At 43.9% G+C, this 288,358-nt stretch overlaps 2 protein-coding genes and 1 pseudogene across 9 annotated transcripts; 1 reads left to right on the forward strand and 2 right to left on the reverse strand.

Moving 5' to 3' along the window:
* Window positions 1-1,444: 1,444 nt before the first annotated feature.
* Nedd4 (NEDD4 E3 ubiquitin protein ligase) lies at window positions 1,445-123,143 on the reverse strand. 6 transcript variants are annotated; one of them, XM_045161033.1, is made up of 29 exons: window positions 123,089-123,143; window positions 107,629-107,702; window positions 103,072-103,150; window positions 102,940-102,978; window positions 88,502-88,555; window positions 54,924-54,974; window positions 51,849-51,910; window positions 48,193-48,295; window positions 41,189-41,358; window positions 36,298-36,415; window positions 36,050-36,214; window positions 32,187-32,252; window positions 29,722-29,841; window positions 26,268-26,462; window positions 22,535-22,615; window positions 21,838-21,892; window positions 21,689-21,747; window positions 20,813-20,878; window positions 18,452-18,681; window positions 17,635-17,756; window positions 17,476-17,546; window positions 16,709-16,804; window positions 16,303-16,376; window positions 15,283-15,343; window positions 11,876-11,935; window positions 11,596-11,703; window positions 9,468-9,564; window positions 5,109-5,181; window positions 1,445-4,740 (listed from the first exon to the last, which is right to left on the reverse strand). In XM_045161033.1, the coding sequence occupies exons 1-29, from the start codon at window positions 123,131-123,133 to the stop codon at window positions 4,638-4,640; spliced, it is 2,697 nt and encodes an 898-aa protein (XP_045016968.1). In that variant the 5' UTR covers window positions 123,134-123,143; the 3' UTR covers window positions 1,445-4,637. The 6 variants fall into 6 exon arrangements, with proteins under 6 accessions (XP_045016968.1, XP_045016969.1, XP_045016965.1 ...); XM_045161034.1 differs by lacking the exon at window positions 103,072-103,150 and having other exon boundaries at window positions 123,089-123,108; XM_045161030.1 differs by lacking the exons at window positions 107,629-107,702; window positions 123,089-123,143 and adding an exon at window positions 79,867-81,341 and having other exon boundaries at window positions 103,072-103,114.
* On the forward strand, window positions 115,346-116,000 carry LOC101595162 (annotated as a pseudogene).
* Window positions 123,144-172,949: 49,806 nt separating the features above from the next.
* Rfx7 (regulatory factor X7) lies at window positions 172,950-277,391 on the reverse strand. 3 transcript variants are annotated; one of them, XM_045160240.1, is made up of 9 exons: window positions 277,376-277,391; window positions 218,383-218,416; window positions 197,046-197,128; window positions 194,483-194,605; window positions 186,388-186,504; window positions 185,056-185,140; window positions 184,428-184,635; window positions 178,129-178,424; window positions 172,950-177,279 (listed from the first exon to the last, which is right to left on the reverse strand). In XM_045160240.1, the coding sequence occupies exons 4-9, from the start codon at window positions 194,590-194,592 to the stop codon at window positions 174,028-174,030; spliced, it is 4,068 nt and encodes a 1,355-aa protein (XP_045016175.1). In that variant the 5' UTR covers window positions 194,593-194,605; window positions 197,046-197,128; window positions 218,383-218,416; window positions 277,376-277,391; the 3' UTR covers window positions 172,950-174,027. The 3 variants fall into 3 exon arrangements, with proteins under 3 accessions (XP_045016175.1, XP_004662549.1, XP_045016174.1); XM_004662492.3 differs by lacking the exon at window positions 277,376-277,391 and adding an exon at window positions 276,116-276,308; XM_045160239.1 differs by lacking the exon at window positions 277,376-277,391 and adding an exon at window positions 228,001-228,018.
* Between the last annotated feature and the right edge of the window lie 10,967 nt (window positions 277,392-288,358).

Consider the following 288,358-nt stretch of genomic DNA (forward strand, 5'->3'; position numbering starts at 1 on the left):
CTCTAGCTCAGGCTGGCCTGGAATTCACTATGTATTCTCAGAGTGGCCTTGAACTCATGGCGCTCCTTCTACCTTTGCCTTCCAAGTGCTAGAATTAAAGGTGTGCGCCACCATGCTGGCTGCTGAATAATTCTTTCTCCTCCTCACACTGTTACTTGTTTCTTTAATTGGCCTGTTGGGGATGGGTAGTAGAACCAGTTTGTAAGGGCTGCCAGGGCCTAGCCTCTGACCCTCACAACTCCAGGCAGATGTAATTTTATTTATGGATACCAAAATCATCAATTTTTTTCCAAGGTAGGGTCTTGCTCTAGCCCAGGCTGACCAGGAATTCATTATGTAGTCTCAGGGTGGCCTTGAATTCAAGACGATCCTCCTACCTCTGCCTCCAAAATCATCATTTTTACATGCCACAAAATAAGTTGTTCTTTTGGTTTTCCTCCCAACACTTAACATTCTAAAAGCCATTCTCAGTGAGTGCTGTCTAAGTACAGGTGGTGGGTCTGTTTGCCCTGACCTCTGATCCAGGCCGAGGGCTGACGGCTGCAGGTAAGCTGGAAGGTAGGATGATGGAGTAACCCAGGGATGGTTGGCACCCACGCCACCAACCTGGGCTCGCGGTTCTGGCTAAGAGTAAGCGCTTTGACCACAGCTGAATGTTGAAGCAGTGTTAAAACGCAGCCCAAGTGTTAACTGTTTTGGGAAGCTACTGGATATTTCATTATCAACCAGGCATTTTCAAATCAATTTGTAAGCAGACAGAGATAAAGAGAGACCGAGAGAATGGACACACCAGAGCTTTCAGCGGCTGCAAACAAACTCCAGACGCATTTGTTACTTTGTCTATCTGGTGGGTCCTGGGGAATTGAACCTGGGGTCATGAGCCTTTGCAGGCAAGTGCTTTAACCACTGAGACATCTCTCCAGCCCTCAACCAGAATTTTGAAAGTGTGTGTGTGCATTTCTGTGAGCATGTGGAGGTCAGAGGACAACCTCGGGTGTCATTCACCTTTATAAAAAAATTTTTTTCAAGAGAGGGAGGGAGAAAATGGGCACGCCAGGCCTCTTCCCCTGCAAGCGACCTCCCGATGCTTGTGCCATCTAGTGCACATGAATGACCTTGCGCTCATGTCACCTTTGGGCATCTGGCTTACGTGGGATCTGGAGAGAGATCGAACATGGGTCCTTAGGCTTCTCAGGCAAGCGCCTTAACTGTCTCTAGCCCTAAAATTTTTTTCTTTTTTGAGCTAGGGTCTCAATGTGGTCCAGGCTGACCTGGAATTAACTATGTAGTCTCAGGGAGGCCTCAAACTCACTGTGATTCTCCTACCTCTGCCTTCCGAATGCTGGGATAAAAGGCGTGCAGCACCATGCCTGGCTGAAAATTTTTTTATGTAAACTGAGTCAATTTTTGGTTTTCAAAATTAGAACTTTATTTATTTGTGGAATCAGCATTTTTTAAAAATGACTCTTATACTTTAAAGTACACAATAAATTTTGATACATTCATCTGAATATATATTTACCATAGATTTTTTAAAAAACAATTTCAAAGCAAATTGTGTTTAACTTGATAGTTATAAGGAATAACTTCAGCATTATAAATAAAAACCTAAAACAAATACTGTTTGTATTATAATTTTGAGTCTGTTTAATTTTTTTGATTACAGAAAATGTAGGCTGAAATACTCTTTTGTTGTTTTTTCGAGGTAGGGTCTTGCTGTACCCAGGCTGACCTGGCATTCACTATGGAGTCTCAGGATGGCCTCAAACTCATGGCAATCCTCCTACCTCTGCCTCCCAAGTGCTGGGATTAAAGGCGTGCACCACCATGCCCAGCCTAAAATACTTTTTGAGATAACTAGCTTGTCCGTTATAAAAATGACCTTCCTGGCTCTCCTGCAGCAAGATGCATTGGAGATATTTTTCTGCTTGGGCTGGGGGCTGTGTGGCTCTACACAAGTGCCTTCCAGACATCCAGAGACAAGATGGAGTATGATGGGAGTAGGTAGGAGGAAGGCTTTACATCTTGAGACCAGACTGATGAAAAGAAAGCTTGGTGATTTCTGATGCTCTGAGGCTATTTAAATGGCCATATAAAGTCCCACTTCCAAGTGCCAGGTGTGGTGGCACATGCCTTTAGTCCCAGGGGAGGCAGAGGTAGGAGGATCACTGTGAGTTTGAGGCCAGCCTGGAACTATAGAGTGAGCTCCAGGTCAGCATGGGCTAGGGTGAGACTCTACCTCAAAAAAGAAAAAAAAAAAAATTCCTGCTTTCATAAAAAGTGTTCACATTGAGTTTTAAGCAATGAGGACATTTCCAAAAATGCATTGGCCCATATTAATATTACTTTGCTGACGTGGAAGAAGCAAATTCTGATGGCAAGATCCACATGTGACTACAATGGTGTACACTCCTAGAGATGCACTCAAACCAGGTATGTTCCTTCACCATGTGTTCTGAGTCATCTGGTTTTCAGATGAAGTCCTCTGCTTGGGGGTAGCCAGGTAACCTGGTTTGATATGATCTAAGGTCTAGTAAAGCACCCTCTTTGACTGAACACTTTACTGGGCACATTCTCATTTTTCATCTCCCCATGGTGTGACAGATGAAGTAACCAGAGCCCAGAGGTTTAACAAGTTGTGTGGGTTCACACAGCTGGTAGAGGGGTGAACCAGGCTGTTTGGTGGTCCTGCTGCATGCTGGGTGGCACTGGTGAGGGCACAGGAAGGGCACACTGACCCTCATCCAAGCCGAGGATGTGGTGTTTAGAACATGTTTTCTTCTGTCACTTGAAATCTACCATGGGCCGATTGCTGCCTGCAACGGTACATCCCAACACACTTAGCCGATGGCTGCAAGTACTTCTTACAGGGCTCACAGAGCCCTCATCAGTGTTTACGAATGTTTAGAACATACAATTACACTGTCTTGAGAAAGGCTTAATTTTTTATACAAACTGTTTATATGGTCATACCAACGTGGGGTGAACACACAGCTCTGCATACTGCCACTCCGCAGGTGCCCTCTGCTCACCAGTGTGTGTGTGTGGTGGGTGTGTGTGCGTGCGTGCGCAAGTACCACTGCACATGTGTGGCGGTCAGAGAACAACCTCCGGGTTCTTTCCTTCCTCTTTGAGACAAAGTTTCGGGTGTTATTGCTGCGGCTGGCCAGCAAGCCTCTGGATCCTCCTGGCTCTGCCTGCCATCGCCACAGGCAAGCTGGGATCACAGATGGATACGCCGGGATTACAGGTGTACAACACTCAGCGCCCAGCCTTGGGTGAGAGGGGGGGCGGGTGGTGGGAGGATCGAGCCTGGTCAGCAGGCTTGGGAGAGGCCTGTAACACCTGAGCCATCTCCCTCTTCCCATCACTCTCTCAACTGTTCACAAATGCATTTATACACCTGCAGGTTCCTTGAGGATGGAGACACAGCTAGATGCCATTACCACAGACAGTGTTACCCCCAGGGCCTAGCACATCCGTGTTTGCTGTGGTCGAAATTTAGGCACATCAGTGGGTTATAGGAGCATTCTACCTGTAGCATGCTGCTGTCTAAAGAGTCTTTAATTTCTTAATAAAACATTGTTTTTATAGTAAACAGTATTTTTACAAAGCATAAGAAATGTGGTAACAAATCTTTAATACAAATTATGCACTTAACTACTCTTTGGTTATTTTTAAACAAATTATTTGGTTTTTATACTAAAGTGATACTAAAAATATAAAACCTCAACTGCAGAAATTAGCTTTATCTGTAAACGTGAGAAATCCTGTAAACACATATTTACTACGTAACTGTGCAAGTGTGCAGAGTGACTACGAAGGCATGTCTACACACTGAGCTGCTTTGTGGAGTCTCGCTCTCATGGTGGAAGAAGGCATTCTAATCACACTGAGCCAGGAGCAGTGGAGGCTGCCACTTCTGACTGAGGTGGGGCAGAAGGGTCGTTAGGCAAGAGGAAGGCATCATACTTCTCACCCATGGCAAACAGGGATTTTTCCACGTCTTATGGAGCAGCCTGTGCGGTGAGGCAGTATATTAACAAGTGACAATTACTTTTTGAGAAAAGTAAATTTTTTTTTCAAGTGAGTCAATTGACCAAAAATATAGGTAACACACTTTCCAACACTTCCCCAGAGATCTTGGCAGTTAAGGTGCATGAGGCAAGTCTACAGAATAATAAATAGAGTAAATAGCCTTAAATGTATTAGTTCATTCAATATGCACGTTTTTCCCCCCAAATTTCAGTTTTCCGTCTCACAAAGCACCAAACTTTCCACACGTGGCACTTAGGACATTTCACAGTTTTCATCTCAGTAGTTTTGGAAGAACTGCGGGCGAGTGGGGCACCCGAGGTCACGTGACCAGGACAGCGCCCTGTCAGAGCACAGGACCGGCATCCTAGCGTGTGGACCCCAAAGATGGACCCAAACAACACTGTATGACCACAGCACTTCCAAGGGACCAACGCAATGGTGAAACTGTCACACTCTGTCGTCTACTGTTTTAAGTGATTTCCTCCAATATCTGGGAAGTGCCAGTGGCTAAGTTTTGGTAGTTCCCTGGAAAGTTTTAAGACAAGAATTGGCTTACAAAGCTTTGCAGTCCTTTGACACCCTACGTGGTTATCTGTACTCTAATCAACTCCATCGAAACCCTGAGTGTTTTCGATCGCCAACTGAAGCTTCTCCCACAGTTCTTCAAATGACTCATAGGGTGGCAAGTCCAAGCGGTTAAAGCTGAAAGGACACAGGGGGCCGGTCAGGAGGGGAGGGTGGTGGCAGAGGTAACCATGGCAACCATGGCTCCCCGGAGGACTACCCCACAGTGCTGACTGGTCGCCAGGCATGGGTGCTCCCTCTGGTCTTCACCTCCCCTCCAAATAACTGGCTCCTCCAGCCACGGTAGCTTCTAAAGGGGAATGTTCCAGCCCCTCCTGGGATAGGCCATCACCCTCGAGGTACAGACAACATATGGCCAACAGTTCAGACAGGTCTCTCCATCTTCTTCCAGGCCTACCAGGTACCACCGTCTCCTCCTCCCTTCAATGCCCACCCCCCACAAGAGGGCACACGGCCGCCCCCAGCCTCCCGGAGGACCTGCTCACCACGTATGTGCTCTGGGCAGCTTCTCAGGGGTGCCCCACTGTTCAACCGTGAAGGACTGTGGTCCGTTCGAGCCTGTTGGGAGGAAAAGTTTCCGTGGTTCAACTTGGGCATCTACAAATGCCAGGACCTCTTGCCACTGAAAACGAATACCACACGCTTGCAGCACTTTTCTGCGTCCAGTTTATGTGGGTGGCTGGCAAACAGGTGGCTTTAACTGCTGAGTCATCTCCCAGCCCAGCCTGTACTTTTTCTTACACACACACACACACACACACACACACGGAGAGAGAGATGGAGTGTGTGTGTGTGTGTGATAGAGAGAGAGTTACATGTGTGTGTGTGTGAGAAAGAGAGAGAAAAGAAGAAAAGAGAGAGGAGAGGAAAGGACTATTTAAAATAAGAAGAGCCAGGTGTGGTGGCACATACTTTTGACCTGGAACTACTCTGTAGCCCAGACTGGTCTCAAATTCATGGTGATCCTCCTACCTCAACTTCCTAAGTATTGGGATTAAAAGCATGTGCCACCAGACCTGTCCTTTTTAGTTTTGAGACCCACCGGAAACAGCTGTAATTTTGTTTATATAGTACCATTGTAAAAAATGAAAATAAGTTGGGCGTGGTGGCACACACCTTTAATCCCAGCACTTGAGAGGCAGAGGTAGGAGGATCCCTGTGAATTTGAGGCCACCCTGAGACTACATAGTGAGTTCCAGGTCAGTCTGAGCTAGAGTGAGACCCTACCTCAAGCCCCGCCCCACCCCCACCAAAAAAAAAAAAAAAAGAAAAGAAAAAGAAAATAAGCTGGGTGTAGTGATGCACACCTTTAATCCTAACACTCAAGAGGCAGAGGTAGGAGGATTGCCTTGGGTTCAAGACCACCCTGAGACCACACAGTGCATTCCAGGTCAACCTGGGCTATCAGGAGACCATGCCTGAAAAACAAAGCAAAACAAAAGCATGCAAAAATCAGTTCTAATACCAGCATATGAAGTTGTCAATTTTTTAAAATTTTGTTAACTTTTTTGAGACGCAGTCTTACTTTTATCCTATGCTGGCTTGAGAGTCAATATATAGCCCAGGGCAGTCTCAAATTTGGTAATCCTCCTGCTGTAGCCTCCTAAGGGCTGGGATTAGAGGAATGAGCCACCACGCTCATGGGCCTGTTTCAGCATAGAGAATGTTAGGGCCATGAGGTCCTGTTACACAGTCTGCATATTTGCTCATTAGGGACATTTTAGAAACTGTCTGTTTTTTCCCAGCCCTCAGCATCCCCTAGCCACGAGATAATTAGTGCTCTCCAACTGATCTGCACCTTGCTCCACTCTTCCTCACATTTCACATAATCATACCCAAATGTGTGCACACTTTCCTGCAGCAGCCACACTCAAAATATTTAATATTCTCAGTATCACATTTTTCCCCAGGGTCTCACTCTAGCCCAGGCTGACCCGAAATTCATGATATAGTCTCAGGCTGGCCTTGAACTCACAGAGATACTCCTATCTCAGCCTCCTGAGTGCTGGAATTAACGGCATGCATCATCAAGCCTGGCTCCCCAAAATTTTATTTATTTAAATATTTTATTTCTATTTATTGATGAGAGAGAAAATGGGCCCACCAGGGCCTCTAGCCATTGCAAATGAACTCCAGATGTATGTGCCACTTTGTGTAGCTGGCTTATGTGGGTTCAGGGGATTCGAACCTGGATCCTTAGGCTTCACCAGCAAGTGCCTTAATTGCCGAGCCATCTCTCCAGCCCTCCCCCAAATTTCAAACACTTCATGAAATCAGTGATGCTGTAGGCCTGGGAGGAGCAAGAGCTGGAAAGGGGACTCTTGTGTTGGACCTGTGGCCCCAGCTGGGAGCACTGTTTGGGGAGCTGTGGGAGCTGTAGGAGGCGGGGCTCTGCTGGAGGAAGTGGGTCACTGGGGTGAGCCGGGAGGTTTTACAGTCTGCTCCACTTCCTGTGTGCACTCTGCCCAGACAGACAGACAGATATATATATATATATATATATACACACATACATATGTTTATTTATTTACTAACTGGCTATAGAAGACACAGAGGAATACAGTAAAACCACAAAAAAAGTATTCCAGAGGGCCTGCAAAGCCTAAGAATCCAGGTTCAATTCTCCAGGTCCCAAGTAAGCCAGATGCACATGGTGGCTCATGCGTCTGGAGTTTGTTTGCAGTGGCTAGAGGCCCTGGCATGCTCATTCTCTCTCTCTCTTTCCCTCTCTTGTCTCTAGTAAATAAATAAATAATAATAATGAAAAAAAATTCCCGAGCTGGAGAGATGAGAGATGGTTCAGTAGTTATAGGCACTTGCTTGCAAAGACTAATGACCTGGGCTTGATCCCCCAGTACCCACATAAAGGCAGATGCACAAAGTGCAGTATGCATCTGGAGTTTGTCTGCAGCAGCATACTATCTCTCAATAAATAAATAAAACCTAAAACAACAAAAAATAAAACAAAGATGAGCAAACTGGTGAGCAGCAAAGTGAATGCCTGGCGTGAGGTTCTGCATGAAGCAGCCCCCTGGCGGTCATGAGCAATGTACAAGGAGCTGAATGAGGAGACCAGGTTGGCCAAGGGGCAGGCAAGAGGGGTCTGCAAGCCCTTGAGATAGCAACTGCTTTTATCTGCTTAAGCAGTTCCGCTTGCGGTCTGGGGAGACAGCTCAGTGGGTATAACACTTGGGGACCTGATAGTTCATCGCCCCACATTCCACACCAATTTATACCAGTTAACATTCTGTAGAACTACCTTCTCTTTAACCACCACTCCCAGGACACTGATATTTCATAGACGCATAATAGGAACAGAATTCTTTGCATGTATATGGTGTGTATGTACATGTGTGTGCATGTGTATGTGTGTATGTGCATATGTGTGCATGCATATGTGTGTGCAGGTACATGTGTGTGCATGCATGTGCAGGTACATGTGCATATCTGCAGGCATTGTGTATGTGTGTGTGTGTGCAGGTACGTGTGCACATGTGGAGACCAGACAGAGGCCAATGCTGGCTGTCCTCCTCCCAAGTTCTCTCTATTCTTCCCGATGGTGCTCCTCACCAAGCCTGGTGCTCACTGATTCTGCTAGATCGGCTGGCCAGCACGCCCCCGGGATCCTGCTGTCTCCACCTCCCCAGTGCCTCCAGACCCAGATCTTCCATGGGCGCCGGGGTGCCCAGACTATCACAGTAAGCACTTTACCCACTGAGCCAGCTCCTGAGAGGACAGCAATTAAAATTTAAGAATGGAAGACAGCCTTTCTTCCAGCTTTCTCCTTTGCTTCCTAATTAGAAGGTGGAAATATACCTTGGTTACTTGCATGGGTTTAACTTAAAAGTCTTAATTGTAGGGGCTGTGGAGAAGGTTCAGCAAGTAAGAGTGCTTTCTATGCAAGAGTAAGGGCCTGAGAGCGGCACTTCCTAGCACCGTGACAGCAGCTGGGCATGGCCACACACATCCCCAACCCCTGTCCTGTGGGGAGGGAGTGGCGACCAGAGGCTCACTGGGGCTCACAGAAGCAGTAACCTCCAGAATCAGGGAGAGACTTTCTCAAGAAAGCACAGGGACGAGTGATGGAGAGACACCCCAAGTCTTCCTCTGGTCTCTGCACACATGGTATTCATGAATCTGTACACAAACATGCATGCACACACTACATCACACCACACAGAGAACACACATGCACAAAAGACATCAATTCTTTTGTGTGTGCATCATATATACATATTTCTATGTGTGTGAGCATGTGCATGTGTGTGTGCATGGGCACATGACTGGGCATGCATGTTGGAGGCCAGAGGTCAATGTCAGGTGCTTCAATAGTTCTTCATTATATTTTTCTTTTCACTATTTATTTATTTATTTATTTAGAGAGAATTGTTGTGCCAGGGTCTCCAGCCACTGCAATTGAACTCCAGATGCATGCGCCACCTTGTGCAAATTTGCACACTTGCGCATCTTGTGCATCTGGCTTATATGGATTCTGAAGAGTTATAGATGGGTCCTTAGGCTTCACAGGCAAGCGTCTTAACCGCTAAGCCATCTCTCTAGCCCTCTTTTCACTTTTTTTTTTTTTTTTTGATGTTTCATAGTAGGGTCTCACTCTAGCCCAGGCTGACCTGGAATTCACTATGGAGTCTCAGAGTGGCCTTGAATGCACGGTGATCCTCCTACCTCTGCCTCCCAAATGCTGGGATCACAGGCATGCACCACCATGCTATTTTAAACTAGGCTAACCATTAGTGGAATAGTGCAATAGAAGCTTGAAAATTAACCAGCTGTGAAAATGTCAGTCAACCTGGCTCCAGGTGTTAGAGATCTTTGGAAAAACTTACCATATAATTCAGCAAATCCATTCATAGGCACTCGGGATGTACCAGTAACAAACTGAAGTAGTCTTATTCTTTTTTCTGAATCCATCATCAAAACAGCCTGAATAAGATAAAAGCTTTTGTTAGAGCAGACCTGTAAATAAGGTAAAGAAATTATCCTGAAAAGTGATGCTATTAGTATTTAGATTTCATTATCACTTATTAAAGTTTCTTCTTCTTCTTTTTGGTTTTTTGAGGTAGGATTTCACTCTAGTCCAGGCTGACCTGGAATTCACTATGTAGTCTCAGGGTGGACTTGAACTCACAGCAATCCTCCTACCTCTGCCTCCCAAGTGCTGGGATTAAAGGTGTACACCACCATGCCTGGCTTTTTGTTTTTATTGAGGTAGGGTTTCATTCTAGCCCATGCTGACCTGGAATTCACTATGTCTTGTCAGGGTGGCCTTGAACTCAAGGTAACCTCCTACCTCTGCCTCCCAAGTGCTGGGATTAAAGGTGTGCACCACCACACCCGGCTTTTCTTCCTTTTTAAAATTTTTCTAAAAAAATTTATTTTAGATAGACAGAGGGAGAGAGAGAGAGACAGAGAGAGAGAGAATGAGAACTGGCACCCCAGGGTCTCAGCCACTGCAATCAAACTCCAGACACTTGCGCCACCTAGTGAGCATGTGCAACCTTGCGTTTCCCTCACCTTTGTGCCGCTGGCTAACATGGGATCTGGAGAGTAGAAAACATGGTCCTTAGGCTTCACAGGCAAGCACTAACTGCTAAGTCATCTCTCCATTCCCTTCTTTTCTGTTTCAGTTCTCAAAAAAACTTACCTGTGAGGCTTCAAGGCACCTTTTAAAAATGGGATTAGAACCTAATGAAAATTTCAGAGATAACTCATAGGTTTTTAAAATTAAAATTTGGGGTTGGAGAGATAGCTTAGCAGTCAAAGTGCTTGCCTACAAAGCCTAAGGACCCAGGTCCGATTCTCTAGGACCCATGTAAGCCAGATACACAAGGTGGTGCATGCATCTGGAGTTTGCTTAGAGTGGCTAGAGGTCCTAGCATGCCCATTCTGTCTATCTGTCTTTCTCCTTTCCTCTCTCTCTCTCTCTCTCTCTCTCTCTAATAGATTTAAAAAATTTAGCTGGGCGTGGTGACACACAACTTTAATCCCAGCACTTGGGAGGCCAAGGTAGGAGGATCATCATGAGTTCAAGGTTACCCTCAGGAAAAAAAAAAAAAAAAAAGAAAAGCAGTTAAGGCACTTGCCATCAAAGCCTAACAATCTGGGTTCAATTCCCTAGTACCCATGTAAAAGCCAGATGCACAGTGTGTTTAGAGTTTGTTTGCAGCAGCTGAAGGCCCTGTGGCATGCCCATTCTCTCTCCCTCTGCTTGCAAATAAATAAAAATACTTAAAAAATTAAAAATTTGAAGCCAGGTGTGGTGGCACATGCCTTTAATCCCAGCACTTGGGAGGCAGAGGTAGGAGGATCGCCATGAGTTTGAGGCCATACTGAGAATCCAGAGTGAATTCCAGGTCAGCCTGGGCTACAGTGAGACCCTATCTCAAAAAAACAAAACAAAACAAAAAACCTGGGCTGGGAAGATGCCTCAGTGTTAGAGGCAGTTGCTTGCAAAGCCTGCTGGCACAGGTTCAATTCAACAGCACCCATGTAAAATCAGGTGCACCAACTGGCACATGCATCTGAAGTTTGTTTGCAGTGGCAAGAGGTCCTGGCATGCCCATACTTCCCCTTTCCTTGCAAATGAATAAATAAATAAAATTTAAAAAATTATTGATTTCACCAAATGGCATATTTGTGATAAGGATTTTAAAGCCACACTACAGGTTTTTACAAGTTTTTGACTCTCCCGTTCTGTCAGAAGCCAGATGCTACCTCGTGATTCCTGTCACCATTATTCACTGAAATTCTCAACACTTTCTTTCCTTATCTTTAAATGTGTGGGAGGGCAGGGACTGTGCCCAAAGGTTCAGAAGCGCAGTCAAGGACAGCATCTGCTGGTGGCTGTTTTGGGCTTTGTCTATGTGCAGCCTACCAGCATAGCTAATGAGGAGTTGACGTAAATGTGATTTAAGCTACCACACAGGAATTATGAAAACAGAAGTCTCAAATTACCTTCCAAAACCACTGGATGACGGGGTGATTTACACTGTAGCCGTTTTTGTACTTGGTGTGTTCTCTCCAGTCGCTCACATCCACATCTCCCAGCCCACACATAAGAAGCTGTAAAGACAGGCAGTGAGTATGTATGTTGCCAAAGTCACGGGCACAAGACTGTTTTAACATAAAACATAGTCTATCTTGGTGGGGCTGGAGATTGAATTTGGGACCTGGTGCATGCAAGTATTCTTACCACCAGGCTATATTCCCAATGACACAAAAATGTATTTCTTACCTCTAGTTCATTTTCATCGAAAATTTTGATGAGATCCTGTGGTATTAGTTCAAAAAACCCCTAGTAGAAAAAAAAAAAAAAAGTATTGCAAAATCTGGATATTCCTTCATTGCAGCTTCTGGGTGCCATGGAAGAAACCTAGTTTGCATATGAAGTGAGTGTGTGTATGTGTGTATGTGTGAGTGGTATATGCATGTGTGCACATGTGTGGTGAACATGTGTGTGCCAGTGTTCATACCTCATCACTCTCTGCCTTATCTCCTGGAGACAGAGTCTCTCACTGAACCTGGAACCGTCTTTCTGGCGGGACTGGCTGACCAACAAGGCTCAGTGAGCCTCCTGTTCCTGCACTGGAGTTACAGGCTGGCAGGCACAGCTGGCTTCTTCACATGGGTGATGGGATCCAGCCCTCACGCTGGCACAGCAAGTGCTCTTACCCGCTGGCTGTCTCCCTGGCCCCACATGGATGTTACCACCGTCTAGTCATGAGGTCTCAAGATTAGCAACAAAGTGAGGCGTCCACAATGCTTCCCCTCTCTGCCTCACAGCGGGTGTGGGGTGCAACGATGCATTCCTTTACCCCTCAGGCCTCTGCCCCTTCCACAGTGCCCCTTCTCCACAGTAGGTAACTCCCATTTGTGAAGGAAAACAGGCAAGTATGCAGAACAGAAGCCCTGACCCTCTCCTGGCCCCTCGCCATTGCAGTGGAGGGAAGGACACCTCCCAGGCCCAGCGGCCTCCACTTCCTGCTTCCTCAGGGAGGTCAGGCCTCTCATCGCCTCTCTCCTCTGAGCTCCTCTTCAGCCTCTGAAGGCTATCCAAGCTGCATCTACCTTAAAAGCCCAACAGCTGGGCTGAAGAGATGGCTTAGTGGTTAAGGCACTTGGCTGCAAAGCCTAAGAATCCAAGTTCAACTCCCCAGTACTCACACAAGCCAGCTGCACAAGGTAATGCATGCATGCTTGCTTACAGTGACTAGAGGCCCTGGCACACCCATTCCCCCTCCTGCCCCTCTCTCTCATTCTCTCCCAGATAGATAACGAAGAATATTGAGAAAGGAAACCCAAGAGCCAATACGTCTCTCCTGTTCCTTCATAGCTTGCCCAAACTGCATACACACTGAGCCACGTCACCTGCTCACACCCAGCTGCGCCTCGAAGCCTTGCCACCCACCTGCACCCCAGCTGCCATCGACGCCAGTGCCAGCTCTGCTGCTCGGCTGACAGGACACTTTGCATCGCCCATCTCATGTTACTCCCTGTCTTCTCTCTGTGGCGCTCAGGTTGGCCTCAGACTTGCAGCAATCCTCCTGCCTCAGCCACCACTGCTGGCAAGCCTGTTCACCTTTGTTACTTTCCGTTTGAGTCACCATTCGCAGATGACACTGCAGGCACCAGCCGGCTGGACACTGCCCTGTCCTTTCTCCTCCCGCGCTGCAGCGGGTCACGGCTTCAGTACCGTGGCTCTGTCCTGAGCACCCTGCAGCGCCCTGCCGCTCCTGTCCTCAGCACTTCACACAGACTCCCGGGACGCTTTCCCAACTGCCCTGGAGGGGACAGCCACTCTGTTAGTCTTAGCCTCTTCTAATTCATTTAGATACATTCGTCCGGAATGTTCTGACTAAGATGTACTGTGGGTCCTGGCCTTTCGCTGTTTAGTATCCTGGAATGCCACCTTCCTTCCTCCCCTGCCTGGACTCCAGAAGAAGCCACCCTCGCTGTCTCTCACCCAGCCTGCGACGGCCGCTTCTGCTCCCCAGGCTCGGCCTGGGCTTTCTCCCGCTCGTGCGGGTCTCTCGCTGCCAGGCGCGCCTCAGCCTGTCCTCCAGCGCTCCAGGCCTCCCTCCCCCTCCGTGGTTTGTACCTTTCGTCTGTGCTCATCAGGTCATTTCTCCCAGCACTCAGGAGGCTGAGGCAGGAGGATGACTGTGAGTTCAAGGCCAGCCTGGGACTACAGAGTGAGTTCCAGGTCAGCCTGGGCTACAGTGAGACCCTACCTCAAAAATTGTTTTTAAAAAATCACAAAATAGCATATGCAAAATGATCCTATTCAGGAAAAACAACACAATATACGGTGCTTACAGCTCTCATTCCTTTGACTCCTCGTGATGAGGGGGTGAGATGAGAGAGAAGACAGAAAGATGTTGACAGACACACGTTTACTGCTCAGACATCTTGAATGACTATCTTTCCACAGTGAGCGTCTACTTGAGGCATCAATTACAATATAAGTGTAATTTAGGCCAGTCAACATTGTTATGGATAGGGGAGCAGCTTCGGAGGCCACTCCCCTCCTTAATGAGCTAATGATAGCTAATGGTTGCTGGGGGAGGGGAAGGAGAGTGGTCCTCTTCTGTGGCGTAGCAACTGGTGAACCATGACAAGGAATTAGAAGACAGGGTATAGGGGAGAGTAATGTGGGGTACATGTGAACAATATGAATATATGTATGATAACATTAAAAACAAATTATACATACATATGTGTATATATATAAATATATATACACACACACATATATATTTCAGAACAGCTTTACAAAGGATGCTCTATACTTATTTTTCTTAGATGCAATGAAACTTATGCCATGCTTTAAAACTGGAGTAGCGCACCCCCAAAAAGCACATAACTTTTTATTGTATTTTTGGTTTTTAATTTTCTTTTAAATATGTTTTATTATTTATTTATTAAGAGAGAAGGGAAGGGAGAGGCTGATAGACAGATAGGCACATCAGCCACTGCAAAGAAATTCCAGATGCACGTGCCACCTTGTGCATCTGGCTTTATGTGGCTACTGGAGAATGGGACCTGGGTCCTCAGACAAGTGCCTTCTTTTTTTCCCCCCAAGGTAGGGTCTTGCTCTAGCCCATGCTGACCTGGAATTAGTCTCATGGTGGACTTGAACTCATGGCGATCTTCCCACCTCTGCCTCCTGAGTGCTGGGATTAAAGGTGTGCGCCACCATGCCTGGCTTTTTTTGTTGTTTTTTTTTTTAAAGGCAGGGTTTTGCTCTAGCCTAGGCTGATCTGGAATACACTATGTAGTCTTAGGGTGACCTTGAACTCACAATGATCATCCTACGCCTCCTAAATGCTAGGATTAAAGGTGTGTACCACCACTCCCAGCCATTTTTATTGTATTAAAAAATATTTATGTGCACTTGTGTGTGTGTGTGTGAGAGAGAGAGAGAGAGAGAGAGAAAGAGAGAGAGAGGGAGAGAGAGAGGGAGAGAGAGAGGGAGAGAGAGAATGGTTGTTCTAGGGTCTGTTGCCACTGCAAACAAATACCAGACACATGAGCCACTTTTTGTGTCTGGCTTCACATAGGTGTTGGGGAGCTGAACCAGCCCAGCAGCTTTACAACAAATGCCTTTAACCATGGAGCCATCTCGCCTAGTCCACCACATACCTCTTTAAAAGCAGCCATTTGTTTCTGGATTCGGTTGACAAATCGCCATTGTATTACAAGACTAGAAAGAAAAAGACATTTCATTTGGACTCGTATTGTAATGTTTAATCTTGGTTGCCAACATGACAGGATTTAGAATCACCTAAACTCTGGGGATGTCTATGAGTGATTTAAAAAAGAAAATTCATACATGTACATAATGTATTTTAATGTCTTCACATTACCTTCTTTTCAAAGAAAAAATACATTTTAAAATGTTTCTTTTTTTTGAGGAAGAGAAAGAGAGAGGGAAAGAATGGGTGTACCAGGGCCTTCAGTCACTGCAAATAAAACTCCAGACACATGCGCCACTTTGTGTATCTGACTTACGTGGGTCCTGGGGAATTGAACCTGGGTCCTTTGGCTTTAAAAGTGTCCTAACCACTAATCTAGCTCCCCTGCACCCCCCGCCAATAGCCTTCTTCTATCCCCCTCTCCTACCTTCCTTCTATTTAACTCCTCCTTTCTGGTGAAAGATTTTCTAGATTGGGTTGAGGTGGAGAGAACCATGACAGCTGTGGCTGGGCCATCCCGTGGGTACAGCAGACAGTTAAGCAGCAGCACTCAGCACCCTCTGCTTCCTGACCATGACTGCAATGTGACCAGCCAGCTTCTTGATCATGCTTGCTCATTGTTGTGCCCCCACCCCCACCATGATGGCCCACATGTCTTTGAGCCAGGAGCCAAAAGAATCCCTTCCTTCCTTAAGCTGCTTCTTGTCCAGGTATGTGGTCCCAGTAATTCAACAGTAAGTAATACACCTATGAACCATAAGGCAATCTTCATACATACTTATTAACAGCTAGGAACAGGAAGACTAGCTGAACCCAAGGGATAGCTAAATGCAGTCAGGTAACACCATACTGTATTTTTTCATAGGAAAGAGAACATTGAGCTTTTGGCCATGGGGGAAGAAAAAAAGGCTGAGAAAAATTTTCTCAATCTTACTTCTAGGAAAATACTCAGTAATGAAATACTTACTAGATGTATTCCTTTTTGTTCTTATTGGTGACCACAATTTCTGACCCACCAGTTTTCAATTCATGTTGATGTGTCTAAAATGAAATATGACACCTTGATGTGTTATTTTAGTGAAAAAAAAAGCAAAAAGTATACATATTAGTTGTACCAGAAACCTGGGTGTTTTAAATTGAATCCATTCAAAAGCTAAAAGCTAAGAAAACTTAAATATTAGTTTTACTAAAACAAATATGGAATGAATCAAATGTCAAGGAAAGCATGTGTTCTGGCTGTGAGGCAGCTTTTATTACCCAGAAAGTAAGGATAAAATAGAGCACAGAGGTGTCAAAGGTGTGGCGTACTGATATCTGAACTTAGGTCACAACATGCCTTTCAAACATTATGAGCCATTTGAAAACACACAAACCTGTCCAAAAAGCTCCTCATCTATGACGAACCTGAGGTCCAGTTCGGTTGGGTCATTTTCAAGAATCCATCTCAGAGAGTTGTAATACTCACTGTCCTGTGAGGAGAGACTTGCAGTTTAAGGCTGTGTACGTAGAAAGATATCTGAACTTGCATAGAAGGCACATTAGGGGCTGAATAGTCAGGGGAAAGATGAAATGTTAGCTAGTTTATGATAGTAAAAGAACCAGTTGTGGGAATTAGATAGTGTTTGCTCCAAAATTCTTTCAACTATATTATATATTGGAAAATTTTTGTAATGAAATGTTTGTATATACATTGAAATATTATAATTTATTAATTTATCCACCATTTAAAAACTAATTCTTGCTGGATAGAAGACTTAGTGGTTAAAGTGCTTGCCTGCATAGCCTAAGGATGCATGTTCAACTCTCCAGGTCCCACGTAAGCCAGACACACAAGGTGACGCAAGTGTGTAAAGTCGCACATGTGCACAAGATGGTGTGTGTGTCTGGAGTTTGACTGCTGTGGCATGATGCTCTGGCGCACCAATTCTCTCCCCCCACATAAAAGAAAAAGGCCAATCTTGGGCTTGCCTCAAAAAACAAAACAAAACAAAAAAACTAATTCTCTGGGCTGGGGATGTGGCCTAGGAGTAGAGCCCTGACCAACATATGTAAGACCCTAGATTCAATTCTTACATCATAAAAACAACCACCGCTGCCTGTTAACTCGTTCTTCCTACATAAAAGGAGTGGAAAGACATACCACCGATTCCATATCGTGAAGCGTTATCAGTTTCTGTAACATCATCTTGTAAAAGGGGCGGATGAAGAAACCTTCAAGAAATGAAACATGATCAGGGCGAACACCAAGAGAAAGCAAGTGGACAGGGACATTAAAAACAGCTGGACACTTGATACTGACCATCCAACAGTTTGCCATGATAGACCGCCATCCCAGCCACCCGACCGATGAACTTGAAGTAAGACAGGTGATCTTCGTTACACAAGCCAGAGTTGGGGTTTATCTGTAGGGTGTAATTATCTCTGCAAAGACAACCACATGTTCACACTCCTCTCAAGAGCTCACAGTACACAGTTTAACATGGCAAACAATTAGAACAAGTTCTCTTCTTTTAATGGTTATATACCTCTGTTAGAAAACACTTGACTAGCCGGACACCTTTAATCCCAGCACTTGGGAGGTAGAGGTAGGAGGATCACCATGAGTTCGAGGCCACCCTGAGACTACATAGTGAATTCCAAGTCAGCCTGAGCTACAGTGAGATCTTACCTCGAAACATACACACACACATTAAAAAAAAAAAAAAAAGCAAGAGAATGTACTAGAAGCTTGCAGACCAGGTAGTTTGGCAAATGCAGCAATGAACAAGGATACTAACGAGATCCTGCCTCAAAAATGAGATGAGGGGCTAGAGAGATGGCTCAGAGGTTAAAGGTGCTTGCAAAGCCTGATGGCCTGGATTTTTATTCCCCAATACCCATTAAAGCTAGATGCACAGAGTGGCACATGTGTCTGGATTTGTTTACAGAGGCAAGAGGCCCTGGTGTACTCATTCTCTCTCTGCACAAATAAATAATAAAGATACTTATGGCAGGTGTAATGGTATAGGGCTCTCCGGAGGCCAAGGTGGGGGGACTGCCTGAGTCTAGAAGTTCAAGGCCAGCCTGGGAAACACAGTGAGACCTAGTCTCTACATAGGTCAAGAAAGTGTACTCACGTTGCAGAGTACTCAAACAGGCCGTAGTAAGGGTTGAACATCTCCTTGGAGAGAAGGAAGAACCACTCCCGGGAGACTCCCCCGTAGTCCAGTCCCTTCTCTCCATCAAACTCGATCCAGAGCCGGGCCTTGAGCAAGTCGGCTCGCTTCACACCCATGATTCTCCGGTAAGAATCCTCCAGGACAGTTGCGCGGCGAAGTTTCATCTCAAATTTGTTTGGAATGTCATTCTAAAAAGCCCGAGAAGGGAGGCTCATGGTTGATATCAACTCACTTACTTCAAATCAGACAAGTTTAGCTCACGTGGATGCCGTAACACCTGCTGTGTGCCATGCTGTGTATTCCCCTTTGCTTTAAGTAATGCAGTCGGGAAAAGACAGCTGGGTGTGCTGTCCTCCTTCTCGACCTAAGTTCTCTCATTGTAGCTCAGGCTGGCCTGGGACTGAAGATCGTCTAGTCTCAGCCTCTCCAGGACTGGGATTATAGATATGCTATCACCATGCCCAGTTTAGACATAGCAGACATGTTAATGCACTTCTCTGGGGTGGCAGAATTCATGCATGCTTCTCTAAGCACTTGATCAAGACGAGGCAGGAGTGTTGCTGAGGCCACGCTGAGCTGCACAGTGAGTTGCAAGCTAGCCTGAGCTACATACATTGTGAGATCCTGTCTCAAAAAAATAATATGATTTAAAAATCCTAAATTATCCAAGTAGAAAACAATTTCCAAAGTAACTTAGATATAAAAGAATTTAAAAGCTCTCTGACACTTAAGAATTTTATCAGGGGCATAAATATAAAGTGTCATATTTCATTCATATTAAAAGTTTGGATGAGGCAGGGTATGGTTATCCACACCTTTAATCCTGGCACTCAGGAGGTAAAGGTAAGAGGATCACTCTGAGTTCAAGGCCAGCCTGAGACTACAGTGTGTGTACCAAGTCAGACTGGGCTAAAGTGAGACCCTACCTTAAAAAAGAGAAAAAAGGGCTGGAGAGATGGCTTAGCAGTTAAGGCACTTGCCTGCAAAGCCAAAGGATCCCAGTTCGACTCTCCAGGACCCACATAAGCCAGATGCACAAGGGGGCGCACATCTGGAGTTCGGTTGCAGTGGCTGGAGGCCCTGACATGCCCATTCTCTCTTTCTCTCTGCCTCTTTCTCTCAAATAAATAAATAAGATGTATTTTTTTAAAAAAGAGAAAAAAATTCTGAATGAAAAATCTGCTACCCCACCCACCATGTTTTTTTTTTTTTTTTTTTTTTGAGAGTGTCTTGCCTAGGTTCCCACCCACCATCTTGAATCAGAAAATCCTTCAGGTTAGAACTCCAGAAAGCAAAGCCAAACATTGCCACCTAGCGTTAATGTTTATAAACTGCAGGGAAAAGGAAGGAAGGCATTAAAGGGTTAGAGAGATGGCTTAGTGGTCAAGACGCTTGCCTGCAAAGCTTAAGGACCCAGGTTCCATTCCTCAGGACCCACGTTAGCCAGATGCACAAGGCAACACATGCATCTGGAGTTCATTTACAGTGGCTAGAGGCCCTGGCATGCCCATTCTCTCTATCTGCCTCTTCCTCTCTCTCAAATAATAAATTTTTTTTTTAAGAAGGCATTAAAAATGTTAGGAAGACTAGAGGCACTTGCTTGCAAAGCCTGATGGCCCAGGTTTGATTCCTCAGTACCTGTGAAAAGCCAGATGCATAAAGTGGCACATGTATCTAGAGTTTGTTTTCACTGGGAAAAGGCCCTGACATGCTCATTCATTTTTTCTCTGCTTGAAAATAAATAATAAAAGTTTACAAACTGGGCGTGGTGGCACACATCTTTAATCCCAGCACTCGGGAGGCAGAGGAAGGAAGTTCAAGGCCATCTTGTGACTACATAGTGAATTCCAGGTCAGTGAGAATTAGAGCTACACCCTACCTCGAAAAACGAACAAAGTAAAAAAAGAAACGAACAACAGTGACAAATGGATGACTGTCAAAGAAAAACAACAAAAAACAAAAGCCAATGTAAAGGAGCTCAGAGAATTTTCCAGAACTATCGAAGACAAGGCTGTGCTGCACTATTTTTGCACCGACTGTACAAAGAGCAAGTTCCACAAACCCCACCAGAAAGAACCAAGTTTGAGCACTTTTAATGATATTTTTCTACATCACAAAGCATCTTGAAAAATAAACAGACGCAGTGAGTCTGCGTCACAAGTGGTTAACAACCAGGCGTCCTTTTTCTACGAGGAACTCCTTACTCAGTGTGTTTCAAACACACAAGTCCTCCCTCAGCTGCTCTTAGAAACGCACTTCCCTGTGACTTCCAGTCTATACAACGGTCGTGCCCCAAAACTTGCTGCAAATGTCACGAACCTGCTTCTTCAACTTTCTTCGGAAGAATTCATACTTTCTTTTGTAATCCCTGGAGTAGGGCACTGCCTGTAGTTGAAAATTTTGGAAAAATAAAGAAGGCTGAAATTTCTTTTATTCTGGTATAACTTTAGAAGTTCCCCCCTCTTAGTATTTTATGAGCATAAGTCAACAAAATTAAAACAGAATTTTTGAAAGTTAAAGTGCCATTTGAAGAAAAACAGATATAGAACTTTAGATTTTTAATTTCTGTTTAAGATAAAATTGAATTCAGCAATTCCTATGGCTGCAATTTTCATCATGCAATATTCCCGAACTGTAACGTGCCAGAGACAGGAAATTTCTTCCAAGTACAGAAACATTAGAAACAAAAATTTCCATTTCTGAGAAGACTTTCAAAGTGATTTCTCCGTCAGGGGACAATCTGAAAAATGCACTTTTCCCTTGGGCTCCCAGGACCTGCCTTTCTCACTCATTATTTTAAAATTGTGCACTGAGACGCTAAGCAGACATCCAAGACAAGCCGTGTGTTCAGTAGCTGTAAAAGAGCAGTTCTCCCGGTTAACCTGATTCAGAAGTAGCATGATCTGAAATCATGGTGGTATTTAAACTCATACACGGGTGTACCTTAAATAGTGGGCATTTACAATGACTTTTACTAAACATTTATAAGGCACAAGCCTGTCATTGGCAGGGCTTTCCACCTGCTCATTCTGTCCAGTGCAAGAATGACATCATGCTCTCGCTTCAAAGAACTGAGACCTGGAGTGGCAGGGAGCGAATAGCAAAGGTGCTTTCCTCTCAGCTCCTGCAGGTTTTGCCCTTGAAGTGAGGTGGCAGAACACCCCCATCAGGGCACACGGGTTTGGAGAGACTTACTGGTCCAGTAATTGCTACATTCTGCAGCCGAGGATCTTCCCATTGCGTTCTCTTTATATCTGAAAGGAAGAAAAAGATGTTCTTCTTCCCATGTACAAAATACAGTGTCACAAAAAGTCGTATAATAAAAAAAATCACATCTCACATACTGTGATTTATGTAGAAGATTCTTCCATCTGTGTGAGTTCTTTCTTCCCATCCTGGCTGTAATTAAAAATGTATTGTTATTGTATAAGAACAGGGTTTCAGATGCACTGGTACCAAGTGTGGTGGTGCATGCCTTTAATCCCAGCACTGGTGAGGCAGAGGTGGGAGGATTGCTGTGAGTTCAAGGACACCCTGAGACCACATAGTGAATTCCAGGTCAGTCTGAGCTACAGCAAGACCCTATACCTTGAAAAACCAAAACCATGAACAAAAACAAAAACAAAAAAGCACTGGTCATGTGGTTAATTTGTGCACACCATTTTTTGTAGAAGGCATCTGTAGTTTAAGAATGTAATTAATGGGCTGGCGAGATGGCTTAGCGGTTAAGCGCTTGCCTGTGAAGCCTAAGAACCCCGGTTCGAGGCTTGATTCCCCAGGACCCACGTTAGCCAGATGCACAAGGGGGCATACGTGTCTGGAGTTCGTTTGCAGTGGCTAGAGGCCCTGGCGCGCCCATTCTCTCTCTCTCTCTGCCTCTTTCTCTCTCTGTCACTCTCAAATAAATAAATAAAAAAAAATAACAAAAAAAATTTTTAAGAATGTGATTAGTTATGGCTGTTAAGGAACTACTATATTCCCAAGCAGAAAATCTTTGCATTGGCCAAGTTAGATGGTCTCTAGTTAGTTCTCTGAACTTACAGGCAAAGGCCCCAGGTCCCCGATAGACTCTGGTGATGTCTTTCCTCTCAGATGGGCTGGGATTTTCAATCTTGGATCTTCCTTGTTTGGGTTGAATCAATAAATAAAACAACACACACAAAAATTTTAAGATAATGAAAATCAGGAAGTCACAATGTCAATGAACATTTAAGATATTTTCTTTTGTATTTTTACTTTTATTTACCTTTTTTTTGTTTGTTTGTTTTGAGACAGGGTCTCAGGTAGCCCAGGTTGGTCTTAAACTCCTGATCCTCTTGCATCTGCCTCCAAATGTTAGGACTGTAGGTGAGGGCCACCAGGCCCCATGTATACTCGATCTCATGTGAGCTGTTTCTCCTCCTAATCTACTGCTACAAGGCTAACTCCCAACTGAAGGAATGCTAAGGGTTAGTTTTCAGAGTGACATAAACATTGATGATCTCTGTCACATGACCCACTGATAACCCTTTACCTCATTCTTTAGGAATTGTGTTACTATGTAGAATTTCCTCTGCATACACCAGTAAAAGACTGCAACCTGCTGGGCGTGGTGGTGCACACCTTTAATCCCTGGACTGCTGGGAATTCGAGGCACCCTGAGACTACATAGTGAATTCCAGGTCAGCCTGAGCTAGAGTGAGACCCTGCCTCAAAAAACAAAACAAAACAAAACAAAACAAAACAATTGTAACCTTATAGTGACCTCATGTTTCTCCTTTGTGTAACATGCTGTGTGGAACCTGTTTGTGTGCTGAATTATTATTATTATTCTTTGTTTTTTAAAATATTTTATTTATTTGAGAGAGATGCATGTGACATCCTGTATATCTTTATGTGGGTACTGGGGAAATGGACCTGGGACCTTAGGCTTAGCAGGCCAAGCACTTTAACCACTAAGTCATCTCTCTAGCCCTATTTTTTGTTTTAAATACTTTTATTGATTTGTAAGCAGAGAGAGATAGAAGACAGGAAGAGATAGACAGAATGGGCACGCCAGGACCTCCAGCCACTATAAATGAACTCCAGATGCATGCACCACTTTGTGCATCTGGCTTTATGAGGGTACTGAGGAATCAAACTTGGGTCATTAGGCTTTGTAGGCAAATACCTTAGCCACTGGGCCATTTCTTCAGTCCTTGAATTATTATTATTATTTTTAACTTTTGTACTGTTTTTATTTATTTATTTATTTGAGGGCAACAGACAGAGAGAGAGAGAGAAAGAGGCAGAGAGAGAGAAGGAGAGAGAAAATGGGCGTGCCAGGGCCTCCAACCAATGCAAACGAACTCCAGATGCATGCACTACCTTGTGCATCTGGCTTACGTGGGTTCTGGGGAATTGAGCCTTGAACTGGGGTCCTTAGGCTTCATAGGCAAGTACTTAACCACTAAGATATCTCTCCAGCCCTGAATTATTATTTTTGAAAGACTGAAAGGTAAGCTAAAAAAAAAAAAAGTTGCTGAAGTAAATTCAGATCGTTAAAGAGAGAGAGAACAAATGGGGAGGGAGGGAGAGATGGGTCAGCAGTTAAAGGCACTTGTTTGCAAAACCTGACAGCTTGAGCTCCACTCCCTTAGGTGAGCCAGATGCACAAAGTGGCACATGTGTCTGGAGTCTGAAGTGACAAGAGGCCCTGGTACACCCGTACTCACTCTCTGTCTGCCTCTCACTCTCTCAAATAAATGAATAATAAAAAAATTCAAAAAGAGAACAAAGTTTAACTTATTTGGATTAAATTAATATATAGTAACTTTAATATTATTTTATTAAATAATTTATCAAACAATTTTTGTGTTATTTATATAAGCTATGTTGTTCTTGTGTGTTTTGTTTTGTTAAGGTAGGGTTTCACTCTAGTCCAGGCTGACCTGGAATTCACTATGTAGTCTCAGGCTGGCTTTGAACTCATGGTGATCCTCCTACCTCTGCCTCCCGAGTGCTGGGATTAAAGGCGTGCACCACCATACCAGGCATATGTTGGCCTTTTAAAATAGTTAAAAATCTTGGGCTGGAGAGATGGCTTAGTGGTTAAGCACTTGCCTGTGAAGCCTAAGGACCCCAGTTCGAAGCTCAATTCCCCAGGACCCACGTTAGCCAGGTGCACAAGGGGACGCATGCCTCTGGAGTTCATTTGCGAAGGCTGGAGGCCCTGGCGTGCCCATTCTCTCTCTATCTGCCTCTTTCTCTCTCTGTCTGTCACTCTCAAGTAAATAAATAAAAATATTAAAAAAATAGTTAAAATCTATTCATTTGTTGTTAATTTTAGCAATTTGTCTACTGGTGATGAACTAAACACAAAATGACTTTAAGACTTGTGGTGGTTGGAATGTAAAATGTCCATAGCCCCTCCTCAGTCCCAGATTTGGAAGTCCAGCCCCACTGGGAGCTGGGAGCTGCTTGCTCTTAACTGCTCTCCTCTGCTGCTGATGAAAATGTGGGCTATAAGCCATGCTTTCTCCGCTCTGATGAAACTTCCCTTTGAAACTATGTTTGAAATAAACCCTCTCCTTCCACAAGCTGCATCTGGTAGGGTGTTTTATCCCAACAACAAGACCATAAGTACTACAAGATCTTTCTTTCAAAAAAAATTTTTTTTTTGTTTATTTGCAAGGTGGTGTGTGTGGGGGGGGGAGAGCAGGAAACAGAGAATGGGTGCACCAGGGTTTCTTGCCACTGCAAACTAATTTCAAATGCATGCACCACTTTGTGCATCTGGCTTTACATCAATACTGGGGAGTTGAACCCAGGCTGTCAGGCTTTGCAAGCCAGTGCCTTTAACAGCCAGGCCGTCCCCAGCCCTATAGAGGCCTGTCTTAAACTGAAGTCTCTGTGCTGCCTCGCCTCACTCGGCCTTTCTGGTAGTCAACGAGATAGAGAGTCAAGAGTGCTTTGGAACTGTACAGTTTCACATAAGAATAAAGATCACAGCTGAATGCCTTTCTAATCACCTGTGGTTGGTGAGCTAGAAATAGGAAGTCAATGAGAACCTTCACGAAATACAAGATAATGTGCAGGAAAGAAGCACGCACGTTTCTTGCACAGAAGCAATGCTGTTAAGAATGCCAGGGCTGGGACGAGCTCAGCTGGCAGCGTGCACGTGGCCCAGGCTTTGATCCCCAGCACTGCATAAACTGGGCACCTAATAATGCCAGCACTTGGAGGAGGTAGTGGCAGGAGGATCAGGACTTCAAGGTGATTGCTGGCTACACAGTGAGTTTTTTTTTAATTTTTTATTTTATTTTATTTTTTTAAATTTATTTATTTGAGAGCGACAGACACAGAGAGAAAGACAGATAGAGGGAGAGAGAGAGAATGGGCGCGCCAGGGCTTCCAGCCTCTGCAAACAAACTCCAGACGCGTGCGCCCCCTTGTGCATCTGGCTAACATGGGACCTGGGGAACCGAGCCTCGAACCGGGGTCCTTAGGCTTCACAGGCAAGCGCTTAACCGCTAAGCCATCTCTCTAGCCCCACAGTGAGTTTTTGATCAGCCTGGGCTACATGAGATCCTGTCTCACAAAAAAAAAAAAAAAAAGAAAGAAAGAAAGAAAGAAAGAAAGAAAAAAAAAGAAAACAAACAAGCACGCAAGCATAAGCCCATCCAAAGCAAGAATTTCATATATCTTTCAATGACTATTGGAGAAGGCAGATTATACCAATACACACTTTTGGATTCTACAGAACTATATACCACAGTTATGATGATAACTTTAAAATGGTAAGTATTAATGTTACCCAGGTGGTGGTCTTGGTATTGTGGTCAATAAAAAAAGGTCTTCCATTTGGGGCATGCCGGACTTCCCAGCCTTTAGGAAGGAATCCCTGTTCCATTTCAGATGGCGGAGTCACCTGATGTGCAGGATCACCCCCAGGGGGTTGTGGCTGAGGTCCTGCGGACCGTGATGGCGGCTGACTGGTCTCTGTTGTGGCCTGGTGTATTAATTAAGGCATATTAATTAAGGTATATTAATTAAGGCTGTCAAATTGCATAGAAAACTCACAAATAGCTCTGGTAAGAAACACAGCTTAACCTGCAAACAAAATGTATACTTGTGAAAAGATCCCAACCACCAGAGGCATAGCTTCAAACCTAGTTATATATTCATTATTCCAAACCTTTACTTTTTTTTGTTTGTTTTTTTTGAGGTCAGGTCTTGCTCTATCTCAGGCTGACCTAAGAGTACAGTTTCAGGGTTGCCCTCGAACTCACAGTGATCCTCTTATCTCAGCCTCAGGCTCCTGAGTGTTGGGATTAAAGGCATGTACCACCATACCCAGCCTTCTGTTTTTTGTTCTTTTTTTTTTGAGACAGGGTCTTATTCTGTAGCCCAGGCTGGCCTTGAACTTGTGACAATCTGACCTCAGCTTCCAAAGGGCTAGGATTATAGGCATGAATAAGTAACATTTTAATAACTTAAAAATATTTTTGTTTATTTATTTGACAGAGAAAGAGGGAGAGAGAGAAAATGAGCACACCAGAGCCTCCAGCCACTGCAAACAAACTCCAGACTCATGCACTCCCTTGTGCATCTGGCTAACATGGGTCCTAGGGAATTGAACCTGGGTCCTTTGGTTTTGCAGGCAAATAATGCCTTAACCACTAAGCTATCCTTCTAGCCCTTAATAACTTTTTCCTGAATTTTTCTGATAAAGTGTTCTGCCAAACTTTGTTGTTATAACAAGTCATTATTTCTCAGTTACTTCTCAGGCAGAAAGGTGGCAGTGAGCAGTTGGCCGTGGGCACATCTGACTGAGGAAGCCACACCCACACGTGCGCCTGCAAAGCCCCTTACAGGCTTACAGGGCTCTGAGCAGGAGGCTGGCTCTGCTCCCCGAGATGCAGAGAGGGGTGCCCCAGACACACACGTGTCTCCAAATGATGGACAAAGTAAATGCTAACCCTCTACCACCAAATCAGGAATCTGATGTATGCTCTGCTGCCGTAACAGATGACTAGATAGTAGATAAATTAAATACAGTACATGTATTGTTTTCTTCTCGTGACAGACTGGCCTCAGACTGTCTATGTAGCTAAGGCTGGTCTTGAACTCCTAATCATCTTGCTCCTAACTCACAAGGGCTGGGATTACAGGTGCTGTACCATTATGCCTATTTTATGCAATGTTGGGATGCAACCCAGGGTTTTATGCATGCTAGGCAAACACCAACTAAGCTACATTCCCAGCCCTAGGAGACCCCAGTAGATAGGTTTCAAACAATATAAGTAGGGCTTTAACATACCCACTGGGCACACACACACAAAAAAGATTTAGACTTGCACAGCATAACATTATGCAAAATGCAAAACACATGAACATAAACGGTGTTTATGCTGTTTAGCTCTTTGTGGAATTACATAAAATAGGCCAAAGAGCACAACAGACATGCAGCTTTGTGAAGAAGAAATAAGCTTCATCTTTGAGAGGCTTTTAAAAACTTACTTCTTCATCTATAGGCAGAAAGAGTGAGAAAGGAAGGGAATGGGCACACCAGGGCCTCCTGCCACTGCAAACAAACTCCAGATACATGTGCCACCCTGTGCATCTGGCCCTACGTGAGCCCTGGGGAACTGCTCCCAAGCCACCAGGTTTTACAAGTAAGTGCCCCCAACTGCTGGGCCATCTCCCCAGCCCTAAGAGATTCTGTGTGTGTGTGTGTGTGTGTGTGTGTGTGTGTGTGTGTGTGTGTAAGAGAGAGAGAAAGAGAGACTGATTGATTCTGAAAATTGATCCCAGAGCCTCATGCATGTGAGGCAAGCACTCTACCACTGAGCTAATAAACTTAGCTCAAGAGTTTATTTTTATGAGAGGGAGAGAGAGAATTGGTATGCCAGGGCCTCCAGCCACTGCAATTAACTCCAGACACATGCACTACCTTGTGCATCTGGCTTATGTGGGTTCTGGGGAATCAAACCTGGGTCCTTAGGGTTTGCAGGCAAGCACCTTAACCACTAAGCAATCTCTCTAGCCTGAGTTTGTTATTATTATTTTATTTTTATTTTTAATTTTTTGGTTTTTTGAGGTAGGATCTTGCTGTAGCCCAGGCTGACCTGGAGTTCATTATGTAGCCTCAGGGTGGCCTTGAACTCATAGCAACCCCCTTACCTCTGCCTCCCAAGTGATGGGATTAAAGGCATGCACCACCATGCCTGGCACGTGTTTATTTCTTTTAAAAATATTTTTATTTATATATATTTTTGAGAAAGAGAGAGGGAGAAGGTGAGAGAATGGGCCCACCAGGTCCTGTAGCCTCTGCAAATGAACTCCAGATGCATGTACCATCTTGTGCATCTGACTTATATGGGTCCTGGGGAATTGAACCTGGGTCCTTAGGCTTCATAGGCTAATGCCTTAACTGCTAAGCTATCTCTCTAGCCCTGTGAGTTTTTAAAATAAAACTTCCAAGAATTAATGTGGCAACTTGTCAATGGTGATATATTCTTGACATTAAGCATACAGGCATTTGCCGTATGATTCTCACTTTTTTGTAGCATTAATACATTTCTTAGCAAGAGCAATGGAGATAAAATAAACATTTTACTGAACAGTTACAAGGAAGGATTGCAGAAGGTATTTGCTGTGGCTACAAATGAAATAATCATAAATTTCTTTAATAGATAGTAACTACCTCCCGAGTGCTGGGATTAGAGGCATGCACCACCATGCCTGGCTAGATTATCTTTTAAAAAATGTTTTATTTACTTATTTGCAAGGGAGAGAGAGACAAACAGACATATAGGCAGGCAGGCAGGCAGGCATCAGGGCCTCTTTCCACTGCAAACAAACTCCAGAATCATGTGCCACTTTGTGTATCTGGCTTTATGTAGGTACTGGGGAACTGAACCCAAGCTGTGAGGCTTTGCAAGCAAGCACCTTTAACCACTGAGCAACCTCTCCAGTCCACCAAGATTATCTTTAAGCAAATGAATGGTCTTAACTAATCCAACTAAGGAGTCATCCAACTGACTAGACTGGATTTTTCCTGAGTCCCAGGTGGACTTGCTTTATATTAAAAGTGCTAAGTCACATGTATCAGAAATACACAGAAAACGGGAGACAGTATTCATGTCAGAAAAATTAGCAGATACAAGATGCTATAAGCAAACAGTTCATATTATAAAGTGATGAAGAGTTTACAAAGGAACAGGACAGCTTCCATCCTGTCAGAAACAAGTAACTGAGGATGGTACCTGGGCAGTGGGCTTCGTCCAGGTGGTAGTTCTGGAATTGTGATCTACATAGTAGGACCGTCCTCGTTCATCTTGTTTCTCTTCCCAACCTGGTGGCAATCCAGATGATGTAGGCAAAAGCTAAAGTGTGCAGCAACAGAGCTATGTGTTAGTATGAAAGAGTTCCTTACAGAGGATTGCACCACACCCCTCTTCACACCTCGAGCTCTAAAATCAACCATGTCTTATTTTATTTTGCGCTGAAACCATTCAGTACAACAGAAGATGTGCAAGCAAGTTTTAAATTTAGTACTGAGAACCCTATTTTAAATATTCTTAAGGTTTATTTATTTTTAATTAGTTTTATTTATGGGTGTAGGCATAAATTTGTGAGCATGGGCACATGGGCAGGTCTGAGGACAAGCCTGGAGTGTTGACTCTCTCCTTCCACCTTCTTTTTGGTGAGTCTCATTTGGCGCTGTGTGTGCACCAATCTCACTGGCTTGTTAGCATCAGGATCCTCCTGGCTCTGCTTCCCATTGCCATAGGCATGTTGGGATCACAGACCTATGTGCACTTTGCATCCGGCTTTCTGTGGGTGCTGGGGAAGTAAACTTGGGCCAGCAGGCTTGCAAGCAAGTGCCTTTAATAATTCCACCAAATCACCAGTTCTGTTTATTATTTTTTGAGACAGGCCCCTGAGTAGCTCAGGCTGGTGATGTAGCTAAGGTTGACTGTGAACTGATCCTCCTGCTTCTATCTCCACATGCTGGGATTACAGACATGCACCACCATGCCTGGTTTTATGAGGCGTCAGGGATCAAACTTGGAGCCTTGTGCATGTTAAGCAAGCACTCTACTACCTGAGTGACATCCCAAATCCTAGGTCATATATTATTTTATTTATTTATTTTTGCTTTTTGAGGTAGGGCCTCATTCTAGCCCAGGCTGACCTGAAATTCACTATGGACTCTCAGGGTGGCCTTGAACTCACAGCAATCCTCCTACCTCTGCCTACTGAGTGCTGGGATTAAAGGTGTGAGCCACTACGCCCGGCTTCTAGGTCATATTTTAAAGTATTTTAAAGTTCACTTGGGGAAAAAAATGGAACAAATAGCTGGGCGTGGTGGCACACGCCTTTAATCCCATCACTCAGTAGGCAGAGGTAGGAGGATCACTGTGAGTTCGAAGCCACCCTGAGACTCCATAGTGAATTTCAGGTCAGCTTGGGCTACAGTGAGATCCTACCTTGAAAAAACAAAACAACAACAAAAATGGAACAAATGAGGAGCATGATACAACATTAACAAAGCATGACAACACTAACAACTGCACACCAAGAGCGTTAACAAAGACCACACACACACACACGCACACACAGACATGCGCACCAGATCTTAATGAGATTGCTATTTGATCATTTTGTGCTAAGTATATTGAAGCTGTGAAAAATCCAAGCAATCTTCTATACGTGGCATGTGAGAAGTGGAGCTGAGAAAACCCAAGCAGGCTAACTACAGAAGCCACAGGCAGGCGCTGTGGGAAGGAGTAGCCCTGCCTTGTTTCTCTAGGAGCTGGGAGAGCGTGGAACAAATGAACACACTGGGAAGCTGGGTTATTCTCAGCTTACTCTACACAGTCCTACCTGAGGCCGGCAGAGACGGCTTAGTGGTTAAGGCCCTTGCATGCAAAAACCAGGGACACAGGTTCAATACCCAAGTACCCAAGTAAGATAGATGTACAAGGTGGTACATGAGTCTAGAGTTCATTTGCAGTGGATGGAGGCCCTAGCATGCCTGCTCTCTCTCTTTCTATTTGCCTCCCCCCTCAAATAAATAAATAAAATATAAAAACAAAACAAAAAAAATAGCCCTACCTAAGACTGTCTTAAAAACAGATAAAACAAGTATGGCTGCCGCAGGGAGTGACAATTTGGTATAATGAGACTGGAGTCTGAAAGGGGACGGTGGGGAGGAGACCCCCACATGGCGTCCAGGCGGCAGAGCTGCAGCTGAGGCCGGGCTGGGAGCGCCGCTGCAGAGCACAGAGGCCCCTGCTGAGTGGCACCTTAAGACTGAGGGGACAAGAAGGACCGTGACTGAAAGCTGCAGCCTGGCCACTGGGGGGCCAACTGAGTGACGGGTCTCTGGCTGGACAGTGCATGCCCAAGGCGGAAATGGCTGTTGGGCTCTAGGAGTGGGCAAAGCTGGGTGCCCTGTGCTGCATGCGGAGCTGAGAGAGCTGAGCACCAGAAGACACAGGAGACCACCTCGCGCCAGCAAGGGCCCCAGTGGAGAAGCGACATCCTTCCAGCATCACCAGTATGGAGGCTGGTTTGAGAACACGAGGGGCTAGTCCCTCTTGCTCCTGAGGATCGATGCTGCACTGGCTCCTGGCCAGGCCGTCCTTCCTGGGGTACAAGGCGTGCAGACAGTGCTGAGCCGTCTATCTATCGTCACTGCCGTCGGCGGGAGGGGGAGACTCACCACAGGAAGTGCAGGCTGCTCCTCAACAGAGTAGGCTTGTAGGCTGCCTCTCCTGCTGGAGTGATGCTTGTGAGGGAAGAAGGAGAGAGCAGACCACAGCACCGTTAGTCTTGTCCTTAAAGGGAAGGGAGGGTAGGCAGGGTGCGAGAGAGAGCGCTGCGGGCCACGGCTGCTGGGGGGGCGGGTGAGGGGCTCCCCGGCCGCCTCTCTCCTCCCCAGGGCTGGGCTGGCCCGAAAGCATCTTCCCTCGACCCTCTGCTGTCCGCAGCTGGACCTGGAATTGCCTCAGCTGCCCCACTCCAACTTGTTCTTCATCTGACTCAGCCTCTAACGACTTCTCAAATACATTCTCCTTCCGCTAGATTCAGGCTTGGCTTGGTTTACATTTCAGGTTTTCACGTGTTGGCACCTTCCTCACTCTAGAAGCAGCATCCCGCTCCGGGCCTTATGCAAAGGCTCGTGCCCAGACTGCCCGCCGCAGCCACAGCACCCACTCCCACCACGCAGAGCGAGGTGGCATTATCTGGCTGAAGGCTCCAACAACTGCTGACCGTGTCACATGACAGCACAACACAGAACACAATGCATCCAGGGCCGCAGGACCGCCTCTTCCCCATCTCTTCAGCCACTTCCTGCCCCGCCGCCTGGCTCCTGGACATTCCACCCAGATGACCGATTTCCTGGAAATTCTTCCTTTACCCCTGATGTGCAATGTCATGGCCACTATCTGAAATACCTTAGTTTTGTTACTAAATAACATCCAAACTTGCAATGCACGTGGGAATCATTCGTTTGTCCATGGCTGACTGTTTATAGTGACAAAGACACACAGACCGTCCTTCACAAGAGGAAGCTGGTGCCATGCCTTCAGGACGAATGCCAGGTGTTGTTTGCAGAGAAGCCTGTCTCCATTTACTGAAATGGTCCTATGTCTACAATACTAAGAAGTGTGCATAGGATGACCTCGAGATGGAGAGTGTGTGCTGAGCATGCACAAGGCCTTTGTTTCATCCCAGCACACAAACAAAAGCGAAAAAAAACCAACACAACAGGGCCGGGGAGATGGCTCAGGGGGTAGCGTGCTTGCCGCGGCAGGCTTGTGCAGTCCCAGCGCGCTGACAGCGAGACGGGAGGGAGGGATGGAGAACTCCTCTGGAAGCTCTCGGACCATGAGCCTGGCACATCGAGCAGAGAACGACAGCTGTGAGAAAGACCCTGCCTCCAAAGGAGGTGGAAGGCGGGAACTGATATCCAAAAGTTGTAGCTTTGACCTCCACCCAGGATTGTGGCATGCATATGCCCACACAACAAAAAAAATCCTGTTAAAATTATAAATATATACATGCATGTTTATAAATATATATAAAATGTTTAGGACAGTATATGCCAAACTATTATAGACACTGAAGAATCATATGTAGGAGGTAAGAGGAATCAACTATTGTTTTTTTATACCTCATTGTTTTTGGAGGTAGAGTCTTGCTCTAGCCCAGGCTCACCTGGAGCTCACTTTGTAGCTTCAGGCTGGTCTCAAACTCACAGTGATCCTCCTACCTCACAGTACTGGGATTAATGGCATGCACTACCATCCCTGACTTCAAGTTTTAAACATAATCATGTAATGTTTTAAAATGTTTTTTAACAGGTAATACAAAGGATATCTGTGTATTCACCCTGTTCTGTTTAGATGCAAACATTGTTACCTGTGACATGGACACACATGTTCTCTCTACCACATAGCTTGAATAAATGACAGTATGTCAAACACATGATTTTCACTTACCAATATCTTTTAGGGGTTGGTTTATAAAGTACACATTTAAAGTCATCTCACTTTTTTCAATGGCTGTGCAGGATTTCACTTTACTGATACCTTATATTACTTTTATAATATAATAATCAAAATAATAATAATAATAATAATAAAATACCAGGAGGAAAGAGAATGGGATCCTATGTGGCTTATCAATAACAAAGCCATACAGCTCATCTTTAAAAAAAATGAAATGATAATCCCAGCACTTGGGAGGCAGAGATAGGAGGATTGTCATGAGTTCAAGGCCACCCTGAGATGACAGAGTTAATTCCAGGTCAGCCTGGACCAGAGTGAGACCCTATGGAAGATAGGACAGGTGAGAAAAAGGAAGGAAAGGAGGCGGGTCTACCAATGGAATTTCATAAGGAATTCTCATACAATGGTCTAAAGCAAAGCTTCTTGCAGAAGGTGCTGGAAGGCCAGGCAGCACATGTACACTGTGGGCCATGAAATTGCCAAGATGCAGTGGTGAGAGTGGCCACACACACACACACACACACACACACACACACAGCTTCCCAACAGCTGAGATGCGATGACATCTATTTATGGTGACAGGCAGCTGCTGATCTGGTGCTCAAGGTGCAGCTTGCTGACCCCTGCACTAGGATGTGATTCCCATGAGAGCAGGGGATTTTGAATGCTTTATTTCCTGATCCATTCCCAGTCATTAGCAGACAGTGCCTGGTACCTTGGTCAGCTCACAGTGAATATTTACTAACCGCAAAAGGCAGAGGAGCCCAACCTTAAAGAACCAAAACATTCTCAGAGCATCCTTGCCATCGAAACTTTGCAGATATAGACGAAAGAGCCAGGTAGGACATTCTCATTGGGTGTTATGTGCTGGGACACTCACTTCTAGACCCTGTAGCAAGGGAAAACACCACCCATCTCCTCATTTCATGCACACGCCCTTAGTCACACATAGGTGCTGACACCTGTGAGGTGACGTTAGATCCTCACACAGCCCAGGGAGAACAAGGCAGCTTCTGACACCAGGAGCTGGCCTGGGACTTGCACGGGAGCAGAGCGGAGCCGGCGGCCCAGGAGCAGGTCTGCAGACCTAGAGTGAGCACCGCCGAGGCCACCGAACGACAAGGGTGCCCCTGCGTCAAGGGTGAGTGGCGGCTCTTCTGCCAGTCGCCTGAGGCTTGGGACACACACTCAGAATTCTCTCCATGTCCTGGTGGCTTCCAAAGCAGAAAGACGTCCTGTCTCCCCAACCTCTCCAACAAGGAGAAAATCCTACTCCCTTATGGTGTGTACTTTCCCACAGGACACTCAACCAGTTCAAGAAAGCGCTTCTGGCGGGTTTGTCTGTGCCCACAGAGGACACTGAGACACCCCACATCACACGGCAGGCTGGAGAGGCGGCTCAGAGGTTAAAGGCACTTGCTTGCAAAGCCTGCTGTCTGGGGTCCACTACCCAATACACCCACGTAAACTGGATGCAAAAAGTGGCTCTGGTGCCCCCAACATATACACACATGTGTGTAAATAAATAAAAAACGATTACCCATGGCTCTGTTGCATACTAATAGTGGGGACATTTGAAAAATAATCACACTTTAAGTACTAGGATTCCTACACATTATTAATACATGCTACCTAAGACAAAGTGGGTTCTTTAAGCATGTGTGTATGTGTGATCTGCAGGCGTGCATGCACATGTGTATGGAGGCCAGAGGCCAACGTCAGGTGTCTTCCTCAATCACTCTCTACCTTTTTCCTTTTTCTTTTCTTGTCAGACAGGGTCTTGCAAAATGAACTAAGAGCTTACCAAGTTGGCTAGTCTAGCTAGCCAACAAGCACGAGAGATCCTCTTGTCTCCACCTACCCAGCACTGGGGTTACAGGTCCACACGGCCACACCCAGCATCTTACATGGGTGTTGGAATCCAAGCTCAGGTCCTCATGTTTGCATAGCACTTTACCCACTGAGCCATCATCACAACCAAGACAAAGTTTTATGCAAAACTTAACTGCTAAGTGGAATAATACTTTTGAGATGAAATCCTGAAGCCACCCAGAACCCCAAAGCAGCTTACTGAGGTGGACGCTGGCTGGCTGGGGGCTGGGTTTCCATACATGCTGAGTCTGGCAGTCAAGTCTTCTGCAAGATGAGTCCGAGCATCTACATTACTTGACGGAGGTGATGGGAAGGTCTGACTACCATATGTGATGGCTTCATCTTCTCTTATAATTTCCCAGCTCTAAAATGAACCAAAACAGCTTGAGCCACATACACATTTGTCTACCACACAGATTGCCAGTGAGATAAAAACACTGTTCATACCTCGGACGACTCTCGGTTATCCACACTCTCTGCATCTTCAGATATCTGCCTTCTGGTAGTAAAGGCACGCTGTGCTTGCAGCTGAATGTTACCGTTCTCAGCATCCGTCAGATCATCCCTAGGGCCGAAGTAGAAAAAGCCATCACCAGACATCAAAATAGAGGACTAGCCGTAAAGAAGAAGGGGTTCAGTGGAGAGAGGGTGCTGGAGGAGAGGTGAAGGAGGGTGCTGGGAGGGGTTATGATCAAGGCACATTGTGAATGCATATGGAGGTTGTTAACAAAGTTTTTGTTAAAACCATCTGCCTTAAAACAGTTAACAATGACAGTCACAGAATCTGAGGTTATTTAAATGTTTACACTGGATAAGTATTTATTATTTTTGGTCAAAAGCTATTTCAGAGCCCAGGAAAAGGGCTCGGTGAGGAAGAGCACTTGCTGCATAAGCATGAGGACCTGAATTCAATTCCCAACACCCACTTAAAAAGCCAGGCATGACCACACACAGCTGTGACCTCAACGCTGAGGGGCGACAAGAGGCTTGCTGGGGCTCCCTGGTCAGCCGGTCTAATAGAAACGCAGCCCAGCTTCAGTGAGAGAGTCTCAGGGAGAGAAGGCAGAGGGTGACACTGATGTCCTCCTCTGCCTTTGCATGTGTGTAAGGGGTGCATACATCTGCACACACATGCATACAACACACACACTGTTCATACTACGCACACAAACAACAACAAAGAGCGATTTCACCATGTGGACTACACTGCATGCACCTGGCACCTAAGTCTGTCTGGTGTACGTGTGAGGAGGGAAGAGCGCCATGTGGAGAGAAAAGTTTTGCATTCTTGTACCCAGAATAATGTAGGCACATATGTGGGCACTCACAAACACTGGGCTGGATGACCGTCAAGAGAGTTTCAGCAGTCACTTCACCTCCTTATTATCTTACCATGTTACCACAAGAGTAAGATCTAGGCTGGAGAGATGGCTTAGCGGTTAAGCGCTTGCCTGTGAAGCCTGAGGACCCCGGTTTGAGGCTCAGTTCCCCAGGTCCCACGTTAGCCAGATACACAAGGGGGCGCACGCGTCTGGAGTTCGTTTGCAGTGGCTGGAGGCCCTGGCGTGCCCATTCTCTCTCTCTCTCTCTCTCTCTCTCTCTGCCTCTTTCTCTCTCTGTCGCTCTCAAATAAAAAGTAACAACAAAAAAAAAGAGTAAGATCTAAAGTAGCTCTGGTGTGGTATACACGTGCCTTCATGAACCAGACAGTACATTTTCTAGAACTGCTCTGAACAAGAAGCAGAACTCCCCGTGCACAGGTGCAGAAGGTAGAATGAAAGGCAGGGAGGGAGAGATGGCTTAGTGCTTAAACGTACTTCCTTACAAAGCCTGGTGGCCTGGGTTTGATTCCCCAGAAGCACAATGTGATGCATACATCTGGAGTTGTATGTAGTGGCAGGAGGCCCTGGCATGCCAATACTCCCTCTGTGTGTCTCTTAAATAATCAATAAATATATTTAAAAAAAAGAATGAAGGGAAGCATAAGGACTCCAGAATTAAAAGATAAATAGATTATGAATCTGAGTGTAGGAAAGATACAAGCCTCAGTCATTTATAGTGTTCCAGTTATATTCTTAATATACATTAGATATTTAATATGACCAACTATCATATCTAGAATTTTATTCCAATATCCAAAGACAAAATTATTCATTTATTTCATATAAGTCCAGGGTAAATTATTATTACTGCTAATATTATTTAAAATTTAAACTCATGGGCTGGAGAGATAGCTTAGCAGTTAAGTGCTTGCCTCTGAAGCCTAAGGACCCCAGTTCGAGGCTTGATTCCCCAGGACCCATGTTAACCAGATGCACAAGGGGGCACACACGTCTGGAGTTTGTTTGCAGTGGCTGGAAGCCCTGATGTGCCCATTCTCTCTCTCTCTCTCTGCCTCTTTCTCTGTCTGTCACTCTCAAATAAATAAAAAAAAAAATTAAACTCGCTATTGCCTTTTTCTTTTTAGTGTGTGTACAGGATGTATGGTATGGTGTGTGTATGCATGGTGTAAGTCCCAGTGATTCTCCCATCTCTTCCTCCCACAGGCCTGGAGTTACAACCTGCATGGCCATGCCTGGCCTTTTAATGGGTGACGGAGACCAAACATAGTCTCTCATGCTTGCATGGCAAGACCCTGCGGTATTATTATCATTTTTTAAAGTATTTTTTTATTTACTTATTTGAGGAAGAGAGAGAGAATAAGAATGGGTGTACCGAGGCCTTTTGCTGCTTCAGATGAACTCCAGATGCATAGGCCGCTTTGTGCATCTGGCTTTACATGGGTTCTGGAGAATCAAACTGGGGCTGGCAGGCTTGGTAAGCAAGTGCCTTTAACTGCTGAGCCATCTCCTCAACCCCTAAATTATTATTTTTAAGTTGACACATATGAACTATATATCTTTTAGTCTGTGAGTAACAGGCAATACTTGGAGATATATATATATATATAATACATCCCCCACTTCATACATTTATCATTTCTGTGGTCAGAATGTTCAAAATACTCTCTCCTTGCTTGTTTCAAACATTTGATGTAGTGTTGACCACAGCTGTGCTGCCGTGCGGCTGACCACCAGGACTCACTCTTTTTAACACGTCCTTGCCGCTCTCCCTTACCTCTCTTTTCCCACCAAGAGGCCAATCCTTACTGAGCTGTGGCTGCTAAAAACAATTGTGACAGATGATGGCTCTAAGGGAATGTTTCAGGGTGTTCTTTTTTTTTTTTTTAACCTACATACTTGGTTTTTGCCACCTGAGAATCACATCAGCCACAGCAAAAGAAATATGATTCACTGCAGTCAGGTCTGCTGTTGTGCATGGCACACAACAGGGTGACTACAGAATTTTATAGTGTCTTCTGATTTGTAATTTTTATGTAATTCTATAGCTGTTGACACCTCTGTGCTATGGAGAAAGTATCGCTGATTTACTGTGGAATGAGTTCACAACAGAAAATATCTGTGGAAGTGCTTGGGGTACATCATATGCAAAATATGAGAGCCCCAAATTAGCCGGTTAATGGACACATAAGAAGAAAGCATGTTTAAGCAGCAGAAGACTGAAATGAGCCATAGGAGGCTACCTGAGAAGAAACAGTCGGGAAGCCAACACGGGGTATGACAGAACTTGGAAATGTGGACAGTTTGAGATATAAGAAAAAGGTCACCAGGAGAGGCTGGAGTATGTCAAAGGCCAGGCTGTCCCAGGCCACTGCATGCTGGAAGATGATGCATGTACACCATCTGGATCGGAAAGGGGTGGGCTTTTTAAAAAAACTTTTGTTCATTTTTATTTATTTATTTGAGAGTGAGAGAGAGAAAAAGGCAATATATACACACACACACATACACACACACACACACACATACATACATACATATATATATAGAGAGAGAGGAGGGGGAATGAGAATGGGCGTGCCAGGGCTTCTAGCCACTGCAAACGAACATCAGACGCATGCGCCCCTTGTGCATCTGGCTAACGTGGGTCCTGGGGAATCAAACCTCGAAGTGGGTGGGGTCCTTAGAATTCACAGGCAAGCGCTTAACCACTAAACCACCTCTCCAGCCAAAAGGGGTGGACTTTTCACATCTGTGCAGTGTATGTTCCTGTGTGTACGCATGCTCACAGTATGTGTATGTAAGGCTGGGCATGGTGGCACACACCTTTAGTCCCAGCACATGGGAGGCAGAGGTAGGAGGATCATCTTGAGTTCAAGACCAGCCTGGGGCTATGGAGTGAGTTCTAGGTCAGCCTAGGCTAGAGTGAGACCCCTATCTTGAAAAACTAAAAAAAAAACAACCAAATAAACAAACAAAAAAAAGCCAGATAAACAGGGTGTCAACATGAGTCTGGAGTTCATGTGCAGTGGCAGGAGGCCCTAGAACACTCATACTTTCTCTCTCTACCTGCCTCTTTTCTCTCTGTCTCTCTCAAATAAATAAATAAATAGTTAAAAAACCCATTTGATATAGCATTTTAAAACCTCTGGTCTTAGCTGGGCGTGGTGGTGCACGCCTTTAATCCCAGCACTCAGGAGGCAGAGGTAGGAGGATCTCTGTGAGTTTGAGGCCACCCTGAGACTACATAGAGAATTCCAGGTCAGCCTGAGCTAAAGTGAGACCCTATCTCGTAAAACAAAACAAAACAACAACAACAAAAAAAACCCCTCTGGTCTTAGAGTATGCAGCTCCCTATACCATAAGGAATCCATGTGAGACTGGCTGAGGGCTCTCTGAGTTTGATTGCCCAGCACCCTCATAAACAGCTAGTTGTGGTCACACATGCCGGTCAGCCCAGTCCTGTGAGGTGCAGAGAAGGGACGATCACTGAGGCCTGCTGGTCAGTCTGAAGGAAAACAGCAGCCCCAGGGTCAGTGAGAGACTCTGTCTCCAGGAAACACAGAGGAGTGCTATCAGAGAACACCTGACATTCTTCTCTGGCCACACTAGGCAGATCTACATACACATCACACATGCCTGCATGCGCATGCACATGCACACACGCACACACAAGAATGTATTCAGATAACTGGTGCAAAAACTGTCAGCACAGGGCTGGAGAGATGGCTTAGTGGTTGAGGCGCCTGCCTAAGAAAGAAGCCTAAGAAGAACCCAGGTTCAACTCCCCAGAACCCACATAAGGCAGACGCACATGGTGACACGTGCACACAACATTGCACATGCTCACATGATGGTGCACACATCTGGAGGTCAGCTGCAGTGGCCAGAGGCCCTGGCGTACCAATTCACTCTCGCACACACACTCTCTCATAAAACATGAAAAAACAAGACAAAACAAAAAACAAAAAACAAAAAACAAAAAAAAAAGCACATACTGTGGGGTTGGTCTTTTCCATTGTGTTCTGCGAGACTCGTGGTTTACGTAGTAGGTCCTCCCGAGCACATCCTGCCTCTCCTCCCAGCCTGGCGGAAGGGGAGAGGGCTCCTCCTGCGGCGGCTGCAGCGGGCAGGCAGCGTCGGGCTGGTCCAGAACAACCCAGCCGGGCTGAAAAGCAGAGGGGAGCAGTCAGGCTCCTGCTTGCCACTCACCACCTTGCGTTGTATGCCAGAGAAGGGCAAGGGGAACACAGCATGTTTAGGCCCAGCAATGATGCATAAACATTAGACGCCCTCAACCTTCCTTGTGCATGTATGTGTAGTGTTTTGGTATGTGCAGAGCTGTGCACCCTGTGCATGCACGTGTGGGGCCAGAAGAGAATATTACATGCCCTCTACTGCTCATTTACTTTATTTCCTTGAGGAGAGAGAGACTCTCACTGAACCCAGAGCCATTTTTTTTTTTTTTTTTTTTGGTCAGACTGCCTGACCAGTAGGCCCCAGTGATTCTCCAGTGATTCCCACAGGCATGCCTGGCTATGCCCAGCTGTTTACATAGGTGCTGGGCAAACAAACTCAAAGCGAAGCAGGCCCTGCGGGCTTTCATGTTTGTGCGACAAGCACTCTTACTTGCTCAGCCAATCTCCCCAGACTCAGCTTTCAACTTTTAAAAAACATTTTTATTTATTTCAAACAGAAAGAGAGGAACAGAGAGGGGGAGGAGAGAGGGACAGGGAGAGAGAGAGAAAAAGATTAGGTATGCCAGGGCCACTAGCAACTGACCTCCAGACGCATGCACCATTTGTGCATCTGGCTTTACGTAGGTACTAGGGAATCGCAGGCAAATCTCTTTCACCTCGGAGTCAACTCTCCAGCCCCGCTCTCAACTTTTCTTTTTTATTTTTTTTTGTTTATTTTTATTTATTTATTTCAGAGCAACAGAGAGAGACAGAGAGAGAGAGGGAGAGAGAAAGAGGCAGATAGATAGAGAATGGGCACGCCAGGGCCTTCAGCCACTGCAAATGAACTCCAGACGTGTGCGCCCCCTTATGCATCTAGCTTAAGCAGGTCCTGGGGAATCAAGCCTTAAACGGAGGTCCTTAGGCTTCACAGGCAAGCACTTAACTGCAAAGCCATCACCCCAGCCCTGCTCTCAACTTTTAAGATCATAATATAAATATTTTATAAAAAAGACTTCTCTCTAAGATAACAGCCACTTAAATTTTATTTTAAAATGTTTTAATTTTTTTTCCAAGTTTTCAAATCATCAATAGGAAAAAAGGACAAGATTCCTTCTATGGGTGGGGAGGTGATTCAGGGGTCAAAGGCACTTGCTGGCAAAGCCTACCCGACCAGGTTCAATTCCCCAGTACCCATGTGAAACCAGATGCATAAAGTTGTGCAATGCTTTCAATGGGTCTCAAAAAAAAAAAAAAAAAAAAAAGAAAGGAAGAAAAAGGCCAAGCATGATGAGTTCCAGGTTAGACTGAGCTAGAGAGAGACCCTGTTAGAAAGTAGACATGAGAGGCTCAGTGAGTAATGTGCTGGACTTGCAAGCATGAGGACCTGGGTTTGACCCCCACCCCTGTGAGTGCTGGGTGTGGAAGTGCAATGTGAACCTGTAAGCCCAGCCCTGCTGGGGGAAGTAAGGCCCTGGGCATGGGGCCTGGAGGCATCAGCCTGGCCCCACTTGTGTTCTCTTCTTCTTCCCCGCGGATGTGACGATGGCACCCGCACCTGCTCCTGCCAGGCTTTTCCTGCCGTGAGGAAACTTCCCCTTGAAACTGAGCCAAAAATAAACCCTTGTGTTTCCTAAGCTGCATCTAGTTGGGGTGTTTTGTCCCAACAGTGAAAAAGTAACTGATACACAGACTAATCCTGTAATGTGCACAGGGCGTCTCTTCTGAGCTCTGGAGGTCTAGCAGGGAGTAATTGCTATGTGCCAGGAGATGCTGGCTTATGAGAGGTAAGAAAGCGATGCTTTGTTGAAAGGTGAGACTGAATACAAGGGATCAAGAAGTGCTCCAGAAGGAAGGTTACAGACCGAGGAAGAACAGATGGTGACAGGTAGAAGAAGGAATCAGAATATTAGGAATTAGAGAAAAAGGATCTAGAAACAAAATTGACCCTTTTTCTTACTCTTCTCTATTTTTCTTTTTATTATTTATTTTTACATGTATGTGTGTATGCATGTTCATGTGTGTGTGTGTGTGTGTGTGTGTGTGTCAGTGCACCTGCATGTGGGTGCACATGTATGTGGAATTCAGAGGTTGATGTTGGGTGTCTTCCTCAGTTATGTTTCACCTTAGGTGTTTTTTTTTTTGTTGTTTTTTTTTGTTTCTATTGTTCTTGTTTTTTCTGAGATAGGGTCTCACTCTAGCCCACACTTACCTGGAACTCACTCTGTAGTTCCAGGCTAGCCTCAAACTCACAGTGATCCTTCTACTTCTGCCTCCTGAGTGCTGGAATTAAAGGTGTGAACCACCATACCTGGTACCACCTTAGTTTTTGAGACAGGGTCTCTCACTGATACTAGAGCTCACCAATTAGATTAGATTAGCTAGTCATGGGGAACCACCTGTCTCTACCTCCTCTGTGCTGGGATTACAAGCATCCATCACCATACTCAGCATTTATGTGGGTGCTAGAGACCTAAACTAAGGTTCTCATGCTTGCACACCAAAAATTTTACCCACTGAGCTATCTTCCCACTCCTCTTTTTACTTTTTAAATATTTTATTTATTGGAGGGGGAGGTCACAGATAGAAAGAATGGGCATACCAGGGCCTCCAACCATTGCAAACAAACTCCAAATGCATGTACCACCTTGTGCATCTGGCTTACATGTGTCCTGGGAAACTGAACCTAGGTCCTTAGGCTTTGAAGACAAGTGTCTTAACTGATAAGCCATCTCTCCAGCCCTTCACTTTACTTTTTTCTAAGGGAAATGGTTTGTTTTCTTTTCTTTTTATTGCCCATTTTCTATTATCTTCTTACCCTCTCTTACATTCTATGCTTATTCTCTTCCTCTCTCTCTTGTTGTTGTTTTCTTCCTTCTTTCCTTTCTTTCTTTTTGAGACAGGGTCTTACTCTAGCCCATGTTGACCTGTAACTCACTTTGTAGTTCATGCTGGCTTTGAACTTATGGCAATCCTCAGCCTCTGAGGGCTGGTTTATTAAAGGTGTGCGCCACACCTGGCTTCTCTCTTTTTTCTTTTTCTTTTCTTGGTTTTTGGAGGTAGGCTCTCACTCTACAGCCCAGGCTGACCTGGAATTAGTCTCAGGGTGGCCACAAAGCACTGGTGATGCCCCTATCTGTGCCTCCGAAATGTTGGGATTAAAGGTGTGAACCTCAGGGCACAGCCTAATTCTTTCTATTTGCTTACTTTCTCTTACATGATAATAACATAGGACCTAGTGTAGTCTTGCCTATATAGAATTGAACTGTATTTCCCTGATATTAATTTCAAAAGCATGTGAGCTAAATTTTCTTGTTTTTTTTTTTTTTTTTTTTTTGAGGTAGGGTCTCACTGTAGCCCAGGCTGACCTGGAATTCACTTTGTAACAAGTAGATATTTAAAAGTGGGATCTTACCACTGCTAACAAGGAAAATGAAATGTTTCAGAGCTAGGAAAATAGTACCCAAAATATGTTTCTCTAAAAGGTAGGATTTCTCTCTTAACAACCTACTTTAGTGTCTCCAAAGAAAGTTCAAGAAGAAAAATGAATAAATAACTTAGAGTTTAAAAAACAATTTCAAACTTGAGGAAATAAAAAAAAATTAATGGAATTTTAACTTCTCAGAATTCCTCCCTAGGAATAAAATTCATCTCAATTACCAGTATCAAAGCTAATATGCAAATACCTATAATCTAAGGGGGTCAGAAAGCAAGCGAACAGAGCTTAGACAAACAAGCATTATGTTTCTCTGGTAAAACCCACACAGCTAGCCCTAAAGAGACACAGGCTACAAAAATCAAAGGTTACATAATTACCTGTTACAACCACACTTTCCTAAGGCATGTAAACTCTCAAAGCTGAATGTCTCTTTTCAAAATTGTAATTGTTTTCTCCAAACAGTAGAATTTTATGTATTTAGTCACAAACTAGATGTCAAAGATCACGCAAGACTTCTCTGGTCTTTAGCTTCACAGAAGATAAATAAACACTCATGTGTTTGAATTCCTAGAGCCTTTTGTAAATAAACGAGGTGCTTACATCTCCTGAAATTACAAGGTGCGCTTGGAGGGGACTCAAACATGAGACATGAGACCAGAGATTGAGGCGAAGCTGCTTTCTCCGCAGAACCGAGCTCTGAATGAAGAACCTGTGATGTGTGTGGCCAGAAACTTGGAGCAGGTTACTCAATAATGCAATGCTGCTAACTTTTTAAAGTTACTAAATAAAGGCCTTTTTTCCCCCTTTTCATCAGACATTTCGTTTCAAACAAAATTTCACTATGCAAGATAGCCTGCACGCCAAAATGCCAGGCACATAAATTTCGGTCTAGTGACCTGCCTGGTGCATTCGTGATCTCACGATGGATGTTGTGACACCCGTGAGACCTGCACAGGACTAAGCCCTCCAGCAGTCTACACAGATGCTGGGGCGGGGGGCAAAAGAATAGGACATTAAAGTAGAAGGCCAGGCATGGTGGCACATGCCTTGAATACCAGCACTTGGGAGGCAGAGGTAGGAAGATCCATCACTGTGAGTTTGAGGCCACCCTTAAACTACCTAGTGAATTCCAAGTCGGCCTGGGCTACGGTGAGACCTCACCTCAAAAAACACCAAAAACTAGACAACAACAACAACAAAAAGGATTATGGAAAAGAGAGGGGCTCAGTGGAACGGAGCGGGGAAGGTGGTAATGGAGGAGGTTATGATCAAATTACCATTAAAAAAAAAAAAGCCCCACTTTAAGAAAGTGGATTTGGGGAGGTGGTAGGTCAAGGAACATATGTGACATGTAAGTGGAAGGGGTGCCAGGGATATGTGGACGGAGGAGTGGAAGGGAGAATCAATGAAAACTAAGGACTTGTGAAAACGACATTAAAAAATTCTTAGTGGTGGGCTGGAGAGATGACTTAGCGGTTAAGCGCTTGCCTGTGAAGCCTAAGGACCCCCGTTCCAGGCTCAATTCCCCAGGACCCACGTTAGCCAGATGCAGAAGGGAGCGCACGCGTCTGGAGTTCATTTGCAGTGGCTGAAAGCCCTGGTGCGCCCATTCTCTCTCTCTCTCTGCCTCTTTCTATCTCTGTCGCTCTCAAATAAATAAACAAAAAAATTCTTAGCTGTAACAACTTCTGTCCTATAAATCTCTTAAAAACTTAGGAACTATTATATAAAAATGGATAAAAACAAATGAGAAAAAAAGGTGAACAAATAGATAAGCACTTATAGGAAAATAAAAAAAACTCTTTCATCACTAAACTCGAGGTTACTTAAATTTTACGAGTTGAAGAAAAAAACAAAAAACCTCTTTCCTTCTATTCACGATTCGCCTACAAAGCAATATCACAGCACATTCAAAAGTTTCCCAGAGACTGGGTGTGGTGGCGTACACCTTTAATCCTAGCACTCGGGAGGCAGAGGTAGGAGGATCACCATGAGTTCAAGACCATCCTGAGACTACATAGTGAATTCCAGGTCAGCCTGGGCTAGATTGAGACCGTACCTTGGAAAAAAAAAAGGTCCCCAGAAAGCTGTTATAAATTTTCTGCCCTAAAGCATCCTTCTTGGACATCTAAACCCAAAACTTGGGTTTCTCGGTTCTTATGGAGACCAAAGCAGACCCTCTACCAAAGAGAAGATAATTGAGAAGAGAAAGAACAAGAAAACCTTCCAAAATGATTGGGTCACATATGCTGTGTGCTTTCAATAAGTGTCACTAGACAAACGACATTATCTTTTTTTTTGTAAAGATTTACTTTTATTTATTTATTTATTAGAGACAGACAGAGGGTGAGAGAGAGAGGGAGAGGGAAAATGGGCACACCAGGGCCACTAGCCAATGCAAACAAACTCAGACACATGTGCCACCATATGCATCTGGCTTATGTGGGACCTGGAGAAACAAACTTGGGCCTTAGACTTTCAGGCATGCGCCTTAACTGCTAAGTCATCTCTCCAGCCCCGATGTTACCTTTTGATGGAATGTGCCTTCAAGAGAATCCCAAGAAGCCGGGCATGGTGGTGCACGCCTTTAATCCCAGCACTCGGGAGGCAGAGGTAGTTGGGTTGCTGTGAGTTCGAGGCCACCCACCCTGAGATTACATACTGAATTCCAGATCAGCCTGGGCTAGATTGAGACCCTACCTCGAAAAACCAAAAGAAAAAAAGAGAGAGAGAGAGAGAACCCCAAGAACAAGGGGTTTTGTCTTCTTTTCAAACTGAGTTTTCCTACGCGCAGATCATCTGGTACAACCTGCCACTCTGCCAATGAAGACCCTAAAATTCAGAGCGGGGCTCCTCACACAGGGTCATGTGGCCAGCTAGCAGTAGAGTCTGTCTCTGACCTGCATTCTGTTCTGATCTCCTCTCTGTGGACTCTGGACCCCCACATGCACAGACCTCTATCCATGACCTTCACAGACTTTTATTTTCTATCCCCTCACCTACAAAAATCATGCAATTCTACCTACCTCAAACAAGCATGCCAGAAAAAGCCACAAGAATTACATGTTATAAGAGTTTCTTGAGCTGGGGAGACGGCTCAGCCGTTAAAGAAACAGCTAATAATATAATAAGAATAAATGTTTTCATTTATAACTACTGTGTCCTCCAACCTCTAAGAAAGAAATCAATAATGGATATTCATTCTACTGAAATATCCTTATAAGGGACAGTAATTGTTAATGAAACTTGGGCCAAATAAATATTCAATAAAGTTAACTTTCATTGCACATGTTAGTTTTATTTATTAATGTTATTTTTCTTCAAAGAAAACTAAAGTAAAACTTAGATGTCTTCTGAGTTTACGCAGATATTTATAAGATCTCACCTCTAGTTCCTCAGCCTGCTCTGGGTTATCTTCTTCCGAGCCACTGGTTTTAGGTAAGTAAGTCATTTTTAATCTTAGATAACCTTTCACTCTTGATTTGTAACTGTAGGAAAGAAAATAATTATTCAGAAAATTGCAAGGAAGAAAGCATTCATTTGTTGAGCACCTACCAGCTCCTGGAGGAGATTCAAAGGACGCTCCCATGCAGATAAAGACGGGGCAGGGGGTGGTGAAGAGAAAGAAAACACACACCATAGATGATCGTTATGCTAAGGCCATGTAAGGAAAGGGTCGGAGAGAACTTTGGAGAGCAACCTTTGGTTGGGACCAGAAGGTTGGGAAGGATCTGGCGGTGTGGCAGAGCAGGGAAGAACCAGGTAACAGAAGCTCAGTGGGCTTTTGGGAATGCTAATGGCTGAGCTCACAGGTGGGGAGTGAGAGAAGTAGGGACTGACCCATGTTTAGGGCCCACAGAGTATTTCTGGAATAAAGAAGGGAACCCAGGCTACCAGGATAGTCTTCTGTTTCAGATGAGGGCGAGGCCCAGAGCAGCCTGAAAGCCCGTCATTGCTGCAACAGCTGCTCACGGCTGCCAGCCATTTAATTACCTCACCTACTTTCTTAAAAACATTCTAGATTTCTGATTACTATTATCATTATTACTGTAGTACTGAGGATGAGACCTGCAGCCGTGCACATGCTAGGCAAGTGCTCTCCCACTGAGCCATATCCCCAGCCCTCTTTTGCTTTTTACTTTGAGAAAGGGTCTAAGTTTCTCAGAGTGGTCTTGAATTCACTTTGTAGCCCAGATGGCTCTTGAACTTGTAATCTTCCTGTCTCACTCTCCAGCGCACTTAGTTTACAGGCCTGTACCACCAGGCGTGGCTACAAAATTTATTTTCATACTGTCTTACCTTTTCTAATAGTGGCAACTGTCCTCTGTAGTAGCATTTTAATTTTTTTTAAATATAACTTTATAAACTTCAACTATAAGGCTTACTAATCATTTTACTTTTTTTTTTTTTTTTGGTTTTTTTGAGGTAGGGTCGCACTCTAGCCCAGGCTGACCTGAAATTCACTATGGAGTCTCAGGGTGGCCTTGAACTCATGGCGATCCTCCTACCTCTGCCTCCCGAGTGCTGGGATTAAAGGTGTGCGCCACCATGCCCAGCTAATTATTTTACTTTTAGACAAGGTCTCATGTAGACTCAGGTTGGCCTCAAACTCCTTATGCACTTGAGGATGACCTTGAGCTTTTGGTCTCCTATCTCATCTCTCAAGTGCTGGGATCACAGGTGTGTACTACCACACCTGGATTACGTAGTAATGGTGACAGAACTCGGCTTTGTGCACGCCAGGCAGGCACTCTACCCAAGAACCACACCCCCAGCCCCCAAATCCTTTTATTCCATCTTAGAAATCACCTGCTTCCCATCCCATGTCTCCTGTAAGCTTTTTTTTTTTTTTTTTTTTCTTTCTTTGTGGGAAGGTATTGCTCTAGCCCAGGCTGAACTAGAATTTACTATGTAGTCTCCAGCTGGTCTCGAACCCACCATGATCCTCCTCATCAGCCTCCCAAGTGCTGGGATTAAAGGTGTGTGCCATCATGACTGGCTCCTTCTAACTTCTTAGCTGCCTTCTCGTGGATTTAGCCCACTCAGTGCTGCTCCTTTCCTAGGTGCTCAGCACAAAGGCCCATTCTGGTTTCCAAGGCCACCAATGTGCCCTGTCTCCTTGGTTAAGGGCATGTGGTATCGTGACTCATGACTTTAGATGAGTGATACAGAAAATGTGCTCAGATAATGCTCTGTTGAAATTTTTTCCTATAGTTGTGTTTCATCTTTTCAGCCAGTAACTCAGCTCGTGTGTGGGTTTGGACTTAGCAAGGCTCAAGCGAACGTAGGAATGCAGCACATTCTCTACCTGGATGACACTGTCTTTGTACTTGCAGCATAGTCAATGCTGATGGAAGATACCAGTCATTTTTATTTTTTAATGAAAAAATATTGCAAAGCTTCCATTAAGCTGAAAAGCAGGCTACTTATCAAATAGAAGAAACAAATATTCGTTTAGTTATTTTTGGTATGTAGATGGTCAGCCAGTCCAAAATTAAAGGAAGAAAAGACCTATAATTTGGACTACCACAGGAATTATATATGTGACAGCTCTTATAGGGAATAAATATTAACACAGTCCAGAGCACTGTCCCCTTTGTTTTAGTATCTGTATTACAAAGAGTGATTAAAAGAAGTCATTTTACCCCAATGACTGACAGCTGCTCCCCAGCTCATAACCCACAACCCCACAGGGAGCACCAGCAACCCCACTGAGGGCCCGCAGTGGAGTGGGGCAGGGAGGAGGGAAATGATGGTACCTACACATGATGCATCCATACAAAGTACATTCATAATAAAAACACAAAACAAAAAAGAAGTCATTTTAATTGAAAAAAATACTAAGTTTCAATAATATAGTTTTCAAATGCATTTTCCAGTTTAAGCAAGAGAAGTTCTGTTATTTTTCCAGATGTCCTTTGACCCTTTCACAGAAAATCTTCACACATTTTGACTAGATTTTACTTGACCATGTGGCACCAGAAATCAAAAGGAATTTTATTTATGACATAAGTTATAAAATTTTGCCAAAAAAGCATGTAGTTCAGTCTAGGAAAATGGAGTTATGGGCAAGCTATTTGTTTTTAAATTCCATTCTCCATTTATGTTATTTTCTCTAAATATGAGGATCTTCTAAAATACTGTGCAAAATTAAGTTATGTAAAATGTAGGTAGATGTTTGCTGCAGCACAGTGTGGAGCAGGACGCCCGCGCTGGGACAGGGCAGGGCGCTGCACAAGCACGGGACCGGCGCTCAGGCCCACGGCGCCCCAGGTGGACGCGGCCGCCCGTCCGTAACCCCCGCGGGGGGAGGTAGAGACAGGGATCCCTGGGGCAGGCCTGCTGGCCAGATGAGCCAAACTGGTGAGCTCTGGACTCAAGTGAGAGACACTGCCTCAGTAACATAAAGAGGAGAAAGACGGAGGATGAACCTCCCGCCTTCACAGGCACACATTCCCACGTGTCCCCACAAGGATACCTACACGCATACTCACCTGAAACAAAAAGAGAAGGAAAATAGAAAATAGTGACAAGTTGAGCCCACTGTCTGATAAATATCAGGGGGAGAAATCTTTCCGAAAAGGGTGAGAGCAGTTTCCTGTATCATTAGGACATTGTTCTCAGTGTTCATACAGGGCTCGATAGTACATTTAAAAATATACATTATTTATTTATTTGAGAGAAAGAGAAGGAGAGAAAGAATAGGCAGATAGAGACAGAATGGGCACGACAGGGCCTCCAGCCACTGCAAAAAAATGCTATACATATGTGCTACCTTGTGTAATCTAGCTTATATGGGTCCTGGGGAATTGAACCTGGGTTCTTTGCTTTCGCAGGCAAGCGCTTAACTACTAAGCCATCTCTCCAGCCTTCTATAGTACTTTTAAATCATAAATAACAATAAAGTTTTCAGAAAGAAAATAATGTGATATATCTATAATTTAGTTATAAGGGCTTGAGCCCAGGATTTTCAAGGAGGCTACTATAAGTTTTAACAAAGAAATAAGAAATAGAATATGCTGTCATTTTACATTTACTGACCTTCTCGGATGAAGAACAAAGTCCTTAAATGTATATGGTCTCTCCATTCTCGGGTTTTCTGTCTAGAATAAAACAGGGGAGGGGTTTGAAGGCATATCTATATATATATATCACCAGGTTCTGTACCTCTCAAGAAAACTCATGAACTGTGACCTAAGGTGTGCTGGTTTGATTCAGGTGTCCCCCATAAACTTAGGTGTTATGAATGCTAGTCTCCCCAGCTGATGGCAGTTGAAAATTAAGGCCTCCTGGAGGCAGTATATTATTGGGGGCAGGCTTATGGGTATTTCATGTTTAGCCAGTTTCCCCTTGCCAGTGTTTGGCATACTCTCCTGTTCCTGTTGTCCACCTGATGTTGGTCAGGGGGTGATGTCCACCCTCTGCTCATGCCATCGTTTTACCTGACATCATGGAGCTTCCCCCTTAAGCCTGTAAGCCAAAATAAACCTCTTTTCTCCCACAAGCTGCACTTGGTTGGATGGTTTCTACCAGCAATACGAACCTGACTGCAACAGTAAAGTGGTACTGAGAGTCGGGGGTGGAACTGGAATTCCACAGACTTGTTGCTGGTTAGAATTATCAGACTTAGAGACTCGTTACTAGTTAGAGTTGTTGGGCTTGAAGCTACAGAGTTTGATGTTTGCCCTGTTTAAATCTTGTACTGGTTGACTATTTCTTTGCTATGCCCAATGCCATCTTTTGCAGTGTGACTGTTTATTCTGGGCCATTATGGTTTTTTGAGGTTATTTTTTGGTATCATGGCTCAGTTAAAATTACGGATTTGGATTATGGGGATGTGTGAACATCATTGGAATTGATAAAAACTATGGGGACTTTGAAAGTTGGACTGAATGCATTGCATTTTATATCATGGATGGTTAACAGTTTGTGGGGCCAGGGATGGAATGTCGTTTGATTCAGATGTCCACCATAAACTTAGGTGTTCTGAATGCTGGGTTCCCAGATGATGGAGATTTGGGAATTAACGCCTCCTGAAGGCAGTCTATTGTTGGAGGCAGGCTTATGGATGTTTTATATATAGACAGTTTCCCCTTGCTGGTGTTTGGCACACTTTCCTGTTCCTGTTGTCCATCTGATGTTGGCCAGTGGTGATGTCCACCCTCTGCCCATGCCATCATTTTTCCTGCCATCATGGAGCTTCCCCTTGAGCCTGTAAGCCAAAGTAAACCTCTTTTTATGTCACAAGCTGCTCTTGGTTGGGTAATTTCTACCAGACATAAGTGAAGAGTGAGAAACAAAGTTGTTTTAATTTGTTAAGTAGTTATACTTGGTAATTTGATGATCCCTTCAGGTTCCTGCCCAATTCAGTCTTAGACTCAAGAACCACCGAGCAGGTGGGTTCTGGGCGCAAAAGCCAGATGGAAGACAACCAGCAGAATAAGTGTAGGGCGCTGGGACCCAACAGGATACCAGCGTAGGGCGCTGAGGGCGCTGGCACCCAACAGGGCACCAGCGTAGGGCGCTGAGGGTGCTGGCACCCAACAGGGCACCAGTGAAGTGCACTGAGGCTGAGAGCGCTGGCACCCAAAGGCTAGCGGAGTGTGTGCAGCATCAGTTAGGCTTGGCTAGAGCCCAGAGGCAATTCTAGAACAGGGAGTCACCAGCCTAGAAAGCAAGACTGGCTTGAATATATCGTTGAAAGCTTACAACCTCTAAACACTGCAGAGAGCCAGGGCGTAACCTCAAATAACTGACACAGGAAAGAAATCCCCTTTATTGTGGACGTTCTGTCACTCTTTGTTTTTTATTGTGACTTTTCTACTATTTTGCATTAAATATTCCTTGGGCTTTACAACTCTTTTCTTCTTTATTTTAATTTATTTGGAAGCAGGTACTTGCTATGTAGTCCAGACAGGCCTCATACTTGCTGTCCTCCTGTTTCAGCCTCCTAAGTGCTGTGGTGACAGGCATGGGCCACCATAACCAATTTCCTATGACATGATTTTCTCGGCCTCTTAACCATTCTCCTTGTCTGTCTTCTGTCTTTCCTCTGGTCCAGCCATGTTGACTAAGGCTGTACACTTGGTCCTCTTGTCTCGCTGATGTGGACAGTCCACCAAGTGCAGGTCCTGATACTGCCTGGATATTGATAGCCGCCAACCATCTGTCCCTTTCCCTACCTATGTCTCTATCAACTGCCCAACCTAAACTTTCATTTTCCCCCTTTTTATACGGAAATTAAAAAATTTTTTAAATTGAATTTATTTGTGTGTGTAAACCATGTGCTTTTACTTTTTTTTTTTTTGCAGTTTTTGTACCAGGCTTTCCTAGGTGGCTTGGAAATTGAACCCTGGACTAGCAGGCTTTGCAAGCAAGCACCTTTAACTGCTGTGCCATCCCCCCAGCCACAGAATAAATTTATTATAATGATAATACTAAGCAGGCTGGAGAGGTGGCTCAGCAGTTAAGGCATTTGCCTGAAATGCCTAATCACCTGGGTTCCAGTCCCCAGTAAAGCCAAATGCACAAAGTGATGCATGTATCTGGGCTTTGTTTGCAGTGGTTGGAGGCCCTGGCATGCCCATTCTCTCTCTCCTTGTAAATAAATAAATTAATTAAATAAACATAAAAATAGTCTTTTCCTTTGCTACTCTAGGCAGACCCTTACCTTCCAAGGCCCACCTGTATCATCCATATTTTTGCTTTTTTCCTCTTCAACTTCCACGTCACTCACGTGGTCAGCAGTGTTTTACCCTGGAGTTTCTTGCGCGCGACTGCTGACTGCCCTCCCCACAGCTGGGCCCGTGCAGAGGCCCTGTGCTCCACGCTTCTACTCCACTGCGGCTCTGATCCTCTGACGCCTGGCCCCTCCCGGCCCAGCGGCCCAGCGCCTCCTCACTGCGCTTCCTTCAACCACGGCTACCATGCTCACTAGCCTCGGTGGCTCTGCTTCTTAGCTTGGCTAAGTTCACTTATGAAAATCTTACAGAGAAAAGTGAAACTGAGATGAATTTCCAGAAAACATGCCTGAGAAATGATAATACATTTTACACACAAAACATTCATGCTAAGGCATGAACCTGAAGAGACAAAAGCAGGGACACCTCTACTCACCGGCAAAGGATAAAGAGGGACATCCACTTGACCTAGGAAATCATCTCTTGTCTAGAAAAGAAAAAAAGAAGAGTAACCTCACTAATGTGCTTGATCTCATTGTAAGGCTTTGATAACATACCACCACCATTCACCAAAAAAAAAAACCAAAAAACAAAAAAAACCCAAGATTTTGTACACAGCACTAGTGGACAAATCAATAATGTGACACACTTTCTGGTCATGGCTGAGCACAAATAGTCATTCAGTTCTGCAGACAAATATAATATTAGGCAAAATATAAAAACAACTACTTCAAGGCAAGAGAGTGATCAAAGCAAAGAAGAAACAGAGGGTCTGGGCCCGCGGAAGGGAGCCGGCCAGCTGCGCTCATGCTCACGGGCTCGCCACCCGGGCTGCACTGACACGCTCAGACCTGGAGCCGGGCGCTGCACCGTGCTGCTCTGAGTTCACAACGTAACTGGGAAGCGAGAGATAAAATCCCAGAAGGAAGGAACGCAAAACCCTCCAGATCTCTGCATAAACCACACAGATCCTGAGTAGATCCTGAACTGAACTGTCCCAGTAAGAGGTGCGAGGGGAGGGTTGACACAGATCGCTGTCAAAGTCCCCAAGGGGAGACCAATCAACACCTTAAAGGAAATAGGACAAAATTCACCGTCTTCATGATGTACCAGACACAAGAAAAATTGCTAGATGTGAAACAAAACAGAATATGCCATGACAGCTATACAAAAAGTAGTCCACACAAACCAACCACAAGACAGCCTAGACTTTGTACTAAGCAGACAGGGAAATAAGAGCAGTAATAATGTGCAAAGACTTTAAAGGAAACAAGGTCATAATAAATGAGCAGATGGGGAAACTCAGCAGCGAAACGTAAACTACTATTGTGAATAAAGGAGCCGAGGAGATGGCTCAGTGGTTAAAGATGTTGCCTTGCAAAGCCTGCCAGCCAGGGCTGCTTTCAGTACTGGGCTGTGGTGAACACTCAAGTACAAGTTTGGGCCAGTTACTTATTCTTATATTGTCATTTTTTTATTACAGAAAGAGAGAGGAAAAGAGGTGGATAGAAAAAGGGAGTATACTTACCTGGGCCCTGCTATTGCAGAAGAACTCGAGACACATGAGCCACTCTGTGCACCGGTTTTATGTGGTACCAGGGAATTGAACCTGGGCAACCAGGCTTTGCAAGCAAGCGCCTTTAACTGATGAACCACCTTTCCAGTCCCTAGTTATTTTTTGAGGTAGGGTCTCATGTATCCCAGGGTGGCCTCAAACTCACTATATAGCTAAGGATGGCTCTGAACTCCTCATTCTCTTGCCAATTCCTCTGCGTGGCAAGGTAACAAGTGTGTACCATCATAACCAGCTGAGCACAAGTTCTGTGTTTTTCTTTCTCCTGGGTGAAGACTTAGGAGCTGGGTCACATGTTAATTCTGCTCAGCATTTCACAGACCTGCCAAAGTGCTTCCAAAGTAGATGCACCAGCTGACATGTTTGTCTGCTCAGTGAGGGTTCCAATTTCCTCCATCCTGGCCAACACTCACCTGTCTTTTGGTAATATTCCTCCTGGTGGGTGTGAAGTGGCATGCATGTGGTTTTGTTTGAAGTTCCCCAAAGACCAGTATGCTAAATACCTTCTCATAGACTCATTGTGCCTATGTTCTCCTAAAGGAAGCTCTGGTCTCAATTGCATACATAGTACCTGGACATTTTGGGATAGAAAGAAAATTTTTTGCACCTACCTGGAAAACCTGTTTTTTAAAAAATATTTATTTATTAGAGAGGCAGAGAATGAGTATGGGTATGCTACGGCCTCCTGCCACTGAAAACAAATATTTCAGACACATATGCTACTTAATGCATATGGCTTTACGTGGGTACTGGGGAAATGAACCCAGGCCATCAGGCTTTGCAAGCAAGTGCCTTTAATCACTGAGCCATCTCTCCAGCCTCCTTCTGGTTTTTTGCTCTTTTCTTGTTTGCTGGTGGGATTTTTATTTGTTTGTTTGTTTGTTTGTTTTTGAGAAAGGGTCTTACTTTAGCTCAGGCTGACCTGGAATTCACTCTGAAATCTTAGGGTGGCCTTGAACTCACGGTGATCCTCTGCCTCCCAAGTGCTGGGATTAAAGGTGTGCACCACCACACCCAGCCTTGCTGGTAGTTTTATAACATAACTACAGTACAGAAACCCCTACAAAGAGAGAACTACTTGTATGAAGTATCTCTGGTGTTTAAAAACACATTTTAAATATTTCTTGTACTACATTATCTTCCTTCCTTAAAGCAAACCATCAGAATCAAGTTGCTTAACTTCTATCTAAAATAAAATTGCCAAGAGCTGTATTTCTCGTATTATTAGTATGAACAAGTTTTCCAAACTAAAAGGCTATATGTATGGAAGAAGGTGAAGTCTCCTGGACTGTCTGGGACATATGGTTGCTATAGATACAAGACAATTAGAGGCCCTCTTTTCCATTTACAAAGGGAAAATAACAGCTTTAAACTCCCACCGAGAGTCAAGGGAGCCCGTGAGCTCATCCACACTCCCTTGCCAGCCCCGAGCCAGGTTCTGAGGATGGAGCAGTACACCCCAGCAGTCACTTCCTGTGTTTAAATGGACACAGCTTATAGCAAAAGCAAATCTGCCTCTGATCAAGTGTAGGTTGCTTAAGAAGGCCTGAAAACACAAGAAAGAATTCTCAAAACCAGGTGACTGTGAACGGCACCATCTGTAGCAGGAAGTCTGGTTAGAAAATAACTCTTTGCAAGTTTAGTGATAAGAGTCTCCATTTCCTAAGAATATGAACAGGGAATGACCCAGTTTTTTTAAAACCTCAATGAGAATTATACATGTTCTAACTTTAGGAAAATCACCTGTTCCTAACTTCAAGAAACATGAATGGTAGCTCCATTACACCCTCAGGGAATCAAATGTAATAAAATTGGTATTCCGAAACACCACAGTTTGGAGGAATCCTTTGCTTGAAAAGGACTGTGAAGGCACGTGCCTGTAACCCCAGTATTTGGGAGGTAGAGGCAGCAAAATCACAAGGTTTAAGCTAGATGAGAAATGGCTACTCAGTGAGTTCGAAGTCAGTGTAAGCCCCATAGTGAGACCCTTGTCTCAAGCGCCAAATAGACAGCTCTGAAGTAGAGCGCCCAGTGAGTGCAAACCACTGGACTTGACACCCAGCACAGACAGAAATAATCCCACTAACTCAGTCACAAATAATTCCCTGGAATAAATCTACTATGTAAAGCAAAGCATTGTGGGAAATGTCATTTCTTCATGCCAAAAGCCCCACAGTACAGCCAAGGTTTCTAACTTTTGTCTCAAGCCAGGCTTTTATCCATAAAAATGCAACATAGAATAGTGCATAGTATTTCAGTTTTCAGACTTAGATATCATTTTTCCTACTTTTTTTTTGTTCATTTTTTATTTATTTATTTGAGAGCGACAGACACAGAGAGAAAGACAGATAGAGGGAGAGAGAGAGAGAATGGGCGCGCCAGGGCTTCTAGCCTCTGCAAACGAACTCCAGACACGTGCGCCCCCTTGTGCATCTGGCTAACGTGGGACCTGGGGAAGCGAGCCTCGAAACGGGGTCCTTAGGCTTCACAGGCAAGCGCTTAACCGCTACGCCATCTCTCCAGCCCTCCTACTTTTTTTTGACAGCTTCCGTAAGTATAGACAATAAACTGTGCTATCCCCCCCCCATATCAGCACCGTTTTTTTTTTTTTTTTTTTTTTTGAAGCAGGGTCTCGCTCCAGCCCAGGCCGACCTGGAACTCACTGTGTAGTCTCAGGGTGGCCTCAAACTCATGGTGATCTTCTTACTTTGGTCTCCTGAATACTGGGGTTAAAGGTGTGTGCCACCACACCCTGCTCTTTCATTATTTCTAAGACCTTGTCCGGTACTAGTGGTTTCAACTGGCTGGATGCTACATCACTGCAATGGAATGCCAACCTTTATTTAACTCATGTCCTGCTAACAGGCACTTAGACTGATTCTAATTTTTTGCATTACAAATGATACCACAATCAACAATTTATGTTTACCATTTTGAGTTCCATATACATGTATGTGTGTATGTGTATATGTGTGTGTGATATGTGAGTGTAAGGCACACACATGGAGGTCACAGGACAACCTCAGGGTGTTCACTGGTCCTCCTTCCACCTGATTTAAGACTGGCTTCTTTTGTGGTTTTGCTAGCTTCGGGATTCTCCTGGCTCTGCCTCACATTGCCATAGGCATGTTGGGATTACAGACGTGTGTGCCACACGGGAGATGAAATTTGAACTACAGTTGACAGGTTTGTGGATCAAGTGCCTTTAACCACTGAGCAATCTTCCCTCCCCAATAATTTTTATCTTATATAATAATAACTGAATGTTGCAAAAAAGAATTTTCTAGGTGAACCAAAAGCCAATATGAACTTAAGTTACCGATTTCCAAAAACAAGACAAAAGATTAAAGATCAAAAGGCTTACATCTGCATCATTATTTTTTGTTTTTTCATTTTTTGAGAAGTGTCTCATATGGCCCTCACTGGCCTCAAATTCACTATGTAGCCCAGGCTAGCCTTGAACTCATGGCTTCCTTCCTCAGCTTCCTAAGTATAGTATAGGTGTGTACCACCACACCTGGCTTGCATTAGTATCTTTTTTAAAAAAAAAAAAAAAACTTTGTTTGTTTTTTTTGTGGTAGGGTCTCACTCTAGCCCAGGCTGACCTGGCATTCACTATGTCGTCTCAGGGTGGCCTTGAACTCACATTGATCCTCCTACCTCTGCCTCCCAAGTGCTGGGATTAAAGGCGTGCACCACCATGCCCGGCTTAAAAAACTTTTTTTTTTTCAAGGTAGGGTCTCACTCTAGTCCAGGCTGGCCTGGCCTCTAAGTCACAGTGATCCACCTACCTCTGCCTCCCAAGTACTGGGATTAAAGGCGTGTGTCATAACACCCAGACCATTTTATTTATTTATTTATTTATGAGCATAGATGATAGATAGATAGACAGACAGATGCTATGTATAAGTATATGGGTGCACTAGGATCTGCTGCTGCTGCTGCAAACAAAATCCAGATGCAAGTGCCACTTTGTGCATCTGGCTTTATGAGGGTACTGTGGAACTGAAACTGGACCAGCAGGCTTTGTAAGCAAGTACCTTAAACTGCTAAGCCATCTCCCCAGCCCTGAATGAATATCTGAACACTGTAACTTCAGTCTTTACATAAGAGTCCCTAAATCCAATGTCGTGATCCTCTGTATGGATGAGTTCTAAAACAGAACTAGAGCAGGCAGTAAAAAGGAAAGTAAATAAACCTATAACTACAAATACATTCAAGCCCTTGTAAAGCATGCTGTTTAAATTAGGCCAAAAGGTAAAGAGATATCTCAGAGATCATAAAGAATGGAATCAGGGGCTGGAGTGGTTAAAGGCACTGGCTTGCAAAGACTGCCATGGGTTCAATTCCCCAGTAACCACATAAACCCAGATGTACAAAGTAGCATATGCATCTGGAGTTTGTTTGTTTTTTTTGCAGTGGCAAGAGGCCCTGGTGCACCTCTCCCTCTGTCAAATGTGTTTAAGGGCTGGAGATATGGCTTAGCAGTTAAGGCACTTGCCTGCGAAGTCTAAGGTTCAATTCCCCAGTACCCATGTAAGCCACAAGCACAGGGTGGTGCAAGCCTCTGGATTTCATTTGCAGTGGTTGGAGACTCTGGATGCCCATTCTCTCTCTCACAAATAAATAAATATTTTTAAAAATCTTTATAAAAAAAGAAAAAAATATTTTAAAATGTTTAATAAGTCCAACAATTTTTTAAACTTTGGTTTTTTAAGGGGGGGGTGGAAAGAAAGACAGATATATAGAGAGAGAGAATGGATGTGCCAGGACCTTCAGGCACTGCAAACAAACTCCAGATGCATACGCCCCTCTGTGCATGTGGTTTATATGGGTCCTGGGAATCAAACCCCAGTGCTTTGGCTTTGGAGGCAAGTGCCTTAACCGCTAAACTATTTCTTCAATCCCAAAATACTATTAGAAGCAGTGTGTATTGTATGTGTCTAAAATAAATGACAATGAGAAAACAAGTTTGCATTTATCCCAACTCCCTTCTCTCAAAAAAGGGAGGGTTATCCCATTGCTTCCTATTTCAATTGTGTCTTTGTAGCTGTGTGATCAAAATCAGGCGTTGTGCCTACTTGGCACATTCTCTCTCACCTAAATGTCCAGCCCCACGTTTCTATTTCTTCTTGTTGTTTTCTTTTTTGGTTTTTTTGAGGTAGGTTTTCACTCTAGCCCAGGCTGACCTGGAATTCACTATGTAGTCTCAAGCTGGTCTTGAACTCAGAATGATCCTCCTACCTCTGCCTCCCAAATGCTGGGATTAAAGGCGTGAGCCACCACGCCTGGGATAGGGGATATGAATGGGTGCACAAGGGCCTCCAGCTGTTGCAAACAAACTCCAGACTCATGCACCACTTTGTGCATCTGACTTTATGTGGGTACTGGGGAATCAAAGTCGGATTGTTAGATTTTACAGGCAAGCACCTTAACCACTGAGCCATCTCCCAAGCCCCAATTTCTATTTCTGAATAAAGGAACATAATAATAAGACTACATGTATAAAGTTACAATTTATCCAGCTAACTAGCTATGGGCTGGGGAGGTGGCTCAGTGGGTAAAGGTGCTTGATTGCAAAGCATCCTAGCCTGGGTTCAATTCCTCAGCACTCATGTAAAGCCAGATGCACAAAATGGCAAATGGGCCTGGAGTTTGTTTGTAGCAGCAAGGGACCCTGGAGCGTACACACACACACACACACACACACAAAATGAATAAATAAATTTTTGAAAAGTTAACTAGCTGAGCTGGAGAGATGCTCAGTGGTTAAGGTGTGCCTGCAAAGGCTAAGGACCCAAGTTCAATTCCCCAGTACCCTCATAAAGCCAGATGTACAAGGTGGCTTGTGAATCTGGAGTCTGCTTGCAGTGGTTAGAGCCCCTGAAGCACTATTCTCTTTCCCTCTCTGTGTGCCTTTCTCCCTCTCTCTCTTATAAATATGTTTTATGTATTTATTTATTTGTTTGTTTGAGAGAGAGAGAGAGAGAATGGGCATACCAGTTGCAAACAAACTCCAGATGCATGCGCCTCCTTGTGAATCTGGCTTACGTGGGTTCTGGAGAGTCAAACCGGGATACTTTGGCTTTGCAGGCAAATGCCTTAACCACTATGCTAACTCTCCAGAACCCCCCCCCCTTAAGTAAATACATAAAGTTAACTATCCATGTAACTGATAAGAGGGATAAGGTTCTCCCTTTTAGAAAAAAGTGTTCATATTTTATTATTAAATTCTTGATTAATCCCCTAAAATAATGATACTGGTTTTTTTTTTCCTCTCCTAGGGGAAAGGAAGGGTAAACTTGTAAAGAAGCTAGTTTCCCTGGACATCATTTCTGCAGTTTAAATGAGAACCTAGACCAGCGGATGGATTATCTTTCATAGAGAAGAAAACTCAACTCAGCCCCCAGGATAGGAAAACCAGTAAACCACCCGACACCCCAAGCCACAGTCGGGCCACGAAGCAAGGCCGGGTCTTCCCTTAGCCAGTCTGGAGCCCGTGCGTTATCAGGGTCTTGCTGGTGGCAGAAAGTGGCATTCAAGGCCAGGATGAAAAAGGTAGGCAGACTGAAGGAGTGGGGTAGGTCACTGCACTCATTCAGACCTTTCTAAAGCGGGTGAGCAGGACTCAGAGAAACCCGTGTCTGAGAAGTCAGGGGCATCTCCTGCCACAGTGCTGATTCCTGCATCGTGCCCAAACGACTGCTGCATCCTTGCTGGTCCATGCCCTCCACATCATAGAATGCTTTGCTGAGTATAAACAGCTTGGGTTTTTCTTTTTTGGCGGGGGGGGGGGGGATGGGGGATAGACGTGTGCGCCATGCATGCATGTGTGTGATGTGCATGTCCGGTGCACAAGCCATGTAGGCCAGAGGAGAATGTCTGGGTGTACTCCTGTTTTGCTCTTCTGTGTTTCTTTGAGATGGTGTCTTCCATTTAACCCAGGGTTCTTTTTTTCAAACTGGCTAATCTCTGTCTACCACAAGCCTGAAGCTGTAAGCATGCGTAGCCATTCACAGCTGCTTACTGGGAATCAGGGATTGAACTCATGGTCAATCAGGCTCTCATGCCTGTGTGGCAGGTGCTCTGAAATACTGAGCCACCATCCCAGTCCCTAAATAGCTAGTTTTTACAAACAAGTGAAAAACCTGAAACAAAGATGGTAAATTATGATGTTCCATTTTAATCTCTAAAAAGTCGTTAATAATTTGGAATTTATCTCTTGGTCTTAAGTATCTCTACAGGCAAGGTACAGAGGACTGTAACAAAGATAAACAGTTTTACTTCCGGGTGTATTTTGAATGTGAAATGTTTCCTGCAGGCTCAGGTGTTTGAACATCTTGTTCCTGGCCAGGAGCACTGTTTTGGGAAGATGTGGAGCCTTTTACCAGACGAGGCCTGGCTGTAGGTCACTGGGAGGCGTGCTCTGAGGGTTACAGCCAGGTTCTGCTTCTGGCCCTGTCTCCATTAGTGATGAGAGTAGAGCGGTGCCACACCACACCCCGCAGGTCACATGGGCAACGGTGGTCTCAACTCAGGCCTTTCTGCTGGCACAGCAAGCACTTTGCCCACTAAGCCACATTCCTAGCACACATGACAGCCTTAAAAGAGTTTATTTATGTATTTATTGGAGAAAGAGATTAAGAGAGAGAGAGAAACTGGGCACACCAGGTCCTCTAACGAACTCCAGACACATGCACACCTTGTGCATTTGGCTTGCATGGGTACTGGGGAATCGAACCTGGGTCTTTTGGCTTCACAGGCAAGCTATCTCTCCAGCCCTCTTTCTACTTTTGTGTCTATTTGAACTTTTCCATAATAAGATGTGTAAAATTTTGGAAAATGAACAGGTAATTTATAATGATGCAGGCAGTTTGCAGTAGGTGTTAGGTGCACAAGGATGAAATGTACAGACGGTGTTAGAGGAGGAAGGGTGTACAGTATGTGACCAATAAAACTGATCAGGAAAAAAACCAAAGTAATTCTATACCTTTGTTAAAAATCATAGGAGAACCGGGCATGGTGGTGCATGCCTTTAATCCCAGCACTCGGGAGGCAGAGGTAGGAGGACTGCCATGAGTTCCAGGCCACCCTGAGACTCCATAGTGAGTTTCAGGTCAGCCTGGGCTAGAGTGAGACCCTACCTCGAAAAAACAAACAAAAAAAAACAATCACAGGAGAGATTTTAAGTGGCAATAATGGTAGCACCCAATAGCAAACTGCACTAGGAGGCCATTCTGGTAATTTCTTCCACCTCATTCTATTCTCAAATACTTTTGTTCTTTTGAATTCTTTTTAAATTTTTCAAAATTAATTTACTTATTTGCAAAGAGAGACAGAGAGAGAATGAGAGTAAACAGGCATGCCAGGGCCTCTAGCCACTGCAAACGAACTGTAGATGCATGCATCCCTTTCTGCATCTAGCTTTACATGGGTTCTGGGGAATCAAACATGGGTTGTTAAGCTTTGCAGGCAAGCACTGTAATCGCTGAGTCATTCCTTCAGACCCTGAATTTTTTTTTTTTTTAATTGAGACAGGGTCTTACTATGGTCTTACTGGCTACATCCATAGACCAGGCTGGCCTCAAACTTGTGAACAACCTCATGTGTCTGCCTCTCAAGTGCTGGGATTACAGGTGTGAGCCACCATACTGGGTTCAAACACAATTTAATAGGATGGTCCTTTCCTATGAGTGACAGCATGTTTATACTTAAGTGTATTGTCGAGAATGCAAAAGGTAGGTAATGGAATTGGAGAGATGGCTCAGCAGGTAAGAGCACACCCTATGCAAACATGAGGGCCTGAGGCCACCTGCGTCTGGCTCCCCAGCACCTACGTAAATAGATAGGCTTGGCTCCACAGGTCTGTAACATGACTACTGCAGGGAACAGAATCCGGAGAATTGCTGGGGCTCATGAAACGGCAAGCTCTAGAATCCGTGAAGAGCCTCCACCCCCCCCACCCCCACCCCCGCCTCAAGGAAGCATGTGCATGAGCAGTGGAGGAATGCCGACGTTCTCCTCTGGTCTCCAGAGTGCACAGGGCACATGCATCTGCACATGCCTGTACACATACCCCACCCATTCCACACACACACAGGCTGATAACCATGTTAAGGAAACCACTTTTTTCTAATTGTAAGGAATGTTTGACTTAACTACTGTAGGAGTAGATATGCTTCTAGAATATACCCAAAGTATGTTAGACAATGTATATGAAAATCAGTCATCTTTTACTGCAAATCAACCATCATTAACACCTTAAGAACTCAAAATAATACTTATAAGTTTGCTTAAAATTTTTTTTTATTTTTATTTATTTGAGAGCTACAGACAGAGAGAGAAAGAGGCAGAGAGAGAGACAGAGAGAGAGAATGGGCATGCCAGGACCTCCAGCCACTGCAGACGAACTCCAGATGCATGCGCCCCCTTGTGCATCTGGCTAATGGGTCCTGGGGAACCAAGCCTCGAACTGGGGTCCTTAGGCTTCACAGGCAAGTGCTTAATCGCTAAGCCATCTCTGCAGCCCTAAGTCTGCTTTTTAAAATTTTTATTTATTTATTTATTTATTTGAGAGAGAGAGAGAAGGTAAGAGAATGGGCACAGCAGGGCCCCTAACAGCTACAAAGGAACTGCAGATGCATGCGCCCCCTTGTGCATCTGGCTTCCGTGGGTCCTGGGGAACTGAACCTCAGACGTTTGCCTTTGCAGGCAAGCACCTTAACCACTAAGCCGTCTCTACAGACCAATAAATACCACTTTTAAGACATGGTTTACCCTGAGGTAACTCAGTTGTACAACCTGTGAAAAGAAATCACCTTCATTTCCAGTCTGTCACTAATTACGGCTATAAAACATGACGGGGCAGTCACTGGAAGTTTCTTCTCTGGAGACAGTGACCTCGGAAGAAAGACTCAATAGTGACAGGTGGTGGTCTTCCATCAGTGAAGCCCACCTACAACCAGCTTCAGTGACTCACCCTCAAACATGGGTTACAGGCAGCTGGAGGAGAATGTCCAGTCAAAAGGAACTGACAACAGTTAAAAGGTCAGATAGAAGCCCAGGCAATGCAGTACCCAGGACAAAACTTAAATCAGAAACTCTCTGTCCTAGCATATATGAGACATGAGGCTGTAGCCAGGCTTACAGAACAAGCAGGTGTTAGGGTAACGGTGATTTAAGAGTACAAGGTCAGGCATGCTTGCAATCCTGCACTTGGGAGGCAGAGCCAGGAGGATTATGGCAAGTTCAGGTCCAGCTTGGGCTACATAGCAAGATTCTGCCTCAAAACAATAATAAAACCCAACCAAACAAATAAAAAACAAGAACTTTAAAAATTAAAAATAACTAGGTTGCACCTGCTAATGGTGTTTGGCTAAATGGATTTGCCATGCCCACCAAACTGCCTTCTAAATATTTCTGTCCTTATGTTAATGTTACTCTCCCTTTTTGGTTAGAGAAGCTTCTCTTTTTCAGATGGCAGTGACCATTGGGGAGACTCAAAACTCATTAAAGTGCTGAGAAGAGATAGTGGAGTGTTCAGCACTGAGACATCTCTATCAGCCCCTCCGAGGCTCAGGGGCTGCTGTGGAAGAGGTGGTGGGAAGAGAGCAAGAGCCAAAGGAAGGGGAGGAGTCTTTGCTGTGAATGCTGTGAGTCTTCCAAACACAAGGTGGCTGCTGCGTTAATGACCTCACAGCGGATGGTGCTACCTACACAAAATCTGCAGAGTAGGAGAAAAAAATAATGATGCCATCAAAATAGAAGAGAGATCAGTTGGAAAGAAGGGATTTAGTTGAGGGGGTTAGGGGAGGAGGACAAAGGAGGGTGGTGAGCGGGGGATAATGATCAAGGTACAATGTTTATATGTATGGAGGTTGTCAATAAAAAGTTAAAAAGAATAGCCAGGTTGCAAAGGTGGCTCAGTGAAGAGTGCTCAGTGGGCAGGCATGAAGGCTAGAGTCTGGACCCCCAGCACCCACCTAAGTGCCTGTGGCCATGGTGACCCACCTGTAATCCCAGCACTTGGGAGGCAGAGGGTCAGTCATTGGGTCAAGCTGGCTGGGTGAACTAGTCAAGTTACCGAGCTCATGATTCAAGTGAGACTCTGCCTCAGTAAAGAAAGCAGAGTGATGGAGGAAGACACCTGATGTCAGCTCGTGGCCTCCACACACATGTGTATATATGCACACACATCACATACAAAAAAAATGATCAAAAGTAGCCATGAATTTAAAATTAAAGAGAAAGGAAAATTTGGGAGGGATTTTTCAGAAAACATAATAAAGGGGTAAAGAAACAGAAGAGTAAAATCAACTATTGGATGGATAAAAGAATTGCATACTTGGATTAATAGGAATTCGAGGAAGATAGAGAAGATGAAAGAAAATTGGGCACATGTGTTTCCGTGATCACATGCAAATTAAAATGATCTAGGCAGTGCCATGCCTCAAAGTTTAGGTGTCTGACTGCTTGCATATGGAGGTCATTACATGCTGTGGCACTTCTTTTCTCTGATTGTTGTCTGCCAATTATGCTGTCTTCTCATCTCATTTATAAGGTCTTCATATCCCAGGATAATTTTTGCCACTTATGGCAGGCACATATTATATTTCTGATAAGTGCTTGTTGAACTCATTTGCTTTGAAGACGACTTGAGTTTCCATTAAACTCTGTGGCTCCTGAGGAGAGTTCAGCCCTGGTACCAAAGCAAAGGGCATTCTCAGCTTAAACGGGCACTGAAACTCCAACAACGACCTGGGGAGCCCAGCCTCAGATCAAGTTTGGAAGTCATCTTATTAAACATGGATGAATGAAGCCAGTCCAGCGGTCCACCTTGTTTAAATCAAAGTCCTCGTCCACTGAGTCCTCCCTGCAGAAAGTCTGATGCGAGCCTCTACCCAGACATGTGTTTATGGTACTGGTTAGCAGAGTATGTAGGCTATGAATCAGACTCTACTGTGGAAACTAATCCTTGAGTCACAATCATAATATACCACTGGCACACACCCCAGGGACAAGGTCATCATCTAACAGTGCCATTCTTCCCTGAAAAGGAAGTGTAGAGTGGCTCCCCATGCATCATGACCATGACAGTCACCACGTAAGTATCCTAGCGTGGTGATGTGTCTGTGCCAGGTTGTTGCGTCAGCCTCACCTACCAAGACCCTGCAGTAATTCATCAATTTACTCTCTTACTGAAGATCAATTCTGAGCTAGTCTCTGTTCTAGGTGGCAAGGGCACAGCAGCGAGCTAGCCAAAAAGTCCTTCACTGAGGGCATAATCTTCAAGAAGATCACCTGTTGGCTTCAGCTCTTCTTCCTCTCTGCTCAAGTCTGGAGAATTTATGTGTTCCTAGGATTTTTTTATTTGCAAGGAGAGAGTGAGAGAATGTGTGTGACAGGGCCTCAGATGCACGTGCCACTTTGTGCATTTGGCTTTACATGGAAACTGGGAATTGAACTCTGACCAGTGGGCTTTGCAAGCAAGAACCTTTAACTGCCAAGCCATCTATCTCCACAGCCTCTCTCTCTTCTCACTTTTTAAAAATTTCATTTTTTGCTTTTTTTTTTTTTTTTCAAGGAAGGGCCTCAGTCTCTAGCCCAGGCTGACCTGGAATTCACTCTGTAGTTTCAGGGTGGCCTTGATATTTTCTCATTTTTGACCTAGAATGTCTTATGAGCTACCTTAAGATTAGGCTAAGCCATGAGCATCCACAAAGGGTACAAAACAACCACAAAAGAAGTTTTAAAGTTGCATCAACATAAGAACAGTTGCTTAGATTTTTAAATGCCGGCTTATATTTGAAAAGTAATGTATGGCTTTATGTAGCATGATGAGGGTATGAAACATGATCTCTAATGTTCTCCTGTAAGATATCAAAAGGAGAACTCATGACTTGGCACTAATTATATAGCAGCCCAGTTCATCATGTAATGCAATATAACACTTAAGTCTCATTTTATTTATTGCACGGAGAGAGAGAGTTATGAATGAACGGACATGCCAGGGCCTCTAGCCCCTGCAAATAAATTCCAGATGCATGTGCCACTTTTTGCATCTGCCTTTACATGGGTACTGGGGAATCAAACCCTGGCCAGCTGACTTTGCAAGCAAGTGCCTTTAATCATTGAGCCAGATGCACAAAGTGGTCATGCATCTGGAGTCCATTTGTAGCAGCTAGAGACTCTGGTGCACCCACTCACTCCGTCTCTCTTCAATCTCTCATTGCCTGCAAATACATTGAAATATTTTAAAAATAACACGATTCATAATTAAAACAAATAAATTCAGAGACTTAAGTAAAATTCCATGCCCTGTAGACCAGCATCTTTAAAAAACATATTTTATTTATTCGAGAGAGAGAGACAGAGAAAGAGACAGAATGGTTGCACCAGGGCCTCCAGCCACTGCAAACGAACTCCAGACACACGCACTATCTTGTATGTCTGGCTTAAGTGGGTAGTGGGGAATTGAACCTGGATTTTTAGGCTTTGCAGGCAAGTACCTCAACTGCTAAGCCATCTCTCCAGCCCTAGACCAGTATTTTTAAGTTCTTAAGTAAAATTATAACATAATCCTAGCTTTTCTTTTTATGTGAGACAGGGTCTCCTATAGCCCAGTCTGGACTCAAACTCCCAATGCAGCTGATGATGACCTTGAACTCCCGATCCTCCTGCTTCCACTCCCCACATGCTGAGGTGACGGGCATGCACCACCACACCCAGTGTGCTGGGCTGAGGATCAGACCCGGAGCTTTACACATGCTAGGTGAGGTAAGCACTCCACCAACTGAGCTATGTTCCCAGCTCTAACCCTGAAAATTTCAAAGTCAGTATTCCCTGCAGCTGGGAAGATGGCTTAGCAGTTCAAGGCACTTGCTTGCAAAGCCTGCCAGCCAAGGTTTGATTCTTTAGTACCCAGGTAAGGCCAGACACACAATGCGGTGCATCCATCTAGAGTTTGTTTGCAGCTGCAGAAGGCCCTGGTGTGTTTATACTCTTTTTCTGATAGTCTCTCTTCTTCAAATAAAATTTTTTTTAATGTTTTAAAAATTTAAAAATCAATGTCAGAATTCTCTAACAGTTACACTAAAGTCCTTGTATAAGGGAAGTAGACCACCTTGGTCTTGAATTTTTCTTGATCCAAATAACCTCTTTATTTTATTTTTTCAGTTTTTCGAGGTAGGGTCTCACTCTAGCTCAGGCTGACCTGGAATTCACTATGTAGTCTCAGGGTGGCCTTGAACTCATGGCGATCCTCCCACCTCTGCCTCCCGAGTGCTGGGATTAAAGGCGTGTGCCACCATGCCTAGCCAAATAACCTCTTTACCATAATATGATCTTAATCAAATAAATACTAGCTTGAATGTCTAAGTGCATGTCAAAGTCTTAGCAGTCATCTCATTACTTGCCATAGGTGCATCTCTGGTTTCCCTCTGAGGCAAGAGGGTGAGCCACTAACCAGGAACCAAGAGAAGCTTCTTTCTACAAAGTTTCTGCTTGTATACCCATCAATTGTTCACTACAATGGCGTTTCAGGGACTCACTAAACACTAAATACCTAAGTACAGTATGTTTGGAAGGCAATGACATTGGTACAATCTGTGAGCCTATTAGAAATACACATGCTTCAGGCAACACCCCAAACCTCCTGAACCAGAATCTGCATTTTAATAAACTCCCCAGGCTATTGATGTACACACAACCTGAAAATCACTGATCCAAGTGACATATTAGTAATTCATTCTCTAATTGTGATCCTTATGAAAACACTAGAGGGAGCTTACAAACAAGAACTTTCAAGCTGTTTTATGCAGGTAACTCAGAACAAGACATGAAAACATGACAGGTGCCTACATGCCACGCACCCAGACCCACTGTGCTGACATCTGAGGGCTTCCGTCCACGCTCTCAGAACCTCTGTGCTGACATCTGAGGGCTTCCGTCCACGCTCTCAGAACCTCTGTGCTGACATCTGAGGGGTTCTGTTCACATTCTCAGAACCTCGGTGGTTACATCTGAGGGCTTCCATCCACGCTCTCAGAACCTCTGTGCTGACATCTGAGGGGTTCTGTTCACATTCTCAGAACCTCTGTGCTTACATCTGAGGGGTTCTGTTCACATTCTCAGAACCTCTGTGCTGACATCTGAGGGCTTCCATCCACGCTCTCAGAACCTCTGTGCTTACATCTGAGGGGTTCTGTTCACATTCTCAGAACCTCTGTGCTGACATCTGAGGGCTTCCGTCCACGCTCTCAGAACCTCTGTGCTAACATCTGAGGGCTTCCGTCCACGCTCTCAGAACCTCTGTGCTGACATCTGAGGGCTTCCGTCCACGCTCTCAGAACCTCTGTGCTTACATCTGAGGGCTTCTGTCCACGCTCTCAGAACCTCTGTGCTTACATCTGAGGACTTCCGTCCACGCTCTCAGAACCTCTGTGCTTACATCTGAGGGCTTCCGTCCACGCTCTCAGAACCTCTGTGCTTACATCTGAGGGGTTCTGTTCACATTCTCAGAACCTCTGTGCTGACATCTGAGGGCTTCTGTCCACGCTCTCAGAACCTCTGTGCTGACATCTGAGGGCTTCCGTCCACGCTCTCAGAACCTCTGTGCTAACATCTGAGGGCTTCCGTCCACGCTCTCAGAACCTCTGTGCTGACATCTGAGGGCTTCCGTCCACGCTCTCAGAACCTCTGTGCTGACATCTGAGGGCTTCCGTCCACGCTCTCAGAACCTCTGTGCTGACATCTGAGGGCTTCCGTCCACGCTCTCAGAACCTCTGTGCTTACATCTGAGGGCTTCTGTCCACGCTCTCAGAACCTCTGTGCTTACATCTGAGGACTTCCGTCCACGCTCTCAGAACCTCTGTGCTTACATCTGAGGACTTCCGTCCATGCTCTCAGAACCTCTGTGCTGACATCTGAGGGCTTCCGTCCACGCTCTCAGAACCTCTGTGCTGACATCTGAGGGGTTCTGTTCACACTCTCAGAACCTCTGTGCTGACATCTGAGGGGTTCTGTTCACATTCTCAGAACCTCGGTGGTTACATCTGAGGGCTTCCATCCACGTTCTCAGAACCTCGGTGGTTATATCTGAGGGCTTCCATCCACACTCTCAGAACCTTGGTGGTTACATCTGAGGGCTTCCATCCAAACTCTCAGAACCCCGGTAGTTACATCTGAGGGTTTCTGTCCATGCTCTCAGAACCTTTGTGAGGGCTGGAGAGATGGCTTAGTGGTTAAGCACTTGCCTGTGAAGCCTAAGAACCCTGGTTTAAGGCTTGATTCCCCAGGACCCACGTTAGCCAGATGCACAAGGGGGTGCACGCATCTGGAGTTCGTTTGCAGCAGCTGGCGACCCTGGCACACCCATTCTCTCTCTCTCTCTATCTGCTTCTTTCCCTCTCTGTCTGTCACTTTCAAATAAATAAAATAAATAAATAAATAAAACCTCTGTAATTACATCTGAGGGGTTCCGTCCACACTCTCAGAATCTCTGTAGTTACATCTGAGGGGTTCAGTCCACACTCCCAGACCCAGGGTGGTTATATTTGGTCTCACTCTACCCCAGGCTGGCCTCGAGCTCATAGTGATTCTCTTACCCTGGGGCTTCCCAGTGCTGGGATTAAAGGCATGAGACACCATCCACCATGCCTGGCTTCACCTATTAAGCTTTTTTTTTTTTTTAATATTTTATTTGTTTGTTTATTTGAGAAAGAGAGAGAGGAAGAGGCAGGGAGAAAGATAGAATGGGCATGCCAGGGCCTCCAGCCATTGCAAAGGAACTTCAGATGCATGCGCCCCCTTCTGCATCTGGCTTACGTGGGTCCTGGGGAATCAAACTGGGGTCCTTAGGCTTCACAGGCAAACATCTTAAAACGCTAAGCCATTTCCCCAGGCCCTCCTTTTTTTTCTTTTCTTAATCTCTAATCTTGACATCATCGGAGTAGAGTTGGCAAGCCTCACCAGGGCCAACACAGAACACTGAACCAGACACTAGCCAAACTTTGTGGAAACGCTGACAAGATAATTGGTTTCCTTTCTCGGCACTCACTTGCTCCTTCTGTTAACCACCTTCCTGACCTCAGCATGTTGTCTAGCCATAGCCTTCTGCTTGGTCAGACGTTCAAGCCTGGCTTCCCAGGTCTACCCTGTGTCTTCCCGTCCATAATGTGAAGGCAGCATGAACCAGAATAGTAAGGCCTTATAACAGCTAGCACATGCAGGCTCTCCAACTTGTAATAAACTAAGACTGCCTCTTCCCCACCTAATTTCTACAAACAGGTTCTAAAGCCTTGTTTTGCTTTCTACATGGAGGTAGCAAAGGGGCTGAGAAAGTCCAAGTGACACTGTTCAAAGGATCTGTTATTATATGTGGATAGCTGGGGTCTGCATGGATGGCTGCGGTTGTGTATGGACAGCTGTGAGTATATGTGGGAAGTTGTGGGTCTATAGGTGCAGCTGTGGATCTGTGTGGGCAACTGTGGGTCCACAGAAGCAGCTGTGGGTCCGCCTGGGGCAACTGTGGGTCCACAGGGGCAACTCTAGGTCCGCATGGGCAGCTGTGTGTCCACAGTGACAGCTGTGCATATGCATGGGCAGCAGTGTGTCCACATCGACAGCTGTGCGTATGCATGGGCAGCAGTGTGTCCACATCGACAGCTGTGCGTATGCATGGGCAGCAGTGTGTCCACAGTGACAGCTGTGTGTATGCATGGGCAGCTGTGTGTCCACAGTGACAGCTGTGTGTATGCATGGGCAGCAGTGTGTCCACAGTGACAGCTGTGTGTATGCATGGGCAGCAGTGTGTCCACAGTGACAGCTGTGTGTATGCATGGGCAGCAGTGTGTCCACAGTGACAGCTGTGTGTATGCATGGGCAGCAGTGTGTCCACAGTGACAGCTGTGTGTATGCATGGGCAGCAGTGTGTCCACATCGACAGCTGTGCGTATGCATGGGCAGCAGTGTGTCCACAGTGACAGCTGTGTGTATGCATGGGCAGCAGTGTGTCCACATCAACAGCTGTGCGTATGCATGGGCAGCAGTGTGTCCACAGTGACAGCTGTGTGTATGCATGGGCAGCTGTGTGTCCACAGTGACAGCTGTGCGTATGCATGGGCAGCAGTGTGTCCACAGTGACAGCTGTGTGTATGCATGGGCAGCAGTGTGTCCACAGTGACAGCTGTGTGTATGCATGGGCAGCAGTGTGTCCACATCAACAGCTGTGCGTATGCATGGGCAGCAGTGTGTCCACAGTGACAGCTGTGTGTATGCATGGGCAGCAGTGTGTCCACATCGACAGCTGTGCGTATGCATGGGCAGCAGTGTGTCCACAGTGACAGCTGTGCGTATGCATGGGCAGCAGTGTGTCCACATCGACAGCTGTGCGTATGCATGGGCAGCAGTGTGTCCACAGTGACAGCTGTGCGTATGCATGGGCAGCAGTGTGTCCACATCGACAGCTGTGCGTATGCATGGGCAGCAGTGTGTCCACAGTGACAGCTGTGCGTATGCATGGGCAGCAGTGTGTCCACATCGACAGCTGTGTGTATGCATGGGCAGCTGTGTGTCCACAGTGACAGCTGTGTGTATGCATGGGCTATGTGTGTACAAGAGCAGCTGTGGGTCCACATGGGCAGTCTCAAGTTTCAACTCTTGCAGTTCCAGTGCCTTTGTCTCACGCTGTTGTTAGATCCAAGGTGACAGAACAGAGAGCTGTTCTGGAAAAGACAGTGCTTTCTTTTAGAGAGGGTGTGTGTCTAGTCCATTTAAAACCCACCACTACTATGAAGTAATAACTACATACATGTCTTGCCTACACCATCTCACACTCACTGTATGCTATTAACAAGCAACCCATGCTAGCTGTTCCTTCATACTTTGCTACTCTCTCTATGTGTGTATGTATGGATGTGTGGTGAGTGTGCACAGAGGTGCATGTGTGCAAAGGCCAATGGAGGATGCTAGGTGTCCTCCTTAATGACCTTTCCACCTTATTTCTTTGAGACAGAGTCTCTCACCAAATCTGGAGCTCCCTGTTTTTCTCTTAGACCGCTGTCCAGGGAGACCCAGCACCCTTCTTTGCTTGCCTCTCTCAGCACTGAGGTCACACACATGTACAACCATGCCCAGCTTTTTCTTAAGTGGGCACTGGGGATTGAACTTGGGCTCTCATGCTTGCTTGCAAGCATGCTTTCCCGCTTTATACTGTGTTAACCTGGTTTCAAACCTGGGTTTTCCCAGCTTACCCTTGCTAAAGTCACCAAGGGCCTTCTAATGGCTATGTCTAGTGATACTCAAGTGCTCACTGGCACTGCATGCTGCCCTCTGTCCTTTCCCAGGACTCCATGCCCCCGTGCTCTCCTCGTTCTCTGGACTCTCCATCAGCTCTCACCATCTCCCCAGGACACAAACTTAGTATTCTTCTCACCGGAGGAGGTGACGCCTTTCCTCGCTCAGCTCGTCCCTCCCGAGGTGCCGACCGCCTCCCCATGCACCGCTCTACGTGGCCAGCTCTGCTCTCCATCCTGCGCCACGCTCCCAGCTCCTCCAGTGACTCCAGCTGACAGCACCACCATCAGATAGCCTTTGCCCTGATGCACTCATCAAGGCACCCTTTCCTCCGCACCCTCCCAACGTCACCCTTCTTCCTGAACTCCCTACTCAGTCATATGAACTAAGAAAACCTTGAGTCATTTATAATTCATGGAGTCATAAATATTTACCTTTTAAAAGCATACGATGTCCACTGACTAACTACTCCCTATTAGCAAGAGACACGCTACTTTCTCTTCAGCACGAGGTCCCAGGCCTTCCTGGGATTCCTACACCTTCCAGAGCATCGCCTCTGCCCACAGCCCTCGGTGCCCACACAAATCACACTGAGCTACCCAAGGGCAGTTCTTTTGAATCTCTTGCCTTGCTTGTGCTGTGGTTTTTCTCACTCAGGGTCAATCCCCAGGCGATATCTGGCAATGTCTGGAGACATCTTTGGCTGGCACTCTGGAGAAGGGTCCTTCTGGCATCTAATGTGTAAAGGCCGGGCATGCTTTTAACCATCCTTCAGGGAACATAGCAGTCCCCCACAAAGAACCGCTTGCCCGCAAATGTCAGCGGTGCTGAGATGGGGAGCCCCTGCACTGGAATACCCTGCTAGGCTTTGCTGCCCGGTAGGTTCCAGTTTACCTATCAAGCAGGTCTCAGCTCCAGTGCAGGGGATCGGTGCACGCGAAGCTAAAGGCCATCCATGGCTACATGGGAGAGCAAGGCCAGCCTGAGCTGCGTGAGATCCTGTCTCAAAAAACCTTAAAAACTCAGCTCAAGTCTCACACTCTCTATGAAGTTTTCTTTAAACGTACATGTCTTTTTCCAGGAAATACAATGACGTTTTCCTTTCTCGTAGACACCTCTCTTTTAGCACATCACACATTAATTACTGAAACATCTTTTTTGTTTACCAGTGTGTCCCTATTACTAGAGTGGGAATTCTCTCAAACAGAGATTATATTCTGTTCATCTTTTATTCTGTGTCCAACATTCAAACATGTGCTAGATGAATTAAAGACTTATCTACAGAAATGCAAAGTATTTCCAAGCAAATAATTCTGCTCCCCAGATCTCTCTGAAGTCAATATTATAATTCTTCAGTTCTAAGACACATATTTTGGGTTCAATTTGTTGCATCACAGTTCTGGGGTCAACATTTATATGTAGTTTTTAATAGGAAAGATTAAGTGTTCAAGATAAACTTAACTAAATGTCTCTAGACAGTCAAATAAATTCTTTATAGAATAAGGGCTTGGAAAATACTGGAACACTAAAATAAATATGTATTTAAAAATTAATGTTATGTAAATAAAATAAATTATTGGAATTAGTACAATATTGATATTAGTAATAAAAACTTTGAAATAACTGAGTTATAAAATATTTAAAGTTACACCTATTAGGCTTAAGAATATATTTACTCAGAATTAAGTACAAGATAATGAACAAAAATGTCTATAATAAAAACATAAAATTTTTTAACAGACACATGAATATAAATGAATACTTGAAGGCATGTACAAGCTTGGGCAAAATTCCAAGGTACAATAAATAATAGAGTAATAAAATTTCTGAGTAGCCTAACAACACAAGAGATTCAAAAAATAACTGATAGGGAAAAATAAAACAATGCTAGAATAAGTTAACCACAGATTTTAGAAATCTCAATAATAATTTTGTAACTTCATAAGTACCTTCCTTGGCTCTTTGATCTGTTTCTTGACTGAACCTGTAAGATACTGTCCACAACATTAAACTGTCAAATTTCTTTTTCTTTTCTTTTGGCTTTTCAAGGTAGGGTTTCACTCTACCTCAGGCTTGACTTGGAATTCACTACATAGTCTTAGCCTGGCCTCGAACTCACGGCAATCCTCCAACCTCTGCCTCCCGAGTGCTGGGATGAAAGGTGAGCAATACACTGCCTTTATGCAAATAATACTGTATTTCAAAAGGCATCCGTTAGAAAATGCATGCCCGTTACTATGATACTCTCTGCTTTGCCTGAAGTCAGTGTTACCATGCAGCCTGCAAAGCTCCCCCTTCACGCTGAGCTGCAAACACACAACAGGCCCGTGTCCCTGATGCAGGTAGAGACTTTCGTCTGGTGGCTCGGTCCACGAGAGAGCAGTCTGCAGTCTCAGAGCCCCAGAAAGCAGGGTCTCTGGCCGCAGCGCTGACAGCCTCGCGGCTGCTGGGCCGGACAGCTGACACCAGAGCCCTAGTCTGGGATCAACCTGCTAGCAGCGCACCAGGCAGCGTATCAGAATACGCACCCAGACTCACTGGAGACACGGGAATATTTTGGGAACTGTTTATTTATAAGTGAGTTGCAATCTACCACTATAATTAGATTAATATATAATTGATGAACACAGGATTACTTTTGAAAGCTCATTATTGTTGCCACTGCTTTGTTTAGAGAAAGTAGGGCTGGCACCTTTCTCATGAAGAACCCTTGCTTTACTATGTACTAAGTAGGTCATCTTAGGACTCACACAATTTAACTGCTATATTGTTGATACTATTTTTATAAAGAGAAGTTACTTAGTGAAGTTTCAAGGGAGGAACAATTGAAGAGCTCTCAGACAAACTGCATATTTCTGGACTGTTTTATAACCCAATAATCTTTCAAAAAATAGAGTTGGCACAAAACTAGATATCTGGTTGTTACCAAAAAATTTTGTTAGTTTACCTAAAAGTTTAAATAAGACCAATGAGAATGCATGCCTTTAGCTGTGCAAAGGACATTCAATTTACATTTCATTCAATACATTCAAAATATCCTTTTTGAAAAGTATCAATAACAATAATGTTACCACAATATCAACTATTGTAAGGATATCCCTATAACTGTTCTAGGTTAATTATTCCCTTCAGATTATTTTGAATGTAAAACCAATGAATAAGTAACATTAATTGAACTAGCAGACTATTAATATACTGCTTCACAGTGTAACTTCATTTCTTTCGTTTTTCAGAGGTAGGAAGGGTAAATGGATTATAACTGCCTGAAAGTTGTTTGAGAAAATTTTTCTAAATGGAATTTATCACTCTAAAAGCATAGATCAGAACTCAAGGTCTAGTCTCCTTTCTTCCTCAGTAAAGTGGCTGTTTAGATGACCCTCTGGGAACTGGTAGCAATTATCACGTTTGCCAGATTCCAAGAGAAAGAAAATAATGATTACTTCATGTTTTATTTGCCGAAAGCTACTTGTCCAGAACTTGGGCTTCTTTTTTCCAATTTTTAATACAGATATTGGTTATTATATAAACAGGTAAAGTTTTTTTTTTTTTCCAAAAAACTATTGAGTTCTCATTTAAAACAAGTTTAGTCAGAAACATTTTAAAATTTCCTGGAATCTAGCAAGACCTTCCAAAGACAGAGATTTAAAAAACTATTTTAGTTGAAAACACTTTAAGTAGTTTTGAAAGGCCAAATTATATAAAGAGCTGGTCTGGCTAAGAGTCATTAGAGTTAAGTTACTAATATAATAGAGTAGAATTATCAAAACAAACTACTATGATAAATTGAAAATTATAGGAAAATTTAGGCAAATTCAGACATATAAAACTTAAAAATCAATATTGTTGAAAGAGTGAGTTACATTTTAGGAAAAGCAGTATCAACTGGTAACTGCAAAAAAATAGGGTGGAAACAAAATTCCTGTGGTCAGGGTATATATACATGCAAAACCCATTTATTTTTCCTCTGCTTCAAACATGTAATATAATAGTTTTTATCAGCAATCTTATAAGTACAAACACTTTAAAAAAGTTTTTCTTCTATCCTCATGTATAAAAAGATCTTCACAATTTTATATTTTTAGCTTAATATTTTAAGTGAGCCTTCTGTTTTATTATTTCACAACGTCTAAGGAGGGAAGAACACTAACCGACCATCTTAGAGGGTAGGGTGATGTGAAGTTGTACATTCAGATACTGCCTTACTTGAAAGAAAAATGTACCAAGATAAAATGTGATGAAATAAATGTCACTTAACGCTTGTGCTTGTATTCAGCAACGTCTCATGGCTTAAATCACCTAGGAAAGTTTTTTTTTTTTTTAAGAAAACCAACACGATTTATCCACTGATACAGTGGAAAACTATTGGGGGCACTCAAGGTTATAAATAAAGTTTACAATTACAAAATACTTGCTAGGGAGGTATATGAACTGCTAGTATAATTGATTATAACCAAATGTTTCTCTAGATGATTCTAATGTAAATCAGCGTTTAGGAAGTCTGAAGGAAACATACCTTACAAGCATTAGAGGATTCATTTGTGAAGTCTCTGGTGCTCTCCCCTGACAGACTGTCAATTTTCCCTTCATTTCCAGATGCAAACTTTATGAGCAGTTGGGATGGTCCCCCCTTAGAACAACTACGCTTTAGGCCAGATGAACAGGAAATGCTTGGGTAACTTCCTCCCAACGAAATACTTCTTTGTAAAACAGCATGGCTTTTGCTTATGTGTGGATTTGGTCTTTCCAACTGTCCGCTGATCTGTATTTGATGATCCACATGTGGGGTGGCTGGCACACAGGTGGGTGTTCGATGCACAGGTCTGGGACACTGTGAGTCTGAGCTCAGCTTTGCTTCTCGTTTGCAGTCACTGATTCCTGCTTCACAATCCAAGGCGCCTGCTTTCTGCTGGGTGAACTGCACAGAAACACAGGAGTAGCCCTCGGATGACTGCTCACAGACACTCTGTTTCGGATTACGGTTCGAAATGACAATTTTCTTCTTTGCATGGAGGGGCCGTATGTCTCTGGCCTCTCCAGCAGTGCAGGCCGCTCTAGATAACCGAAGACCGCTGACGGCCGTGGAGAGAAACCCCTTGGGGCTGGGAGCGTCTTCATGCTGAGTGGTGTCATTAGGGGAAACCATAAGCTGGTGTGAGGTCTGGTAGGGTCCTCTGCCAGGGGGAAGCACACCGGTGCTGGTCGGGGAGGTCGGCGGGGTGCTGGAAGGACTCCTAGGGAAGATGACTAAGGATGAACAGCGTTTCAGGGGAATCTTCCCATTCCTGGTCATCGGCAAGTTCACCATCTCTACCCCTTGCTCCAAGTCATCCTGGACAAAGGGGATAGCACTGGGACTCCGTGACAAGATCTCACAGGGGGTAGTGTTCCTGTTTGACACACCCACACCTCTAATGGAGGTGCTGTCAGAAGATATATGTCCTCCAAAAAAAGTGTCATCACTTGATGAAAAAGTATAACCACTACTGTCACTGAGCACACTGTTAGCATAGGACCCTCCACTGGCAATGCTTGCACATGACCCATGGTCACTGCCATTGCTGCTGTAAGACCCATGGTCACTGGCAGAGAAGTTACCAAGGCTACCAGCACGAATGACAGGAGTGCCCAGGGGGCTGCCCCCACTCACAGTGCTTAGCTCACCGTCCTTCAACACACAGGTCACTGAAGCATCGTCCCCATCAGTCAGGGAGGTGCCAGGCAGAGGGCACCCGCCGAACCCGGGCTGCAGGGAGACCTGCAGGCAGCTGCTCTTCTTGTGACTGTTTGCAGACGAGGGAACGGAGACACTGGGCTGAGACGTTACACTATCCTTTGCGGATGACGACGAGGCTGGTGCAGTCTGTCTGGGGGTCAGCTTCATCTGAACGACCTTCGCGAGCCCGGCTGGTCTCTGGAGGCACATGAGAGCCGGGCCGTCCGCGTCATCTCCGCAGGGTTCTGACAAAGGGTAAGTGTGGCTTCTCCTGGCTGCAAAGTGCAATCGTAAGCGTTGTGCCATTTGCTCTCATTTCCCAACATGTTAGGGGCCGAGAGTCCTAACAAAGATCCCTAATCCGAGGACGCGCTGGCAGCAGCTGCCCTGAGCCAAAGAAAAAACCATTTGTGGTGCCTAAAACTGCTATTTCAGGAGGAAAACATGAAACGCCAGATATCATGAGAGAAAAAGACGGCCGCAGTCCCAGGACTGACGTTTCCAAAATGTCTTGAATCTCTGGTAGTCAAAACGCCTTCACTTACAAAGTACTTGATTTCCAGCGACCTTTAAGCTGAGCTCAGCTGCCGCACTGACTCAAACACAGCCAACCTTGTTTCAATTATACCTTCTCCGTGTGCATGAATGAGTAACAAGCTTCTAGCGTCGCAAGCCCAGTTTTCTTCACCCCAGCTCTACTAAATGAACATTTAACTCCGTGAATCACGGTGCCTATGCGTTCTCCAGCAGGGCCTGACCACTAATATTTTTACCCAAAGGTATAGAATTACAGGAAGTTGGTAGGAATGAAACCCTGTGTAATTGAGTATCAAATCAAAGATTAAATTTCCAAATAGTAACCGTACTATCAAATCTAGTCATTAGTTTCGTGTACAAAGGGGAGTAGAGTGTTACATGTTATTTTAAAAATGAAGATATTCCAACACTTGTATAAATTTAAAAAAATCAAAACTTCGGGGCAAACTAAAACATTAAGCATTAAATCAAACAGATAAATATTTAAGCCTCCAAACTACCAGATATAAAAAGCAAAAGCTTACAGACTAAACTACAAAATGAGCATAAGAACAAAATACACGTTGGATGGAGGTCTCAGGGCAGGGGTGGGGGAAGAAAGAAAGAAAGAAAAGCTTAAGAGAAGCTGTCACTAAACATTTTCTCCTGTAATTTTAAGGCCTTTAGCAGCCAAGTGCTACAGTCTTTAAATGATGCCATTTATATTTTGACTATTAAAACCTTGCCAAGAAATAGCCTAGGCAAACATTCCATTAAAAATATATGCAGATTAGACAGAAAAGCTATACCCCAATATAGTCTGAACACATTGGATATTTTATTCCACTGTCTCTGCAAGTCACTCACTTAAGAGTGTTGTGGTGAGTAGAGAGGTCTGAAAGGATTTAACACATCAAATAAACATATCTCAATGCCAATTCTGTTCTGAAAAGAGCTCTTTGCTGGCCCCTACTGGAACTTTGAAAGAATCCATGTAGCTGTCTGATATCTGTAAAGAAACACAAACTAAGCCACAAGACTCACTATAAACAGAGCGCATGCCTGTTTACATCTTTGCATCCCAACACAGCCATTCAGACGGGATTGCTCATGAGCGCTGATAAAGCTCTCTGAGCAGAGAACAGTAGATGGCCTGTCCCTTCAGAGGTTGTGTGATTTTGTATATATATTTTTTTCTGTTCTGTATTTATTTAACCTTTACTGTATTTTCACTTTACTAGGCCAATAAAAGTTTAATATTTTAATTTCTCTCCCAAATGCCATAGACCAAGGTCGGTATTCTATTTGAAAGAAACAAACTTATTTTTAAATAATACTCTAGGGTATATTTAAACCCCTTACCTGAATTTTATAGCCAGGACTCCAGCAATAAATATATACTGGCTCATTCATAGGAAAGTGAGAAGTAAAATAGTTCAGTTGTTTACACCACATGGTACTACACCCAAGTTGTATTTTTCTAAGTAAGTTTTTTTCCTAACTAAAAGCAAATATACTCATACTTTGTTTAAAAAAGAAAATTGCTTAAGTTAGATGTTTTTAATCCCAATTTTATATAAACAGTATTTTTAATCAATTAAGCCATGACAAAATAAAAGTATGATGATCTGTTAAATTTTATTTGCCTGGAATGAGACATTACTACATTTTAGGAGGTGCATAATAGTTGTAAACTTAGTAATACAATTAATATGTTACTTTAGTTTAATATAACCTATCTCCTTATGATTTTACAGACTTCAGTAAATATCCCTTTATTATTGTTTTTCTTTAAAGAAGGAAAAGTCCTAATCACTTTCCTTCCTTCTAACTACTCCATGTTTTCTTTTTGGATTAAGTTGAAGTTTAATAACTTAAGGCATGGATGACTTCTAATATGCTAATTAATGAGCACTAAGCACACACACCTATGGCCAGTTAATTTAAAAAATCCCCATTTAACAATTAATATAAAGTCATGAACTCCAGGAATTTGGTCAGAAGAACATTTTCTCTTTGGTAGACCAGCTTTACTACAAGCCTAAGTTTTTTTTCATATATATATCTCCCATCACTCCTGTTTGAGTTGAAGCCTGGAACACTGAGCCGCACTGCTGGGTCAGGTCTGAGACAGCATGGGATCACAGGGGCCTGGGGCATCAGGACCAGTGCCACCCCTCAGCTGGGTCAGGTCTGAGACAGCATGGGATCACGGGGGCCTGGGGCATCAGGACCAGTGCCACCCCTCAGCTGGGTCAGGTCTGAGACAGCATGGGATCACAGGGGCCTGGGGCATCAGGACCAGTGCCACCCCTCAGCTGGGAGGGGTCCATGCTCATCCTGTAGAACTTCACAATCTTGAATGAAATGGACAGCATCTATGGATGGAAGCTCAGGACTACACTCTGAGCTGTTTGGCTATTGATAGCCTTTGGGTAATGCTAATCACTGATTGACCTTAAAAGCCAGTGTCAACTGTGATGGATAACTGTATTATCAATTTGGTAGCAATGAAAGGCCAGTCCATATGTTGCTATCAAGGTATTTTTTTAATATTTTAAAATTTTTATTGTTGTTTATTTATTTGAGAGTGGGGAATGGATAAGCTTCTAGCTGCTGCAAATGATCTCAAGATGCATGCACCACCTTGTTTATCGGACTTACATGGGTCCTGGGAAATCGAACCTGGGTCCTTTGGCTTTGCAGGCAAGTGCCTTAACTGCTAAGCCATCACTACAGCCCAGCTATTAAGGTATTTTTACAGATGGAATTACATTGAAATCAGTGGACCTTCAGTAAAGCCCTGAGAGCAAAGACAGATTTCCCAAAGGAGCAATCCGGCCTCAGCATTCCAACCTCCCCAGTGTCTCCACAGATTTCAGACATACCAGATTCCAAATCCTTGTGCACAAGCTCCTGGAGTGACGGCTCCATAGGTAAGAGCACTTGCTGTCTAAGTATGAGGACCTGAACCTGATACTCAGAACCCAGCTAGAAAGCCAGACATGGCTTCTTCCTCAGGAAAACGGCAATGGTGGGTGACGCTGGCACAGGCATGGGCTCATCGAGGCGAAGCTGAACCAGGGGTGCCGGCTGGAAGAAAGGAAGGTCGCCCTATTCTTTCTCTAAAGGAAATATTGTTCATATGGCAAATGTCTCCCCAATGGCTAGAAACGGTTTCAGCTTAGTTATACTTATGCTCTTTGTCCTATATTTCCAAAGAGATTTGCTAAGAAAATGAGACTTATGAATGCTACAAAAGAGTAAGAATAGAATGTAGTTCCTATCACTCCAGCTGGATTTGAAATCCTGGAACGTTCAGCCTGCAGGGCTGGGTCCAGTGTTGGCATGGGTACTTTGTTGCTTTATGGTCAGGCCTGTTCCTCCACAGATGGCTATGGCTCGCATCCGGGGTGATCTCAGAGCAATCTGTGTGCTTAAGATGATGTTCACCACCCTGTTCTAACTCTCCCATTAGCTGGTGATGAACACGTGTTAAGAAGAGCTCTATTTCCAACACACAGCAGAGGATTTTAACCTACAGATAAAATGAAAATGGTGCCCATTAACTAACACCAAAGATAAGGTACTGGATTGCCACAAATGCAAGGGTTCATGAATATTAAACAAGATGTTTATATCATCATGAAGAATTTTCTGGAACTGGGATGTAACTCAGTTGGTAGAGTGCATGCCCAGCTGGCATGAAGCCTTGGGTTCAACATCCAGCACCTCATAAACCAGGTGTGGTGTTGGACAGCTGGAATCCCAGTGCTCCGGAGGAGGAGGCAGGAAGACCAGAATTTTAAGGTCATCCTCAACTACATAACACTTTTGACAACAGCCTGAGTTGCATGAGACCATGCTTTACACAAAGAAATTTAGGGCTAGAGAGATGGCTTAGGGATTAAGACACTTGCCTACAAAGCCTAAGGACCCATGTTAGACTCTCCCGGTCCCATGTAAGCCAACACGCAAGGTGACGCAAATGCTCAAGGTCGCACATGCGCATAAGGTGGCGCACACATCTGGAGTTTGAATGCGGTGGCTGGAGGTCCTGGTACACCAATTCTCTCTCATTAAAAAAAAAAAAGAGTTCAAGGTCATGTTCAGCTACACAGTTTCTGTAGTCAACCTGAACTACATAAGATCTTGTCTAAAAAAAATTTATTTTAAAGGGAATTTTCTAAATACCACCATAGCCATTATCTCATTCCATCCTCACAGTATACTTAGAAGCTCAACAAAACAAATACTGTCACCCTTCTTTTCCAATCATGTGTGTGTGTGTGTGTGTGTGTGTGTGTGTGTGTGTATAAGCATGTGCATGCCACAGCACATATGTGGAGATCACAAGACAACCTTGGGTATCAATCTCCATCTTCCACCTTGTTTGAGGACCTCTGCTCATGTGCTGCTACAGGTACTGTCTCTGTCTTCCATCTTGAAATAGCAGCGCTGGGGTTATAGATACACGCTACCACGTCCAGCTTTATATGGATTCTCAGGATCCAGATTAAGGTCCTCGTGCTTGCTTGGCAAGGACTCTTGCCTGCTGTGCCATCTCCCCACTTCTAGTCTCTCTGTCTTTAATGAGAGAAAATATTTTCATATTGAATGTCTAGAGTTGCTAATACATGTGCCAAATCAGAGGTAGGGCTGTAACAGAACTTCTGAGTCCTTGGTGTGGGGATCTTTTACACCCTGATTGAAACATACCTTTATTTCTGCCTTATTAAAAGTTTTAATGTTTCTGCATACCACATTTACCAATCTAGAAGTACCCAATCACTAATACCAAAACCAGTGCTTTTCTCTATGAGCTCATCGTGACATGCAGTACAGCAGGACATGCATGGTAAATACTCACGGAATGCGGTGAGCCAAATGCGCTCGGCAAATATCAATACTGGCAATGAACAGTCACACCACACAAAAGCTGCTGGCAAAAAGGACCAGATAGCAGAGCATGGTAGAAAGCAGAGATGAAATGTCCTTCCTTGTGGACAACATTCAAAGAACTTGAACAAAATAGCTCACCAACAATATACCCAAGATTCAGGCAAAAATTCACTTTGGCCTAAGTGACAGCAGGAAAAGGTAACCCAGCAACGCCATGATTCAGCACCTCAAATCCAGACACACACCTCAGAGGCGCACTCAATATGTATGTGAGGCACCACAGAAAGAATGACTATCTATTAATAACAGCAACCCTCAACCCCACAAAACACACTAATGTATGCTAAGGAGATTTAATACATAAATATGGTACGAGCTTTCAAGGACAGAGAACAGAATGGATGAGAATGTATCATCATGGATCAACCTCCCAAAACAGCACTAAGTAAAAAGCCTGTGAGAAGCCAGGCATGGTGGTGCACGCCTTTAATCCCAGCACTCAGGAGGCAGAGGTAGGAGGATTGCTGTGAGTTCAAGGCCACCTTGAGACTACACAGTGAATTCCAGGTGAGCCTAGACTAGAGTGAAACCCTACTTTGAAAAACAACAACAACAAAAGCCTGTAAGAAATGAACTCAGACAAGTGCTGTCGGCAGAGAGGGGGCTCAGGCAGAGTGCTTGCCTGATATGAACTAGGCACGCGCTTACAATATGGAGACATGGAGACAGACAGATCCCCGGAGCTCAGTGGCCAGCTGGTCTAGCTTTACTGTTAAGTTACAAGCCAGCTGTAGACACTGTCCCAGAAGAGGTGACACCATTTCTGGGACGGAACTCAAGGTCGTCTTCTGGCCTCCACAGAAAGGTGCTCACACACTTGCACACATGTGTGCACTCCCCACACAGAAATAAAACAGACAAAACATCAGGACTAAACTTAATATGGTGTTAGATGAAAACAAACTAGTATAGATTAGAGGAAAAATAAAGATACAGTGCCAGCCATGGTAAGCCACACCTAGCCCCAGTACCCAGGAAGCAGAAGTAGGATTGCCATGGGTTTGAGGCCAGCCTGGGCTACAGAGTGAGTTCCAGGTCAGACTGGGCTACAGTGAGACCCTACCAAGAAAGGGAAGGAAGAAAGAAGAAAAGAAAGGGAAGGGAAGGGAAGGGAAGGGAAGGGAAGGGAAGGGAAGGGAAGGGAAGGGAAGGGAAGGGAAGGGAAGGGAAGGGAAGGGAAGGGAAGGGAAGGGAAGGGAAGAAGGAAGAAAGGAAGAGAGGTAGAAGAAGGAGGATCACTATGAGTTTGATGCTAGAATGGGACTACAGAGTGAAGTCCAGGTCAGTTTCGGCTAGAGTGAGACCCTACCTTGAAAAACCTAAAAACAAAGAAAAAAGGAAAGGAAGGAAGGGAGGAAGGGGTGGATGGGAGGAAGGGAAGGAATAAAGTTGGAGAGGGAGAAAAGAAGGGAGAGAGAGAAAAGAGAAAAAAGAAGAAACATCAGGGTTGCCTCTGCAATACTTTCAAGGACTTGGACTGTTTTATCTGTTATTCCTTCTTCATGAAGAGGGGACTTCCTCTGCAGAAGAGTTAGGTAAGACAGTGGCTACGACACAAGTCACCTCAAGAAAAGCCACTATGATGGGGGATCAGAATATATAGCTTAGTGGTAAAGTCCTTGTTGAGCAGGTAAAAGTCCCTTGGGCTTAAATTCCAGTACGAAAAAAAGGTGAGGGGGACTACTAAGCTGAAAACATACAAAGGCAGATGCTCCAAGGCTCAGGGAGCACAACGGAGAAAAGAAGGCAAGACCAAGGGTGCTCTCTCTCCCATCTCCGGTCACAGGGGGTCGGAGAGAGATCTTGCAATCTGCTGCTTAGGTGGAGAATGGAAAGGCGGAGCAGACACTGCGCCTCCATAGCCGGCCGTGGCCATCGCGGTGACTCAGGCTCCTCGGCCACCCCGGTGCTCTGCAGAGAACACCTCTCATCCTTCGTACCATGCAGCTGGACTTACCAATCGATTCTCATCAAACACTTCAAAAAGAAGCCGGTGCTGCTGAGGATGCACCTATGGAAGGGAGACACAAGTCCTTAAAACAGGGAGCAGCAACTCACAGAATCCTAGAAAACAAATCTCAAAACTGTGCTACCCGCTGACCCGGTGACCTAAGTTAATTACAAGAAATACTTCACACCGCAGTAGACCAGCCCCAGGGCACTCCCCGTAGCAGTGAAGTGCATGTGGTTGTTTACTTTTCTAAAACAGAACGGAAGGATTAAGTAATCCAATGATTATTTAAATACTTGCAAATCTTTAAAATGTAGACTATATCTTGTGATCAGTTTTATCTAGTCCCTTAGAAATTTTTAAAATTTATTTTCTTTGAATTCTTTTTTTCTTTTTTTACTTTAGAGATAGAGACAAAGAGAAAGAATTGGTGGGCCAGGGCCTCAGCCACTATAATTGAACCAGATGCTTGCCAGCTAGTGGGCATGAGTGACCTTGCTCTTGCCTCACCTTTGCATCTGGCTTGCGTGGGATCTGGAGAGTCCTACATGAGTCCTTAGGCTTCACAGGCTTAACCACTAAGCCACCTCTCCAGACCTTTAAATTTATTTTTTATTGAGCATGCATGCCACAATGCACAAACGGAGGTCAGAAGACAAGCTCATGGTGGCTGTGCTCCACTTTCTTTGAGACAGGGTCTCCTGCAGCTGTAAACAATCTGAAAGACTGCAAAGGAGTATCAGTCCAGCCAATCCAAGCTCTGGATTCTCCTGGTTCCACCCCCACCGTCGCAGGAATGTGCAAGCACTCGGCAAGTGGCTTCACATGGGTACTGGGGAATTGAACCCAGGGCAGCCGACTTTGTAAGCAATCCCCCCCAACCCCTCTATTCACCTTTTAAAAATGATAATTTAGGGCTGGAGAGATGGCTTAGCAGCTAAGCGCTTGTCTGTGAAGCCTAAGGACCCTGGTTTGAGGCTCAATTCCCCAGGACCCAAGTTAGCCAGATGTACAAGGGGGCGCACGCATCTGAAGTTCGTTTGCAGTGGCTGGAGGCCCTGGCGCGCCCATTCTCTCTCTCTGCCTCTTTCTCTCTCTGTCGCTCCCAAATAAAAAAAAAAAAATGAACAAAAAAGTTTTTTTATTATAATTTAATTTATTTGCAAGGAGAGAGAGAGAGAAAGAGTACACCAGGGCCTCTTGCCATTGCAAACTCCAGAAGCACACCTTTGTGTATCTGGCTTTATATGGGTACTGGGGAATTGAACTCAGGCTGTCAGGCTTTGTAAGCAAGTGCCTTAACTGCTAACCCATCTTTCCAGCCCTCTATCCACTTCTTATATACGAGTTTAAAATGACCTAAAGTGAATGCAGACTTAATAAAAACTAGTGTTCTGGGACTGGAGATGGCTCAGCAGGTAAGGCACTTACTTGCAAAGCCTAACGACCCAGGTTCAATTCCTCACTGCCCACATAAAGCCAGATGCACAAAGTGATGCATACATCTAGAGTTTATCTGCAGTGGCTGGAGGTCCTGGTGTGCCCATTCTCACTCTCTGTCTCTATCTCTTTCTACTTGTAAATAAGTAAATAAAAATAATAATAGTAAATAAAATAATAAATATTACATTATATATTAATATTAATATATTATATGTTATAATGTTACTATAATAATACAAAATAATAATATAATAAATAAATAAAATAATTAAAAAATAAAAAATAATAGTAAATAAAAATATTTTTTACAAACTAGTGCTCTGAATCCTTGAGTTGATGAAACCATTTGTTGATCCTATGACATGGATTATACAAGCAGTTAAATGTGTACACTATTTCACTTACTGTTTAGATTTGTAAAACATGAATAAAATTATGTAGGGGGCTAGAGAGATGGCTGAGTGGTTAAAGGCACTTGCTTGCTACATCCCGAGCCTCCTCAGATAACCTTTTCAAACAAGGTGTAGGAGAACATTTGAGGAGATGAAACTGGACTCAAAACTTGGGAGATGGGGAGAATTTAAATACAGAAGTGCAGAGAACATTCTCAGCCAGAAGTCAGCAACGTGCTCTCAGGTCACCAAGCCTTGGGTCAGAATGAACCTGCTTTAGGTAGAGCAGACGGAAAACAGTATTTCTGTAATACTGGCAACAAAACAAAGAAGCAAACCAAAAACCACCATTGGTTAGTTAGAGCACGGACAAGTGAGGGCAGTGAAATCCAGAAAGGAGTTAAGCTTTGATTAATAAGAGTAAAGCAGTTTTTACAGGAGGAATCTTGAGTTAAGCCATACATTAACTGCAAGTATTTTGTCAGCAGCACTCGAAATGAATTGGACTAGAGGGACTCTGTGACAGAGACTGTGGCTCTAGGAACTCAAGAATGAACGGAGCAGAGATTCGCCCAGGATGGCCCCAGTGGGAGCTGGAAGGGAAACAGAAGGATATGGTGAACGTTACCGTCGAAGGCATCGTGAGGCGGGGGCTGCAGCTCAGTTGGCAGAGTGCCTGCCCAGCACTCACAAAGCCTGAGGTTTCACCCTCGACATCTCATAAGCCACGTGCCATGGTGCAAGTCTGTGATATAGCGTTGGAGAGGTACAGGCAAGCAGATCACAAGTTCAAGGTCGTCCTCAGCTATACAGTAAGTCCAATTTAAATCCTGCCTCAAAAAAGCACATACACACACACACACCCCAAACAGGAACAAGGAGAAACGGTTCCTTCTGACACGCAGGGCCTGGAAAGGAATGGCACCAGGATGTTTCACTTTCTAGCACAAGCCCCTCTGCACTACTTATTTCTAAACTACCCGCATTTCTTTTGTGAGTTTTTTGTTTGTTTGTTTGTTTTGAGACAGGATCTCACTCTAGCCCAGGCTGGCTTTGAACTCACTGCAATCCTCCTTCCTCAGCCCCTCAAGTGTTGGGATTACAGACATGAGCCACCACACCCAGCTAGGGTTTTTAAAAAATGTATTCAAGGCTGGTGTGGTGGCACATGCCTTTAATCCCAGCACAAAGGAGACAAAGGTGAGTTTGAGGCCACCTTGAGACTACCTAGTGAATTCCAGGTCAGCCTGGGCTAGAGTGAGACCCTACCTCGAAAACAAAAACAAACAAAAACGTATTTAAAAACAGAAGTTATGCAAATAAAGGTGACCAAAACAGAGTTAACATGGTCATATTTAAAAGAAAGACAAAATGAGAAAAAAAAAAAAAAAAGAATACCAGCAAAGGCCATGTAAAATATGATTCAAGAGGTGGCCGGGAAAAATGTCTCAATAATTAAGGCATTTTCATGCAAAGCCTGCTGGCCTGGGTTTGATTCCCCAGTACTTATGTACAGATGCAGAGTGGGACATGCATCTGGAGTCCATTTGCAGTGAAGAGGGCCTGGAGCTCCCATTGCCTAGCTCTTGCTCTCAAATAAATAAAAATGTAAAAAAAAAGCTTCAAATATCACTTGGTAAGTTGCTTGCTTTGAAAGCATGAGGAACGTAGCTGTACCTCCAAACCCCACATGGAACAAAGCTGGGCGTGACGGTGTGCCTGAGAGCAACAGACACCCAAAGATGCCCTGTGGTCTCCATACTCCATGCATCTGAGTCGAATAACTGAACAGACACTTTGAATAAAAATTAGAAAATGCAAGCTTATTTTTAAAAGATTATGCACTTAAATGTAAAAATACATAAAAGGCCTTTTGTGTAAGAGTCCTTTACTTTTTAATAGACTCCCTCTTTTGTTTTTGCATATTATCATTGAGGTTACAGCATCTGGAATTGTTGTTAAGTATCTGGTGACTAAAGAGAAAAAGACAAGAGAATCCCAGAGTCTCTGGCCAGAGGCAACTTTCTTCAATGAGACAAAGTGACTAGCCTTCCTCTCTGCTTCTTGTGATGGGACAATGAACGTGCTTGTCCTGTTGTGTTGCTAAAAGCTGAAAGCATCCTAAATGATGGCCTTTCTCAAAGGATCCCTCCCTAAATTCCTCGCTGCAGAAAGCCTTCCCCAGCACTATTTTCCTTTCATAATGTCCAGCACTGTTTCTTGTCTAGACTTCACCATCGTCAATCCCAGACAGCTAGCTTCAATAAAGCCAGAGATCACATCAGCCCGTTAACAAGCATTCACAGTGTCTGAGAAACGATGTGAGGAAGATGGTACTATCAAATTCTTTTGGCTGTCTACAGAGGTAGAAAGGTAGATACATATGTATACAAATATATAGGGGAAAAAATGTCAGAGGATCATACAGCCAATGGCATGGAAATGACATAATGGCTGATTTCTATTTCTCTTTATAAAACTATGTATTGTGGGGCTGGAGAGATGGCTTAGCGGTTAAGCGCTTGCCTGTGAAGCCTAAGGACCCCGGTTTGAGGCTCGGTTCCCCAGGTCCCACGTTAGCCAGATGCACAAGGGGGCGCACGCGTCTGGAGTTCGTTTGCAGAGGCTGGAAGCCCTGGCGCGCCCATTCTCTCTCTCTCCCTCTATCTGTCTTTCTCTCTGTGTCTGTCGCTCTCAAATAAATAAATAAATAATTAAAAAAAAAAAAACAACTATGTATTGTGGGGCTGAGGAAATGGCTCAGTGCATAAGTTCTTGCCTTAAAAGCTGAAAGGCTGGGTATGGTGGCACACGCCTTTAGTCCCAGTACTTGGGAGGTAGAGGTCTCACTTGCCAGAGCCAGTTTGCCTAATTGGTGAGTGTAAGGTCAACAAGAGAGCTTGTCTCAAAATGAAGTTGATGGCTGCTTACGATGACACCTAAGGTTGTCTCTTCCCCGCAAACGCACACACTCCCATGTACACACTTAAAGTGCCAAACAGATTATTATGCACAAGTTACATTGCTGTGTAACCACACAAATGGCACACTCATATACACTCACTACATAAATCTAACGTAAGTATGAAGGGCTGGGGCGGTAGCTCAGTGGGTAAAGTTCTTGCTGGGCAAATATGAGGACCTAAGTTCAAATCCCCAACACTCATGTAAAAGTCAGGCCTGGGCTGGAGAGATGGCTTAGCAGTCAAGGTGCTTGCCTGAAAAGCTTAAGGACCCATGTTCAACTCCCCAGATTCCAGAAGGTGACACATGTGCAAGTTCATGCATGTGCACAAGGTGGCACATGTGTCTGAAGTTTAATTGCAATGGCTAGAGGCCCTGGTGTGCCAACTTTATCTCTCTCACAAAAAAAAAAAAAAAAAAAGGAGTCCGGCCTGGTGTGGTATGCCTGCAACCCCAGCACTGGGGAGGTGGGGCCAGGTGGGTTCCCAGGACTTGCTGGATAGCAAGTTCAGCCCAATCTGCGTTCAATGACAGACCCTGTCTCAAAAGGTGAGAAAGGTAGTGACTGAGGAGGTCACTTGACATTCACTGGTATCTTATCCACCCTACACACACACACAAACACACTCAGAAAAAAAGGTGTAAGCAGAGCACCACAGAAATACAGGGAAAGGAACCCTTTCTCCACATGTGCTGTTCTCATGTGTGGAGTAACTAACGGACATGCTGGGTATACTGGACTTTCTTTCTCAGAAGCCTTTGCTCTCTCCTGAGCATCTGTAATTGTAGCATCATCGTAATTTGCTATTGAGTAACTTCAACATGGGGTTCACTATTTGTGAACAGCAGTTCCTCACAAATCCTCCTTATTTAGGCTGGGGTCAGACCCAGGGCTTTGCACATGCTGTGCAAGAACGCTAAGCTGCATTCCCCAACCCTTGGTTTTCTGAGACAAGGTCTCACTACATAACTCAACAGGCCTGGAACTTGACAGAGAGCCCAGCCTGGTGCAAATTTGCGGTCCTCAGGCCTTACCTTCCCAAATGCTGGGATTATAGGCATGCACCACCACCACATCTGGCTCCAAAATGTCCTTTGAGCTTCATGCTTTCCCAAACATAGGAAAGGTACCTTCAACTTCTGACCATGATTTCCACTTGGCTGAATGCCCAACAAATTTTTTAGTGTCCTATATTATCTCAATAGACATCTTATGGCAAATGCTTTCAGTTAAAAATATGTGGGACTGGGCTGGAGAGATGGCTTAGCGGTTAAGCGCTTGCCTGTGAAGCCTAAGGACCCCGGTTCGAGGCTCGGTTCCCCAGGTCCCACGTTAGCCAGATGCACAAGGGGGCGCACACATCTGGAGTTCGTTTGCAGAGGCTGGAAGCCCTGGCACGCCCATTCTCTCTCTCCCTCTATCTGTCTTTCTATCTGTGTCTGTCGCTCTCAAATAAATAAATAAATAAATAAAAATTAAAAAAAATATATGTGGGATTATATATAAGTAAGGGTACAAATGACAGAGGAAAACAGAGCACCACACACAGTAATGTCCTTTGTACAGACAATACTTACTCACCATGTGTTTTCCATTCTTTTTTCTAGCTGTGATAAATTACCATTGGCCCACACAAATTCATCTCATTATTCTTGTAATAAATTTGCAAAGTTTCTGATTGAAACAACTGCGTAAGCTATGATCTCACAATGAAGCAATGCCAGCTAGAACATTGGTAACAGTGAAATGATGGCAAAATGATGAGTCCAAGGCAGGAGAGGGTTTTTTTAAAAAAATAATTTTTTAACCACTAATTTATTTTTAAAATATTTTATTTATTTATTTGAGAGAAAGAGAGAGTGTGTGCGTGTGTGTGTGTATGGGCATGCTAGGATCTCTTGCCACTGCAAATGAACTCCAGATAGATGTGCCACTGTCCATCTGGCTTTACGTGAGTACTGGGAGCTTGAACCCAGGCCATCAGACTTTGCAAGCAAGTTCCTTTAACTTCTGAGCCATCTTTCCAGCCTGGCAAGAGGGTTTTTTTTTTTTAATTTTTTTGTTCATTTTTATTTATTTATTTGAGAGCCACAGAGAGAGAGAGAGAGAGAGAGAATGGGTGCACCAGGGCCTCCAGCCACTGCAAACAAACTCCTGATGCGTGCGCCCCCTTGTGTATCTGGCTAACATGGGTCCTGGGGAAGCGAGCCTCGAACGGGGTCCTTAGGCTTCACAGGCAAGCGCTTAACCACTAAGCCATCTCTCCAGCCCTGGCAAGAGTTTTGAATCTCATTTGTCAATTACATGTGGATTTCGTTCAAGATACAAGTAAACAGAATGACATCCTGAGTTCAAGGATTGGAAGAATTTAATATTGACAAATTATCCATGCTACATGAAGCAATCCACAGATTTAACACTATCTTCATTAAAATCCCAACTTCACAGAATTTTTTTTCTTTTTTGCAGAAAAAAAAAAAAAAAATCCCAAAATTCTGGGCCGGGGAGACAGCGCAGCAGTTAAAGGTGCTTTCTTTCCAGGTCCGCCAGCCTGGGAAGCGTTCATGAAGACAGATACAGAGCAGGGCGCACGCATCTGGAGTGCATTACAGTGGCAAGAGTCCCTGGCATGCCAGTAGTTTCTTTTTTTCTCTCTCTCTCTCTCTTTCCTCTTGCAAATAAATAATATTTTCAGGGCTGGAGAGATGGCTTACCAGTTAAGGTGTTTGCCTGCAAAGCCAAAGGACCTCGGTTCAATTCCCCAGGACCCAAGTAAGCCAGATGCACAAGGTGGTGCATGAGTCTGCAATGGCTGGAGGCCCTGGTGTGCCCATTCTCTCTGTCTCCCTTTCTGCCCCTTTCTCTCTCCCTCTCTCAAATAAATTAAATTTAAAAATATTTTTCAAAAATCCTAAAATTAATATGGGACAGCAAAAGATGCTGAATCTCGAAAAAGAAGAATAGAGTTGGCGACCTCACATCTCTTAACTTCAGAATAGATTATGAGGGCTGGAGAGATGGCCCAGTGAGTGGTTAAGTATGCTTCCTGTGCAAGCATGAGGGCCTGAAAAAGCCTGAGACTACCTAGGTTCAAATCTCTAGATCCTACATAAAGAGCTGGGTGTGACCATGTGCACCTGTAACCCCAGTCCCACAGGGGAGCAGAGACCCAAGAATTGTCAGAGCACAGCAAGCTCCAGAATCAGTAAAGATGCTCCAACTCAAAACAAGACTGGAAGCCAGGCGTGGTGGTGCACTCCTTTAATCCCAGCATTCGAGAGGCAGAGGTAGGAGTATGGTAGTGAGTTTGAGATCAGCCTGAGACTGCATAGTGAACTCAGGTCAGCCTGGGCTAAAGTGACAGTCTACCTTGAAAAACCAAAAAAAAAAAAAAAAAACCAAACAAACAAAATGAATAGCCCACTTTGAAAAATGGGGAAAAACTTGAGTAGGAATTTCTTCAAATACATATAAATGGTATGTAAAGAGGGGCTCAAAAATTTGTTTTGAGACAGGGTCTCATGTAGACTAGGCTGGCCTTCAACTCTGTGTAGCTAAGGATGGCCTTGAACTCCTGACCTTGCATCTATCTCCTGAGTGCTGTGCTTACAGGCACGCACCACCACTGATGCAGTGCTAGGGACTGAACTCAAGGCTTTGTGTAAGCTAGGAAACCACTCTGCTGTTGAGCTATATCCCCAGTCCATCATAATTATCAATCACCAGAAGAATGCTGATCAAAACTACAATGAGAGCCTTTAAAAAAGAAGAACTCTGATCCCTTGCAACAACATGAAGGAACTCTAAGGATATTGGGCTTATGAAATAAGGTATTCTTAGAAGAAATACTGTATGACTGCACTTACGTGATGTCCCCAAGATAGTCACACTAAAGTACAGTGCAGAGCATGGCTACCAGAGGCTTGGGAAGAGGGAGGGATTCAATAAACATGAAAGCTGGTCATGGTGGTTCACACCTTAAATCCCAGCATCGAGGAGGCAGAAGTAGGAGGACTGCCATGAGTTCGAGGCCACCCTGAGACTCCATAGTGAATTCCAGGTCAGCGTGGGCCAGAGTGAGACCTTTCCTCGAAAAAAAAAAAAAAAAAAAAAGAGGATGAACCTAAATGCTGTTACTGAGTTGATAAAATCTTCAACTACTATCACTTTTCAATTTAGTTCCATCAAGTCTTTCCTTATCATTTAGAGATCTATTATTAGGTCTATACACATTGTTCTGAAGTCTACTTTGGCTAATGTTAATACAGCCATTAACATTTTTCCCCAAAACGTTTGCATGATATCACTTTTTCTGTCCTTCACTTGACTGGGTCTTTATCCTCAAATTGTGTCTCCTATAAACAGTGAGATGATTTGGATTTGAAATGGATAGGAATGGAGATCCTCACGTTAATCAAAATAAGCCAGACTCAGGAAGACAAGTATCACGTGCTTTCTCTCTCAAAATAAATTATCATAATACCATACACAGGTGAAGTGGCTCAAGCCTACAATCTCAGCTTCAGGAGGCTGACGTAGAAAGATCACTGTGAGTTCAAGGCCAGCCTGGGCTACAGAGTGAGATCTTGCCTCAAAAAAACCCAGAGCCATTTAAGTAGAAAGGCTTCTAATGAGGGAATCAGAAGGGAAGCGTGGGTTGGGGAGGTGGGAGATAGGGGCTGCCACTAGACTGGAAGGACACAGGTAGTCCTGGCCACACAGCCATTGCATGTCCAACCGAGGCCTTGCTGAAACCTGAGACCCTGGGAAGGACTGTGTGAGCTCACTGCCTGATGCTTCAGAGTGATCTCAGGAACCCCAGACTGTGGCTCCATGGGGTGATGCTGTGTCTGTCCCCAGGAGGGTTCTCTGTCTGGGAACTTGAACCCCTAACCACAAACAGCTCGGAGTTGTAGAGAGAGGAAGCCTGAAGCCTGGCCACTCCTCTGTGGTTCTCGGTCCTGTGTGTTCTTCCTGCTGGGGACACTGGATGCTGTGCTCCAGTTTAAGGAGTAAACTGTCCTCCACAAAATGGAATCCCATCTTTAGGGCGCACACCTCCAAACCAGGATTTCAGTTGTGCATGAGGTCGTCACTTAGCCCTCTGCGAAGCTTCTTTCTTCTTGATACCATCTTAGGGATAGCGCCCAGGGACTCCACGGTCACACGCTCTCCTGCATGTCTGCCAGACCCTCTGTCCTGGGTACCCCTGAAGGATGAGCCGTTAGCGTACGCCCATCCCACAGATTACTGCTGAGGGTGCCAAGTTGTTCTACAGACAGGAGAGGGACAGCTTCTTGAAACAGGAAGGTGGTAGGTGAGCTCACAAAGTGGCTGTGATGGTGAGGATGTCATACTTATTTGAGAGAGAGACAGAGAGGGGGACAGAGGGAGACAGAGACAGAATGGGCGCATCAGGGCCTATAGCCACTGCAAAGGAACTCCAGGCATATGTGGCATCTTGTGCATCTGGTTTACGTGGGTGCTGGGAAATCGAACCTGAGTCCTTAGGCTTTGCAGGCAAGCCTCTTAATCACTAAGTCATCTCTGTAGCCCCTTCCCTTAGAGTTTTAAATTTGGTAACTTCTCTTAGACTAACTGCAGAGTGAGGACTAGCTGGGGGAAGGAAGGGAAGCAGCTGGAGGGGGCAGGAGGCAGGCAAGATGGTGAGAGAAAGACAATGTATGAGAATAAAGCATAGCGACAAGATATGAAGGTGTCAGGATGAAACCCATTACTTTGTACGCTAGTCTAAAAAGTAGGCTGAGTGTTGTGGCACACGCCTTTAGTCTCAGCATCTGGGAGGTCAAGGCAGGAGGATTGCCATGAGTTTGAGGCCACCCTGAGACTGAAGAGTGAATTCTGGGTCAGCCTTGGATAGAGTGGGACTCTATCTTGAAAAACCAAAAATTAAAAAAAAGGCTAAGAAGTAACAAAACATAAATAATGCCCTATGTTCTGAAGCAATCCACAGTATTTTCAGCCAATCACATTTCTCAGTTTAAACAAAAGCCAACAACTACAAAATATCTCCAGGGAAAAAGAGAGGAGGAACAGGGAGATTTTACTTTTTAGCTTATCACCTTCTGCAGTGCTTTAATTTCTCCTACATGCTATCACTTTAAAAAAAAAAAAAGACAAATATACCTTTCATCATTACTATAACTAAATCCTATTTGCTATCGGCAAACCAGTATTTAGAAAAAAGAAACAGGGTATGGATCACCATGAGTTCCAGGCCACTCTGAGACTACATAGTGAGTTCCAGGTCAGCCTGGGCTATAAGACTATGCCTTGAAAAAAGAATTATAATATGTATGTATGTATGTATGTAAATATGAGAAAAGAGAGCTTGGGCGATGGTTCAATTAATAAAATGCTTAGAACAAGCCAGGCATGTTGGCACACCATGGAGGCTGAGGTAGGAGGATCGCCGTGAGTTCCAGGCCACTCTGAGACAACATAAGGAATTCCAGGTCAGCCTGAGCTAGAGTGAGACCCTACCTCAAAAAACAAAAGAACAAACAAAAAAATTGCTTGCAACACAAGTTTGAGGTCCAGGGTTCAGACCCCCAGAACCCACATACAGCCAGATGCTATGGAGCTAGTGTCTGTAACCCCATACTGCCTACAGTGAGAAGGAAGGCAGAGGCAGGAGGATAGCCCAGAAGCGCGCAGGCTAGATAGTCCAGTGAGAGCAGTGATGAACACCTTGCCTCAAACAAGTGGAAGTTGTGCCCTGACCTCTGCGTGAGTGTCATTGCACCCACACCCAACACTCACACACATCATGCAGAACTACAAAAGTGGGGAGGGAGGGAGATATATAAAGAAAACATTGGCACATTGAAAACACATAAATTTCTGAGCAAAATACAATAAATCAAGTAAAATAATACAAGCTAAAGTAAACAACTCAACCACTTGGAAGCACTTTTAAAACTAAGTAACACCTGGGGCGAAGAAGTGGTCAAAAGCAGACCTTAGCCTATTGCAATGCATGCTGGTAAAAGGGCAAAACTAAGCTAGTTTCCTCTCTCTCCACACGATGAGGTAACCAACTCAGTGTCATCTGTTTCTTCACTTGATGTAGGCCACAAGGCCGAGAGGTGAGTCAATACCACTTCCTCAGGGCTCCGCACTCGTCAGTGCACACCATGTAGACCGGAGATCTTTCTCTAGACACTGGAAGCAACCTGTGGGGGTGTAGGTGAGGCCTTCACCACGCTGCTTCCACAATGTCCTCCCTTCAATTCTCTTCATTAAAACGGGAGGAACCAAAGCAAACACCACCTCCAACTGTGAAATATGATTTCTTTCTTTCTTTCTTTCTTTCTTTCTTTTTTTTTTTTTTTTTTTTGAGGTAGGCTCTCACCCTAGACCAGGCTGACCTGGAATTCACTCTGCAATCTCAGAGTGGTCTCAAACTCACAGTGATCCTCCTACCTCTATCTCCCAAGTGCTGGGATTAAAGGCACGTGCCACCACACCCCTAGCAATGATTTCTTTGTTTCTGATTGAAATCATGTCAGGCCACAGAAGCCCCCAAAGAGGTTGGAATTTTAGGTATAGCAAGAAAAATTATTGGGCTGCAGAGAGTCCTCAGTGGTTAAGGTGCTTGCCCATAAAGACTAACGACCCAAATTTGATTCCCCAGTACACAGGTAAAGCCAGATGCACAAAGTTGTGCATGCATCTGGAGTTTGTTTGCAGTGGCTAGAGACCCTGACACACCCATTCTGTTTCTTTCTCTGTCTCTCTCTGTGCTGAGTGTGGTGGCACACACCTTTAATCCCAGCACTCAGGGGACGGAGGTGGAGGACTGCTATGAGTCTGAGGCCAGGCTGAAACTACATAGTGAATTTTAGGTCAGCCTGGGCTACAGCGAGGCCAGCCTGATACTACACAGTGAATTCCATGTCAGTCTGGGCTACAGTGAAACCCTACCTCAAAAAGCTAAAAAATAGGGCTGGAGAGAGATGGCTTAGCGGTTAAGGCACTTGTCTGCAAAACAAAAGAACCCAGGTTCAATTTCTCAGGACCCACATAAGCCAGATGCACAAGGGGGCGCATGCGTCTGGAGTTCATTTGCATTGGCTGGAGGCCCTGGCACACCCATTCTCTCTCTCAAATAAATAAATAAACAAAAATATTTTTTTAAAAAGTAAAGTCAATATATATATTTTTTGAGACAGGGTCTCAAGTAGCCTAGGCTAGCTGCCAACTCTCTATGTGCCCAGGGATGACCTTGAATTGATCCTCCTGTCTCTACCTTGCCAGCGCTAAGATCACATGCATGCATCACCACACATGCTTTATGAAGTGCTGGGGATTTTGTGCGTGCTAGGCAAACACTCTACCAACTATGCTGCATCTCAAGCCCCATGTTTTTTTCAGTTTTAGAAAAATAAAGGGCATAGTTACTCCCAATAGTATTGCACCAAAAGCAAAAGGAAGGCAGGGTTAGATAAGCCTGGGGGCAGAAGCCACTGACCTAGGAGGTGAGCTAAGTCAAAAGTGCAGATAAATCTCTTGGCTGTTGGGGTAAACAGAGACGTGAGACTGCAGCCCAGGGGAAATGTGGCATGCTAGAAGACCCAGCAGAGAGGAGATTCCTTTTACTTATTTATTTATTTTTGGTAGAGAGGAGAATCGGAGAGGAGAGGAGATTCTGACGTTCCTCTCTATGTGGGGAGAGTCGGTCTGGCAACACTGAGGACTGGAACAGGCATAGGAGACATGCCAGTTTGTGGCCTTCCAGGAACTGAAGTAAGTGCTGACTGGAGTTCTCTCCTAGGGAAGTGAGGCAGGCTGAGGTGAGCAGGCAGGGATGCTGAAGCTAGGGGTGTGTCAGAAAACGTGGTGGCGCACGCCTCTCATCCCAGCACTTGGGAGGCAGAGGTAGGAGGACTGCTGTGAGTTCAAGGCCACCCTGAATACACTATGAATACCAGGTCAGCCTGGGCTACAGCAAGACCCTACCTCAGGGGAAAAAAAAACAAAAAAACTCTACTTACCCACAGGCCCTCATCAGTACTGGATTAGTGCATTTAATAAATGATTGGGAAAATAGAAACGTGAGATCATCTTAGAACACCAAAATCGGCTGAATTGGAGTAAGACCATTATATGTCTCCAAATCAGTTTATTAGAATATGGTAATTCCTTTTTACCCCCAAGTCTTTTCCTCTTCATTATCTTGCATTTGTTTCTGATTATCAGATAAATGATTCTTGGACTATGTCGTCATGGGGACATCAAACTTAAACTCTTGTGTGCGGGTCAATGTCGGTGTCTTCCTCAATCACTCTCTGCCTATTTTATGTTATCATTTTATTTTTGAGACACGGTCTCTCGCTCACAGTGAGTGCAGCGCTCACTGATTCAGCCATGGCCTACAAGCCAAAGGGACCCTCCTGTCTCTGCTTCCCCAGTGCTAGATTACAGGCACATGCCACCACATCCAGCTTTTGTGTGGGTACTGAGGATCTGAACCCAGGTCCTCACTGTTATATGACATTTTACTGACTAAATTTATACTAGGTAAATTCTAAGATATAGTTATAATACTATAAATGAGAACTTATAGCCTATAGAGCAGAAAACATTTTTTTCTGTTTTAATACAATAAAATACATACTTACTTTGAATAGTATTTCTTCATTCCACCTTGGATTCAAAGACTAAAAGATAAGAAACACAGTATAACTAATTTTTTTTTAAATCTGCCATGAAAAAAAGTTCATTAAAATTTTTTGAATACAGCTAAATCTAACCTTTTTAATGGTTTTTGTTTGCACACTGGTAAGAATTCCATTCATTGGGTCATATAACGTCACTCTTACATAAGGATCACTGTGAAAATCGAAAAGAAAAAGCTTAAAATGTTTCTTAGTCCAAGCTCAGACTGGGTCACACCCTGGACCTCAACAAAGACCTCAGCCTGCAGGGCCCCATCTCTCTGCCCCCCCCCCCCCCTTCCACCCTGTCACTAACATACATATTCCAGGTGGCTCTCCCATTCCCACAGGCCCTGGGAAGTGTGCTGTCCTCCTCTCTCTGAGGCCTGTAGGTTATAAACTGCTTCTGTCATTTCCTGTGTTTTGCTGAGCCGCCTCCCCCGCGTCTCACATGACTGATGCCCTGAGTCTAACTTCTCTCCTGATTGGAGAGTGGTTTCCTGGGTAGGAATAAGCTGGACACAGATCAGACAAGATCTGCAAGGGCATCTGCCAGGACATGTGAATTTCCTGAAAGGCACGTCTGGTCACATTAAGCTGTACACCAGGATAAAGAATTATCAAGACACACTGAAAACATCCATGACCAAAGCCCCAGGGTGCCATCAGGGCAGGCCTCCAGTTGACAGACACTCATCAGAGATCTCATGCTAAATTTGAAAAAAGTAAAAAGTACAACAGCTACTCTGTGAGACCCTGAAACATCAGGTCCAGCTAAACAATACAGGGGCTTCTAACCCACAGAAACTGAGAAAGTAAAAAAGTGTCGTTTTAAGCTACTATGTGGTAATATTATTATATCACAATAGATATGTAATGAGGGCTGGAGCAATGGCTTAGTGGTTAAGATGCTTGCCTGCAAAACCTAAGGACTTAGGTTCGATTCCCTAGTACCCATGTAAGCCAGATGCATAAGGTGGCACATGCATCTGGAGTTCATTTGCAATGGCAGGAGGCTCTGGCATGCCTATTCTCTCTCTCTCAAATAAATAAATAGTTTCAAAAAGTATAGAGGGCTGGAGAGATGGTTTAGAGGTTAAGGCACTTGCCTGCAAAGCCAAAGGACCCACGTTCGATTCCCCAGGACTCATGTAAGCCAAATGTACAAGGTGGCGCCTAAATCTGGAGTTTATTGGTAGTGGCTGGATGCCCTGACACGCACATTCTCTCCTTTCCACTCTCTTTCACTCTCACTCTCTCTCTTTCTCAAATAAATAAAAATATTTTTAAAAATGTATAGCTTCAAAGGGGACAGTGTGGGGGGAGGGAGGGAATTACCATGGGATATTTTTTTTATAATCATGGAAAATGCTAATAAAAATTTTAAAAAATTAAAAAAGAGAGAAATGAAAAAAAAAATGTATAGCTATGTAATGATCCACATCTATAATCCATGACTATGAAGGTACCATGTGCATGAATGTATATTTCGCAGTCACTAGGAATAGTGTTATCTAGGTCAAAGTTACTTGTAAGTCTGCTTAAATTTAGGTTTTTGTGATTTTTTTTTTTTGTTGTTGTTGTTGTTGTTTGTTTTTCGAGGTAGGGTCTCACTCTAGCCCAGGCTGACCTGGAATTCACTATGTAGTCTCAGGGTGGCCTCAAAGTCACGGCGATCCTCCTACCTCAGTCTCCCAAGTGCTGGGATTAAAGGTGTGCAGTACCACGCCCAGCTTGGGTTTTTGTGATTTTTTAAAACTCTGCTTGCTTTAACAATTCTGAAGACATTGTCTTTATCCATGTTGTGGAATTTTTTATTTCCCCTTTAATTCTGTCAAATCTTGACTATTCTATTTCCAAGTTCTGTTAGCAGGAAGATACACATTTATGCCTGCTAAATATTACTAAAGGCATTATTATTATTATCATTTGGAGAAGATTGTGGTAGGGTCTTTCTCTAGCCCAGGCTGACCTGGAATCCACTATACAGTCTCAGGGTGGCCTCAAACTCATGGCAATTTGCCTACCTCAGCCTCCTGAGTGCTGGGATTAAAGGCATGCGCCTCCATGCCCAGCTCCTACTAGTGGTTTTAGTATTGATCATGGTGCAATATTTGCAAATAGTTTTGTGTTAAGCTCATCAGATTTTGAAAAACTATATTTTTGTATATATTTATTCATTTTCTTTTTATTAATTTATGTCTGTATGTATGTGTGTGGTCTCATTATTTACTCTGTAACTCCAATTATAAGTATATTAGGATGCCTCATTTTCTAACAAAAATTCTTTGTATTTCTCATCCAGGTAATTATTTCTTTTTGTTGTTGTTTGTTTGTTTTCAAGGCAGGGTCTCACTCTAGCCAAGGCTGACCCGGTATGTGCCCTGTAGTCCCAGGCTGGCCTCAAACTCAAAATGATCCTCCTACCTCTGCCTCCTGAGTGCTGGGATTAGAGACATGTGCCACCATGCCCGGCCCAGGTAATTATTTCTATTGACCTATCTTCTTTTTAAAAATATAATTATGCCAGCCTCCTGCTACTGCAAATGAACGTCATGTACATGTGCCATTTTGTACAACTGGCTGTACATGAATACAAGGGAAGTGAACTTGCCCAGCAAGCTTTGCAAGCAAAAGCCTTTAGCCATTGAGCCATCTCCCCAGCACCTCAACTTATCCATCCTTAAATTAGTTAATCTGTGTTTTTCAAGCTCTATTGTGTTATTAAATCCATGCAAATATTTTAATTTCAATTTTTTTTCAGTTCTACAATTTTTGGCATTTTGGTTTCTATTTCACTCTTGAGATTTCTTGATTTTTATTTTTATTTTTTTATTTGAGAGAGAGAGAGAGAGATACAGAAATAGGCAGGTAGAAAGAGAGAAAATGAGTGCAACAGGGCTTCCAGCCACTGCAAACGAACTCCAGATGTGTGTGGCCCCTGTGCATCTAGCTTACGTGGGTCCTGGGGAGTTGAACCTGGGTCCTTTGGTTTTGCAGGCAAATGCCTTAACCACTAAGCCATCTCTCCAGCCCACTCCTGAGATTTCTAATGTTTTGATTTATCATGAGCATGTTTTATTCTTTACTGGTAATGTGCTCCATATTCCTGGATCTTCCAGATCAGTTAATTTTTTTTTCAAGGTAGGGTCTCACTGTAGCCCAGGCTGACCTGGAATTCACTATGTATTCTCAGGGCAGCCTCAAACTCAGGGTGATCCTCCTACCTCTGCCTCCCATGTCAGATCAGTTCATTTTATATTCTCTCCATTAAAAATTAAAAATGGAGGCTGGAGAAATGGCTTAGCATTTAAGGCGCTTGCCTGCAAAGCCTAAGGACCCATGTCTCCAGATCTCACGTAAGCCAGACACACAAAGGTGAGGCAAGTGCATGATTGCACATGCCCACTAGGTGGCACAAGTGTCTGGAGTTCAATTTCAGTGGCTTAGGCCCTGGCACACCAATTCTCTCTCTCTCTCTTTCTAAAACAAAATTTTTTTAGAAGTTATAAACGTCAAGTTATAGAGACTCTGGTGATTTGTGTATTGTTTGTTACCTTACTTTAGGATTAATCACTTGTTTAGACAAGAACCACAGACCCTGTTTCTTGGGCAAGAACTATTAAGATCGTTTTGATTTGCACATGTAGGTATCATGCCATGGCAAATGGATGGCCCATCCGACTATGTAGGCTGCTGGGGAATGGAACCTGGGCTGGCAGGCTTTGAAAGCAACACCTTTAACCCCTGAGCCACCTCCCCAGCCCCTCTTCAGATCTTCTGACATCAGCTGAATTATAAAGCTTCCCAGCTCCCTCACTGCAGCCATGTTTTCTGCAGATTCATTCTGCTAGCTTCTTGGCCCGTGAAGGTGACCTCACTAATTCCTCCAATCAGGAGCTCAGCTACATCTGGTACTACAACCAGAGTTTATGTAATCTGTACTTAATTTAGTCATCTGCTAAAGGTAAAGCTAGGACTTTTATGATTTTCTGAAGGCAGAACTCAATAATGAATTCAACAACTAACACTGTACTTTGTGCCTTTGTTAAATTTAACAAATTCAGTAATTTAGATACTAAAAGATTTAGTAAACCACCAAAATTGAAACTATGACAATTTCATTTTGCACAAAAATTTACTAATCAGCTGGGCATGGTAGCACACACCTTTAATCCCAGCACTCGGGAGGCAGAGGTAGGAGGATCACTGTGAGTTCAAGGCCACCCCAAGACTACATAGTACATTCTAGGTCAGCCTGAGCTAGAGCTACCCTACCTCGAAAAACCAAAATAAATAAACAAATAAAAATTTAAAAAATTACTAATCAGGGCTAGAGAGATGGCTTAGTGGTTAAGGCACTTGCTGGCAAAGACAAAAGACCCAGGTTCAATTCCCTGGTACACACATAAAACCAGATGCACAAGGTGGTGCATGCATCTGGAGTTCTTTTCAGCAGCTAGAGGCACTGGTGTGCCCATTCTCTCTTGCTCTCTCTGCCTTTATCTCTGTCTCTCTCATAAATAAATAAATAAGTAAATAAATATTTTTAAAATTACTAATCATATTATTCAAATTTTCATCAAATAAAAGCTCAGAAAAAAAATAATAAGTGAAAAGTTTTAAAATTCCAACCCAATTTGATATACTCACCTAGCTCCCAAGATATCTTTCTTGGCCAGGCCTATTCCAGCTATAACTTTCACTCTCACAATTCGTGAATTTTCCTAAAATACAAAAACTTATTATTTATTTTAACTAATATGAGTTAGTATATTAAAATCAAGAATAATCTTTTAAAAATTAATTTGATTAAAACTATACAAAAATGAAAACTAAATTATTATTTATGCCTTGATCACTGACAAAGAAAAGCAAAAAAACTAATGTCAAATTGTTATATTGGATAAGAATTTGCCATTGCTTACAAGAAAATCTAAAGACAGAGTATGATAAATATTATGAATTTATCACCATTGTTACATGCATAACACAAAGCCAAAAACTCACAAACATTTATATTAATCACTTAGGGAAGGTAATTATTTTTAAATATCCATCAAATAGGTTATGGATAATACTATATAATATTGATATTGTGAAGTATTAAATATTAAATACCATGGGTATCATAATGGTATGAGGTTATATGCAAGAATTTATTTGTCTTAAGAGCTATATACCAAAATGTTTGAGATAGAAATGTCATAAAACCTGACACAGCTTGAAACAGCTTAGCAAGTAAAAAGCTGAAGATAAAGGTGTGTATAAAGGAGAACAAGCAAAAAGTAACCAAGTGAGGGACTGAGTTTATGTTTACACGAGTGTGCAATATATCACTCTTTCAATGGTTCTCTAGATTTGAAACAATTTATCACAGTTGCCTTCTCATTGCTGGGACAAGGCACCACCTAAAAGCAGCTAATGGGAGGAAAGCGTTCATATTGGCTTACAGTCTCGAGGGGAAGCTCTGTGAAGTCAGGGGAAAGCACAGCATGAGCAGAGGCTGGACATCACCTCTGCCACAGCAGGCAGGAAACAGCAACAGGAGAGTGAGTTGCTCTCCAGCAAAAGACAGCTGGGCTGGAACAGCCTGAGCTGCCCCAACAACACACCTCTTCTAGCAGAGCTCAGTCTCACAGATGCGACCAGCTGGGGACCAAGCATTTAAAACACCTGAGTCTACAGGAGGATCTCCAATCAAACCACTACATAATTCAAAATGAATGGTTAAAGAAACATGAAGAGGGCTGGAGAGATGGCTTAGCAGTTAAAGCATTTACCTGCAAAGCCAAAGGACCCCAGGTTCAGTTCCCCAGGACCCTTGTAAAACAGGTGCACAAGTGGGGCACGCATTTTGAATTCATCCGCAGCAGCTGGAGGCCCTGGAGCACCCATATTCTCTCTGTGTGTGTCTCTCTCTCACCCCCTCCTTCCCTCTGTCTCTCGCAAATAAATAAAAATAAATATGAAAAAAAATTGAAATAAATATTATGCCGGGCATGGTGGTGCATGCCGGCGCATGCCTTTAATCTGAGCACTTGGAAGGCAGAGATAGGAGGATCCTTGTGACTTCAATGCCAGCCTGAGACTACATAGTGAATTCCAAATCAGCCTGGACTAGAGTGAAACCCTACCTCGAAAAAAAAAAAAAAAGAAAAGAAAATGAAATATTATAAGACAAAAAATGTGTACTTAAAAAAGCTAAATAGTAGAAACCAGACATGGTGGCACACACCTTTAATCCCAGCACTCAGGAGGCAGAGGTAGGAAGATTGCCATGAGTTCGAGGCCACCCTGAGACTACATAGTAAATTCCAGGTCAGCCTGGGCCAGAGTAAAACCCTACCTCAAAAAACCAAAAAACAAACAAATAAACAACAACAAAAACTAAATAATAGTCAGGCATGGTGGCTCACACCTTTAATCCCAGCACTTGGGAGGCAGAGGTATGAGGATTGCTGTGAGTTCAAGGCAAGCCTGGGACTACAAAGTGAATTCCAGGACAGTCTGGGCTAGAGCAAGACTCTACCTCAAAAAAAAAAAAAAAAAAAAAAAGAATAGTGGTTGGGCATGGTGGCACACACCTTTAATCCCAGCACTCAGGAGGCAGAGGAAGGAGGATTGCTGTGAGTTGCAAGCCAGCCTGGGATTACAAAGTGAGTCCTCCAGGTCTGTCTGGGCTAGAGTGAGATGCTATTTCAAAAAAACTAAACTATATATATGTGTGTGTGTGCGTGCGTGCGTGTGTGCGTGCATGCGTGCGTGTGTGCGTGCATTTTTAAAGAAAATTAGACAGGGCTAGAGAGGTGCCATAGTGGTTAAGCACTTGCCTATGAAGCCTAAGGACCCCAGAGGTTCGATTCCCCAGGAACCATATAAGCCAGATGCACAAGGTGGTGTACATATCTGGAGTTCATTTGCAGTGGCTGGAGGCCCTGGCACGCCCTCTCTCTCCCTCTCTCTCTCTATCTGCCTCTCTCTGTCTGTCACTCTCAAATAAATAAAATTAAACAAAATTTTTAAAAAAGAAAATTAAGAAATAAAATTAATAAAAATGTAAAATCCTTTAATGGGTAAAGTTTAAACACTGTTGGAGAACAGAAGATAAATAAATACACGGAGAAAGTTAACTGAATATGAATGGAAATATTGAATATTACATTGCCCGTCTTCTACAAACATGACCATAAGTTCAGCAAATCCAATTCCTCCCTAGAATTTTCTGTGGATCTTAACAAATGATGCTACATCCATGGAGAAAAGCAAAAGCAAATGAAGGGGCTGGAGCGATGGCCTAGCGGTTAAGATGCTTTCCTGTGAAGCCTAAGAACACATGTTTGAATCTCCAAGTTGCACGTAACTAGACACACAGTGATGCAACCATGGGAAGCTGCACATGCGCACAAGGGGCACATGCGTCTGGAGCTCACTCACAGTGGCTGCAAGGCCCTAGTGTGCCCATTCGCTCACTTTGTCTCAAAAATAAAATAAGTTTAAAATGCAAGTGAAGAAGTTCAAATAACCTCTGGTCATGATGTGACACAGCCTATGTGGAGGGTATTCGCCAGGAGCACGCAGAGCTCTAGCACGCTGCTAGTGGACAGTACACTGTAAGAGCACGCAGAGCTCTAGCATGCTGATGAGAGATGACACGCTGATGAATCACTGTGAACAGATTTTTGGCAAAGGATATTCACAGTAGTATTACCAAAGATCAACAAATACAATGTATTATATAGCACACTAACCCCTTCTATTTTAAATTCACTTCATTGGAAATAGTACCCTAAGCTCCCCTCAGGGGAGAGAGCGCTGAGTACAAGAAAATATAAATATGCTGTTTTAACCTTGTTACATTCATAAAGCCTTATCACCATGCTTGTTGCTGTAGTTTTCAATTAAAAGATAATTGGAATATTCTATTAGCTCTAAAATCCAAAGGGCATAATAAGAATGCAATGAAATGAGATTTTAAACAAATACTCTGAGATGAGACACTAGATAAACATAGGTTTCTGGGCTTACTGAGTAAAGTTCTGGCTGCGCAGCATGAAGACTGAGTTCCTGTCTTCAGTACCCACACAGAACACTGGGCTAGGCTGGAGGGATGGGTTAGTGGTTAAGGCACTTGCCCGCAAAGCCAAAGGACCCAGGTTTGACTCAGCAGGACCCACATAAGCCAGATGCACAAGGTGGCACACATATCTGGAGTTGATTTGCAGTGGCTGGAGGCCCTGGTGTGTCCATTCTGTCTGTCTTTGTGTGTGTGTGTGTGTGCGCGTGCACGCGCATGTCTCTAGTAAATAAGTATTTTTAAAAATTTAAAAAAAAAACACTGGGCTGGAAAGTTTGAGAGATAGCTTAGTGTTTGAAAATGCTTCCAGGGCTGGAGAGGTAGCTTAGATGTTAAGGCACTTGCCTGTAAAGCCTAAGGACACAGGTTCGATTCCCCAGTACCCACGTAAAGCCAGATGCATAGGTCGTACATGTGTCTGGAGTGCGTTTGCAGTGGCTGGAGGCTCTGGTGCACCCATTCTCTCTCCGTCTCTCTCTCTCTCTCTCTCTCAAATAAATAAATAAATAAAATATTAAAACAAAAAAAGGAAAGAAAATGCTTCCAGTATGAGCATGGGGGCCACATTTCATTCCCAGCACTCACATAAACAGCTGGGCATGGCCACGCACACCTTCACCCCCAGTTCTGTGGAGAGCAGAGTCCAGAGAATTCAAGCCAGGGTGTGAACATGGAAAGCTCCAGAATCAGTGAGAGACTCTATGTCTAGGAAACAAGCTAATGAACAATGGAGAAGGACACTATAGGCTCTCCTCTGGCCTCTGCACACACACATGCATGTACCACTCACTCGCAGTGCTGGGCTACTAATGTAAGCCTAGAATCACAGTGCTGGGGAGACGGAGACAGGGAATCCTCAGGGCTCACTGGCTAGCCATTCTAGCCAAATGAGTGAGCTTCAGGTTCACTGAGACCCTATCTCAAAAAAAAGATGTAGAATGAATGTGGAAGACATCCAACGTCAACCTCTGGCCTCCACATACACATGTATGTGAGTACACACATGCAACCACACACAGGTGAACACATGTACACATATTATATACATATACACACAGATCTATGCATGTATATAATATTTCCTCCATTACCAGACAGAATTAAATACAGAGCTGGTTTTTCAGGTATAAAGGGAAATCCTTAGACACAGGGTCTAGAGAGATGGCTCAGCAGTTAAAGGTGCTTGCTTGCAAAGCCTGATAGTCTGGGTTCAATTCTCCAGTGCCCATGTACACCCAAATGTACAAAGTGGTGCATGCATCTGAGTTTGGCTGCAGTGGCTGGAGGCCCTGGCACATCCACTTTCTCTATCTGCCTCTCTTTTCTCTCTCTGCTTGTAAATAATTTTTTTTAAAAATGAAGACACCACTGAAGATGTAGCTCAGCTGGCAGAATGCCTGCCTAGCATGTATGAAGCCTTGGGCCCAATCCCCAGAACCATGTAGACCAAGTGTGGGGGTGCACACCTGTAATCAGAAGTTCAAGGTCATCCTCAGCTGCAAGTGCAGCCTGGGTCACATGAGACTCTATCTCAGAAACAAGAAAAAGACAGAACTGGGGCTGGAGAGATGGCTTACTGGTTAAGACACTTGCCTGTGAAACCTGAGGACCCAGGTTCAATTCCCAGCACCCACATAAGCAAGATGTACATGGTGGCACATGTGTCTGGAGTTTGTTTACAATGGCTAGAGGCCCTGGCACACCCATTTTATATATATCTCCTTCTCTTTCTTTCTCTCAAGTAAATAAATAAAGTATTTTTTTTAAAAGACAGAATTGAAAACCAGAGAGGAAAACATGTCAGCTGAAATGTCAGCTTTCTCGGGATTCATTTCCAAAGTCTGAAAGAGGTTCTCCCTTTTCCTGGCGGGTCACTAAATAAACAGACCAACATAAATGCTCCCTTGGTCCCAACAGCCCCATTCCCACTACACCAGTGCATCGGGAAGTAGCTATGCTGTGTTAGATAGGGATGGAATCTTCCTTGCTGAATTCTGAAAACTAAAAATCTTTTCTGTGATGACCCAATTAATAAGTGAAACATTTTCCAGTGATAAAATGTAATCAAAATGACAATGGCACACAGTATTACTCAATTACCTTTTCTTAGCTCAGCATTTTAACTCACACATGATCTTAACCAGAGAGATTAGCATATCCCTTTAAAAATGTTTATCTGCATTTGTGGAGTTCCCCCTATGTAGCCTGGGCATGAAATATTATCAGTCTTATCAAGAAAGAAGCAACAAGATCTGCATAAGAGGAGGGAATGATGACACCAAAGCGGAAGACAGACTACTTGGAAGAATAAGAGAATTCAGGGCAGGGAGATTTGAGAGGGGGAAGAGGCAGAGTGACAGGAGAGGATTATAATCATGGTATATTGTCTATATGTGCAGAAGTTGTTGATAGTCTTTTTTAAGCAGGGCATGGTGGCACACACCTTTAATCTCAGTACTCAGAAAGCCGAGGTAGGAGGGTCACTGTGAGTTCAAGGCAACCCAGAGACTACACACTGAGTTCCAGGTCAGCCTGGGTCGAGCGAAGCCCTACCTCAAAAAGCCAAAAAAAAAAAAAAAGTGTTTTATTAAGTGTACAATACGTAAGTGTAAGCTGGGCATGGTGACACACCTGCACTGCCAACACTTAGGACGACCAAGCAGGATGATCAGGAGTTAGATCAAGTTCAAGGTCAGCCTTGGCTACACAGCAAATTTGGGGTCAGCCTGGATTATATGACACCCTGTCTGCAAAAGACAGACAACAAAAACAATAAGTAGCACAGGGCAACGACTGAGATGCAGTGCCGTATGTATACAGTGTGGTAATGCAGACAGGGGATGTGTACGTGAGGAAAACGTGAGGGCTGGGGACGCAGCCCTGTGCTAGAACGGCTTGCTTATCACACACAGGGTCACACTTCCAGGCCTCCAAGTGGATTCAACAGAGAAAAGTGACTGAGAATTGCCACAGTGGAGGCCAACCGTATCCCCAGATGACACGCAGTGGTCCTGCTAGGCAGTGAAGCGGGGACCACAGACACAGCATGGGGTGCGAAAGCAGCACAGTATTCCTCATTCACATCATCTTTGTTCAGTCAATGCTTTGTGTTTCCCGAGAAACAGTGTGTGTGTACGTGGAGGCCAGAAGTCAATGGGGGGGTGTTTTCCTCAGTTGCCCCCCACACCTTATTCTTTGAAACCAGGTCTCTCCCTAAACCTGAGCTCGCGGACTGCCAGAGCAGCGGCCCAGGAGCTCTAAGGGGTTCTCGGCTGCCTCAGCCCCAGGATTACAGGCATTACCCTGGGATTACAGGCATACCCCGGGATTACAGGCATACCCCAGGATTACAGGCATACCCCAGGATTACAGGCATACCCTGGGAATTCAGGCATTACCCCCGGGATTACAGGTATACCCCCAGGATTACAGGTATACCCTGGGAATTCAGGCATTACCCCTGGGATTACAGGCATTACCCCTGGGATTACAGGCATTCCCTGGGAATGCAAGCATTACCCTGGGATTACAGGCATACCCCCGGGGTTACAGGAATGCCCTGGGAATACAGGCATTACCCCTGGGATTACAGGCATTACCCCTGGGATTACAGGCATTCCCTGGGAATGCAAGCATTACCCTGGGATTACAGGCATACCCCCGGGGTTACAGGCATGCCCTGGGAATACAGGCATATTCTGGGATTAAAGGCATACCCCCAGATTACAGGCATACCCTCAGGATTACAGGCATATCCCCGGATTACAGGCATACCCTCAGGATTACAGGCATACGCCACTTTACCAACTTTCCTGTAGTGTTGGATCCAATCTCATCCAGCACTTTACCACAGAGCCATGTGCCCACCCCCAACCTCACATCTTAACACTACTTTTAAATGTGATAACACCTCCTGTTTGTTCCACATACAATCTGTCCAGAGGCGTACAGCCAAAGCTTATAGCCGCCATGGAAGGCTGGGAGGGCTGGAGGAGGAGGAAGGCTGGCGGAAAGTCCAGAGGCTGCTGGAAGGACATGGAGTAACTCTGAGTGTCTAATGGTGTCATCTCCGGAAACCCGCAGGCTCTGATCAAGGTATACATGAATCCTTCTACATCCCAAAAATTGCATCATTAAACATTTGGACAGGCCTGGGTTGAGGCACTGTGGAGAACAGTGCTACCCCAGTCCTGGGAGCACGTGCCCAACACCGCCTCAGCTTTCTTTGGATCCGGGATTTCTGGGGTCCCTCTGTCCATGGCACTTGCAGCCCCAGCCTTCCCCCAGGCAGGGATGGGCGACGTGATCTGGCTGCCATCCGGGCTCCTCCCGGCTCTGCACTCGCTGGACAGCGACTTCACCTTTACCCTGCCACTGCCGGGCACAGGGAGTGCTCCCACCAGCCAGGGCCCCAAGGCCTGGAGATGGAGTACCAGTTTTAGACTGAGCAGGATTAGATACTGATTTTCACCTTGCCTCGCCAGAAGGGAAAACCTTAGTTTTTGAGCAAAGGAAAGCAGATGGGGTTCACACTGGAGACTGAAGTTGGTGACTGCATGTTCGGCTTTGACAATACATTCAGCACCATTTCTGAGAAGACAATTTTCTTTGAACGCATCCTGGATAATATGGGAGAACAGGCACAGGCACAAGAAGACTGGAAAAAGCCTATTACTGGCACAGATATGTTGGAAATGAAAATGGAAGACCTCCTGGAATCCATCAATTGCACAGACTAAGCAAAAGTGGTAAAATACAAATTGTGCTTAGCACATTTGAAGCTCCTGATTGAAACATACAAGAGAGCACCTCTGACAGAGTCAATTTCTGGTCCATGGTTAATTTAGTGGTCATGGTGGTGGTGTCAGCCATTCAAGTTGATATGCTGAAACGTCTATCCAAAGGTAAAAGGAAAAGTGGAACTAGTGCTCCAAAGCAGATTAGCTAACATTGAAAACAGAGGTAGAAAACTAAAACCTGTTATAGCCAAGGTCATTAAGAGTAAAACAAGCAAAATTTTAAAATAAAAAAGTCTTCATGCTATATACAAACAATTTTAATGATCCAGTTGTGCTTATGCATGTAATAGGCAAAACATATAAAATATAAGTTTAAGTGAATGGAGCCATATTAACAAGTGTATATCCCTGAGTTAAAAAAAAAAAAAAAAGTTCACAGGAATGGAGGGATGGCTTAGCAGTTAAGGTATTTGCCTGCAAAGCCAAAGGACCCAGGTTCAATCCCCCAGGACCCACGTTAGCCAGATGCACAAGGGGCACATACATCTAGAGTTCATTTGCAGTGGCTGGAGGCCCTGGCACGGCCATTCTCTCTCTCTCTCTACCTCTTTCTCTGTCATATAAATAAATAAATAAAATATTTTTTAAAAAATAAAAAAGGTCACAAACATCATACATGAATTAAGTGAATGAAGATTCTGGTCCCGCCATTGACAAATGTGTGTGTGTTCATGTGGATGTAGGAGGTGTCATCTTTAGGAATTCCATCCATCTTTTTTTTTTCTTTCTCTCTGTCTCTTGGCCTGGAGCTCTCCGATTAGGCTTGACTAGCTGGCCAGAATGCTCCAGGGATCAGCCTGCCTTGGCCTCCCGAGCCCTGGGAATTATAAGTATGCGTCGCCATGCCTGGCACTTTTATGTGGGTATTGGGGATTGAACTCAGGTCCTCTTTTTGTGAGGCAAGCACCTTACTGACTGAGCCATCTCCTCAGCCCCAGTTGTTTATTTATTGACTTTCACCTCTCTCTTCCCTCCTTTCTCCCCATCTCCTGGAATTCACCATGTAATCTCAGGGCTCTCCCCACCCCCTTTCCTCCTTCTTTCTTTATTTTTGAGACAGTGTCACATAGAGCCCAGACTGGTCTCAAACTCACTATGGCCCCAAGGATAAGATCCTCCTGCCTCCACCCCCGAGTGCTGAGATTATAGGTGTGTGCCACCATGCCGGGTTTATGTGGTACTAGGGATTGAACCCAGGGCTCTGTGCATGCTGGGCAAGCGCTCTGCCAACTGAGCTACATTCCCTGCCCTAGACGCTGTAATTCTGCTGTAGAAAACTTTAGTGTCACCACAACGACGTCTCTCAAGAGAACAGACAAAACGACATGCTGCGTATGTGTGCCTTCTCTTCCACTTAGTCAGTCCCAATGAGCGCGTGTCATTGGTGGGACCACGTTCACACTGACAACATGAAGGGGAAGAGACTGGGAAATCCCATGTTTAGTTTTCCAGGCTTGAAATAACCGGGAAGTCCACAGGAAGGAGGCTGGAGGGACGCTGAATAAGTCCCCAGAGCCGTCAGATTCCTTCCCAGCAAAAAGTGGTGAGTGTTCTTGTGTGCCGCTGACCCAAGAGACTGTCAGAGCAGATCCAGGGGAAGCTCTTTCTTAGCTAGCTGATGCTCTCATGGCAAAAATTCTGCATACAGAACCTCTGACTGAAGGAAACGTGGGAAAATTACAACTCACTGAAAAGAAAGGCATTTTGATATAAATACCATGTCATTCCCTCAGGAGGCTGAGGTAGGAGAATTGCCATGAGTTTGAAGCCAACTGGGCTACAGACTGAGTTCCAGGTAAGCCTGGGCTATAGTGAAAGCCTGCCTCAGGGAAAAAAAAAAAAAAAATACAGTGTAGCCAGGCATGGTGGCACATGCCTTTAATACCAGCACTCAGGAGGCAGAGGTAGAAGGATCACCATGAGTTTGAGGCCACCATGAATTTGAGGCCACCCTGAGATTACATAGTGAATTCCAGGTCGGCCTGGGCCAGAGCAAGACCCTACCTCTAAAAAACAAAGAAAATATATATATATAGTGTAAAGCAGCAATTATTCACTATCTAAAAATTCAGTTAGAATTCTCTCCACTCAGTCCCTTGCTTTCCTTTCAATTTCAAATTTGTTAAGAATCACTTGTTTCTCTGTGGTGGAACCTCACTATGTAGCCCAAGCTGGCTTCAAATTCATGGCAATTCTCTTACCTCAGCTTCCTGAGTGCTGGGATCATAACATTGGCCATAACAGAAAAGCTATTGTACTTTTAATCAACAGTACAGAGCTGCCTATTTCCAGGTTTGTTTTAAGTTCCTGAAGTGCTGTAGCTGTAAAAGTTTCCTTTTTCAAAGAAAAGGGGACCAGGTGTGGTTGCATATGCCTATAATCCTATCACTCAAGAGGTGGAGTTGGGAAGATCAGAAGTTCGTAATCTTTGTATACATACTTGAGTTTGAAGCCAGCCTTGTCTCAAAAAAAGGGGGGGCAGGCGGCTGGTATTGCTCAAGATTCCACATGCTTGGGCTGCAAGGTCACTGAGAAATCTTCCTAGATCTGAGCTAAGAATCTCCTCCCTGTAGACCAATTGACAGAAAGCTGGAAAAAGCTATGCTATATGCAGCTTCATAGGAGAGAGAGGTTATCAATGGAGATAAACAACAGTGGACACTGCAAACCTCAAGGTTGACTAGCCAGGCCAAATGAGCCAACTGGTACAACAGTGGCATGTCTGTTATTGGGGAAACTAACTGCTCTCTAATTGAATTAGAGACCCACTCCACAGGAAAGAACACATGCCTGATGCTGAAAACCTATGATGGGGGAAGTCATGAGCCTAGGGGTATAATGCCTGCTGGTGTCAGGTTAAATACATATATACCATGTTTATCAAACTTCCTGATAAACACTTCTCTTAAGTTCATACCCATATATTAATGCTACTCTCACTTTCGGTTAGAGAAGCTTCTCTTTTCAAATGGTGGTGACCGCTGGAATGACTCAAAAAGCACCATAGTGCTAAGAAGAAGTGACAGGAGTGTTCAGCACTGAAACATGTCTATCACACCTTCCAAGGCTCAGGGTCCATTGCGGAAGAGGTGGCAAAAAGAATGTAAGAGCCAAAGGAAGGGTAGGACTGCTTATAATGCACTCTTCCAGACACAAAATGGCCTGGATATCCAAAACCTTGCAGTGCCTGGAACTACCTACACAAGACCATCATAATAGGAGGAAAAGATGATGATATCAAAATAAAAGACTGATTGAGAGGGGGAGGGGATATGATGGAGACTGGAGTTATGAAGGGGAAAGTAGGGGTGAGGGAATTATGATTTATTGTCTATAATTATGGATGTCTTCAACAATAAAAAAAAAGAAAAAGGCTTAGCAGTTACAGATGATTGTTTGCAAAGCCTGTCCCAGTAAGCCCGACACAAAAAGGGGTACAAGCCAGGTGTGGTGGTGCACGCCTTTAATCCCAGCACTCGAGAGACAGAGGCAGGAGAATCATCATGAGTTTGAGGCCACCCTGAGATTACATAGTAAAGTCCATATCAGCATGAGCTAGAGCAAGAACCTACCTTGAAAACCTAAGTAAATAAAAAAAAATAAAGTGGTACACATTCACGCAAATAACTTTTTTAAAAGCAAGAATGGGAGCTGGAGAGATGGCTTAGCAATTAAGGCATTTGCCTGCAAAGCCAAAGGATCTTGTTTCAATTCCCCAGGACCCACGTAAGCCAGATGCACAAGGCGCTGCATGCGTCTGGAGTTCGCCTGCAGTGGCTGGAGACTCTGATGTGCCCATTCTCTCTCTGTGTCTGCCTCTCTCTCTCATAAATAAAAAATAAAATATTCTTTAAGAAGCAAGAAGGTATGTTTGCACATGTGTGTGTGTTCATGTTTCAAGTCCCCTTCTAGTTTTGTGATGGGCCAGACTATAAATGGCAGTGATAATGACGACGGGGCAATGGCAAGCAGAACATGGGCACTCCTTGTCCTTGTATCTTAGGTGAGCTCCTGCAAGGCTAATGGTCTTTTCCTCTCGGTATCCCTGGTGCCTTGCCTCATGCATGACACAGAACAGTTAGTGAATATCTGGTAAGGAAATAACCCAATTACAACGGAAGTGGAAGATGCTCACTCCACCACGTCTCCTCTCCTTCCATCTCATGCTCTTCCTTAATGAGGACAGAGCAGGCACCAGGAGGTGGAAGGAAACTCGAGTCATGGAGCACAGGACCACATCACCATCCTGGGAAAACAGGAGCCCCCAAGCCGTAAACTTTCCAGAAGAACAAACATTTCAGCAAAAATAAGGAGATCCTCAATTCAAGGTGGAGTTTCTAGCCTCAGCTGCTACTGAGTGCTCACTAACTGCCATGATTAGTTTTATTTCAGCGGGGCAGCGGGTGAAAAAGACAGCTGAGAACACAGACTCTGTGCCAAGAAGGAGAAAAGACATGGTGAAAGATGTCTTCGGTAATATTTTGTCTGGAACCAGCTGCCTGTGCTGGAAAGGGGTCAGAGGACAAATCTGGAGGAGCAGCCCAATCCCTGAGAAGCACGAGCAGAGAGACAAAGTCCAGGCCAGTGTGGTGGGGCTGCGTGTCGTGCTGAAATGCCCTCTCTGTGCTCGGAGCTTCTGCAGCAGGCAGGGAGGCATGACTGGGAAAAGCAGAGAAGAGGCGCCCGAGCGCACATGAGTTTCCCGCGTCTTCTACACAACATCGACGGGCACACTAGCTAGGGCACTACCCCTGGCTATGACATACTGACGATTGTTTCTGGGGGACTACAGAGCTGCCATCAGCTGCCCAATTTGCTTAGCAATAACTAAGAACTGATATCTTTTCTTAAATGTATTCTTTGGCTTGCGTGTATATGTGTGATATGGCGTGTGTGTGTGTGTATGTGTGTGTGTGTGTGTGTGTGACATGCACATGTATATGCCCCTGTGGGCAAAGCAGGGATATGCTCATTAGCAGTGGCCACAGTGGAACATCCAGAGTGTGTAGCTCCATCCATCACTCTTCCATCCAATTTTTATTTATTTGAGAAAGAGAAAGAGAGAGAGAAAGGGCATGCCAGGGCCTCTAACTACTACAAATGAACTCCAGATGCATGGGCCACCATATGGCATCTGGCTTACGTGGTTCCTAGGAGTCAAACCTGGGTCCTTAGGCTTAGCAGGCAAGTGCCTTAACCAACCAGTAAGCCATCTTTCCCAGCCCACTTCCATCCATTTTTGTTTCAGCTGGTGTCTCTTATTGATCCTGAAACTTGTGATTTTGTTTGTTTGCTTGCTTGCTTGGGGGATTCCCCCACCTCAAGCTCAGGCAAGCCTGAGTTTCCACTCCCCTAATGCACTGGGGTGACTGGTGTGCATGCATGGCCACACCCAACTGTTCTAGAGATTCATCCTCGGGCAGTCTAGAGACCCCTCAGTCCCTCATGCTCATATAGAAAGCACACCTAATAGCTGAGCCATCTCTCCAGCCCTTAAAGTGCATTTTTAACTGGTACATAAAGCATAAAAGTTGTCCATGTTTATAGGACAATACACATTATTTTACAATAATAAGTACAATGTTTAAATCTGGATAAACATACCTACCTCCTCTAACACCATTTCTTTTTGTTAATTTTTATTTTTAATTTTAGAGTGAGAGAAAGAGAGGAGTCAGAGACGGAGAGAGAGAGAGAGAATTGGCACACCAGGGCCTCAGCCACTGAAATGGAACTCAAGACACTTTCGCCACCTAGTGGGCATGTGCGATCTTGTGCTTGCCTCACCTTTGTGTGTCTGGCTTACATAGGATCTGGAGAGACCAACATAGGTCCTTCAGCTTTGCAGACAAGCACCTTAAGTGCTAAGCCATCTCTCCAGACCTCAAACACCATTTCTTTATGGTGAAACTTAAACTTCTTTTTTGGAAAAAAAATATTTTATTTCTTTGAGAGACAGAGAGAGAGAGAGAGAATGGAGTGCCAGGGCCTCCAGCCACTTCAAACAAACTCTGGACACATGTGCCACTTTGTGCATCTGGCTTCTGTGAGTTCTGGGGAATCAAACTGTGTCCTTTGTCTTTGCAGGCAAGTGCCTTAACTGCGAAGCCATCTCTCCAGCCCTGAAACTTCTTTCTTGTAACATTTTGAAATATACAGGCATTGGGCCTCTGTGCAACAGATAGCACAGTACTTGCTACCAAGGAACGGTGACTTAGTGCCCAGGATCCACCTTTTCCCTTTTCCTCTCTGCGGCCTACTCTCCCCGGACTAGTGACCACCTCTCAACTTCTATGAAAACACCGTTTTAGATTCCCTATGAGTAAGATCGTTCAGTACTTGTCTAAGGTTGGGTTATTTCACTTAGTATGTCTACCATTCCATCTATATAAAAAACAAACAAGATTTCATGCAAAATTAAAATCGAATCAATCACAAAAAGCATTCTCAAGATACCCTAAAATAACTTGCTTCCATGTACAAACTGTCCACAGTTTGTAAACACAAAGCTGTCAATAGGGGTGAAAAAGACACCAACTTGGTATGAGAAGAAGATACTTAAGCATGCCATATAAATGGTATGTTGGGGGGGGGGGGGATTTCCAGTTAATTGCATCCAATCCTGATAAAAGACTCCTGACAGCTTAGTCAGCAACAAGAACACACCCATTTGACCCCCACCCACCCACCCGTCGCCACCAGCACAGCCTTTAATCTCGTGCGCAACCTGAGATAACTAGGGGCAGCAGCATGCACGCCACTGAAAAACCCACCTTTCCACATGGCCAGCCACTGCACCGGGGCCGCGCAGCTTGGACCCCCGGAGCCCACCCGCTCTAGTGTTCAAAGTGCACAGCTGCGGGACGCGACCGCACGGACTTCACGCGGCTTGGGCTTTACTTAGTGACTTTAAAAGCAGCCCGTGAAACAAAGTGTGCGCTTCCCACCTGTGACCCTTGCTGGTAAACGCGAGGGGAAGCCCGCCGGGCCTCCCAGCCAAGCGGCGGCAGGAAGGGCAGGGAACAGCGGGCACCCACCCCGAGCCTGCCGGGGAGGCGGCGGGATGCTCCGCGGCGGCGCGCACGGCCCGGCCCGCCCGGCCCGCGGCCTCGCCCCTCGCTCGCTTCCCGAGGCGGCCGCGAGGCTCGGAGGCCCCGTCCCCGCCCGCCCTCCACCCCGGCCCAGCCCGGGCTCGCAGCCACCCCGCCGCCGCCGCCGCCCCGCCGCGTCCCCGCACCTCGTCCTCCGCGAGCCCGAGCACATCCACGGCGCACGCGGCCATCCCGCCGCGTCCCGCTGCCCGCCGCGCACGCGCGCACGCACGCACGCACGCCGGGACCGGGAACCGCGCGGAGCGGGGGCGGGGGCGGCGGGCGGCGGGAGGAAGAGCAGGAGGGGCAGGAGGAGGAGGAGGAGGAGGAGGAGGAGGCGCTCGGGGCCGCCGCCCGCCCGCCCGCAGCAGCAGCGCCTCGCCTGGCCAGCAGTTGGGAAAAGGCCTGGGCGGGAGCGCGCGCTCCCGTTTTGAGCGGGGGCGCGCGCGGTGGGATTACCACGGGAGCGCGCGTCGGGGAGCGGGAGCGCGCGCGGTGGGATTACCACGGGAGCGCTCGTCGGGGGGGCGGGAGCGCGCGCGGCAGGCCTGGGACAGCTCGAGCCGGGAGCGCGCGCCGTGAAGCTGGGGGGAGAGGGGAGCGCGACGGCTCCAGAAAGCTTGAGACGGGAACGCGCGTAGTGAAGCAGGGGGCGGGGGCGCGCACGGCAGCCCGGGAAAGCGCGAGACGTGGACGCGCGTCGTGAGGCAGGGGCGGGGGCGCGCACGTCGGGCTCCCAACGGGAACGCGCGTTGTGTGGCACAGGCCCACGCGGACGGGGGCGCGCGGGGGCGTGCGTGCTCGGTCGCGTCCTGGGAGCACTGGGAGGCGGGCAGTCGCAGAGCGGGATCCGAGAGCGCGTGCCTGGCTCGCGGCGGGCACAGACCAGTGGCAGTGTGGGCAGCTGGGGACCCGTGCGTGGTGCGGCGCCAGGCTCCCCCAGGAAGTGAGCAGCGCTGTTCATCAGCACCACGTCTCTGATGGGCGCCTGGGGCTGGCGTGTGGCATCTTGGCCTCTCACCATCACCATCCGCATCCCCATCACCTACACCATCCCCATCGCTTTCATCATCCGTCATCCGCCATCCGCATCCCTATTGCCATCCCTATGCCCATCGCCATCGCCTTCGCTATTGCCATTGCCATCCCCATCGCCTTCACCATCCCCATCGCCTTCGTCATGCGTCATCCGCATCCCAATCGCCATCCCTATGGCCATCGCCGTCTCCATCGCCATCCCCATCACCATCGCCATCGAAGTCCCCATCGCCTTCACCATCCCCATCCCCATCGCCTTCGTCATGCGTCATCCGCATCCCAATCGCCATCCCTATGGCCATCGCCGTCTCCATCGCCATCCCCATCCCCATCACCATCGAAGTCCCCATCACCTTCACCATCCCCATCGCCTTCGTCATCCGTCATCCCCATCTGCATCCCCATCGCCATCCCTATCCCTAAAGTTTGGGTGCTCACCCACTCACCCTATCGGTTAGAAGCCAGCTCCTTGGGACTGCCAGGGAATGGGCAGGAATCGCATCCTCTAGGACTCAGGAACTGACTCTAGTGTGGTTTGTAAGCTCAGGAGACTCAACACTAGTTCCTGTCTGAAGAGCATCCATCTTCAAAGCCAGGCGGTACCATCCAGCCACCCCACCTATCTTCTAAGCCTGCTTTTTACCAGCATCCCCACTGGAAGATAGTAAAGAACGTTTTGGGGGGAGGGAATAGGGGAGTGACATAGCATCCTTGACAGGGGCTTGGTATATAGCCCAGGCTTGCCCCAAACTGGACCTCCTGGGTGTAGGGTTTTTTTAATACTTATTTTTATTTGAAAGAGAGAAAGAGATGGAGAAAGAGAAAGAGAATGAGTGTGCCAGGGCCTCCAGCTCTGCAAACTCCAGATGCATGTGGCACCTTGTTCATCTGACTTACATGGATCCTAGAGAAATGAACCTAGGTCCTTTGGCTCTACAGGCAAGTGCCTTAACTGCTAAGCCATCTCTCCAGCCCCTGGGTATAGGTTTTAAAGCCCAAATTAATGTCTTATGTTACAGTTGCAGAAATTTGCAAAAGTATAGAACCTCAAAATCTAATTTTTCTCAAAGGATTCAGACTAATTCTGAATTACTTATTTATTATGAACTGTTTAAAAACTATTCAAGTGCTAGAGAGATGGCCCACAAGTTAAAGGCACTTACATGCACAGTCTGATGGCCTGGGTTCAGTTCCCCATTACCCACATAAAGTCAGATGCACTGGATGGCACGTATTTCTGGAGTTTGTTGGCAGTGGCAAGAGGCCCTGCTGCCCATTCTCTCTCCCTCCCTCCCTCCCTCCCTCTCTCTTTCTCTCTCTCTTCCCCACCCCCTTTCTCTCAAATAAATAAAACTAGAAATGGCCAAATCTCTTAAGCAAAACTATTCAAACCAGGCTTGGTGTCACATGGCTTTAATCCCAGCACTCAGGAAGCAGAGGATGATCACCATGAGACTACATAATGAACTCCAGGTCAGCCTGGGCTAGAGCGAGACCCTACCTCAAAAAAAAAAAAAAAAAAAAAAAACCATAAAAGAAATAAACTATTCAAAAGGTGAGAACAGGCCGGGCACAGTGGCACTCACCTTTAATCCCAGCACTCGGAAGGCAGAGGTAGGAGGATCGCCATGAGTTCAAGGCCACCCTGAGACTACATAGTAAATTCCAGGTCAGCCTGTGCTAGAGCAACACCCTGCCTTGAGACCCCCCCCCAAAAAAAAAGGTGAGAACAAGGGGCTGAGAGGCTCAGCTATTAAAGGTGCTAATCTCAGTTCAATTCTCCAGCACTCATGTAAAACCAGACACACACACACACACACACACACACACACACATTGAACAAGCATCTGGCATGCATTTGTAACAACAACACATCCAAACACCCACATGCCCACATGCAAGTAAATAAAAACACATTTTTAAAAGGTGCAAGTCTATATTATTGTTTTTAAAAATATTTCATTTTTATTTATTGGAGAGACTGGGCACACGAGGGTCTCCAGCCACTGTAAACTATCTCTACACACATACATCACCTTGTGCATCTGGTTTACATGAGTCCTGGGGACTTGAACCTGGGTCCTTCAGCTTTGCAAGCAAGTGCCTTAAGTGCTTTTTGTTGTTATTGTTGTTTTGTTTTGTTTTTTGAGGTAGGGTCTCACTCTGGCCCAGGCTGACCTGGAATTCACTCTGTAGTCTCAGGGTGGCCTCGAACTCAGCAATCCTCCTACCTCTGCCTCCCGAGTGCTGGGATTAAAGGCGGGTGCTACCCATACCTGGCTACCTATTGTTGGTTCTTACATAAGATTTTGTATACTCAAGTTTTGAAACAAATTTTGGGGTTCCTATCAATATACCAATAAATTCAGTGTACCCCAGAGTCTTGTCTTATGAATTTAAAGAATTAAAATCTGTAGGTCAGAGGGTAAGGTTTGGAGAACACGCCATCAGATGGAGAAGAGGAAGTTCACAGAGCTCCTGCCATGTGGGAGGCGGGAGGGGTTGAGAGCCCATGTGGGAGCAGGGGCTGAGGGTTATCAGGGGAAGGGTTACCAGAGGCTGGAAGCGCAGGACTGATGAATAGCCAGCAACCAGAGAGAGACCACCCAACCTGGTAAGCATCTTAAAACCTTATCGTGTAGGCCTTACACTGAGGCTCCGATGAGCCAGAGTGAGGGGCGAGGGGCTGGCTCAAGAAGAGGCCAGCCACGAAGCCAAGTTTTGGGGCCAAGCTTACTAACCACGGTGCCAGGATCAGGTTTAAATTCTAGGAAAGGGGAACTCCCTCCCAGGAGGGGGCTTAGGTTGTTTATGGAAAAACACATCTAGGGAACTCCTTTAGTCAAGAGATGAGTAGAGGAGAGATCCTTCTCTGATCTCTAGTAAAATGGAGATTGTAAGGGCAGACTTAAGACATTTATGCTTTTTACTTTTGGGGCCCAGTCACCCTAAACTACTTAACAAAACTACCTGACTCCCTATCAGTTTGATTCTCAGACATGCAGATGAACAGCTGGATGTGACCTCACATCTCTAACGCCAAGGAGGAAGCAAAGAACTGGAATCGTGGAGCTCATTAAAATAAGCTCCAGGATCAGTGAGACCCCATCTTGAGGAAACATGCAAGTAAATGAGTGATAGAAGGGGATACCTGCTCTTTGGTTTCCACGTGTGTGCACAGAGGGGCCACATCTGCACACACATGCATGCATGCACCACACATACATAATACGCACATGCAAAAAAAAAAGGGAATTGTACAAAATCGTAAGATTTTGGCAGAATCCATTTCATTCATATTGTTTGTCAGAAGTAATCCATAAGACATTTTGTCATTTGCATTAAAGGAAGAGATGTGGCAAATAGTAAACATGAGTCCAGAACTGCTTACATCTCAAAGTTACCAAAAGGCTGGAGAGGTAGGTCCGTTGTAGGGTGCCTAGCATGTGCAAGCTCCTGGGTTTCATCTGCAGCATTAGTTTCCTGGGTTTTTTTCAATTTTTTTTTGTTTATTTTGATTTATTTATTTAAGAGCAACAGACACAGAGAGAGAAAGAGCCAGAGAGAGAATGGGCACGCCAGAGCCTTCAGCCACTGCAAATGAACTCCAGACTTGTGCGCCCCCTTGTGCATCTGGCTAACATGGGACCTGGGGAATGGAGCCTTGAACCGGGGTCCTTAGGCTTCATAGGCAAGCGCTTAACTGCTAAGCCATTTCTCCAGCCCTAATTTCCTGCTTTTACAAACTCACGTATCTGTAGACATATGCATTAAGAATAAATCTGATTATATTCAATGCATTCCTTTATTTTGAGAGTAATATTGTCCCTAATGAAGAAAATTACTGTATCCTGGCTGAAAGCAGCTGCTGTCTGACATTAAAAGGAAGTTTAAATGGAGATGGCAATAACTGGTGGTCCAGTAAGCAACTGCAGCTGAGGAAGCTGCTCAGAATGGACACTCTTCTTAGTAGCCTTTTGCCTATTGGGGCTGATTGCAATTCACCCTGATTTTGATTTGGGTGCAGGAGAGATGACTCAATAGTTAAGACACTTGTCTGCAAAGCCTAGCAACCTGTGTTCCAATTCCCCAGTACCCACATAAAGCCAGATGCACAAAATACATCTGGAATTTGTTTGCAGTGGCCACTGCAAACAAACTCCAAATATATGTGCTACTTTATGCATCTAGCTTTACATGGGTGCTAGGGAATCGAACCAGGGCCATTAGGCTTTGTAGACAAGCGCCTGGAACACTGAGTCAGAACTCAGCATTCCTTTGTAAAATCTGAATAAAATGTAATATTTTAAAAATCATTCTCTTGGCTAGAGAGATGGCTTAGCGGTTAAGGCATTTGCCTGCAAAGCCAAAGGATCCAAGTTCAATTCTCCAGGGCTCACGTAAGCCAGATGCACAAGGGGGTGCATACATCTGGAGTTCATTTGCAGTGGCTTAAGGCTTGGTATGCTGTCTCTCTCTCTCTCTCTCTCTCTCTCTCTTTCTGTGACATAAATAAATTTTTTTAAAAAATCACGCTCTTGAATCCAGAATTGCCAATTCCTTGGTTAGTTTGCAGATATGAACTCAGGGCTTGGGGTTCCAGGAAGCACCCCAGAATCCCAATTTCCCCATTACATAGAGTGTCCCATGGGGCTGGGCTATAACACCTTACTGTCCCCAGCGATACATTTCCTCCAACAAGATTCCCCTCCCGAAGGTTCCACATCCTTTCCAAACAGCACCACCAACTGGGGACCGAGTGTTCAAACACAAGAGTCTGTGGGGACATTTTACATCCAACCCACCACACACTCGGTTCCTGCACGTGCAGGGCGGGAACCGTGGCTCTAGTCTCATCCTTCTACCCAGGCTAGTGCTGCCAACATCACCATAGGCTCTGGTACCCAAAAGCCTAGGCTTTTGAAAGGACTCAAACATTTTCACTAAACTTATTTTCTCTACCGGAACATTCAAAGCTCTGTACTGAAACTGACCCAGTGAGCGGGACCGTCTTTCTCGTTCTCCTTGCTGATAGACCTGCCCCTAGGGCAGTAACACAGGAAACCAGGCTGTGGCTAGAAAGGGGGTGGATATTCCAGGAACCTTGGGCTCTTATCAACATTTCACAAGAATTCCTTGCTCCAGCACTCCTCCCCCATCCTCATCTCTTTCCTAAGCCTTAAAAGTGTATTTACCCCTAGATCTCGCTGCCTAAACATCATGAAGAAACCTCAAACTCAGTGCATCCAAAATTGAACTTGCTGTCATCCTATATTCTGTCTCAAGAAAGCATTATTGCCTCTTCAGTTTCCAGGGATACTGAATAGTCTCTGTGTCTCCCACTTCTCCCTTCCCATTTGCTACACAATAGAAATCATTTTCCCTCCTACCTGAATCAATCTCTCTCTCTCTCCCTCCTGATATAGTCCAGCTGAGTAATCACAATGGCAATAACAATATTGATCCTGTCTCAGGGTGTTGGGTTCATTTTCTCTACTGATTAAAGAATTAAAAGGCAAGGCAGGAAAGCGTTTAGGAGAATAAAGTTTTGTTTCAGACTAAGAGAGAAAGAGCAGAGAGAAACCCCCTGGGAGAAGGGGCGCCAGAGCTGGAAAATCTGCCAGCCTCAGTGGCAGCTGGGCTTTTCTTCAATGAGGGAAGCCCACCAGTCCAGAGTCCATGACTGGTCAGCTTAAAGGAAGGTGAAGGCGCTGGCTGGTCCATGATTCATCCAATCCTGCGCAGGTCCCAGAACGCAGCCAAACCAGCCCACCTGCAGGAATATTCACGTGGCCAAGGAGGAGGAGGACGTGGAGTCACCCTCTTGGCCATCTTGGGTTAGAATATCATTACCTACCCAGGGCCCTTTTCTTCCCGTGTCTGTCAAGGAAACTGGGTCTCCTATAGTTTTTCAGTATGATGTCATTCCAGAGAGAGAGAGAGAGAGAGAGAAGGTGGGAGGAGAAGACAGAGACAGAAGGGTGTTTAGCTACTAGTTTTACTCCCCATTGGACAGGGAATGTTCCTTGGTGTATGAACTCTCTGACATTTCCAGTCTTGCTTCTTGTGTAAACTGATGGAGGGACAAGTGTGGACATGTAGCAGATCAGTGACAGCGAGGCCCAGGGACAGAAAGCAAGAGCTTGACTGAGCAGTGAGAGTGAGAACCATCTGGTTAGTCTGCACACAGCTGCACACATCTGTAGGCCAGTTGAGAGGCCAGAAGCTGAGCTGGGCAAAAGAACTCTGCTCTACTTAAGCTACTCTGCCCCCCACTGCCCACCCCAGCCTTGGAGGTGGGGTCATCAGAGGTAGGAGGACGGGCTGCGGCATCTCCTGCAGGTCTCTGGTCTCAGCATGCTGTTGCTAAGCTTCATCTCCTGTCCATGACGCCCATCCCAACTGTCCTCATCCTTGCCCAGCCCTGAAGCAAGTCTGGGTTGTTGCCTGTTGGTGACTCAGGTTTTCATTCCCAAGGGCCACGAGTCAGTAGTTGTGCTAAACTAGTAGCTATGTTCCTCATTGCTCCAGATAGATGATAGGTAGATAAACAGGTGGATGGCAGAGAGATGGGTCACTGACAGATAGACTGACCCCAGTGTATCCTCAGAGCTCAACATCTACCCTTTCTCTCTCTGTCCATATATGTGTGTGTGTGTATACATACATACATAATTTTTTTCTTTTTTGATTTTTTGAGGTGGGGTATTACTTACCAAGTAGCCTGACCTGGAATTCAGGTGCTGGGATTAAAGGTGTGTGCCACCACGCCCAGCTAAATATTTTAATTAATTAATTTATTTCTTTACTTGAGAGGGAAAGAGAAAGAGGCAAATGGAGAGAGAGAATGGGCATGCCAGGACCTCTAGCCACTGCAAACAAACCCCAGATGCATGCACCACCTTATGCATCTGGCTTTATATGGGCACTGGGGAGTTGAACCCTGGTCCTTTGGCTTTGCAGACAAGTGCCTTAACTGCTAAGTCATCTCTTCAGCCCCTTTTTTGTTTGTTTGTTTGTTTGTTTGTTTGTTTGTTTGTTTGTTTGTTTGTTTTAGGTAAGGTCTCACTCTAGCCCAGACTGACCTGGAATTCACTATGTATTCTCAGGGTGACCTTGAACTCATGGCAATCGTACCTCTGCCTCCCGAGTGCTGGGGTTAAAGATGTGTGCCACCACGCCTGGCTTTGTGTGTGTGTGTGTGTGTGTGTGTGTGTGTGTGTGTGTATTTTTTATTTATTTGTTTGAGAGAATGAGAGTGGGAGAGTCTCCTGATGCACGCACCTCCTTGTGCATCTGGCTTACATGGATCCTAGGGAAATGAACCTGGGTTCTTTGGTTTTACGGGCAAGCACCTTACCTGCTAAACCACCTCTCCATCCCCTTCTCTCTTTCTGAGTACTAATGCAGGCTCTGGTACATCCTTGGAGTTCAACAGCTACCTGTGTCCTCATGTACTGCTCCTCACAGGAGTCAGTGCAGGCTGCCCTACGTTAGCCAGCTTTTCTTCTCTATTACAGATGCCCAAGGTAACGATAAAGAGAAAATTTCTCCTTTAGCTCATGATTCTGGAGGTTTCCGCCCATGATCGGTTGGCCCAGTTGCTTTGGGCCTGTGGTGAAGTAATTGTGGCAGTGACGTGATGGAGGAGCACCACTCTCCTGGGGGCTGGGGAGTGAAAGGAGAGAGAGCCTGGTGCCCCCAGCCCCCATCAGGAGCACACCCTCGATGATCTCCAGACCTACCACTAGACCAAGCCTTACCACATGAACCTTTGGGAGACGCCTGAGGTGCAAATTACCCTGGTAGCTGAGAGTGACCTTGAACTTCTGAGCCTCCTGCCTCCATGAGTGCTGGGATGGTAAGTGTGCACCACCGTGCCCAGTTTTATGTGGTGCTGAGGATGGAACCCAGGGCTTCATGCATACTAGCCGAGCACTCTGTCGACTGAGCCCCAGCCCCAGCCCCAGCCCAGGAACCCTTACTTGTCCAGTGACCACTAGCATGAGAGGCTCAAAGTGACTAAGTGGCAGTCATAGATTCTCGTTTTGAGCCTCCCAGAAGGAGCCCCCCCCAACCCCTCCCTGGGAACCAGGATGGCTTCCTCTTTCTGAATGTGTGTGTGCACGTGCGCATGTGCATGTTGTGCACACATGTGCATATGCACGTTCATACGTGTGTGGATGTGCATGCATGTGGAGGCTAGAGGATATCAGGTTTCTTCCTCCCTCACTCTCCATCGTTTTTTAAAAATTTATTTATTTGAGAGAGCGATAGAGGGAAAGAGGCAGAGAGAGAGAGTGCGTGAATGGGTGCACCAGGGCTTCCAGCCACTGCAAATGAACTCCAGACGCATGTGCCACCTTGTGCATCTGGCTTACATGGGTCCTGGGGAATCGAACCGAGGTCCTCTGGCTTTGCAGGCAAACACCTTAACTGCTAAGCCATCTCTCCAGGGCCCCCTCCTTTTAAAAAAATACTGAGTCTCTCAGTAAACGTGGAGCTCAACAGTTTGGCAAGACCAGCCAGCCAGCAAGCCCCAGGGATTTTCTAATGCACCTCCCCAGTACTGGGCTATTTCTCTCTGAGCAGCTTCCCCATAGAGCGGGGACTTTGGTGTGACCATCTGTTGAGGGAGTGTGCCATCTCCTGTCTCTCTGGAACTGCATCATCAGATCTGAGGTCTGTGTTCAACAATCTGCCTGAGAGCTTCAGGAGATGGGTCTTTCCCGATGCGGCCCTGGAAGACGTCTCACTTCTACTGTTTGTGTGTCCTTCTGCCTTGGGTACCATCTGCCTCCCCTCTGGAAGGCACAAAGCCCTAGCTCAGGGTTGGGGAGATGACTCCGGGAGTAAAGCGCTTGCTGGACAGGTATGAGGCCCCAGTTCAGTTCCGCAGGACTACGGGAAGATGGACGCAGCATCATCATGTGTCTGTAACCCCGCATGAGAGATGGCACAGTAGCGTGTCTGAGGCAAGGAAGATTGTTAAGATATGTACACCCCAAATGTCCAAGCCATCGAGAAAAGTGACTCCACTTTTTAAAATGTTTTATTTATTTGAGAGGAAGAGAGAGGTAAATAGAGAGATAAGGGGCCTTCAAGGGCCTCTAGCCACTGCAATGAAATCCAGATGCCTGGGTCACCTTGTACATCTGGTTTTACGTGGGTCCAGGGGAATCGAACAGAGGTCCTTTGGCTTTGCCAGCAAGTGCTTTAACTGTTAAGCCATCTCTCCAGCCCTCACATTTTCTTTTTTTCTTTTTCTTTTTTTAGCCAAATGTACATTAACTTACCAGTCTTATTATGGGGGCATGGTAAGTAATAAAATGGCTGGAGGGCTTTTCCAGAAACCACTTACAAATTAAGTGAAAAGTCTTATCTACTTGCACAGACTTGTTCTAAAGAGACTCAAGACGAGATAAATATTTCACCAGCAATTTGTTAAAATGAATGTGTTGTGTGTGAGTTCTTCCTCTTCATTCCTGAGAATGAAAAATAAAATAAAATAAAGTCATTTCTGTGCAGACACTGTGCGGTCAGCACCCTACATCTGCTGCATGGACAGTCAGAACATTTTGGAGGTGCCAAGTTTGAGAGGAGTGGCCCCTCACCAGCTGTGCCAGTGGATATTGACAGGCATGAGTTTTTATTGCAGAGTGGATACAAAAATGCTGTGTGCAAAGGCATGTTCTTTTTTCTCACTGTTCCCTATTGAGCTTTTTAAATAAATATATATATACATACATATATATATATATATGTATGTGTGTTGTGTATATATATTTATTTCTTTGCAAGCAGAGACGGAGAGAGAGAGAGGGAGGGAATGAGTACACCAGGGCCTCTAGCTGCTGCAAACAAACTCCAGACACATGTGCCACTTTACGCATCTGGCTTTACTGGAGAATCAAACCCAGGTCATTAGGCTTTGCAAGCAAGCACCTTAACTGATGAGTCATCCCTCCAGCCCCTCCTTCACCCTATTGGGGGGTTTTGTTTGTTTTTCCTGGTATGGTCTCACTTTAGCTCAGGCAGACCTAGAGTTCACTGTGTAGTCTCAGTGTTCCTCCGACCTCTGCATCCCATGTGCTGGCATTGAAGGCATGTGCCACCATGCCTGGTCCCACTGAGCTTATTACTCACTCTGTGTACACAATGTTTTAGGAAATGGTGTGAGGCTAAACAACCCAGTTCATATCAACAGGGAACTAGCTTCAAGGAACTGTGGCATGTCAGAACTGTGTAATTCCATAAAGCTGCTAAAATGCACAAATTAGCTACCATAGATGACTAGGCAGAGGGGGAAAGGAAGCTGCAAAAAATGTATGTGCTGCTTACCTTATAACTGAACTGTCACAGCAAGCCTGTAACATCGGTGACTTCTGGCTTGGTCCTGGGACATGGGGAATTAAAGTCAAAGGAGACTTTAGTTAGTTTGCTCCTTCCTTCCTTCCTTCTTTTTTTCTTTCTTATTTGTTTAGTTAGAAAAGAGGAAGAAAGAGGTAGAGAAAGAGAGAGACAGCCAGAAAGAATGGATGTGCTAGCGCCTCCAGCCACTGCAAATGAACTCCAGACACATGCGCCACCTTGTGCATCCAGTTTACCTGGGTACTAGGAGATCAAACCTGGGTCCCTTGACTCTGCAGGTAAGAGTCCTAACCATGAACCCATCTCTCCAGCCCCACCCTCTTTTTAAGGTAGGGTTTCACTCTAGGCCAGGCTGACCTGGAATTCACCATGTAGTCTAGGGGGGCCTCAAACTCACAGCTCTCCTCCTTGGCCTCCCGAGTGCAGGGATTAAAGGTGTGCGCACGCAGCAAGATGCTGTGTTTTTACGGGACCAGAGCAATTTCACTCACGAAGGAAGCACAGGATAGTAAGTAAGTGAAAACCATTGTAGAACATGTCTCACTTGCTTTACCGGCCAAATGCATCTTCCTCTGGAACGCTCCCCAGTTTTCCACCTCTCTGTGATGCTGAAAGCGTGCCATCCACAGACACCCACACTCCTGGGCACAGGAATGAGATTGTTACGGTTCAAGGTAAGCCAGTTAGACTCTCTTCTGGGAATTTAACTGTTAGGCGTGTGTGTTAGCTTCCTGTCACTGTGACTCCACACTTGGAAGAAATGGACTTCCGTGGGTGTGGGGGGCGGGGGAGTCATGGGGTTCCGGGGTGCAGAGGTCTCAGTTCCTCTGGGCCAGGTGCCTGTGGGGAGGGGACCATCATGGCAGAAGCAGGAGGTGGGCGGGAGCTGCTCACCTGAGGGTGGTGGCCTGGAGGCGGAGCCCCTGCGCCAAGCTTACCCTGTGATGAATCCTTCCACGAGGTCGGAGCCCTCAGCTCCGAGCCTTGCAGCCTGAATCCTGATCTCTGTCTTAATAGGGTTCAGCATCACCATGGAAACATGTTTGGGCCGGTCAGAGAGGGGATTTCCACAGTGTGGTGATTGAGATGGGAAGACCACCCTAAATGTGGGGGGCACCATGCCATGGCTGGGGTCCCGTACTGTACACGAGGAGTGAGGGGCGGAGGGCCAGCACACATCAGCTCCCCTGTGCCTTCCCGTCATTGGCCGACAGAACCCCGAACTGTGAGCCAAAACACACCCTTCCTTCCTCAAGTTGCTTTTTTTAAAAAAAAAAAATTTATTAGTTTTGTACTCAGCGACTACAGTCAGTTTGGTACCATTATTAGGCTCATCCGTGACCTACCCCCTCCCCCTCAAGTTGCTTTTTCTCAGTCATTTGGTCACAGCAAAAAGAATACAAACTAAGGCTGAGGAAATGGCTTAGTGGTTAAGGCATTTGCCTGTGAAGCCTAAGGACCACGGTTTGATTCCTCAGGACCCACGTAAGCCAGAAGCACAAGGTGGAGTATACGTGTGGAGTTCTTTGCAGTGGCTGAAAGCCCTGGTGTGCCCATTCTCTCTTTCTCTGTATCTGCCTCTTTCTCTCGCTCTCAAATAAATAAATACACTAAAAAAAAAAAATAAAAAAAAAAAAAGCAGAATAGAAACTAGTATACCTGGGGTTCTAGGTTTCCCTACCTCATAAATAAATAAGGGCTAGAGAGATGGTTTAACAGTTAAGGTGCTTGCTTGCAAAGCCTAAGGACCCAGGTTCAATTTCCCAGTACCCATGTAAGCCAGATGCACAAAGTGGTACATGCATCTGGAATTCATTTGCACTGGCTGGCGGCCCTGGTGCACCCATTCCCTCTCTCTCTCTATCTGCCTCTTTCTCTCTCAAATAAATAAATAATTTTTTCAAAAAACTGCAATAAAGAGCACAGACAACCCAATAGGTAATTGATTAAAAAAATATAGGGCTGGAGAGATGGCTTGGCAGTAAAGATGCTTCCCTGCAAAGCCAAGACCCAGGTTCAATTCCCCAGGACCCACATAAGCAGGATGCACAAGGTGGTGGCACATGTATCTGGAGTTTGTTTGCAGTGGATAGAGGCCCAGGCATGCCCATTTTCTCTCTCTCTCCCTCTTTCTCTCTCTCTCTCTCATACACAAATAAATAGATAAAAATTAAAATAAATAAAAAACTTTTTAAAGTTTAAATTAAAAACTAATGATGTTCACATTACTAGTTAGTTAACCAAATTAAAATTTCCCATACAAGGTTAGAGGCATTGCTCCAGAGGTAAAGTACTTGCCTAAGCCCCAGGTTCAATTCCCAGCACCTAAATAAATAAATAATAGTAGTAGTGCATTTTCACATACCTGTAGTGATATAGGAATTTTGGGGTTCTTCACTAATGTAACAGTGAGAATCATCAATGCACCAATAATTTTGGAGTGTCCCTAGATTCTTGTCTCATGAAATGGATGAATGAAATCCACAGACTAGAGGATAAGGTTCAGAAAGACTGCTTTGTTTCTTGTTTTTTGTTTTGTTTTACAGATTTTCAAGGTAGGGTCTTACTCTGGCTCAGGCTGACCTGGAATGCACTATGTAGTCTCAGGGTGGCCTCAAACTCACAGTGATCCTCCTACCTCTGCCTCCCAGGTGCTGGGATTAAAGGCGTGCGCCACCACGCCCGGCCAGAAAGATTTGATCATAGCATAGAGCTCCAAGAGAAGTGGGAACTTAAGGAAAGGAAGGAAGAGATGGAGAAGCCCAGAACTTAAGAGAAGGAAGGAAGATAGCCCTTGCCCAGGGAGCCAAAGGGGGTTTGAGAAGCCATCTTAAGACTCAGGGTTTTGTTTTTTTTTTTTTTTTTTTTTGGGTTGTTGTTTTGCTTTTTGTTTTTTACGAGCCAGTCTAGACCTGATGTCGGTGTCTGGGATCAGAATTTCTGGGAAATGGCAGGCTTCCCAGAAATCTTAATTCTCCAGGAAGGGCCTTTTCAGAGGGAGTGGAAGGACTCCCTAAGGGGTCAGAGAGAAGGAAAGGCCAGACCCATCTGATCTGCAGTAAATCTAATGGCCTAGATTTTTCCCTATAGGCCCAAGGACAATTTCCACATTTGGTCAAGGAGAAAGCTATTTACTTTGGGGTCCTAGCACCCCTAACTTGCCTCAGTAGGTGGCACCATTCTGTTATGAGAGTGGCTGGCATCTCACAGGCTCCATGGGGGGCCCCCCATCGTGTGGTCACGTGTCTCAGTGTACAACTTGCTCCACCTGACCTTACAGCATTTTTCCTCTTCACCAGCTAGGCTGTAGTTCAAAATTCTTTAGGTTAGGACTGTCAGATAAAATACATGACTTTGTTTAATTTCACATAAGTAATGAATATTCTCTTTTAGCACAAGGGTTCCCAAGTTCTGCATGCTTATAGTTATCTGACATTCAAATTGGATAAAGGTTATAGATAAATATCCATAGTTTTTTTTAACTATTTTAAGTTTTTATTTATTCATTTGAGAGAGAGAATGGGCATGCCAGGGCATCTAGCCACTGCAAATAAACTCCAGATGCATGTACTACCATGTGCATCTGGCTTATATGCATACTGAGGAATCGGACCTGGGTCCTTAGGCTGTGCAGGCTAATGCATTGACCACTGCTAAGCCATCTCTCCAGCTTAGATTTTTTCATTATTTTTCTGAAGCAGGGTCTAACTCTAGCCCAGGCTGTCCTAGAACTCACTCTGTAGCCTAAGCTGACATTCATGGTGATCCTCCTACCTCAGCCTCCAAAGTGCTGGAATTATAGGCATGAGCTACCATGCCTGGCTTCATAGATATTTTTAAAAGTGTTTCTCAAGGGGCTGGAGGGATGGTTCAGAGGCTAAAGGCATTTGCTTGCAAAACCTGATGGCCTGGACTCGATCCCCCAGTGTCCAAGTAAAGCCAAGTGGCACATGCATCTGGAATTTGCTTCCAGTGGCAAGAGGCCTGGTATGCTCATTTCCCATCTCTCTCTGCTAAAAATAAATTAATTAAAAGATCTCTTGGGGCTGGAGAGATGGCTTAACAGTTAAAGCATTTGCCTGCAAAGCCAAAGGATCCGGTTTGACTCTCCAGGACCCACATAAGCCAGATGCACAAGGGGACGTATGCTTCTGGAATTTGTTTGCAGTGGTTGGAGGTCCTGGCGTGTCCATTCTCTCTCTCTCTCCCTCTTTCTCTCTCTCAAATAAATAAATAAAATAAATAAATATTTTTTAAAAAGGGGGTAGAGAGGTGGGTTAGTGGTTAAGGCACTTGCCTATGAAGCCAAAGGACCCAGGTTTGATTCCCCAGTACCCACATAAGCCAGATGCACAAGGGGGTGCATGCATCTTGAGTTCATTTGCAGTGGCTAAAGACCTCGGCACACCCATTCGCCCTCTGTCTCCCCCACATCCGATCTCTCTCTGCTTGCAAATAAAATTTAAAAATTTATACATGTATATATATGTATTTTTTAAAAAGATGTTTTGTAAATCTGCAGACTCTGCTGTAGGAACTACCTACTGGTTTTATTTTCTGGTCTGGAGATCCACCTTGCTCTCAGTGAACATACTAGTTAGTGAGAGGAAATATTTTCAGAGAGATCAAGAATGAAAACCACATTTGGGGGCTGGAAAATGGCTTAGTGGTTAAGGTGTTTGCCTGCAATGCCAAAGGACCTCGATTAGTTTACCCAGGACCCACGTTAGCCAGATGCACAAGGTGGTGCACGCGTCTGGAGTTTGTTTGCAGTGGCTAGAGGCCTTGGAGTACACATTCTCTCCCTCTTTCTCCCCTCTCTCAAATAAATAAATAAAAATATTTTTTTTTTAAAAAAAAACACACTTGGGCTGAAGAGATTCTCAGTGGTTAGGGTGCTTGCCTGCAAAGCCTAAGGACCCAGGTCTGATTCCCCACTACCCATGCAGAGCTAAATGCACAAAGTGGTACATGCATCTGGAGTTTGTTTGCAGCGGCTCGAAGCCCTAGTGCACTCATTCTCTTGTTCTCTCTCTATCTGCCTCTTTCTCTTTCACACACTCTCTCAAATAAATAAAAATATCTTTAAAAAACAAAAAGAATTAAAACCACCTTTGAAGCATCCAGTGGCTTTCAGTTAGTTGCACATCTTCCAGGAGGAGAAAGGTTGGGACACCTCGATGGGAGGGTCCTGCCCACCTGCTTGTCGTCACTGAGCCATGTTGGCACCTGGCTGCTGGCATACCTGTCTGAGAATCCATTCCTTTCCCATCTCCTCCCCACTCTGTCTGTTCCTCTGGTGCGGCCTCTGGCTTGTCAGCAATCTCAGATATTGACTGATGATTACTTAGGGAAGTGTGCTCCCAGCCAGCCCATCTGGCTCCTCAGAGACTGGCTCCAGTCCCTCTGTGGCTTCCTCACTCCCTTCTCTGCACAGCCCTCGCTTCCTCCAGCCATAATCTCGTTCCCACCTTGCCCACGGGGTCTTCATTGCCAGGAGTGGTAGCTCATGCCTATAGCCCCAGCTGAATAGGGGCATTGCCATGAGTTTGAGGCCATGCTTGCTTAGCATGCATGAAGCCCTGGGGTCTAATCCTATCACCACATAAACCTGGAGTGGTGATGCACTCCTGCAGTTCCATCACTCAGAAGGGGAGGCAAGAGGGTCAGGAGTTCAAGGCCATCCTGGGCTACACGAGACCCCATCTCAAAATAACAAAAACAAAACCAACTTGACTTTGAGGAGAAACTAAGAAGTCCCCAGTCCACAGGCCTTGTCTAGAATGCATATCTAGATATTGGTATTCCTGGTTGAGCATATGTCTCCTCACAGAACGACTTCAGACCAACCATTTTATAATCAGGATGGATCAAGAGGAGGTGAGACCCACCAGCAATCCCGTGTGGATGCACAGCAAATGTGAACGTGCACACTTGTCTGACTCCAGCTCACATGAATAACTGCTGTTTCTTTACTTTCTCAGTTGTCCCTTGCTGTGTCCATGGGGGATTTGTTTCAGCACCCTGTAGACCCAAATCTGCAGTCACAAATGCAGACACTAAAGTCCCTTGTGTAAAATGCTACAGAATTTGCACATCATCACATAATGGAGGTTGGCGGCGCCTCCATTAAGCCAGTGCCCTGTGTTGCAGATCAGCTTTGCATCAGGCTACACTTTCTGGCTTGTTTGGAATCCCATCTTCTAGCAAGATGTACTGAAGTTTTGTTTTCTAGAATATTGAACATCCATTATCAGGTATAAAATTCCTGAATACAAGAGTCACAAGTTATGAGCTGGGCATGGTGGTGCACACCTTTAATCTCAGCACTTGGGAGGCAGAGGGAGGAAGATCGTCGTGAGTTCAAGGCCACCCTGAGACTACATAGTGAATTCCAGGTCAGCCTGGGCTAGAGTGAGATCCTACCTTGAACCTCCCCCCAAAAAAGAGTCACAAGTTGGGCTGGAGAGATGGCTTAGCAGTTAAGCACTCGCCTGTGAAGCCTATGGACCCCGGTTCGAGGCTTGGTTCCCCAGGTCCCACGTTAGCCAGATGCACAAGGGGGCGCACGCGTCTGGAGTTCGTTTGCAGAGGCTGGAAGCCCTGGCGCGCCCATTCTCTCTCTCTCCCTCTATCTGTCTTTCTCTCTGTGTCTGTCGCTCTCAAATAAATAAATTAAAAAAATTTAAAAAAAAAAAGAGTCACAAGTTATAAGGGATTTTTTTTTGACATGTGTGTAGTACATATAGTATACTGTATATGTGGAATATGCATGTGTGTGCAGTTGCATGTACCCTGTGCTCATGGCAGAGTGTCATGGGTCCCCCTATATCTTGAGACAGAGTCTCTTGCTGAACCTGGAGCTTCTGTTTTTGGTCAGACTGGCTCGCCAGTGAGCCTCAGCCATTCTCCTGTCTCCACTTCCCATAGATGTGGAGTTACAGGTGTGGCCACACCTAGCTTCTTATATGTGTGCTGGGGATTTGAACTCAGAGACCCTTGTGCTTACATAACAAGTGCTTTTACTGCTGAGTCATTTCACCAGGTCTATAAGGGACTTTTGAAGTAGTCATTATTTTTTTGGTTTTGCAAGGTAGGGCCTCACTGTAGCCCAGGCTGACCTGGAATTCACTCTGTAGTCTCAGGGTGGCCTTGAACTCATGGTGATCCTCCTACCTCTGCCTCCTGAGTGCTGGGATTAAAGGCGTGCGCCACCACGCCCAGCTGAAATAGTCATTCTTTAGGACTGTCTTGTGTTTTTCTTTTCCTCTAGCAGGTACTTTGGAGTTAATTGTATAGATAATCCTTAGGAAATCAGTTTCATATGACTTGCGGGTCAAAAATGAGGAAAAGAGAAAACACAGTCCCTGCACTTCTCTGTAGCTCACGTGTGTGTGTGTGTGTGTGTGTGTGTGAGAGAGAGAGAGAGAGAGAGAGAGAGAGAGAGAGAGAGAGAGAGAGGGAGAGAGAGAGAGACTCATGGGAGCAGCAAGCTGACGTGACAGAAACATCACATGCTGACAGTGTCTCATTTGGCTCATGCAGTCCTGGAATTTCGTGAGCTGAATTACAGTACAGTGTAGAATTAGCGGCCTGGGGAGGCGGCTCACTTGGTAAAGGGCTTGCCTTGCAAGCCTGTGGGCCTGAGAGCTTCTATCCCCAGGCCCAGGTAAAGTGCGGGATGTGGGGGTGCACGCATATAATTGCGGGGCTGCAGAGGCAGAGAAAAGAGGATGCGCGAAGCTTGCCGGCCTGCCCTTCTAACGGAACCAGTGTGGTCCAGGTCAATGAGAGATCTTGTCTCCAAGGAGTTGGAGGTGTTTCTGACCCTTGAGGTTGTCCTTTGGCCTTCACATGCACAAGCGCCCCCATAAACAAGTGTACCCACACATCCAGACATGCAGAGACACACACATGCAGTAAAAACTAAGAACTATGCCGGGTGTGGTGGCGCACACCTTTCATCCCAGCACTCCAGAGGCAGAGGTAGGAGGATCACTGTGAGTTCAAGGCCATCCTGAGACTACATAGTGAATTGCAGGTCAGCCTGGGCTAGAGCGAGACCCTCCATAGAACAATCAAAAACAAGACAAAACAAAAATAAGAACTAGGAATGTGATAAGGAGATCGCCTTTCACAGGCTCTCTGCCCTCCTTTTCTTTGACAACGTGCATCTACCTCCTTCCCACAGCTGTGATGACATAATAGTTACGTTGTGCTGGACTCTCACAATGAGCTTTATTTTTTGTCATTTTTTTTGTTTATTTTTATTTATTTATTTGAGAGTGACAGACAGAGAGAGAACGAGGCAGAGAGAGATAGAGAATGGGTGTGCCACGGCCTCCAGCCACTGCAAACAAACTCCAGACGCATGTGCCCCCTTGTGCATCTGGCTAACGTGGGTCCTGGGGAATTGAGCCTCGAACCGGAGTCCTTAGGCTTCACAGGCAAGCGATTAACCGCTAAACCATCTCTCCAGCTCTCTTTCTCTTTTTTTAAAAAGTCTTTATTTACTTATTTATCTGACAGAGAAAGAGGAGGGGGAGAGAGAGAGTGAATGGATGCGTCAGGGCTTCCAGCCACGTGTGCCTCTTTGTGCATCTGGCTAATATGGGTCCTGGGGAATTGAACCTGGGTCCTTTGGCTTTGCAGGCAAATGCCTTAACCACTAAGCCATCCCTCCAGCCCACAATGAGCTTTACTCTTTTAATATTCTAATCCTAAGAGATAAACAGCCTTTTTTTTTTTTCTTTTTCCCATACAAGGAAACTAAGATGTCAAAATTATCACTGGCTTGAGTCACACCAGAAAAAAAATGTAAGACTCCTCTTGAAGGCTCATGCGAGGGACACTCACCTTTGGCGCTCAGGTTGTGCCCGAGTCTCCCAATAGCCACATCCAAAGAGACTATGCCCAGCACCGTGCCACCCAGAGACACCATGCCTACCACTGTGCCAGACAGGCCATTGTAACCTCAGATCCCTCAACTGTCGGCACATCCATTAAATCAACATTTTTTACTTGTGTGTGGCTCATTTGCCTTGGCTGACCAAACTTAAGTCTTGCAGTGTCAACTGTTGAGTATTTCCATTGGTGATCTCTCTCTCTCACTCTCTTCTCTCATAAAACTGCATGCAGCATGGCTGTTTCCAGCTTTCTGTCAGCTGGTCTACATGGAGGAGGTTTTCAGCTCAGTTCCAGAAGGATTTCTCAGTGACCTTGCAGCCCAAGTATGTGGAGTTTTCAGCAATAGGGTCTTACCATCTATTCCTGGTGGGAAACCAAGGGCCTCAGCAATGGCCTGTAATGTTTTGGGGGCATCAGGGACCTCATTGGCCAACAAGTTACTGGAATGTCACCCCTGGCATTTAAATTTTTCTAGTAACAATCTATGGCTTCTGGGTGCGCTACTGTCCAAAAAAGTAGGTTTCCATATGGCTTATTCATGCCCTCTTAGACTTTGACTAACCCTCTCCCCACCCCCTCATTCACTTTTCAACCTCAGCTTTCTTTGGATCATATTTGAAATTTGGTTGTTATACTATTGTTTCGCTTGCTCCTACTATTTTAAGATTGTCTTTGATTTTTTTTGTAGGGGGAGGGAAGGTAACATTTAAGAGTCTCTCACACTTTTTAGAATTTAAAAAGTGGAATTTATTTACTTTTCTTTTTCTTTCTTTTTATGTGTATGAATGAGATATGCATGTGTATACACGAGCGGGGGTGCACAGGAGCGTGCGTGCGTGTGTGGACACGAGCGGGGGTGCACAGGAGCGTGCGTGCGTGTGTGGACACGAGCGGGGGTGCACAGGAGCGTGCGTGCGTGTGTGGACACGAGCGGGGGTGCACAGGAGCGTGCGTGTTTCTGGAGGCCAGGGTCAACGTAGGGAATTTCTTCAGTTGTAACACAGGTCGGTCTCTCACGGAACCTGGAGTTCACCAGTTTGGCTAGGCTGGGTGGCTAGTGTGCTGCAGGGCTTCCCTGTCTCTGCCTCTGCCGTGCTGGGATGACAGGCTCATGCCACCACAGCCAGCTTTTACGTGGGCCTGGGGATTAGAACTCAAGTCCTCGTGCTTGCACAGCGAGCGCCTTGCCGCTGAGTTGTCGCCTAGCCCACACTGTGTTCAGATAAGAGCAAATGGCGCACACCTTTGATCCCAGCACTCAGGAGGCAGAGGTAGGAGGATCGCCGTGAGTTTGAGTTGAGGCCACCCTGAGACTACATAGTGATTTCCAGGTCAGCCTGGGCTAGAGAGAGACGCTAACTCAAAACAAACAAACAACAAAAGCAAGAGAGTAAGTCTTGATCATCTTTTATACCTAACTTTGAGTTTTGGACTTAATACAAATATTGATATAAAGAAGACTGTTGGTTTGGTCATGGTCCTTAGTTGCCATACAGGTCAAAATTAGTAACTTTGGCTTTTTTTGTTTTGTTTTGTTTTGTTTTTTAGATATGGTGTAACTCTAGCCCAGGAATTCCTGACCTGGAATTCACTATGTAGTCTCAGACCGAGCCTCAAACTCCTGGACATCCTCCTACTTCTGCCTCCCGAGTGTTGGGATCAAAGTTGTGGGCCACCATGCCACCTAACTCCTTCAATTTCTGTCATTCTGTAGGAATGAAAGAAGCTATTTGTATGCAGTGCTCCTGTGGCTGCTGTTAATGATAGCTCCACAGCCTAGGAACATCTGAGGGACAGTCACACTTAGCAGATGCATAAGTCCTAGCCATGTATGCCCACCCTGGGGAGGGAGGGAACACCATGCCAGCCTTGCAGACTGATGGTTCAAACACTCAGAGAAGCCATCTCTAAGCCCTCCCACCAAGACAGAAACACAGACACACTCAAGTTCATCCCAGCCTGAGGCTCTTTTATTGCTTCTGTTCACTCTGGAGGAGCCCAGCTCTTACATTCTTGGAATTGCTAAAACTTTTCAAAGTTTAAAGTCAAGGCCCTTTAACCTCCCCCACAGTGCCTGGGCCAGGTTACTGTCTTGTGAGGGCCTCTGGAATGATGCAGATGCTACTTTTTGAGATTCCTTTCTAATCCACCAAGAATGACCTCTCTTTAAAAGAGGACACACCATGCCTAACTAGCCGAGAACAGTAGCAGCCTTTATATTTTAATTAAATGAAAAGTATAATTTTGTGTTGTTCTAGTTACTTTCTCGTTGCTGGTTCAAGCATGACCAGAAGCAGCTCATGAGAGGAAAGGGTTTATTTCAGGCTTATAGATGCCTGGGGAAGCCTCATCATGGCAGATGAAGCTGGCTCACTCCGTAGCTCATAGCACAGAAGCACCACCCAACAGCCGGAGTTTTACCGGGTTCTCAACACACCTTAGGGCTGGGCCTCAAGATCTGCCCCCAGGGACACCTCCTCCAGCAGGGCTTCCTGAGAGTGAATTGTAATTAAAAATCCCTGGGCTGGAGAGATGGCTTAGAAGTTAAGCACATTGTGAAGCCCAAGGACCCCAGTTCAAGGCTCGATTCCCCAGGCCCCACATTAGCCAAGGGGGCACACGCATCTGGAGTTTGTTTGCAGCACGCCCATTCTCTCTCTGCCTCTTTCTCTCTCTGTCACTGCCAAATAAATAAAACAAACAACAAAAATCCCTGAGGTTGGGCTGGAGAGATGGCTTAGCAGTTAAGGCACTTGAAGGCTAAGGGTCCAGGTTCAATTCTCCAGGTCCCACATAAGCCAACTGGACATGGTAGTGTGTCTGGAGTCCATTTACAGTGGCTAGAGGCCCTGTCGTGCCAATTCTCTCCCCCTCTCTCTCCCTTCTACCCCTCTGTCTGTCTCTAATAAATAAACAAATAAAAATAAATCTTAAAAAAAAACCGGGCTGAGGAAATGGCTTAGCATTAAGATGTTAAGGAGTTTGCCTGAAAAGCCTAAAGACCCCAATTCCATTCCCCGGGACCCATGTAAGCCAGCTGCACAAGGGGGTGAATGCATCTGGAGTTTGTTTGTAGTGGCTCAAGGCCCTGGCACACCCATTCTCTGCCTCTTCCTCTGTCCCTCTCTCTCTCTCTCAATGCCTAAGGACCCACGTTCAATTCCCCAGTACCCACGTAGGCCAGATGCACAAGGTGGCATAAGCCCCCTGTTTATTTTTATTGGCTGCGCAGTGAGACCCAGGGATCCACCTGTATTTTTCTCCCCAGCACTGAGATTACAGATGTGCCCAGCCCTTAGTAAAGTAAGTTAAACTTCTGCCACTTTTCTCATACATTCATGGAAACCAGTCAAAATCCATTTATGCCATCCCCTATGAAAATTCATCTCCATATTTAGGTATCTTTCTATTGAAAAACAGACTGTGAAAAGAGTTTAAACAAACCAAACTCCAGAAACCTTGATAAAGCCTTAAAATTGGTTTAACATCCAACTTTCCAAGGTGTCCTGGAAAAATGTAGCAGTAGGGACAAGGTTCATCAAATATCTTCAGTGTTATGATAGTATTCTTTTCTTTTCCTTTTTTTGGAGGTAAGGTCTTGCTCTAGCTCAGGCTGACCTGGAATTCACTATGTAGTCTCAGGGTGGCCTCGAACTCATGGCAATCCTCCTACCTCTGCCTCCTGAGTGCTGGGATTAAAAGTGTGTGCCACCACACCTGGCATGACAGTATTCTTCATGGAGAATGAGGTGTTGGAACAGGGCTGAAGAGATGGCTAAGCAGTTAAGGTGCTTGCCTGTGAAGCCTAACTACCTGGGGTTCAATTCCCCAGGACCCATGTAAAGCCAGATGCACAAGGTGGCACATGCATCTGGAGTTCATTTGCAGTGCTAGAAGCACTGGCATGACCATTCTTTTTCTCTTCTCCCTATCTCTTGCTGCTTTCATACATATACATATACATATATATATATATATATATATATATATATATATATATATATATACACACAGATATATATATACATACATACATATATACATACATATATATATATATATATATATATATATATATATATATATATATATATATATATATATGGTGTGTGTGTGTGTGTGTGTGTGCATTTTTTTCCCTGAGATAGGGTCTCACTCTAGCTCAAGCTATCCTGGAACTTACTATGTAGTCTCAGGGTGGACTTGAACTCACAGTAATCCTCTTACCTCTGCCTCCCAAGTGCTAGGAGTAAAGGTGTGCTCGACCACATCCAGCAAATAGTTTTTAAAAGAGTCAAAACAGCCACACTATCAAAAATTATTTCAAAGTTTGTCTCCAAAGAGGTTCTGGAATAGGATTTGGTGATTTCTGCCAGGACGTCTTGTCTTCTAAAATTATTTTGCAATTCCCCATCTACCCGATAATGATGCGCGTTGTTTGGTGGGAGCTGCCACAGTCTACAAAGATGTAATTTAGCTGAAGGTCTGAACGGCTGAATTCACACCTGGCCAAAGGCTCTTAGATCCCAGCATTCCGGATTCGCACGAGCCAGCCTTTGAGGGAAACATGGTTGTGTCCGGAGTCCAGAGAGGGCTTGGCTGCACTTGGAAGCTGGCGGTTTAAGCTTTATGAGAGGTAACCACCCAGTAGGGAGCAATGCCGTGACACAGGCACCCCCACCCCAAATCCCGTCAAGCAGGAAAACCATGGGAGCTCCCCCAGGCCCGCAGGGAGGAAACCGGAGGAAGACAGCTGGAGACCTGAGGTGCCCATGAGCCCAGCTTGGAGTACCATCAGACCAAATGCCCACATGAGCGTCTGGAAGGCGCCCATGCAGAGTGCCCACATCACTGTGGTATCCTCTGTGGTGGCACAGGAACTTGGGGTGTCCCTGAGAGTGACCGAACCTTTCTCGGCTCTAGGGTGGGTGTCAACTCAAGAGTTAAGGCGCCAGAGACCCTCCAGCTCCCCTGAGCGGGTGGCCTCAGGGTTCCTGAGTTTAGGCTTTGCTGAGCGACCTGCCTGGATCATGGAGGGCAAGTGTAGGGAGATGCGATTCCAGGCTGCGGAGAGGGGAGAAGACAGGCAGGAGGGTCCCCGCCTTGGGCCTCGGGCGTTTGGTGGCCGGGGCGGAGTTGACCAGCGCAACCCCAGCTCAGGCGCCCAGGTGCGCCAGGTTTCCAGGAAAGGAAGTGACTCGTCTCAAGCCCCGCTTCCCCCTCACCTTCCGGATTGTAGCCGAGTGGGGAAGATGAGGATGACCCAGATCCCCCTCCCTGGCTCAAGAGCGGTCCTCGTCCAAGCCCTAAACTGTCTCAGTAAGGCCAGGAAGCACCCAGCAGACGGAGGAGCCAGCGCCAGCGCGCACTGGTCCCCGCGGCCTGGATGAGATGCGGAGAGCAGGGGACAGACGGGCGTGCTAAGGGCGGGGACAGGCACGGGCCGGGAGGAGAAAGAACAGACACACCGCGATTCTCAGACGCTAAGTAGTTCAAAGAGTTGAATCTCTTTCCAAAGAAAGACGGGAGGCGCCAGCGACAGCCAGAAAGTCACAGACTGGGTTTGGAGACGAAGACGAGGTGCCATTTCTGGGCTTAAGGAGAGCGACCATCGTTTACTGATGGAAGCGGTGTCAGCTTGGCAGGCGTGTGAAAAGGAAAGAGAGGGTCTGGGAGAGGATAGCTTTTCACAGTCAACTAATCGGAAAATTCTGTATGTAGCCCTGAGAAGATTCTAGTTGATGAATCCACTATGCTTTTAAGGAATGATAACCACTTCCCTTGTTCATGAAAAGCAAGGGATCACCAAATGTTGCAGTCAGGTTCACATTGCTGGCAGAAAACACCCGACCAAGAGCAGCTTGTGGGGGAAAAAAAGGTTTATTTTGGCTTACAGGTTCGAGGGGAAGCTCCATGATGGCAGGGGAAAATGATGGCATGAGCAAAGGGTGGACACCACCTCCTGACCAACATCAGATGGACAACAGCAATAGGAGAGTGTGCCAAACACTGGCAAGAGGAAACTGGCTATAACACCCACAAGCCAGCCCCCAACAATACACTGCCTCTAGGAGGCGTTAATCCCCAAATCTCCATCAGATGGGAACCTAGCATTCATAATACCTAAGTTTATGGTGGATACCTGAATCAAACCAACACATTCCACCCCTGACCCCCATAAACTGATAACCATACATGATGCAATGTGTTCATCCAACATTTAAAGTCCCCATAGTTTTCAATCATTCCCAGTGCTATTCAAACACCCAAGATCTTTTAACTGAGCCATAATACCAAAAAAAAAAAAAAAAAAAAAACCACCCATAATGGCACAGAATAAACATTCACATTGCAAAAGATAGCAGTGGGCATAGCAAAGAAATACTCAACCAATACAAGACTTATATAGGGCAAACATTAAACTCTGTAGCTCCAAGTCCAACAACTCTAACCAGTGTCAAGTCTCCAAGTCCAATAATTCTAACCAGCAACAATCTCTGGAGTTCCAATTCCGCCGCTCCAGCTAGGCTACTCACAGTCCTGGAAAACCTCATCCAGGGCCGGCAGCTCTCCTTGGCAGCCATCTCGTGGTCTTGGCATCTCCACTGCAACCTGCAGTTCATCCTCATGGCACCCCTGGGCTCCACACAGGTAATTCAGCAAGCCTGCTTCACACTGACCATGACCATTTCCAAAATACAAAACCGTGTTGCAAATTCAATGACCCTCTCTTTCCTGCCTTTGTTATAGTCCATAGCACCAGGTCCCCACACCACACATCAAGGACAGCCTCTGGAGGAGTTATGCAAGCAGAGCAGGAGAAAGTGAAGCCCATAGCTCCTCACTAGGGTCCCACTGAAAACTGTGTGGACCATATCACCCATCAAAGGAGGTCTGTCTGCCATGCAGCTGAACTTCCCAAGGGGCGGTATGGTGGTTTGAATCGGGTGTTCCCCATAAACTCATATATTTTGAATGTGTGGTTCCCAGCTGATGGTAATTTGGTAGGCGGAACCTTGATGGAGGAAGTGTGTTGTTGGGAACATACTTAGGGGTGTCACAGCCAGTTTTCCTTCTGCTAGAGTTTGGCTCACTCTCCTCATGCTGGTGTCCACCTGCTGTGGAAAGGAGGTGATGCTCAGCCTCTGCTCTACCACCTTTCCCCTGCTCTCATGGAGTGTCCCCTCAGGACTGTCAGCGAACAATAAACCCTTTCAGCTGGGTGTGGTGGCGCACGCCTTTAATCCCAGCACTGGGAGGCAGAGGTAGGAGGATTGCTGAGAGTTTGAGACCACCCTGAGACTCCATAGTGAATTTCAGGTCAGCCTGGGCTAGATTAAGACCCTACTTCGAAAAGCCAAAATAAATAAGTAAATAAATAAATAAACCCTTTCCTCTCCTCAGCTGCTTCAGGTCAGGTGCTTTGTCCCAGCAACACAAAACTACAACACACGGTGGCAGCTGGAGGATGACAGGGATCCACCCACGAGGGAATGCCAGAATGGTACCTCAGACCAAGGCTGGGCAAACGACCCAGTCGGCAAAGTACTTGCTGCACAAGCACCAGGACCTGAGTTTCATGCCCAGCATCCATGTGAAGCTGATTGTGTAGACATGCGCCCGAAATGCCGGCAGTGGAGGATGGTGACAGGGATCCCTGGGGCTCCTTGCTAGTGAGTCCATCCAAATCACAAGCTCCAGGTACAGGGAGAGACCTTGCCTCAAACAAAAAAAAAAAAAAAAAAAAAAAGGGGGATTTTTTTTAAAAAACCCTTTGTGGTAGTTTGAATTTATATCCCCCAATAGACTCGGAAGTTTTTTTTTTAGTATTTTTTTAAATTAACTTTATTTCAGAGAGAAAGAGGCAGATACAGAGAGAGAGAGAGAGAAAGAGAATGGGCACGCCAGGACCTCCAGCCACTGTAAACGTCTACCTTGTGCATCTGGCTTACAAGGGTCCTGGAGAATTGAACCTGGATCCTTTGGCTTCACAGGCAAACACTAACCTCTAAGCCATTTCTCCAGCCCTTAATACTTATTTTTATTTGTTTAGAATTGTTTGAGAGAGAAAGAGAATGGGTGCACCAGGGCATCCAGCCACCGCAAACAAACTCCTGTCACATGCGTCACCTTGTGTCATCCTGCTTACATGGGTACTGGGGAATCGAACCTGGGTCCTTTGGCTTTGCAGGCAGGCAGGCACTTTCTCTGCTAAGGTATCCCTCCAGCCCATCAGGAGTTTTATTAAAGCTTGTATCTTGGATTTCCAGCCGCCTGGCTACAACAGGTTCGCTGGGGGCAGATCTTGGGGTCTAGTCAAAGGTGTGCTTAGGGGCAGAGCTGAACTCCAGCCTCAGGTGTGCAGAGTGAGCTCTGCCTGGCACCCCTGCTGCTGCCAGTGTCCTACTTGCTTGCTTTGTGGTGCTGGAGTTGGTCGTGTCTCTCTGGATCTGGGTAAAGGGGGCCAGCATCTTCTGCCGTCATGGAACTTCTCCTGGCTCTGTAGGTCTGAATAAATCCCTTCCTCCATAAACTGTGACTGTGTCTAGTCTGGAGCTCCATCCCAGCAGCGTGGAGCTGACCATAACACCATTACAAGAAAGACCATCAAGTTCAAGGTTGAACCCTCAGCCAGTATAGAAAATGTACAAACTGAGATCCAGGATAAGTGAGGAGTTGCTAGGATCATTCGAGACTTATGTTTGCTGGTAAGAAACTGGAAGACGGACAGACTTTGACTACCTGTTCAGAAGGAGTCCACCCTCCATCTTGTGTTGAGACCTCTAAGGGAGAAGTCTTACTCCATTCCCAAGAAGAATAAACATAAGAGATAAAGGGCTAAGTTGGCAAAATTAGTTGCCTTCATGGAGCATGGATGAATGTGGTACTGGAGTTTTGATGATCAGCCACTTTGACAGACATTGTGGCAAGTGTTGTCTGACTTACTGCTTCAGCAAACCAGGAGACATAGTCATGAGTGAGTTAATAAAAGCCACGGGTTAACAACGACAACAAGGTGGAGAGGGCTGAGGAGAGGGCTCCCGGTGGCTATAGGTGCTTGCCTACAAAACCGGCCAGCCCAGGTTCAATTTCCCAGCACCCACGTAAAGCCAGATGCCAAAAGTGGTGCGTGTCTGACGTTTGCTTGCAGCAGCAGAGACCTTGGTGTGCCCCGCCCTGCTCCGCTCTCCCCACAGGCATGAGCATGAGCACAATAAGTAATAAGGGGAAAGTGACAGAAGATGGCACCTGTCATCAACCTCTGGCCTCCACACGGACCGGCACACACATGCACCCACACTCATAAGAACACGCATACACACATGCACTCAACACACACACACAGACCAAGGCCTCCTTGATAAGTTGGCAGGGCTTGTGAAAAAAAATGTAAAAGAAATCCTCACAGGGGCCGGAGGAATGGCTTAGCAGTTAAGACGCTAGCTTACAAAGCCAAAGGACCCAGGCTCAATTCCCCGGGACCCATGTAAGCCAGATGCACATGGTAACACACGCTTCTGGAGTTCATGTGCGGTGGTTGAAGGCCCCGAGACACCCGTTCTCTTTTGTGTCTGCCTCTCTCTCTAAAATATAAAATAAAATAAATTTAAAAATTACTTTAGGGGTGGAGGGATGGCTTAGCGGTTAAGGCATTTGCCTGCAAAGCCAAAGGACCTAGGTTCGATTCCCCAGGACCCACGTTAACCAGATTTGCAAGGTGGCACATGTGCTTGGAGTTTGTTTGCAGTGACTAGAGGCCCTGGAACACCCAGTCTCTCCCCCAACTTGCTCTGTTAAATAAATAAATAAAAATAAATTTAAAAAATTTTTTTTAAAATGATTCTTTTTTAAAAAATGTCCTCACAGGAGCCATTTGAGAAACTGACAGGACTACATGAATATCTTTGTGGAAATTCACATAATTTACTAGGAGAAGGGAATTGCAGTTTTGGATGACTTTTGGATTTTTTTTTTTAATTTTATGAGAGAGAGAGAATTAGTGCACCAGGGCCTCCAGCCCACTGCAATCGAACTGCAGAGCCATGTGCCACCTTGTGCACATTTGTGACCTTGCACGCTTGCATCACCATGTGTGTCTGGCTTATGTGGCTTCTGAGGCGCTGAACCGGGGTCCTTAGGCTTCGCAGGCAAACGCCTTAACCACTAAGCCATCCCTCCAGCCTGATCTTTGCAAATATGTTTTTCTCGATGGGCAAGGTGGCACATGCCTTTTAGAGAGAGAGAGAGAATTGGGGCGGCCCTCAGCCGCCCCAGTCAAACTCCCCACGTGTGTGCCAACTTGTGCGCATGTGTTGCAGTCGGACTCGCATCGCTGGCAGAAATCACCCACCCAAGAGCAGCTTGTGGGAAACAAGAGGTTTATTTTGGCTTACAGCTCGAGGGGAAGCTCCATGATGACAGGGGAAAATGATGGCATGAATAGAGGGTGGACACCACCTCCTGGCCAATATCAAGTGGACATCAGAAACAGGAGAGTGTGCCAAACACTGGCAAGGGGAAACTGACTATAATACCCATAAGCCCACCCCCAAAAATACACTGCCTCCAGGAGAAGTTAATTCCCAAATCTCCATCAGCTGGGAACCCAGCATTCAGAACACCTAATTTTATGGAGGACACCTGACTCAAACCACCATATTCTGCCCCTGGCCCCCATAAACTCATACCACCCATGATGTAAAATGCAATGCATTCTGTCCAACTTTAAAAGTCCCCATAGTTTTTATCAATCCTAATGATGTTCAAACATTCCCATAATCTGACATCATTTAACTGAGCCATAATATGAAAAAAATAAACCAAAAAAACCCATAATGGCACAGAATAAACACACTGCAAAAGATGGCATTGGACCTAGCAAAGAAATATTCAACTAATACAAGATTTAAAACAACCAGGGCAAACATCAAACTCTGTAGCTCCAAGTGCAACAACTCTAGCCAGTGACAAATCTCCACGTCCGATAATTCTAACCAGCAACAAGTCTCTGGCATTCCAATTCCGCCCCTCCAGCTAGGCTACTCACAGTCCTGGGAAACTTCATCGGGGCCGGCAGCTCTCCTTGGCAGCCATCTTGCGGTCCCGGCAGCTCCACTGGGTCTCCACTGCAGTCCATCCTCATGGCCCCATGGGGTCTCCATGCAGGCAACCAGCAAACCTGCTTCACACTGCCCATGGCCATTTCCAAAACACAAGACCATGTTGCAAACTCAATGACCCTCTTTTTCCTGCATTTCTTATACTCCACAATACCAGGTAGGGTGCCAATTTGTTAATCCAGGGCAAATAATGCAGACTTTGAAATCAAACAGGACATTCCTTGAGCTCTCAGGCCCCTTCAAAAAAGTCTACATTCTTCCTGTTGCCCCAGTGCAGGTCAGCTGGCCCAATCTCAAAGGTTGTAATTTCTCATATATTGCAACTGAACGGTAGAAGTTTCAGCCCAAAGATTTTTTTTTCTGTGCCACATCCCTCTGCTCACACCAGTCCATTTCTTTTCTTTCTTTTTCTTTTTCTTTTTGGTTTTTCAAGGTAGTGTCTCACTCTAGCCCAGGCTGACCTGGAATTCACTATGTACTCTCAGGATGGCCTCGAACTCACAGCGAGCCCCCTACCTCTGCCTCCCCAGTACTGGGATTAAAGGTGTGTGCCACCATGCCCGGCACACCAGTCCATTTCTACGCAAAGCAACCCTGCACAAATTCTCAGGGCATGGGCATAACAGCAAGCTTTTCACACAAACTGCTCCAAGTCCAAGCAAAGCTCTTTCTCATCCTCACAAGCCAAACCTCACAGTGCATAGTTCTCACTGCATTCAAGTCTTTCAACTCTGACCAAAACAGTCCGTCAAGCTGTACTTATAGCACTACAAGACGTCTTTTAGGCCAAGATTTAAAATCCTGCCATGTTCCTCTTGAAAATCAGCTCTGATAGGCCAAAACCACAGTCAGGTGTCTAGCAGCAATCCCACTCCTCGGTACCATTTTAGTGTTGCAGCCAGGTTCATATTGCTGGTAAAAATCACCCAACCAAGAGCAGCTTGTGAGAAAAGGAGGTTTATTTGGGGGTACAGGCTCGAGGGGAAAGGTCCACGATGGCAGGGGGAAATGATGGCATGAGGAGAGGGTGGACACCTCCTGGCCAACATCAGGAGGACAACAGGAACAGAAGAGTGTGCCAAACAATGGCAAGGGGAAACTAGCTATAATACACATAAGCCCGCCTCCAACAATACACTGCCTCCACGAGGTGTTAATTCCCAAATCTCCATCAGCTGGTAACCTAGCATTCAGACCATCTAAGTTTATGGGAGACACCTGACTCAAACCACCACAGCATGTGTGACTTTGCATGCTTGTGTCACCTTGTACGCCTGGCTTATGTGGGACCTGGAGAGTGGAACATGGATTCTTAGGCTTCTCAGGCAAGGGCCTTAATCACTAAGCCACATCTCCAAGCCCCTGGTCTTTGGAAATTTTAAGCCAAGATAGCAAACAAAAGGTGATGAACCTGTGTGTGTGTGTGTGTGTGTGTGCGCGCGCGCGCGCCTGCGCAAGATTTATGTGTGTCATGTGTTTACTGTGCTTTTTGTTTCAGATGGGAGCATCTCACTGTGTGCCCAGGCTGGCCTCAGCCTCTGCAGAAGGGACTACAGGCATTTACTTTCCCACAGGTGTGTGTTTAAACCCAGGGCAGACATACCTGCCTGTTACCCTACACATAGGAGGTTTGAATTATTTTTAAGATTTTATTTTTATTTATTTATTTATTAGAGACAAAGAGAGAGAGTGAGAATGGGTGCCCCAGGGCCTCTAGCCACTGCAAACAAACTCCAGACACATGCACCACCATGTGCATCTGGCTTACGTGGGACCTGGAGAATCGAACCTGGGTCTTTAGGCTTCGCAGGCATGCGCCTTAGCCACTAAGCCATCTCTCCAGCCTGGAGGTTTGAATTTAATAATCAAAATGATGCAGATGCAAACAAATATAACTCAGTTCATGTGTTCATAAAAGCAATAAGCCCTTTGTTTCTACAAGTGGTGGAAGCATTGTGTTTTGCCCTTTTAAGGAAACCCAGACACTTCTAATTTAAAATCTCATTTCCTTTGGAAAAATGACCAATTCAGAATGAAGTTTAGGTAATTCAAAGTCCATCTTTAGGCATTTATAAACCTTTCTTTGCTTCTGTCCCCGAGCCTGCGCTCTGCCGCCGCGCGCCGTGGAGAAAAGGGCCCGTCCACGGGCTGCCCTGCTCCTGCTGGTCTTCTCTAAGGCGTGTTTTCAAGACTGTGAGCACCCTACTTTCTACCACTTCCTTTTCTGGTTACCTCCCATGCTGGCCCTGGTCTCCTTGTCCCCAACTGCAGCAGTTCTCAGGGGGCCTACAGATCCTCAGAGCAAGTGTGCACCCCACAGAAAGGCACAAGAGCTATGAGCCTCACCTAGGACACCCACCACCCTGGAGAACCCACGACCGCCAGGCTCACCCATCCTGCCCACCCTGAAGCTCTGACGGCCCACCCACGCTGGCGTGGGGCGTCCTTTGATTGCCATCCTTTCAAGACTCCAGAGTGCTGAGCCTCCTGGTTCTAGGGAGATTCCCCAGTTCACCCAGCTGCGGAATTCCACTGTCCACCCTCTCAGCCTTTCCCCCAAAACACCTCCTCCCCAGTCAGGAAGAGCTTTTATTGCCCTTTTGTGTGACAGGAAATTGGTCATGACCTCATGTTCTACACCCTAGGTTTATATTAAAATTTCACACTTAGCCTTCAGGCCTTCCATGTGTATATTTAAGGGGATATTTTGTATGTTAAAAAAACAGGATGAATCCGGGCGTGGTGGCGCACGCCTTTAATCCCAGCACTTGGGAGGCAGAGGTAGGAGGATTGCCCTGAGTTCAAGGTCATCCTGAGAATACAGAATGAATTCCAGGTCAGCCTGGGCTACAGTGAGACCCTACCTTGAACCCACCTCCCCCCCACCAAAAAAAAAATGAAACAGGGTGGAATCCTGTCCTGTTTCAGGCTGGCCTTTTGTGTCAGCAAGCAGGTCCTGAGACCATCTGTTCTCCCTGAACCAGGGTCTGAGCTGACTTGTCCCATTGTTGCTCGTGTGTTCTCGTAGTAATGCAATCTCCCCTTCCTCTCATCCTGTTGTGGTTTCACCCCTCCTCTGTCTCTTGTATATCTGGCCATGTGAATTTTCACTTCTGTAAGTTAATTAATTATTTTGTTTATTTATTTATTTGAGAGAGTCAGAGAGAGAGGCACACCAGGAGAGTCTGAATATGGGCATGCCAGGGCCGTCTGCCACTGCAAACAGACTCCAGACACATGTACCACTTTGTGCACCTGGCCTTACGTGGGTAGTGGGAATTCAAACTCAGATCATCAGGCTTTGCAAGCAAGCACGCACCTTTAACCACTGAACCATCTCTTCAGTCCCTCTATGAGTTCGTAAAGTAGTGTTATGGTTTTTTGGTTCTTGACTGGACCCTGTTGGATAGATTGGCTTTCAAGACTCCTGCTTCTTAAATGGGCTGCAAGAGGGAAAAAGTGAATCTGGGCTGGAGGGATGCATCTGCAGTTCATTTGCAGTGGCTGGAGGCTCTGGCATGCCGAGTTTCTCTCTCTCACAAATAAATAAATAAAAATAAAATATTTTTTAAAAAGTGAATCTTTGTATTCTTATTGTAAAAATCCTAATCCCTCCCCCTGCCCCCGGGTTTTGTTTTGTTTTGTTTGTTAGTTTTCTAGGTAAGGTCTCACTCTGGCCCAGGCTTACGTGGAATTCACTATGTAGTCTGTGTGGCCTCCCAACAAATTCTGAGATTAAAGGCATGTGCCACAACACCAGGCTTACATTGACTTTTGGGAGGAACTTTGCTCTGAGAATGAGGAAACTTTATTTTGCAACTTTTCCAATTTATTTTTTAAAATCAGTGTGTGTGTGTGTGTGTGTGTGTGTGTGTGTGTGTGTTGCACTCATACCACTGCACATGTAGGGAAATCAGACACACATTATCACAGCTGGCTTTTATGTAGGTTCTGGGGATTGGAACATAGGTCCTTAGGCTTGCATGCCAAGAGCTTTATCCTTGAGCCAACTCCCTAGCCCAAGATTTCTAATTTCTAGAGAAGTAAGAACTATACATTGCATGTGAACAGTTTAATGATTTATAATATAACATAATTAGAAATATATATTTTTTAATTTATGGTGCACCAGGGCCTTCAACTGCTACAGACACCAAATGCATGTGCCATCTTGTGCATCTGGCTTACATGGGTCCTGAATAATTGAACCTAGGTCCTTTGGCTTTGCAGGCAAGCGTCTTAACCAGTAAGCCATCTCCTCAGCCCTAGAAATATTTTTTAAATGTTGTACACAAACAAAACCAAAAGTGTAAGTTTAACAAACATGCCTGCAGCTACACAGGACTCCAAATAAAGTTTTTTTCTTCTTCTCCCCCCCCCCCTCCACCCCAGGTAGGCTTTCCTAGACCAGGCTGACCTCAGGGTGGCCTCAAATTCATAGCTATCCTCCTACCTCTGCCTCCCAAGTGCTAGGATTAAAGGCATGTGCCACCATGCCTGGCTTTCTCTTTTTCTTACTTATTTTGAGAGAGGAAGGGTGAAAGAGAGAGAGAGAATGGTTGCTCAGTGGTGGTTATGATGTTTGCCTGCAAAGCCTAATGACCCCAGTTTAATTCCCAGTAACCACATACAGCCAGATTTCCTTTGTAGTGTCTAGAGGCCCTGGCATGCCTGTCCTCTCTGTCTGTCTCTCTCTCTATCTTTCTGCTTGCAAATAAGTAAATAAAATATTTGAGCTGGGCGTGGTGGTACGTGCCTTTAATACTAGCACTTGGGAGGCAGAAGTAGGAGGATCGCTGTGAGTTCAAGGCCCCCTGAAACTCAGAAAAGCAGTGTCCAGTTCATTATAGATACTTCAAAGAAACCTCTAGGGTGGTTCTATCACCAACAAAATTAGTTGTACTTTTACTTGAAAGCTACAGGGCTTCATACTACATCTCAAATCTCACCTCTGCCAAGCAAACGTGTTGCTAAGATCTCTGCTTCCGAGTTTGATGTAACCACTCTCCACCTTAGCCTACAGAGTCGCTGTCATTCAAAACCAGACTGCACTTCATCCAAACGTCTGGGATCCTTCTCTTTCTGTCTCCATAACAACTTAAAAAAATAAGTATCTTATTTATTTATTTGAGAGAGAGAAAATGACAGATTGGGCACACCAAGGCCTCTAGCCCCTGCAAATGAACTCCAGACATATGTGCCACCTTGTGCATCTGGCTCATGTGGGTACTGAGGAATCGAACCTGGGTCCTTAGGGTTCGCAGGCAAGTGCCTTAACTGCTGAGCCATCTCTCAAGCCCATAATGCCTTTTTTTGTTAACATTTATTGAGCTAACAATTTTTTTTTGTCAAGACTCAATTTTTTTTTTTGTTTGGTTTTTAAAAAACTTTGTTTATGAGAGAGAAAGAGAAAGAAGCAGACACAGAGAGAATATAGGTATGCCAGGGGCTCTAGCCACTGCAAACAAAGTCCAGACACATGTGACACTTTGTGCATCTGGTTTACGTGGGTACTGGGGAATTGAACTTGGGTCCTTGGTCTTTGCAGGCAAGGGCTTTAACCACTAAGCCATCTCTCCAGTCCCATATGATACTTTGTCTTTCTACTTTGAAGCTGGGCGTGGCGGGGAGTGCCTGTAGTCATGGTCCCAGCTACTGGGAAAGCTGAGGGAGTGGATTGTTTGAGGCCTTTAGTTTGAAACTTGCATAGGCAACATGGTGAGAAAATTGGCAATGTTTTAAAAATTATCAATAGATTAGTATATTGTGGTGGTTTAAATCAGATGTCCTCCATAAACTCATGCGTCCTGAATGCTTGGTCCTCAGCTGACGGCAATTAGGGAGGGGGAGCCTCGCGGGAGGAGGTGTGTTGTGGGGGGGGTAGACTTTGAGGCTTATTAGCTCCTAGCTGTTTTCACCTGCTGTGACAAAGGTGAGGTCCAGCCTCTGCTCGTGCCACGCTTCCCTGCTATCATGAAGCTCCCACGTCTGCTTTCGGTAGGGTGTTTTCAACCCAGCAATGAGCAGGTAACTACAACGTACATGAAATGAAAATTCAAAACCTGTGGATTGCTTCGTGCCACAGACTGAGTTCCTGCCCATCTCTGCTGGACTGCATCTCTCGCCCTGTCTGCAGCACAGGCTGGGTCTTGAGAAAGTTGACCTCGACATCCACGCCCTCGCAGTGCCTGGCACCACCTTCGCAAGAGCCTTATAATGGGAGGAAAAGACGATGACATCAAAATATGAGAGACTAGCGGAGAGAGGGAGGGGATATGATGGAGAGCGGAGTTGTGAAGGGGGAAGCGGGGAGGAGAGGGAATTTTCATGGCTTATTGGCTGTAAGTATAGAAGTTTTCAATAAAAATTACACGTTTTTGGGCTGGAGAGATGGCTTAGCGGTTAAGCGCTTGCCTGTGAAGCCTGAGGACCCCGGTTCGAGGCTAGGTTCCCCAGGTCCCACGTTAGCCAGATGCACAAGGGGGCGCACGCGTCTGGAGTTCGTTTGCAGAGGCTGGAAGCCCTGGCGCGCCCATTCTCTCCCTCTCCCTCTATCTGTCTTTCTCTGTGTGTCTGTCTCTCTCAAATAAATAAAAAATATTTTAAAAAAAATTACACGTTTTTATTTTTAAAAAATTATACATTTTTAAAAAAAAATCTGTCTGGAATTGGTGAGAAGACACACTCTCCATCTAGTGGTGAGACTGAAAACTTCATGCAATCTTGGCTTCCCTGGGCCCAGTTGTGTGGTAAACTTGGAAATGATACCAAAGCTGAACAAAAAAAAAAGGAGCCTTGTTGATGCCACAGGTTGCTTCAACATGCATTTAACTTGGAGAATTTACTGCATTACTTTTCAGATAGATATAAATCCTTAATGCATTTTTAAATCAAGACAATGTATCCAAATGACTACTGTAATGTACAAAAAACAGACACTTTGTTCAAGAAAATTCCTTTATGATAAGAGATGAAACAATACCATCATTGAAATTCCTTTCGGGGGCTGGGGAGATGGCTCAGTGCTTAAAGGCACTCGCTTGCAAAGGCTGCCAGACTACATTAGCTTCCCCAGCATCCATGGAGTCAGATGCACGAAGTGCCGCATGCATCTGGCGTTTGTTTGCAGGAGCAGGAGGCCCTGGCACACCCACTCCTCCTATCATTCTTTCTGTCTCTCTCAAATAAATGAAAAGTTTTAAAACTAAAAAAAAGGTCCCCCCTTGGGCTGGGGAGGTGACTTGGTGCATAAGGGCACTTGTCCCTGCAAGTATGGGAACCCTAGTGGACTGAATTCTCCCAGATCCCCTAGCATATAGGTAAATAGCTGAGTGTGGTCATACCTGTACCCCCAGTCCTGTGGGGAGGGGCAAAGACTGGAGAATCTCAGGGACACCTGGACTGTCCCCAGAACAGCAGCTCCGGGTTCAGTGAGAGATTCTGTCTCAAGGAAACAATGTGGATGAGTGAAAGAGCGACACCTTCCAGTCTACTCCAGTCTGCGTGCGTGCACACGAGTCCCTTGCACTTGCACACACATGCACATAGCATATGTACTTACCACACCACACACATGCCAACATTTTTTTCCTTTCAATGGCTAGGTTATGTGTGTGTATGCACGCGTGTGTGTTCATGTGCGCAACAGAAGATCACAGGGACCACAGTGCACACGTGGAGTCAGAGAACAAACAACCTTGGTGTTCATCCTTGCTGTTGGCCTTGTTTCGCTGTTCACAGCTGCGATCAGCAGGCTGGCCTGCCCGGGTGGGGGGGTGGCGGTCAAAGGACCCTTCTGTCTCCCCCTCTCATCGCAGCCTAGGCACGCTGGGCTACGTGTCTGGCTCTACACAGGTTCTGGGGATCCAAACTCCTAGCTGCACCACTTGCTTGGGTAGCTGAGCCATCGTGTACCACTAAGCCATCTTTCCAGCCTACCCCCTTTTTTGTTTTGAGACAGGATCTCATGTATACAGACTAAGCTCACATTGAACTCACTATAAAGCTGAGAATGACCTTGAACTTCTGACCCTCCTGCCATCACCTCCTTAGCGTTGGGATCATAAGCTCTGCCATGCCTGTTTTATGCAGTGTCGGGCTTCATGCATGCAAGGCAAGTACTCTGAAAACGGAGCCACATCCCCAGGCCCTAGATTCACTACATCCTCAGACCCTAGGTTTATATAACAAGAACCTGGAGGCCACTTGTTTAATGGAAGTTTTATGTGGCCATGATATTTTGGCACCCTAACTCCATCTGGAGTTACAGCCCAGCCAAGAGCTCTCAAAGACACCCCAAATTCTGATATCAGAAGTTAGTAAAGGGCGGAAACGCGGGATGCTGTTTGAGTTATCTAATCTCCTTCCACCCTCACGTACCCTGGAGAGCACACTCTCTTGGGGAGGTCTCGGGTTTGCAGTGGAAACAGCTGTGGCCAGGGGCCAAAGAGCCTAAGGGCTGGCCCCACTCTTCACTTAACTCACCCTCTCCAGACCTCTTTGCCCATTGAAGACAGAGGAAGTGGTCTACATTTTTTGAGATAGTACCAAGTTCTGGAAGTACAGGAGTAAGTGCTAAGCTAACGACTTGCAGAACGTTCCATAATGGCAACATAATGCTGTAGTTAGGGAACCTAGGCACCCCCCCCCCACCCCAGCCGTGGGCAGGTCCCGGCTTACTGAGAAGTGGGAGGAGCTCATTTTTCACTCTGCAAGTACATCCAGACCTTCAGACTGACCATGGCATTTTGCAATCAGTTAAAGGAAGATTGCTACACAGCCCTCAATAACTATTTCCTTTCTTTTCCTCAGGAAGAGCACCTTTAACCATTGAGCCAGCTCTCCAGTCCAAGGGCCACCTCATTTAAAGAAGAGAGAAAAGCTTTTTTTTTTTTTTTTTTGGTTTTCTGAGGTAGGGTCTCACTCTAGCCCAGGCTGACCTGGAATTGACTATGTAGTTTAAGGGTGGCCAAGAACTTACCACATGTGATTCTCTCTTACCTCTGCCTCCCAAATGCTGGAATTAAAGGCTTGTGCCACCACACATGGCAAGAAAAGCTATTCTGATACGCAAACGCAAACACATCTACATCATTAAAAAAGCTGGGCATGGTGGCATATGCCTTCAATTCCAGCACCTGGGAGGCAGAGGTAGGAGGACCATCATAAGTTCAAGGCCACCCTGAGACTACATAGTGAATTCCAGGTCAGCCTGAGCTAGACTCTACCAAAAAAAAAAATTTTTTTTAAGGGCTGGGGGAGATGGCTTTTAAAGCACTTCCTTGCACAGCCTATGGGCCCAGGTTTAATCCCCCCGCCCCGTACTCATGTAAAGCCAGATGCACAAAATGGCACCTGCATCTGGAGTTTGTTTACAGTGGTAAAAAGTTGCCAGGTGTGGTGGCACAGCCTTTAGTCCCAGCACTTGAGAGGCAGAGGGTGGAGGATTACCGTGAGTTCAAGGCCACCCTGAGACTACATAGTGAATTCCAGGTCAGCCTGAGCTAGAGTGAGACCCTACCTTGAAAAACAACAAAACAACAAAAAAAATGTTGTGTGCATATGTGCACACAGTCACTCACACACACACACACAATATCTTGCTCTGCAAATAAATAAATAAACATACTTTTAAAAAAGAACCAGAATTCTTTAAAAAGTTTTAAAATGTCTGAATAGCACAATTATACAAAGACCGATACAGCAGAAAACTTAGTCATCAAATCAAAAATACAAATACACAATACTTCATTCTCCCTTAAATTTGTTTCCATTTGAAGATTTTCTCAAGTACAAAATCATGTAATAAAATGGTACCTTAATCAAAGATTAGTTTAAATACAAATATTGGTAATCTCCCAGAAAGACCATAAGGCTATTGTCAAATTAGTTAAAATTCCTGTTACAAGCAGTCAGGGCCACCATCTGTTGCAATTGGCAGAGTAAGTCACATATCTCAAGATGCAAATGCATCTCAGCCTCCCCTTTACAGACTGGGAAGCAGACATCTTGGCTAGGGATGGTTGGAACGGAGTATCTGGTACAGAGGTATTCAATAACATGTGCTCCGCTTAGTCATTCTCATGAGAATGGCTCCTGGCTCAGTACTTGGTCTTCTTGAGCAAACCCACCGAGTCCCCAGCGTGTTCTGTTCCGCAGAGAGATGGTGCCCTTGCCCTAAGGAGGTTGCCAGCTTCATGTTTGGAAGCACACCAAGAAAGGCGTCTTTAAAGAACTTCTAGTTTAGCGGGAGGTTGGGAAACATGACTATTTGTCCACACAAGGCAAAATATTATTATGGAAGCTTGAATGAAGTACCACTGGAGTCTTAATGCTTCCCCTCAAACAGCAGTTATGAGGGATTTTATTTTACTTTTTGAGAGAGAGAGAGAATGGGTGTGTCAGGATCTCTTGCTGCTGCAAATGAACCCCAGGTGCATGCCATTTTGTACATCTGGCTTTACATGGGTACTGGGAATCAAACACAGGCGGTCAAGTGTCTTTAATTGTTGAGCATCTCTCTAGCCCAGGATCATTATTTCTTGAGTTGCAGAGAAAGTAAAAAGTGTGACAGAACTGATCTGGATCGCAGGAGTTCTTGACTCCTGACCTCTAGAGATGGGTACAATGAACTATTTATTATAGCAATTTTATTTTATTTATGCTTGTTTTTTGAAGTAGGGTTTTTACTCTATCCGAGGCTGACCTGGAATTCACTGTCATCTCAGGGTGACCTTGAACTCATGGCAATCCTCCTGCCTCTGCTTCCCAAGTGCTGGGATTAAAGGCATTCGCCACCATGCCCGGCTATTTTTATTTTTTAAATTATTTTATTTATTTATTTATTTAGGGGAGAGAGAGAGAATGGACATGCCAGGGCTTCCAAACACTGAAAACGTGCTCCAGACGCATGTTCTACCCTATGCATCTGGCTTACATAGGTACGGGGGAATTAAACCTATGGCCTTACGCTTCACAGGCAAGTAAGTGCCTTAACTGCTAAGCCATCTCTCCAGCTCTAGTTTTAGTTTTGGTTCTTGCTTTCATTTTATTTTATTTTTTTGGTTTTTTGAGGTAAGATTTTGCTATAATTCTAGGCTGACCTAAAATTCACTATGTAGCTTCAGGCTGGCCTCAAACTCATGGTGATCCTAACTCAGCCTCCCAAGTGCTGGGAATAAAGGCGTGTACCACCATGCTTGGCTCATTTGATGTTTTCTTGTTGGACAGATTAAGACAAACTACTGTTAGAGACTTCTTGTAACCATAAATTTAAGAAGTGGAGTAAGGTGTCCCAGTGTGTGTTTCTGGGATAAAGAGCCCACCTACATGCTGAGGGCAGTACCCAGCTCTGCAGCCTCAGCTTTTGCCGGGCCACTCACTTCCTGTTACTGAAGCCACAAGGCTTTTTGCCTCACCACATGAGGCTGCTGCCTTCCTTCCTTCCATGCAGTGTTGGCACCGAACGTTTCTGTTGCAGCTTGTTAGTCTTTCAGGTGTTTATGAAGTCTTCTCTCTAATTCAGGTTTACTTTACTTTTCTTTCTTTTTTTTTTTGAGGCAAGCCCAACAGACGATGATGCGAGAGAGCAAGAGTGAGACAGTGAGAGAGAGAATTGGTGCACCAGGGCCTCTAGCCACTGCAATCAAACTCCAGACACATGCACCCCTTGTACACATGTGCAACCTTGCACGCTTACGTCACTGTGTGTCTGCCTTACATGGGACCTAGAGAGTCGCACATGAGTCTTTAGGCTTCACAGGCAAGTGTCTTAACCACTAAGAAATCTCTCCAGCCCTAGTCCAGGTTTTCTAAACAGAAAAGAATTTCAGGCAGTGAACAAGGTACATATTGACAAGTGGAAAATAGCTTTAGACTGTGCCTGCAAAAATGAATATGGCCCAAACACAGTAAAGCTGGCATCTCTGTAGCCAAGATGGACCAGAAGTTGCTGGCAACATCGAGGTCCATCAGACTCTGTCTTCCCATTTACAAAACTGGCTGATGGTGCTGGGACATCATTTCTAAGAAACTTAAGGAACTTAAGAAACTTAAGGAACTTAAGTAACACAGTAGAGCTGGCATCTCTGTAGCCAAGATGCACCAGAAGTTGCTGCCAACATCGAGGTCCATCAGACTCTGTCTTCCCATTTACAAAACTGGCTGATGGTGCTGGGACATCATTTCTAAGAAACTTAAGGGACTAAGGAGATGGCCCAGTGGTTAAAGGCACTTGCTTACAAAGCCTCATGGCCCAGGCTCAATTCCCCAGGACCCATGCAAAGCCAGATGCACAAAGTGATACATGTGTCTGGAAGTTGTTTGCAGTGGCAAGAAGCACTGTTATACCTATTCCCTTCCTCCTTTTCTCCCTCTCTGCTTGCAAAAATTATATACATACATACATACACACACACACACACACACACACACACATATATATATATATGTTTTATGAAGTAGGATCTCACTCTGGTCCAGACTGACCTCAAATTCATGCTGTAGTCCTAGGCTGCCCTTGAACTCACAGTGATCCTCCTACCCCTGCTTCTTTCCTAAGTATTGGGATTAAAGGTGTGCACCACTGTGCCCGGCATAAAAAAAAAATATATATATATATTTTTTTGAGAGTTGGCTTGCCAGGGTTTCAGCCACTACAGCTGAACTCCAGATGCTTGCACCACCTGGTGGGCATGTGCGACCTTGTGCTTGCCTCATCTTTTTTGCATCCAGCTTAAATCTGATCTGGAGAGTTGAATATTGCCAGGCATCCCTGGCGGGTAGTGCTGAGGAGGGACCAGGCCCGTTGGTTCCTCCCAAGGGGTTGAGGAAGAGGGTGAACGTCAGACAACTCAGAACCTCTCCCAGTCACCAGAGAAAAACCACAGAGTCGGGAGTCTTATCGAAGCAGGAACTTGCTTTATTGTTATAGGTGGTTGCCTATATAATGTTGAGAATGAAGGTGGGGATTCTAGGATGGGGGAGAGGTAAGGGCCAATAGTAAACTGTGACTATTGAAATGATAATTCCAACTCCTATGCGGAAGTAGCAGGCAAGAAGCCATTAGGTGTCTTGCTGAGTCCTAGCTGGCCAGAGACAGGTCACCAAACTTTAGCTAGGCTCAGGAAGTTCCACTAGGCCTCACGCCCGGGCCTCTCAAGGCCCAACAGAGTATGGGTCCTTAGGCTTTGTAGGCAAGTGCCTTAACCATTAAACCATCTCCCTAGCCCCATAAAAAATATTTTTAAAAAAGAAACCTTAAAAATGGACTTAATGCCCCTGGTGTTTAAAAAAAAATTGCCTCAGGCTGGAAAGATGGCTTAGTGGTTAAGGCACTTGCCTACGAAGCCTAAGGACCCATGTTTAACTCTCCAGATCCTATGTAAGATGGACAAACAAAGATGAGGTGAGCACAAGGTCGCACATACCCACTAGGTGGTACAAGCATCTGGAGTTCGACTGCAGTGGCTGAGGCCCTGGTGTGCCAATTCTCTATCTCTCCTCTTTCTTTGGCTCTTTCTAAAAAAAAAAAGTTTCCCTCCATGAGCTTGCTTGTGACAGGCCACTGAAAAGGGGTGGGAAGATGGCTTCTGTTTCATTTTCACACCTAAAACTTTTCAAGAATGGATCTGATAGATGGGACATGATTCACATCCAGAACCCAAGCTGTGAAGACATCTAGGAAGTGTAGTTTTTGGCTTAGCAGCAATTATACACTAGGAAGGGTCTAGAAGCCTAGAAGAGAAACCAAACAGGTAGGTTCACATTTGCTTCAATAAGCTTTTTGTATCCTCATTCAAGATGTCAGAAAAAAAAAAAACATTAGAGCCAGGCATGGTGGCACATGCCTGTAATCCCAGCACTGGGAGGCAGAGGTAGGAGGATCACCATGAGTTCAAGGCCAGCCTGACAGTACATAGTGAATTCCAGGTCAGCCTGGGCTAGAGTGAGACTGTACCTCATAGAACAAACAAACGAAAAACAGGCAGGCCAGAAGTACTTGGCATACTACTGGTCAATGCTTTCCTGGGCTGGTGAGGTGGCTCAGTGGGTAAAGTATTTGCCATGCAAGTATGAGAAGCTGAACTGGTATCCCCAGTGCCCATGTAAAATACTTGGTTGTTAGTGTATGCCTGTAACCCCAGCAGTTGGGAGAAAATGGAACTCCAGGGGCTTGCTGGTTAGCAGTCTAGCCCAATCTATGAGCCTGGGTTCATGTGACAAGCCCTGTCTCTTAACAGGAAGGTGGAGAGTGCCCAACCCTAACCTGATGGTGGCCTCTAGCCCCCATGCATACCTGCACATACAGGCGTGCCCACATGCATACAAAGGGGCATGTATCACATGCAGGCCACACACACGCACATGCTTTTCCAGGGCCTTTGATCACTCATTCATCCTCAGCAACTGGCTTTACCTCAAAGCCCAAAGGACCTGCTTGAGATCAGGTCCATCAAATCTGATCCCAGCGCGGGGAAAGGAAGGGAACATATTGGAGACTGAGCACACAAACCTTTAGACTAATGTCCTTTTGGTTGGACACTCAGTAAGGACGTTCACATCAAGGGAAGCAGGAGTGGGGACTTTCACTGAGATGTTCATGTGGCCAGCCCCACAGCAGGGCATTGGTCAGTAAGGGAGACAGGGAGAGTGTAACACTGATAAATGGTGATCCCTGCAATCTGGCATCTGGCTGGCTGGTTTTCTTCATTGCGGTCCCCATTCCAAAGTCAAAGGCGTCTCCACCACTTAACACACAGACTAATCTATTTTAGGCATTTTATTGTTTAAAAAGTGTTTCATTTTCAGGTGAAATTTTGCTGCAAATGTCACATGCATGTACCACTTTTTGTCTGGCTTTATGTGCATCTTGGGAGACTGAACCTCTGCTGACAGGTTTTATAAGCAAGGGCTTATACAGCTGAGCCACCTCCTCAGCCCAAATAAGTAGGACTTAAAAAAAAATCAATTTATTTATTTTTGAGACAGAGAGAGGGAGAGAGAGGGAGAAAGAGAGAGAGAGAGAAAATGGGCATGCCAGGGCCTCTGGCCACTGCAAATGAACTCCAGACGTATGCACCACCCTGTGCATCTGGCTTTATGTGGGTTCTAGGGAATTGAACCTGGGTCTTTGGCTTTGCAGGCAGGTGCCTTAATCACTAAGCCATCTCTCCGGCCCTGAGTATTATTATTATTATTTTTGGTTTTTCGAGGTCGGGTTTCACTCTAGCCCAGGCTGACCTGGAATTCACTCTGTAGTCTCAGGGTGGCCTTGAACTCACAATGATCCTCCTACCTCTGCCTCCCGAGTGCTGGGATTAGAGGCGTGCGCCGCCACGCCTGGCTCTGAGTATTTTTGAATCAACATGTCCATATGTTATAGTCCCAGGTATCAGTTCTTGCTGGTTGTTTCAAGAGTGACCAAATTTTCTTTCTTTTTTTTTTTTGTTTCATTTTGTTTTTGAGGTACGGTGTCACTCCAGCCCAGGCTGACCTGGAATTCACTATGCAGCCTCAGGGTGGCCTCGAACTCTCAATGATCTTCCTACCTCTGGTGCTGGGATTAAAGGTGTGCGTCACCATGCCGTTCCAAATGTGTGACCAAATTTTCCAATCTTGGTCCTGATTTGGTTATTTTGTAGGGTGCTTCTGTCCTCTTCTAGGCTTACAGAGGTCTGCTTTCCAAGTTCAGTTCACTTACAATCTGTGCCTCTAGATCATGGAAATGCCTCTGAAAGGGAGGGTACAGTTACGGTGACTGAAAAGGGCAGGAAAGACTGCACTTGCTACAAACCAAAGATGACCTGACTTCTTATCGCTTGTTTAGTTCCCTAGACCTCTTTCTCCACAAACAATCAGGACCCCTCCAGGAGGGAGGTCTTTCATAGGATTTAAACATCGTGGTTCAGCCCTGGAATTTAGTGTCAGGGCTAGCCTCTTCCTGAGACAGCCCCTAGCCCTAACCAACCAGCTGGCCCTCTGGTTCACCAGAGCGGGAAGACAGCCCACCACTATAAGGTTATAAATACCTTTGTAAGGGGAGGGCAGGCTCTGACCACTTGGGAATTTCCAGCGATGGGTGAGCTATTTCCCTTGGCTGGGCCTGGGTTGGCTCCGCCCAGGCTCAGCAGGATTGAGCTGTGGGGAGGGCCCAGAGCCCTTACTCTCCACATGGGTTCCTTTATCCCCTCCAGTTCTCCACAGGGCGGGAGCTCCTGGAACTTTCTTTCCTCTCTTTTCTTTCCATGGTTTTCCCAGGCCCTTCATGTGGGATCTCTAACCACCTGAGTGCCTTTCCTTGGCCCTGTACTTCCTCCAAGGACTTTCCTGGACCCCAGGCACCCCATTACACTTCTTTTGTACCTGAACACATTTGCGCCTTACAAGTTTCTTCTACTTTTCTATTATTTCATTTTCTTTTCTTTTCTCTTTTTCGGGGGTGGTGGTGGTGGTTTTCAAGGTAGGGCTCTAGCCCAAACTGACCAGAATACACTATGTAGTCTCAGGGCAGCCTCACCTCATGGCATGCCTCCCGAGTGCTGGATTACAGGTGAGTGCCACCATGCCCAGCTTACTTTTCTATTCAATGCTCCTGAAATACAGCAAGCCTGAGGTGGTCCAGGCTAACACTTGAAAGAACAAGAGAAAGATGGGTTTTTGAACAATGCGACCTTGCCATGCACCAGTGGCAGCACATTCTAGGTGAGCAGCACCAGTCTGCCTTGTGCCGTTTTGACTTACACTCTCAACTTTGATGAGATCACAGGAAACACAGCCTTGAGGACATATTTATAGTACGGCAAATTGCTTGTTAAAAATATATCCCACAAATCACCTTAACATCAGTCAGCTTAATATAAAATGTTTTTAATCGTTTTTGAAAACATTTAAAAAACAATTTTGAGCACTTTTAATAAAAAAAGAGAACTGAAATGCTACTGCAATATTCAACTACATAGTTTCAGCAGGTACAACAGACAACAGAACACGGGAGATCTGACTTTCTGCACTGGATGAAACATGAAGCAGGGCTTGTTTTGTCATTTACGGTGTAGTAAAGCACGCTGTAGTACAAGACTATCATCTGAACCTCAGATGCACTGCACACACACACACAAAAACACTTTCCTTCTTTTCAGTTCAATAGTCAGTGCTTATTGCAATTATATGCAAATTATTTACTTCGTGAGTCTTATGATAAACAGTATGCAAAATGTTTTAAACATCAAAACAATGAAAACAATCCAAGAAAAGAACACAGTCAACAACCCAGCAGAGTTAGTCAATGTAGAAAAGTAAATAACTTGTGAGTAACTACGCTTGTCTGGTTAACACTGAACCAGTTTCAGTACAGCCAAGGGGGAGGGGAGAGAAAGTGGTTACAGGAATACCTAGTACTGTACAAGATAAGTCAATAACACTCATGCACATTTTGTGATCATGTATTAACATGGTGAAGCAAACTAAACTTAATTCTTCCTGCTGTAATATTCTCACGTAAGAGAATAAGAAATAGAAATATCTCATTGAGATCAATGCACATTGCTACATAAGACAATTTTGTCTTTTCATAATGAAACACATTTAAAAAGTTTAATCTGTGGACTGTACTGGTTGCATTTATCCTAAGAGATGTGCCTACCACAGGGTCAACAAATTTAGTGCAATATAGGAACTCCAGAAAGTTTGCTGGACGAATTCAGCCAAATTTAGAGTTTGCTGCAATACTGTGCAGGGGTAAAAATCCTCCAGTCTCTCTATTTTTATCAAAAAGAGTTCCATTATTTGATATTAGTAGGAAGCTAATAATGTAAACAAGGGATTAGAATGGCCTCAAAGTCTCCTTTTCAGAGTAGCTCACGCAGAAAGGCTCCCATCACTTATTAGCAGGAATCACGCTCCCTCTGGGAACTGCATGCTGTGGTGCGCAACAGCGCTGTGCCTCAGCCTCAGTGTACAGTGAAGGAGAAACTAGCGTCAAGAAAAACCTATCAAGTCAAGATAACAGCAAACACACACGTGCCAGCAACTAGGATACATCAATATGTAAGCCTCTGAGCCAACTGTAGCACCATTTATTTATTAAAGTATGTTAACACCCTACTTTTCAAATTTGTTGAACAATGAAACCTTATTATACGAAACCCTTCATCATACTTGTTAAATATATTCATTGATTATAGTTTCTGACTGCTTTATGAATTAGGGTAAAGAAAAGTTTAGCTAGGTTTAAGAGAAAATAGCAAACACTTTAATGCTAGCTTTAAGAACTTAGGGTTAGCTTTAAAATCTCTTTGAAAACAATTTTGAAACTCACTGAAATGGAGCTGCCAACTAGTGGGTAGATTTGATGAAATTCATCAATGTGATCTACAAAACAAGATGGGAGCCAGAGAGAAACATTTTAAAACAAATCCTGAGTTTGCTTCTTTTGCCATTGTGTTCATCACAATAAATAAATTAAGTATGTTATAAAATGTTCCTCTTCTTCAAGTACTATAATTATCCCCTTTGTTTTATCAGAGAAATAAAGACTTGTTGCTTCAGACCTTAGGTGATAAAACGTTTTTGCTTTTTTTTTTTTTGCTCGGCTTTTAATGTCACTGTCTCTTTGCTGCTCGTTTCTCAAAGGATCCGTGATCAAACTGTGTCACTGTATTCAGAAGCAAAGCAGTCACTAACTGAGGAGAAAGGCTGATTACTGAAGGATATCACAGTGAAAAACACCCAAAATAAATCTTAAGTAGACTACTCATATGTAATGCAGCCATGGTGATATGTGAAGAAACTGCTTTTGTTTTCTTTCTAATACTCCAACCTCAAATTAGCAAATGATAAGACATGAGACATTCTTCTAGCAAGCTTGCATTCATTTTGTGAAATTACAGCATGTGGAGCTGTTTTCTGTGTGTGACTGCAACGCGGGTGCGAGTGCACCTGCGCATGTGCTGGCTCCACTCTAAAACCAGACTAATGCGAGGTCACAAATAATGGCTAATGGTTTTCCTCTTACAAGCTTTAGTGCAGTTTTTAACTTTTCTTAAATTAATATTTAATTTTCAATTATTTTCTCCTTCACAAGCCCTTTGTGAGAATAAATGGTACTGAAGTCCCAGAAAGTCCTACAGAGATTTCCCATTCTACAGTAGCTCTATGCTTCAAGCCTAGGTATTTATAATTACCTGAATATTATCCCTGTTTCAAGGAAGACTTTCTTGTCTACGGCTTACCTTAGCTATGATTTCATACCTAAAAGATAATGCCAACAACAAAACAGCCTATTCCTAAAATTGGTTTAAGTTCTGTGCAGATTAATTTATGAATTAAAATGAACTTATGTAAAATAAACACCCAGACTGCTCTTGGAAAAGGCTGGGTGGTGGATTCTTTAATAACAAATAATGTGATTAATGGGGACGTTACAAAATTTAAAACCTAATACTTGTTCTACAGCCTACTGTCTTCAGAAACTTGTTAAGAACTGAGGCAAGTCTAATCATTTCCTACTGAAGAAGAAACCACTTCTGCAGCAAACGCTTTGAAAACGTCACAATTAATAGTAAGTGTTTCTGCTGCGGGAGGCACTTCCATTAAGACAAATACAATACATATGTCTTAGATACAGTGTGCTACATGGTATAAAACACAGTTCATCCCAGCATCTCAACAGCAGGATGGTCCTTGCTTTCTATCCATTCAAAACCTGATGAGGTCATAGAGGTCATGGACTCACTGCAGATCTGCTGGAATAGTGGGTCGTTCTTTAATTCTTCCAGTGTGGCCTCGTCGTCCTGTCCCTGCTGACGACCTGGATCAAACAGGAGATTTGGGTCTAAGGTGTTCAAATCATTGATGCTGCCTGAGAGGTCTGAAGACAACCTGATATCGCTGGTGAAATCAGATGCTACCTGACCTCCCAGCGGCTGGCTGGCTTGCAAGCTGTCTCCACTCAACAGGTCTTTAACAGTGCTGTTGAAATCTAACTGCTGTTCTCCAATTTCAGATTGTGCTTGATTATCTCCAGGAGAAAAACTGATCTGATCGGTGCTATTACTTTTGGTGAGGTAAGATGGTGTTTGGAATTCATAAACAGAAGTGCTGGAATCGATCATATTTTGTGAGTTGGCACTGGGGAAAACAGGGGAAGTTTCCAAAATCTGAGTGAGATTCATCCGGGCCGTGTAATTGGAGGGCAGGTTGTTCATTCCCAGCCCTCTCACCGCATCATCGTTGTCAGAATCGAGTTTACTCAACAGAACATTGGTTATCTTTTTGCTGTTTGCTTGCTTCTGCAGAGCGTTTGGGAAGGCTGTCTGCATCATGACTGTCAATGGGACTGACTGGCTTCTCTGAGCTATGTTGTTGGCACATGCATCTGTGTGAACATTTGTGAAAACAGGAACTTCTGGGGCTACTGGGCTTCCAAAGGGGGTCACATTAGAGCGTGGGATATTCGACACGGGATAGAGGGTGCTTCCACTAAGGTTGCGTTGGCGATGGACAGCAGGGCTCACACTCCGGCACCTGAAGTTGCTGCTGGCAGATGAGTTAGCTCCTTTATTATCAAGAGGGGCAGGGACTGCAAACCCTTCTTGCTTGTTGGTGTTTACAGTGGCACCTTGATGTTGCACAGGAGAGACAGGAGTCAAACGACCAAAATGAGTGTCATGATGTCTAGACTGAGACTGGTATGACTGTCCCGGCACAGCAAAAGCATGAGGTTTTCTGAAACGATCTTCCACTAGCTCCTGGTAGCTTGGGAGAATGCCGTGGCCAGACACCGATGAACTAGCTACGCCACCGTACCCATTGTTCATCCACTCAAGTTTGGTTCTGTCAGGGTGTGTGGCCATGGGCCTTTGCATGGGTTTCACAGGACTGCTGGAGACAATACTGGCATCATGGTATGCCATGCTGGAGCTTATTGGGGTGAATGCAAATGGATTCCTGCACTCGACAGGGCTGGGAGGTACGCTACTACTGCCATTAGAATGTGGAGTACCAATGGGTGTGTGTCGGCTACTTCCTAACGCACTGTCCACAGGCGTGGTCTGGGCTAGCCTGGAGCAAGGGCTCTCCCGTGATAGACTCTGAGATGCAGCAATCATTTCGGATGTTGGTGTTGGTGTTGGGGTTGGGGTTGGCGTTGGAGTGGGTGTGGGTGTGGGTGTGTGAATTGGAGTGCCATTGCTATGAATTGGATGATAGAAGTGGGTGCTGGAGGTGTGAGATGACATTGGGGCTCCCGGAGTCACTGACTGACTCTGAAGGGTCATTCCCAAGCAGTTCCCATAAGAATGCGAGTTGTTCATGGACATCTGCTGCTCCATCAACACAAGCTCCTCCACAATGCTGTCCTGTGTCAGCTCATCGTCAAAAGGAAAATAGCTATCATTCGTCTGGGAAACAGAAGACTCAAACTCCTTCAGCTCTGACTGCAGAGGTAACTGCTCTGAAGACTGTGCTTGTATTTGATTCAAAGAAGACTCTGGCGTCTGGCTATGTAGCTGCTGGCTATAAGTGTCCTGTGGCATTCCTTCTAACTCCCAAACGGATTTCTCTAAGTCACTGACATCAGAGTGCTCAGGAATTGTCATGACACTGACATCTTGCTGCTGCTCACAGCTGGCAGGTGTGAACTCTGAACCCTTGGCAACTTGCTGCCATTCTTCTGGATTAAAGCTGCCATCTGACTTTCCATCCCGGTCCAAGAGAAAGACACTCCCTTCCAGTTTCACCTTTATCTCGGGAGATGAGGATGGTGTCTGCTGCTCCACACCTGCCTCACTGGCACTGAGAGCAGGGGTCGAGGGCTGACTTTCTGCTACGTGTGAACCCAAACTGACTGAGACCTTGCTAGGAATTTGAGCACCGGCTATCGAACTTTCTGCCTTCCCTGAATGTGGAACTTTTTGGTCCTTCTTAACACCATCTGGCTTCTGGCCTTCCGTAGCAACTGCACAAAGCTGTTCCACAATTGGTTTCTTTATAGGAGGCACCTGGGACTCTTGCAGCGTAGAAGACAGTCGCTTTCTTGGACTTTTAGTGCATAATTTAGGGTCTTTATTTATTGAGTCACCACTGGATGGTGAGCTGGTGCTGGTGAAAGGTAAGTTTTGAGTAGCAACCGAGAGAGTGACAGTGCTTTGACTGCTGCCTGCTGAGGCGCCTGGCGGAGCCTCACTGGAGCGACTCTTACCTTTGGTCCTCAGGTCACAGGCTTTAGCCGCTTTCACTTCAGTAATGCCGTCACCTTCATCTGGAGGTCTCCGTACTGCTCCATCTGGGTTACTTTTCTGTCCCCAGAGGGCACTAGGTACTGCCAGGGGTGCTTTAGTTCCCTCGGAGTTCTCTTGGCACTGTACAGCATGCTCATCTGATGAAGCTTCAGGTTCCATCTTGACCTCCACGGACGTCCCTCCCGTGCTGCTTGTCCTGGACGCAGGGGACTGAAGAGAAACAACAGAGCCATTCTTGATCTGTGGAACGCTACGGGATTCCTCTGTCGCTCCAGTAGCACTGTTGACTGAGGCAGAATGTTTAAGAGGGGCATTACTGTTGCTGGGTGTGAGGGATATTGTTGTCATTTTCACCACATTTAGAGAACTCATGTGTGAAGCAGGGACAACAGCGGTTTTGATGGGACTGCTGGTAAAGAGGACAGTAGTCGGGGAGCGGATGGTCAGCGCACTTGTGTTGGCTGGCTTGGGCAAGATCTGAGGGTAGCGGTGCCGGGTGGAACGGTCACCACCAGGACTGGCCGGGACACTCTGAGGAGTCTTTGGTGCCTGCTTCACAGACTGCATGTGCTGAGTGACCACCTGCACATTGAGGGGAAGGACCTTGCCATCAGGAGAATTCATTGGGCTCGGCGAAGTCACCAACTGCCGGGTTCGCTGGACCTGCCAAAAGATAGAAAACAGTCAGAATTAACAAGTCTAGGATATAAAAATAATTTGGATACCTGTATAGCGTTCAAGTATTCATCAAATGTTAATGTGAAAAAGAATAAAATAAATAAAGAACAAAATAGAAAAAAATAAAAGGCAACTTGTATGTAAAAGAATCTTTTTGTTATCAAGGTGTATAAAGCCAACACATAACTTTGCAAACCTGTGAGGAACACTTGTTGTAATAATGACCTAAGGAGGTTACAGAGAAGACATGGAAACCTGAAGAGAGATATGCTCTAAAGTATTTAGTGGAACCTATTCTAAGAACATGGCTCCCTCATGGGGACACTTTTACAAGACTCCACCCTGGACTTTAGTAACTATCCACTGTGGATAAAGTTCCAGACAAAACCACTGTCTACCTGAGACGGCTCTATAGTGAGCACTATGACATTAGCTATTCTTTTGTTTATTTTATTTTATTCTATTATTATTTTAGTTTTTCAAGGGAGGGACTCACGCTGGTCCAGGCTGACCTGGAATTCACTATGTAGTCTCAGGGTGGCCTCAAACTCACGGCAATCCTCCTACCTCTGTCTCCCGAGTGCTGGGATTAAAGTCATGCGCCACCACGCCTGGCTCTTTTTAGTTTTTTGAGGCAGGGTCTCGCTCTTGCCAAGGCTGACCTGGAATTCACTATGTAGTCTCAGTGTGGCCTCAAACTCATGGCACTCCTCCAACCTTGGCCTCCCAGAGTGCTGGGATTAAAGGCGTGTGCCACCACACCAGGCTGCATTTTAAATTCAATGAATGATTTCCTACCACACAGTAAGACTAAACACTGTTTTGTAACATTACCGGAATGGGACTAGGGACAGCTGCCACAACGATGCCGATGGGCTGAGGAGAGAGGATGGCGGGGTTCCCATTGGGGAGGCTGGTCACTCCATTAGTTGCAGCTCCTTCTGCCTTCTTTGTGGAGAGCTCCCCTGGCAGTGGGGACTGCAGCTTTTGCTCCTGCTGCTTCTTTTGGATTTTCCGCTGCAGCTGCTGCTTAGCATCCACGGGCGAGGGCAGGGTCTTCACTTGAGGCTGGAACGAGTTACTTTCAGCTGTAGGGATGAAAGCGGAAGGCTGGGGAATTCCTTTCATTCCTGGAAGTAAACAGAGGAAGGCTAAACTAAATACTTGCCTTTGCAGAAGGCTGTTAGAACTTGGTTTCTTTGAATATGTAGCCATCTACTGGACAAAGCAATGAAAACAGCCAACTTTAACTCACACTGTGTTTACAAAGCACAGTATTAAACTTCCAGTTTACACAACATCTGTCAGCATGGTTCTGACACCTTACAATGTTTGACCAGGTGGCGGCTTCAGTTACATCACTGGGGCAGACAATTTTGAAGACGAGCTCTACTATAAGTGTGGGTAAGCCAAGATGAATGCCTGCTAAGGCAGCATCTTCACTTTATCAGATGACAGCAAAGTTTCCTACTATCCTCTGTAAATAGAATGAAAATCATACATTTTCAAGATTTTTTTTAATGGATTTTTAAAAAATTTATTGGAGAGCGACAGACACAGAGAGAAAGACAGATAGAGGAAGAGAGAGAGAATGGGCGCGCCAGGGCTTCCACCCTCTGCAAACGAACTCCAGACGCGTGCGCCCCCTTGTGCATCTGGCTAACGTGGGACCTGGGGAACCGAGCCTTGAGCTGGGGTCCTTAGGCTTCACAGGCAAGCGCTTAACTGCTAAGCCATCTCTCCAGCCCCATTTTCAAGATTTTAATAATCCACAAGGAGCACTCAACAATTTAGGCTGGGCATGGTGGTGCATGCTTTTAATCCCAGCACCTGGGAGGCCAAGATAGGAGGATCTTGAGTATGAGGCCAGCCTGAGACTACATAGGGAAGTCTAGGTCAGCCTGAGCTACAGTAAGACCCTACCTCAGGAAAAAAAAAAAAAAAAAAAAAGGTGGTAAACCACACTGTAAGTTAAAAATCTGTGGGGAAAACAAGCTCTCAATTTTATCAGAAATTAACAAAAACCAGGGCCATTATTTTAACTGTTATTTTTGGCTCTTCTACTATTGTCTAGAAAAATTAAGAAGCAGAATTTCTCAGTAAGACAAAGGTTAAAATATTCTGAAAGGTATCACTAAGAAAGCCTTTTTAAAGAGCAGTAGGATAATCAGTCTAAGTAAGGAGGAATGGGGTGCTGGAGAAGTGGCTCAGCAGTTAAGGCACTTGCCTGCAAAACCTAAAGGCCTGGGTTTGATTCCTCAGTACCCACGTAAAGCAAGATGCATAAGGTGGTGCATACCTCTAGAATTCATTTGCAGGGGCTAGCGGCCCTGGAATACCAATTCCCCTGCTCCCCACCTCTTTCTATAAATAAATAAATAAATAAATAAATAAATAAATAAATAAATAAATAAATAAATAAATAAATAAAATTTTAAAAGGAGGAATGGTTAAAAAAAAAAAAAAAAAAACCAAAAACACCAGGAGAGAGAGTGTGTGTATATTGGATGGGCCAGGATCTCTTGCTACTACATACAAATACCTCTCTAGCTTTGTGTGGGACTCTGAAGACTTGAACCAGAGCTGGCAGGCTTTGCAAGCAAGCCCCTTCAACCACTGAGCTTTCCCCTGACCCCTAAAAAAAGCCTGAATTTTTTTTGTTTGTTTTTCAAGATGTCTTACCTTTAGCCCAGGCTGACCTAGAACTCTGTAGTTTCAGGCTGGCCTCAAATTCACAGCAATCTCTGCCTTCCAAGTACTGGGATTAGAGACCCACCACACCCAGTCTTTTTCTTCTTCTTTTTTTTGGGGGGGGGGTAGGGTCTTGCTGTAGCCCAGGCTGACCTGGAAATCGCTATGTAGTCTCAGGCTGGCCTTGAACTCAAGCAGTTCTCCTACCTCTGCCTCCAAAGGGCTGGAATTAAAGGTGTGCGCCACCATAACCAACTCTGAATTTTTAATAAAAGCTCACTTCCTATTTCTGGAGTACCACAAAGATAATTAGGAAGTCAGTCAAGGTCACTGACAGAGAAGGGGACACACCTTTCCTTTCTGCCCAGCCCAAACTCTGCTTGTCAGCATTCTAGTTCACAGCAATGCTTGGTTGGGGTGGGTAAGGGAACTATGAAAAAGAGAAAGAGACCCAGCTCCCTCCCATACACTCTTTGGTCAGTCGTCCCTATCTTTTTTTTTGTAGGGTCTTGCTCTAGCCCAAGCTGACCTGGAATTCACTATGTACTCTCAGGGTGGCCTTGAACTCATGGTGATTCTCCTACCTCTGCCTCCTGAGTGCTGGGATTGAAGGCATGTGCCACCACACCTGGCATGTCCCTCATCTTTTAACCACATCACTATTATTTTCCTCTTTAAACCAGCTGCACTTTGCCCTCCTGGCCTCCAGCCTCAGCTCCCTGATCAGTACCTATACCCAGGAGAGTGTCTGCCAATGGGTACAGTCGCTGTCTAGTTCCTTCTGCCAGGGGTTCTGGACAGGAATGATGAGTTCCAAGCAGCTGACTTACAAAAAGGACATTTGTAACACAACCTGCCCTTAAGATGGAGACTGTATTTATCAAAAACTCAGTATGTCTTCAAAGGATGAAAATTTACTTTTATGACCTTTTTAATGTAACAAGGACTGAGAACAAAATTTCAAGAGATATGAAAAATGTTTTAAGTAATAGTACAATTGGTGAAATATTTAGTGTTTACTACCAGTAGCTTTCAGAAATGGAAACACCTATTTACATTTGTATTTTTCAGTACTTTTGTTTAAAACAACTCTACTTGCAATTATGTCTCAAATATTCAGACAGGTTAGAGATATAGCTTAGTAGTTACGGCACTTGCCTGTGAACCCTAAGGACCCAGGTTTGATTCCCCAGGACCCACGTAAGCCAGATGCACATGGTGGTGCACACATCTGGAGTTTGTTTGCAGTGGCTGGATGCCCTACAGTGCCCATTCTCACTCTAATAAATAAATAAAAATAAAATATTTAAACTTACTCTCCGTTGGAGAATCTGCTTCTTTTTTTCAGATAGATGTAGATCCTAAGGAGAGAGCCACCCCATCATACCTCAAAAGGGCCCCGGTTGAAACTAAGAAAAATTGGCGAAACAAGCAAGGGTGCTGTTTTCCTGGGGAACCAGGTACCAGCATAAGGGTGAAGGAGATCATCACAGAGAAAAATCAACTCCTACCAAATCAGAGAGTCAGAGACACAGAGGCCCCCAACACCTCATCACTGAAGCAGACCAAAAATGAACCCAACATGGCTCAGGGAAATTTTGTGGAAGAGGGGCGGAAAGAATGTCAGAGCTGCATGTTGGGTCATGATATGCAGAGATATTTATCTTGCCCATAACTATGGGCTAACTCCACAATGCATGACCCATATATCTTAACAAGGAGAGGCCAAAGGGGGGGGGTAGGTCACAGATGAGCCTAATAATAGAACCAAATTGACTGTATTTGCTGAATACAAAACTAATTAATAAAAAATTAAAAAATTAAAAAAATAAAGTATTTAAAAACAGATTAGGAGGGGTTGGAGAGCTGGCTTAGCAGTTAAGCACTTGCCTGTGAAGCCTAAGGACCCTGGTCTGAAGTTCAATTCCCCAGTACCCACGTAAGCCAGATGCACAAGTGGCACATGCACCTGGAGTTCATTTGCAGTGGCTGGAGGCCTGATGCAGTCATCCTCTCTCTCTCTTTGCCTCTTTCTCTGTCAGTCTCAAATAAGTAAAAATAAACAAACAACAACAAAAAAAAAACAAATTAAGAAACATTCACTCACTCTGCTTCAGTCAGTCTTGCAAACAGAGATGGGGATACTTCCTTTCCACAATGTCTCCCTCCTATGAATTCCACCTGCTCAAGTACCAGTGGAGGTGGGAGAAAAGTCACAGGTCTCATTTTAGCTCCTGTTGAACTGAACTCACTATGTAGTCCAGGCTGGCTTTGAACTCATGGCCCTGGGTGCTGGGATTAAAGACTTAAGTTATCATGCCTGGTGCTTGTTAATTTTTCATGGAAATAACTCTTCTTTAAGTTTACCAGGTATGACTGAGTCATTTTGGTTCTTTTTTTTTTTTTTGGTTTTTGGTTTTTGAAAGTATCTCACTCTAGCTCAGGCTGACCTGGAATTCACTATGTAGCCTCAGGGTGGCCTCGAACTCATGGTGATCCTCCTACCTCTGGGATTCAAGGTGTGTGCTACCATGCCCGGATGAAATGAGTCATTTTTAAAGTTTCATCAGAATTGATACTTAACCCAGCTATTAATTTAGGAGGGTATGATTTATTTTCATAACAATGCTAATTCCTAAAACTGTCAATCCTAAAAATTTCTGTGAATTACAATTCTTATCTCAATATACATTAAAGAAGTTTTTTTTTTTTTTTTTTTTGAGATAGGGTCTCACTCTAAGAGCCCAGGCTGACCTGGAATTCACTCTGTAGTCTCAGGGTGGCCTCAAATTCACCATGATCCTCCTACCCCTACCTCACAAGTGCTGGGATTAAAGGCGTGCATCACTACGCCCAGCTCAAGAAAACCCCTTTATAGTTATACTTTACAAGGAGTTTTTTAAAATGTATTTTATATATTTGAGAAAGAGAGGGGCAGACGGAGAATGGGCAGGCCAGGGCCTTCAGAACTCCAAACACATCAGCTACCTCTTGTATCTGGTTTATGTGGGTTCCGGGAAATCAAATCTCAGTCCTTTGGCTATTTTATAGGCAAGTGTCTAACTACTAAGCAATCTCCCCTGTCTCACTCTAGCCTAGGCTGACCTGGAATTCACTATGTAGTCTCAGGCTGGCCTCAAACTGACAGCGATCCTCCTACCCCTGCCTCCCAAGTGCTGGGAGCAAAGTGTATTTTTTTTTAAATTTTTTATTTATTTATTTGAGAGCGACAGACACAGAGAGAAAGATAGATAGAGGGAGAGAGAGAGAATGGGCACGCCAGGGCTTCCAGCCTCTGCAAACAAACTCCAGACGTGTGCGCCCCCTTGTGTATCTGGCTAACGTGGGACCTGGGGAACTGAGCCTCGAACCAGGGTCCTTAGGCTTCACAGGCAAGCGCTTAACCGCTAAGCCATCTCTCCAGCCCCAAAGTGTATTTTTGTGAGACCTAGTTACCTGTCAGTGTTTAAAGATCATTTTACTTTTTTTTTTTTTTTTCTGAGGTAGGGTCTCACTCTAGCTCAGGCTGACCTGGAATTCACTATGGAGTCTCAGGGTGGCCTTGCATTCACGGTGATCCTCCTACCTCTGCCTCCCAAGTGCTGGGATTAAAGGCATGCGCCACCAAGATCATTTTTTTTTTTTTTTTTTTTTTTTTGGTTTTTCGAGGTAGAGTCTCACTCTGGCCCAGACTGACCTGGAATTCACTATGGAGTCTCAGGGTGGCCTCATGGTGATCCTCCTACCTCTGCCTCCCGAGTGCTGGGATTAAAGGCGTGCGCCACCATGCCCGGCTGATCATTTTACTTTTAAGGTTAGTTACTGGGATGGGAGTCTAGTCTACGCAATTTTAAAATTTAGTCTTGTTTTAGTTGATTTATTTATTTATTTGAGAGGAGAGAGAATGGGTATGCCAGGGCTTGTAGCCACTGCAAACGAACTCCAGATGCACGCACCACCCTGTGCATCTGGTTTATGTGGGTATTGGGGAATCAAACCTGGGTCCTTAGGTTTCACAGGCAAGTGCTTAACTACTAAGCCATTTCTCCAGCCCTTAATTGATATTGAAGTGGTTTAGAAACATACAGATTTAAAATTCATATACATGTGTTCTTTACATTTAGAAATGTGATAAAAAAAATCAATCCAACAGTTGTATGCTTTAGCAGGCAGCATGCAAAAGAATGGGATCTGGCTCTACAGTACAGGCATTACTGTTTGATTGTGCTGGTGTAAGAAAACTATGTGGATCTACTGTGAAGCAGGGTGAGGATGAGCTCGTGCAGACATGGCACAGCGGAGCTCTGGTCACACCATGTGGATCTAGTGTGAAGTGAGTGAGAACGAGCTCATGCAGACATGGCACAGAGGAGCTCTGCTCAGACTTCCTTTGCAGCAGCTCTGTAGACAGCTGCACTACCAGTTTCAGCTGACTTCCATACCTGCTGGTGCTGCTGCCATTACAGTCAGAGCTGCCATTGACTTGGTGCCTATGTAATGACTCTTCACAAGGAAGCGGGCTAACTCCAAGACTGTGTCAAATGGTTGGCTTAACACTTTCTGGGCCCACTCACACACGAGACGGCAAGCAGAAGAGATAACCTCCTCATCAATATTTTGAAGCTGTCCAGAAGGCTCAGTTCCTTCCAACTAAACAGAGGAAAAAGGAAAAGTTAACTTAAAGTTCAAAACCCTTTTCTACTATGAGAAAGATCAACTATGCCAGAGGCCATATTTTATTTTCTAAAATCACTTAAATTATACATTTTCTAACATCCTACTATGACTTCAAGTTTTGTTCTCTACACACAGGAGCATAGTCAATGGACATCACAGACACCTGTACACATCAGTAACTTTTGGTCTGTGCTCTCCTGAATCTAATGTTGATGGGGGTTATCATCACCATCTTTCAGCCGCTGTGAGCATTTCTTCCCCCCACCTCTCAGTTATTTATAAATGGAACAGCTCTTGGTTACCCATTTTATCCAAATGAAATTATACAGGATACATTTGAGTTTTGACATAAAGGCATATTTGTACATATTAAACAGGAGGCAGAACTCTTACCCCATCTCCAGTCTTGTGAAGGTCAAGGCTGGGCAGTGTCGGCATCTGGACAAAGGCTTTTTTCCTCAGTCCACTATAGCAGTATGTGGTAGACAGTTAAGGGTGACAGTGCTTTAAATAGGCTGATATATGTAAGTATAACACTTGAGCAGTAACTATGTGAAATGAGAATAAAGTCACGAGATAACATCTATATTTGGAGTACTTTTTTTTTTCTTTTTCCCCCACTCTTAACACTGCAACCGCTTTTGTAGAATGTTAAGTATCACTGTCTTAAACAAGATGGTTCTCATCTGTTATGCTATGAATACATGTTCCTACCCTGCTGTGCCAGCCACCAGCAGCAAACAGGTCAGAACAGGAGGAACCAGCCACATGGAAACCTGGCATAGGGAAGGGAAACTTGAGCCCAGGGCACTGGGACAAAAAAAACTCTTCAGACTGTCACAAGGGCTTTAACCTTTTCATTCCTTTTTCCACTGAAACACACAGGATTATCACCTGTAACATGCCAAAGACACATCCAGACACTTTTTTTCTGTGTTCAGGAAACAAGGACAAGTCACACAGCAAGTGATTTTGGAACACCTGGAACTATTGTAAAGAAGCAGCCATCCTCCTCTCCTCACCTCCTTTCTAGGAGCTCACTTCATGCCTTGAAAAAAGCCCAGAGCTAAGCAGAGAGGAAATGAATATGCTTCTAGTCATAGATATTTTCTATTTTATAATCTTTTTCCAAGTATAGAAAAATCTTTAATAAAACCTAAATTTTCACTTTTTTACTTTTGCTTGCTTATACATATTTCTGTCAAAAGGAGGACCTTTTCTGTGACCTTGCTTTAATTTTAATACAGACTAAACTGCTGACAGAAAGAGAAAACTAATGTTTTAGTACGAGATCTTTTTTGAGTATTATTGTCATTATTATTATCTTACTATGTTTCTAAAGTAGAAGATAAGCTAACATCTTTCTCCAGCTTATTGGTATAATTTAAAATTGTTGAATATATCATTTCTCAATTTTCATTGCTGAGGCAGAGATCAGGTCACTAACACAGTGATAAAGGGAAAAGTCACTTTACTCAGTGTCCTAATGAACTCATGAACCATTATTTGCTATTTCTTTCTTTCTTCTTCTTCTTCTTTTTTTTTTTTTTTTTGAGCATAGCTGGGAAAATAACATTTGCAGCCATTCTACTAAGGACTTTTGGGCTGTTCCTATTTTGTTAACTTAATCTGTCTCTTAACATGCTGCCAGCTGGACGATAGCAACAGATGCACCACAGGAGCTGAGAGCCTGGACGTGACCAACAGCACTCTGACCAAGGATATTTAGACTTGCCTCTGGTGCCCAAGCGGCGTGCCTTCATGTTTGGAAAGACATTCTTCATGATCTTCCCAAAGTCAGCAGCACTTAATGGATGGTAACCAAGATTGTCACAATAGCTCCTGCAAAACGAAGAGGGATGGACTCAGAGATGACAGGGTTCAGCATAATACAGCGTAGTGCTCTTCAATGCAATTCAATCCTTCTGGTGAAGAAAGCAATGGATCTTCGAGTAATCCTTTGCAGTTTATAGCATCATCACTCTTTGGAGCTACTGATTAACTCACATGTAATTTGCTGAATTCATCCTCAGAGTATACACTACTGCTTCCATAAAATTCCCAGTAAGACACAATGTTAGCACAACACTTTCCAACCACGCTCCATCCCAGACTCTAAAAGGAGGCCATCCACCTCATCCAATAGGGCTTTGTTTCTACATACACATTGGCTCATGCATGGGGACAGCATCCAAGAGAACATGGTGCATGCTGAACATCAGAGATGACACTTCTGTGCAGTTGAAAACCCTGAAGCACAGTATGTTAGAAGTAGGAGACCTGAGGAATCATCTGTAACAATATACTAATTTACTGTTAAGGTTAAAAACCACAGACAATGAAATCTGAAGGTCTACTGTTACCCTTCTCCCCTCTCAGCCCTTTAATTTTGTGATCGCTTAGAACTGGGAATGAGGGCTGGAGAGATGGCTTAGCAATTACATACTTTCCTGTGAAGCCTAAGGACCCTGGTTCAAGGCTTGACTCCCTAGTACCCACGTTAGCCAGATGTACAAGGGGGCACACGTGCCTGGAGTTTGTTTGCAGTAGCTGGGAGCCCTGGCGCGCCCATACTCTCTCTCTCTTTCTGCCTCCTCCTCTCTGTCACTCTCAAATAAATAAATAAAAATAAACAAAACAAAACAAAACAAAACAAAACAAAAGAAAGAACTGGAAATGAGTCCAGAATATTTTTTTCTTCTTCTTTTTTTTTTTGGTTTGTTGAGATAAGGTCTCACTCTAGCTCAGGCTGACCTGGAATTCACTATGGAGTCTCAAGGTGGCCTCGAACTCACGCAATCTTCCTACCTCTGCCTCCTGAATGCTGGGATTAAAGGCATTCGACATCACGCCCAGCTCATTTTTATTTATTAACTTGAGAGCAACAGAGAGAGAAAGAGGCCAACAGAGAGAGAGGATGAGGCAAGCCAGGGCCTCCAGCCACTGCAAACGAACTCCAGACACATGCACTCCTTTGTGCATCTGGCTGACGTGGGTCCTGGGGAATGAAGCCTCGAACTGTGGTCCTTAGGCTTCACAGGCAAGCACTTAACCACTAAGTCATCTCTCCAGCTCCCCCCCCCCTTTTTGAGGTAGGGTCTTGCTCTAGTCCAGGCTGACCTGGAATTCATTATGTAGTCTCAGGACAGCCTCGAACTCAAGGGGATCTTCCTACTTATACCTCCCAAGTGCTGGGATTAGAGGCATGAGCCACCAAACCTGTTGAGTCCAGAATTTCTATAGTGAACTTCCTGCCATGTAGGTCATATGCTTAAATTATGGGTTACTACATGTGAACATTTTTCCTATGGTGAGGTAGTCCGTTGATCTACCCATCCTTCCTTTCCTTCCTTCCCTTCCTCCTCTCCCTTCCCCCCTCTTTCTTTTCCCTTCCCCTCCTCTCCCCTCCCCTTCCCTCCTGGCCTCTCTTCTCTTTTCTGTCTTGTTTTGTTTTGTTTTGTTTTGTTTTCCAAGGTAGGCTCACCTGGAATTTACTATATAGTCTCAAGGTGGCCTCAAACTCACAGCAATCCTCCCACTTCTGCCTCCCAAGTGCTGGGATTAAAGGTGTGCGCCACTACACCCGCCCAGTAGCCTATTCTTTAAAGAAAAAAAAATTTGAGCTAGGCATAGTGGCACATGCCTTTAATCTAACAGAAGCAGAGGTAGGAGAAAAACCATGAGTTCAAGGCGACCCTGAGACTACATAGTAAACTCCTGGTCAGCCTGAGCTGGAGTGACACACTACCTTGAAAAACAAAAACAAAAATTTCATTATTACACACATGGAAAATTCAAACATTCAATGATTCTATTTAAGTTCTCATATAGGGAGTATCTACAGAATATAGCTATTTTACTTTAACTTTTAGTGCTTATTCATATCATTTAAAAATAACATTATTTAAAGGTAAATATTATTTAATGACATAAAAGTAAACAAAAAATGGAAGATTGGTGATAAAATCCACTCACAGGACTAGATACCTAACATTACCTGACGTTTTTCAGTGATTTATTATTATTATTTAAACCTTCCCAAACTGTGAGGCAAGCAAGTACTTTTTTTTTTTTTTTTTTTGGTTTTTCAAGGCAGGGTCTCACTCTAGCTCAGGTTGACCTGGAATTCACTGTGTATTCTCGGGATGGCCTTGAACTCCTGGCAATCCTCCTACCTTTGCCTCCCAAGTGCAGGCATGTGCCTTAACTGCTAAGCCATCTTTCTAGCTAAATATATAAAAAAAAATTTGAGGCAAGATCTCACTGTAGCCAAGGCTGACCTTGAACTCATGACAATCCTCCCACCTCAGCCTCCTGAGTGCTGGGATTATAGGTGTCAGGTACCACACTTGGCTCAATAAGATACTTTTGTTGCTAATTAGCTATAAGCAGACTGAATACCTGCAATCAACCAAAATTATATTATCAATTTAAAAAATTTATCTTTAGACAAGAATGAAGATTTCTCATTTTATTTATTTTAATAATTTTATTTTTATTTATTTATTTGAGAGTCACAGAGAGAAAGAGGCAGATAGAGAGAGAATGGGAGCGCCAGGCCTCCAATTGCTGCAAACGAACTCCAGATGAGTACGCCCCCTTGTGCATCTGGCTAACGTGGGTCCTGGAGAATCGAGCCTTGAACTGGGGTCCTTGGACTTCACAGGCTAGCACTTCATAGCTAAGCCATCTCTCCAGGCCTCTCATTTTATTTTTTTTAAATATATTTTACTTATTTGAGAGAGAGGGAGACATAGAGGGTATGCCAGGGCCTCTAGCCACTGAAAATGAACTCCAAATACATGCGCTACCTGGTGCATCTGGCTTTACTTGGGCACTGAGGAATTGAGCCTGGGTCCTTTGGCTTTGCAGGCAAGCACCTTAACTACTAAGCATCTCTCCTGCCCAATTTCATTCACATTTTCTTTCTTTCTTCTTTTTTTTTGGTTTTTCAAGGTAGGGTCTCACTCTCATCTGGGCTGACCTGGCATTCACTATGTATTCTCAGGGTGGCCTTGAACTCACAGTGACTCTGCCTCCCAAGTGCTGGGATTAAAGGCATGTGCCACCACGCCTGGCTTTCTGACTTCTCATTTTCTAATGAAAGTCTTCACATTAGATCACACTATTAATTTAGTAAGTCTATGCATTCATGTTTTACAGATGACAATTATTACAGAAATTTAGGGAAGTCCTAAAGACATGGTTGAATCTTGCTCCCTCTAAGGTATTAATAAACAACATTCTCTAGGCAATCTGGAAGGAAAAATGAGGTAAAAAGAATGTGGTCAGGTATGCTGCTAGCCTGGCTAAGAAGGGAACAGCTGTAGAAGTCCTCCAGTGTTTTATCATTTTTAAAAAATATATCTTTATTTATTTATTTACTTGAGAGAAGGGGGGAGGAGAAAATGGGCACACCAGGGCCTCCAGCCACTGCAAACAAACTCCAGATGCATGTGCCCCTTTGTGCATCTGGTTTACATGGGTCCTGGAAAGTATAACTAGGGTCCTTTGGCTTTACAAGCAAGCGCCTTAACTGCCAAGCCATCTTTCCAGCCACCATCATTTTAAGATCATTCTTTATTTTATTGTTTTAAACATTTTATTTATTTATTTGAGAGACAGGGAAAGAGAGAGTAAAATGGGTGTGCCAGGGCCTTTAGCCACTGTAAACAAACTCTAGATGCATGCGCCCCCTTGTGCATCTGCCTTACGTGGGACCTGGAAAATCGAACCTGAGTCCTTAGGCTTCACAGGCATATACCTTAACCACTAAGCCATCTCTCCAGCTCTCAAGTAGCATTCTTTAAAAACATTTCATAATATTTTTCATATTTATTTTTTTTTATTCTGAGAGAGAGAGAGAAAGATAGGTGGGTAGATAGAAAGAATGGGTTTATCAGGGCCTGTAGCCACTGCAAACAAACTCCAGATGCATGTGCCACCTTGTGTATCTGGCTTACATAGGAAATGGGGAATCAAACCTGGCCTGGGTCTTTAGACTTCTCAAACAAGTGCATTAACTGCTAACCCATCTCTTCATCCCCATAATACTTATTCTTGAGCAAACTATACAAGAGACATGATATCTGGAAGACTGCTTTGTTTGAAATCATCACAGTAAATATAAAGCAGAATTAAATTACCATGATGGACTTTTTTATTCCTGTGGTACTGGGGATTTAAACCTGGGCTGGATACATGCTACTCATGTACGCTACAGCTGAGTGACACTTCCAGCCCATGTTTAGGACTAGTTTAAGCAGATCTTTCTTTTCAAGCTCCTATTTCTTCTACTAATTTTTTTTTTTTTGTTTGTTTTTTCGAGGTAGGGTCTCACTCTAGCCCAGGCTGACCTGGAACTCACTATGTAGTCTCAGGGTGGCCTCGAACTCACGGTGATCCTCCTACCTCTGCCTCCTGAGTGCTGGGATTAAAGGCGTGCACCACCACGCCCGGCTACTATTTTGTTTTTGAGGCAGGGTTTCATTCTAGCTCAGGCTGACCTGGAATTCATTATGTAGTCTAACAGTGGCCTCGACTTCATGGTGATCCTCCTAACTCTGCCTCCCAAGTTCTGGGTTAAAGGCATGCGCCACTACCCCCATCTTATTTTATTTTATTTTAAATATTTTATTTATTTATTTATGAGAGAGAGAGGAAGATAAGAGAGAGAATGTGCACCCCAGGGCCTCTAGCCACTGCAAACAAATTCCAGATTCATTTGCCCCTTGTGCATCTGGCTTACGTGGGTCCTGGGGAATTGAACCAGGGTCCTTAGGCTTCATAGGCAAACACCTTAACCACTAAGCCATCTCTCCAGCCCATATTTTTTAAAGTTATTTATTTGTAGACAGAGAAGAGAGGAGATATGAATGAGAGCATCAGGGCCTCTTCCCACTGTAAATGAACTCAAGATGCATGTACCACTTTGTATATCTTGTTTTATGTGAGTACTGGGGAACTGAACTTCGGCTTCAGGCTTTGCCAGCAAGTACCCTTAACCACTAAGCAATATTTCCCAGGCCCTCTTTTTACAGTTTTAGCTAGTAATCCTATGAGATTTATTCAATGTCAAGGACAGGGACTTTTATTCTGAAGTTATACATAACCAATAAATTTCATAAAATTTAAGAGATAGCTATCTGATAAATCTCAACATTTTAAGAAAATTGTATCCTAAATTATTTAATCACATTAAAAAGTAAATTATTGGCCAGGTGTGATGGCACACACCTTTAATCCCAGCACTTGGGAGGCAGAGGTAGGAGGATCACCGTGAGTTCAAGGCCACCCTGAAACTAAATAGTGAATTCCAGGTCAGCCTGAGCTTGAGTGAGACTCTATCTGGAACCCCCCCAAAACATACCTACATATATATAAAATTCATTCATTTGCAAGGGAAGGGAGGGAGGGAAGAAAAGAGAAAGAGAGAAAAAATAATAAATATTCTTTTGTGTATTGTGTGTTTGCACGTGGAAAGCAGAGGTTCTGTTATCCACCTTATCCTTTGAGAGGGTCTCCCACTGAACTCACTGAGTCAGCTAGAGTGGCTAGCCAGCATACCCCAGGAATTCTGTGTCTCTGCCTCCTCAGCACTGATAATACATGTGCATGCTGCTATCCCTAGCATTTTACATGAATGCCTGGGATCTGAATTGAGGTCCGCATGCCTCCATACCAAGCATTTTACCCTCTAAGCATCTCCCAGCCCTGTAATATTCTTTTTTCTTATTCTTTGGTTTTTCAAGGTAGGGTCTCACTCTAGCCTAGGCTGACTTGGGATTCCCTATGTAGTCTCAGAATGGCTGCAAACTCATGGAGATCCACCTACTCAGAACCTAACACTGGGCATGGCACACAGTGGACAGTCAACAGATTGTTACAGACTGAATGAAAAACTCTCAATTTCAACTCTTCTAAAGAGAAAAACAGGGTTGGGTGTGGTGACACATGCCTTTAATCCCAGCACTCAGAAGGCAGAGGTAGAAGGATTGCTATGAGTTCGAGGCCGGCCTGGGATTACATAGTGAATTCCAGGTCAGCCTGATCAAGACCCTACCTCGAAAAACTAATAAATAAATAAATAAAAATCTCAAGTTCTTCAGTTTATCTTTGTTTTCTTGCACATTTTTCCCTCTAGTCCTCTGCTGTAGCTATATTGTGTTCCTTTTTGTGAGAATAAGAATTCTGAATAAGAGGACTGGAGAAACGGCTTAGCAGTTAAGGTGCTTACCTGTAAATCCTAAAGACCCAGGTTCGATTCTCCAGGTCCTACGTAAGCCAGATGCACATGGTGATACATGCGTCTGGAGTCGTTTTCAGTGGCTAGAGGCCCTGGTGTGCCCATTCTCTCTCACTCTTATCTCTTTCTCCCTCTTTCTGTCTCTAGTATATAAAAATAATTTTTCTATTAAAAAGAATTCTGAGCCAGGCGCGGTGGCGCACGCCTTTAATTCCAGCACTCAGGAGGCAGAGATAGGAGAATCACTGTGAGTTCAAGGCCACCCTGAAACTACATAGTGAATTCCAGGTCAGCCTGGGCTAGAGTGAGACCCTACCTCCAAAAAAAAAAAAAAAAAAAAAAAAAAAAAAAGAATTCTGAATGAGAACAGAATCATTCTTTTCTTTTTAAAAATTTTTATTTATTTATTAGAGATAGATAGAAATAGAATGGGCATGCCAGGGCTTGCAGCCACTGCAAATGAACTCCAAACACATGCACCATCTTGTGCATCTGGCTTATGTGCTACTGGGGAATCGAACCTGGGTTCTTAGGCTTTGCAGACAAGTGCCTTAACCACTAAGCCATTACTCCAGTCCCAGTTGTTTTTGTTGAGACTGAAAATCTCAGTGAGCAAAGCTCCTCTGCACTGTCCTACACTGGTTAATCACAGCATTTACCTGACAACTCTCTTCTAAACTACAGAATTACAATGAAATAAATATCCAGAAAATTTTGGTCTTCTTTACTCTGCCAGAAGAAATCCTCCCTCATAAGCCAATTACAAACATATTATATAGCCCCAAATTATCATCTTCCTCTAGCTAGTAGAGCTAACTAACCTCTATACTTTTATTTCCTGTATTTCAGTAAGTTATTTGTATAATCAAATTTGCTTGTGTGTTTAATATGTGAAAGTTGGGCTGGAGAGATGGCTCAGCAGTTAAAAGGTACTTGCTTGCAAAGTCTGATGGCCTGGGTTTAATTCCCCAGTACCCATGTAAAGCCAGATGCATAAAATGGTGCGTGTGTCTGGAGTTCATCTGCAGTGGCAGGAGGCCCTGGAACACCCATACTCACTCAGTCTGCCTGCCTCTTCTCTCTCTCTCTCAAATAAATAAATAACATATTAGTATCTGTGTGTGAAAGTCTCTATCTCTCTTACCTCCTTAGAATGTGAGTCATGACATTCTAAGGTTGTATAAGCTTCAGATTTATGGAAAGTCCTAGTCAAAACATGCTTCACTTGTTTCTCAGTTACTGGCTGAATTACTGCTTCCCACTGCCCCTTGAACCCCAAGCACGATTACTGCTTTTCTTAAAACTCCCTGGAATCCTCTCCTTCAGCACTATACAATCATCCTTCTACCTGAGGAATTCTGAGCAACTCTGGAAGAGTCCTTCCATTCAGCAGTCCTTCCCTGTACCATACACTACCACAGGAGTATTGCGCTTGGAGGAGTCTTGGATTTTTCTAAGTGCAACTCCCATTTACCAGCTCGACAACAACTGAGGATGAAACAAAGCTTATGGCCAAACATAGAGCTCGGCCTCCTGAATAGATCACAGCAAATCTTTAAGACACGTGACACTTACTTGTATTCATCATAGACTTCCTGTTTGGGGAGCGAAGTCTCAGGATGTTCCTCTAAGGTGTTCCGAATCCAGGAAAAGGCATGCATTTGCTGTGCCCGACTAGACGACATGGCATTCTGATCACTAATTATACAACAAAAACACACTTTAGCTCAACCAGACAGCAACTCAGTCACCATTTTTGAGTTGGGCCTAAATGTTCCACTAAAAACACAGTAACTGGTCAAACTAAATTTAGGACATACAGCAGAAACTCAGTAATCTCCATACAAATTGTCCACCTGTGTGTGGCTGAGAGCCATTTTTTGCAACAAGTATCAGACTGAAGTCACTGCCCTGTTCTATCCTTTGTGAGGTTTCTAAAGCAGCTTGGGGTGATGCAGAAATGTCAACACAGATATTTGTTTGATCAAAATTACTTCTATGTATGCATTTGCTTACTTGCTTATCTGTTCATTTGCCTATACTTAGCAAATAATGGAAACGTTTAAAATAAACATGGTAAAAGTGTTTATTTTCTATTTGTTCTGCATACCTCACCATGCAGAAATGACTCCCAGAGGTCATACAAAAGCATCTTAGATCTATGAGAGAGAACTTGATAGGATAAATCTCCTGCATCTCTTCCTGTGACTAGGCTTTTGCCCAGGCTAACATACCTAGTAACCAGCATTACTGTTCATTATGCAGTAGTACCATTCATAAACTGATCCCATGAAATGGGCATTAAAGTCAGCATGAAGGAAGCGGATTCTGATATCCATCTCAGCTTCCTATAGAAATAATTCATTTAGTTCCAAAGAAGATACTGAACAAGTTCTCAGAACATAAACAGTTAAAATAACTATAAAGTTTGATCTGAAATAAGAGAAGAGGGCTGGGGAGATGGCTTAGTGGCTAAGGCACATGCCTGTGAAGTGTAAGGACTGAGGTATGATTCTCCAGGTGCCATGTAAGCCAGATAGATGTACATAGTGGCGCATGCATCTGGAGTTTGTTTGCAGTGGCTAGAGCCCTGGTGTGCCCATTCTCTCTCTCTCACTCTGTCTCTAATAAATAAATAAAAATGAAAAGAAATTCTTAAAAAGAGAGGAAATGCAAAAGCAACAATGCTCAGATAACAGAATGAAATGAATTCTGAGAAACAAAAGGACAGTGAAGCTTTTTTTTTAAAGTAAGTTTTTAAAAAATATTTTTTATTTTTATTTATTTATTTGAGAAGGATAGAGAAAGAAGGAGGGAGGGAGGGAGAGAATGGGCGTGCCAGGGCCTCCAGCCACTGCAAATGAACTCCAGATGCATGCGCCCCCTTATGCAACTGTCTAACGTGGGTCCTCGGGAATCGAGCCTCAAATCGGGATCCTTAGGCTTCACAGACAAAGGCTTAACCGTTCAGCCATCTCTCCAGCTTGACAATGAAACTTTTAAGAACAGAATGGCTAAAGAAGTTTCTCTACACATGTTCTCCATTTTATCTATTTATTTTTAATTGTTTATTTGGATGGAGAGACAGAAAAAGAGAAAGAGAGACAATGAATGAATAAATGAATGAATATGTGCACACCAGGGCCTCTAGCCACTGCAAACAAACTCCAGAGGCATGCACCAGTTTGTAAATCTAGCTTTACCTGGGTACTGGGATACTGAACCCAGGTCATTAGGCTTGGCAGGCAAGCATCTTAACTGCTGATCCATCTCTTCACCCTATTTATTTCTTAATTATTTATTTGTTTGTATGTAGAGAGCCAGAGAGAAAGAATTTTTCTCCATTTTAAACAAAATAAAAAAATCTCCCAAGTACTTAAAATAGCCTATATTTTTCATGAGTTATATTCAATACTAGCAATTTCTCTTTTTGATTTTATATTCTTCTAAAATGTTTATTATTATTATTATTAACAAGACATTTCATATGGATACATCATGTATTAGTACCCTCTTTTCCCTTGTCCCTGACCCCATTCTGTTGGGGATGCTCATCAGTGTGGTTGCAGGTATCCCTCCTGAGGTTGTAGTTTGTGTTATAGGAGCAGTAGTCAGTTATTTTTCTTTTGGGGGGGGTTACAGTCTTTGATATGCTTATCTGACAGTATATTAAAAATAGTCTTACATTTTATTGCTGACAATACTTATCAGCTTATCCTTTGGTATTCTGTTCAGTTTTCACACTCTAGACTGAATACCTATTCCCAATGGTTACAATTCCCAGGTTTACCCTGTTACACAAATGAATGGCAAGAACTGTGGAACATTCACCAAGTATCTTCAAAGACTGAGTGGTCTACTGTTGGTCTTTCTGTCTTCTTTAGGAATACAAGAGTGGTGGCGCACGCCTTTAATCCCAGCGCTCAAGAGGCAGAGGTAGGAGGACTGCCATGAGTTCGAGGCCACCCTGAGACTCCATAGTGAATTCCAGGTCAGCCTGGACTAGAGTGAGACCCTACCTTGAAACCCCTTCCCCCCCAAAAAAGAGTATTAAAACACACACACACACACACACACACAGCGAGCAAGACAGGGATGTGCTACCAACAACATAATTAGAAAAGAGACAAGGATTTACCTTTTCTCTCCATTGCTGAGACCAGAAGGCAGCTGAAGGTAGAGGTAGAGTTTCTCTAGGTCTGTAAACTTCTCAACTTCTTGCTGGTTACAAAGGATTAAAAAGAAAGATCATTAAAAAAATGCTTCCTTATAACAATATTTGCTAACATCTCCCCTAAAAATAATTAACTAATTAAAACTCAGATGAAACGAATCACCACCCAATCAAAACAAAATATTGGCAGAATTGGGCCAGGGAATTGGGCTCAGCAGCTAAAACCACTTGCTTGCAAAACCTGACAGCCTGGGTTCAATTCCTCAGTGCCCACAAAAAGCCAGATGCAGAAAGTGGTGCATGCATCTGGAGTTTATGCTCAGTAGCAAGAGGCCTGACACGCCCATACTTTTTCTCCTTTTCTTTCAAATAAATGAATAAAAAAATAATAAAAATAAGAAAAATTAAATTATTCAAGACTTTTATTGCATACCACAAGTCACTAACAGAAAATGGTACTTCTCTGTTAATTCTTGCAGGCATAAATAAAACCGTATGCTTACATAAAGTTTCTTATTAGTTACATTTAGAGAGGAAGTATAGGGCTGGAGGGATGGCTTACTGGTTAAGGCACTTCCCTGCAAAGCCGAGGACCCAGGTTTGATCCCCCCAGGACCCACATAAGCCAGATACACAGGTGGCACATGCATCTGGAGTTTGTTTGCAGTGGCTGGAGGCCCTGGCATGCCCATTCTCTTTCTCAAGTAAATAAATAAAAGTTTAAAAATATTTTTAAAAAATGTTTAAAGAGGGAGTATAGCTGGGAGTGGTGGCACAAGCCTTTAATCCCAGCGCTCAGGAGGCAGAGGTAGGAGGATTGCCAAAAGTTCAAGGCCACCCTGAGACTACACAGTGAATTCCAGGTCAGCCTAGGCCAGAGTGAGACCCTACCTTGGAAAAAATAAAACAAAATAAACAGCCAGAGTGAGACCCTACCTTGGAAAAAATAAAACAAAATAAACAAAGAGGGAGTATTTGCTTTGTTTTTTGTTTTGTTTTGTTTGTTTTTCTTCTTGCTATATAGACCACACTGGTCTTGAACTTGTGGCAATCCTCTTGCCTCTCCTTCCCAAGTATGTGTATCACTATGGCTGCTCAGGTGGGTTTATATTACTATAGAAATGTACTGGATGGAGCAGAAAACATTGACTAGTTAAGACTACTTAGTTACTTAATTTATTTGTGTATGTGCATGCATGTGTATACATATGGGTGCACAAAGGTCTCTTACAACTGCAAATGCATGTCCACCCACCTTTACATGGGTGGCTAGGGAATTGAACCCAGAGGCAGTGAGGCTTTGCAAGTAAGTGCTTTGAGCCATGAAGCCAAATCCCCAGCACCTACTAGTCAGTTTTAACAAAAACTTGAAGTCAACTGTCTTTGGCAAATTTTCCAACTACAAAATATGATTTCTAAAAAAAATTCCAAATATCTAAAATGGGTGACTGATGTTGCTATTACAAATAGATGAAGTGGTAGTTAAAAACAGTGAAATAAGAATTATGTAGGCAAAATTACACTTTGATTCCCAACAGTGGCTGCTCTTTAGGGAACCTACTTGTAAGATTCCCTATTCTCTTGTTCTATGACTAGGCCATTTTACAAATAAAGGGACCCATTAAGATAATTCCTGTATTTCTTTTAGAGCATTCACATCAGTTGAGTTTGTCACAAAACAGATTCAAGCATGTCATATACCTTATTTCAATAAAGATACTCACAATGCAATTTTGGTAGCCTAGTTAAAGGGAAACTACACTGTGACCTGGGGAGGTGGCTCAGTGGTAAAGGGCTTGTTTACAAGCATGGGGACCTGAGTTGAATGCCCAAAACCCATGTTTTAAAAAGCCAGGTGGGGGCTGGAGAGATGGCTTAGTGGTTAAGGTACTTGCCTGTGAAACCCAAGGACCCATGTTCTACTCCCCAGAACCCATGTAAGCCAGACACACAAAGGTGAAGCAAGCGCAAGGTTGCACATGACCACTAGGTGGTACCAGCATCTGGAGTCTGATTGCAGTGGCTGGGGCCCTATTTTCTCTTTCTGTCTCGCTTTTTGTGCCTCTGTCTCTCTCTCTAAAATAAAAAACAAAATAATAAAAATAAAAATATAGCTTAAAAAAGCAACGCCAAACCCTGAGGCAAACTGACCAGCCAGCCTAGCACACTTGGCAAGTTCTGGCTCAGAAAAGGTAGATGGAACCTGAGAAATGACACCCAAAGTTGTCCTATAACCTCCACATTGACCCCCACACTGCACTGCACAGGAAAGGTGGACCCATTACTGATGTTCCTGCTGGCAGAATTCTTTGACTTAACAAAGTAATAAAACATAATTTTGCATCTTAGTCTTAGTCTCTAAAATTCAGCCACAAAAGTTTAATCTTAGATTTAATTCACAGGATTATTTAATAGGTTCTAAATGTACTTTTTGGGCTTAGATGGCTTAGAGGTTAAGTTCTTGCCTGTGAAGCCTAAGGACCCCGGTTTGAGGCTAGATCCCCCAGGACCCATGTTAGCCAGATGCACAAGGGGGCGCACATGTCTGGAGTTCGTTTGCAGTGGCTGGAAGCCCTGGCGCGCCCATTCTCTCTCGCACTCTCTGCTTCTCTCTCTCTCTCTGTTGCTCTCAAATAAATAAAAATAAACAAACAAAACCATTTTAAATGTACTTTGGCGTAAGTGTGTGGTCACATGTGGATGTATGGGTGTGCTTGCACATGTGTTGTATGTGCGTGGAGGCCAAAAGCAGGCACTGAGTATTTTCCTCTACAGCTTCCCATTGTTCTTCTGTGAGACAGGGCTTCTCACTGAACCTGGACCTCACTGATCTGGCTAGACTTGGCTAGCTGGTGAGCCTCAGGGATTCTCTATTTTTGCAGTCCTAGGAGGTGCACACCTCCATGCCTGGCTTTTACGAGGCTGCTGGAGATCTAAACCCAGGTCCTCATACTTGTGTGGTAAGTACTTTACTTCCTACTGAACCATCTATCTAGCCTCTGAACATACACCTTAAATATCCACTACCCACAGATACTTTCTGATTAATTTGAGCTTCAGTACCTAACAGATTTATGAGCTACAGCTTATAAAGCTCACTCTCAAAGAAAAAACAGAAACAAACAAGCAGACTGTGGTGCTTTGATTCAGGTATCCCCCATAAACTTAGGTGTTCTGAATACTAGGTTCCCAGGTGATGGAGATTTGGAGATTAACACCTCCTGGAGGGAGTGGATTGTTGGGGGCGGGCTTATGGGTATTATAGCCAGTTTCCCCATGCCATTGTTGGGCACACTCTCCTGTAGCTATGGACCACCTTATGTTGGCCAGGGGGTGATGTCCACCCTATGCTCATGCCATCGGTTTCCCCTACCATCATGGAGCTTCCCCTCGAGCCTATAAGCCAAAATAAACCTCTTTTTTCACACTTGGTTGGGTGATTTCTACCAGCAATGCGAACCTGACTGCAACACAGACATCCCTTCCCAATTGCGATGTACTGCTATCTTTTCTCTAGTTTCCCCAGTGTGTGGTTTGGAGTCTGCTTAGCTCCATTCTTCATGGTGCATTCCACATTAATCCTTTATTTAGACCACCAGCTCTTTGTCACATATTTTTTCAGTCTCTTTATTTTCTCTGCCTTCTCATTTGTCTAGGTCTTTTAGCTCTCTCAGCAATGAAGCAGAGCTGTGTTTTTGCCATGTTTCACAAGTTATGCAAGATAACTATGAAGTGATATTGTGTGACACAATGTACCAAAAGCTGAATCATAGCACAGTACAGATGAACAACGTGCACAAAATTCTTACCCTACTTTTTGTGTGTGTGCGTGTGTGTGTGTGTGTGTGTGTGTGTGCGCGCGCGCGCTCATGCACATAGGCTAGGGGTCGATATTAGGTACCTTCCTCAACTGCTCTTTACATTATTTCTTTTTGAGATTGGGTTTCCCTGAACCCAGCATTCACCAGTTAGGCTACAGTAGTGGTCAGTAAGTTCCAGAGAGCTCCTTGTCTCTGCCTCCTTGGTGGTGTGATTACAGCTGTGTGCTGCCACACCCAGCTTTCACATGGGTGCTGGGGAACTGAACTCAGATCCTCATGTTCTCAGGGCCAGCACTTTACCAACTGAGCCATCTCTTCAACCCAGGTTTCACCTTTAAGGGCTTACAGTAATACCTGTATTACTAAAATGTCTAACTAGCTGGTTTCCCTGTCTCCAATCTCTCCCCTCAATACTGGATTAAATGTGGTTCCTAAAATATTTTCTGTTAAGTAACACAATATCTCTCAATCCCCAAAGTAGGCTTCAAAGTAGGAAAATTATAATACTAAAACATGTATCAAAAAGCCGGGTGTGGTGGCACACGCTTTTAATCCCAGCACTCGGGAGGCAGAGGTAGGAGGATCGCCATGAGTTCGAGGCCACCCTGAAACTCCATAGTGAATTCCAGGTCAGCCTGGGCTAGAGTGAGACCCTACCTCAAAAAATATTATATCTATATCTATATCTATATCATATTATGAGCAAAGTCTGAGAAAATATAACTAAACCATGATTTGTTATCAGTAAGAAAAAAGTATCTCGGGCTGGAGAGATGGCTTAGCGGTTAAGCGCTTGCCTGTGAAGCCTAAGGACCCCGGGTCGAGGCTCGGTTCCCCAGGTCCCACGTTAGCCAGATGCACAAGGGGGCGCACGCGTCTGGAGTTTGTTTGCAGTGGTTGGAAGCCCTGGCGTGCCCATTCTCTCTCTCTCCCTCTATCTGTCTTTCTCTCTGTGTCTGTCGCTCTCAAATAAATAAATAATAAAAAAAATTTTTTAAATATATATATATAAAATAAAAAAAATATATATAAAATAAAAAAAGAAAAAATATCTCATATTGATTATGAAATCTGGGATTCTCTATGATTTTCAAAACATAAATATATTGGAGGAAAGACTAGAGAAAAAAATCAGAATATACTTCAAAAGAGGAAAAGGCACAAAAGAAGAGACATCTCCAAGAATAGTTTAAACAAGATCAAACTTTTCCCTCTACTTGCAACAACAAAAACTTATAAATATTCTATGACTTCATTTGTGATGTGGGTTTAATATTAAGTGCAGCACTAAAACTGGTAATATAAAAACTATATGAAGCAAATGGGAACAGAATGGCTCACAGAGGGATGGATGGCATTCTAGTCTAGCAAGGCTGAGCTCACAACAATATATATGTATTTTTTTGAGGTACGGTTTCACTCTAGTCTAGGCTGACCTGGAATTCACTCTGTTTTCTCAGGGTGGCCTCGAATTCACAGCGATCCTCCTACCTCTGCCTCCCGGGTGCTGGGATTAAAGATGTGAGCCACCATGCCCGGCATAAATCTAATCTTTTAAGATTTATTTTTATTTATTTATTAGAGACAGAGAGGGGTGGGAGGGACAGAGAGAGAGTGAGAATGAGCGCACCAGGGCCCCTAGCTACTGCAAATGAACTCCAGATGCATGTACCACAATGTGCATCTGGCTTATGTGGGACGTGGAGAATCAAACCTGGGTCCTTAGGCTTCACAGGCAAGCACCTTAACTGCTAAGCTATTTCTCCAGCCCACAACAATTTTTTGGTTTTGGATACTTGTGTCATCACAGCCAGTTGTTGCTTCCAAAGCAATGTCTGCTGGTTTATGTGAAGAATCTCACTTTCTTATCAAGGCAAGAAAGTTCTATGGCAAGTATGCCAAGCATCAAATTATCTGATATGCTTTGTGAACATGAAACCGTGAAGAATGCAAGTTTTCTGGTCCACACTAAAGTGTGTTAGTTGTCAAAAACAAGTACATGTGGCTGGGCGTATGAAATGAAGGAGAAGAGAGCTCTATTTTCACAGCACAGAGAAAAGACCAACTGCATAAACTTAAGAATTATGCAGTTTTAATTCAGCTACAAAAAGAATAAAGTCCTAATATATGCTAAAATATGGATGAACTTGGAAACACATGTTCAGTGCAAAGAAGCCAGAGCCAAGAGGCCCTAACTATAGGGCCCCTTATACCCAGACCAGGAACATCCACAGCCAGAGTGGGATTCCTGACTGCCCAAGGGGCATGGCCACTGCCTGCTAAGTACAGTGTGACTTTTGTTTGATGTGAATGGTTTGCAATGAGGTTGGGTGGTAGGGTACAATAATGCGAATGTATGTGCTAAGTATGAGCAATCATAAATTCATGCTATGTGTATGTTATAATAAAAACTGTAACATTATTTTAGAGAGAGAGAATTGGCATGCCAGGGCCTCAGCCACTGCAATTAACTCCAGACGCTTGTGCCACCTACTGGGCATGTGTGACCTTACGCGTGCCACACCTTTGTGTGTCTGGCTAACATGGGATCTGGAGAGTCGAACATGGGTCCTTATGCTTCACAGGCAAGCCCAACAGACTAGCTTCTTTTCTTTTCTTTTCTTTTTTTTGAGGTAGGGTCTCACTCTAAGTCAGGCTGAGCTGGAATTCACTCTGTAATCTCAGGTTGGCCTCCAACTCATGGTGATCCTGCTACCTCTTCCTCCTGAGTGCTGGGATTAAAGATGTGCCCCACCATGCCTGGCTTTGGCTTTTTTTTTTTTAATGTAAGAGTGCGAGAGTAGGGGAGAGAGAGACAGCGAAAGAGAGAGAGCAACCTTCATGCTTCAGGCACTTGTGTCACCTTGCATCTGGCTTAAGTGGGACCTGGAGAGTCAAACACGGATCCTTAGGCTTTGCAGGAAAGCACTTTAACCGCTAAGACATCGCTCCATCCCTAAAGACTATATATAACTTTTAAGTTTGGCAGATCTATCTAAACATGACCTGAAATTTCAAATGATATATGTTTATTTTCTTTAAAATATTTTTATATTTTATTTATTTACTTTAGAGAGAAAGAGTGTATATATACACACTCATACACACATATAGATAGAGTGTGTGTGTGTGTGTGTGTGTGTGTATGTGAGCACCAGGGCCTCTAGCTGCTACAAATGAGCTTCAGATGCATGTACCACCTTGTGCCACTGGCTTATGTGGGTCCTGGAGAATTGAACCTGGGTCCTTTGGCTTTGCAGGGAAGTGCCTTAACTCCTAAGCCATCTCTCCAGCCCTATTTTTTCCCTCTGAGGTAGGGTCTTGTTTTAGCCCAGGTTGACCTGGAATTAGTCTCAGGTTGGCCTCAAACTCACAGTGCTCCCCCTACTTAAGCATCTCAAGTGCTGGGATTAAAGGCAAGCACCACCAATGCCCAGTTGTTTGTTTTGTTTCCTTCTTTTCTTCTTTTTGTTTTTTTTGAGGTAGGGTCTCAATCTAGCTCAGGTTGACCTGGAATTCACTAGGTAGTCTCAGGGTGGCCTCGGACTCTCCACGATCCTCCTACTACCTCTGCCTCCCAAGTGCTGGGATTAATGGCATGCGCCACCATGCCCAGCTTCTTTCTTTTTTCTTTTCTTTTCTTTTTAATGGCAAAGATATGGAAATGGTTTCATACTTAAAATGAATCTCAAATATTAGCTAGTGTGTCGAACAAAGTAGGTGATAATTTCATTTAAAAAAAAGCTAGAAAAGGGTTTGTCCTTGTAGCCACAAAAGCTTTCATTCACATGCATACTGTTTAACTTATTCTTCTTCTTATTATTATTATTGTGGTTTTCTGAGGTAGGGTTTCACTCTAGCTCAGGCTGACCTGAAATTCACTATGTAGTCACAGGGTGGCCTCGAATTCACAGCAACCCTCCTACCTCTCTCTGCCTCCTGAGTGTTGGGATTAAACGCGTGCACTGCCACGTCACAGCCTGTTTAACTTATTTTGAAAACTCCAATGATATTAAACTGAAGTGCATTTGTCAAAATGGAGTCTGAGGTAAAAAAAAAAAAAAAAAAAAAAAGGCCAAGCAGCAGCAGTTTACAAATATATGGCCCTGGGCTAGAGATATGGTTTAGTGGTTAAGGCACTTGTCTGCAAAACTTAAGAACCCAAGTTTGATTCCCCATTATCCACGTAAGCCAGAAGATCTACAAGGTGGTGTATGCATCTGGAGTCTGTTTGCAGTGGCTAGAGGCCCTGGCATGTCCATTCTCTATCTGCTCCCCCTCAAATAAATAAATATTTAATAAAAGTGAGAAATATATGGCCTTGTTAGTCTCTTCCATTGAACTTTAACTTAGAAAACGCTGCATAATTGGCTAAAAACTGAACTCTAGTAAGTTTTATACAGATGATCTGTTCTCCTACTTTTGGGTTCTAGCATTTACTCAGAAAAATATTTTAGCTTATATACAATTAATCTGCATTTGCTGATTCATTTGTGTGTTTTTTTTTCAGTAACCAGCTATTGAAGCTTGTTTTTTTTTTTTTTGTTGTTGTTGTTGTTTTGGGTTTCTTTGGTCCAAATTTAATCCCCTGTAAGGCAGAGTTTTGTAAAGTAAGATTAAGCCAGGTAGGGACCTTTTTGATTTTTAATACCCCATTTAGTTTGGTTTTTTTTTTGTTGTTGTTGTTTTTTGAGGTGGAGTCTCACTCTGGTCCAGGCTGACCTGGAATATCACTATGTAGTCTCAGTGTGGCCTCGAACTCATGGTGATCCTCCTGCCTCTGCCTCCCAAGTGCTGGGAATAAAGGCATGCACCACCACACCCGGCTCCCATTTAGTTTTTAAAGTTTAGAAATATAAAGTATTTCAAATAGAGTGCATGCATGTGTTACTATGGCACACTGCTTATCTCACTAACAGTGTCACAACAGACAACTGAAAGTCCACTGTTCACAACAGCCAGTCATGGAGTCAGTGTAAGTTGCTCATCAGTGAATAAACAGATAACGAAAATATGATGTTTCTACACAATGGAGTTTTATTCATCCACAAATAAAAACAAAATCATGTAATTTCCAGGAAAACAGATGGACATGGAGATCATCAACATGTTAAGCAAAATAAGCCAGACTCAGGAAGACAAATGCTGCATGCGCTCTTTCATTGTGGAATTCTAGACAGGAAAAAAAGAACATGAAAGTAAAAGAGGGATGTGGAAGAAGAAAAAGGAGGGAGGAAGGATGACAGAAGGTCATAGAAGAGGTAAACATGATTCAAGTATATTATATGCATTTATGAAAATGTAAAAATGAAGCCAAAGAGTTTAGATAATTAATACATGCTGGTAAGAAAACAAAAAGTCAAAGAAATGAAAAAAAAATAGTACTCTCTCTATAGAATAAAAGCAGTCACTTTTCTACTGACAGATAATTGCTATAGAGTTTCACTATCTGAAACACTGATGCTATTATTTGTGTTTCCAGCGTCTTTGGTGAGTTTTTCCTTCCTCCCTCCCTCCTTCCCTTCTTCCTTCTCCTCCCTCCCTTCTTCCTCCCTTCCTTCCTAACATATGTGCTTAAAAGCTCAAACAAACAAACAAACAAAAAAAGTAGAAATATTTGGTTAACCAGGTTGTCTATTTCAACTTTATTGTTTTCTAATTTTCCCCAGCAGTCCTACCAGTTTATATTTCTAGCAATGCTACACTTTCCCATATCCTTGTTACAATTTTTTTAGTTTTAGCACGTCTTATGGGTGTGAGAAAGCAGCTGTATTTTATTTTGTGTTTTCTGATCGATGATGAGTATGTTCGTCCTAAGTTTTAACAGAGTGGCTCTCAGAAGTCAGCAAGCATCAGAATCACGTGGAGAGGGACTGCTCTGTGCCCACAGTTCCTGAGTCAGTGCATATGAGTGGGGGCCAGAGAGTCTGGTTTTAACAAGTTCCCAGGCAAAGCTCCTACAGCTAGGCAGAGGCTAGTGTCTGAAGAACTACAGCTCAAAGGCCTGAGCTTTCACAGCTTGTGCACATGTAGAATTAAAGCTATTTGTCGTTCACATTATCCTATAGTGGTTCCACATACTCCTGTGATCTTCTACTACAGGTAAATGTCTACTTGGTTAAGCCAAAACAAGATTTTCATTTTTAGGTAGTCACATATATCAATCTCTCTTCAATTATAATCTCTCAGGCCCTGGGCAACCTGCTCCATAGGATAACATAGGGAAGGCAGAGGAGAAAGGTAAGGTTTAAGGACTCCATTTTCCATGCTTGCTGCTAGTACTCCTAATTCAGTCTCGTAGCTGGTTATGAAAACCACAGGTATACAGAGGCCAGTACTTTTCCTTTGAGGACTACCTACTCTAAAAAGTGTGAGAACAAACTGTTTTTCTATTTTCAGTATCAAGCAAATAGAAGAGTAATATTTTTTTATTGTATTTGATTATCATTAGGATTTATACTTCTATTTATAAGCTACTGAATTAGGTATACAATGAAAATGGTTTTAATCTTCTGCTTCAAATGGTCTAAGTAAAGTGATCTGAGCCAACGCGAAAGACAGCAGCTACAAGGGACAATGAAGAAAAAGGGAAGCACAGCTGACAAGCAAGCTCCCAGATGTGTTTTTCTGTCTTGTCCCATGTGTACTGGGTGATGTAGACAATTTATGGGTATCTGAAAACAAAACAAAATATCTTCCCCAACCTCAATCATGACTGAAAAATCATGGCTTTAAGAATCCCAAGATGCTGGGCTGGAGGGATGGCTTAGCAGTTAAGGAGCTTGTTTGCAAAGCCAAAGAACCCAGGTTTGATTCCCCAGGACCCATGTAAGCGAGATGCACAAGGTGGCACATGCTTTTGGAATTCATTTGCAGTGCCTGAATGCCCTGACACACCATTCTCTCTCTTTCTCAAATAAAAGAATTAAAATAAATAAAAAACCCTGAGACTACATAGTGAATTATAGGTCAGCCTGGGCTGGAGCAAGATGCTACCTCGAAAAACAAAACAAAACAAAAATAAATAATAAATATGACTGGAGAGATGGCTTGGCGGCTGAGCACTTGCCAGTGAAGCCCAAGGACCCCAGTTCGAGGCTCCATTCCCCAGGACCCACATTAGCCAGATGCACAAGGGGGCGCACATGTATGAAGTTCATTTGCAGTGGCTGGAGGCTCTGGCGTGCCGTGCCCATTCTCTCTCTCTCTCTCTCTCTCTCCCTCTCTCTTTCTCTCTCTCTCTCTCTCTCTCTGTCTGTTGCTCTCAAATAAATAGATAAAAATAAAACAACAAAAATAAATGAAGAAAGAAAGAATCCCAAGATGCTGCAATGTGAGTCCTGGCCAGAAAACAAGGTATGCTTGTTTCCTTTGTAGCTATGAAGAGCTGTTGTTGAAGGAGGCTCAAGTGTTTGAGAAACAGGCTTCCTCAGTGGAGGGAGGTGTCCTGAATAAGAGCACAGCTTTCATATGAGGAAACCCTTTTGTCTTTCCTCCCTTCTTCCTGTCTTCGCATCTGAACTAAAGGGCTGTGACAGGATGAAATATGATAAAGCACATGAAAAAGAGGTTCGAATTGAGGAAGTATTGCTGCCTGAATTCCTAGTTTTGAGCCTATCTGCTGATAAAATTTGGTACTTCTTTTTTTTATTTATTTTTTAAATTTTTATTAGCATTTTCCATGATTATAAAAAAATATCCCATGGTAATTCCCCCCCCACACACCAATGTGGTACTTCTTTAAGCCCTAGTAGTTAAGATTCACTGTTATCTGCTGATGAATACATTCCTAGCAGATAAACAAATATTCTGAAAAAGGCAACTTCTGAGCTAAGTTAGAGGGAGTAGTTTAGCTCAGTGAAGAAACTCCACAGAGCACAACACCTGCCCAGTCCTGGGGAGGCCTAGCATGCTGTCTTGTACCTACTCTACAGCACACCCTCCAGCTTTGTGCATGGCTGGAGGGGATCCAGGCTTCTGTCTCCCATTGCTCTACCTGAGGACTTCAGCATCTAACCCTTGGTGATTCCAAACCCTCTTAGTATGTTTGTGATGATGAACATAGCATGCAACCTTTGACTAATAGTTAGACTTCTAGACACATACCATTGTGGAAGTGAGGTTAGACATACCGTATGCATATCTTCCACTAAGGCTGTTATGTGTGCTCACCATGTGCCTGGCACTCTGAAGTTTTTTAATATTCACGGAAGCTCAGGGGAGAGAAGGTACTGTTAGAAGGTACTGTTATTACCTCCTTGCTTATGGAGCTAGATTACGTTAGGTTGTGTGAAAGTTGGACGACGACGACACAGGAAGGGCAGGCTCAGGTGCTTCACTCCACAGCCAGAGCGCTGAGCCGATCTGCTACCCGACTGTCAGGTTCCTGTGCTTCCTGGCCTACGTTTTCCTCCTCTGCTTAAACTCTTCTACAAAACAGCTTTGAGTTTCCCACCAGTATTTGGGGATGAGCGTGGAAGTGGTTGGGGCTGGCTACCTTGAAATAGGAGAGCATACGGAAGGAAACACACACACACTCATCACAGCACAGCAGAGCAGGAGGAGGTAATTCCAGAAAAAGGAGGTTCTTCACCTCTAAAGGAATAAGAAGAGCATTCTTTCTTACAGGAATTTCAGAGTAATTACGTGATATATTTTCAAATACTCAAGAACGTGTATGTTCTCTAAAAGGTGTGGAGGTGACAATACTATATTTTAAACTATAATATCTAATAGCATACTGAGTTATCTTTGATCATACATTTAATTAATGTGTTCCTACATTCGAGATGCCAGGAAAATCTTGGGTAAGGTGGCACATGCTTGCAATCCCAGCACTCAGGGAGGCTAAGCAGAAGGATCATGAGTTTGAGGACAGTGTTGGCTACATAGCAAGTTTCAAGGCCAGCTTGGGAGATTCTGTCTCAAGGGGGACAAAAGGCCAAGAGCATATAAAAATGCTAATTAGAGCTGGAGAGATGGCTTGGCAGTTGAGTATTTGCCTGTGAAGCCTAAGGACCCTGGTTCGAAGCTTGATTCTCTAGGACCCACCTTACCCAGATGCACAAGGGGGGGGGGGGCGCACTCGTTTGGAATTCATTTGCAGTGGCTGGAGGCCTGTCATGCCCATCCTCTCTCTCTATCTCCCTCTTTCTCTGTCTGTCACTCTCAAATAAATAAATAAAATTGAACAAAAACATAAAATAAAAAAATAATAAAAATGCTAATTGTAACTATCATAGAAGTAACAACATCATGGAAATAAAGGTATGCACAAGGTGTTATGTGATAGAAGATATATCAAACCCAGATCTGAAAAAAAAAAAGTCAAGAGTTTTCCCAGAGGGGGTATCTAAAACGAACATGCAACAAAAAGTGAAAGGACTCACAGACCAGCTCCTCAACTTTGCACTCTAACATCTTTGGGTGGTCCTCTACCTGTGGGGCCATGCTGTGCTCAGGAAAATGGTAAGAGCATCTTGGCCTCTTTCTATTCCCTGGAGGCTGAGGGGCCTGCCAAAAATACCTCCATGTATTGTCAAATGCACCAACAATCACTCCTCTTTGACAAATACTGTTCCAATCTGATTGCTAACTAGTCACAAGTGGTTATTAAACTACAGTTGAAGTGAAAAAACATTAAAAGCTCAGTTTCTCGTGACAGTAACTAGCCAGCTTGCTCTGAGGATCCCATGTCTCCACTATGTGCCACCATGCCCACCTGGCATTTATGTGGGGCTTGGGGATCTGATCTCTGGTCCTCATGTGCTTTGCTTACTGGGCCAATTCCTGCCTCAATGAACAATTTTCAACAAGCTGTGCAATCCACAGAATTCTACAACAATGGCTGTGCTGGCTGTGTGGAGGACAAGGATGGAATGAATCGGGAGAGCAGAGGCAGAAAAACAGCTGAGACCTCGAGTAAGCAAGCACAGTGATCTGGACTCACAGCTGCACAGGGCAGGAGGGTGAGGACGTAGCAGCAGAGGGTAGGGACTCAGAGCGGAGAGGAGTTGTGATTGGCTACTTGTAAGCTAGATTGAAGTGTCAAGAGTGAACTGTTAGGTTGTCAGGATAGACAAATAAGTCTATCCCTAAGACACTAATATGATAGGCAAACTAATGGTCAATCAAAATGTTCATGTTCAAATCCTCTAATTCCTGGAACTTATGAATCTGTTGATTATATGGCAAAAGGCCTTCCAGATAGAGTAACACTGAAGACCTTGGAGATAGGGAGATTGTCCTAGATTATCTGGACAAACCCAGTGTATACTGCTGTCTTGGTAAGAGTGAGGCTGAATGAGATTTGACTAGAGAAGCCTCAGAGCAGTGCACAGTGAGAAAGACTCAAGCAACTACTAGAAACTAGCAAAGTCCCTTTCCCTTCAGCCTCAAAAAGGAACCCAACCCTGTCAAACCCTTAGTCATGCCAGTGAGACCCAAGTCAGAGAGCTGACCTAACAACCTGCAAGTAATAAAGCAGTGTGTCTATAAGCCTCCAAATCTATGGCAATCTGCTACAGTGGCAATAGGAAACTAATACAGATGGGCACAGAATTTGGGGTATGATCCAATGAGCTTGGTTCTAGAAAATCAGAGTTTGACATGACTCTAGGACGTCCAGGTATAACTGATCAATGGACATACAGATATCTGGGAGGAGCTTAGGTTAGCAATGTAAATTAGAGTCATCAGTATATTGAGATTTATCAAAATCATCAACCAAGATGAGGTCACCCTGGACAAATACAGATGGAACACAGAGGAACAGATGTCCTCAGAGGAAGTGAGAATAAGCATCTAAGATGAAAAAAAAAAAAACCCAGAACACAGTGCCGTGCCATCTAAGGGGTGTGGATGTGAGACCATGAGAAGGGTGGAAGGAGGCTATGTGTAGAGGATGTCATCCAAGGAGTGTGAAAATGAGAATGTATCATATGGGTAGAAAGAAAGTGTGTGTGTACAGGGTCAGTGGAGGCATCCATTGGGACTGAGATGATATGCTAGCAATAAGAAGACACATATCCCCAATCCTTGATACATACAAGTTTCAGAATGTGGCATTAGGATGAGGCTTTTGTTACTGGGGTTGAAAACTAAATGGGAAGTGATGTATGAAACTGCTAACTAAACTATGTCTTCTCTCAACCAGAGGAGAAGAGGAGGGAAGAGAAGAGAAAAGGAGTTATAGCTAGAATTACAGGCTTCAGGATTGTTGGTTTTTTTGTTTTTGGTTTTGGGTTTGTTTGTTTTTTTTTCTGGTTTTTCAAGGTAGGGTCTCACACTAGCTCAAGCTGACCTGGAATTCACTAATTAGTCTCAGGGTGGCCTTGAACTCACAGCAATCCTCCTAACTCCGCCTCCCAAGTACTGGGATTAAAGGTGTGTACCACCAAACCCTGCGATTTTTAATGATTTTATTCTTTTTGGACACAGGCTCTCATTTCACCCAGGCTGGCCTGATCCTTCTGCCTGTACCTCTTAAGTGTGAATTATGGGCAAGCATCACCAAGCTTGAGCAAAGTTTTCCTCCATACAAAAACATGTGTACATTGATTTTTAGTAGAAGGTCAGTAGAAAATGAGAGAATGGAGAAATAAGAGAAGCTGAGTGTGGTGGCCATACTGTCAATTCTAGTAATTGAATTCTAAGATAAAAAGAACAGCATTAAGAACCTGGGCAGGGGCTGGGGAGATGGCTCGGTAGGCTAGAGAGCTTGTTGCGCAAATTCACAAACCTGAGTTCAATGCCAGTGCTCACATAAAAATCTGGGTATCGTTACATATGTCTGTAACTCCAGTGTGGAAAGGGGTAGAGATAGTCACTGGGGCTTGCTGGGTCAACCAATCTGATTTAAAAACAGCAAGCTCCAGGCTGAGACTCTGTATCAAGGCAATGCAGTTAAAGAGTGACAGAAGAGAACAGTTCCCCTTTGGCCTCTGCATGTGAGCATCTGTATGTGTATGTGCAGACATCATACACACACAGACATCTAAATAATAAAAAAAGAAGCCTGGGGGGACAGTTTTAGGAAGAAAGAGAAAAAGTGGGAAGATGGCGGCATAGTAGCCACACCAAAGCAGCCTAAGGAAAATAAGCAGAAAAACAGCAAAACACACTGTCCCACCAAAAGTGAAGGTGTATAAGTTATTATCAACCACAGCAGAAAAGCAGGAGAAACAAAGATCTTCCAGAAAGGAGGAATCCAGCCAGAATCCCGCTAAGGTGCCAGTGGCCCTGATCCACAAGCCTGCCCAGTGGCGCAGACAGCAGGAGCAGAAACATGGAGAGGGGATTTTCCATTCACATCAGCCTCCTCCAAAGTTAGGAAACCTGAAGAGGAAGATACCAGAGACCAGCTGAGCAGCTCCAGTACAACTCCAGGCATCTTGCACAGCCTCTCAACGCCAGCCCATCAGAGAATTCATTCATGCATGGCATCCAGCACAGCCAACACTAGATCCACAGCGCAACAGAGAGGGACTGAACTGGGCACTCGGCGTTGGTGAGATTGTTACCCAAAGGTAACAGGGCCTACTTACACAAAGGCAGGTACATAGACCTGCACTGGAAGTGCTAATCTCTCTTTCCATGTCAGGGACAGGTTAGAGGTTATGTATTCTTGATTGGCTTTACCATTCTCAAATAAACTGTATTCTGGTGTTGACTATTGTTGCCTTTGAAGTTTCCTGATTCATATGGCCTTTGTCTTTTTTTTTCTGTCATTACTGGGGACAGGGTATCACTTGGCCACAGGCTGATCTGGAACCCATTCCAGTCCAGAAATCTCACCCTCCCAGGTGACAGTATTAAGAGTATGGAGCAATGCACACCCTTGGGGACTTTGGCTTTAAGAGATTATCTGCTCGTTTTAATCCCCACTCTTGCATAAATACTCTGTGCTGGTTTGTATTGAATATATAAATTGCTCAGTTGAATTTTAGGACTTGCCAGGAAATTGCTCCACCCAGCCAATACAATACTTGAATAACAGGCAACCTCAACACCTACAGGGTCACTTCTGCTGTTTTCTTGGCGTATAAGAGCTACACTTGGCACCTTAAACTCCTACCCTAAAGATATAAACTTCACTTACACGGCTAAGAACACTGCAGATAATTAGAAAATCCAAGCATCAAATTAACTCAAGATGCAAAAATCTCTACATTATAATACAAGAAACACACACACACAAAATCAAGACAAAACAATCCCACCAAAAATTATAAATCCATCAGAAATGACCTCCAGTGAGACTATTTTAGATGAAATGCCTGACAAAAATTTCAAAAAAAGAAAAAAAGATTATATCTACACTTGAAGAAATCAAAGGAATCAAACAAGAAAACAAACTCCTGAAGGAGAACACAGGAAACCAACTTAATGAGATGAGGTCAATATAAGACATGAGTAAGATAGTAGAAATAATACCAATCAGAAATCCTAGAAATGAAAAACAAAGTCAAATAGAAAACTCTGCAGAAAGTCTCACTAGTATAATGTATCAAGGAGAGGACAGAATATCTAAACTAGAAGACCAGGTGGCAGGTCTAATACAGTCCAATAAAGAGAAAAGACAAACTAATAAGAAGACATAAAAGGGTATTTCAAGACATTCAGGATACTATGGAAAGATCAAACATAAGAATTCGGGGCATAGTAAAAGGAGAAGAATTTCATTCTAAAGGCATAGCAGGTTATTTTTTAACAAAATCTTAGTAAAAAACTTCTCCCAAATAGGGAAAGTGATGCCAATACAGATGCAGGAAGCCTTTAGAATGCCAAACAGACAAATCAGGAAAGAACCTCCCACCAAACCAATCGACCAACCAACCAACCACACACACACAACACACTACACACGCATGCACACAACAAAAAAGATGCATTTGTATGGGAGGAAGCTTAGGAACCTATCTGACAGAGCTGAGGGGAAATGATTTGGGAGCACTGCAAGAGCACTGAGTCTCATGCATCCTTTCCTTTACTTTAATACTAGCCCTATGTTTGCAGTAAGAAGCTTGTTTAGGACTTTTCTTCAGGGACTGAGAAAACACAACGGAAGGCCTAGGAGATAGTCCAGTGGTTAAGAGTGCTTGCCGCTTCAGCACGTTGGACTCTGGGCCAGATACTGCCAAGTGCAACACCTCAGGACCCTTGTCTGGGCATCAGCACACACATCTGTAGCTCTAGGTCATGGGGAACAGAGACTGGAGAACTGACTGGCCAACTAAACAAAAAACCACATATCCCACACCACTGCCACAAAAGCACACACACCTCATCACTACCACAAAAGCCACACATGGCCCCCACCACCACAAAAACCACACAACCCCACCACTATCACAAAAATTACACATACCCTACCACTGTTACAAAAAGTACCTCTACCACAAAAAACCTAACCAAACACGAACAGAAGGGAACATGTTGAGCTGAACCCTATAAAGAGTATCTATGAACCAGGCTGTGGAGTTGGCTCCATGGCCAAAGGTGCTTGCTTATAAAACAAGGCAGAGTTCAAGTCTCCAGCCACCCACATAAAGCCAGATAAATATTCACTTGTAGCAGTATTTTATTAACTTATGCTAGATATTGTCTGCTTGTTTTCTCAATGATAAGAAATGAGTAATCTTCCAGTTTATATCCCATATGTGTAATAAAATGGACAGAAATATAAACAATTTTTTTAACCTAAATCTAAGAGTGTCACTTGCTTTACTTGTGAAAAAGAGGTAACAAGATTACTTATTTCTTAGGGCTATTGTGCAGCAATAAAAGGTGAGATAAAGAGAGAGGGAGAGAAGGAAGTAGAGCAAGAAGGAAGACATAAAGAAAAAGGGGAAGCTGGGCGTGGCACGTGTCTTTAATCCCAGTATTCAGGAGGCAGAGGTAGGAGGATTGCCATGAGTTCGAGGTCACCCTGAAACTCCATAGTAAATTCCAGGTCAGCCTGGGCTAGTGGGAGACCCTACCTCGAAAACAACAAAAAAGAAAAGAAAAGAAAAGAAAAGAAAAGAAAAGAAAAGAAAAGAAAAAGGGGAAAACATCCCTTCAGCTACTATGTTAGAGAAGATTAGAACTGATCAAGTTGTTATCCTATGAATGATTCCCACTTAGCCACCTATGTGGAAGCTTGCTAATAAAAAAAAACAAAACAGAACACCACATACTTATCACAGCAACAGGCACAAACAAACAAAAGGCATCAGCTTATACAAGACAACTCAATCTTGGATAAGAAGAGTTCACAAGGAAGGAGGATTTCTGCGGTGAACTCTGGAATCTAGCAGCACAAAGCCAGGAATGCTCAGAAGTCTCTTGGGTGGAGCCCAGGCTCCCAGGGAGGAGGCCAATGCTTCTCCACTCTTTTTTTTTTTTTTTTAATTTTTTAATGCTTTTTTTTAAAAATTTTTTATTTATTTATTTGAGAACGACAGACACAGAGAGAAAGACAGAGAGAGGGAGAGAGAGAGAATGGGCGCGCCAGGGCTTCCAGCCTCTGCAAACGAACTCGAGATGCGTGTGCCCCCTTGTGCATCTGGCTAACGTGGGACCTGGGGAACCGAGCCTCGAACCGGGGTCCTTAGGCTTCACAGGCAAGCGCTTAACCGCTAAGCCATCTCTCCAGCCCTTTTTAATGTTTTTATTAGCATTTTCCATGATTATTAAAAAAATCCCATGGTAATTCCCTCCCTCCCCACCCCCCACACTTTCCGCTTTGAAATTCGCTTCTCCACTCTTGTAGTCACATGCTTCTTTCACACACAGTGACAAGTCCCACTAGGTAGCCCAGGCTGGCTTCAAACCCATGACCTTTCTGATTCCACCTGAGTGCTGAAATTATGGGCTTAGCCACCTTACCTGGCTTCCCCCACACATTTAGACATTTAGAAGACTTTTTAAATTAGTCTTATTGTGGCTTGAAATCTTAAAAGCTGTAACTCAAAGACCAAAGTATATTATGGTAGCTAAAACTAACATCAAGAATGTTAAACGCTGTCGGGCATGGTGGCGCACACCTTTAATCCCAGCACTTGGGAGGCAGAGGTAGGAGGATCGCTGTGAGTTCAAGGCCACCCTGAGACTACATAGTGAATTCCAGGTCAGCCTGGGCCAGAGTGAAACCCTACCTCGAAAAATAAAAAAAATAAAAAAGAATGTTAAAAACTGAGCTGGGTGTGGCAGTGCACGCCTTTAATCCCAGCACTCCGGAGGCAGAGCTCTGTAGGAGGATCGCCGAAAGTTTGAGGCCACCTGAAAGTACATAGTGAATTACAGGTCAGCCTGAGCTAGAGTGAGACCCTACCTCAGAAAACCAAAAAAGAATTAAAAAATAAAAGAATGTTAAAAGCTTTATTTTTTTTACAGCAAATTCTAACAGAGATCCACAAATATAACCTAAATTCACACTATCTTTGTGGCTTAATTTTTAAAAATATTTTTATTATTTAATTGACAGAGAAAGAGCGTGTGTGTGTGTGTATGTGAGAGAGAAAGAGAGAGGAGAGAAAGGATGGGTGGGCCAGGGACTCCAGCCACTGCAAATCAACTCCAGATGCATGAGCCCCCTTGTACATCTGGCTAACCTGGGTCCTGGGGAATCAAATCTGGGTCCTTTGGCCTTGCAAACGCCTTAACCACTAAGACATCCCTCCAGCCCCCTGACTTCTTTTTTTTTTTCATTGACAGCTTCCATACTTACAGATAATAAGCCATGATAATTCCCCCCATCCCCTTTTCCCTTCACAAATCCACACTCCATCATATCCCTCCCTCTCTCCATTAGTCTCTCTCTTATTTTGATGTCATCATCTTTTCCTCCTATTATGAGGGTCTTGTGAAGGCAGTGCTAGGTACTGTGAGGTCAAGGATATTGAGGCCAATTTCTGTCTGGACAATTGCATTGTAAGCAGTACTACCCTGCTTTTGGCTCTTACGTTCTTTCTGCTACCTCTTCTGCAGTGGACCCTGAGCCTTGGAAGGTATGATAGAGATATTTCAGTGCTGAGCACTCCTCTGTCATTTCTCAGCACTATAGTGTGTGGCTGAATTCTTAAAGCATAGCAACCAACACAAGAAAAAACAGTCATCTAACAAACCACCAAACATCATAAAATCTTTAAGCAAAATCTTATTATTAGAATAGAAAGATAAATAACCATTTAATTAAATATTTATGCAATCTTTTAGTAAAAGTCAACAAGGATTCAAAAATATGCAACTGCTTCACATTGTGATTTCAGTATTGGTGAGACACAAGAAAATAGTTGATAGCCAATTCTCCCTCAAGGGCTGTAAATATCAAATCTTATCCACTCATCTTGAGTTATATTCACAATCAATACTTAATGATATGTTTTAAAATGAGGGACAGCCCATCACAGAGAACATTACATTAGATATTTAATGGTATATTTTAAACCAAGAAAAACGTCCCATCACACAGAACATTATGTTAAATTTTCACTCACCAAAATGCAGTCCACTTTAGATTGTACAGTTTTGCTAAAAGAAAAATAAAAGTTAGGTTAGTAAGAATAAACATATTAAATACATGAAATACTCAGACAGGGCAGTCACCCTTAATATGGAAAAAAAAAAAAAGCTTATTAAGATTAGGCATTGTACCCTAAAACAGTGTCTTTCACAAAGTCTATTTCGTACTCACTTTAATAAATTCAAGTCATAAGCTTGACAAAACATTTTCTCAGTTTACTGTAACAATCAATTGTTGTTACACTATACTAGATATTTTAAGTTCATAAGGCTGAACAGTACGTAAGAGCAGGGGTATTACTATGCTTAGAAAACTGAACCTAAATTGAACTGGTACCATAGAATCCCATATCCTGGAAGTTAGACTTAGGAGAAACCCTCAAGAGGACCTTAGAGAAGCACCTGAATTGAATGACCCTGGAGAGGGTGAGACAAAGCCTAACCTTAAATTTCTCCTATTTCTCTTTCTTCTCTGTCTTTTTCTTTTCCCTTGGCACTGGTGTGTAATTCCCTGTACCAAGATGTGGTTAACATCCACAATGAGCTGTTGACCAGAGAGACCTATTAGATCTCTCAAAACAAACAAGACAGACTTCTGCCAGAGCACTTGATTACCCACCCAAAATTAATGTTAAGACCCTACTGCTGAAGACACCATATGTTGTCAGCACGGACCATGGAGAGACCTGGTTGGCATCCAAAGGGGAGCCAGTCCCCAGACAATTAGCCCATCTAGTGCTGGAAGGTGCTACATGAGTTACTGGGGGAAAGTGGCCAACATCTATCCAAGCAACTCAAAGTCTAAGTGACTCAGAAGCAAACAACCTGATGTGATGTTAACAACTGTCATTTGGATTTTGTTATGATGCCTATTAAAATACAAATGTAAATAAATCATGCAAAATATGCAGAGGTAGTTTATACACCAACCACGTTGGGGCTGGAGAGCTGGCTTAGCAGTAACAGCATTTGCCTGCAAAGCCAAATGATCCTGGTTCGATTCTTCAGGACCCACATAAGCCAGATGCACAAGGGGGCACATGCATCTAGAGTTCATTTGCAGTGGTTGGAGGCCCTGACGTGTCCATTCTCTCTCTAATAAATAAATAAATAAATAAATAAAATATTTAAAAAACCAAGCTATCTTCCATAAAGACCTACAGCCAAATAAATGTATATAAATTTTTATTATCTGCCTTTATACATAGCTGTATGACTAAGTTATCACGTAAAAATCAGTAGTTAAATCTCATTTCAGTAATAGAATCAACATCAAAGCTTTATACCTGTTCTCAGACTAAGTTTCCAACTGAAAAACAACCAAGTATGATGAGACTAAGATTACTTTCAGAATAACTGAAAACAGTAAGAAAAAACATACCTAATTTTAGGAAAGCAGGACTGAAATTTCCTTCTCATAATCCTATGAAAGACAGTTAGAGGGTTTGACATCTCCCATAGGGGCCACTTGTACAGCACATCATTCCTGACAGACAGTGAACAAGTTTCTTCATACTTATCTCCTATGGTACCAGTAGTACAGATCAGAGAGGATCCAGAGGTTAGGAACTGCTGCTGAACTACTTGTATCACAAGCCTACTTTCCTGCACTGTGTGCTGTGGGCCACTCAAAAGAGGGAGTGCCACAGGGGAATCTTTGTGCAAGCCACACTAGTCTCTTGTACCCAAGTTTTTACCAAAAAGACAGGTCTCTGCTGCCTTTCTGATCTCAGGTACAAGTCTGCTCTTAGTTCTTTCAGATGCAATCACACAGGCCTCCATGCCAGCTGTGAAGGCAGAGCAAAGTCTTTCTGCTGGCTTTTTTCCTATTGGCTTCTAAGACTTTTCCCATCTACTTCTCCCTTCCCTTCCTTTGGGACTTCATATCAGAATTCATTCTGACTTCAGCATCTAGATGCTTCCAGTCACTGCTGTTCTTACCACCAGTCACAGTGTGCGATTCCGGTATTTACTAGCCCTCTTCCTGACCAGCAGGCACATCCACGAGAGCAGGCTCTGTCAACAACCCACATTCTTTTGTCAGCCTCATCCCTGGCATAGACCCAGCAGAACAATGACATGGATGTTTAAGGCTCTTTGTCCTTCTATACACCTCAGACCATTTCCCAAAGGCAACCATCATTAATCTAATGTGTAACTTCTACAGTTATTCAATACTGCATTAAATACACAAATATCTGAGTGCAAATATGATTGCTGTGATGTTTTATCATGTTTATACATGTCATCACAATAGGCATATTCTGTAACCATTTTCCAACTTTCTGAGGCCCATTCATGTTCATATGCTTTGAAGTTCACTAGTCTTTACTTCTGAAAAATTTATTTGTCATCAACTAAAAGATGATACTCTACAGTTATTCTGCCAACAATACTGGAAAAAAATGTCCTTCTATATGGCTGCTGATAATTCCCATTGTCCTACCTTGGGCTATTGATATTGATATATGTGATATACATATTCAAGACTTACAGTGAGCAGGAAGTCGTATTTTTAAATGCCATTCTCCCTAACTGCTAGCATTGTTGTGTACACAGAATATGGACGAATCCAGTGAACATTATTCTAACTGAAATAAGCTACTCAGACATACAAAACTTTATAAATTCTAAGACATTCATCAAACTCCAAACAGGCAAATTATAAGGAGATGTATAGATACATCATGGCCAAAGGATGAAAATGTACAGATAAAGACTAAATCATGGGCTGGAGAGATGGCTTAGCAGTTAAGGCACTTGCCTGCAAAGCCTAGGGACACAGGTTCAGTTTCCCAGTACCCATGTAAGTCAGATGCACAAGGTGACACATGTGTCTGGAGTTCATTTGCAGTAGCTAGAGTCCTTGGTACACTCATTCTCTCTCTCTCTCTCTCTCTCCCTCTCTCTCTCTCTATCAAATAATTTTTAAAAAGTAAACATTTGAAAATTTAAATTAGAAAAGACCTCAAAATTGATAAGAAAACTAGTTATCTGGGGATGAAGGAGTCAGAGGAATACACTTGAAATAAACTATGTTTTGTCATTATTCTCACTGATTAAAATGAAGAACATGCCTGAACAGCAGGAAAACTGTGGAAATACATTCACCACTCAACACAAACCCAAGATGCATTTAAGTCTACACTTAAAACATGTCAGGGGCAGGCGTGGTGGTGCACGCCTTTAATCCCAGCGAGGTAGGTCTCCCTCAACTGTCTCCGCCTCCCACAGAGCTGTTCCTTTGGAGGGTTACACAATGACTGGTTCTATGCTTCCTTGCTTCCTGCCCACCTGGATCAGTATGTTGTGATTCCAGAAACCTGAGCTTGGTAACACTGCTGGAAACTGCATGGATAGAAAGAGAAGACAGGTTGGCATGGTGGCACATGCCTTTAATCCCAGCACTCAGGAGGCAGAGGTGGGAGGATTGCCGTGAGTTTGAGCCCACCCTGAGACTATCTAGTGAATTCCAGGTCAGCCTGGGCTAGCGTGAGACCCTACCTCAAAAAACAAAACAAACAAGCAAACAAACAAAAAATGTCAGGCTGGAGAGATGGCTTAGCAGTTTAGGCACTTGCCTGTGAAGCCTAAGCACCCTTGTTAAGATTCCCCAGGTCCCATGTAAGCAAAAAGTGATGCAGGTGTGCAAGGGAGCACATGCACACAAGGTGGTGCACCTGTCTGGAGTTTGACTGCAGCAGCTGGAGGCCCTAGTTGAAAAGTTTTTATTATGAAAAATGGGTTCTATTAATTTTAAATGCAGATTTTTATTTTTTGGTTTTTCAAGGTAGGGTCTCACTCTAGCTCAGGCTGACCTGGAATTTACTATGTAGTCTCAGGGTGGCCTCAAACTCATGGTGATCCTCCTCCCTCTGCCTCCCTAGTGCTGAGATTAAAGGCATGTGCCACCATGCCCAGCTTAAATGCAGATTTTGTCCAAATGATAATTAACACTTAACTTGCCATTTTTCCTAACTTTTGACATTTTCTAAATTGTTAATAATTTATTACATTTGATATGTATGAAACTTCTGATTTTAGAAACATATTACTTCAGGGCTGGAGCTGTGGTTTGGCGGGAGAGTGCTTTCTCTGCACGTTCAAGGCCTTGGCTTTGACACCTAATACAGTGAACACACACACATACACACACATGAAAGGAAGAAATTACTTCCATAAATACTTTAATGAAATACTACAAAACTAGTATATTGTTTTAAAAACAATAAACTGTCAGTACTGTGATTCTCCTATGACCTCAAAACTATTATGCTTTTGGAAAATATAAACCAATGATTTTCCAAATCTGTCAATTCAGATTTTCATATTAAATCATATCATCAAAATGCTATAACCTCACCCCTTAATCCTAGACCAATAAAGCAGGTAAGAGGTAGACACCAGTAAAAGCATGAAAAAATGAAAAGCAAGAGAGTATATTTTATTTCTTTTTTTAAAAAAAGCAGTGTGACTGTGGGTTAAAATAACTTTCTTGCCTACTGGGTCTACATAAAAGAGATAGTGCATTTCAGAAAATAAACCAAAAGACCCTTAATGTAAGCCTGCTTTATGAATCACAGAAACACTTTACAAGATGTCACAGCACAGTTCCTGTTCTCCAGATGCAAACATGGCACAATGGAGTCACAGTGCGCACGCGCGCACACACACACACACACACACACACACACACACACACACACACACACACTACATCATGCACACCACCAGAAAAGCCACACATGGTGGAGCACGTCTGCATTCTCAGCCAGGAGGATAAAGCAGGAGCATTGCCATCTTGGGGCCAGCCTGGGCTACCCAGGAGAAGGTTCTCCAAAACAGACAGACTGACCGAAATCCAAAGTCAAACTAAACCAAAGCAAACCCAGCACATGTGGAAAAACACTTCAATGCTTGTTCTTGCATACTAGAAACATTTCAGGATCTTTATTTCCCCAATTTCAATCAATGATTTAAAAGCCATGTGTATGCACGTGTTCAAGTGCAAGCATATATATGTACATGTGGAAGCCAGACAACTACCTCAAGTCCCTCAGGAATGCTATCCCCCTTCAGTCAGGGACTCACTGAGCTGGAGCTCATCAAAAAGGCTACACTGGCTGCCAGCAAGCTCTGGGATCCTCACCGTCTCCACTTCCCCGGTGCCAGGATTACAGGTGTGCCCCACTACCCTTGGTATTTTAGATGGGTTCCAGGGATGAAACTCAGGTCTTCATACTTGCGAAGCAAGCACTTTAGTGACTAGGTCACCTTTCTAGTCCCTAAAACCTTGTTCAATGTTACTTTATTACTATTATTATTTTTTTTTTTTGAGTTCTCAAGTGTGAAGTGAGTGACTTAATTCCTACACACTTGATTCAAACTTGTGTTGTTGCAGGTAGAGAAATACTTGTGACTACTGTACTACATTTTACCCATGAGAGATCTGAGGAAGGGAAAGTATGTTGTCATGTATCAATTATCAAAAAGTCCTGTGTTATAGCCTTGTCAGGATAAGTTAGACAAAGTCATAGCTTCAGGGTCTGTGAAATGAATATGAAGAATCTGTTCACTATCCTTTGCCTAAAATGCCTGGGGCTGGAAAGTGTTTTGGATTTCAAAATTTTTTTTTAGATTTGGAGTAATATGCATGTATGCATGTATGCGTGTGTGTGTGTATATGTGAAATAGAGCATACATCTACATGAAAAATTCATTTTATTTTTAAAAATGTACACCTTATGCACGTGTCCTAGAGGGCATTTTATACATACCCTTAGTGCTCTCTTTTAAGATCATGACCCAGTGCACAATGTCAAATGTGGGATTTTCCAACTGTGGCATCAACTGAGTTGTTTCAACAATTCAAGATGTTTCAGATTTTGTAACATTTCAGAATTTTGACTCTGAGGTTAGGGAAGTTCAACATGTATTTACTTATACGTTGGCTTGCTTATAGGAGAGCACATTAGAGTCATTTCCTAACCATTGCAATGGTGAATTATTCCAAAAAATTAAAAAATTAGTAAAAAATATGAAAAATAAAAATACCATGAATCAAACCACACAGATATTTCAACTCACTTTGCCTTAAAAAAAAAAATAAGTGGAATGTGTTGGTAAGGATGTGGAGAAAATGGAAGCTCTACAAACAGCAGGTTGAGATGTAAAATGGTACAGTCTGAGTACATGCATCAGAAATGCTTAGAAGCAAACTCCTAGTGTGTGGAGTGCACCTACAGAGCTCACCTGTTGTCAGTGTGTGGATGAGCAGAGAGCTCATCTGCTGAGCATCTCCATGACCTGAAACTGAACTAGGATCCTAAACTGGTTGTGTGCTCATGGTTGGGGTTCCAGTGTGCAGCTGCTCCGGGGAACAGCAGGATATCCTCAAAAAAGTTAACACAGGATGAACAAGTGGTTCAACAATTTCACTCCTGGATATGGACCCAAAGAGATGACAAAAGGTATTCACCTGCAAACAAATGATTATAGCAGCACTCTTTCTAAGATCTAAGAAGCTAAAAACAATCCACATGTCCATCAATGAATGGATACACAAAGAGAGGCAAATTATCACCATGCAGTATTATTTAGCAATGAAGGAAATAAGTGCTAATACTTGTCACAACATGGAGGAACTTAAAAACTTTATGTTCTCAGCTAGAGAGATGGCTCAGCAGTTAAAGGCACAGAAAGCAGACTGGTGCTGTGAGGCTTGTGGAGAGGGAGAAACAGGAGTGACACAGGCAGCGTGACTGGAACCAGAAGTGATAGTTATACAACCAGAGCACATTTATTAACTTCCTTAGATCATTTTGCCTTAGTATAAAGTAGTTAGGCTCATAAAACTAAGAAAATGATACAGCACATATGTGACAGTGATACTACAAGATTACATTAGCTGGTTATATGATAGCCACTTTAATTAGTTTAAGTATTCTCCAAGATGCACACATGAAAAAATTTCCAAATGCTACATTTCTCAGTACTTTACTGTACTGTGGAGGAAGTCAACCTATTGGCCTGTAATTCTCAATGGGACGCTGATGGTCTAGGTGGCATCCTTCCTACAAGTCTGCTCTGTGCATATTGGAGAGTTGTCATCCCTAGATGATATGTACCTCTTGCAGGTTAGGGCTCTTCTCAGACACCAACAACTTCAATTGTCCCACAGATTTCCATGTGTTCCTGGCTGAAAGCCATAACACTAGACTGAAAATAACAACCTTATAAGCCATGTGTTGAGTCAGGCTAAGACATTCCCCCAAATGTGAAAAGAATGGTCTACGAGGCTGGAGAGATGGCTTAGCAGTTAAGGGGCTTGCCTGCAAAGCCTAAGAACACATGTTCAAATCTCCAGGTCCCACATAAGCCAGATGCACAATGACACAAGCCTGCAAGGTCACACATGCGCAAAAAGCCCTGGTGTACCCATTCTCTCTCTCTCATAATACTACTACTACTAATAATAATAATAGAATGCCTACAAAAGAGTCATTTCAAAAGTTCAAGCTTCTTTAGGAATGGAAGGTGAAGTTTTTGCTTTTGACACAGGATGTTGAAAGACTTGTTAATTTTATTATAAATCAATTCTGCTGCTCTGCTTTCATCAGAAGAATGAACTGTTATCATCAGGTAATTTGTGACCTGATGACTGATCATTCCAATAAAAAAGAAATTCCAATGCCGCAGTGACAGTGTTTCATTCACCAATTCAGTGAATTGCTCTCATTGTTTTAAATTCCTACCAAGTTTCAAAGACAAAGGAAAGTTATTAAAGATCAAACATGATGAGTCATAAAATAGCCAAAATGCAACAGCCAATTAAATGTAATAGATTCCTTTTTAAAAATACTATTTTTAGGGCTAGAGAGATGGCTTATTGGTTAAGGTGCTTGCCTGTGAAGCCTAAGAACTTATGTTTGAATCTCCTGGAACCAGGTAAGCCAGATGCACAATGATACAAGTGCACAATGTCGCATATGTGCACAAGGGGGCACCCGAGTCTGGAGTTTGTTCGCGGTAACTGAAGGCCGTGGCATGCCCATTCTCTCTTTCTCTCTCTCTGTCTCTTTCTCTCAAGTAATAAATAAACACTCTGTTTATTTATTTATAAGCAGAGAAAGAATGAGAGAGAGAGGGAATATGCACACTAGGACTTCCTGCCACTGGCAAAGGAACTCCAGAACCATGTGCTACTTTGGGCATCTGACTTTACAAGGGTACTGGGGATTTGAACCTGGGCCACCAGGCTTTGCAAGCGTCTTTGACTGCTAACCATCTCTCTAGTCCTACTTCTCATTTATTTATTTATTTATTTATTTGGCGGGGGGGAGAATAAGTAGATAGAGAGAAAAAGCACACCAGGGCCTCTAGCCACTGCAAACAAACTGCAGACACATGTAACACCTTGTGCATCTTGCCTATGTGGGTACTGGGGAATCAAACCTGGGTTCCTATTATTTGCAAGGAAGCCCCTTAACTACTAAGCCATATCTATAACCCTCTAGCCCTAATTCTTATTAAATGCTAGTGGAAACTAAATCCAGATTAAACCTTTCATTTACAGATATAGAAACAAAGAACCACAAAAGGAAAATAGTGTGTGCAAGACCACACATTGAGTTTTTCTTGTTTGTTTTGTTTTTCAAAGTAGAGTCTTGCTCTAGCCTAGGCTGGACTGGAATTCATTATGTAGTCTCAGACTGGCCTTGAACTCACAGCCATCCTCCTACCTTTGCCTCCTGGGTGCTGGGATTAAAGGCATGTGCCACCATGGCTGGCCATATTGACTTTTACTTGGCCCCATTACCCAGTATCAGTGCCATAGCTCCACCTCATAACTGTGTCTCTATTATACACTGGATGTTTAAAAGTAATATTGTTATTTATTTATTTATTTATTTATTTATTTATTTATTTATTTATTTGTAAGCAGAGAGAGATAGAAGAGAGACAAGAGAGAATGGGCGCACTAGGGCTTCTAACTGCTGCAACTACCGACCAATATTACTTATATGGACCATTTATTTCTATGTACTACACTTCAATATTTGATCCAAAAGAAAAAAAAGAAGTCATTAATGTAATGTCACTGTCCAATTATCCTCCACTTAAACCCAGGAACCACAGTATGTTTCCTATAATGAGACTGAAAAAGATGAAAACTAACATAATAGTTAATACTAAAATTCTCTCTTACAACAGATTCAAGAGCTGGGAAGATGGTTCAGTGGGTAAGAGCACTTGCAACACAAAGGTAAAGGCCGGAGTTCAATTTACTAGCAACCATGTAACACGTTATGCATACCCCATACCTGTAACCCCAGTGCTGAGCAGGGGTGTTGGAGTGGCGGGGGGGGGGGACAGGAGGACTGCTGGGAGTAGCTGGTCAGCCAGTCTAAATTAAGGGGAAAAAGGTTCAAAGAACCAAAGTGGAAAGCTTGACCTAAAACATGTTTAAATCTAGAAAGTAGAAGGCTACTTAAGGAGATCAAAGAACTGAAAGATAATCTCCTCAATGCTCAAATGATACTTTGGAGAAAGACTGATATATTTAAAGGCAGAGATAGTCTGGATATACTCACTGGTAAAGTCCTTGCCTAGTATGTTTGAGGCCTTGTTCAACCTGTAGCACTGCAAAGAAGTAGAATGGTGACCAATGAGAACAGGGGAATTACTTTCCTGATGATTAACTTAGGTCTAGGTGTTTCAGCTTCCCCTGTGCCTATAACATCACCCCATGTAGGAATGGCTGGTAGTAATTTCTCCTTGGGATACTTCAGAGAGACGTATAGGATGAAAGATCCCTTGTGCGTAGTAGGTCAAAAGTTCTCTCCCCCCCCACACACACATGTGCACAAAACCAAAAAGTTTTTTTTTTCCCCTGAGGCCAAAAGCTTTAAGGTTCTATTCAGGACATATCAATTCATGGAAACTATCACTCTCACTGTAAATGAGGAATGCAATATGGGCCACATTAGAAATCTTAAATACCAGCTAGCGACAATGAGCAGCAAAAGAAAAAAACCAAAACCATAAAAGGTTATTTTCGCATAATCTTTTATTACTTATTAAGATATTACCATTTTAGGGCTGGAGAGATGGCTTAACAGTTAAGGCACTGCCTGCAAAGCCTAAGGACTCAGGTTCAATTCCTCAGTACCCACATAAGCCAGATGCACAAGGTGATGCGTGCATCTGGAGTTCATTTGCAATGGCTAAAGGCCCTGGTATGCCCATTCTCTCTCTCTCTGCTTGCTAATAAAGAAAACATTTAAAAAGATATTACCATTTTAATATATAATACCAATGTTTTTAATATTTTAGATATTGACACTGAGTCATTGAAGCCTAGCTTGTATTTTCATTTGCAACACATTTAAATTTGACCCGTATTTCAGGTGTTCACACTCACATAGACTCAAGTAAAGGCCAGGGCCACAGCATGGCTCTGCTCTCTCCAAATCTTTACCCAGAGTGAATGTTTGTTCAGAAGTGTCAGAGAAGAGAGAACATACATAAAGCTGTGAGTAGACTGCCCAGACAATCTTCACAACAGTTACCCTGAAGTTGTGGGAGACCTACAAATTGTGCAACTCTACTGGGCATGAAGCATCTTAATTTGTTTTTTCCTGAGAACGAACAGGTCTGAGCAAGTTAAAACAGCCTTGATGATCTTATTTTTTATGATGCCTGATTATTTTTTTGCCCAAGTTTCTACTTGCTGATTTCTCTCAGTAAACTGCAATATAGATATACGTGTGTGTGTGTGTGTGTGTGTGTGTTTAACATACTTACCTTTTAAAATTATATCCAATTCTTTTTGGGGGGGTTGCTTTTAAGGTAGGGTCTCACTCTAGCTCAGGCTGACCTGGAATTAACTATGTAGTCTCAGGGTGGCCTTGAACTCACAGTGATCCTCCTACCTCTGACTCCCAAGTGCTGGGATTAAATTAAAGGCGTGCACCACCACGCCTGGCTTAAAATTATATCCAATTCTTATCTGCCAGTTTATGACTTACTCCTTCACTCTTACTACTTGACATGTTTGATTACCCAAACCTCAAAACTGGATATGTGTCCACATGTTTTCACTAGAGAGTGCTACGGTATGTTTAAGAACTAATACCAACTGAACATATATTTCTTTCTAGAAAGTAGATGAGGGGGAGATGGCTTAGCAGTAGGTGCTTGCCTGTGAAGCCTAAGGACTCATATTCAACTCTCCAGGTCCCATGTAAGTTAGATGTACAATGTGACACAAGGTTGCACATGTGCAGGATGGCAGATTCATCTGGAGTTCAATTGCAGTGGCTGGAGGCCCTGGCACACCAATTCTCTCTCTCACTCTCTGATTAAAAAAAGAAAGGAAGGAAGTAGATGAGGGCAAACTTTCTAGGTCATTTGATGAAGCTAGCATTACCACAATATTGACAAGCGGCAGAAACACACATCAGTAGAACAAGACAGAGAACCTGGAAATTAACCCACCCCACCATACTCAAGTGATTTTCAACAAAGGTGCAGATACAATTCAATGGAGGAAAGAGAGATTTTTCAACAAGTGCTATTGTGGTAACAGGACATCTATACATTAAACCTAAAATTACCACATACTTCAACAGTTCCACTTCTGAATATTTACCCACAGCAAGTAAAGCAAATACTTGGATACTGATGCTCAGAGCACATCACTTATGAAACAACCCAAGTCTATCAATGAGTGAAAGAACACAAAATACAGTACAAACCAACACAGAATCCTCTCCAGCCATAAACACGAAGACATTTTGATACATGTTACATGTTGATGTACCCACTTACCAAATGACAAACACTGCAATTCCACCTATGGGAAGTGAAGAGTCCAACTCACAGGGTGAGAAAGAACTATGGGTCCCAAGGATAGAAGAAGATAGGGCTAGAGTGGGAAGATTTCTGTGTTCAAGGCTGCAAAGTGTATGAATGTCCCTTTTTTTTCTTTCTTTTTTTTTTGGTTCGAGGTAGGGTTTTACTCTAGCTCAGGCTGACCTGGAATTCACTATGTAGTCTCAGGGTGGCCTCGAACTCATAGCGATCCTCCTCCCTCTACCTCCCTAGTGCTGGGATTAAAGACGTGCACCACCACGCCCGGCTATATGAATATTCTTAATGCTACTCAACTGCACTCTTGAAGCTAGAAAAACACTAGCAAGTTTTGTCATATGCATTTCACTATAAGTGAACATATTTAAAAATGAATTTTAAGCTACATATCATTCCTTATTAAAGTTAACTCAAAATGGGTCACAGACTTAAATTCAGAACAAAAACTATAAAGCCTTTAGCAGGGCAAACAAGAGAAAAATCTCTCAGATCTATCTTGGGGGAGGCAGCTCCTAGGTTTGATATCAAAAGCATCCCTAAGAGGAAAAGCTGATAAGCTAGCCTTTACTTTGCAAAAGACTCTGCTAAGAGGATTTAAAAAAAAAAAAAAAAAAAAAGACAGACTTCTAGTTTCTGGCTCAGCATGGAAGAAGTTAAGAAGTTACCCAGAAGGCTTCCAACAACAACAAAAACAAACCTGAAAAACCAGCAACTCTTCTTAAAACCACGAGGGAGGAGAGGTCACAGCGCAAAGCATAGTCTCAACTGGAGTAACTGATGGGCAAGGCCAGAAAACCAGGTTCACACAGCAAAACCTACCAGCACAAACTTCTGAGAAGGCCTTGGAGGTGACTGGAGAAGTGCTAGTCAGCATGGGTGGCTGGGAGAGACGTCAGGACAACAGCTACTGGAGCTGCCACACTCTTCTGAGTTTATTTATTTATTTCTGTTTTTCGAGGTAGGGTCTCACTCTAGCCCAGGCTGACCTGGAAATGACTATGTAGTCTCAGGGTGGCCTCGAACTCATGGCAGTCCTCCTACCTCTGCCTCCCGAGTGCTGGGATTAAAGGCATATGCCACCATGCCCAGCTTCTTCTGAGTTTAATCTCCAGGAGTCCAAGTTTTCTCAGTGAACACTCATCCCCTTGTAATCAACTCAGGTAGGAGGAGGAGGAAAGGAATCACCTTGAGTATTCTGTTCTTAAGTTCTAATCACAGCTCAACTTGCTGGACTTTACCCAAATTTCTCACTAGACAGGGAGCTCTACAGTTCTACCTCCTCTAGCTGTTTGTCTCAATGGAAAGGAGTGTACAGGGGGAATAGACACACTAAAAATCTCAATGCAGGGCTGGAGAGATGGCTTAGCAGTTAAGGCACTTGTCTGTGAAGTCTAAGAACTCATTCTCAAATCTCCAGGTCCCACATAATTCCGATGCACAGTGACAGAAACACGCAGTGTTGTACATGGACACAATAGGACACATGTGTCTGGAGTTTGTTTACAGCAGCTGAAGACCCTGACGTGCCCATTCTCTCTCTCTTAAACAAATAAAATAAAAATCTCACTGAAAAACTGAGATTTACTTACAGTACTTCAGGAAGCCCTGCCTCACTACAAGCCTATTCACAGCAGCTCCTTTTACCCAATATGCAGCCATGAAGGGAAACAATCTGGTCACACAGCAAGAACTGCTACCACCTCTTATACGGCAAAGGTGCTGGTCAGATCAGGATGGTGAGACGTACAGTGTATTCAGTACAAGGTCAGATGGGCAATGTGAGGAAAAGAAATGAATAATTGCACACGAACTCCAGAAGAAGAAGTAGAAACTTTCTGACTGAGGAAAGAATCATGGGAAAACTACAGGGATGTTACATCTGTGTTATGGTAATTCCAGTAGGGCAGGAAGGTGACAAAGACAGCCTGGAACCAATAAAAGTCACAGAAGTTCTTCATACTAGTACCAGACATTAAACCACAGCCCCAGCAAGCTCAGAACACCCACCAGGACAAATGGGAAAAACTCAAACACAAACAACAAACATCAATACCTCTCCACAACAGGTAACCATATACTTCTAACTACAGCAGGTAGAGGTTTCAACATCCCACATGAAGGGAGCAGGGAATCCAAGGAGAGAAATCGTCTTGACCTACACTGGGGCAAAGATGAGAATTACATTCAACTAACCCTCAAAAATCTCAGAAGAGGGCTGGAGAGATGGCTTAGTGGTTAAGCTCTTGTCTGTGAAGCCTAAGGACCCCGGTTCGAGGCTCGGTTCCCCAGGTCCCACGTTAGCCAGATGCACAAGGGGGCGCACGCGTCTGGAGTTCGTTTGCAGAGGCTGGAAGCCCTGGCGTGCCCATTCTCTCCCTCTCCCTCTATCTGTCTTTCTCTCTGTGTCTGTCGCTCTCAAATAAATAAATAAAAATAAATAAATAAATAAATTTAAAAAATCTCAGAAGAGGGCTACACAGATGGCTTTGTGGTTAAGGCACTTGTCTGCAAAGCCTAACAACCTGAGTTTGATTCCCCAGTACCCACATAAAGCCAGATACACAACGTGGCACATGCATCTCGAGTTTGCTTGCAGTGGCTGGAGGGCCTGGCACACCTTATTTTCTGTCTTTCTTCTCCCTATCTCTCTCTGATTGCAAATAAATAAATCTCAGAAGAACAGAGTAGAGAGAAAATATGTTAAGTGTTCAAAGGAAAAAAAAACCCTCCAGCCTGTAATATTAAAATGGCAAAAATACCCTTCAAAGCTGGAGGAACACCTTCTCACACAAAGACTCAGGCAATCAGCTGGCAGCAGCTGTGCCTTGCAAGACAGGTAAAAAATTAAAGTACAGGGAGGTGATAAAGGTCAGAGCCTGGGTCACCTAGAGGAGAGAATGTAATGATTCAACTTCTCATTTTTAACTGATCCAATGGGTAACAACTTACTCAACATAGCAGCAAGAACAATGTATTCACCCGTGTACACTTCTATATACACATACTCTGTGTATGCTTCTATGTGCACAGAAGAGTAACAATGACAAAGGAGCAATGTATTCACCCGTGTACACTTCTATATACACATACTCTGCATATGCTTCTATATGCACAGAAGAGTAACAATGACACAGGAGCCAGAGCAGGATTGTCTGAAAGTGGGCTTAGGTTAGATGTCTGTGAAAAGGTTTAAAAGGGAGTATAACTAATTAGTTTTAAAAGGAGATGAGATGGTATCAAATAAAATGCTCGATGCAAAGCTCAAAAGGCAGAACTTGAGTAGAAGACAAAGAACAAAGACAAGGAAGGAGAAACAGAGAACAACAAACCTGTAAGCATCACTCCAACCATGCCAACAGTCACCATAAAGGCAGAAGTCTAAAAAGGTGTAGTAAGAGGTATCTATTATTAGGACTGAGTAGACAGTTCTGTCGGTGAGGTCATGAAATGAAGCCTGAGGACCTCAGTTTGATCCTTAGAATCTATGTTTTTCTAAAGGGGGTGGGCAGGCATGGTGGTGTGTGTAATGTCAGTACCAGATCAGGAAATAAGCAGATCCCTGGACTCACTGACCATTCCAGCCTACTGGGAGAGCTCCAGGCCAACACAAAACCCTGTCTCCCCAAAAAACGTTGATGGTGTTCCCAAGGAATGATACCTGAGGCTGTCCTCTGGCCTCCACATGTACCTGCAAACACAGTACATGTGTATCATATATGTTCACAATGGACATAAGAAACAGGACTTCAATAAAAGCTGTCTATGAATTCCACTTTAGACTCTCACCCATCAAAGCTAGTTTAGCTTTGGGTTTAATGCCCAGCAGGGGTGGGAAGGAGGAAGGAACCTGAAAAATAAGGACACATTTGTGCTCAAAGTATATGGGCTAGAAGAAATATAAGCATGCTAACACTGATCAGAAGAATAAATATATTACAATAGCCATCCCCTTATCTGGGTTTTGTTTTCTGCAGCTCTAGTTACCTGATGTCAACCATAGGCTGTAAATATTAAATTTAAAAATTCATAATGAGGTGCTTTTTTTTGTTTTTTTGGTTTTGGCTTTTCAAGGTAGGGTCTTGCTCTAGCTCAGGCTGACCTGGAATTCACTGTGTAGTTTCAGGGTAGGCTTGAATTCATGGCAATCCTCCTACCTCTGTCTTCCATCTTCCATCCTGAGTGCTGGAATTAAAGGTGTAAGCCACCATGCACAGCTCATATGAGTTTTACATTTTCATAATTGTTCTATTATTGATGATTGTAATTACAGCATTACTGTTCATAGCTTACAGTGCCTGCTGTATAAATTAAACTTTCTTTCAGGCATCCATTGGAAGTCAGTACTAATGGGAGACTACTAATGTCAGACAGCAGACTTAGAAGAAAGGAAGTTACCAGGGGTGTTATAGCATTGCCGGATAATTGTCTCCAAGATAAAAATGAAAAGAACAGCAAGGAGGAAAAGTAGAATTCAGTGTAACAGTTGGAGACGTCAGCACCCCTGTCAGAAATGGGCAGAACCCCGGTATTGTGGCACACGCCTTTAATCCCAGCCCTTAGGAGGATCGCCGAGAGTTTAAGAAGGCCTCCTTAAACTACTTAATGAATTCCAGGTCAGCTTGAGCTAGAGTCAGACCCTACCTTTAAAAAAAAAAAAAAGAAAGAAGGAAGGAAGGAAGGAAGGAAGGAAGGAAGGAAGGAAGGAAGGAAGGGGCAGAAACAGGTGCCACAAATTCAGTTTAAGACACAGATGACCTCAAGAACACCATCAATTAAATAGATCAAATGGGCATTATTAGAGCATGCCAACAACATCAGGGTGGACACCTAAGCTCACACAGACCACTTCTAAGATACACCACCATATGGGCCAAAAAACATACCTTAACCAATTTGCTTTCAGATCACAGTGGGATATACTAGTGATAAAAACATAAAGATAGCTGGAACCCCCCCCCCACAAATAAATGGAAAGAAATCTTAAAATACTTTGAATTAAGTAAAAACAGCCCATCAATACTTATGGGAAGCAACAAAAGCAGTACTAGAAAGACCTTTATATAACTGAGTATACTAGAAAAGACATTCATATAACTGAGTACTATAAGGCAAGTACTAGAAAGGACAGTCACATAACTGAGTATAGTAGAAAAAACAGCTACATAGCCAAGTATACTAAGAAAGGCAGATCTTAAATCAATAATCCACACTTCCACCTTATGAATGTTTGTTTGAACACTTGGTCTCAGGTAGTGGTGTTGTTTGGGAAGGCTGGCAGAAGTGGGTCACTGGGGTAAGTCTTTGAGGGTTTATAGTCAAGCCTACCTCCCATTTCTCTGCTTCCTGTCTGCTGTAAGAATGAGGGATCATGACCAGCCAGCCATCTCAGGCTCCCACCACATGGACAGAGCCGTTCCCTCCTGTTGTGATGGGCTGAATGAATCCCTAAAACTGTGAGGCAAAAGACATCTTTCCTCCACTAGGTTGCTTCAGGAGTCAGGCAACTTGTCACAAGAGTGAAACAAATTATGAATACAGAAAGGTTTTTAAATTATTTCTTTTAAAGGAGGGCTGGAGAGATGGCTCAGCTGTTAAAAGGTACTTGCTTGCAAGGCCTGACAGCCCAGGTTTGATTCCCCAGTACCCATGTAAAGCCAGATGCATTAAGAGACACATGTGTCTGGAGTTCATTTCCAGTGGCTAGAGACCCTGGCACACCCATATCTCTCACTTCACCCCTGATGCTTGCAAATAAATAAATAATTTAAAAAGGAGGGCTGGGGCTGGAGAGATGACTTAGTGGTTAAGGCACTTGCCTGCAAAGCCAAAAGACCCAGGTTCAATTTCCCCAGGACTCACGTAAGCCAGATGCACAAGATGGTGTCTGGAGGCTCTGGTGTGCCCATTCTTTCCTTTTCTCCCTCTGCCTTTCTCTCAAATAAATAAATAAATGTGTGTAAAATATTAGCCAAGTGTGGTGGCGCACAACTCTAATCCCAGCACCACTACAGGGGCACAGAGAGGAGGACTGCCATGAGTTCAAGGCTACCCTGAGACTACACAGTGAATTTCAGGTCAGCCTGAGCTAGAATAAGACCCTACCTCCAAAAAAATAATAATAAGTAAAAAATAAAATATTTTAAAAGACGAGGGCTGGAAAGATTGCTCAGTGCTTAAGGCGCTTGCCTGTAAAAGCCTAATGAGCTGGGTTCAATTCCCCAGTACCCACATAAAGCTAGATGCACAAAGTGGCACATGCATTTGGAGTTCATATGCAACAGCTAGAGACTGTGGTGCACCCATCCTCTCTCTCTCTCTCTCTCTCTGCTTGCAAATAAATAAGTTTTTAAAAAAATTTTAAAGCCTGGAATGTGACACATGCCTTTAATCCCAGCACTCGGGAGGCAGAGGTAGGAGGATCACCATAAGTTTGAGGCCACCCTGAGACAACCTAGTGAATTCCAGATCAGCCTGGACTAGAGCAAGACCCTAAAAAACAAACAAACAAACAAAAAAAAAACAGGCATGGTGGCACATACCTTTAATCCCAGCACAAAGGAGGCAGAGGTAGGAGGATTGCTCTGAGTTCAAGGCCAGCCTGAGACTACATGGTAAATTCTAGGCCAGCCTGGGCTAAAGCAAGATCATCCTACCTCGAAAAAAACCAAACAAAAACAAAAAAAGGGGGTCTGGAGAGATGGCTCAGCAGTTAAAGGTGCTTGCTTGCAAGGCCTGGTAGACTGGGTTCAATTCCCTAATACCCAAGTAAAGCCATATGCACTAAGTTGTGCATGTGTCTGGAGATCATTAGCAGTGGCAGGAAGCCCTGGTGTGACCATACTCATTCTCTGTGGGCCTTTTTCTGTCTGCCCACCTGTCTCTCTCTCAAATAAACAATAAATAAAATACAAAAAAAAATTTTTTTTGCTTTTTCAGAATTAAAACTTTATTAGAACAGCTGTAGTACCACACATACATAGCCTGGTGGAGTCCAAAGCCAGAGAGACAGAGAGGAGAGGGAGATAGAAAAGAAATCCACTGCTGGGCATGGTGGCACCCACTTTTAATCCCAGCACTGGGGAGGCAGAAGTAGGAGAATCACTGTGAGTTCAAAGCCAGCCTGGGCTAGAGTGATACCATATCTCAAAAAAAACAAAATTTAAAAAAGAAAATGAAAATAAATACAAGTAACAAAGGAGAAGTGTCTTTTTAAAAATTATTTATTTGAGAGAGAGAGGAACAGAAATAGGGACAGAAAGAAAATGGGAATATCAGGGCCTCTTGCCACTGCAGATGAAGTCTAGATCCATGCGCCACTTTAAGCGGGTACTGAAGAATGAAACTCAGGCCAGCAGGATTTGCAAGCAAGTGCAATTTCCTGAGCTCAAAGTAGCCCTTTTTATAAGCTTTTGGAGGAAGGAGGTGTGTCTGGACACAGGCTACATGAGAGAAGTCAGGGAGGCAACTGAGGAGAGAGTGGGAGATAAAGAAGACCACTCACTAGTTCTTCAAGGTCCCTAAGTAGAAGGGCTGCTGTAGATAGGGCCTAAGGCCACAACTCAGGTGGCCTTGGGTTTCTCTGGCAACAGGGGCCTGGGCTTGCTTTCCCATTTGGCCTTAGTCTTTGGCAGCAGGGACTCTTAAAGTGATAGCATCTTTGTTCTAACTATTGAGATTTCTAATCCAGTGTCCTTCCTATAACCTTTGGCTCTTTCCAAAGGTCTCACTATATAGCCCAGGCTGGCCTCAATCTCGCAGTCTTCTTGCCTCTGCCTCCTGAGCTCTGTGACTACAGGCTGGCAACCTTAATTTCTTGACCCTGTTTTCCTCCACTCTCCTGTCTTGTCATGCTCAATTATCTGTTTATGCACCTAAAGAGTTGAAAAATACTCTTTAAGGGGCTGGGGAGATGTCTCAGCAGAAAGTGCTTGCCATGTAAGTTTGAGCACCTGAGTTAGATTCCCAGAAGCTACGAGAATGCAGCAGCATGAGTGTCTGTTATCCCAGCATGCATACCGCAAAATGGGAGGCAGAGAGAGAAGAATCCCCAGAAGCTCATGGGCCAGCTTGCCTGGAGAGAGTGGTGAAGAATGAGAACCTGCTTCAAGCCAAGTGGAAGACAAGGACCAACAATGAGGTTGTCCTCTGACCTCCATGTGAATACCATGGAACACATGCCCACCCACCCACTCTCACAAGAAAATCATTATTTAACTTTTTCTTCCAGTGGTTTCTGTCTTACTGTTTGAACTAGTTTCACTTTAAGTTCCTGACTGAGATCTAAAGTGGGGCTATAAATCCACAGTGCTTGGCAATCCAACAGCTCTTCACTGAGATAGGTCTCCTAGAGAAGCCTGCCTTGAAGCATGTCCTGTTACCTCAGACCTTCAACACCATTCCCAGCCTCTTCTCTCAGCACAAGACCGTTTGTCTTTTTTTTCTTTCAGAAATTCAAAATCATCTTTATTACATAGCGAGTTCAAGGCCAACCTGGGCTACATGAGAACTTGTCTCAAGAAAAAAAGGGAAAGGATAAAAGACCCTGCGGGAGTGTTATCTGGGTGAGGTAAGATACAAAGGTTGAGTAGGAGGAAATTTTGTTTCTTAAAATAAATTTTAACTTTTCTCAAATGTCTGATTTCAGCATTGCATTCTCCAGCGTTCTTGTGCCGTGTTATTGCAAGGCACCCACGCTACAGAATCAGAAAGGAGAAGTGGGGTTTAAACCTCTAAACCTGAGATGCTTCCTTTTTTCTTTTAATTTATTTGTGGGCGGGGAAAGAGAGAGAGAGAGAGAGGGAGAATGGGCACATCAGGGCCTCGGGCCACTGCAAGTGAACTCCAGACACATATGCCACCTTGTGCATCTGGCTTTACGTGGGTCCTGGGGAATTGAACCTGGGTCCTTCAACTTTGCAGTCAAGTGCCTTAACCACTAAGCCATCTCTCCAGCCCCTTCCTCTTTTTTTTCTCAAATTTTTATTAACATTTTCCATGATTATAAAAAATATCCCATGGTAATACCCTCCCCCCACTCCCCCTTTGAAATTCCATTCTTCATCATATCCCCTCCCCATCTCAATCATTCTACTAAAATAAACAATAAATAAAATACAAAAATTTTTTAAAGGGGAAAAAAGGATACAAATTTCTAATATCAGAAATAAAAGAGGGGGCACTTTACAGATCTCATAGCCATTAAAAGGCCAATACAAGAAATCTATAGACAACTCTGTGCCCTCAATTTGATAGCATACATGAAATGGACCAATTCATTGGATGGTACCATCTGCTAAAATTAGAAAAAAAAACATGAACTCTGAATAGGCCTGGATCTACTAAGGAATAAATAACCAATAACCTTCTGATGCAGAAAGTAGCAGGCCAAGATGAAGTCACTAGTGAATTACAGTAATCATTTAAAGAAAAAGTTATATTGTCTATATTCTCTTTTAATTTTTTTGTTTATTTTTATTTATTTGAGAGCGACAGAAAGAGGCAGATGGAGAGAGAGAATGGGCACGCTAGGGCCTCCAGCCACTGCAAACAAACTCCAGATGCATGTGCCCCCTTGTGCATCTGACTAATGTGGGTCCTGGGGAATCAAGCCTTGAACCAGGGTCCTTAGGCTTCACAGGCAAGTGCTTAACAGCTAAGCCATCTCTCCAGCTCTGGCTACATTCTCTTTTAAACAGGCAGGTAGATTTTTAAAAACTATTTTCATATTTGCATTTTGTGGGGGGGATGTCTGTATGGGAGAGAGAAAAGAAAGAGAGAGGTGGGGGAGGGAGGATATGAGCAAATGGGTGTGCAGGGCTTTTTATGCTGCAAATGAAATTCTGACACATGCCCCATGTTGTACATTACCTTTATGCTGGTACTAGGGAACTGAACCTGGGCCAGCAGGCTTTTCAAATAAGCATCTTTAACCTTTGAGCCATCCCCCCAGTCCCACTTCACTGATTTTTTGTTTTGTTGAGGTAGCATCTCGCTCTAGCTCAGGCTGAGCTGGAATTCACTATGTAGTCCCAGGCTGGCCTCAAACTCAAAGAGATCCTCCTATCTCAGCCTCCCAATTACTGGGATTAAAGACATGTGACACCACACTCAAGTGTTTCACTGATTTTTTTTTTTTTTTTTTTGGAGGGGGCTTGTTGAGGTAGGGTCTCACTCTACCTCAGGCTGACCTGGAATTCACTCTATTGTTGTAAGGTGGCCTCGAATTCACATTGACCCTCCTACCTCAGCCTCCAGAGTGCTGGGATTAAAGGCATGCGCCACCAAGCCTGGATGATTTTTTGACAAAAGAATAAAAGCAGCATCTGTCCATTTCATCCGATCAGGAATCAAGTAAGAGACACCTCTCTTAGGTGAGTTTGTGAGGATGTTTCCAGGAAGGACTGATGAAGGTTGGAAAACCTTCCCCCAGGATCACTGTGAGTTCAAGGCCAGCCTGAGAATACATAGTGAATTCCAGATCAGCCTGGGCTAGAGTGAGACCCTACCTTAAAAATAAAAATTAAAAAAATAAAGGTGGTGGTAAAGGGACACAGACCAAACAGAAACACCACCCAGGAAAATACACAGATGGCAAAGAAGCATTTGGAAAAATGCTTCCTGTATTATTAGAGAAATGTGAACTAATGCACTAAAAAGGACAGTAGGATGTACCTACTACAATCAAAGTCCAGCAGCCTGACAACATCCAAAGCCAGCACAACCTTTTACTGCTGGTGAGAATGCCGAACCTCTTGGAAAAAATTTTGGCAGTTCCTTGCTGAGCATATTCTTAACATATGTTCCAGCAATTGTGCTCCTTGGCATTTATCCAAAGGAGGTGATAACATATGTTTACACAAAAACCTGCACACGTGTGTTTATAGCAGTTTTATTCATAATAACTAAAAATTGAAAGCAATAAAAATGTCATTCAGTAGGTGATTGGATAAATACACACCGTGTGGGGAAAGCTTATCAATGCAATGTTAGTCAGCACTAAGAAGAACTGAGCTCTACAAGCCACAAGGAGACACGGAGGAGCATCCCTGAATGCATACACTAAGAGAAGGGAGGAAGCCAACGTAAAGGCAGCACAAAGCCCCAGACTGCGACCACTGGCATTCTGGAAAGATGAAGCATAAAGACAGTGACAAGACCAAGGCTGTCAAGGGTCAGGAGAAACATGATGTTCAAGACCTCCACGGCAGTGAGACTACTCTCTAGGGTACAAGGCTGGACACACGTCCCTACACACCTGTCCAAACCTAGACAGTGCACAATACTAGAGCAAGCCTACTGTGGGGACAATGTGTGGGAGCAAGCTCATACATCTTAACACACACACCACATTAGCAGGATGTCCATAATGCAGGAAGCTACGCATATTCCAGGTCACAAGCCATATAATAACATCTCTGTGCCTCTGCTCAGTTTTGTTGTGAATCTAAAACTGATAAACAAGTGGACAATATACAAATACAGGAATAGCCACAAGCAGTGCCAACACCAAACAACAGCAAGGATGTGGAAAACCTGGCACATCAGACATTGTCATAAATCAGATATCAATACTTGGATAGTTAGCCCTGAGAATGAAGTTTCTTTCTTTTTTACTTTTCCTTTTTTTTTTTATTTATAAAAAACATGTACACAAATGCATTCCACAGCATTTTCCAAGGAGCTCAAAACTAGAATTGACCCAAATACTCTTCAATGGATGAACAATTACACAAATAGTGGTGCATTCATGTCATGAACACTACTCAGCAATGAACAACGAATTGCTGTTAACTTGAAGAACTTGGACAATTAATCAGAGAATCATAACTAGTAGTCTTTTTGCTAAGGTACTGAATATTATTAAATTATTTTCTACATCAATTCATATAATTTATCTTCCTTCATATGCTCAAATGGCAAATTAGATAAATAGATTTTTCTAATGAACCAACTCTGTACTTCTGTAACAAATTTGAGTTGGTGAAGATGTTTTAGCTTTTTTAATATTTTTTTTTGCTTTAATTAGTTTCTTTTTGCTCTGGAGTCACTCTATATTTGTGAGAAAGATAGTGAAAATAAATGCCATCCTTTTGTCCTAGCTGGATGCCAAGATGGTATTAGTTTTGCCAAAGGAACTGTTGTTAGTGTTTCGTTACTGTGACAGATGCCTGAGAGAAATAATTTTAAAGGACAAAGGGTTTTAAGCTGGGTGTGGTGGTGTACGCCTTTAATCCCAGCACTCAGGGGCAGAGGTAGGAGGATCGCTGTGAGTTCGAGGCCACCCTGAGACTACATAGTGAATTCCAGGTCAGCCTGGGCTAGAGTGAGACCGTACCTCAAAAAAGAAAGGACGGAAGGAAGGAAGGAAGGAAGGAAGGAAGGAAGGAAGGAAGGAAGGAAGGAAGGAAGGAAGGAAGGAAGGAAGGACGGACGGACGGACGGACGGACGGAAGGACGGAAGGACGGAAGGACGGAAGGACGGAAGGACGGACGGACGGACGGACGGACGGACGGACGGAAGGACGGAAGGACGGAAGGACGGAAGAAGGACGGAAGAAGGACGGAAGAAGGACGGAAGAAGGACGGAAGAAGGACGGAAGAAGGACGGAAGAAGGACGGAAGGACGGAAGGAGGACGGAAGGAGGACGGAAGGAGGACGGAAGGAGGACGGAAGGAAGGAGAGGACGGAAGGAGGACGGAAGGAGGACGGAAGGAGGACGGAAGGAGGACGGAAGGAGGACGGAAGGAGGACGGAAGGAGGACGGAAGGAGGACGGAAGGAGGACGGAAGGAGGACGGAAGGAGGACGGAAGGACGGAAGGACGGAAGGACGGAAGGACGGAAGGACGGAAGGACGGAAGGACGGAAGGACGGACGGACGGACGGACGGACGGAAGGAAGGAAGGAAGGAAGGAAGGAAGGAAGGAAGAAAAGAAGAAAAGAAGAAAAGAAGAAAAGAAGAAAAGAAGAAAAGAAGAAAAGAAGAAAAGAAGAAAAGAAGAGGAGAGGAAAAGGAAAGAAGGAAAGGGTTTTATTCTGGTTTAGTCTGTAGCTGGCTGGCTCCATGCTTGAGATGTGAGGTGATGTGGAACATGAAAGAGAGGCACAATGGAGTACAGCTGCTCACCTCATGGCAGCTGTCCAAGTGGGAAGACAAGACAGGAACAAGATAACTTTCTAGGAAAACAGCCCCGACTACGTCCTTAAAGCAGGCTCACCTCCCTAGACCTGCTAGTCAGTGCTCTCCTGCTTCCTCTCCTCTAACTGGACCCTGCTGGGAGCACGTCTTCCAACACATAGGCCTTTGGGGGGATATTTCATATCTAAACAAATTGGAGTGTTTGTAACTTTTCTATGGTCAGGGAAAAAACTGACCCTAAAACTTACTGGTTTCAGCCAGCAAGCTTTGCTGCCTAGGTGTCTGCTCGTCCAGAACTGGGGAGCTGCTTAGTTAGGTGAGTTCTGCCTACTGTCTATCCTCATGACATCTCAGTCAGGATGCCAGCAGGAGCTATGGCACCTCCTTCCAAGACTGCTCAGCACATGTGTACAGGCAGAAGGGCTCATGGCAGCCCCTTCTCAAGGATCCTGCGGCCTTCTTCCAGAGCCAGCAATGAGAGACAGCACAACAGGTGAGTTGCACAGCCTCATGTGAACTATTCCCTGAAGCCCTACTTCACTCCATCAAATTGCATCACTAGGTTCACCCCACACTCTTAAGGGGAGCAAAACAAGGTTCCACCTCCATGAAAGGAATTTGTAAACTCAATTTTCAACTCCTACAGAGAATTTCCTTTTCTAATATTCAGTCATGGTAACATGAGACTGGAATTTCCTTTTTTTTTGTTTTGTTTTGTTTTTGGAGGTAGGGTTTTACTATGTAGCCTCAGGCTGGCCTTGAACTCACGGCAATTCTCCTACGTCTGTCTCCCAAGTGCTATGATTAAAGGCTTGTGCCACCATGCCCAACATTCCTATTCTTTTAATATTTGGTGGCTTCACTTATAAAACCACTAAGACTGGTGTTTTGCTTTTGAAGAGCTGATTCCATTTCCCTCATGGCTAATGAGCAATTAGGTTTTCTGTTTGCAGTGCTGGGGAGCAAACCCAGGCCTCTGCACACACCAAGTCAACTGCCACTATGCTGCATCAGCAACCCGGAGACTCAGGTTTTCTCTAACAAGAAGTTCAAACACTCCTGAAGTTATTCATGCACTGGCACCAAGCTGCTGACAGTTACTCTTCTCTCTCTTCACCTATAGTTATGGCCCATTTTTGAATATTTTTTAGAACTACTTTCTTTAGAAAAGTTGACTATTGGGCTGGAGAAATGGCTTAGCGGTTAAGGCACTTGCCTGTGAAGCCTAAGGACCCAGGTTCGATTCTTCAGGTCCCAAGTGAGCCAGATGCACATGGTGGCGCTCATTCTCACTCTTTCCCTCTCACCCCTCTCTCTCCCTGTCTCTCATAAATAAATAAAAATAAATCTTAAAAAAAAGAAAAGTTGACTATTAAAACAAAGGGTTTCCATGTATATCTGGCATGAGGAAGAGAGACATGTAAGAGAACAACAACAAATGTGCCCCAGAGAGGACACTGGCTTCTCCAGAAAGAACTGCCTTTGCTTGTTTCTTGAATATCACTCCTGAGCCTTAAGCATTTAACAAGAGTTTACAAAGAAACCCAAGCAGATACCATCCATCATATAAAATTTTAATTTTCCACAAAACTGGCTTCTACGCTTACCTTCTATTTTCTTCGGGTTAATTCTATTTACCTCTCATTATTATTATCTTAGATTTGAAGTTTGCCTCACTAATTTTTACTCCCACTCCCAACAAACTACTTAGTACCTGAGTACTAATAAGCTACACCTGAAAGTTCTGATAGGGACCCTTTGCATTATAATCTAATTGTTAGTATTTTCTAATTTTCATTAGATTCTCCTTTTTGGAGGTATTTCTGTGTGGGCTATGGAGATATGTGCTAGGCCAGAAGACAAGTTCACATGCTATCCTGAGAGGCATGCCGTCTGCCTCTGAGACAGGTCTGTCACTGACGGGGAGCTCACCAATTACACTAGACTGGCTGGCCAACAAGCCCCAGAGATCCACCTGTCTCCATCTCACAGGCATTTTTAAATTTTTTTTTTTATTAACAACTTCCATGACTATAAAAAATACCCATGGTAATACCCTCCCTCCCCGCACTTACCCCTTTGAAACTCCACTCTCCATCATAACCCCTCCCCATCTCAGAGGCATTTTTTAAACTGACAACTGTGTGGAGGTATTCACCAACATTTAAAACAGTTAAAATATATGTTTAAAAATAGTATAAGTAAAAACAGTATCACTTCACCTCGATTCACCATTATTTGCCAATTTATTCTTTTGACACATACCCATGCTATATGCATTCTGCAGTATCATTTAAAGTCAGATGTTGACATAATTCCCCTAAGAATACAGAGGCAACATGCATCTCCAAATAAGTAAAATTTTCCAAATAAACACCTTTCATTGTGTCACCTAAGAAAATAAACACTTCTACAATATGACTTACCATGTAGTTTTTTAAAATTTGTGTGTGTGTGCATGTGTGTAGGCACACATGTGCATGCCAGTATCTTTTGCCAATGTAAAGTGCAATGCAGCCTACTGGGAGAGCAAAGTCATCAACAGGTTTAACCAACAGTAGACACTGAAAGCTTCATGCCTGGCCAGCCAGGCAATGGCCATGCAATGGTGGCATGTCTGTTAGGGGAAACAAACTGTTCTTTGACTGGCTTTGAGACCCACTCCACAGAACGGAATTCTTGCCTGGTACTGAAAACCTAGTCAAAAAAAAAAACAATGCCTGAGGCTTAGTGATTAAGAAGCTTGCCTGCAAAGCCAAAGGACCTCAGTTCAATTCCCCAGGACCCATGTAAGCCAGATGCACAAAGTGGTGCATGTGTCTGGAGTTCGTTTGCAGTGGCTGGAGGTGTTGGTGTGCACATTCCTTCCTTCCCTCCTTCCCTGCCTCCCTCCCTCCTTCTCTCTCACTCTCTGCCTGATAAATAAATAAATAAAAATAAAATATTGAAAACACCCAAATGCCTGGGAGTTCATAAGCCCTAGGGAGGAAGCTAGTACTATTGTTTAGCTAAACACGTATATTGTATCCATCAAATTGTTCTGTAAATATTTATTTATATTTATGCTTATGCCCATATATTAATGCTTATCTCACTTTTGTTTTTATTTTTTGAATTTTATTTTAGACAGAACGAGAGGGAAAGAATTGGTACACCAGGGCCTCAGCCACTGCAATCGATTTCCAGCTGCTTATGCCACCTAATATGCATGCGTGACCTTACGCTTGCCTCACCCTTATGCATCTGGCTAATGTGGGATCTGGAGAGAGACTGAACCTGGGTCCTTAGGCTTCACAAGGCAAGCGCCTTAACCAGTAAGCCATCTCTCCAACCCTGCTCTCAGTTTTAGTTACAGATGCTTCTCTTTCGAGATGATGATGACCACTGGGGAGACTCAGAACTCATCAAAGTGCTGAGAAGAGTCTGTGGAGTGGTTCAGCACTGAGACATTTCTATTACATCCTCCAAGGATCAAGGACCAGTGCAGAAGAGGTGATGGAAAGAATATAAAAATCAAAGGATGGAAAGGAGTGCTTTGGAATGCTGTCTTCTAGACAAAAAGTGGCAATTGTTCATGACTTCACAGTAGCTGAAGCCACCTGACTTGCATAATATGAGGGCAAAAAAAAAAGATGATATCAAATAGAAGAGAAGACAGTTGGAAAGAAGGGGCTCAGTGGAGGGAGAGATGTGGAAGGGAGGGACTAAGGAGGGTAGTAGGAGGAGATTAAGATCAAGGCACACTGCGTATAGTAAACAGTTAAAAACAGAACTGGGAATATAACTCAGCAATTAAAGGCACTTGCTTGCAAAGCCTGCTGGACAGGGCTCAATTCCCCAGTACCCATGTAAAGCCAGATGCACAATTTGGTATGTGCAAGTAGAGTTTATATGCAGTCGCAAGAGGCCCTGGCACACCCATGCTCTTAGTTCTCTCTCTTTCCCCCTTCTTTTTCTCTGCACACAAAGAAATAAATAAAATTTAAAGTTAAAAAATAAAATACTTTCTCCTTTAACACCAGAATTTAGGAAGCTCAGGATGAAAATCCTCATGAGTTGGAGGACAGCCTGTGCTACAGTGATTTCCTTATCAGCCTGGCTAGAGTGAGACCCTGTCTTACAAAAAACATACAGGACTGGAGAAGGGGATTAGTGGTAAAAGGTAAAAGGCAAAGCCTGATGGCCTGGGTTTGATTCTTCAGTATCTATATGTGATAGTTTTAATATATGACCCCCAATATATTCATTGTTTTATTAGCTTGTAGTTTGGCTTTGCAGCCACCTGGCTGGAGGTTGTGTCACTAGGTGGATTTTAGGGTCCAGTCCTAAAGTGTGGTGGTGAGTTTGAGATTACAATCTAAAGATATGCAAAGTGTGCCTAGCTGGGGTTCCTGAAGTGTGCTGTGCTGTACGGCTTTTGGCTTTTTGGCTTGTGCTTCTTTCTACTTGGACCTGTGAAAGCAGGCCAGTTTCTTCTGCCATTATGGAACTTCCCCTGGATCTGTAAGTTTCAATAAATCCCTTCCTCCTTAAAAAAAAATAAATAAATAAAATAAAATAAAATACTTTGAGCCTTGCATAGTGGTGCATGCCTTTAATCCCAGCACTCAGGAAGCAGAGGTAGGAGATCACCATGAGTTCAAGGCCACCCTGAGACTACACAGTGAAATCCAGGTCAGCCTGAGCTAGAGTGAGACCTTACCTCAAAAAACCAAAACAACAACAACAAAAATACTTTAAGAATTATTTTATGCTGGGCATGGTGGCGTGTACCTTTAACCCCAACACTTGGAAGGCAGAGGTAGGAGGAGTTCAAGGATACCTTAAGACCAGAATTCCAGATCAGCCTGCTCTAGAAAGAGACCCTACCTCAAAAAGAAAGGAAGGAAGGGAGGGAGGAATTATTTTATTATAGCTTTAATTTATTTGACTTGATTTTAAGCAAAGGTATACTTATTATCTTACAGTACCATATTCAGGTATGAATACTAAATAACTTATTTAAATTAAAGTTATATTCTTGTTCACAAATGATCCAATTTATCTACACTTTCTATCTGTCCTCCAGTAACAAGCCAGTATTAGCATCAGTGATGGAAAACAGTAGGCTGATGACCTGGAAGACTGGAGGAATCACACGAACATGAAGTAAGAATGCATAGCATCTGGGCCTTCAGACATGAGGAGAGATGACAAAGAATGTTTTTTCTATTTGGAAAGAAGTGAAGAAACAGCTTTAATAGCGTGTGGGTAGTGAGCAACAGAAGGCGCTTATTATCTCTATCCAAAGAAAATAACCAACTGAAAATAAAACAAAAACCATTCCAGATAGTCATGTTGTCACACAATGAGTGCTAATACAGTGTGTTTAATCATACTCTTATCCAGTGATGGGCTGAGAACAGCCACAAAACAGGAGCGCCACCAGAATTCAAATCCAGGTCTCATTACAGATCTACATTCCTACTGTATACCTGTATCACACAACAGAGACCTCAGTGCACAATTAGAGTAAGTTTGTGCACTCAAACGGAATAGATGAAAGCAACTGAGTGGAGAGACTCATTTCATGTACATTAGAAGGCAAGATTACTCCGGGAGAAAAAGATGTTAGTAACACAGTATTTCAATCCTTCTGATATTTATTACTAAAAGTCATATTATAATAATTCCTTAGCTATTAAGACTTCAAAATTAACTTTTATGTGTCCCTTTGGTTCAGTCAGTTTTGGTTTCATTAGGTAAATTCATATTTAAGATTTTATGTCTTTTTGATGAGCTGGTAACTTGATCTTCATGGTCTATCCCTCTGTCACTGGTAGTCTCTGACCTGAAGACTACTGTGTGTGAAGTAGGTCATTTCTGCTCCATCATTGTGTCTTGCATCTCTTGTCAACAGCACAGGATTAGGCCTTGCTTGTTTACCCGATCTGAAAATATTTGCCATATAACTGCAATGTTTAGTCCATTTACAATCGAGGTAATTATTAATGTGGTTTAATTTTACCATGCTACCTGCTTTTTTCTTTTTGTTTTTTTGAGGTAGGGTCTCACTATAGCTCAGGCTGACCTGGAATTCACTCTGTAGTCTCCAGGGTGGCCTTGAACTCACAGCGAACCTCCTACTTCTGCCTCCCAACTGCTGGGATTAAAGGTGTGTGCCACCATACCCCACTACTCTGCCTGCTTTTTAATCTACCACTCTGTTTTATTCCATTGTTATTTTCCTGTCTTCTTTTTGATTCATTTGATATTTTTCAGTATTCTATTTTACCACATTTATTGGCTTATTAGCCATACCACCTCTTTATTGGCTGCTCTGGAGATCTACTATATAATCTGTCACAATCTACTGAGAATCAACAAACAATAATGTTGCCAGATAACAACACAGCTTAATCCACCTCCACCCTCTTTTGTGCTAGGGTATTTTTTCATGTCATAAACCCACAGTATACTGTTAGCATTTCAATTAAGCGGGAAATTATCTCTGATACAAAATAAGTAAGCAAAAAAGTAACTAATAATTACCTGAGAGACCACTCCTGGTCTTCTACACACCTTGAACCTGAGTTTCTGACTGGTCTTACTTTCCTTTAGCTGACAAGATCCAACTATTTTAGCACTATCTAGAGTGAAAGTCTGATGGTGATGAATGGTCTTAGATGTCACTCTTCTGAGAATGTCTACAGCACTAACATGTCTGAAAGTCATTTCCATCATCCATTATTTCTGATAAAAGTCAGTTTATTCAATTTGATAAACTTAACAATTTAAATATCCATCTGTTAGTTGCAGGTCTATGTGATCTCTATGTATGTTCTATTTTTTCTTCTCATACACTTTCCGGCTTTTTCTTTTGTTTAGGAATTTTTGATATAGCAGGACGCTGAGGATGCTATATTGTTGAATGTCTAGACTTACTTTAAGGTATGTTTTGTTTGGCATGAATTTATTGGCAGCACAACTTGACACTTGAAAAATACAAAAGTGTAAAAAAAAAGTTTAGCCAAAAACACACCTGGTCAAGAACATCTAATAACTTCTGGCACATTTTCTTTTATTTATACACAAACACTTATATATATGTTCAGAAATCGTTTTCAATATTAATGCAAAATCAGTCTTATATTTTTTCCATTAACACTACATAGTATTTTCCCATCATTATATATTAATTGACAAAAGATCTTTTATTGCTATATAATAAAATCTTAATGATAATGTTGAACGCTGATGTTCCATCACTGTAAATTAAATTTATTCTCAGAAGCCACAATGCTCACCCCATAATTGTGGTCTTTATTCAACTATTACTTTGATTAAGGCTCCCTGACCAAGCAAATCTATTTAAAACTGTAATCCTATTACTGACATACAATACTATTCTCCTTTGGAGAACTTACCACATCACACAGAATATGCAATCTGTATATTATGCCTTCTTCCACTAAAATGTAAGATTTACAACAACATATTTTTTACTTCTGTTTACTGCTTTAGTACCAAAGTTTTACATGAACCTTCCTGATAGTAGGTATTTTAGTGTTTGTTGAATGATTGCAAGACTATTAAGGAAAGATATACAACATGATTTAAACTAGGGTAAAGTAAATGAACAAAAGTGTTATAAATGTTAAAAATCTGTTATGGGGATGGAGGGATGGCTTAGCGGTTAAGGCTTTTGCGTGCAAAGCCAAAGGACTCAGGTTCGATTCCCCAGGACCCACATTAGCCAGATGCACAAGGGGGCACAAGTTCATTTGCAGTGGCTGGAGGCCCTGGTAAGCCCATTCTCTCCCCCTCTCTCTCCCCCTCCCTCTTTCTCTGTCAAATATATAAATAAATAAAAATAAAATATTTTTTTTAAATGTTATGGTGAAAATAAATTTTCTGTGCTTTAAGTTTTTCTCTAAATTAAAATGCTTCTTTATATGTCAAAGACAATTTGCTTGGGCTGACGAGATGCCTCAGCAGGTAAGGGTGCTTGCTACATACACATGAGGACCTGAGTCTGAACCCCAACATCCACATAAAGGTTGGCCATGCTGTACATGCCAGTAACCCCAGAGGAGGCAGGGACAGGAGGACCACTGGAGTTGACTGGTCAGCTAATCTAACAAAAAAAAAAAAAAAAAAAAAAAAAAAAAAGTGAGCTCTAGATGTAGTGAGAGACCCTGTCTCAAGGAATAAGGCAGATGAGTAACAGAGGACGTCCAACATCCTCTTAGGGTCAGTGCACATGTGCACTTGAGGCATGCATGCACACCTGTACACACATGTGCATATGCCATATACACACACCACACATACGACACACAAATTTCTTTTATAAAATGGTGATGCACATAGGTCACACTTACCAAATATTTCTTAACTGTGTATGAGTGGAAACGGACTAAGATAACCTAATGATTTCAAACTAAGTTGTGACAAATCATTTCCTAAATCAACTGACTACATGTGTTTCTAGCACAGTACTATGTAGATTCAGAGATGAGTAAAACAGTTGTTGGACACCAAGGGCTCAATATTTACTGGAAGACACGCACAGTTTGAAAGTATAGTACAGAAATAAAATACATATATACATACATATATGTTACAGGATGAGGAGATGGCACAGCACTTGCTTACAAAGCAGCATGTGTCTGGAGTCATTTACAGCAGCAGGAGGACATGTCATGTCCATACTTACTCATCCTCTCTTATAAATAAATAAATAAAAGTATAAGACACTAAAGCCGGATGTGGCAGCACACACCTTTAATCCCAGCACTCTGGAGGCAGAGGTAGGAGGATTGTTGTTGAGTTCAAGGCCACCCTGAAACTACATAGTGAATTTCAGGTCACCCGGGGCTAGAGTGAGACCCTTCCTCCCATGGGGCTGGGGAGATGGCTAGCAGTTAAAAGGTCCATGCTTGCAAAGCCTGTGAGCCTGGGTTTGATTTCCTAGCACCCATGTAAAGCCAGATTCAAAGTAGTGCAACCATGGGACACATACACCTATATACACAATATCTCACACACAAATAAGTTATATGATAATACATATACATATATTGTATATGACAAGAAACTGTGGCAGGCAAATGTTCTGGAAGTACACAAGGTAAAGCCAGGAGTGAAGTACATTGGAAACCATGTGGTTAAATGGGGTAGGTCTTTGATTATGGTCATTAAGGCTATTTAATTTAGAGGGAAACGGTTAGTACTACTGCTAAAGGGCTCAGCAAAAGCCAAGGAAAAGAGACTAGGACTAGGTACAGAAAAATAACTCTGTAACTACCAGACAAGGATTGCAAAGCAAGGATATCCCTCAGAAATAGGAGATAACCTCCTCAGATGACATTGTAGTGGGACACGTAATGAAATAGAACAAGTTGACAGCTTTCACATGCAAATTCTATAAATGAACTGTGCTCTCCCTGGGAGGGAAACTGTGTAGGAGAAAGGAGGACTAAGGGGCTGGAGAGATGGCTTAGCAGTTAAGTGCTTGCCTGTGAAGCCTAAGGACCCCAGTTCGAGGCTTGATTCCCCAGGACCCACTTTAGCCAGATGCACAAGGGGGCGCATGTGTCTGGAGTTTGTTTGCAGTGGCTGGAGGCCCTGGCACGCCCATTTTCTCTCACTCTGTCACTCTCAAATAAATAAATAAAAATAAACAAAAACTTAAAACAAAAAAAAAGGAAGACTGAGAAGACAAGCTCCAAAGTCAAGAGGGAAAGAAACTTTGAAGTATTTAGACTCAATTCTATACACAATTTTAAAATAAACACCTTACAAGTTAATCACTAATTTCAGAAAAATACATTAAATGCCAGGCATGATGGCATACACCTTTAATCCCAGCACTTGGGAGGCAAAGGTAGGAGGATTGCTATTTGAGGCCACCCTGAGACTCCATGGTGAATTCCAGGTCAGCCTGGGCTATAGCAAGACCCTACCTTGAAAAAAAAAAACAAAAAAATTAAAAATTAAAAAAAAGTAATAATTATTTTATACACCAGCCAAATCAGTTCTCTGTATTACTGAAAAGCAACATTTGCTGTGTTTTCCTTTTGGTCTCTTCTGAGATGGGGATTTCTCACATGCCATGTATATTCAGTTTGGTGTGTGAAATTGTAACTATAGTGTGTGTGTGTGTGTGTGTGTGTGTGTGTGTGTGTGTACGTTGTATGCCGTGGCACATATATGGAGGTCAGAGGACAACTCCATATCTGTGCTCTACCTTCTCTTTTTTTAATCCTTTTTAAAATCTTTGCTTTTAGAGAGGGGGGCACACCAGGGCCTCAGCCACTACAATCGAACTCCAGATGCTTGCACCACCTGGTGGGCATGTGTGACCTTGAGCTTGCTTCTCCTTTGCCTGGCTTATGTGGGATCTGGAGAGTCAAATATGGGTCCTTAGGCTTTGTAGACAAGCGTCTTAAAAGCTAAGCCATCTCTCCAACCCTCCCCCTTATTTAAGACAGGGTCTTTTGCCTCTGTAAATGAAGTGCCAGACCACAATCAAATGTCAGATTAATTAGCCTATAAGCTTTGGCTTTTCCTGGCTCCACCTGCCATTGGCAGTTGGGATCATAGCCTTATGTACAAAACCGTTATTCTGGCATGTCTTTTAATTTGGGTTGGGAATAAGTTCTAAAATACCAAAGTAGGTTTTTTAATTGCTTTTGTTTTTTTCAAGGTAGGTTTCACTCCAACCCAGGCTAACTTGGAACACATTTTAGTCCTGGATGGCCTCTAGCTCACAGCAATCCTCATACTAAAGGAACCTCCTGAGTCTGGGATTAAAGGCATGTACCTCCACTTTTTCTCTCTCTCTCTTTTTTTTTTTTTTTTTTTTTTTTTTTTTGAGGCAAGCCCAATATACTGGGGTTTTTGTTTCTTTAATGCACAAGAATTGGTACATCAAGGTCTCCAGCCGCTCCAACAGAATTCCAGATGTGTGTGCTCCCTTGTGCACATGTACAGAGCTCGCATTTCACACCTCACTTTAGGAATCAGAAATCTCCACCAGCTTAAATCCTCTCTACTTTCAGCAGGTGCCTCCAACTGTCTGGAATTGGCAGCCCTGCACGGAGGGATTACAACAAGCACACCGTCCATCTAGCACAACCCTGTCCTCTTCACTCCAGCCACTGCAAATGAACTCCAGAGGCATGTACCACCTGGTGTAGCTGGCTTATGTGGGTCCTGGGGAATTAAGCCTGGGTCCTTTGGCTTTGCAGGCAAATGTCTTAACCACTAAGCCATCCCTGTAGCCCCTTGTTAAAAAAAAAAAAAAAAAAAAAACTCTAAAAATCTGGGGCTACAGAGACAGCTCAATGATGACTATAGCTAAATGATGTGCTCTTTCAAAATTGCTAGAAGATAGCTGGGCATGGTAGCACATGCCTTCAATCCCAGCACTTAGGAGGCTGAGGTAGGAGAACCGCAGTGAGTTTGAGGCTACCCTGAGACTACATAGTGAATTCCAGGTCAGCTTCCACAAGAGTGAGACCCTACCTCGAAAAACAAAGCAAGCCAGGCGTGGTGGCACACGCCTTTAATCCCAGCACTCGGGAGGCAGAGGTAGGAGGATTGCCATGAGTTCGAGGCCACCCTGAGACTCCATAGTGAATTCCAGGTCAGCCTGGGCTAGAGTGACACCCTACCTCGAAAATAAATAAATAAATAAATAATAAAAACAAAAAAACTTGCTAGAAGAGTCACCCTCTTGTCCCCAAAGACAGGTCTTACTATGCTGCTCCAGCTGCCCTGGAACCACTATGCAGCCCAGGACAGACTCAAACTTATAATCATCCTGCCTCAGTTTCCCATGTGCTGAAAAGACAAGTGTCTGCCACCATACCCAGCTAGAAGAGCAGAATTCAGTTGTTTCTTCACACCAATACTTAACAGTATAATTACACTAATATGCTCATTCTACAATGTATACATTACTGAAATATAATACCCCATAAAGATACACAACTATTATTTATCAATAAAAAATAAAAATCCCACAAGTGCTTAGTGACTTTTACATTATTGGGAAATGGCTTCAAAAGAGAAACTACATTTTGCTAAAGTTAAGGATCCCAGCTAACTGTCATAACTGTCAACATGCCACACTTTCAACATACTTTGTTTTCAGTAGAAGTAATGCTATGCTAATTTGACATGTCATAATTTCCAGAGGTTAAAAAAATTTTTTAAGTGTGGCAGTGCTACTACAGTTGATCTTTTTTCTCCTTCCCTGCATTCTCAATGAGGAAGCATAAAGCAATATGACCTATTTTTATTTAAAAACACTGAAAATTTCTTTACAATAATACATGAGTAAAATCCACCACACTAGAGGTAAAGGAATGTGTGTGTGCGTGCATGCATGTGCTTTAGAAAAAATATTTCAAACTTCAAGCTGAAGCATTACTTATCTGAAGTCCACTAGTCATATACATTTCCCTCAACAATGGACTGCATGTACAAGTTCGTACACAAATGGTGGTGCAATAAAATGACACCATCTGGCAACGTTCTAGCTGTCTTAGATCATGTGAATAAACTCTATGATCCTGACAAAACATCACTAAATGATGCACTTCTCAACGCAACTCCATCATCTGGTGGCATAGGACTGCAAGGATTGGTAATGTTAGCTGTGTTAACACTATGAAACACTCAAAACATAAATTTTCAATAAGCTATGGCTTCATACTGCTGAAAATGGTACATACCAACAACTTTACATTTTTTACAAGTACAAATGTTAACATTTGTTGTTTTGATTTGGTTTTTCTTAATGTAGTGTTTTTATGTAATTTAATTAATTTATTTATTTGTGAGAGGGAAAGAGGCAACAAGAGACAGAGAATGGGCACGCCAGGGCTTCCAGCTACTGCAAACGAACTCCAGAAACATGTGCCACCTCGTGTATCTGGCTTATGTGGGTCCTGGGGAATTGGACCAAGGTCATTTGGCTTTGCAGACAAGCACCTTAACCACTAAGCCACCTCTCTAGCCCTGTTGTTTTGATATTTAACTTCAACCACACTTGTAACTTTATTACATAAAGAGGTGGACACTGGGAGGAAAGGAGCAGAAAAACTACACCAGCCCCCCCAAACGAAGTAAATAAGTTGGGTAGTGAGTTCATTCCTTCCACAACAGAGAAACATCAATATGGAAGGGAGATACAAACCAATCCTCACAGAGCTGACAGTCTAACAAAGAAAACTATACACCTCATGCCAATGTAATGCATTACAAGAACTGGAACCAAGGGGACTCAGAAAAAGCTCTTCCTAAAGTAACTGGAGCTGAGTTCTCAGCAATTACTAAGGAGGGGAGGCTTAACACAGAAGAGACCAAGCAGGGGGAGGGGGCAAGAGAGCAAAGTACAGTCATCTACTAAACCCACTATCTAAATGTAATCACTTGTCACTTGGACTTGAGATTTCAAAATATTAGGCTTCAAAACAAAGGAAACCAGAAGTAAAAGCAAAGGCTAGTCTATTTTGTAATTTTTATGCTTAGCAAAATTTTTCTACACATATTAATGAGAAAATTGATTTAAGGAAATATAATTATCTCACTGGTTCAAAATATGCTATAGAAAAAATGACAGCTGTTATATATCTCTCTATAAATATGAATAAAGTAGAAGTATCTGAAAATAACATGCCTCATAGGAAGAACCATACAAGTATGTGACTGAGTGACAGTGAAGCTAGGGACAATATACCAATAATTTTCTTTTTATTATTTGTAGTAAGCACTGAGAGCTTTGAACATACCTAAAGAATCAGAAGACTGACCCATGAAGATCAAGAGGAGAAAACAAACAGAACCAAGTACAATATCATCTTTTAGGTTTTTAGAAACCCATATACTTTAGTTAAATAAAAATACTACCTCTTATGCACCTACTGTCTTTGATCCTCTACAATTACAATTAGATAGTCTTTTTACTTCTAATTATTATACAACTCAGGCAATATAATTCCCTTTTCAACTTCTTAAAAAAATCAAAGTGGTCGGGTGTGGAGGCGCATGCCTTTAATCCCAGCACTCGGGAGGCAGAGGTAGGAGGACTGCCATGAGTTCGAGGCCACCCTGAGACTACATAGTGATTCCAGATCAGCCTGAGCTAAACCAAGACCCTACCTCAGAAAAAAAAAAAAAAAATCGAAGTGTCCTAAAATTAAATCAGAGTAATGACTGCAAAACATTGTGAGTACACTAAAAATTGTTTAATTGCATACTTAGAACCACTAAATGAAATGATGTATAAGTTATTTCAATAAAGGTATTTTATTTTAAAAAGTCCAAAGCCAGAAGTGTTCAATAATTACTTGTAAAATTGACTCTAAAGCAGGAAACTAAGTGGTTTATACATATAACTGGACATAGAATATGGCCATTTTGGAGCTGAAGAGATGATTTGGTGGTTAAGGCACTTGCCTGTAAAGCCAAAGGACCCAGGTTTGATTCCCCAGGACCCACATAAGGCAGATTCACAAGGGGGGCACATGGATATGAAGCTCGTTTGTAGCGCCTGAAGGCTCTGGCACACCAATTCTTTTTCTCTTTCCCTGCCGACTTCTCTCTCAAATAAGAAAAATAAGATGTTAAAAAAATATATAGCCCTTTTCCCTTAAACTATAATTAACCACCTTGACATTTGCTTGCAACTCTCACAGCAAAAGTCCATCCATCCGTCCTTCCTTCCTCTTTTTCTTTAAAGGCAGTAGCCCAAAAGGCCTGCTTATTTTATTACTTTTTTAGGCAAGCTCAACAGACTGGCCTTTTTTTTTTTTAAATGAGAGTGAGAGAGAGAAGTGTCGTGTCAGGACCTCCAGCCACTGCAATCAAACTCCAGATATATGTGCCACCTTGAGCACATGTATAAGCATGTGCACATGCGTCACTTTGTACATCTGGCTTAAATAGGACCTGGAGAGTCAAACATGAGTCCTAAGGCTTCTCAGGCAAGCACCTTAACCAAGCCATCTCTCCAGCCCTTTCTTTTCTTTTTACTTTGGAGGCATGCTCAACGGACTGGCTTTTTTTTTTTTTTTTAAATGAGAGAGACAGAGACAAACAGACAGAGAGGGAAGGAGGGAGAACTGGCAAGGCAGGGCTTCCAGCCACTGCAACTGAACCCCAGACACATGTGCCCCTTTGTGCATATGTGTGACATTGTGCACTTATGTCACTTTGTGTGTCTGACTTATGTGGGACATGGAGAACAGAACATGAATCCTTAGGCTTAAGAAGCAAACACCTTAACCGCTAAGTCATCTCTCTAGTCCCCTTTTCTTCTTTATTAAACTCTTTATTGACAATTTATATATATATATATATATATATACATATATATATACATACATATACATACATACATATATATATATACATACATACATGCATATACATACATATATATATATACATACATACATACACACACACACACACACACACACACACACACACACACACAATACATTTTGGTCATAATCCCCTCCTTTTTCTTCAACCAGTCCATTTTCCTCCTTGACATTTTTTCTTTCTTTGGCTGTCCTCCATCATCTATGACAGAATATTGATGGGCCCAACAAGGTGCAGATCTTGTGCATGTGACGACAGTGGCCAGCTCAGGTTTCCAATGCAATGTTACAACACATATACACAGTGTGTTACAAGTGGCTGATCACTAAACAGTAAGTACCAAGGTCTACAAGTGAAATACCTGTAGACAAATACAGCAGGGCCTTGTTTATTTTCAACCTATAACCTCTGTCTTAACTACTATAAAACATTCACAATTAGTGATTACGGATATTGTTGGGTTAATATGTGACATATTTGTAGTTGCTTAGTTTTTCTTGCCTTTGTTTCTACATTTTTTCTTTCATTCTATTTTTGTCAGTTTTTGTGGTGCTGGGGATGGAAACCAAGGGCCTCCTGCATTGAACTGCCACTGGTCTACATCCCCAGCACCTTTCTTTGGCTCTGTTTATCCTTAATTAAACATGTCAAGGTATATTTTTTAATATGTATGCTGCTTGGTTTTCTGGATCTGTGCATGAAGTCTGTCATTAACTTTGGCAAATTCTCAAGCTGCTAGTACTTCAGGTATTTCTTCTGCTCCTTTCTTTCTTCTCAGTGTTCTCATTATCAAGATGTTATACCTCACATAACTATCACTTCTTTCGCTGTTCCATATTCTTCATTCTTTTGTTTTCTTTACATGCTAGTTTTGGGCATTTCTACAGACATCCTCATACTTCATGAAGACACTTTCCTCAGTCAGGTTCCGCCTCCAGAAGAGACACTTCTGGCAGGGGTATTTAAGCTTTTGCAGTACTGAGAATGGAACTTAGGAACAGAAACATGCCAGACAAGTGGTTGAACACTGACTTCGTCCTGTCTCTAGCCCTAACAGTGTTTCTGATTTCTACCATTTCTTCTGGCTTCTCTGCTTATCCACCTGCTCCTACACACAGGCTCCCTTAGAACACCTGAGGTATTTATCACAGATCTTTTAAATACCTAGCGCAGTCATTCAAGTATCTGTCATATCCCATTCTTCAGACTTTTTTCCTTGTAGTAAGTATGCCTTCTATCTTTTTGTTGAAGGCCAGGCACTCTAGGAATTAAACTGAGTTTACTATTTCTTACTCCATGGTGTGACAGGCTAAGACTTCTAGTATCCTTGTCTCTGTCTCCGCTGTTCTCCACTTTTTCTTTAGACTCCTTAAACAGTCTGTGAGGCTGACATTACTTACTTTCAGGCGTGGTCCTCAAATAATACAGGAGCCCTACTGAGAGGGTGGTGAAGTGAAAGGGGATGGAAAGCATTTCACAGTCCTATGCTTAGTCTTTAGTCTTCCAGACACGCTCAGCTGATTATTTTTTTTTTCTCCCTTATCGAAGACTAGATGGGGCTGAAGCTGGGTATTTTCCTTCCTCTAGGTCAATTACGCTTTACTAAAAGCCCCATTGGTTGGACTGTAGTAAACAGTTTCCTTAGAGGGGAGACTGTTAAAGAGAACAGAGAGCTGTCAACATATTTCAGAATGGGAACTTTCCTATCTGCAGAAAGCATAAGGGGGCTTCTCTGATCCTCACAGTTAGAATCAGCTAACACTCCCCAGGTACAACTAAGGGATATGGCACCTGCTCCTCTAAACCAGCCCCTTTTGAGCCTTGAACTCACAGCTTAGTCCACTCTGAGCCTCCAGCACTTCATAACAGCCATCTGAGACACTCTTACCTACTCTGGCCCTAGCTGTGGGCTTCTGCTTGTATCTGCTTTGTGGAGAAGCTTTGACTATATAGACTACCCATCACTCCACTTTCTCAGCAACCTTTGCTTTGTGACTTCAACTCTCTGAGAACTCTAAAAACAGCTGCTGTTTGCCCAACCTTTATTGTTGTTGTTGTTCTGATGACCCAAAGACAGTGCATCAGAGAAGAAACCAGACATCAGTATACCTTACTACAGGGAAATAAATTAAGACTATGCTTGAATTGTAACTACAGTTGCACAGAATCCATGGTTTGCACAGGAAGAATTACAAACAAAGTAGTATCAAACAAGTTAATAGCCATCACTCATTCTGTGTTGATGAATGGCCCCGCACAGTTTGGGACAGGTCTGGGTGATCCACAGGAGCCCATGTGATTAAAGGCCGAGTCCTCAGGGTGGCAGTGCTGGGCTGTGGTGGAACCTGTGGAAGACAGGGCTTACCCAGGAGAGGTCCTTATGTCACTGAGGGTAACACTTGGGTGGCCCCTGGAATTCTCAAGTGTGGATTATTTTGAAAGCAGCAAACCTGGCTCCAACCATCTGCTTTCTCCCTGTTTCTGCTGAAGATGTTACCTATTACTGCTCCATGTGCACCACCTGCACATTTGCCACGGGTAAAACTACTCCTTATCCTGGGCTTTGATCTTCTAAAACTGAGTGGAAATAAACAGTTTCTCTTTTTAAATATTTTATTTATTTATTTAATTTGAGAGAGATAGAGAGAGAGAGAATGAACGAACAGGCATGTCAGGGCCCCTAGCCACTGCAAACAAACTCCAAACACATGTACCACTTTGTGTATCTGGCTTTACAGGGATATTGGAGAACTGAACCTGTTCCTTAGGCTTTGCAGTCAAGTGCATTAACTGTTAGGCCATCTCTCCAGCCCAAACCTTTACTCTTTATAAGCTGGCTGCCTCAGACAATTCTAACTAAACCAGTAGAGAGGGATTGACAGTTGTTATCTGTATTGTTTTCCCAGAATGCTAATGGCATATGGTGCAGTCTTACCCATTGATTTACATACTGTCTATGGCTACTTTCATGATAGAATGGAAAAGGAAAGCAGTTGTAGAGACCTTATGCCCTGCAAAGCCAAAAAGTGCTTACTGTCTGCCCTTTAGATAAACTTCTTGCTGATTCCAATTTATATATCTCATATTTTCTTGTGCACAGATCTTTGGTATTTTGTGTGAGTGTTTATCTGCCTTTTGACTCTTGACTAGACCTGAAAGTACTGTTTTGTTTTGGTTTTGTCTTAGGTAGGGTCTCACTCCATCCCAGGCTGACCCAGAACTCACTCTATAGCTCCAGGTTGGCCTCTAACTCATAGCTATCCTACCTCAGCCCTCTGAGTGTGGGAATTAAAGGCATGTGTCACCATGCCAAGCCTGTGTTTATTAATTCATCAATTCATTTTATATACAATTACTGAGATTACAGATTTCAGCTTAATGAAAGAGAAAGATAAACATTCACTATACAGCACGGAGATAAAGAAGAATTATATTCAAATACTCTAAAAATAAAGGAACTATTAAGTCCACATGGGATACTTAGGAATGGCTGAAAAAGTACAACTTTGTCAAATAGGACTCTGGCATAATCTTAAAAATATGTGTGTGTGTGTGTTGCACATGTCCATGGGGGCTGGGGAGCGGAGGGATGTGCCTGGGCTTCTTGCCACTGCAAACAGTCACCAGACATCATGTGTGCCACTTTTTGTGTCTGGCTTACACGGGTGGTTTGGGAATTGAACCTGGGCTGGCAGGCTTTTCAAGTCAGTGCCTTTAACCACTATTGGTTTATTATGTTTTCTCAGAAGATAAATTTTCCAATCAAGTGGCTGTCACACATAGGCATGAGCAGAATCACCTGGGGGACTAATTAAGACAAAGACCACTCCTCATCTCTCCAGTCCATTACAGCAAGTCGAGAGTGGAGCTCCACAATCTGCAGTATGTTCCCAAGTAACACTAATACAACCATCACTTAGAAATATGCTCTAACAAACCAAGCAGAATATAATAAAAAGAGCTGAAACATCTTTTAAAGCAAGAATATCAGACAAAAGAAAAAAACAGATCTATCACACACAGGCAGGCTCAGCAGCTTAAGTGGCCAAGTTCATCAACTTTAGCCACTTCAGGCCCTCAGGGTTGTTTTCTTATTTTATTCATTTTCTCCCCACTTCCCGCATAGATTTTCCCCTCTTATCATTTGCCCTCCTTCATAGAATTCCTAGCCATCTGCAAACTCTAGCCTGAATGTGAAATGTTCCCACAGGCTCATGTGTTTGAACACTTGATCTCTAGCTGATGGCACTGTTTTGGGAGGTGGTGGTAGCCTGGCTGGAGGCAGAGTGTTGGGGGTAGGCAGGCCTTGATGGTTATAGCCCCAGGCCCACTTGTGACCAATCTCTTTGCTTCTTGGTTGGCTGGTGCCCTGTGACAAGCAGCTGCTGCAAGCCTCTGCTGCCACGCTCTGGCTTTTTCAGGTTTCCATGCCTTGGCCACTATGATGAACTGTATGTACCTTACCAAGCTGGGAACTAATGTATGTCCTTCCTCCCTTAGGTTGCTCTGTCAGGTGTCTGATCACACTGGTGAGAGAGCCAATGCAGACATAATTTATCAAGTTACCTTAGCTTTGGGTCTTATAGTATGAAAGCATTAGCTCATGCCCTATACCAAAACCAAACTTTAAGGAATGCTTCTCTAATTCAAAATTAAGGGAACTTCAAAATTCCAAGTGTATCTCTTCAGAAGTAGGCTGGGACACAGAATAATCAGCCTATAAAAACTTAACTTAATATATACGGGTGGGCACTCAGTCATGAATGCTTACTAAAACTTGAAATCGGGCTGGAGGGATGGCTTAGCAGTTAAGGCGTTTGCCTGCAAAGCCAGAGGACCCTGATTCGATTCCCCAAGACCCACGTTAGCCAGATGGACAAGGGGGTGCATGCATCTGGAGTTCATTTGCAGTGGCTGGAACCCCTGATGCACCCATATATTCTCTCTCTCCCTCCCTTTCTCTGTCAAATAAATAAATAAAAATAAAATATTTTTAAAAACTTGAAATAGTCATGTGCTCAGTAATTTTAAAGGACTCACTACCTCTCACTTGGGACATTATTTTATAATCTAGATACACAGTAAAGGAAATGGGTCTAGTAGAACTAAAACTTTAAAATGATCACTTCAGTATCAGTAATGCTATTTTAAAAAAACTAGTCCTTTATTCAGTAAAATGAATCTGTTTCATAACTTACTGGTGGAAGAAACAAATGTATCAAATGCAAGCAATATACAGAAAAAAATTAGGTGCTCCAAAGTAGCAAATAAAAAGATACTCATTAGTAGCTACCACTAGATGAAAAATAAAAAGATGCAGTCCCTTGCTTCAAAGAACTTGTTTATTACAACAACACAGAAAAAAAATTAAGTGATTAAGTACTTAATCATACAGAACTCTATATAATTTGAGGTCAAGTAAAGGCTAATGTGGACTAGAGTAGCTAAAGAATGTTTCATAGGCAAATGATGTGGGCTGAAACTTCCAAAAGGGTTAAGATGTGATTAAGTAGGATTTAGAGATGGAAGTGGAGATTCTAGGAAAGAATCAAGCATGACAAAGCAGGGACAAAAGCAGGAACACAAAATATAAGGCAAATAGTAAGCTGGAGTCTGGGTATTGAATGTCTGTGAACATCAAGTAGTAGGTGGCTGATTATATGGGGTTAGACTGCTTTTAGGCCTTTGAAACCTGATGGAAGTCTTTACAGATGATATGGTGATCATGAATATATTATTTCAGATATTTAGAAAGAGACCACATGAAAACACACATTTTAAAAGACTTATTTTGGTGGCAAAACACAGCAGTTCAGAGTGAGACAATCACCAAGGACACTATATTAGTTACTTTTCTTACTGCTGTGACAAAAAACCCTGACAGAACTTAAAAGAATAAAGATTTATTATTTTAGCTTGTGGTTTAGAAGTTTCAAGTCATGGTGGGGAAGGCATGGCAGGGGTCATGATGGCAGAAGCATGTGGCTGTGTCAGACAGGAAGCATGGCTAGGCTATAATCCTCAAGGTCCACCCCCTAGCAACCCACTTCCTAAATGTCCCTCAACCTCCCAAAATAGTACCATCAACTGGAGACCTAGTGTTTAAATATATGAGCATGTCACCTTCAAATCATATCATATCATCTTGCTCCTGGCCCTCATAGGCTCATGGCCATCTCATAATGCAAAATACACTCAGTCTAACTTCAAATGTACCCATGGTCTTAACACTGTTCAAAAGTCCAAAGTCTCTTTGCTTGGAAAAACAAGTTCCACACTGCCAGTAACAATGCCCAGAATAAATATCCCACCCCAAACACAGGAACGAGCATATCAAAGAAATACTTAAGCAGAGCAAGACAGAACTCAGCAGGGCTAGCAAACATTAAACCCTGAAGCTCCATGTCTGGCATCCAGGGCACGTAGTGCCATCCCATGAACTCCAAACAGCACTGCTCCTATGGCTCTGCCATTTGCAGCAGAAATGACCTTTTGTGGGCTGGCTCTACTCAGTGCCCGCTGCTTTCCTCAGCAGATGGCCCCCATTTTTGGAATCTCCATCCTGTGGCCTTACTACAAACGAGGCTTCACCCTCACAGCTTTACATAGAGCTCGTTCAGGAGCTCCATGCAGGGAGCGTCACTTCGTCCAGCTTCACAGACTTTTCTCTGAAACCACGGCATAAGCCCTTATACCGCATCACTACTGCATTCTTTGTGCCTGCAAAACAGCACACATGGATGACACCATGTGGGAATGTTTGGCTGGGGCACCTCACATTTAAGTAGAAAACAGGACCAGGACAGGGGTGGGCTATAACATGGTAAGGTCCAGTGATCTACCCTAACCATCTAGGTCTCTACCTCCTAAAAGTTCCACAACCTCCCAAAACAGAGCCATCAGCTGGGGACAAGGTATTCATTTACATAAGCCTATGGAAGACATTTCAGACTCAAACAATAGCTGGCAAGGAGCAACAGTGTACAGCTGTAATAATCCAGGAATAAGCTATTGAAGAATCAAACTATGGTTTTGCCAGTGGAAATAAGAGAATGATAGGAAGAAATTTAAGTTACAGTGGAAACTGGGCAACTTGCTAAATAATAACCATTGAGCCAAGACATGACAGAGAAAGAAATCAAATGTGAAACCAATATTGCTAGACTGATAAAAATGTAATGGTTATCCACAATACAAAGAGCTGGAACTGAAAGAGAGAGTATATGGAGGTAGTGAGGTTTAAGGTAACCATGATGGTCATCTGTACTCTAGTCCTCTGACCCAGTTCTCATTCACGTCATCCTTTTCTTCTCTGTAATTATTTTATATTTTTTCTTCTGCCTATGTAAATCACAACTAAATAAAAGGGTTATAAATGGTTGGTGGAAATTTCATTCCTTTGTAAATTTTCCAAGCAAATTTCCTCTCAAGCTATTTTCCTCTAATTACTCACATTATTGGCAAGGTTACTGTCATCAACAACTCTAAATCTAATTCCTGACAGTGAGAATAAAGAAGTCACAATAAACCGGGCGTGGTGGTGCACACCTTTAATCCCAGCACTCGAGAGGCAGAGGTAGGAGGATCACCATGAGTTCAAGTCCACCCTGAGACTCCATAGTGAATTCCAGGAGAGCCTGAACTAGAGTAAAATCCTACCTCAAAAAAAAAAAAAAAAAAAATCAAGAAGTCACAATAAGCATCTGTAACATGTATTTGTACAGCCTATTCCTTGAGTTTCATTAAGACCATTATTCTCAATTTTGCCAATAAAAATATTATGTTCTCATTGAATCCTTCCTTCATCTGTTTATACCATTGATTATAACATTTTGCATTAAACAAAACCTCACTTGTACTTTATATGCATACATATGTTTATATTTTAAATGCATATAAGATACAAGTAGGTAATTTTTTAAAGTTAGCATAGTGTCCTATTTATTTTTAATGCTCCTGTGCCTTGCATGTAGACCTTGCCATAAAGGAGTATTGAATAACTAACATCCTTGACTTCCTGCTTCTGTGACTTAGGATGGACCTCTGACTACCTCACTTTCAGGATACTTTTAGATAGAATTTATACAGATACTGCTTGCTGACAGCTCTTTCTTCAAAAGAAAGGGGATCAGTATTTAGTAAACTGTGAGATTTTAAAACATAGATTGCTAACATGCATGTCCTTTGAAGAGATCTAATAATTAGGCAAATGATACATTTACATTGGCTAAGGTATATTTATTTATTTATTTATTTATTTATTTATTTATTTATTTATTTATTTATTTGAGAGCGACAGACACAGAGAGAAAGACAGATAGAGGGGAAGAGAGAGAACGGGCGCGCCAGGGCTTCCAGCCTCTGCAAACGAACTCCAGACGCGTGCGCCCCCTTGTGCATCTGGCTAACGTGGGACCTGGGGAACCGAGCCTCGAACCGAGGTCCTCAGGCTTCACAGGCAAGCGCTTAACGGCTAAGCCATCTCTCCAGCCCGGCTAAGGTATTTTTGTTGACATACAGTTTTTAGGTTCCCAAAAGCACTAATTTTACTCTAAGCACAATGCATCAATGAGTGACACTCTTAACCAATAAAATTTTTAAATGTCATATATGTTGCAAAAACAATGGCAAGTCCTTGGCTTCCCCATATATGAATCACATATTTTGCTATGAAAGTATAAACTACTTAGATTTTGCAATTCACATATATTCAATATCTGAATTCCTATGAATTTAACATATTAAAAAATAAGAATTTTCAGTTAAATTCAATGATAAGCAATATAAAGGATTTATCACAGGTAGTAAGCCTAGTCTGAATTATCAAAAAAAAAAAAATTAAATAACACAATTCAGATTACTGGTTCCTTGAGAGTTCAGAATGATTCCTAAGGCAGTGGTTCATGAGCTGCAGCCTGTATCAGCACAAAAAAAAGAGAAAGGTTCTTAAATAACAGGTAAAGGGATAAGTATGGGCATAAGCAGAGAAATAACAAAAAAAGGATGAAGTGGTCACTTAATACAGTAATCCCCTATTCTCATCTTGATCAGCCACAAAAAAAAAGGAGAAAGAGAAACACACAAACTCCAGTGCTTACCATGTTCAGCTTTAAATCGTAAAATTAGGTACCGTGTCAACACAATAGCCCTAATGAGTCTCATTCTGAATTATCTATAAGAGGTCAAATTCTAAAAATTACTGATTTCAAGAAGGGAAAGTGAGGCAAATAAAAGCATTCATATATCTCTTCCTGTACCTGTTCTTTCAGTGGGCATCACTAATTAATCAGACTTAGAATGCAAGTCCAAATCCATGTGCTAATCCTGTGCCAGAATGAGCAAAAAAGTAATGTTCATATATCTGAATTCTTGCTATCCAAACTTATATAACAAATGGGTTCAAATTTTTTTTTTTTCCCTAGAGAAGGCTATTTGAAGGAGATAGTATTTCATGCCTATGGACCCCTTCTACCTTCCAAAACCTCACAGCATAACAAACTGATATCTGTCACTATATGATCTCTTATTTTCTCAACTCAGGACTCCAAATGGAAAGTAAAACATTAAGGAATGTTTCGGCTTATTCTCAAAGATGAGGAAATATAAAACCTTACTTTTCACACAACCTTGTGAAATATATATATAGAAGCTACCATAATAGATGCTTGATAGAGATACTGCACAAAATTAACCCAACCTCACTAGGTTTCTATTTCCTCTTACAAATAAATAGGTGTGTAGTTCATGAAACAGAGAGGAAAAAAAAAACTCTTAGTCTCAGGAAAGAATTGAATCATGAAGGTTTTATATTTATGTGGGTTAATGTTGAATGCTAACTATCTTAACCTCATAGCCAACAATCAAGAGAATTAAGGCCTTAGAGCTAATTGTCCTTTATTTCATTATCCTGCCCAGAGCAGGAAGATTGTCCTCCTACTGACCCATGCTGCTCATCTTCAACCTGGGTTCCCAGAGTCCTCTGGAAGCAGAAGAGAAAGAAATTTAAAAGACTAAACAGAAACAGTAATAGAAATGGATAGGACTGTGTACTTTTGATTAGGGATGTGGAGTAATCATCTTACTATCTTGTTCTTACAAAAAGATTGTCAAAATTACTCATTAAAATGTCTGCTCTAGATGAAGTTATTGTGAAGCTCAGATTTGCAGTAAATTATTCTGAAAAAGAATGTACAACTTTCTTATTTATACTGTCAAGGTTACAACACGGCATTCACCACTGCTTTACAATACTTCACTAGTACCATAGGGAGTGGTTCCTATGCAAAGTGCTCGCAGGTTCAGGCACCACTGTACAGGCACGAGCAAAATAGAAGAAAGCACACAAACAGCACCCACCTCCTCGGTCCCCAAAAGTTCAGTGTCCCCCACAGCCAGCATTACTGCTTATCCTAGCAGATTTGTGTGTGAAGAATAGCTCTTAAAATACTTTAAATGAAATAAAGCTCAACAAATATTTGCAGACTTAATCTCTCATAGCCTACCACTTGCTCAACATAACAATAAGAGAATAACACCTTCAGCAGACCTCCTGGGCTGACAACCAAGGAGACACTGACACCTCCCAATAACCTGTTGACTGGAAATGTCCTGCTGACTGCCTCTGATTAAGTTTCCTTTCACAGTGCTTACAGAATGATTTATTATTGCTGTTATTATTAATTTAGTAACAAAGCTATAGAAATTTAAAAACTAAAGAAACCTGCAAGGTCATTTAGTCATATAACCCTCTTATTTATAAATGAAGAAACTAAGGTATACTTTTTGTAGAATTCATACTTTCATACATGTCATTTATTTCCCTGGTTGGTCCCCTAATTGAATAAAAGTTTATTGCACAATTTTTCCCAGGTTAATTATTCAAGGTTAATATTACAAGTGAGTGAGCATTCCTGAAATGCCAGTCGTTAGCATAATACTTTGTATATAGCAGATACTCAGTTCAGTACTTACTGTTCATATTTCAGTAAATGACAATGCTTACATTAATATTTTCTTATACAACTTTAATTGAAAGAAAATTGATATAGTTTTTATTCAATGTATAACTTTTAAAAATTTTAAATTTATTTTCAAGCAGAGAGAGAGAGAGAGAGAATGAGCACAGCAGGCACTCCAGCCATTGCAAATGAACTGCAGACACATGTGCTACACATGTGCTTCTCTGGCTTTACATAGGAAGTGGGATATTAAACTCAGGTCGTTAGGCTTTGCAGAAAAGCACTTTAACCACTGAGCCATCTCTCCAACCCCTCAATGCATACCTTTTATAACAAATTAGACAATTCTATCCTTTCTACCATTATGAAGCTCATTTCCCCTTAAATACTAAAACCAGTAGTAAGGGAAACAGAAACCAAGTTATTTCTGCATATATCATTATTCAAGACATCTTCCATTGGGGAAAGCAAAGTGGTCAATTATTTAAACATACACATACCCATTACCTAAGCTAAACAGGACCAGAAAACAGGCTTGAAAATGCTTAATTTGCCTGTCTGCTCAACAACGAAAACAATTTATCACTCTCAAATTATAAGAAGGAAAGGAAGTGCCTTCTTTCCAGAAGCAGAACCACTTGGTGTTGGGACAGACCAGCAAAAAACAACCTGAAGATTTCTAGATTCTGGGTGTAGCTGGGTATGCAAGCCAGTTGATAAACTAGCCAGCCTTACATTTTAAGGTAAGATGAAGATTGTGAACTTAACAGTTAAAATAAGCTGTAAAGATATGGGGCTTTACAGTAAGTTTCCCAGCGTAACTGGATGGATAATCACTATTTCTCACCAGGCTAATAAAATGCATGACCCAGGGACAAAACTGAACTAGTTAACCACTATGTTCTATGCCGAAGGTCAGAAACCAGACCAAGATATTATTACTATGTAAACCTTATACAGCACCATACGTTACTCCCTGTACTGAGATGGAAACACGAGATTAATCATTTCATGTGGAGATATTTATTGTCATCACAATTAAAAGAGTACAATAGTCAATTTGGGCTTAAATGATAATGTGAAAGCATCAAAAATAATTCTTACATTAGGATTCTAAATCTAAAATGTACCAGATTTAGAAAGTTGTATGCCTTAAAGGACTGAATAAAGAATGATAATGAATCCAGAAATCCCATCACTTCCCTGTCATGTAGTTTATCTCTTGACTATAAAGTGGGCACAACACTGATACATGTTACAGGACCATCTAGAGATTTATATAAAGTTACATAAATTAAAACAACCACTGGTAACAACAATTCTTTAAAAAAAAATCTAGATGTATTTTCTTAAGTATTTTTATAATAATGCATCAGGATTTCTTTTGGATTTCTAAGTAAAAATTTATTATCTATGCCACAGTCTAGTTACCAATACAAATCACTTCCACCCATGTAGGTAAGATCTATTTTTCTCTATGTACATATATTTCTCTCGCTCCCCTTCTCTCTCTTGGTGCTGGGGATCTAGGGATTTAACACAGGGCCCTATAAATACTAGGCAAATGCTTTACCTCTTAGCTACATACATAGCCCATGATCTATTCTGTGTGTGTGTACATATGCAGCCATGCACATGCACAAGGTATATGTTTGTGTATGTGTGCGTGAACATGTGCCTGGGTGTGCACAGGGCAGAAGCTGTGTAGAGGGCAGAGGTTGATGTCTGGTATCTTCTTCTATCGTTCTCCACTGGAGTTACTACAGCAGGGTTTCTCACTTGAACCCACAGCTCACCAATTTGGTTGGTCTAGCTAGCCAGCTTGCCCTGTGGTTCTTGTCTCCATCTTCCAAGCACTGCGATTACAGGTGGGTCACTAGGAATCCAACATTTGTGTGGGTGCTGGCAACCATGCTTGGCAGCAATAATTTATTCACTGAACCATCTCCCCAGCTCCCAGAGATCTACTTTTAAAGGTAATTTAAACAGGAAGAAGAGATTTCAAATGTAGCATTTTTTCCCATTCCAATTCTATAATGACTTCAACTAAAACTTCTTTTAAAAGTTAAGAAAAACAGGAAAAATTTGTATTCCTGTTTAAATACAAAATTTTATATATCTTTTCTTTAAACTATGAAGACAATGAGAGATAAGAAGAGATAACTTGCTTTGATAAACCTTTTATAAGTAACCAAAAAAGGGAGTGCAGTGTAAATTAAACAAATTTATAGCTAAGTTGGCTATGGCTTTATTTCAGGTTTCCAGTATTAGTCTTTCTTTAGAAAAAAAAAAAAAAAGTATGGGTGATTAGGCATTAATGCCTGCAATCTCAGCTGAGGCAAAAGATTGTGAGTCCAGGGCAGTGTGGGCTACAGAACAAACCTTGATTCAAAAAACCAAAATGAGAAAATAGGTAGACCTACTATTTTTCCCTGACTCCTTTCTTCCCACCTCCTTTTTAAAAAACTTATTTGGAGGCTGGAGAAATGGCTCAGTGGTTAAGGCACTTGCCTGCAAAGTCTGACAACATGGGTTCAAATCCCCAGTGCCCATGTAAAGCCAGATGCATAAAGTGGTGTGCACATCTGGAGCTTGTTTGCAGTGGCTGGAGGCCCAGGCATGGCCATTTTCTCTGTGTGTGTCTCTTTCTCTCTCTCTCTTTGCATGCAAATATTTTTTAAAAGCTTATTTTCAAAATTCTATTAATTAGAAAATATAAACAACATTCAATATTATAATACCTCTACATCTAAATCCCCTTCCAAGTGAGGGGTGTGACAAGGACCTTCTTTCCGTCTATGCAGTAGGAACGAGTACATACAAACAACAGGCTTGTTAACCTGGGCTTAAACCAAAGGGATTCATCAACAAATCATTGTACTATCAAGTTAGCAGTATCATCATTTTCTGGAATTTAAAAATAGAGGTTTGGAAGCTGGGCGTGGTGGCACACACCTTTAATCCCAGCACTTGGGAGGCAGAGGTAGGAGGATTGCGGTAAATTCAAGGCCACCTTGAGACTACATAGTGAATTCCAGGTCAGCCTGAACTAGAGTGAGACCCTCCTCAAAAAAACAAACAAAATAAAGAAATAAATAATAAAAATAGAGGCTTGGGCAGAGCATGTTGGCACATACCTTTCATCCCAACACTCTGGCAGGCAGAGGTAGGAGGACTGCTCTGAATTTAAGGGCAGCCTGAGACTACACAGTGAATTACAGGTCAGCGTAGGCTAGAGCAAGAACCTACCTCAAAAAATATATATGTGTGCATGTGTGTGTGTGTGTGTGTGTACACACATGCACACATATATATACAGGTTTGGAAAATTGTTCAGTTAAAGGTGCTTTCTTGCAAGCTTGTTGGCCCAGGGTTCAATTCCCAAGCCATATGGACATATAAAATGGTATAAATATCTGGCCTTCCTTTGCAGTGGCAAGAGGCCCTGGTACACCCATACATATACACAAATGCACGCATGCACACATGCAAATAAGTAATTTTTTATAAAACACATAATATTTCCAACTCTTAATTTTTTAAATTTCTAATTGCATTAGGCACTATGATCTCAACTTTGAATATTTAATCTTTCTTTCCAAAAATGTATTTAATGCTCAAAATTACAATGAAATACTTTTATCAAACACCATTTTAATAAGCAGAATAAATTAATTGGGAACTGAGATAATAAGTAACTCATTGTCCAGCTAAAGGCCTACATCACATACTGTATTTATATCTGTAAAATAAGAGGACAAGTACAGACTTGTTTGTCATCTGCAAGCCCAGTAATTTAGAAACTATTATCAACCCAAATGCAAAACCCATTTGATAATTTTTTTAAATACATTTTTTTCATATGTAATTTTAAATTCTTAATAGTATAGGTACCAAAGGATGATAAAACGTAATTTCTTGGGACTTTATCAACAACTTAAAAATGGTGGAAATGATATTATTGCCTCAAAAAATGTGAAATGACCTAACTGAAGAAGTGCAACTACATCTATTAAAATCAGTTTTAATTTTAATATATACTATTTGTTAGAAGATGGTAGCAATAGGACTTTTACTTTTTGGAAACAGGTTCTTACATACTCTAGGCTGGCCTTGAACTGGCTATGTAGCTGGAGATGATCTTAGCGACTTTCACTTTTTAGCACCTGTATTTTATATAGTCAACATGATGAATAATATAATTCCAATCTTGAAGAAGAGTTATAAGGCTATATATTAAATATACCTACTAATGTTTATTATCTACTACTGTGGTTTATCCTATACTTTTAAATATAAAGAAAAATATAAATTTCTGCAAAAGAAATGCTAAGGTTGGAAATTAAATTAAAGCTAGTATATCACTACAATTTTAGTATGAAGATACAAAATGGCACATTTTGGAATTAAGGTGTTTGTCTGTTAGTTTTTCAGAGCAAGTTCCAAAAGCTAGAGTGCACTCACTCTACTTCAGAAGTTTTCTCATGTTAAAGGCAACACAGTTAAGTTGTAATGGATGTGTAAATATCACTACCAATGAAGGAGTAATTAAACCACATGATTTACTACTCAAATACTCTTAATGCCTATACAACTCACTTTCATTTTAGAATGATAAAGGGAAGATTCTTTTCTCTCATTATTCTCATATTAAAATATTCTTAATTCAACTTTGAACATATGCCTTTCTTAAGATTTAATTCTTTAACTTTGATGCCCCTCATCTGAATGTAAAGCCAAAGGTGTTTTAGTTTAATGATGATTTCAGGAATCCTAAGTAACATTATATAGTGATCAAACAACAAAAATACCTGATCTTGTGAAAACTCTCATGACAGGCAGGAAATTAATCATATCTTTATTTAAATTACCATTTTAAAAATGAGATAAAGGTATCCACCTAAGAATAAAAGCAGCTCTCTCCTGCTCTCTTCACCACCCCACACACAATCTTATACATCTGACCTATGCAAGTCACGATGTGACTATTGTCAAAGCCAAAAAAATTCCTTTAAATATTTAAGTTTAATTTTAAAATTAAAACTGAAAGCAAGAAATCCAACTGCCGACAACAGTACAGTATGAAAGAAGTAAAGCCTGCATTGACCTACTTCCTCTCAGCATCATGACGTGAATGCATGCCAAGAAAATGAAAACTACTACACAACGGCCCTTAATTTTGCATTTAAAATCGGTCACTATCTTGAAATGAGTCAATAGCACCATACATGCAATGCCAGTTGCTTGGTGGTACACTGGTGTTTAAATTGCAAAATGAGAGCAGTTTTGCTATTTCAGTAGTCATTCAGTGATGAACCTGCCAGATTCATGCTCAAAATCAAGGGTTTTTTTGTGTTTTTTTTAACATAATACTTCTATTTTAAAATTTCTATTAGCAGCAATCTCCTATACCAAATTCCAAACATTGCTTTCCATTTTAAAAATAGTGCTACACTTTCCCCCCCAAAAAAGTCAGTTAATGCAGAAATAAACAATGCAAGCTCATATTCCAAGACTATTTGCAAAGGCTCTAATAGAGAGCATGGACTTAATTCAGCGTATTAAATTATTCAGATTGGTACCAGTCCGTAAGAGTTCGACACTGAAAGACTGGAAATTCTCAAACCAGAAAACGCAGGAGTAGGGTATTTAATCTACAGTGTCTTTCTAAAAACGACACGAAATGGCAGGTCGTTTATTTCATTTTTAAATTTAAAAGCCAACCACTCACTTTTACGGTGCAGACTGCCGCGTTAAAATGAAAACACTTTAGACTAAAGAGGCACTCTCTTCACAATCGATGCAAAGAATCAGCTCCCTCGAAGGGAGCCTGAGCACGAGAAGAAAGGAGGCCAAAAGCAGCAGCTGAATGGAAGAGACATCAGGCTCTGTGGTGCGTGTTAATATTCGTACGCACAATATCTGTTTGGTGAAACAACAACAACAACAAAAAAAATCCACCACACACTTCTTCCTCCCTGCGTGACTACAAAAGGAGTAAACACATCTCCCCATTCTCAGTTTCACATTCGCGCTACCCACCCGTGCACGCAATGACTTCATTCTGACCCATATTTCGCTCCCACCGAGGGGAAAACGCACGGATCGACTTGTTTATGTGCACTGCCCCGTTGAGGTGGGCAGAGGGGCGTCTTTCCGGGGGGGTGGGCGTGTGGTCTGCGTGTGTAAGGAGATGCGGGGGTGGACGCCGGAGCCCCGCGCACCCCCAGAGGCGCTGCACTCGCGCACCTTGGGTGCGAGCACCGCCCTCCTCCTCCTCCCACTCCCACCCCTCTGCAGCACCGGCGAGCCGGGGCTTCTTCCACCCCGCCCCCACCGCGATGGAGGAGCCCCTCACCAGATGGAGTTCTTGATCTTGTGTTGCAGCGCGCTGGCCTCCGTCCCTGGCAGCCCGGGCACCAAGGCTGGCAGAGCCACCCCGGCGCCGGGGCTGTGGACGGCAAGCTGCGGGTGGGCATCGGGCGGCGGCGGCGGCGGCTGTTGTTCCTCTGCCATCGCTGCCGGAGGGGCGGAGGGAGGGGAGCTGGGGGCGCGGGCAGGGCGCGGGCTGAGGCGCGGAGGACGGGGACGGGGACGAGGAGGCAGGCGGCGGAGCGAGGCCTATAGCCCAGGGCTCGAGTGAGTGGCTGGCGCCGGCCGCCCGAGGGACATCCCCGGCGAGGCCGCCCGCGGCTGCTTTCCCGCTCCTTCTCCGCTCCCTCCTCCTCCTCCTCCTCGTCGCCGTCGTCGTCGTCGTCGCCGTCCCCGGGGCGCGCTTCACCGCGGCAGAGGCATGGCGGCGCCCGTCAGCCCCGCGCCGCCGCCGCCGCCGCCGCCGCTCCCGGGCGCCTGAGAGAACGGAGGCGTGCGTGCGTGCGGGCGGGCGGGCTGCTCCTCGTCGTCGCCGTCCTCCTCGTCCCCGTCCTCCTCCTCCCGCCGCCGGGCCCCGTCCCCCTCTCCACGCGGCTGCAGCCCCGCGGCCGCCTCACGCCACCCGCCCGCCCGCCCGCTCTCCTCAGCGCGTACGCACGCTCGCCCGCCCGCCCGCCCGCCCGCTCGCGCCCGCCCGCCCGGCCCCGCCGCCGCCGCCGCCGCCGCGGCCCTCGCCAGCCCCGGAGCGAGCCCAGTGCGCGCAGCCGCACTGCGGCCCGGCGCAGACAGACGGCGGCGCTCCGACCGCGCGGCCGCGGGGGGAGGGGGCGTGGGCGCGGGCGCGGGCGGGCGCGGCAAGGCGCGGTGCGGGCGGGCGGGCGGGCGGGTGCGCGTGGACGGGGCGGAGGGAAGACCGCGGCCCGGGCCCACGGAGGGACGGGGCCGAGGCGGCCAGCCGTGGGGCGGGGCGCGGCGGGGAGGGCCCCACGGCGCGCGGGAGGAGGAGGAGGGGAGACGAGGGGGAACCGACTGCACCACGCTCTCTGGCGTGCCAAGGGACGTCTATGGATCTTGTGTCCTGGGAGCACGGAAAAACGAACTGAGAGTCTCCGTGATGCGCGCGCCCCCCCCCCACGCTCGCACACACCCCCTTCCCCTCCAGCCGCCGAGGAGGGGTGGCTTCCTCCCCTCACTCGAGGAAGGCCGCCGTGCAAGCAGGTGACACGACTGAGTGGCAGCCACCCACCCTCGAAGAACAGGTCGTTTGTTCGAGCGCGCCCTGCATTCGTGGCGGGAGTCTGCGAAGGAGATGGCACGCCAGCAGGCTGGGTTGAGCGCTGCTCGGTCCGGGCTTTCAAAGCCCTCCAAACCTGGCCCCACTTTAGCCATCCAATCGGAGCCGCTGTCAGCCCCCCTGCAAGAACTCGAGGCTCCAATCAGGCAAGTCTCCATGCCATCCTCAACGCGCAGCAGATTCATTTTTCCTTCGGCCTTTGCTCATGCTGTTTCTACCCCACCCCAACCGCCCTTTTTTTTTTCTATTTCCAGGAGTGCTCCCCCCCCTCCTCCTCCTCCTCTTCCTCCTCTTTTTCCTCCTCCTTCTCTTCACCGCTCCCCATTCAACCCAGGCTCCAAGGCATAGCTCAAGTCACTGCTTGTCAGGGTCCCTAGCAGCCAAGGCCCCTCCCGTGTCTGAAAGAAGGAAAAAAAAATCATATATATATAATTTTTTTTCATTCATATATATATGAATGACATGGAGAAGCCTCAGGCTTCAGCCACAAGCTCCTTCCTTTGGAGCCAGTTCAACCCATTCAGACAAGAGAGTGTCCACCACTCTCCTTCCTCCCATTCATACTTAACAGAGAGCTTTGCCTGCAGAATCCACGCTCCCTGCCACAAACAACCTGGTCCCCTTTAAGAGCAGAAGAATTGGCTTGTCTGGGTGGGGCAGGTCGGGGAGGCCTAACTGTCCGAGTGTAGAAGACTACAGCCAAGGCCTCTGGCAGCAGATGGAACAGCTGCTCAGCCCACACTGACCTTTCTCTGGGCCCGTGGGTGTTATGAGCCCTTCAGCTTTTGACTTTTCTGACAGTTTCTATGGGGCTTTTACCTGTAAGATTTTTCTGGTCACTTTCCTGCCTGGACTTTGAGCTGTGAGGCTCTGCCAACCTTTCAGACTTCCAGGGGATGATGAATCTGATTGGCTTGGGTTGCCTGGCCTCGGAGTGCTCAGTTCCCTGCTTTGGCCTGAAACTTGCTTTTGTTCTCAAGCTCCAGGCCTAGGCTCACCCTGCGCCTTGCACATGGTTGGGTGAAGGGAAAAGACGTCTGTGTGCAAAATTAAGTTGCTCTATAAGGTCAGGACAGTATTCCAGAGACCCACTGCATGGATTTTGCTACACAGAAACCTTTTTCATAACCTAACGACACAATTAGCTGCTTTAGGAAACTATAGACTGCTACTAAATTCGTTTTACATATGAACCCTTGTGCCCTATATAAATACCGCTGTTTTCGGGACCAAATTGACAAGCACGATGTACAGTGGCATTGTTTTGGAAAATAAAAATAGCTAATGTTTGTTGAATGCTCACTGTTCCACACTGGCACCTTTTGTACATTATCATAGTTATTCTTTCTTGAAACTATGCAATACAGGACTGGAGGGATGGTTTAGTGGTTAAGACATTTGCCTGCAAAGCCAAAAGACCCAGGTTCGAATCCCCAGAACCCACCAGTTAGCCAGATGCACAAGGTGGTGCATGCATCTGGAGTTCGTTTGCAGTGGCTGGGGGCCCTGGTGCACCCATTCTCTCTTTCTCTGTCAAATAAGTAAGTAAATAAAAATAAAATACTTAAAATTTTTATTTAAAAAACTGCAATATAGATAATCTCCATATTGTACAGATGAAACAGAAGCTTAGAAAGTTAAATAGCATTTTTTTTTAATTTTCTTTTTTTTTTTTTTAAGGTAGGGTCTCATTCCAGCCCAGGCTGACCTGGAATTCACTGTGTAGTCTCAGGGTGGCCTCAAACTCTCAGCGATCCTCCTGCCTCTGCCTCCCGAGTGCTGGGATTAAAAGTGTGCTCCACCAACCCTGCTACCATCCTTTTTTTTTAATTTTTTTTTATTTATTTGCAAACAGAGAGAGAAGACAGACAGACAGAGAGAATGGCCATGCCAGGGCCTTCAGCCACTGCAAACTAGACTCCAGATGCATGCATCTGGCCTTACGTGGGTCCTGGGAAACAAAACCCCAGTCATTAGGCTGTGAAGACAAGCCCCTTAACCTCTGAACCATCTCCCCAGCTCTTAGCAATCTTAAGGTTACCCAGTTACTAACTGAGCACCTCGGTTTGGATTCTAAAGTTTAATTCTGATCCTGCAATCTATTTTGAAGCTAGAATTATAATGAAAAACTCTTGCTGTGGTGGTGACTTAGCAATTAGAAGTAGCAGCTTTCGAAACCTGCCGCCTGGGGCTCAATTTCTCAATACCCAAGTAAAGCCTGAGCATCAGGCATTCCATTTGCAGTGGCAGGAGATCTTGGCACGCCCATACGTGCACACATAAAATTTTTTAAAATAAAAATCTTGAGTTTGTATCTATAAATTCTAAGTTCATGGAGAAAATGAAGTAAAGTTCAGAAAAATTACCAAGACTTTCTGGTTCTAATTGTGAGTGAATGATGGCTTCATACTGCCACACCTTGGGAGATGGAGATCCGTAGGGAGAAGGGACATTCCCTAAGGAACGTCACTGAGACTCGCTAAAGACTTTTTAAAAGGGAGCTGTAAAATACGTCCACTACCAGGTGTCACACAGCCTGGCAACTTTTGAGTTTTTTGTTTCCGTGAACGAGCCGCATGACCCACAGTAGCCACTAGAGGGCCCAGCAGCGCCCGTGGCAGCACTGAACAGAATGAGCTGTGGAGCCTTTGGGGCCTTAGCGGGCGGGCAGGCCATCAAGCTGACCTCAGGAACTCGTTGGTCCAACCAGCAACAAGAGGACTTGCAGTTAGTATCAGTATGAAGAGATCTTGTTGCTCGAATGAGACGTTATTTTCTGGAAGAGAAGAGTCATCCCTCACTGATCGCTTAACATTTGAGGGTAAAGTGCATGCTTACAGCCTGAGCAGACTGTGAATGAAATTATGCCTGTAAGAAACCTGAAAAGAAGACACTTGACTGCCAAGCCTGTTGGCTGGGTTCAGTTCCCCAGTACTTACCTAAAGCCAGATGCACAAAGTGGTACACATGCCTGGTGGTTGTTTGCAATGTCAAGAGGCCCTGGTTTACCCATTCCCCATTTCTCTCTCTCTCTCTCTCTCTCTCTCTCTCTCTCTCTCTCTCTGTCTCTCTTTCTCTCTCTCCCTTCCTCCCCCCTCTCCCTCTCTCTCTCTCTCTTTGCAAATAAATTTTTAAATATTTTTTTTAATTTTTATTTATTTATTTGAGAGCGATAGACACAGAGAGAAAGACAGAGAGAGGGAGAGAGAGAGCATGGGCGCGCCAGGGCTTCCAGCCTCTGCAAACGAACTCCAGACGCGTGCGCCCCCTTGTGCATCTGGCTAACGTGGGACCTGGGGAACCGAGCCTTGAACTGGGGTCCTTAGGCTTCACAGTCAAGCGCTTAACCGCTAAGCCATCTCTCCAGCCCAAAATATTTTTTAAAATTTCTTTGAGAGAGAAAGAGGCAGACAGCGAAAGAGAGAATGGGTGCGCCAGGGCCTCCAGCCACTGCAAACGAACTCCAGACACGTGCTAACGTGGGTCCTGGGGAATTGAGCCTCGAACCGGGGTCCTTAGGCTTCACAGGCAAGCGCTCAACCGCTATGCCATCTCTCCAGCCCATCTCTTTGCAAATAAATTTTTTAAAATTTATATTTTGAAATAAGATAGCCAGGCGTGGGGACACACGCATTTAATCCCAGCACTTGGGAAGCAGAGTTAGAAGGATCACCATAAATTGGAGGCCACCCTGAGACTACATAGATAGTTCTGGGTCAGCCTGGTCTAGACAAAGACCCTACCTCAAAAACACACACAAAAAAAATTTTTTTAAGTAACCTGAAAAGAACATGGTGCAATTACCTAAAAGTGTGGGTGGGGATTCAGATCAACCCCAGAGATCCTGAGTAAACCAGGAAGGTGGTCTTGTGTGTCCCTCTGGTAATGAAACCCTGTACTAAGGAGTAGACCGAACTGGGCTCACTTTCTCAGCTTCAGCACCCTTTGGGGATAATATGAAACATTATAGTAAATATGATTTTTTAGCATGGGTGCATGTAGAGAGTGTGTGTGATGTGATGCGTGTGTACAAATGCGACAGCCCTGTGCATGAAAGCACAGAGGCCAGAGGGGAGCTTCGGGTGCCTTCCTCTATTGCTCATGTGAGTGGTCCCTTGTGCCTGAGCCCCTCACTCAACCTGGAGCTGTGGTTTCTGGTCAGTGAGCCCTGGTGATTTCCATTATCTGCCCCCCACACACATACATACAGGACTGGGGTTACAGAGATGTGTGACCATGCCCAGCGTTTTATGTGGGTCCCTGAGAATCCAGCTCTAGAGGCCTTAGTCTTTCATGCCTGCACAATAAGCACTCTTACCCATTGGGCCATCTCCCCGGCCCATAAGTAGGAATTTTAAGATAATACAGATGCTGAACATGTCCCAAATGAGGGGCATACGTTTATCTTCCTATGAGAAAGTGTATGAAAATGGAAAAATTTAAGAACGTCAATATAGTGGAGAAGAAAAACCCTGGTGTTAGAAGCCCCAAGAATTTAAATATTTCCATTTATTTGAAAATGACCTCGCAGTGTTATTGTAAGCAACAACATATAAAGGGACATGTAAACCACTGAGGTGTCATACGTGTAAGAAGAGAGTCTGCAAATATCCATGAATATCAGTTGAACTCAATAATCACCTAACTTTAATTTTCTACTTGTGCTTTTAGTATCTATAAACCCCATCTTTATGAAAATGTCCACACTGTAGCATATAACGTTACAACATACTTACCTGCAAGGATTAATGGGATAAAATCCACATACCTTACCAGATTCTTCAAGTGGAAGGTATGATGAAAATGAATGCCATAGAATCATATCAAATACAGAAAATATACTTAGGACCTGGTCACAACTTGAAGTGGGCAGAAAGATATATTATTAGTGTATATTAAGAGATATATTAGCATAGATTAAGTATCCAGATATCTTTCTTGGCCTTAGCGCCATCTTCTTTATATATATAAAATTTTTTTTTATTTATCAGAGAGAGGGAGAGAATGGGCACACCAGGGCCTCCAGCCACTGCAAATGAACTCCAGACACATGTGCCACCTTGTGCATCTGGCTCACATGGGTTCTGAAGAGTTGAACCTGGGTCCTTAGGCTTCACAGTAAGCACCTTAATTGCTAAACTATCTGTCCAGCCCTAGCACTAGCTTCTTAGCAGAAACTTCCGCATCATAAGAGCAAAGTGGAGGAAGAAGCTGATACACAGACTGAAGTGCAAACGAAGGATGAGGCAGAGGCCCGAGCACTCAGCTTGTGCCCCCATGAAAGCTGCAGGAGCAGAAACGAGGACTGCTGGAGGCTGGGGACGCTTGTGCCACTGCACTGACCGCCGCCGTTTGTCTCCATGCGTCTGTAACTTCCACCACCATGTTATGGCCAAGACCACAGTACAGAAACCTGCCTTGCTTACAACCACAGCAGTCCTTGTTGATCCTTTGCCCTGGACCTCTGGCGTTTTGAGCAAGTTCTGTTCTCATTTGTGGCCAGGTGTAACATGTGTACCATAAGTCATTTCTTTCACCGTCTCAGCTGAATAATAATAATAATAATAAAGACCCAAAAAGTATTGAGTTGAGTTTTAAAATATAATCATGTCCACGGGTAGTAGAGATAAAGTGGAGAGGTTGGTCTGTTCGTGGTGGAAGACCTGTTCAGAGAAGACCTCTTGTCTGGCATTTGAAGTGGGTCTCCTTAAGTTAACAGGAGTCAGACAGGCAGATCCTAAAGAAAGAAGGCTACAGGTACAGGATCTCCATGAGCACCAGAAGCCATGCAAGGCAATGTGATGAGAAAATAATGCACAGCCCTGGGTTAGTTCTGTGACCAGATCCTTCATGGGATCTAAGACTGAACAAGAGGGGGAAAGTGGCACAGGTCTGCTTTCCGGTGGTGCGCAGTGCTATTCGTTATTATTGACAGCGTGGGGTGCCCTGGGCAAAGTGCTTGGTGTGCAAGCACGAGGATCTGAGTTCAGATCCCTGACATCCACGTAATGCCAGGCATGTGGGCAGCGCACCTGCAACCCTAGCATGGGGGAGGTGGAGACGGGAGGACCCCTGCGGTCTCTGACTAGCTGGTCTAGCTGAACCAGTGAGCTCTAGGTTCCGCAAGAGACCCTGTCTCAAAGAAAAAGGTGGAGAACAGTTGAGAGAGGCACCCAGCACGGACCTCTGTCCTTCACACACATGCTTTTGCATATATGTACATGCATACACACAAAGACGCACGTGTACATGCAATAATGGTGCTTAAAATTGGTTTTATCGTTGGTAACTTTAAAAAAAATTTAAGAGAAAGCAAGAGAGAGAGAATTGGCATGCCAGGGCCTCAACCATGGAAATCAAACTCCACACGCTTACGCCACCTGGTGGGCACGTGTGACATTGCATTTGCCTCATCTTTACGCATCTGGCTTATCTGGGATCTGGAGAATTGAACATGGTTCCCCACACTTCACAGGCAAGTGCCTTACAACGCTAAGCCATCTCTCCAGCCCTATCATTGGTAAATATTGATTAAACGCCATAAATTGTGGTGACTTATCAGGTATGGAAACAAACTCTATTCTTGTTTCCTCCTCATCTTAAAACATCTTTCCCTTTAATCACTTCCAGTATCTCCAGCTATCACAGATGTTTCCCACTAGAAGCTGACAGTAGGGTGTGTAATCCTTAGATGTCAAGAGAATGAGAAAGAAGGTGCTCCATCTCTCCCTAAAAGTGATGATTTGGGGGGGTGGCATTAAACTGTCTTTCAAAGTTCATGTAGTCCTAGGAGGGAGTGCTGTATTATGTTCCAATGCTATAATGCAATGCAGTTCTTCCTCTTAATTGCATTACAGGGAGAGGCAGAAGAGGGGAGTGCATAGAGGAAATAAAGAGGAAGGAAGAGTACAAAAGAGAGAAGTCAAGAAGCTCTTAACTAAGTGAATATTGACAAATTTGGACAAAGTCCTAATGTACTAATGATGTGAAAATGTGAGTTCTGTTAGAGCATATATATTTCTCCATGCAGTTAAAACAATGGTCTGTTGGTCTTGGCTTGTTGGGTAAGAGTCCTTGCTGTGCAAGCATGAGAGCCTGGGTTCAATCCCTACCACTTTCATTTAAAAATAAAACAAACAAACAAAAACAGATGGCTGGAAATATGGCTTAGAAGTTAAGGCACTTGCCTGAAAAACCAAAGGACCAAGGTTTGATTCCCCAGGACCCACATAAGTCAGATGCACAAGGTGGCACATGCATCTGAAATTCATTTGCAGCGGCTGGAGGCTCTGGTCTGCCCATTCTGTCTCTCTCTCTCTCAAATAAGTAAAAATAAAATACTTTTTAAAAAAATAGGGACTGGAGAGGTTGCTTAGTGGGTAAGGCACTTGCCTATGAAGTCTAAGGACCTAGGTTCAATCTCCCAGTACCCACGTAAAGTGAAGTATGTGTCTGGAGGTCATTTGCAGTGGCTAGAGGCGCTGGCACTCCCATTCTCTCTATCTTGCCTATGAAGTCTAAGGACCTAGGTTCAATCTCCCAGTACCCACGTAAAGTGAAGTATGTGTCTGGAGGTCACTTGCAGTGGCTAGAGGCACTGGCACTCCCATTCTCTTTATCTACCTCTTTCTCTCTCTCTCATAAATAAAAAATAAATGAATAAATAAATAAATAAATGTGCATGGTTTCATATGCCTGCAACGTTGGTGCTGAGGGAGTGGAGACAGGAACAGCACAAGGGCTCACTAGTCAGCTGAGCTCCAGATCCAGTGAGAGCTCTGTCTCAGAGAAACAAGACGGGAGAGGGTGGAGGAGGACACCTGCTCTCCACCTCTGGCCTCTGCGTGCTTGTGCATGGGGCATGCACATATGCACACACATGTACATGTACCACGCATGCACGCACACACACACTCTGAACACACCAAAAACAACAATGAAAAATCTCAATGGCCTGTTTAAGGCAATATATAGCTGACCTGTTTAAATACTGGGCAAGAAAGAAGGCTATTCACAACGTTGTTGCTACCTGGCTATGTGACCCTACCTAAGCAAACCCTTTGGGTTTATTTACTTACCTCTAAGGATTAGTGGGCTAAAGTTCACATCACATACTTGGTTCTTCAAGTGAAAGGTATGAAGATGAATGCCAAGTACAACTTTGATTCCACTTGGAAATTTTTCCACTGTTGGTACCACATCCATGTTTATGTTGTGATCTGCAGTTCTCTGACATAAAGCAGGGCTCAAGTTATCATCAACTGTCTGAATTGTAAAGGAAGTTTTTGCTTTTACTTGGAAGTGAAAAGTTGCTGAGTAGAAATCAGGTATCTCAGAAATTCAGGCCAGCAACAGCTTTGCACAGAAGCAGGTTAAGAAAGGTATATTTGGAGCCAGGCGTGGTGGTGCACGCCTTTAGTACCAGCACTTGGGAGACAGAGGTAGGAGAATTGCTGTGAGTTCAAGGCCACCCTGAGACTGCACAGTGGATTATTTCAGGTCAGCCTGGGCTAGAGTAGTGAGACCCTACCTCACCCTCCCCCAAAAAAGGTATATTTGCCAGTTATGATGGCACACATAAGTAGGATATTGCTGAAGAGGCAGAGGCAGGAGGTTCAGGAGTTTGAGGCCAGCTGGGGCTACACATTTTAAGGGGGGCATGGTGGCACAGGCCTTTAATCCCAGCACTTGGGAGGCAGAGGTAGGAGTTGTGAGCTTGAGGTCACTCTGAGACTACACAGTGAATTCCAGGTCCGCCTGGGCTAGAGCAAAACCAAAAAAAAAAAAAAAAAGAAGAAGAAGAAGAAGGGAAGGAAGATATATTTACCTAACCCTAAAAGTGGCCATGAAAAGGCCTCAGTAGCCAGTCTTACAATGAAGTAATCAGTGCCTATGTTGTGTGGCTGGTGGAGCCTATCCCAAGACCCACAGGCTATCTTACTTCAGCTCAGTGCCTGTTGAAGAACCTCCCACTTTGAAATGATTGGGCTGGGATCTCAGAAAGATTTAAAAACCAGTGCCAAATACGTGCTTCTATCAGTTATTTTCTCATTGCTAAGGCAAAATACTCCACCAGAAAGAGCTGAAGGAAGGAAAGGGTATGTTTTTGACTTTCAGTTTTGAAAGGAAGTGGACATTATGTGAGGAAGACAGGGCAGGCCGGAGTATGAAGGCTATAGTGCCTTCACATCAGCCTGGAGGAAGCAGCAAGAACGCGCAGGGCTGGGATATAACACCGCCAGGCCCGCCCTCAGGGACCCACTTCTCTCGAGCTGGAGAGATGGCTTAGCAGTTAAGGTGTTTGCCTACAAAGCCAAAGGACCCAGGTTCTACTCCCCAGGACTCACATTAGCCAGATGCACAAGGGGGTACATGCATCTGGAGTTCATTTTCAGTCACTGGAGGCCCTGCGGCGCCCATTCTCTTTCTCTCTCTCCCTCTACCAGCCTATTTCTGTATCTCTCTCTCTCTCTCTCTCTCAAATAAAAAATAAAAATAAAAATAATTTTTTTTTTAAATCTCTCAAAGTGGCAAAAAGATGGTGGAACGAGCAGTAGAGATCCTTCCTAGAAGTACCCAGAAAGATGCATTAACCTCAGAGGATGGACGGAGAGCCCAAGGGAGGCTAAGCTGCATTGCCCATCGGCCAGGATAAACAGAAGTAGCCTGGCTTCTCAAGACCATGTATCCTCAAACAGTAAGGATGTCTAAGTCTATCTCCTCCTGTCTCCTAGACAGACATAGGGAATGAGGAGACCCTAATAATAACTGGGATGGTGTTCCTTTTCCAGCAGGATCAAGGTTGAAGTCTGAGGTAAATTTGAGTTAAAAGGAAAACTTTAAATGAAAAATTTCTTTCACACCTAAGGAAAGAAACCTTTAATTTCTTTGGCATCTTGTACTGTCTTTTTTTTTTTTTTTTCTGAGGTAGGCTCTCACTCTAGCTCAGGCTGATCTGGAATTCACTATGGAGTCTCAGGCTGGCCTCGAACTCACGGCGATCCTCCTACCTCTGCCTCCCGAGTGCTGGATTAAAGACTTGCGCCACTCCCTCCACCTTCATTAGCTGTGCTCCTCATGTCACATACCTCAGCACTCCTGTTGTGCGTGGTACCCACCACTTAGCAGGTTTCTTCGTGGAAGTGTTCGGCTGGAGCTACGGTGTCCACAGAGAGGGAAGAAAGCGGAGCCAAGTCAGAAGGGAAAAGCAAAGCGAGAAGCGGGAAGATGAGCCTGCATGTGCCGATGCCGGAGTCTGGCCTAGCTGGCGGGCATCGCTGTTGCGGAGTGCCTTCTCTGGGCACAGCAGCCATTACCGCCCCATCAGAGCAGCTGGGGCTCCTCGCCAGACCCTCGAGGTTGAGCCTGGGCACCCTCACCCTCCTGGAGCCCGGGATCTCAGCCACTCTCTTCTGCGCCTGCCTCCCAGCTGCATGTGGTGTCAGGTGCTGGAGCAGACAGGGTGGGACTCCATGCAAGCAGCTATGGAAACGTGCTCAGCCATGCAGGGTTGAGTCTTCCTTTTTTTTTTTAATTTTTTTTTGTTGTTGTTGTTCATTTTTATTTATTTATTTGCGAGCAACAGACAGAGAGAGAAAGAGGCAGACAGAGAGAGAGGGAATGGGTGCACCAGGACCTCCAGCCACTGCAACAAACTCCAGATGCGTGCGCCCCCTTGTGCATCTGGCTAACGTGGGTCCTGGGGAATCGAGCCTCCAACCCGGGTCCTTAGGCTTCACAGGCAAGCGCTTAACCGCTAAGCCATCTCTGGGTTGAGTCTTTTCAGAGACGTGACTGCTGCGCGGTCACCCGTGCTGCTGTAAGCAGTACCTCGCCCATGCCCAGTAAGCTCAGTCAACACACGTCTCACCGAGCTGGGCTTGGGTGGCATCTTCACCTTGGCCTGTCATTGCGCCCTACCTGAGAGGAGCAGCT

This window comes from Jaculus jaculus, chromosome 10, assembly GCF_020740685.1.
Source record: "Jaculus jaculus isolate mJacJac1 chromosome 10, mJacJac1.mat.Y.cur, whole genome shotgun sequence".
Taxonomy (NCBI): Eukaryota; Metazoa; Chordata; class Mammalia; order Rodentia; family Dipodidae; genus Jaculus; species Jaculus jaculus.

What these genes read in the sequence shown, in the direction of transcription:
- Nedd4 (XM_045161029.1), bottom strand. Translation starts at nt 81,372, where the DNA reads ATGGCACAACGCTTACGATTGCACTTTGCAGCCAGGAGAAGCCACACT. An exon ending in ATGTAGCAATTACTGGACCA is followed by an intron (nt 20,879 to 21,688) that starts GTAAGTCTCTCC and finishes TTTCAACTACAG; the next exon opens with GCAGTGCCCTACTCCAGGGA. An exon ending in TTCACGATATGGAATCGGTG is followed by an intron (nt 16,805 to 17,475) that starts GTATGTCTTTCC and finishes CTCTCCTCACAG; the next exon opens with GACAGTGAGTATTACAACTC.
- Rfx7 (XM_004662492.3), bottom strand. Translation starts at nt 276,273, where the DNA reads ATGGCAGAGGAACAACAGCCGCCGCCGCCGCCGCCCGATGCCCACCCG. An exon ending in AAGATCAAGAACTCCATCTG is followed by an intron (nt 218,417 to 276,115) that starts GTGAGGGGCTCC and finishes TTTTTCTTTTAG; the next exon opens with CAAAACTGTACAATCTAAAG. An exon ending in GAAGTCTATGATGAATACAA is followed by an intron (nt 186,505 to 194,482) that starts GTAAGTGTCACG and finishes TTCGTTTTGCAG; the next exon opens with GAGCTATTGTGACAATCTTG.